Source organism: Lethenteron reissneri, chromosome 56 (assembly GCF_015708825.2).
Source record: "Lethenteron reissneri isolate LAM-NWPU_2019-01 chromosome 56, ASM1570882v1, whole genome shotgun sequence".
In the NCBI taxonomy this organism is placed as follows: Eukaryota; Metazoa; Chordata; class Hyperoartia; order Petromyzontiformes; family Petromyzontidae; genus Lethenteron; species Lethenteron reissneri.
In genome coordinates, this window is record NC_083834.1 from 7,545,100 (window position 1) to 7,798,518 (window position 253,419).

Genomic DNA, 253,419 nt, shown 5'->3' on the forward strand with positions numbered 1-253,419 from the left:
GAAAGAAGTTCAACATGCGTACGTACATCGTTCAGACTGTTAAGACAAGTGAGTGGGCTTGGGTAGGACACATCGCTAGAAGGGATGTTGGCTGTTGGGCGAGATTGAGTACGGGGTGGCAGGCGAGGAGTGGAACGAGTCCGAGAGGATGACCACTGGAGAAATGGAGCGATGAAATCAGCTTGTGGTGCGTGGGTGCCAAGTGTATTGAAGGTGTTGGAGTGAGTAAACGTGTTTCAGTGAGTGTTCGTGTGTCTAGAGCCTAATCTTTATTTGAAGCTTTCGTGACTGCAGGAATCCATATACCTACGTGACTTTACCGAAAGAACCAAAGAGTATGTCTAGAGCCTGTTTTGGTAATGCATTGCTGAAAGAGGCCACCCCACGGCCATGTGGATCATGGGAATAATTTGAGCACCGTTCATTGTGCTGGTCATTGTGAGTTGGTGAAAGAAAGGTGGCCGGGGCCAGTTCATGGGTGCCACGGTTGCGAGATGTTAACTACCTCGCCTGGTATACAGGAGGTCGTCGGTCGATCCCGACCCTAACGCCTGTTGATTTATTTATTTTGTTTCTATTAATTTAATTTTTTACCTACGTGACTTTACCGAAAGAACCTAAGAGTATGAATCCTTGCAGTCACGAAAGCTTCAAATCTAGAATTAAAGTGATACCAATTTTATCGACCCTGGAAGGATGATGGGCCGAGTCAATCCACCCATCGAGGATTTGAGCTCGCGACATTCTTATCGCGAGCTGCTCTCTCTACCCATTAAACACTTCCTCGCCAGAGGTGCCTGGGTAACCGGTATTGTGCGCCCGATAGTACGGGCGTGACGAATTGGTTGCGGTGACGCCGGGGGCGCCATTGCGTGCTCGCGGTGCAGGGAAGCTGCTGGCGTGCGCGGGCGGCCAGCTCTTCGCGCTGGAGCCGTGCTCGCTCGAGATGCCAAGTGGGGGACCTGCTGGCGGGAGGCCGCGTCGACCAGGCGCTGGAGCTGGCGAGGGCGTCGCGTCACACGATGCCCCGCGACCGCTACGCGGTGAGCTGCTCACGAGTGAACGCACCATCGAACGCACCATCGCACGAACGCACCATCGCACGCACGCGGCGACACGGCCGAGTGGTTGCACGCTTGCCCGCTCGCTCGTTGTACTCTGTTGAGCTTGAACTTCTTTCGCACCGTACGTAGCCAACCATGATAACACTGGTCAACACACTTTTTCTGGCATAAGGTATTCCAACGGTTTTAATGTAATTTTGGGGTGCTGATTCCAAATCTGGAATCAGTTTTTGTCTATCACATCAGGTTTTTGAGATCTCAAATATTGCATTTTCAATAAAAACTGCAGAAGAAAAATATTAAATAAATGTGGATATCTACATAAAATTATATTATAAACACACTATCCTAAAAATACAGCACCATATTTTAACACTAAAGGAGTCACTGGCTCGCAACAACTTGCAATCATATGTGACAGAGTTAATTTCGGGTGAAATCAATGAAAATGGGGTATGCCAATAGCATAAAAATGAGATGTGATAGTGCAAATCTGAGATCAGATTTGGAATCAGCACCCTGAAACAACTGCAAAGTCCAGGCCAGAAAAAAATGTTTTTTTTTTTGTTGACCAGTGTAATCAGAGGGTACTCTCAGGTTAGAGCGCTCCGGTTTGTTGGGCTGCATATTCCTTCAATCTGCATCGACAAATGTGGCCCCCTTTAAGTCATAATTTCTCTCCAGTTTTACAGAGAAGATGCTGGAAGTTAGACACCACGTACTGATACGTTCCCGCTTGAATGCATATTCTTCTGATATATAAACAGACAAGGCTACGTGCATTCGACACATCCTTGTCTGTTTACATACAAGTACAATAGCCACCCTATATGTGTGTTTAAACGTTTCTAACTTAATTTGTCATTGTAATTTGATTTAAAAAATGAATCTGTCCGAGGCCAACTTCTGCGCATGGAAATGCATAATTTAACATTGGTTTAATTTTCGTGAAATATTTTCAATTCTTCACTCGGAGAACCCTGTAGAGCGGTAAATGCGCACTGCTCTGCGAGCCCGGGCACTCGACTTAAATTGTGGCGCGCGGGCAACATCAGTGACGAGAATAACTGAACCGGTTCCTGGGCCTCCCCCGAGGTCCACGCAGTCTGAAACGAGTACTGTGTGCACTTGCCCCAACATTCCGTTAAGGCTGTACGGGGATCGTGTGTGCTGCGCATTCCCAGTCGCTGTACGAGCGCGTGAAGCAGCAGGCGGGCTTTGTGGAGTTGGCGTTGGGCCGCCTCCCTGAAGCCACGGAGCTTTTCAGGTATCGGCAGTGCCGGATCAAGCTAGTGCGGGGCCTGTAGCAAATGTTTTAAAGGGGCCCTAAATAAAAAAAATACACAAATATTAAAACACACATTTTTTTACTTGCATAGTAAAGTAATTGTATTTTTTCATTTGCTATACAGCCAGATAATACGACAAATCGCTAACCTTAAACACCAAAGTCATTCATAAAAGTTGAAGGCGGTATAGTACTATAGTAATAGAGCAAGTGTAGATTCACTGAACCGGAATTCATAGCTTGAAAGCATTTAGCACGGGACCCTTGAAATTGCGGGGCCCATAGCATATGCAACTTTTGCTACTCGGATAATCTGGCACTGGGTATCGGACAAACTGAGTTAACACGGGAACAACAACAACAGCTGAGTGGTTGCTTGACTTACGTCAGAAACACCAAACCCAATGGCGTAGCGAGGTTGGCGTCAGCCTTGGTGCAAGCGGTGAAATGTGCCCTCCCTCCCTGCCCAATTTATCCCCCAATTATTAATAGCCAAGAGCGGGGGCCCCTCCATCCTGCGAGCCCCCGGTGCACACTTGATAGCCACAACATTGGAGGCAACGCTATTGGAGAGGTTCCATGTTCGTCTATGGGTTCCTACATAAGTCTGTGGGCAGGGTGACGTAGTGGTAACACTAGTACCTCGCAGTAAGAAGGACCTGGGTTCGATTCCTGAATTGGTTGCCTTTTGCGTGGAGTTTGTATGTTTTCTGCATGGCTTTCCTCCGTGTTCGCCAGTTCCCCCCACAAGCAAAAAACACACACTATAACTGCTATTGGCCAAACATCCCAATCCTGACAATTCGGTGATGAAATTATTAATTGAATTAATGGTTGTTGCAGTTAACTATTAATCGAACGTGTTGTTAAATTAACGAATGGTGGCTCGACAGGAGCGGCCGCCTGGACGTGCGCGAGCTCGCCTCGCTGGTGCCCGACCTCCTGCCGCCCTCCTCCTCCTTCTCGCGCACGCACCCCCCGCTGCACCCACACGCCGACCTCACCACGCTCACCGGGGGACGCCCCCACCTCGCCGCCTCCGTCCGCCGCTTCCTCGCCTCCCGCCTGGCGGAGGCGCGCTCCGCGGGGCCCCCCGACTCGCGCGCTGTCGTGCTCATCGGCGGCGGCGGGGGGGCTCTCCCCAGCCCCCCCCCGCCCGGCCCGCCGGGCTGGCGGGAGGACGTGGACACGGCGCTGGTGAAGCTGTACGCCGAGGAGGGGGACGAGCGGCTCTTCGACCTGCTGGCGGGCGGCGACTGCGCCGCTCACTTGCAAGACTCTGCCGCTCACCTGGAGCGCCTCGGCAGGTGAGTCTTCTTGAGTCCGTGTGCGCGCGTGTGTTTGTTTGTGTTTTGTCGGGAGTGGGGAGCGCTACCAACCTGGCGACCCGGGTTCGATTCCCGCTCACGGCCAACACCAGTGACAATTATTTGAACTGATCGTCTTAGCCTCAAATCAGTATCTGGTGCGGTGTGTAAACGTCGCCACTGGGGAGACAAAGGCGGTCGGGCGTGGTGCTGGCCACCCACCCCCTCGTGTACTGTTGCGGCCATCATAGGAGCTCGCAAACAGCACTTGCCCCAACAGTCTATTGAGGCTACAAGGGGGATCTATTTCTTTGTCGTGGGGAGACAAAGGTGGCCAGGCGCGTTGCTGAATACACCATCACCTCGGGCGCCGTGCTGCTCTTAATAGGAGCTCGCAAACAGCATTTTCTCCGACAGTCTGTTTAATGCAATACGGGGGCATCTGTGCGCCTGCACACGAGTTGATGAGATCCCTCCGTCCCTGTGGTGGTTATCTCCTGCGTGTGCACTGCAGGTATTTTGCACTCGGTCTGCTCTACCACCACCATCAGCAGGACGACGTGGCACTGCAGGTGAGGCCTCGCGGGATTGAACCTTCGCACGCCCACTGGGTCCACCCGCTAGCCAATGCCGGATTATCTTAGAAGCAAAAATAGTTACATGCTATGGGCCCCGCGCTTTTTAAGGCCCCGCGCTAAATGCTTTCAAGCTACAAATTCCGGTTCAGTGATTCTGCACTTGCTCTATTACTAAAATGTAATGTCTTTAATATGCAAGTGAACAGCCTGTGTAAGTCTACACAGGGGGGATCTTTTGTCTTCGTGTTCTCACCAGTACTGGGTGCGAGTGGTTGACGGGGAGCTGAGCGACGCATCGCGGCCCGACCTCTTCTCATTCGTCGTCGACTTCCTGAGCTACTGCCCGAGCGCCAAGCTGGTGTGGAGGCACTCCGCCTGGGCCCTGCAGCGCAGCGAGGAGGTGAGCTCACCGCCAGCGGCGGCGCGCGCGGCACACGCCGAGCGTCGTAGCTGTCGAGTGTGCAGGCGGTGGTGCAACTGCACTGGGGGCCCATGGTGCTCGGGTGGGGGGGAGAGGAGAGGATGGAGGGGGGCTACGAAGTTGGGGGAGGGTAGGCAAAGGAGAGTACTGGCAATCGGTCGTGGGTAGCGTAGGGCAGCGTAGGGCTGCGTGGGCAGCGTGGGCAGCGTAGGGCAGCGTGGGCAGCGTAGGGCAGCGTAGGGCAGCGTAGGGCAGCGTAGGGCAGTGTAGGCAGCGTAGGCATTTGCCTGTGGTTTTGGAGGGGCCGGCAATGTCAAGTTTGTGGGCCATCTCGCTCGGAGTGGGTAAGCCTCATGATGGCCACGGACCGTTGGAAATGTACGTATATATGTTGCACTTCTTGCGCACCGTAACGTAGTCAACCGCGCTAATCGAAAATGAAGTTGCGTGTCGCATGAAGTCGCGGTTCTGTGTGATGTGAAATCGCGGGCCGTTTGAATTTTAAATTGCGGGGCCGCATGATATGAAGTCACAAGCTGTAGGCTCCCCACCGCCTGCTCTGCACGCTTGACGACTGGAGCGTCGCCCGGTGCCGCGAATGAAAGGGGGCTCCATGTTGGCCGCTCAGACAGGAGTCCACATCTTCACCAAGCGGCCGTGGCGAGAGGAGGGGGAGGCGCGGGGGAGCGAGGAGCTGTGCCCCGACGAGGTGGTGCGGTTCCTGGGCCAGTTCCCGCGTGCCCTGATGGCCTTCCTAGAACACCTGGTGCTGGAGAGGCGGGTGCAGGTGTGATCGCACGTCCACGGCTGTGTGCAAGTGTGCATGCGTTGACTCGTGTGTGGTGAGCGGCAGTGCATCGATTGGCGCGCTACGAACCTGGCGACCCGGGTTCGATTCCCGCTCACGGCCAATACCAACACCAGTGACGATTATTTGAACCGGGACGCAGTATATTGACCCACCATTGGTGATCAGTGATGACTAGTGATGATAACAAGTATAACCCGTAAAAACAAAGTTTTTAACTCTAAATCCTTTATATGCGTGGCGGCTAGAGTCCTCTCGTCCTCTGGCTTGAGATGGCTGCCACCTATGGGTCAGATGATTGTCTGCAGTATTAAACAATTGGTAATTAAATATTTAATTTGTTTTCCCTAAACAGTGTAAAATTTTGGAAAAAAAATTTCACGAACATTAATTGTCTCGCACAACGAGTCTGTGTGCAAAATGTCAGCTCGATTGGATCACGGGAAGTGGGTTAAAAAACGACCGAAAGGTTTGCACGGTCGTAAGCAAGCAAGCACGCAAGCAAGCAAGCACGCAAGCAAGCAAGCACGCAAGCAAGCACGCAAGCAAGCAAGCGAACTTAATATAAAGGATTTAAAAATGGTAGTGATGATAGTGATGATGACTTTGCTGATGTAGATGATTGTGGTGGTGGTGGTGGTGGTGATGATGATGATGAAAATGGTGATTCTGATGAAGATACTAACTTTAATGACTGTGATGGCGATGGTGATGGTTTCATATGTCCGATGAAGAGAAACAATAGAGATTCAGTTCTGAGCTGATTCAGCCACTCAGTTGCTTTGTCTGAGAGTTGGGGAATTGCAGACACACTTACCTACCGAACTACCCACCAACTCACCCACCCATTATATTTATATTTGGGGAAGTGAAAAGTTTATCGCTGCACGGCTTGTTGTTCGAAGCTGCCAATCCAGTTTCACGCAGCCGTATTCAGGCAGTGTGGTGGTGGATTTACTGACGACCTGCGTGTTGTAGAAGCTGGGCAGTGTGGTGGTGGGTTCACTGATGAGCTGTGTGTTGTAGAAGCTGGGCAGTGTGGTGGTGGTGGCGATGGACTTGCTGAACAGGGTGTGTATTAGGCACATTGAATCCCAGGCGTTGGTTCACGCTGTGTCAACGCTGAAGTTCCCCTTGTGCAGAGTTGGTGCCGCGCATTTCCAAAGCGGCCGAGTTGTGGATCTCATGGCGCGGACGCGGATATTTGTGTTCACATCGTCGTCGATTGGAAGGAGATTTGGGCCGACATCCAATCGGTGCCGTCAACGGAGCAATACAGCATCGCGCCGAATATATCTGGCGGTGCGATATTTGACGGGACATGGTGGTGATGATGGTGATGATTTTGAAGATTGTGATGATGATAATGATGGCGGTGGTATTGACGATGATGTTGATGACGACGATGATGGTGGCGGTGTTAACTGTGATGATGGTGGCGACGTGGCCCAGGAGGAGAGGCATCACACGCACCTCGCCACACTCTACTTGGAGGACGTCCTCGACATTCTGTGCAACCATCAGCCTGACGACCACGGGGGGTCACCGGGTTTCACGGCGGGGTCACAGGGCGCCAAGCTGGCCGCGGCACGGGCCAAGCTGCAGCTCATGCTGCAGGAGTCGGAGCTCTACCGTGCGGAGTTCCTGCTCGGTGAGTGGTGGAGGTGGTGGTGATGGGTAGAGAGACACGGGGAGTGTGGGGACAGACACGGGGAGTGTGGGGAGAGGCTAGGAGAGTGTGGGGACAGACACTGGGAGTGTGGGACACGGAGTGTGGGGAGAGGCTAGGAGAGTGTGGAGGAAGACACACGTGCAGTGTAAAGTGGAGCCCAGGCAGGTGGCTTCATCCCTCGAGATGTTTGGAGTTAGATGGGGCCCAGCTCTTGACAGTGCTTGACCCCCTTTTAAAAGCAATCTCATGAAATACGCAATCTGGCCACCAAGCCTTTAATTCCCTATTTATATAATAATATATTGTCATTGTCGAAATACTGCTGGATAAACGCCTCCCTTCCCGTCCCCTCTACTCCCACCCTCCCCCCCCCCCGTCTCTCTGCTCTTCGACATCCTCTCCCTGTGCCCCTTCCCCTCCCTGCAGGGAAGCTGGGTGCCTCTCCGCTGCTGGCCGAGCGGGCCTTGCTGCAGGGCCGTCTGGGCGACCACGGCGGCGCCCTGCACACTCTGGTGCACGGCGCGCACGACCTCCCCGCGGCGCGCCGCTACTGCTCCCGCCACCCGGACCCGGCCCAGCGCCGCCGCCTCTTCCACCTCCTCCTCTCCGCCTGCCTGGTGCCGCCGACCGGGCCCTGCCAGTCCAACGGGCCGGAGCGCGGCGCCGCCCGCAACGGGACGGGCGCGGGGCCCGACGACGACGGCGCCTACGACGGGCACGACGGCGCTCGCCGTGCCGTCGAGACCGACGCCGTGGCCGTGGCGGACCTGCTGAACGGCGAGGCCCCCGAGTTCGAGGCGTCCGCCGTGCTGGCGACGCTGCCCGAAGGCTGGTCGGCGGGGCTGCTGGCGCCGTTCCTGCGCGCGGCGCTGCGGGGCAGCCTGCACGCGCGGCGCACCGCGCAGGCGCAGCGCGGGCTGGCGTGCGCACAGAACCTCGCGCTGCGCAAGGAGAAGGTGAGAGAATGTGTCCTTGTGTCCGTAACGGGGAGACGGTGCCGTAGCGGTTAGCCCGCTGGACTACTCGCTACTCACTAAGCACCAGGACCCCCTAGCCCCTACACACTAACCAATACCCCCTAGCCCAGGGGTCGGCAACCTACGGCTCCGGAGCCGTATGCGGCTCTTTACGGGCTGCTTCTTGATGATATGTACGTATGTACAGTATGTACTCAGATGCATTGCGGCTCTTGAAATACTGAATTTTTTACCGAATTGGAAAGAAATGGCTCTTCTTGTTATTTTGGTTGCCGACCCCTGCCCTAGCCCCTCACCCTAGCCCCTACACACAGCTGCTTACACGAGTCCCCGACACACTAAGCATGCTGGTCGCATTGTTAATGCGCACCATTTATTATGCTGCGCTCCGAACCTGGAGACCCGAGTTCGATTCCCGCTCGTGGCCAACACCAGAGACGATTATTTGAACAGGCCCTGGGCTTCTCCTAGATCGACTCAGCCTCAAATGAGTCCCTGGTGTGGTGTGTTAACATCGCCACTCAGGAGACAAAGGCGGTCGGGCGTGGTGCTGGCCACCCAGCCCTTCGTGTGCCGTGCCGGCCTTCATAGGTGCTCGCTAACAGCACTTGCCCTAACATTCTGTTAAGGTTTCTGAGGGATCTTTGTCTTGTGTGTCCATAACGGTGCGGGCTTTATGACTGTCGTAGAGATGATCCTGTATGATTCAAACTGTGCTAAAAAGTGGCATTGAGATCGGCTACCTACTTTATTAATTACCGGCCAAATTTATCCAAAGTTTTCCCAAAACTTGGAGACAAAAAACGAGAGCAAAAATAACTACTTTATTTACAAATATGCACACGCATTTTGCCCTCCCCTTTGGCTTCTGTCTTGCGAATCAAATACTTCCAAAGACGAGCGCAATTTCAAGCAGGTAGGTTTTGCGAGCGTCGTAGTTTTGGATGCGCGCAAGCGATCATCGTCCGTTCTCACTCGCCGTGCGGCGCTGTCCTCTGCCCATCCGTGCCTCCATCTGCCCCCCCCCCACACACCCACCGCCCCCCCCCCCCCGTAGGCCTCTCTGTGCCTGCGGCCCGTGGTGCTCACGGAGCGTACCATCTGCCCCATGTGCCAGGGGGTGTTCTCCGAACCCGAGTTTGCGCGCTACCCCAGCGGTGCGGTGGTGCACCCGGCGTGCGCCCGCCAGCGCTCGGTGTGCCCCATCACGGGCCACGTGTACTCGCCGTGACGGCGCCCACCCGCCCCGTCCGTCCGTCCACTCCATTGTGTCGTAAAACTTTAAAAACTATTGGCCAAGCCGCTGCTTGGCTGCGGCGTCGTCGGACCCAATTCGCCACGAGTCGAGGATTTCGCCAATTATTATTTTTTTTTGCGCGGAAACTTTGTGACAGAGCGAACAAGAAGACCAGGGCTTTAATGTCAGCTGGATCGGTTTGGGTCAGCGACCGGGGAAAAATGTTTCCACACCCGGCAACATCGCATCCAGGTATCCATCTCGCTGTGGCTGTGGTCGCTGGTCACTTGCACACCTGCTCCAGTCTGCCAGTGACCCGGAAAATATTCCATTAGGGGAATTAAGCCCTGAGAAGGACCCAACTGCGAATTCTACCCTGCCAAAAAATACTCGATTATGATGATGACGACGACGCGGGGCCTGAAGTCATGAATTTAAAGAAATGTCTCCCTCTTGGCGATGAACGGAAGGGTTTGCCCTCGCCGGAAACAAACCACGACCATATCCTCAATTAATGATTTTACTTTCCTAACCTTGGTTTTGCGATATATCCGCGAGCGACGTGTCGTGGGATCGCTCACCTGTGCATGCGGATGGGGGGCATGCCGCTAAGCGGTAGTCGCTGCTCGTAGGGACGCGCATATCATGAGAGCAGGGCTGGGGAATCTTTTCTTTGCCGAGGGCCAAATAGAACTGGCACATACATGTGGCGGGCAACAGCACTTGAAAAACACACACACCTTAGACATATATGTAATAATAGCGTACAAAAATAATTGAGGAACACCTATAATTTTAGAAACGCAGTGCTGCCAGGTGGAAAAATATTGCCCTCTAGTGCCCGATGAGATGCTTGCAGTAACAATGAATTGCGGGCCACTGTTCGGAGGTAGTTAGGCCCCTTTGGTGGCAGCCGGCCATATGAAACAAAGTAATGGGCTACGTCTGGGCTGCATCGGCCATAGGTTCCTCACCCCTGCTTATAAAGTAATTACCAGAGTGATTGTGGCAAATATAGGACAGACGTAGAGAGACGCAGCTCGCTGTCGGCTCATCGTGTTTTGTTTTATGATCGATTGCTACTGCCGTCCATTTGGTCCTCATCTGAAGAGGGGGAGACCCTTGGCTCTGGCCAGCCGGCCTCCGCGAGCTCGGCATAGACCGTAGAATTGTCCGGCTCTTGTCGGCTCTGGCCTAGATGTGAACGTGACTCGTCCAGCTTTGCACGGCGTCGTGTTGTGTAGCGTCGTGCTGGATCGTGCGGCTGCAGAGAGTGGAGGGTGCCACCGTCAAATTGTGACCCCCAGGAGAAGAGTGATACGCCCGATTAATTATTAAGTAGACGTGTAATGACTCGTCGATTAAAATAGATTCATATGCTCACAGCACACGCTTAAAATTGCACACCTCAGAATTTATTGTTTACAATTTATGATAATTATATACTCATATCAGCGTGTAGTAATTGAAACAACGAGACGAAAAATATGCGGTAGACTATTAACAGAACAACGGTAAGAACGGGACAAAACAAAATTAATTCTTTACTTGAATCGTGACAGTATTCATTGGATCACCATGAAGGTGAATTGCCACGTGTCCTTTCTAGATTTGAAGTTTTCGTGACTGCAAGGGTCCATACTCTTTGGTTTTTTCGATCAAGTCACGTAGGTAAAAAATAAAATAAATAAAATCACGACGTTTCGGAGGCAACACAAGCCTCCGTCTTCAGGTGGCACCGTCACAGCAAAATTGCTGTATCAAGTGGGGAGAACTCTAAGAGACACGAGACTATGTCACATGTCCGTCACTCGGTGTTGAGCCGTGTGGTGACGAGACCAGGTGAGTAAGCTGTGCGATTTATTGCGGAATTGTGGGACTTAGGCGAGGGGGGGGGGGCTTATTGATATATATTTTTTTACCAGCGAGCCAAGGTAATGACAGGTGATTTGAGGTGCGTGTTGCTTTGGGGGCCCATGTTGAGTTACCAAGGGGGCATATGGACGGTTGCCCCCTTTCCAAAATCTTTGGGGTGCGAAGCTGCCCCCTGTGACCTATGGTCTCACAGCCATGACATGCAAGCCTGCTGATTATAGTTGACACGTAGCACACTCTTAATATGGTTGATAGGGTTAATATGACACTTTTCCTCCACGATGGCAGGGCTATAATTGGCATGGGTCCTCGTGGGAAGGAGAATTAAATGCCCGCCCTCTTAATTTGTAGCATGGCAGATCGCCCCTCTGGTCCGTGGGCACTGGTAGCTTCGCCACTGATGGTCACCCCACTTACGAACACGGCGGTTTGGATGTGGGCCACACGGCAGGACGGATGGCTGGAGCAAAACACTCGTCGGCTTTGGAGAGGGATAGCTGATCAGTGGCAGTTCAGGCGAAGTACTCTAAGATTGCATCTGTGCTGTATGTGTTTGTGTGCATTGGGGGGCTAGTACAATGTGGTAGCGCACTGCGCTACGAACCCGGTGACTTGTTTAATTCCCAGCTGTGGCTAACGGTGATAAGTGTATAATGCAGTCCTGGTCCTCCCCTAGATAGACTCGGCCTTAAATGAGTACAGTACCTAGTTTTGTGTGTAAATATAAACACTGGGGAGACAAAAACTCAATAATGAGGCTGCCCACACTACTCCCTCGTGTGCCGAGGTTACCTTAATAGGTGATCGCTAACAGCGCTTACCCCAATAGCCGATAAGGCTATGCGGGGGTATTTTGTGTGTGTGTGAGCAGGTTTGCTTGTGAGTTCATGGCATGTTACAAAAGAATGAGTGATGCGGAGTATGCGTGGCTGTGTAGTGTGCCCTTTGGTTATCTGTATGAACGTGCCTTGTCATTGTACGTGGGGAACTTTCACACCTCCGATTAGCACGGTTGGCTACGCAGAAGTTGTACGTACATAGATACAACTTGTTGAAGCCGATGCATCTCCCAGTAAATCCCAGGTAGTTAACCCATTACATCTGGTTCCGGCCCATCGCCTGCCACCTAACCCTGGCGCAGAACTGCTGTGGTGATGCCACTCGGTGGCGAATGGTGGCCGTTGTACATGCATGTGGTACACTCTTCATAACACCTGGTTCCGACCTATCACCTGCACCTAACCTGGCACACAGCTGCTGTGGTGATGCCACCCGGTGGCGAATGGTGGCTGTTGGAGATGCATGTGGTGCGCGCTTCACCTGGAATTGCGTCGGATCTCGGAAGCTCAGCAGGTTTGTGCCCGGATACCGCTTCTTGGGTCGATGACCACCGAGCACAAATCGGGTGTCATGGGGCTTGCGGGTCGGTGCTTGGCAGTAAAAGAGCGCAGTGCTTCCGTTCTTACACTCGCCAATCTTCCCGGCCTTATCCGACCACTGCCCAGCATGGTCAGGTATTGTCAAGTGACCCCACGACCCGCCCAGGTGTGGTGGAGGCCCTCATCCAAAAGTGGATTGATAACAAGGGCTCTTTATGTATGGTATGTATATACTAATGTATGAATGTGCATCTGTCAGGGTCTGTGACGATGGGCCAGTCCAAAGTTCGCAGAATTATTACATTCACAACGATATCAATCCTCTTCTTGGTTCTTTCGGTAAAGTCACGTAGAATGGAAATAATACAATAATAAAAATTTAACATAAAATATTCTCGCAATGTTTCGGCCACAACGCAAGCAGCCGTCCTCAGGTGGAGAGCAGGTCTGTCGAGTAGACAGAGTCTGACAGACCTGCTCTCCACCTGAGGACGGCTGCTTGCGTTGTGGCCGAAACGTCGTGAGAATTATTTTATTATGTTTTATTTTTATTATTTCCATTCTACGTGACTTTACCGAAAGAACCAAGAAGATGAATCCCTACAGTCACGAAAGCTTTAAATCGAAAGATATCAATCGTCATCGATGTGTCGGCTTTCAGTTTCCGACCGGCTCAGCGGCGGCAGGGTGATCGGCTCGCGCTTGCAGAAGGTTGCGAGTTCAACTCTGACTCTGTTGGTTGACTCAGCCCCACGGCGTATTGGCAGCCACTTACACCCCCCCCCCCCGGGTCGGCGTGCATCACACGGCACCCGCGGTCTCGTCGCGTTGTGCTGGTGTAACGTGCGGGAGTAAGGGCGATTTCACCGGTTTAGCGCAAAAAAAAAACATTTGTAAGAGTCGCTGCTGTTTCTCCACGACTCAATTGCACGCTGCCTCCCAAGCTCGTAATAGGCATGTCCTCCTCGTGCGATTGCCCCCCCGCCAAAGGCATGCGCCCACAACAGCTGGCATGGGCGATAGAGCAAGGAATAAAATGGGGGGGGGGGGCGGTGCCAATTTCCATTCCTCTTCGTAGCCCAGCGTCTGGGCCCCCTTGGCGCAGTTGCACCGCCTGCACGCGCCACACCCCCAAATTAGCACGGTTGGTTACGTACGGTGCGAAAGAAGTTCAGCATACAGCTGTGACTCAAAGCAAATTCTATATTCATCACCCCCCTTCAAGTTGTGATGAAATAATTCCGCAAACATTTTTACGCAATCTTGTATTTGTGTATGTGTGTGTATACGTGTGTGTTTGTATACGTGTGTGTGTGTTTGTAGGGGAGCGGTAGTGTAGCGGTTAGCGCGCTGCGCTATGAACCTGGCGACCCGGGTTCGATTCCCGCTCACGGCTAACACCAGTGACGATTATCTGAGCCGGTCCTGGGCCTCCCCTAGGTCGACTCAGGCTTAAATAAGTACCTGGTGCGGTGTGTAAACATCGCCACTGGGGAGACAAAGGCGGTCGGGCGTGGTGCTGGCCACCCACCCCCTCGTGTACCGTTCCGGCCTTCATAGGTGCTCGCTAACAGCACTTGCCCCTACAGTCTGTTAAGGCTCTACGGGGGGATCTTTGTGTGTTTGTATAGACGTGTGTTTCTATGAATCTGTGTATGAGCTATGACTACAGTTCGTGTGATTTTATGGGATGCATAAAGATGCAGACAATAAAATACCATTTATTTCAAGCTGATGGGAGTGCACTACTTAAACAAATTTAAAATAAAATTAAACAAACGTCCTTGTGTGGTTGAATCAATGCTGCTGAAACAATAAGAAATACTTCAATACGGTAGATTTTTCGTGGAGAGTGATTTTGACAGGGTGAAGGTGACGTCTGCTTATTTACCACGTAGCAGGTATGAAGCGATACAAACGTTATACTTTGAGGAGTTAATAAAGTATGATATATATTAACACCTTTGGTTCTTTCGGTAAAGTCACGTAGAAGGGAAATAATAAAATAACAAAAATATGAAACAACACAAGCAATCTGATGATGATTGCTTGTGTTGCAGTCGAAACGTGCGAATTTTAATTGTTTTATATTTTAGCTATTTTATTATTTCCCTTCTACGTGACTTTACCGAAAGAACCAAGAATATGAATCCCTGCAGTCACGAAAGCTTTAAACCTTTTAACACCTGTTGTATTGCCAGAAAGGGTAAAACCTCTTATTTTTCACACTTTTTAAGCTGGCAAAAAGGTTTTATGAGTTAAGTTTTTTTTAAAAGCACCCCTAACAACGCTCTCGTCTGCCTATTTGACTGCTTATTTTGATCCCGATCCGCCTTCAGTAACTGCCGTAGATGCCACACACTGGAGGACAAGCGCAAACTACAGCACTTAATTCTCGATTTGAAGTTTTCGTGACTGCAAGGATTCATACTCTGGGTTTTTTCGGTAAAGTCACGTAGGTAAAAAATAAATAAATGAAAAAACAACTCGATTTAATTAAGTTTTTTCATTTATTTATTTTTACCTACGGAACTACAGCACTTCTAGATTTGAAGCTTTCGTGTCTGCAAGGATTCATACTCTTAGGTTTTTTCGGTAAAGCTACGTAGGTAAAAATAACTCAATAATAAGATATACAAAATTAAAAAACATTTTTATTTATCTTATTGTTAAAATACATGTTTTTATTATGTATTTTTATTATTTATTCATTTTTACTTACGTGACTTTACCGAAACTACAGCACTGTCGTAAGCAGAAGTCTGTTGTGTATCCACATTCAAATTAAACACTTTGCCAAAAGCCCACGTGTGTGGAAATGTCATGGGGGGGTGTAACGCAGGCGAGCTCCGTGCCTAACCCACCCCCCTCCCCCATTACCTGCACAGGTGTGGGATAGGGCTTCATCCAGCAGTGGATTTTTAAATCCTTTATATTAAGTTCACTTGCTTGCTTGCTTAGGACCGTGCAAATCTTTCGGTCGTTTTTTAACCCACTTCCCGTGATCCAATCGAGCTGACATTTTCCACACAGACTCGTTGTGCGTGACAATTAATGTTCGTGAAATTTTTTTCCCCAAAATTTTACACTTTTTAGGAAAAAATTATATTTAATTACCAATTGCTTAATGGTGCAATGCAATCATCTGACCCATAGGTGGCAGCCATCTCAAGCCAGAGGACGAGAGGACTCTAGCCGCCACGCATATAAAGGATTTATAGTGAAAAACTTTGTTTTTACGGGTTATACTTGTTATACCCTCTGGTTTGTGCCTTATTCTCACCAGAACACATTGATTTGAAGCTTTCGTGACTGCAGGAATTCATACTCTTTGGGGGCGTCCATAAATGACGTCACGCACCTAGGCGGGGGGGGGGGGTCAGACATTTGTGACGATGGGGGGGGGGGGGGGGTGAGAAATGTGACGTCACATCAAAATGCGCAACTTTAAATAAATATAGACGACACGTTCTACTAAATTAAATAGACTTTTCAATAAATGTTTTCTCCTGCAACATCAGAGTGCAGCGCCACATTAAATACGCACTACAATGACAACAGTTTAAAGCGATTTGAAGCATGTTTTTTTTTTGGGGGGGCAGAGCTTTGTGACGTCATATTTGAGGGGGGGGGGTCTGACTTTCTGTGACGCCGTGTGACGGGGGGGGGGGTCAAATCGCGTGACGTCATTTATGGACGACCCATTTGTTTCTTTCGGTAAAGTCGCGTCGATACAAAACAAAATAAATCCACGACGTTTCGGGCGCAACACTTCTCGAGAGAACCAAAACTCTCGCAACACATTGTCGCGGTGCAATGTGGGAGGAGAGGGGGGCGGGGTGGTGGGTGGGAGAAGAGGACATGACGCAATAGCACGGGAAGTGACGTCATCCGATGAGTTTTTTCAACAATGACGTCACCTCATATTCCATACCACGTGGTGGTGGTGGAGGGAGTGTTCCTTAGGTTTCTTTCTCGCGTGGCTACCGCAGCGCTCACCCCAGGCCGTGTTTGCCGATCTTGAACCGTGAGGGTTTGTTCGAGAAATAAAAACTAAAAAGCCATCGACCGTAGCACGGGGCCGCCGCCGCCTCCACCGCCGCCGCCGCGATGTCGAGCTACAAGAAAGCGATGAAGTCCAACCAGCGAGAGCATCGCGAGCGTTCACAGGTGAGCAGAGGCGGGTGGCTCGGTCGGCCTCTCGTGGTGGCCGTGGCGACCACCACGACACCCCGAGCCCCTACACACTAACCAATACCCCCCAGCCCCTACACTCTAACCAATACCCCCTACACACTAACCAATACCCCCCAGCCCCTACACTCTAACCAATACCCCCTATACACTAACCCATACCCCCTAGCCCCTACACTCTAACCAATACCCCCCAGCCCCTACACTCTAACCAATACCCCCTATACACTAACCAATACCCCCCAGCCCCTACACTCTAACCAATACCCCCTACACACTAACCAATACCCTCCAGCCCCTACACACTAATACCCACTAGCCCCTACACACTAACCAATACCCCCTACACACTAACCAATACCCCCTACACACTAACCAATACCCCCTAGCCCCTACACACTAACCAATACCCCCCAGCCCCTACACACTCGGTACCACGACCTCCCCAGCTCACTACTCACCAAGTACCAGGACCCCCCCCCCCCCCCAGCTCACTACTCACTCAGTACCAGGACCCCCCCCCAGCCCACTACTCACTCAGTACCAGGACCCCCCCCCAGCCCACTACTCACTCAGTACCAGGACCCCCCCCCCCAGCTCACTACTCACTCAGTACCAGGACCCCCCTCAGCCCACTACTCACTCAGTACCAGGACCCCCCCCCAGCTCACTACTCACTCAGTACCAGGACCCCCCCCCCAGCTCACTACTCACTCAGTACCAGGACCCCCCCCCCCAGCCCACTACTCACTCAGTACCAGGACCCCCCCCCCCCAGCTCACTACTCACCAAGTACCAGGACTACCCCCCCAGCCCACTACTCACTCAGTACCAGGACCCCCCCCCCAGCTCACTACTCACTCAGTACCAGGACCCCCCCCCCCAGCTCACTACTCACTCAGTACCAGGACCCCCCCCCCAGCTCACTACTCACTCAGTACCAGGACCCCCCCCCCCAGCTCACTACTCACTCAGTACCAGGACCCCCCCCCCCCAGCTCACTACTCACTCAGTACCAGGACCCCCCCCCCCAGCTCACTACTCACTCAGTACCAGGACCCCCCCCCCAGCTCACTACTCACTCAGTACCAGGACCCCCCGCTCACTACTCACTCAGTACCAGGACCCCCCCCCAGCTCGCTACTCACTCAGTACCAGGATCCCCCCCCAGCTCACTACTCACTCAGTACCAGGACCCCCCCCCCCCCCCAGCTCACTACTCACTCAGTACCAGGACCCCCCCCCCCAGCTCACTACTCACCAAGTACCAGGACCCCCCCCCCCAGCTCACTACTCACTCCGTACCAGGACCCCCCCCCCAGCTCACTACTCACTCAGTACCAGGACCCCCCCCCCAGCTCACTACTCACTCAGTACCAGGACCCCCCCCCCCCCAGCTCACTACTCACTCAGTACCAGGACCCCCCCCCCCCAGCTCACTACTCACCAAGTACCAGGACCCCCCCCCCAGCTCACTACTCACTCAGTACCAGAACCCCCCCAGCTCACTACTCACTCAGTACCAGGACCCCCCCCCCCCCAGCTCACTACTCACTCAGTACCAGGACCCCCCCCCCCAGCTCACTACTCACTCAGTACCAGGACCCCCCTCCCGGCTCACTACTCACTCAGTACCAGGACCCCCCCCCCCAGCTCACTACTCACTCAGTACCAGGACCCCCCCCCCGCTCACTACTCACTCAGGACCCCCCCCCCAGCTCACTACTCACCAAGTACCAGGACCCCCCCCCCCCCGCTCACTACTCACCAAGTACCAGGACCCCCCCAGCTCGCTACTCACTCAGTACCAGGACCCCCCCAGCTCACTACTCAGTACCAGGACTACCCCCCCAGCTCGCTACTCACTAAGTACCAGGACCCCCTTCCCAGCTCACTACTCAGTACCAGGACTACCCCCCAGCTCACTACTCACTCAGTACCAGGACCCCCTTAGCTCCTCATCCTAGCCCCTAAACACAGCTCCCTACACGAGTCCCCAACTCACTCACCATGGCGGTCGCATTGTTAGTGCACACCATTTATTACGCTGTGCTACGAACCCGGCGACCCGAGTTCGATTCCCGCACACGGCCATCACCAGTGACGATTATCTGAACAGGTCCTGGGCCTTCCCTAGGTCGACTCGGCCTCAAATGAGTACCTGATGTGGTGTATAGTAAACATCGCCACTGGGGAGACAAAGGCGGCCGGGCGTGGTGCTGGCCACCCAAGCTCCCCGTGTACCGTGCCGGCCTTCATAGGTGCTCGCTAACAGCACTTGCCCCAACAGTCTGTTAAGGCTACACGGGTGATCTTTGTTTTTGTTCTGCAGCCTACGGCTCGCCGGGGGCTGGGCCTGTTGGAGAAAAAGAAGGATTACAAGCTGCGGGCTCAGTGAGTGACCCACCGGCCCTTCGCTCTCGCTCACCCCCCCTCACCACCCTCACCCACGTGCTGTGCTCTCCTTCCCACCACACGCTCCCCCACGCTCACCCACAGTGCATGTTTTGCTACCCACGCTACACACCACTCTCACCCATGCGCTGTGCTCTGTTCCCCACCCTACGCTCCCGCACACTGTTTGCTCTCTCCGCCATGCTCACCTACGCTCACACACACTTACCGACTCTGTGTGCTCTCTCCCTCACGCTCACCACACTGTGTTCACTCCCCCACACTCACCCACGCTTGGTGCTCTCTTCCCCCACCCCACACTCGCCCGCACTCACCCACGTTCTGTGCTTTCTTGTTCCCCTCCGAACCACAGAAACTGGCACCGCAAGCAGGACTTCCTGAAGGGGCTGCGTCGGAAGGCGCTCGACAAAAACCCCGATGAGTTCTACTTCAAGATGACGAGCACCAAGCTCAAGGTGCCTGTCTATCTGCGTGCGTGCGCATGTGTCTGTTAAGGCTATACGGGTGATCTTCTTTGTGCGTGCGTGTCTGCGCGCACGTGTGTACACGTGTGTGAGCACGTACACGTCTGTGTGTATCCACGTGTGTTGTGAAGCGGTGGCACTGTGGTTAGTACACTGCTGTACAAAGCCGGCAACCCGAGTTCGATTCCCGCTCACGGCCAATTGCAATGGTTCAATCCTGAAGCGGTCCTGGGCCTTCCCTAAGTCAACTCGGCAACTCAACAGAGTACACGGTGCAATGTGTAACCATCACCAATGGGAAGACAAAGGCTGCTGAGCTGGGCGTGGTACTTGCCATGCCACGCCCCCCGAAATAGGTGCGCCATGTCGGCATCCATGGGTGCTCGTTAACAGCCCTTGCCCCAAGCAGTCCGTTTGGCTATACGGTGGATCTCTGTCTTTGTGTGCCCGCAGGATGGTGTTCACTTAAAGAAGAATCCGGCCGACGAGGAGACGACACCTGACCAACTGAAGCTCATGAGGACCCGCGACCTGCGCTACGTGGAGATGAAGAGGGTGGCAGAGAGCAAGGTGAGACATGCGGAGTGGGGGGGGGGGTTGAGGAGAGCTCAGCTGCCCTCTTGCATCCCAGAGCGTCTCTCATCCGTGACGGATGCCGACCTGCGCCGCGCTGTTGTTGCGTTTCACGCAGAAAATCGAGCGGATGAAAGGGGAGCTGCACCTGCTGAACGCCAACGTAAAGCAGCAGAATCGTCACACGTTCTACGTGGACACCAAACGTGACGGTGAGAGTCGCGTCGGGACGGTGGGCGCGGTTGCTTAGCGCGGACTCGGCAATCGTGCTCAAAGTCGCGGGAACGCGAGCACGTTCTTTTTTTAATCTAGCAAAGTTATTCCAAGAACTTGGGAAAAGTGACAGAAAGGGAATTCCAAAGTACAGCAGTCTTTCATAGGGATTAATCGCAGCAGATTAAAGTTGTCATTTTAGATGTGTTGTCCACTCAATTGTCTGTTCAGAAGCGCGGGTAGATCTCGTTCCATTGCTCCTTTAAAGGAGTGCAGACAGCAGCAGCGACGGGAGTGTTTACGATGCGGTCGATGGTTTGGGATTCGTGGCCGCGCCAATCGCAGGCCGCCGAGTCTTTGATGGCGCCATTTGTGGCATCGGGTGGCCGCATCGACCACGTGGCCAGGTCCTGATTCGGTTGATGGTCGACCGTTGGTGGCGTGGAAGGTTGAAACCGGGAGGTTTGACGGTAGGGTCCTGTATGAGATGTTTATTTTTTACGTCGGCCGCAGGGAGGAAGCGGAAAGAAGCGTTTTGTGACGTGCAAGTGTGATGGTTGAGTTTGTGAATGAGGTAGGCGAGTGTTCGAGTGTGCTGACCGTGAACACGTTATGTATGCGGTGAAGCGGTCAGTTTGGTCTACCGGGCCCCCAACATGGGTGGAGGAATCATAGGGTGGAGTTCATTGGAACAGTTAAGCACGATTAAATACCTGGTGATTGAGTCACTGCGGTTGTTGTTGTTGTTGTTGGAGTAAATAAGTGAGTGTACTGGATCAACACTCACTGATTTATATTCTATCGGGTGCAGGGAGATCGGAACAGGGGCACTCCACCCCAAATACAACACCTCCTCGCATACTGCTGAGCAATGCGTGCACACACGGAGGCACACGGAAGTCGCGGCCTGTATCCACTCCTCGGTCTTATCAGAGATGTGGACGCCGTCGCTGCGAATCCCAAAGCGGGGTGTTTTGTGCCCGTCTGCCTCGATAGTGGAACAATTCAATCTGGCCGAGCGGCTTCAGACGGCGCCGGAGCTGGTGCGGTGCGTGTACAACCGGCCCAGGCTGGACACCCTGCGCACCGCCACCCTGCAGGGGGTCACCGACAAAAATACCATCAAGGTACGGCATTGGCGTGGGGCGGGGACACCAACGCACGCTTGAGCCCCTGTGGCCTCCCCTTCCCCCACCTTGTGTACGTCGCGTGTGGCCACGATGGACCTGCTTTGCTTGGTTTCACCGCGCTCTCACCGAGGTTATTCACGGCACCGTAAGAAGATGTCGTCCGAAGGATTAACAACAGTTTTCACTAACTATTTTATGATTGTTATATCAGATAAGGCCCACTGAGATTGATAACATCTCCAAAACTACTTCTGAAATCGCTTCAATCGGCCTTTTGATCGACACTCGGGTCACATTTCACATGCCCTGCAAATTAGTTTTCAGCACTTATCAGTCAAATGTATAATTCCGAAAGATGTAATATGTTGAACTAAGTTTTTTTTGTGTGTGCCTTTCATTGGTGACTAGACTCAGGCCATCAACTCGCAAACGCTGGAGAGAGAGTCCAGTTGAATAATAATAGTTTTTTTGTTTCTTCCTTCGTGCCGTGCCGACGTGTGAACGCAGAATCTGGCCCGCCAGCGCGCCCGTGAGTACCGCAACCTGGAGAAGAGGATCGTGCGCGAGTCCACGCTGTTCGTCACCCAGCAGAAGATCCAGACGAGAATGGACCTCGTGGTAACGCAGTCTCCCACAGCACGAGACAACTCCATACCGTGCCTTTTGGATTTGCATTCAGCTCTCCATTATCCGGCGTAATGGGAGGCCAGGCATGGCCCAAATGAAAAAGAACACACAATGCAAAGCATCGTATAAATTAGGCTATAAAGCAATAGATATTTGGTGACCGATCGTAAAAATAACTTTATTTTAAATTCTCAGAACTGGAATTTAGTAAAAAAAATTTTTTACACGGTCATTGATGACCGGGCTGAGACTCTGCTTTGCTTGAGAACCCCCGTTAAGTCACTGGCGGCTAAAAAACCCGGACTCGAAGCCAGGATCTCAGTGGGTTTCTGGCTCGGCGCTCTGACATCTGAGCTACCCGGCCACCTCTCAAGACCGACGCCCGACACGAACGGCACGTCGGCGATCGCGCCGCCTGCGCCAGCTCGCGGAGAATTGCTGGCGCTCACCATCGGTGCCGCGTGTCTTTGCTCTTCCAGGACAAGCGGCAGAGAATCAAGGTGAAGGCGGAGACCAAGACGTCCGCGGCCGTGTACTGCTTCAAGACCGAGCGCAAGCGCTGACATCGCCAGTGCGGTTTGCTCAGCAGCAGCCATCTGCGAGCCACGACCCCGGCCGTGTAGCCGCGACCATGTTTAAACTGGGGCGGGGGGGGGCATGACACAGTCAATGTTAGATAAAACTTAAATAAATGTTTGATGCTATGATCTGCTTTTGTCCATTGTGTATTCTAGCCTTGCTCGCTCATCCCCCTGTCGTATTTAGCCCTTGAACTGTTGGCCCAAAAAATGGCTTATTGGTACCAATCAGCGTGGCAACTGCTAACAATTATTTTTTATGAAGCAATTTATCTCCGGCTCACAAATATTTCCAACAGTGTAATGACGACTTCGACGCACTTGTCTTGAGATGTTTTCTTTAATTAAGGAGCCACGTGCTCAGACGAGAACAAGCGGAGACCCCCACTGCAACAGCCCCGAGTCTCCCGCGCATCTCCCTTATATCCGGTCCGAGGCCACGCCCCCATTCCCAAACCACCTCGCTAGTTCTCGGCCACTCGCTCTACCGGCAGACTCTACCGTCCTCTTCCGTCACCTGGCCACGCTCCTATTCTCGATCATTCCCGTTACCACCAGTGCATTCGTACTGCAGGCTGACTCTCCTGCCATTACCTCCCGTGGCCACTAGTCCGCTCACACTGTAGGCTGACTCTCCTGCCATTACCTCCCGTGGCCACTAGTTCTCTCACACTGTAGGCTGACTCTCCTGCCATTACCTCCCGTGGCCACTAGTCCGCTCACACTGTAGGCTGACTCTCCTGCCATTACCTCCCGTGACCACTAGTCCGCTCACACTGTAGGCTGACTCTCCTGCCATTACCTCCCGTGGCCACTAGTCCGCTCACACCGTCGGTGGACTAGACTGTCATTACAATAGCATGGTCATTGTCATTTCAGAAATAACTTTGTGTGGATACTGCCAATGGCGGATACTCGTAGAATGTTTCCACTCATAGAATGTTTCCACTCCCGGTGGTACTGACAAATACGCTTGGCTCGTGGGCTATCGTGTATGTGAGGAATCGCTGTGTGTGACACACTGCTCAATTGTAATACTTTATGCATTTTGTCCAGCCCCCTCCAACTATTGCAGACATCACACGAAGTTTTCAAATTAAAAGTATTACCGCAACAGATCAGTCTGTGTGCGAGCGGTTAGCACAGCTGCAAAGAGCTCATTGAACTACGTAACAATGTGTCCAACATCAATTGTATTGGTAAAACCACCCTGGTATGACATCCATAAAGGCGGCCTTACCGTGGAATTTGGATAGGTGGGTTACGAATGTATCAAATATTCAACAAAACTCATATGAATTGTCTTACAATTTTTTTTAATGTGCTCATTGTTGATGGGGCTGAGACCATCAAATCGCTTATGCCTGAGAACCCCGATTTAATCACCGGTGGCTGTAACCTGGATTGGAACCCAGGACGTCTGCGGTGCCGGCTAGACACTGACCTCTTGAGCCACGCGGCTCCCTGAGGGACGGTCGCCTGAAACGACGAACTGCACACTGGCCACTCCTCCGCCTGTGCCGCTCGCGGACACTGGAGTTCACCGTCGGTGCAACCACGACTTTCACCGCAAACCAAGCCTGCTTGGTCATCACAACTGTCGCACTGAGACGGCTTGTGCCGGAGATTTGTGGCAGGTGCTGGTGATGCTGCATTTTACCGATCCACTTCGTTTCTCCACAGCCCCCCCCCCCCCCCCCATCTATTCTGATTTGTAGGAAGCGTGTGCCGTGCTGTTAAACATTCCTGCGGAGGGAGCTGATAGGAACGTTGGGATGCTCGGTCAATGGCCAGGGTCAACGGCGGCGTGGTGTATTCCGCAAATATAGTGGACTGTGAGGGCGGGCACAAGCCGGCGTGAGTGGGTTAAACGTTGAGTTTTATAAGGGCACCACGGGGTGACCAGCCCCTCCCCACCCAGCCCCACCCCTCCCACCACCCAGCCCCAGCCAGCCCCTCCCCACCCCACCCAGCCCCTCCCCTCTCCACCCAGCCCCACCCCTTCCATTTTTGGATGCACGACGGACGGACACAATAATCCCCTGTGGGCTGGTGGAACCAGGTGGTTCCTACCAGTATAATCATATTCTGTGCGGTCCCAAACATTGTATTATTAGAACATTGCAATAAAGCAAACGTCCATTTCCGCATCAGCCGAGATTGTGTGTTTTCTCATTTGTTGAGCCGGAGAATACTTTAAGCCGAGTCTGTCTGGGTTAGCAACCCAGATAAGAAAATCCACACCCAGAAACGCCACATCCACCGTGCCTCTAGCTATAAATTGTGGTGACGACGAGTCTCGTGCATATCAACATAATACACGAGCATTCCACACGTAGTGACTAATCCCATATCTGCATTTACCATAAATATGCTAAATACCTCCGTTGATATGCAAATTCCTTTGTCAAGGCGCCCTCCTCTAACCCAGCTTAAATATACGCTGCCAAGCTTGGTGGTGTTCATTCAGACGCTGTCTTTCCGACAGACCTGTTCTTGACCTGAGGACGGCTGCTTGCGTTGTGGCCGAAACGTCGTGAGAATTGTATTTTATTATGTTTTATTTTTATTATTTTATTTCCCTTCTACGTGACTTTACCGAAAGAACCAAGAATATGATCCCTTGTACAAAGGTGTCAGTTTTTGTACCAGTTGAACGGGTAAAAACCTTTACACTATGAGACCTCCTTTACCAGTGGCAAAATATAGTAGTAGGTTTTTACCCTTTAAACTGGTACAAAACTGAGACCTTTATACAAGGCATCATGTTTGCAATAACCGCAACACAAGTAGTCAAAATGCAAACAAAAAGAAACAACTCTGATAATGGTAATCATCTGGTCCAACACCAATGGAGACTAGGCTCTAAGGAAAGCTGTCTCGGGTGTGGACCAATCAACTTCAAGGTACAGTGCATATCATCATTATCATCATCAGAGTTGTTTCTTTTTCGATTTAAAGCTTTCGTGACTGCAGGGATTCATCTTCTTGGTTCTTTCGGTAAAGTCACGTAGAAGGGAAGTAATAAAATAATAAAAATAAAACATAATAAAATAAAATAATTCTCACGACGCTTGCGTTGTAGCCGAAAGGTCGTGAGAATTATTTTATTTTGTTTTATTTTTATTATTTTATTACTTCCCTTCTATGTGACTTTACCGAAAGAACCAAGAAGTTGTTTCTTTTTGTTTGCATTTTGACTGCTTGTGTTGCGGTTATTGCAAACATGATGCCTTGTATAAAGGTGTCAGTTTTGTACCAGTTTAAAGGGTAAAAACCTATTTCTCCACGTGATGTTATTCCGGATGTGACGTAGCGCACGTGGCCTCTCGCGCCGCGCGCGGGAAACCTCCACTTCCGGGTGAGCCTCTCCGTGTGCGAGGCTCGTCGCGGGCTTCCTCACAACAACTCGCATCACCTCCCCTCCCCGCGTCGTCGCTTGAGAGGAAAACTCACCAACTACACCACACCTCATCCCCCTGTGAGGTGAGCTACCGAATCTCTGGTGTGTCCGCGATGGAGACAACTCACTTGCTGAGGCGGCATCGCGCGCACTGCGCGCGAACAAAAAAAATTCGGCGGTTCAAGAGTTGCGATTCTCCTCGGCTGACGGCCGAACAACGGTGACGATTCTATCTCGTAAACGTCCACGGGCCTCTCCCCTAGGTCGACTCGACCTCAAGTTAGTGCGTTGTGTGTCAACGTCGCCACTGGGGGGACGGGGGGGGGGAGAGACAAAGGCGGACGGTCGTGGTGCCGGCCACCGTCACCCGCTTCGTGTTTACCGTCGCCGGCCTTCAGCACTTGCCCCAACAGTCTGTTAGAGGCTACGCGGGGGATCTTTGCCTTTGTAAAACTCACCACCACCTCCTGTGAGGTGAGCAACTTTCTGTGGAGTCGGGACGCCGACTCTGTCGCTTCTTCACACGGGAGCCGCTCTCGATCCGTCAGCCGCTCTCGTGCCAGACCCGTTTTGAATGCCACTTATAATGTGGCAAATGTGCCGCTTTCGCCGTGCTGCCTGCTACGGTGCTGTGAATACTTGCTGCCTACAAAGTAGCGAGTTGGGATGTGTACTAGTTGGGTTGTATCGCTTTAAGTGTACTCCGTGAGATGCATTTTTAGTGTACCTTATTGCAATGCTTGGAACGTACTGCTCCATTAACGCCCTTTGGCTTATGCCACTTAGTCTATTAACGTCACATCTGGCGTTATTTATATTATGGAGTCGAGCGTTATTTACGCTATAATACTGCATTCTTGCACGTCCTCTACTTGAACATACGCTGCTACATTGGGTAGCCCTGCTGACATGCCGTATAACATACTGTACAGTGTACAGTACGGGCACATATGCAGCGTTTCGTTTATGGAGTTTTCAAAATGCTGTTGGGTCAAGTGATTTAGCATCGAGTACCTATGTAGACACACGAGGTAGTGATGTAACCAGCGCCACGCACGGCCGCCTCTGTCTCCCCAAAAGCATCAGCTTTACACGCCGCAGAAAAGTACAAATTTTCAGACCACGTCGACCTAGGACCGAGCACAGGACCGGTTCACGTGTTTGCCACTTGCTGGTCGTGAGCGGGACTCAAACTCAGGTCGCCGGGTTTGTAGTGCAGTGCGCTAACCACTCTGTAGTGTACACAAGCAGAGGTTGACTCTTTGCCACGAAGCTTGAACCTGGATAACGAAGCAGCCACCGGCCTAAAACTGTTGTCGTCGGCTCCTGCGTTGCCACGTCGTGAGCAGATGGCATTGCAGCCGAATCCATTGTTCTACTGGACTATTTTCCAACATCTGTGCTCCCTTACTTTACCAACCCGCACTGACCAGCGTGGTGAAGTATGGTCAAATAACCCCCACGATCCGTGCGGTTTGGGTAGGCCCTTATCTCATTGTGGATTGACAAGGCAAGCATTGAGCAATGTGGAGGGGATGTTATTGGTGAATTGCTCCTTCTGCTGTACTCACCATTATTATTAACTCTTTCCATTTTGCTTCTTCGTTACATCAGGCACCTTCAAATGCCACCGCCTCTGTAATCATGGAGGAGGATGACGTTGATTTTGATGGAAAGCCTGGGCAGTCCATCCCAGTGGAAGGTAAGAGGTGCTCTCGTAATTATTTTCACAAGTAAAGTTTTCCCGCAATGGTGTGGTTTGTATGTATGTATGTTGAACTTCTTTCGCACCGTGCGTAGCCAACCGTGTCAATCGGAGGTGCGGGGGAAGCACAACAAACTAAACATAAAAATCAGTTCTAAAGGAATGAGTTTGTTAATCTAAATAATGATTTAAAAGTGCATAGCTCTGGTGGCTTCCTAATATCGGAAGGAAGATTGTTCCAGACGGCCGCAGGAGCGCGTCTGAAAGTGCGTAATGCGGTGACCGTCTTTGTTCAGTGGCCAGCCAAAAGCCGCTGCGAGGATGACTGGAGTTCGTGTAAAAGTGTATGCTCCTTGACGATATCAGAAAGGTACAGTAAACCTTGGATTGCGAGCATAATTCGTTCTGGAAAACGTGAACGTAATACTAAGCACTCGTATATCAAAGCGAATTTCCCCGATAAGAAATAATGGAATTTCAGATGATTCGTTCCACAACCCAAAAATACTCTATTCATATAAAAATGATTAATACAAAATACCTTTTTATATTTTTATTATTTAAATTTAATAAAAAGTAATCAAATTTATTAACTAAATTTAATCGTGGCTGGTGTGAGGGTGACGAGAGAGAGCTGAGGAGGGTTATTGTGCAGGACGACTTTCACTTGCAGTACAGTTACTAAAGAACAGTCACTACACTTGGACACAAAATAAAAAAATGTTTTACGCACACACTCGTGGTCACAACACTATAGTAAACAGTGTACGCTCGCACGGATGTTGACTATACGAGTGAGGCACGCCGACTGAGACCGAGCATGGGAGACGATTACCCACAATCCCGCAGCGAGAGAGAGAGAGAAGAACCATCGGCTCAGTTGTGATCACGTGACGCTCGGCAGACAAAGCGTATACTGTACGTACTACAGTACTCGTATTGCAAGACCTCGCTCGTTTATCAAATTAATTTTTTTAAATTTCTCGTCTTGCAAAACACTCGCAGACCAAGTTATTCGCAATCCAAGGTTTTACTGTATTGTGCTTTATTTGTGGCAAGCACTTTTGCGTGTGATCAGTGTGATCATTGTGTTGGTTTCTGCATTTTTGCGAGAATCTTTAGTGCCACTCTCACCGTTTGAACTTACCTCGCTTTGCTCACTGATGACGTTTGTGTGAATCTGTGTGGAGACTGCAAGGCTGTGGACATGTCCGAGGACTCGGTGGACATTTACGAGGACCTGGCCAGCAGTCCCGTACCGTTCGAACACGGTGAGATTCGCCATCTTCACCGTCCCCGCTACTTCTCGGGTGTTGCTGGCACAGCGCAAAAGTGTGATGGTGCATTGAAGATATTGATGCATTGACGGCTCGCACTCGTCGGACACGTCATACACTCTGATAACCAACTCCTGCTCATGACGTCTGAAAGCTCGCTGTTGATAATGTCTGGCCAAGCAGATGTCGTGGGGGTTAGCCAGGACGCTCACTCACTGGCCACCTCTCGTTGGAACCATATCTCACCTGTGCTCATATCTCTTCATTGGCTGCCAGTTCAAACCTGCATTGAGTTTCAGATTACACTGGTCAACAAAAAAAAACATTTTTTTCTGGCCTGGACTTTTGCAGCTGTTTTAGACTAATTTCAGGGTGCTGATTCAAAATCTGATCTCAGATTTGCTCTATCACATCGATTTTTATGCTATCGGCATACCCCATTTTCATTGATTTTGGTGGTTTTGTTGGTGGTTGTTTTGCCATTTGTAATGCCTTTTTGAATCACTTTCTAAAACAAGCTGTAAACATGATATATTTGATGTTGCTGAAATAACGGAATTTTGTTAAGAAAATGGGTATAAAACCTGGTATCCCACCTCTGGAATTTTGTAATTGTGCGTTTAAGTTGCTGTTTGCTAACATTATTTGTGAAACCGTTGTAAAGTAACCTGTTTCTACCAAGGTGAGGGAGGAGTTGCGTTTGATCTGTTGGAAGAGCTCCTTATCGAAGAAACAAGCCTGAAAGTGAGAACCCATGAAGAGGTGAATGCTTATCAACTTTCGTGATGAATATCGGCTTTATTAGGGAGTCATTTGTTTTCATGGTAGCTCACTGCTCTATCGCCCATGCTTGTAATCATTTAGTTTTTACTCGCAATTAACTACCCCGTCGTGGCTTACATCATATATTAAAGCGGTGTGGAACCTATTTCCTGCAACTTCATTTTACACGGCCCATGGTCACATGAGGCCTACCGCTTAGAAACTGGCCGTGCCTCATGATTATCCGTTACTGTAAGCATCTTTGCCACACTATTCGGGCACTCTAAGTGGATATTTTTGACCAGCGTCACTTCGTTACTACGTTCAGTACGCTACGTCAATCTGAAAACGTGCACCCTAATTTTGTTTTGTGTTATTCTTGGATGCTAAGGTATGTGCACATGTGTGGCCAACCAAAGGTATTTTAAATTTCTATTCGGTTCTGTTTGGTCCTCGGTAAGGAAAAGGTTCACAACCCCTGGTTTAGAACCATCCAGTACAATGCATGGGCTTCTAATCTCTGGTGATGCATGCCAATACTGTCACGTGTTTTGTGTGGCTGTGTAATAAATTGTGCCTTTGTAGTTCATCATCATCTGGGATCCCTCGAAGTCGAATATGATGATCCTCCTTACTTGTGGCTCTAGTAATGCACGAATGACAATTCGGTCACCTGTTCAATGACGTAGCTGTTGCCTATTACACCTCATCCCGTTGGCTTTCCCGTGTAATTCCAACTATAACACTGGTCAACACACTTTTTCTGGAATAAGGTATTCCAACGGTTATAAGGTAATTTTGGGGTGCTGATTTTGAGATATCAAATATTGCATTTTCAATAAAAACTTCAGAAGAAAAATATTAAATAAATGTGAACATCTACATAGAATGATATTATAAACACACTGTCCTAAAAATACAGCACCATATTTTGACACTAAAGCAGTCACTGACTCGCAACAACTTGCAATCATAAGTGACAGAGTTAATTTCGGGTAAGATCAATGAAATAGGGTATGCCGATAGCATAAAAATGAGATGTGATAGAGCAAATCTGAGATCAGATTTGGAATCAGGCACCCTGAAATTAGTCTAAAACTGCTGCAAAAGTCCAGGCCAGAAAAAAATGTTTTTTTTGTTCACCAGTGTTATAGTTGTAGCAAGGTAAATGTGCTCTATAGACTTGCTCCTACCTACCTCTCCCTCGTCACCTTGTACCCTACCTGAGCAACCAAGAGCTTTCTATTTGAGTCCCCCAATCAACCTTCACTTAGGGTTAGGTCGCTTATTCTCCTATTATGCCCCCATAGTCTACAACTTACTTTCTCAAGCCATCTGTGCTGTCAATTCCCTACCCCAAGTAATATCTATGCTCAAGTTAGTATAGTGTCCAGTGCCTTGAATTGCGGTCACATTTACATGCTGAATTAAAAATAATTCTGCTGTATTGCATGACGCGTATATGTAATTGCCAGCATATTGTATGCTGTGTCCTTGAACACTTGATCTCTGTGCTGGGTCCGTGTTGCTGTACTCCCTGCTGCAGCTGTGTCAGAAGTTTGAAGAAAGCCAACAGCAAATCGAGGTCTTCACCAAAAGTATGAAAACGGTGCAGGAGCAGGTAAGCTCTGGCTTTTTCTCATGCCTGTCAAATGCCTTTAAAAATAAGCCGACGATCCAGCCCATTAAATAAGCCAGTTTTATGAGTAGAATTATGCAGAGAAATAAGCAAATGCACATACAAACAGAATGGATGTGTCGAGGCATGTGAGCTTATACCACCCCTTCCATTCCACACAAACTGATCTCGCTGAAGTGCACCGTATTGTATAACGTATTAAAATTTAATATTTTTGTAAGTGTTTCCTTGCCGCACTTGGCCAACAACTGTACAGATCTGGACTTTAGGTATTGGTGAGCTGTGTGATAGCGTCGTGAGCGATTTGTTTAGGCGGTTTGTGGCATTTTTGAAAATATGTGACGTGTCCCTGGATGGACAAACCTTATATCCTGCGCATAGCAATTGAGTAGCTTTTTGGCTACCTTAAAATACAATTCGTTTATAAAAGCTTGCACACCTGTGTGTGCGTTCGTGAAAATGTGCTTGTTAAGAATTGTGCGTTGAAACTGCGAGAGAAAACAAGAACCGTAGATAACAGAAGTATTTTCCTAACCAAAGGAGCAGTGGAGGAGAATAAGTGACACCTCCCATAGTGCACTGATTCATGGGTGGGCGGTAGTATGAAGAGGCATGTGTTTTGCAGCTAAGAGGACAAGAAAGGGGAATTTTGAATTGAGGTGGTTGCGGATCTATTTTAATTATTTAATAGAGCACCAAGAGAGGCCTTTATCTAGGAAAGCCTTGTTTGCTGCGTTTCACATGTCTATCTTAGGGGGTTCTGCGTTAGGGATGTTTGATAAAAAAAATTTTGCGGAGTTTTTTTTTCACGTGGGAGGAAAAGTGAGAACCAGGAGATAACCCACAGTGAAAACCCAGACTGCCCCACAAACCCAAACTTTGAAACCTGATCTCGCCGGCTCTGCGTGGAGGATGCTACAGATTGGTGTCCTTCTTGCGATGAGAGGATTTCACAGCGCCGTGCTTTTTCTCTTTCCAGAACGCGCTACTCCTTGAGCCAGAACGAACAGCTGAAAAAGAACATATGCGCCCTCTTCAAGACTGCCAAGGCCGAGATCAACAGGAAGGATGATGAGATCCGACGTCTCCATAGCAGGTGGGAGTGGGGGAATGGCATCAGTTTGTTTATTCACAGAAAACGTTTAGTCTTTTACTGGTAGGAACCTCCTGGTTACACCAGCCCACGGGATTATTGTGTCCGTCCGTCGTGCATCCAAAAATGTGAGGGGTGGGGCTGGGTGGAGAGGGGAGGGTGAGGAGGGGCTGGGTGGGGCTGGGTGGGGAGGGTGGGGCTGGGTGGGGGGTGGGGCTGGATGGAAAGGGGCTGGTCACCCCGTGGTGCCCTTATAAAACTCAACGTTTAACCTACTCACGCCGGCTTGTGCCCGCCCTCACAGTCGGCCATATTTGCGGAATACACCACGCCGCTGTTGACCCTGGCCATTGACCGAGCAACCCAACGTTCCTACCAGCTCCCTCCGCAGGAATGTGTAATCGTTTTTTTTTCGTTTTCACCCCCCTTTGGCAACTCACTGGATGGATTCCTTGCTAAGTCGTGTCGGTTGTCGAGGATATCTGACCCCCCCCCCCCCTCGCTGGCGAGTATGAAGTGGTGAATGGGGCCGGTTTAGATATCACTTGCCATTGATGTTAGCCGTGGGTGGGAATCGAACTAAAGTTGCCGGGTTAAGAGCACAATATGCTAACAACGGCGCCATCACTCCCATCAAAATATTTTTTGCAATGGCATTGCCAATTGATTACGCATTTGCCACTTGTCTCAGAGATTTACAGTTCGAGCCCACTGGGGGCCCTGGATAATATTGCGGGTGTTATACAAATATGTGTATGCCGTCTGCTTCACAGCGGACGCGACATCATTTGAAAATGTGTCGGCTGTGTATCCCAGTGTCGAGGTCCACATTGCGTAACTTGAAAATGAAACCATTTTTCAAAACCTACGTGGCAAGATAGCTACCTACTCTAAAACTACTGACCATACTCATCTGTCAAACAGCGCTGTTGTGCTATACGTGGATACCAAGTATACTAATGATTTGATTGTAAATATGATCGTTTTTTATTCCTGTCACCGCGACAAAGCCTAACGTCGCTGAAGTGCACCGGGAGCTGGAGGAGACACGCAGCGCAGCACGAGAGGACCCAGCAGCACGAGAGGACCCAGCAGCACGAGAGGACCCAGCAACAGGAGAGGACCCAGCAGCACGAGAGGACCCAGCAACAGGAGAGGACCCAGCAACACGAGAGGACCCAGCAACAGGAGAGGACCCAGCAGCACGAGAGGACCCAGCAACAGGAGAGGACCCAGCAACACGAGAGGACCCAGCAACAGGAGAGGACCCAGCAGCACGAGAGGACCCAGCAACAGGAGAGGACCCAGCAACACGAGAGGACCCAGCAGCACGAGAGGACCCAGCAACACGAGAGGACCCAGCAACACGAGAGGACCCAGCAACACGAGAGGACCCAGCAACACGAGAGGACCCAGCAACACGAGAGGACCCAGCAACACGAGTCTCGCTCCACGCGGACTTCACCGCCCACCACGGTCGTCGCCTCCTCCTCGTCCCACCACAACGGGCAACGCAGACGCGGATCGCCGGCGCCGGAAGAGGCGGTGGCGCCGGATTCATCCCAGACGGATGCGGAGCGCGTGGATCCGACTGCTCGACACCGCGTTTCTGCGTCCGATAAAACCTCCGCCTTGGACTCGTCCACAAAGACAACTTCAGACCAGCCGAAGAGACCGAGCGTGTACCAGTCTGAGTCACGGTTAGACCAGTCTCATAGGCCACGTTTAGACCGAACTCTGTCATGTTCAGAGCGTTCTGTTAGCTCCCATTTGGAGCGGTCCAAGTCACGATTAGACCAATCTGACAGGACTCGTTTAGAACACTCTGATACGTCCCGTGCAGCCTGGTCTGATAGACCACATTCAAACCGGATTAAGCCATGTTTAGGCCAGTCTGACAAAGCAGATGTACGGCAGGTCCAAGTCACGTGTAGACCGGTCTGATACCTCACGTGTAGTAGAACAGTCTAAGTCACGTTCAGATAAGTCTGATAAGTCACGCGTAGACCAGACTAAGTCACGTGTAGACCAGGCTGACACATCACGTGTAGACCAGCCTAAGTCACGCGTAGACCAGTCTGACACATCACGTGTAGACCAGGCTAAGACACATTCAGATAAGTCTGATAAGTCACGTGTAGACCAGTCTAAGTCACGTGTAGATCAGGCTGATACATCACGTGTAGACCAGGCTAAGTCACGTGTAGACCAGGCCAAGTCACGTGTAGACCAGGCTAAGTCACGTGTAGACCAGGCCAAGTCACGTGTAGACCAGGCTAAGTCACGTGTAGACCAGGCTGATACATCACGTGTAGTAGACCAGTCTAATTCACATTCAGATAAGTCTAAGTCACGTGTGCACCAGGCTGATAAGTCACGTGTGCACCAGGCTGATAAGTCACGTGTAGACCAGGCTAAGTCACATGTAGACCAGGCTAAGTCACATGTAGACCAGGCTAAGTCACATGTAGACCAGTCTGGTGCATCACGTGTAGACCAGGCTAAGTCACGTGTAGACCAGTCTAAGGCACGTGTAGACCAGTCTATGCCACGTGTAGACCAGGCTGATACATCACGCGTAGACCAGCAGTCTATGTCACGTGTAGACCAGGCTGGTGCATCACGTGTAGACCAGGCTGATGCATCACGCGTAGACCAGGCTGATGCATCACGCGTAGACCAGGCTATGTCACGTGTAGACCAGGCTGACACATCACGTGTAGACCAGGCTGATACATCACCTGTAGACCAGGCTAAGTCACGTGTAGACCAGGCTGATACATCACGTGTAGACCAGGCTGCCACATCACGTGTAGACAAGGCTGCCACATCACGTGTAGACCAGGCTGATACATCACGTGTAGACCAGCAGTCTATGTCACGTGTAGACCAGGCTGATACAACACGTGTAGACCAGGCTATGTCATGTGTAGACCAGGCTGAGTCATGCGTAAACCAGGCTGATACATCACGTGTAGACCAAGATATGTCATGTGTAGACCAGACTATGTCATGTGTAGACCAGGCTGACACATCACGCGTAGACCAGGCTGATACATCACGTGTAGACCAGGCTATGTCATGTGTAGACCAGACTATGCTACGTGTAGACCAGGCTGATACATCACGTGTAGACCAGACTATGTCACGTATAGACCAAGCTGATATAACACGTGTAGACCAGACTATGTCATGTGTAGACCAGACTATGTCATGTGTAGACCAGACTAAGTCACATGTAGACCAGGCTAAGTCAAATGTAGACCAGGCTAAGTCACGTGTAGACCAGGCTAAGTCGCATGTAGACCAGGCTAAGTCGTATGTAGACCAGTCTAAGTCACATTTAGATCAGTGTGATGAGGTATGTGTAGATCGGTCGAAGTCACAGTTATCTCAGTCTCATAATTCACCTTCAGACCATCCTGATGTGTCCTGTCCAGCACGGTGTGATACGTCGCATGCAGACCAACATAACGCGCGCTTAGAGCAATCTGAGTCAAGTTTAGTCCAATCTAATAGGTCTCGTATAGACCATTCCAAGACACATTCAGTCCAGCCAGAACAGCTGCACATAGACCAGTCCAATAAAACGACCTCAGACAATTCTGGTAAGCCATCTTTAGATGAGTCTATGTCACGTTCAGACCAGTCTCCCAAGTCTCATTTCAACCAATCTTCTATTCTGAATCCAAAACAGTCTGCCAAGCCACATACTCATCTCTCTGAGCCTCGTACCGACGATGCCTCAAAAGCACATTTACACCAGTCTGAAAGGCCACATTCGGACCATACTGAGAAATCGTGTTCGCATCACCCTAAGCCACATATGGACGAGGCTGCCAAGGCTGTTGAGTCAATTTCAGAGCGGCCCATTCCGCCAGCCTCTTCGAAGTGTCCTCCTCTCTCTGTGTCTGTGCATGACCCCGAGCAACACGTCGAGTCTCTGGCGAGCGCACGCAACCAGGACGCTCCAATTGCGACCTCCCTCGGGACGCCACAGGCACCTGCTGGTGGCCATCAGCTGTCAATATCTCAGCCCGAGCTTCCACATCGCGTGGAACTGAGAGGCAGAGGAGGTGGGACACCGAGGCCAGGACAGGCGTCCCAAGCCCAGACAAGGGCCACCGAGGGCTCCACCAAAAAGACATCGGAAATCAAAGCGGCGCCAATGCATGGTGCAACGGCGGACCCGACGGAAACCACAGTTGACCTGCGCTTGCTTTTTCAGGCGCTCTCGCTGGACAGGTTATGCGAGGGAGACGACGAAAAGCAGAGTGTCCCAAGCTGCCCAAGCGAGGTAGGCACAGGCGAACAAGGGCATGAGAAGAGATCGGTGAGGAGGAGCGGTGAAAGTGGAGGAAGAGGAGATTGTGATCAGGTAACGCCTAGAAGGCACAGCTTTCAACTTGCTGTGACCGCTCATGACCGTCGGGCCAAGGAGCACGAGCGTTCACGCAATAGCATCGCTGAAGAGGCACACAAGGGCAGAGTGAGGCAGCTGAAGTCAAAGAGCGGTTTTCCAGATGCGACCACTGGGCAGACAGACAGGAATATTATGGATTATCCAAAACACAGCCTGCATGGGACAGACCTGGACGTCGTGCCGTCGGAGGAGTGCAGTGCCACCCGCAGCAAATCCAGCACGAGCAGCACCGTTTACAACCAGGAGAGGCCTCGGCAGAGGATCGAGTCGTCTGGCTCACAGTGCTGGTCTCTTGATGGTGCTGATGGCAAGGAACGCGAGCAAAGAAGCGAACAGGATACGCAGAGTCACGAACGCAACGATGGCGGGAAGTCTGACGCGTGTGACGGCACCCGGGAAGGTTTGCTAGGAAATAACCAGAAGGAAAAGACGAGGGGAGAGCGAAGCCACAGAGTGGATAAATGTCAGAGGCCCAGGGATTCGCATCGCAACGCCGACGCTTCCGAAGAGCGGTGTCACGGCAGCAAAGGTAGCAAACGCCGTGTGGGAGAGCGTAAGCGAAGGCCTGCTGATGACTTGGGAGGATGCTCGCCGGTGTGCGAGGTCCGGTATCGCAGGAACGGCTCGGCAGAGAAACACAACGCGAGGCATAAGGCCAGCAAAGTAGAGAAGCGTGGAAGTGCGGAGAGAAGAGAGGGAAAAGATGGCGTGTGCGGCCGGGGAAATTTACATAAAAACAGGGAGGGGGAGAGTTCCCTTCCGAGGGAAGCCACCTCGAGCGCCAGCAGGAAGAAAATCTCCGCGGAGAAAGAAAGGTCCAAGGAGAAGCTGAAACGTAGTGGTGGCGCAGCGGTAAGAACACCAGGTGAAATGCAGGAACACAGTCACTCTGAGTGTGCTGAATCTTCGCCAAAGCACGAGTCTCGCGGACGAAAATTAAACTCTGCACGCAACGTGGTGGGCATCAATGACCCGTGCGATGGCGTGCCACCGGACGATTTGCGCCAAAGGTGGGGGTTTGGGGTCGAGCAGCCTTCTTTTTCGGTGCTATCCGAATTCGCTCAGCGGGGCGGAGGCACCTTTGGTTGGTGCCTTGCTCCCGAAGGGGTCACGGAGCCTCCAACTTCTCCCCCAGCCATCGTTGTTGAGCAGTCGAGCAGTGTTGCCGAGGCATTGGAACTCAACAACAGTGACTTTCATCAGCCAGACAACATGGATGACTTGGTTGTTGTGGATGAGTTTATCCTCGAGAATTCTGGAGATTCCAACAGTGAAGCTGATCACGATGGCGGTGATGGACCCGAGGAGAGCGTAGAGATCTGGCATGCACATTCCAGTCCAACTGTTGATCGGCATGCAGGCTCAGCGGAGCATTCTGAAATTCTAGCCAAACGGGACAGCGACGGCACCTCGGCATTAGTTCAGCAAGAATTCGGCGAAGGCCACTCGGGAGATGTAGCCCTGGCAGCCGGTCGACCATCACGGCCTACCGAGCACCACTCCCAGCAAGACGATGTCGTCGTTACTCTTGAAAGAAACGTTTCGGCTGCGACCTCGCGTGATTCAGAAGTATCGCCCGAAAGAACAGAGGCGGCGCAAACGCCGAGGAAAGGAGGCGGCAGCGCAGACGAGGTGCCCGAGCTCAAGCAGTCGAAGGTGACGTTCATGTCGAGCCTGAGCCTAGCGCTGTCACCACAACGTGGGATCCGTGCAAATAATGTTGATGGTGGCAGTGCTGGGGTGGAAGTGGCAGCGGTGGTGACAGCACCGTCTTCTCAGACGGGGCCTCCAGCTACGATGGGCAAGCGAGCAGAAGATGCCGGCAGTCGAGATAAAGATGGAACAGACCCAGCAGCAGCCGGTAGGCATTTCACTATTCTTTGGCATATTTATACAATAGTTTGTGATTATTCATTGAATAAAATCGATACTTACACTTCACGATAATGTCACCTCACAGCCCTTTGTAAGCCCCACTGGTAGCTGAAGGCCTTGCCACGATATGCCAGTCGTGGGGGTTGTTTGACCCTCCATACTTCACCACGCTGGTCAGTGCAGGTTGGCGCTTTGGGGGCGCAAGATCAGTTCGGTTATCACTTTCCATACATGTTAGCCGTGACCGGGAATTAAGCTGTGGTCGCGTGGGTTCAAGGTGTGGCACGCTAAAATTGAGTGACCGCTTCACCCACTTGGTATTTGATGTTTAATAAGTTGAATGTATTTTGGTAAACTGTGGCGCGCAGCAGTTTGCATGCTGTGTGAACGTGCGAGACTGAGAGAAATGTTCCCACTTGATTAACATATACTGTTAATTATAAGTTGTTTCTTTATACATAGTATTTATTGTAAAAGTCAATTATTCCTACTTATTTTTGAACCTATTCAGTTTGGTGCCTTGAAAAGTGTGACATTTGAAAAGCATTTTGTTGTTTTATATTTTATTGGTCGGATGACCTCGACTGCCTACTAACTTTCCGTAAAAAACGTGTCATTTTTTTACGTGAATGGTGTGGAAATATTCCAGGACATAGAGATGTCCAAGTGAAAGTGGCTAGAATATTCATGTCAATGGCACGCAATGCATAAACTTCGTGTTATTCACGTGGTGTGGACACAGGCCCCTTGGAAGATGTTACAAAGAGCATTCTCTCGGGACATCTGCGAGAGGAATTCCCCTGCGCAGCTGCTATGCCACAGCAGAACAGCGGCAGCACCAAAGAGTCGGCACCGGATAGTCCGCCAGACGCGGAAGATGACGGGCCGGAGGAGGGCGAGATCGTGAGTGACACGGAACCCGAAGATATCCCTCGGGACACGCGTGCGCAGGACACCAAGGGGAGCAGCTCCCGGGCTAATTGCACCACTACCGCCGCCGCCTCCCCCGCCAACTCCACCACCACCGCCGTCGTCACCGCCACCGTCGCCAGCGTCGCTGATCGGGCAGCACTTCCCGTGCGCCGCAACAGGGAGCCTGCCAGCCGGTGCAGGAGCGCGTCCGCCAACCCGCGCGGGAACAAAAAGTGGCCCGGAAAATTGTGGCCGAACGGCTACGCCTCCCAGAAGCATGGACGCTTCCCAAATAAGTCGTGCAGGCAGGAGTTCAATCTGCGCAAGAGGTCTCATCTCGGTAAGAACCCACCGACCGGCCCGGCCAAACAAAACGACCGCTCTGAAGTAAACCGTCCCGGGAACAAGAATCGGCAGCCGGAACAAGCGCTGCTGACAATGCAGTCCATCCTGAGCGAGCTGGAGAACGTACGGAAGCTTGTGCATAGCACCTACCCGATCTCGAGTACATATGCACGGGACCCTCCGCTGTTCGAGATCCTGGATTATGCCGAGAAGCAGTCTATCGATACGTTGAACAAGTTCAATTGGCGCGGGCAGGATGGCAGCAAGATGGAGCTGTGTTCCCTGATCAGGAAGTCAATCGGACAGCTGAAAAATAACACGAACTTCGAGAGCTTGTTTTCAGGCCAGAGGCCTCACGAGACGGGAGTGTTGCTCAGGCTGCTGGACACGGAGTTTAACATTTTGTTCAACAACATTCGATACACGCTGTGTCTGCAGCAGCTCGGTAGCAGGCCGCACAATGCGAGCAGGGTGGCAACACACCGTCGGTCTGTGAAATCGATGACTGCGGAACAGTATGGGACGGTGAGCGGCAGAGACGAGCGTGAGCGGCTAACGTCGCCCAAACACGCGGTAGGTGGCAAAGCTTCGGTCGCCACTGCATCGCCTGCTCGGTCTCCGCTCGCTACGACGGGAGTTAACGCCAACCTCAAGGTTTACAAGGTTCCCAAGTGTCCTAATGGTGTCCTCCGATCTCCGGTTGAGCGACGAGACCCTGTTTGCATGCCACCTGTCCAGAGCTCAACTTTACGATCTCCAAACTTGGGCGTCATGTCCGTGAGAGAACCTCAGTCGCAGCTCAAGCGAAAGATGCGTTCGGAGGTGGAGGTTATAAGCGCGCCTGTGAAAAAAGCCACCCCAGTGGGGAAGAGGAGAAGAATTGAACCAGAGGGAAATTGTGACCAAACGGTGAAGGGTTTTAAAAGTGTTGCAGGCGATAGCGACAACCGTGGGAGTGCAGCCGAGAAGAAAACCGAGGCGGTGAGCAGCGGCGGTAAAAGTGGCAGCCGCGGTAGCAGTGGCGGCAGCGGTAACGGTGGCAGCGATGGCCATGGTGACTTTGCACTGGAGGGTGTTGCAGAGGACGTTGAGGCGACGAGCTTGGAGATGGACGAGTGCCCAGTGACGCCCGGTAAGAGCATGTTCGGGCCGGACGCGGACAAAGCGACGGAGCCTCCAGACAGCGCGGAAGCGTCGCGGGTGTCGGATTCGCAGCCGGACGACAACAAGAGTCCCGCCGCGGAAACTCCGCAGGAGCCGCCCCCTCTTCCGCCATGCCCTGCACTTTACCCTTTGCACGGAGTCGAACATGGGGGACCAGCTCAAGTCCCTACTGGGCGTGAATAGGCAGATTGTGACGGAACTGTCCGTGGCCAGATCGCCGGAGGCGCAAGTGACCTACCCTTGCCTCGAGTGCTCGGAGAGCCTCCCGTCTTCGGACGGCGCAGACACGAGCTCTGAGAAATCCAAGCAGTTGAAAAGCCCGGACTCCACCTTTTTCACCTACCACGAAAGCACCAACTGGGTCCCTCCCATCTCGTCCATTTTGCTGGCCGACCTCGAGGTTTCCAACTCCCTGCTCTCTCCTCTGAAGGACAGCTACAGCCTGACCAGCTGTGCGATGGTCGGCGAGAAGATGCCGCTGCCGTCGGACGGCCTGAAGTTTGTGTCGCTGCCCGCAGCATGCTACAGTGAGAACGCGCAGTTTGACGAGGAGGAGTCGGACTTCCACCTCGCGTTGGACACCGAGAGCCCGTCGGAGGACGGCGACTCTGGCCAGAAGTTCTCACCACTCAAGAACAGGGCTCCCAAAGAGGGATTCTTCGAAATCGTCACACACGAGACTCCACAAAGTCAGAAAAGCGGAGAGGCGGACACAGACTTTGGCCTGCATTCGGAGTATGAGGGTGTGTCCAGGAAGTGGCAGGTGCCTTTTGAGGAGGAGTGTGATGGCGGGAAGCCTGTGGAGGAGGCGGAGGTGGCGGAGGAGGAGGAGGCAGAGGAGGCAGAGGAGGCAGAGGAGGCAGAGGAGGCAGAGGAGGCAGAGGAGGCAGAGGAGGCAGAGGAGGCAGAGGAGGCAGAGGAGGAGGCAGAGGAGGAGGAAGAAGAATTGAGTAAGACTCCAGAACCGCACAGCTGTAAACGGCGGCGACACAGCAAATCGCCCGTCACTGCTAAGCAAGATGGAAACAAAAAGAAATGTAAAAAGCCAAGAGCATCCGAGACAAACTTAGTATCGTCACCAGAGTCTGGAAAACATTCCGTCAGACCAGAGTCGCCAACTCGTGGCAGGAAGAAGAAATCATCGATGCCGCCGTCTGCAGAAGAACTCCTGACACCAGCAAAGGGCCATCGACAGAAAAGAAAAAAATCTAAATCAAGGAGTTCATCGGGGACTGTGGTGGAGCTCGGGGAGGAGGCGACATCCTCACCGGGCGAGAAGCCACCGCGCAAGGGCAGGAAACGATCGGGTTGCGATACCTCCCCCGACAAAGTCATCCTGGCGAAGAATGTGGTGAAGAAACACGGGGAGGTGGTGCTGCTTTGGACCAGGTGAGTGCAGCGATGATGGTTTTGTGTGTAAGTGAAAAGTAATTTATTTACAACGACTTTTTGCGTTTATGTTGTTCCACCCTGCCTCGAATCTCCAATTGGCACGGTTGGCTACGTTACGGTGCGAAAGAAGTTCAACATAATGCATGCGTACACACGAAGCAAATGCGGAGAGCTGACTTATATCGTAACATGGTGAAACCAGGAGTGTGGAGCCTCTGGCCCGTGTCTCCTTTTAATTTGGTCCCTTTACTTCATTTCATGCGGCCCGTGGCACGGAGACAATTTTTCCATCACTGCAAGCATCTTGGCTACGCTAATCTTGTACTCGGGGGGGGGGGGGGGGGGGGGGAAGAATGTCTTTGACCTGGCAACACTTTCTAATTTTAGTGCATTTCGGTCACTTCTGTCACTGCACAAACAGCCTCTTGTTCACTTGCCAATTAAAAACTGTCGGTGGCAATTTCCTTAACTTTATGGGAAATTCCAGCATAAAGTGTAATCTCAAACTATCAGTCAATTTTGCGATTATCGCTTTACTTAAAAGATATTTTGATATTGTTAATGGTGACTTCCAAGCGTGAAACTCTCAATGCTGTTTTGCACAATTTTCAGCTTTTGGTCCATTTTTATTTCTTTAAAGATCTATGCCCTCTCTGGACATACAAACCTGTAGCTAACACAAACCTTAAAACTAACACAAACCCAAACACTCATCTAACCTTAACCCTAACGCTTGTCCCAACACTGACCCTGACACGAGTGTCAATCTGACATTAAGATTATCACTAACCCTGCCTAATCTGGACGCTCGCACTCATTCCAACACTAAGCTAACTATAACGCTCCAGTAATCTTACGAGGAACACTAACCCAGCATATTCTTAGGTTTTTTCGGTAAAGTCACGTAGGTAAAATTTTTTAATTTAAATTAATAAAAAAAATAAAAATCACGACGTTTCGGAGGCAACACAAGCTTCCGTCTTTTTTTTTACTTGATACAGCTATCGTGCTGTGACGGTTCCACCTGAAGACGGAAGCTTGTGTTGCCTCCGAAACGTCGTGATTTTTATTTTATTTTACTTTTATTAATTTTAATTTTTTACCTACGTGACTTTACCGAAAAAACCTAAGAATATGAATCCTTGCAGTCACGAAAGCTTCAAATCTAGAACTAACCCAACACGAACCATCCACGAACTGCTGCGCTCTCTCTCTCTCTCACACCCACGCCCGTGCCGCTGCTGCCACCTCGCGACCTCTGTGCCGCTCTATCCTCCGCAGGGACGACGACCGGCTGATTCTGTCGGAGGTGCAGCGTCACGGGGCCTCTCCCGACATCTTCTCCTCCGTCGCTGCGCTGCTCGGTGACAAAACTGGATCTCAGGTCAGTGCCCGCTCCACCACACCGACCTTTGTGTGTTTTTAAATAGGGCACCACGGTGCCGAGATGGTTACTACCTCGTCTGGTATATGGGAGGGTCATGGGTTCAATCCCGATCCTGAAGCCTGTATATTTGGAGTTTTCATGTTCTCCCCGTGGTCGCGTGGATTTTTCTCCGGGTGGTCCGGTTTTTTCCCCTCCACATTTAGACTGAACATGCGTTTAAAGTATTTGTCCGTTCTAAATGTCCAAGTGATACACCACTTTGTTGAGCTACGATTTGTGCCCAGGTTGCTTTTGAAAAAGAGCTAACTTACTGAGTGAGCCATACCTGGTAAAATAATTTTTTTTATAGTTTTGAAATGCTTTCCATTGCTCATTCTATCGTATTGTATCATCAAACATAATTACGCGGCAAACCCCGGTGTGCAGTCATGCGTGTGCGTGAGCCGCACGGAGACATTGCAGTCGCACAGAATCCTCATCTTTATTTATGCTAGGGGAATCCGACGAGGCTATGAAGCTCCTTTTTCACAGATGCCCAAATTTTGATTTAAAGCTTTCGTGACTGCAGGGATTCATCTTCTTGGTTCTTTCGGTAAAGTCACGTAGAAGGGAAATAATAAAATAATAAAAATAAAACATTAAATACAATTCTCACGACGTTTCGGCCACAACGCAAGCAGCCGTCCTCAGGTGACAGCTGCTTGCGTTGTGGCCGAAACGTCGTAAGAATTGTATTTTATTATGTTTTATTTTTATTATTTTATTATTTCCCTTCTACGTGACTTTACCGAAAGAACCAAGAAGAAGATGCCCAAATGATAATTGGTTTTTTACCCTTCTATCTGGCAAGAAAACTGACACCTTTTTTTTAATGGTTTAAATGCTTGCCCCGAGCTCTCATACTCTGATGGTGCATTGTCTTTGAGTTGTGCGACCTTTGGCGTCATCTGGTCCAACCCATGTGAGACTAGGCTCTAAGGAAAGCTGTCTCGGGTGTGGACCAATCAACTTCAAGGACAGTGCATACATCATCAGAGTTATGTTTTTTGTTTGCATTATGACTGCAGGTATTGTGGTCTATGGTCTATGCAAACATGACTCCTTGTAAAAAAAGGTGTCAGTTTTGTTGCCAGATAGAAGGGTAAAAAACCAATTATCATATATTTTTACTGGCAAATGAGGTTCCAATGGTGTAAGATGCCCAAATGTCGCTTGACTCTCACGCTCGCCCCCCCCCCCCCCCCCCCCCCCCCATGTTGTGCGTCGCCTAGGTGTCCCGCAGGTTCCGGGAGCTGCTGAAGCTTTTCCAGAAGGCGGCTGCGGCAGAAAGACTCGCCAACGACAGTGACGCGGTGCAGGAGTCGCACCGCGGATCCTCGCCGCCGCCCGCGGCCCACGCCCCGCGTTGCTGACGACGGCCGATGCAGAGGCAGGCCGTCGCTCGTGCAAGCAGATTCGTTCAATGTCGATATCGGTACTGAAGCAATGGATGCTGCCCATTCACGGTTGTGAATGGTTCGGCGCACGCTCTCGAATTGCAGTCCCCAGGGGCAGAGGTCGCAACCGGGTGCTCGATACCCGTACCCTACCCGTACCCGGCTACCCGTACCCAGCCGGGTATGGGTACGGGTACCCGTTTGCGACCCTGGTGCGGCCGGGTACGGGTACGGGTAGGCCGTGAGTCACTGGTGAGTTACCGTTTGTCACTCATTTCCCAACGTCTTGTCTCTTCTCACAATTCAAGTTCCTAGAATCAACCCACCCGCGCCTGCAACATGGCTTCATCCCAGAGGTCGCAATCGGGTACGGGTATGGCCGGGTACGGGTACCCGTTTGCGACCCTGGTGCGGCCGGGTACGGGTAAGGAATCAAAACCCGTTTGCGACCTCTGCCCAGGGGTCACCGGTTGGAGTCGTCCTCCGGCAATGGCAGTTGAAATCCTCGGTGTGTTTCTTAAATCTCACCGCCTCCGTCCACCCAGCCGTGTATGAATGGGTGCGCCACAGTCGAGCGGGGGGCCGTGTGCGTGGCTGGGTAGATTGTGGCTACTTCGGCCTCTTTCTGGCGAGCCATCTGGTCCTCCTCCGGCAATGGCAGTTGAAATCCTCGGTGTGTTTCTTAAATCTCACCGCCTCCGTCCACCCAGCCATGTATGAATGGGTGCGCCACAGTCGAGCGGGGGGCCGTGTGCGTGGCTGGGTAGATTGTGGCTACTTCGGCCTCTTTCTGGCGAGCCATCTGGCCAGTCGTGAACAAGAAGGCCAAAATAAACCTCAGGAGGCAGGGCGTTGTTAAGTGGTCACCCTTAGTTTGGAGGTGCTTTGGCTACCAGCAGTAGCCTGCATCTTTTACCGTTTTCACAGAGCAATGATACAGGTTCATGTTGGTTGACTTTATTCAGTGTTTGAAGCGTCCAGCGTATGACCCCCCCCTCCCCTGTTAAATAGCATGACTTGTTTGTATACCTTAGGACAGTTTTGTTTTCTAGGTGAAGAGATGCTGCCCTGGAAACGCAGTTTTCAGTGCAAGTCTCAATATTTAATTGAACTTTGTAAGATGTATACAGGGTGGCTCAAGAGGCAGGACACACACTTAATTTATTTTAACACTGGCATTAATACATTTAAATTGTTTATTCTCTAAGTTAATATGCTATATATCTGTTATCATAATTGATATCTAATTTGTTTTTTCCCGTGGGGTCACCGTCATTTACAAAACTCGACCAAGAACCCCCGAATGAATCGAAACGACAAAATTGTGAAATGTTCAAAGAGCACGCCTGTAATATTTGTAAAAATAAAGCCCTCAATTCGTTTCAAAACATGATTCACGCATGCATTGATGTCGATGGAAGTCAGTTTGAACGTATGTTAAAAGCAATTAAATAATATGTAATATAAACTAAATATATAATAGCCCAGTGTGTCCTGAGTTTTGGGCCATGCTGTATAAAGTTTCACATCAGTCACAGTTATCCCACTTTGATGTAGGGGTGTCGGAGTTTCTAATGATCCAGCGATGTAGCCCACTTGACACCACCACACGAGTTGCTGTATAGAGCTCACTCTCGAATGTTCGTAGATGGATTGTCTGGGTTTGTGGGTTTAACGGGGCTTGAGAAACATTAATATATTTTTACACACGCACTGTCTGTTATTAGCTGCTCCTCATTGAGTGTCAGTGCCTACGTTTGAGCGCAGACATGTCAGTGAGAGAACCATTTACTTAAAGAAGGAATTACATCTATATGAGGTAAGAATAAAAACAGCCGAGGCATGTTACGTCTACGCCCAGTTACTGAACCGTAATTGGGAGAAGTTATGAATTGTGGCCGGCAGAGTTACTGAAGACATTTGGAAAGACGTCGAGTCAACAGTTTTCTTGACACTGCTGAAAAGCAATGCTCTGGATATTTGCACTTTATGGCGGTCACCCCGAGGTACCATAGTACCCCGGCTCTCGCATAATGACCGTGATGCAGACACTTTTGGTCTGTGTTGATGGTCCGGCGATGCGGCAATCGACTCATCTCGGACGAGCTGTACTCACGATGCACCGCCTACGGTGCGTACCGAGCGTTCAGGGTTTCGGCGCAATCGTCCTCGCTGCGTTTTGACATCGCAGAGTAGCACCGATTACGGATTGATTGGTACCCCAGTCGCGGAGTTGAGTACACCCCTGGAAAAAAGAGTGTCCCAGAAATAAAATATTTAATTGCCTCGGCCATTTAGTGTTATTTGGTACCACGGGGTACCGACATGAGGATCATTTGCCCCCGTTTGATTTATTGGGGCCACTATGCCCACACCCCTCCTCCCCATTACCCTGGCTAATTGAGAATTGACGACATACATGTGTATTCTTGGTTCTTTCGGTAAAGTCAGTCGAAACGTCGTGAGAATTTTATTGTTTTATATTTGTATTATTTTATTGTTTTTCCCTTCTACGTGACTTTACCGAAAGAATCAAGAATATGAATCCCTGCAGTCACGAAAGCTTTAAATCAAAATTTAAAATGAATAGATGTGGTTCAACTTAAGGTGGTTGTGAGTTTTATCTCGAATGGGTTTGGGATTTTCACATTTAATGACCATTAAAGTGTCTAATGTTATTATAATTTATGTATTTGATTGCATAGTCACGATTGTTAGTTATGCATTGTTTGCAGTTCCTTGAAGTTAAAATAATAATCTTGATTTGAAGCTTTCGTGACTTCAGGAATCCATACTCTTTGGCTCTTTCGGTAAAGTCACTTAGGTAGAAAATGAAATAAATCACGACGTTTCGGGCGCAACACAAGCGTCCGTCATCAGGTGGGAAAGCATAAAAGAATAAAGCAAGTTTAATTTTCTGTAGCTTAGAGAAAAGCTACGTGCTTTAGCATTTCATTGTATGTGTACATTCAGGATGAATGGAAAGTCCCTTCATAAGTTTGATGTCATTTTGTGGAAAAGTTATATATTTGTTTATTCTGTCGGTTTAATGTGGAATGGATGAAACAATTCGTTTTCTTTGCTGGGAGGTGAGACCTCTGAGAATACGCAAGTGGATTGAAACATTTTAATGCACCGGTAGTGGTTTTTTTTAAGTATTCTGCTTGACGTTTAGGGTCACAAAATGTATGGATTTCACATTCCGGGTCACTTAGTTACACAACTAAAGAGAGAAACGTGACAAAACTCGGATATTACCAAATGTGTCCTGCAGAGTTACTGAAGAAATTGTTGCTGGACGTTTAGCGCAACCTTTTTTGAGATACGAAAGTGAACAACAACAAAAAGAACATCCGGTCATGAGTGCAGAATAGGACTTGGTGGGGGTGGGACCCTTCCCATTACTTCTAGATTTGAAGCTTTCGTGACTGCAAGGATTCATACTATTAGTTCTTTTGGTAAAGTCACGTAGGTAAAAAATGAAATTAAAATTAATAAAAATAAAAATCACGACGTTTCACTTGATGCAGCAAATCTGGCTGTGACGGTCCCACCTGATGACGGAGACTTGTGTTGCCTCCGAAACGTCGTGATTTTTATTATTTTATTTGTATAAATTTTTATTTAATTTTTTACCTACGTGACTTTACCGAAAGAACTAATAGTATACCTTCCCATTACATTTGTGGAGCCGCCAACACACGGACATGCACATACATAGAAACACGCTTTTTCCCGTGTCGAAAATATTCCCATCCTCCCTACCCAATGAGTGGGGATAAAAATGCAGTGATGGATACATATAACTTGCGGGCCATTTCTAAATGGTAGGCCTCATGTTGTTGCCACTGGCCGCTTGACGTGAACCTGCTCATCTTATTTGACCCATTGGATCTCTGCGTACGGTGTAGACGTTGGCAGACACGAGTGCATGATCATTTGAATTTTTTCTCAAAATAGTTCATTTAAAGCAATGTAGGGACTTTACTAGAAGCGTGTGTACACAGAAACCATATTCTTGAGATGCCAGAGAAGTAATGCTTTGGATATTTACTCCAGTTTTGGCGAGCGGGAGGGGGGGGGCTGATGTTGGCTTGCATGGTGTTTTCACGTGTGTCAATACGGTGTCCTTTGTGTTGTCCAGCCTTCCTTAATAGTCGATTTTTAGAAACATAGAGTGTGCATTAAGGTGTGCTCCTAGGCCAAAACCATCACTTTACTGATGAAACATCTCTCCCTGCTGGTGCTTCTCTGATTGTGGTGGCAAGCGATGATTGAGTCGTGGTTTTATGTTGGTTGTTACATGCTGGTGCTGGTTTTATGATGGTTTGCACGATGATTTCTGTGTGGTGTGAAATGTGTTTTTTTTGACCAGGTAAAGGCCACTGAGATATTCGCTATTTTTCAGAGGGCGACCTGGCTCCACATGAGATTTCTCATCTACATTGCTTATATCATCATCATTGCACGTGGGAACTTGTAGCCTCAGCCAAATAGGCACCGTCAGGATCCAGGAGAGAACCCCCGTGACCTCCTGCGTACAGAGCATTGGAGATAGCATCTCGCCACCACCACGACGCATGGTAGTTGTATGCTGATTGTTGCAGGATGGTGGTATGGTGTTGCTTGTGGAATGCTGTTATGTATGTATGGAAAACATTGGAACCGTATGTAACCAATCATGCTAATTGGAGGCACGGGGGCAGGACAAACTTAACACAAAGTAGTTCTAAAGAAATGAGTTTTCAATCTAGATGTATGATTGTATGGTGATGCGTGGTGGTTGGTGATTGTTGCTTGATGTTCGAGTGATGGTGGTACATGGTTGTTGGTGTGGTGCATGGTGTATTTGGAGTGATTGTGTGGTTATTGCATGGTGGTATGCGGTGGTTGGGTGCTGTGGTAGTGCTGTAATGGTTGTAACGTTTGCCACTCTTTCTCACAATTGTCATTCGCCGCGAGGTGTGTGTGTGTACAAAAGCAGCATTGTGTGCACTGGTTAGTGGCCATATTACCAAGATACCTAATGCCCGATAGGATTGATCAATAATTTATTTTTTACATCAGTTGTACAGGTCATATTTTTTGTGTATACTGTATATATATAACTTCAGTGCCCTTGCAGTTGTGAATACAGGGTATTTGTAAATTAGTTGCGTCTTGGCTCGTTTTTAAATCCTTTATATTAAGTTCGCTTGCTTGCTTAGGACCGCGCAAATCTTTCGGTCGTTTTTTAACCCACTTCCCGTGATCCAATCAAGCTGACATTTTCCACACAGACTCGTTGTGCGTGACAATTAATGTTCGTGAAAATTTTTTTCCAAAATTGTACACTTTTTAGGACAAAAATATTATATTTAATTACCAATTGCTTAATGTGCAATGCAATCATCTGACCCATAGGTGGCAGCCATCTCAAGCCAGAGGACGAGAGGACTCTAGCCGCCACGCATATAAAGGATTTATAGTGGAAAAACTTTGTTTTTACTGGTTATACTTATTTTTATTTTAACACATGCCTTCATCTTTTAAACTAGGTCTGTTCAGGTCGAAGTCCCGGAAACATTTTTTCGGCCGACCTACACCACACCCAGTGTATGCAGTACCTCTCGTTCTGGTTATGGCTCCGAGTCGATTCACGGACCTTCCCCAAACCGACCCGCGACCCATGGGAATATTAACTGCGGGTTGTGCGATGGTGGGACACGTAGACGCGGTAGCACAGAAGTATTGTATAACAATGTCGCGGTGACCTGGCCCAGCGATAGCGCCCTCGCCGCTTGTTGCGAAGGTTCGCGGGTTCGAAATACAGCGGCTGCCCTGGTTATTATCGTGGGGGGTATCAAGCGTAATCCGCGCCCTCTGCTTCAGAGTGGACGTTAAAGATCTCCCGTGACATCGTGGAATTCTCTACCATATTCTTGGTTCGTTCGGTAAAGTCACGTAGAAGGGAAACAAAATAATAAAACATAATAAAATTCTCACGACGTTTCGGCCACAACGCAAGCAGCCGTCCTCAGGTGAAGAAACAGCTGTCGGAAAGACAGCGTCTTAATGAGCACTGCCAAGCTTGGCAGCTGGGTGGGAGGAGGAGACAGCCTCTTTCCGACAGCTCTGTTTCTTCACCTGAGGACGGCTGCTTGCGTTGTGGCCGAAACGTCGTGAGAATTTAATTATATTATGTTTTATTTTCATTATTTTATTATTTCCCTTCTACGTGACTTTACCAAAAGAACCAAAAATATGAATCCCTGCAGTCACGAAAGCTTTAAATCGAAAATAATTCCCTACCGTTGTAAATTCGTTTATCCTATGTGGCTACTTTTAATTCTCGTCTTAAAATACATATTTTTAAAGTCGGTTTATTCTTTTCTTTGGTTCTTTCGGTAAAGTCAAGTAGAAAGAAAAATCAGTTAAATAGTTTTTTTCAGTATATTCTATTTAGCTTCACCTCTCTTGGCCCTTATTCTTACAAGGCGCCTTGAGACATTAGTGGGAACCACCTTCCAAATGTAAACTATTGTTTCGATTTAAAGCTTTCGTAACTGCAGTGATTCATCTTCTTGGTTCTTTCGGTAAAGTCACGTAGAGGGGAAATAATAAAATAAAGAAAATTAAACAAAAAAATATTTTATTATGTTTTATTTTTATTGTTTTTTTATTTCCCTTCTACGTGACTTTACCGAAAGAACCAAGAAGATAAACTATTGTTATTGACAAGAGCAGGTCATGGTATTGTCGGCTGCGTCAAGGTAAAACTTTTAAAAGGGAGGGAAAAACCCCCCATTGCTCATTTAAGATTATAGATAGCAACCATCAACCCCGACTGTGAAAACTTGGCAGGATCCTCCTGAAAAAGTCAGGGTTGATTCTTTAATGGGTAAACAAGCGTCGATATATACAACTTTATTTTATTGTGGTTTTTCTGTACTGCCAACTACGTAGCCTTGCAGCCTGGTGGCCCAACACTGAGACACGATGCAGGATCAAGGCTGGTTTGTATATTGGACTTCTTTCGCACCGTACGACGCCAACCGTAACCGTGTTAATCAAAGTTGCGGGGGGAAGGGCAAACTAAAATACAAAACGCGGTTCTAAAGAAAACACATTCCTGTGGAGGGAGCTGGTAGGAACGTGTTGGGTTGCTCGGTCAATGGCCAGGGTCAACAGCGGCGTGGTGTATTCCGCAAATATGCCTGACTGTGAGGGCGGGCACAAGCCGGCGTGAGTAGGTTAAACGTTGAGTTTTATAAGGGTACCACGGGGTGACCAACCCCTCCCCACCCAGCCCCTCCCTGCACGACGGACACAATAATCCCCTGTGGGCTGGTGTAACCAGGAGGTTCCTACAGGTATAAACACTGAACTGGAGAATCCAACAGGCTGATGGATTAAACGCGTATTTTGGACGCATACGTGGAGGGCTCAAAAAGGAATTGTGCTTATATTTGCCGATCAACTTTACAATTGAGACAGCCGTCGTTATTATAAACCAACACGGCCCGTGTTTACACTGACAATGCTGTGGATGGAAACATCTCCATAAACCCCTCTAATTATGGATAATATTCGGTCGCAAAAGCCAACGACTTCGCGTAAAAACCGAGGACGCATCACATTTTTAAAACGCGTTATTTTGCTCCACCCCCCGCCCCAATCCCCCGCGAGCACCCGTAACACGTGGACACTCGACTGCGATCAGCTGATGGCGTCACCGGGCATCCCCACGTTGAAGCAGGTCGGGGGGAAACGTTCAGGGGACGTTCGGAGGACGTTCGCGGCGGCACTTATTGACGGTGGCACGCGGGTTGACGTGCAGCGGTTTGCTAATCCACTGCTGGATGAACGCCTCCCCACTTGGGCCGTCCAGAGGAACCTCCTAATGAGGTTATCCTGCACCTCGAGAATATCGCGTCTTGCCGGGACGTTGAAAGTTCCGCAGTCTTTTTTGAAGGGCAAGTTGCGTTCCCCACCGTGACGGTATATTTCTGATGTGTTATAATGAATCACCGTTACCAAGTGGCCCACGTTTGTTGCTGTTGTTGTATCTCAAGGTAGCACGGACCACACCGCAGCCACGGCCGATCGGTTCGAGTTGGTGGAAGCGAGAGAGCAGACGTTAGAGGAGCATAGAAGTAGGGTACAGCGGTGGAGTTTTGCGGGCCAACCCCCCCCCCCCCCCAACTGTATTGGCCCCCCCACCAAAGGGGCCCGGGGCCACCCCCGCCCCCATCCGAAGCCTTCAAACCAAAAGTCGCAAACGGGTTTTGATTCCTTACCCGTACCCGGCCGCACCAGGGTCGCAAACGGGTACCCGTACCCGGCCGTACCCTACCCGTACCCGGCCGGGTACGGGTAGGGTACGGGTATTGGGTACCTGATTGCGACCTCTGGGATGAAGCCATGTTGCAGGCGCGGGTGGGTTGATTCTAGGAACTTGAATTGTGAGAAGAGACAAGACGTTGGGAAATGAGTGACAAACGGTTACTCACCAGTGACTCACGGCCTACCCGTACCCGGCCGCACCAGGGTCGCAAACGGGTACCCGTACCCGGCCGGGTACGGGTAGCCGGGTATCGGGTAGGGTATCGGGTACCCGGTTGCGACCTCTGCTTCAAACTAAACCGGACGCATGAAACACAAGAATAGGTTTTACCCTTTCCAGCAGTAAAACAAGAGTTGCGTTTAGACGTTCAAACACCGAACAGAAACCTTTTGCAAGAAATCAAGTTACTGCATTGACTACACTACTAGTGTTGAACATGCAAACAAAGCACGCTCTGATTATAATCTATGCATTTCAATGATCGCCTTTTGGCGTTTTTTTAAAAATCTGGTCTGACTGGTAGTGAGATGAGGCCCTAAAGAAGGCTTCTGTCTCTCTGGTGTAGGTTAATTAGTTTCGAAGACAATACACAGATTGAGAGTTTCCAATAACACCACGAGAAATTCGCTGCCTCCGTGCTCTGGAGACCACCTGGGGAAGATTCCAGGCACGCGTTGGCAATGATGATGAAACAAGTGGAGACTGACTTTTTGAAGCTATTTGTTATCATGTCACTGTGTGTTAATTGTTCTTTTCCCATTAAAAACGATAATCCCATTTAAGTGTTAACATTTTCAAATCCTTTATATTAAGTTCGCTTGCTTAGGACTGTGCAAATCTTTCGGTCGTTTTTTAACCCACTTCCCGTGATCCAATCGAGCTGACATTTTGCACACAGACTCGTTGTGCGAGACAATTAATGTTCGTGAAAATTTTTTTTCAAAAATTTTACACTGTTTAGGGAAAACAAATTAAATATTTAATTACCAATTGCTTAATACTGGCAGACAATCATCTGACCCATAGGTGGTAGCCATCTCAAGCCAGAGGACGAGAGGACTCTAGCCGCCCCGATGCCACGCATATAAAGGATTTATCGTGAAAAACTTTGTTTTTACGGGTTTACTTGTTAAATCCTTTATATTAAGTTTGCTTGCTTGCTTAGGACCGTGCAAATCTTTCGGTAGTTTTTAGCCCATTTCCAGTGATCCAATCGAGCTGACATTTTCCACACAGACTCGTTGTGCGTGACAATTAATGTTCGTGAAAAAAAAATCCCAAATTTTACACTTTTTAGGACAAAAATATATTTAAGGTGCAATGCAATCATCTGACCCATAGGTGGCAGCCATCTCAAGCCAGAGGACGAGAGGACTCTAGCCGCCACGCATATAAAGGATTTATAGTGAAAAACTTAGTTTTTACGGGTTATACTTATTTTAAGCACCCTGTAGTGATCATCGTAGCGGTGGTCTCGTTGGGCTGAGCCTCGGTACCTGCGGTGTTGGACCCCCTTCCCTCCACACCCCGCAGTTTCTTCACCGGCAGAGAGTTCTCTCCCTGTACCGAGCGATGCTGAGAGCCATCCGCCAGGTGCCCGACCGCCACTACCAGGTGTACCTGCAGGAGTCGGCGCGGCGCGAGTTCAAGATGAACAAGGAGGAGACGAACGAGGTGAATAGACAGGCCGTGGGCTTTAATCATCATCGTCGTCGCCTTACTCCGCACGGACCATCGGATTGTCATCGTCATCATCGATGCACTTGGCTCCAGCATTTACTGAACACCGTTTTTCCAATGCCTCCGCCAGCATCGATTTACTCGGCATCGCTCAACAACATTTGCCAGTAACCTCCATGAACATCATTGTCTTTCTCGTAATTTATCATTCGATCATCATCGTTGTCAATACCGTGATGAAGAGTGTGAAAATTGGAATGGGATCCATTTTATTTAAATCGTTGCACCGGGGCCCATGCTAACCACACTACACCAAAGATAAAGATCCCCGTATAGCCTTGACCTACTGTTGGGGCAAGAGCTGTTAGCGAGTAGCACCTACGAAGGCTGGCACGGCACACGAGGGGGTGGGTGGCCAGCACCATGCCCGGCCGCCTATGTCTCACCAGTGGCGATGTTTACACACCGCACCAGGTAATAATTTGAGGCTGAGTCGACCTAGGAGAGGCCCAGGACCGGTTCAGATAATTTGTCACTGGTGTTGGCAATGAGCAGGAATCGAACTCGGGTCTCCAGGTTCGTAGCACAGCGCGCTAACCACTGCATTACCGCTCCCGACACTACACCACCCAGACCACCACCACCACCCAGACCAGCACCACCACCACCACCCAGACCACACCACCCAGACCACCACCACCACCACCCAGACCAGCACCACCACCACCCAGACCAGCACCACTACCACCACCACGCGGTGATTGCCATTAACAGGCAAGTCACCCTGTGCTATTGAACCGACATCGTTGTTATCATTGTTGTTATCATCATCGTTGTTATCATCATCATTGTAATGGAAGACTCACGGGTTGAGTGAGTTGAATATCCCGTAACCATTCAGGCCCATCACCTGCGGCGAGTCGATTAATTATCGTGATCCGATTCAGCAACGTATTATTTTCGTCTAATTTTTATGTACGTACGATGAACTTCTCTCGCACCGTACGTAGCCAACCGTGCTAATCGTAAGTGCGGGGGAAGGACAGCAAAACACTGTCTCGTTTGCATTGTTGCTACATTTTCGTCGTCGCGTTCGTTTTTTGTTCGCTCCCGACACTTGCGTGCGCGAGCATCCCACGAGAATCGACGGCGATCGCCAAGCCCACGATGCCATCGCACCATGCCTGGGGAGATGACCTGGGGAGATGACCTGGGGAGATGACCTGGGGAGATGACCTGGGGAAGATGACCTCCGTCGTTGACCTCCGTCGGTGTCCGGCGCGTTTAACAGCGGTGGCGTGCGCACTCCGTGCAGGACGCGGTGAGGATGGCGATGACTCGGGGGAACGCGCAGCTGAAGGAGCTCCAGAAAATCATCCGCCTCTCCAAGTGAGCGACCGGTGGAGGTGGCACGGTGGGTGGGGGGGAGGGAACGCCTGCGGCCCCACCACGACGGGACGTCGCGATGTCCTCCCGGCCCACGTGGCGCGTTGACGAGATCGTGACTCCGAAGCGGTGGGCGGGGGAGGCCACAGGAATTGACGATGTGGACACCGTTTTTTTTTCACTCTCAACAAGTCACCGCCAGGAAAACGTTAATAATGGACCCCAAAGCGAGCGAGCTGAGAACAAGCACCACCAATGAAGTCAACATTGCCGGACTATTTTTCGATTTAAAGCTTTCGTGACTGCAGGGATTCATCTTCTTGGTTCTTTCGGTAAAGTCACGTAGAAGGGAAATAATAAAAATATAAAAATAAAACATAATAAAATAATTCTCACGACGTTTCGGCCACAACGCAAGCAGCCGTCTTCAGGTGGAGAACAGGTCTGTCGACTAATACATTGCGAGGTCGCACTGATCACACTGGTCTACAACTTTTTGAGACGTCGTCTGCTTTAGAGATTAAATGTGCTGTTTATTATGGATGTTGATGTGCTGAATTCAGATATGACAATTAAACAACGGATCGGCTCCTGATCCCAAGATATTAAAGTTTTTACATTTTAAGTCGATGTATATTGTGTAGATAGTCGAGTTTTACTCACAAATTGTAAACCTGGGTCTTTCCATGTGTGCTTTACATGATAACATGTCACCCTGTCCTGTTCATGTAACACTTAAAAAAATCAGCAAAAGGGTTATATAAATAACATTTATTATGAAACAAAAGAAAACAACTATAACGTATCTATAAGTACATAGTTTAGCCATTATTCAGTGTCTACTCGGCGCTGCTTGGCTTGTCTCTTGTATTCAGTAAATGGAGCGTCTCTTGTCACTGTCCAGCATTAGTCTGCAAGCATTGATGGGCTCCTTTTGCCCTGAGAGCGTTTCTCCATTGTCGCAATGTCCTGGTGACATCGCTCGCCATGCTCGTCGCTCGCTGCTCCGCAGTTCGGTGGGAAAAAATTTCGATAAGAGTGCAAACAATGTATCTTTAGTGACATGTTGCAACCAAGGCTTTTGTATGCCTTGAGGTTTTCCACCAACTCCCTGTAGTTGTCTGCTTTGTTGTTTCCGAGAAAATGTGTTGCCACTAACTGGAAGGCGTTCCATGCCGTCTTTTCCTTGCCACGCAGAGTGCACCGTCAAATGCATCGTCTCGAAGAAGTTCACAAATCTGGGGACCGACAAAGACACCTTCCTCTATCTTAGCTTCACTTAACCTTGGAAATTTTCCACGGAGGTACTTGAAAGCTGCTTGTGTTTTGTCCATGGTTTTGACAAAGTTCTTCATCTGACCCAGCTTGATGTGGAAGGATGGTAACAAAATCTTCCTTGATTCAACAAGTGGTGGATGCTGAACACTTTTCCTCTCAGGCTCCAATGACTTTCGGAGTAGCCAATCTATCTTGATGTGGTGGGAATCTCTCGCACGACCATCCCATTCACAGAGAGAACGCTGTCTCCCCGACAGACCTGGTCTTCACCTGAGGACGGCTGCTTGCGTTGTGGCCGAAACGTCGTGAGAATTATTTTATTGTTTTAATTTTATTATTTTATTATTTCCATTCTACGTGACTTTACCGAAAATACCAAGAAGATGAATCCCTGCAGTCACGAAAGCTTTAAATCGAAATTTAGAACAGCAGTACTTTGTGTATCCAGACTTACAGACCAAGCAAGAGAGCAACAACCTTCAAATCGCCACAAAGCTGCCACTGATGTTGGTCATAGTTTATGCACCGCAAAAGTTGTTTCATGTTGTCATAGGTTTCCTTCATATGGACTGCCTGATCAACTGGAATTGATGGCAGCAAAAGACTGAAAGCCTCCAGTAGAGGGTTTATTTGGGGGGGGGGGGGGGGTTAGATCGCGTAAATATATAAATGTGTCGTTAAAACCCGCCACCACCCGACACGGCCAACTAGTTTGACACGTCGGCTTTCGCGACCAATATTCATAAGAATGGTTTTTGGGTTAGATCGCGTTATTTATAAATGTGTCGTAACCCTCCACCACCCGACACGGCCAATCAGTAAAAAAAAGTGTCACGTTGACAAAAGACAAAATAGTTCACTACTTTAGCCCACCGGTGTGTTGAATGAATCCACAACATTTACAATTTTTTAGTACGACGTTTCGTCGGTAACTAAAACCGGCTTTGTTCTTTGCCTTCGAAATCAATTAACGGAATCTCGATTTCGCTCCCTAATCCGAGCAGCAGCACCAGCAGCTTTCCCATTCGTGACAGCCGCGGATTAAGAGGCAGCTACGGGGGAGGAGGGGGCACACCGGAGACTCGGCGATAACGATATTAAATAGTTCCACGATTCGTGACGATTATCGCGATATCGATTGTACTATACTGGACTGGACTATACTGGACTGTCCTGGGCTGGACTCTACTGGACTGAAGACCCGGAGCAGAAACGGAGGTGCGTTTTTATTTAATTTTATTTTACAGAGAGAGGCGGGCAATCACGGGCAAGAACATCGCACGGAAGATGCAGCTAATTATCTCTTTACACCGATGGACAATTAACACTGGTAGGAACCTCCTGGTTACACCAGCCCACAGGGGATTATTGTGTCCATCCGTCCGTCGTGCATCCAAAAATGGGACGGGTGGGGCTGGTTGGAGAGGGGAGGGTGGGGAGGGGCTGGGTGGGGAGGGGCTGGGTGGGGCTGGATGGGGGGGATGGGAGGGGTGGAGAGGGGAGGGTGGGGAGGGTGGGGAGGGTGGGGCTGGATGGGGGGGTGGGAGGGGTGGGGCTGGGTGGGGAGGGGCTGGTCACCCCGTGGTGCCCTTATAAGACTCAACGTTTAACCTACTCACGCCGGCTTGTGCCCGCCCTCGCAGTCGGGCATATTTGCGGAATACACCACGCCGCCGTTGACCCTGGCCATTGACCGAGCAACCCAACGTTCCTACCAGCTCCCTCCGCAGGAATGTGTTTAAGAATACCCCCACACGCGCATGCGGTGCGACTGCGATCGAGAATCTCAAACCATGGCCACACAGAGTAAGGACGCCACTTTGCCCGCTTGCAGCATTCGCCGGCAGCGATCCTGATAGTCCCCCAAGCAACTCCTGGAAGCCGTCAGCTGTGTCTCCACTCGCCCACCTCGGCGTGGACACAGACACGCGCTTATTTCTGATCGACGAAGGAAGCCACTGGCAGCGATGAACTTTTAAGCGATCTCGGTTGGAAACTCATTTCTTTGCAACTGCAATTTTGCGTAAAAGGTTTGGTTGTCACCATTGGAACCTCATTTGCCAGTAAAAAATATGATAATTGGTGTAAATGCTTACCCCGAGCTCTCATACTTTGAAGGTGCATTGTCTTTGAGTTGTGCGCCTTTTGGCGTCATCTGGTCCAACACCATGTGAGACTAGGCTCTTAAGGAAAGCTGTCTCGGGTGTGGACCAATCAACTTCAAGGACAGTGCACATACATTATCAGAGTTATGTTTTTTGTTTGCATTATGACTGCAGGTATTGTGGTCTATGCAAACATGACTCCTCGTAAAAAAGGTGTCAGTTTTGTTGCCAGATAGAAGGGTAAAAAAACAATTATCAGGTTTGGTTGTCCTTCGCGCGCTCCTCCGATTAGCGCGGCTGGCAACGTACGGCGCGAAAGAAGTTCAGCATGCATACGGACACACGACGGGGGAATAGGCGGAGGCAAACAACGAATGCCTTGAGCCTGACGCTGGAACAAGGGGCACAGGGCCCCGAGAGCATGGACGGCTGGCTGGGGGAAGGGAGCTCAATGTTATGGGGGGAAGCGAGAAGAATGGGCGACCGAGCGAAGGTTGAACGGGGGGTTTCAACGGAAAGACTTGGAGTGAGATGAGAGGGGAGAGGCAGGAGAGTCCGTGGAGGGGAAAGTAGAGTGAGATGAGAGGGGAGAGGCAGGAGAGTGCGTGGAGGGGAGTAGAGTGAGATGAGAGGTAGGAGAGTGAGTGGAGGGGGAGTAGAGTGAGATGACAGGGGAGAGGTAGGAGAGTGCGTGGAGGGGTGTAGAGTGAGATGAGAGGGGAGAGGCAGGAGAGTGCGTGGAGGGTAGTAGAGCGAGATGATAGGGAGAGGTAGGAGAGTGCGTGGAGGGGAGTAGAGTGAGATGAGAGGGGAGAGGTAGGAGAGTGTGGAGGGGAGTAGAGTGAGATGAGAGGGGAGAGGTAGGAGAGTGCGTGGAGGGGTGTAGAGTGAGATGAGAGGGGAGAGGTAGGAGAGTGCGTGGAGGGGAGTAGAGTGAGATGAGAGGGGAGAGGTAGAAGAGTGTGGAGGGGAGTAGAGTGAGATGAGAGGGGAGCGGTAGGAGAGTGCGTGGAGGGGAGTCGAGTGAGATGAGAGGGGAGAGGCAGGAGAGTGCGTGGAGGGGTGTAGAGTGAGATGAGAGGGGAGAGGTAGGAGAGTGTGGAGGGGAGTAGAGTGAGATGAGAGGGGAGAGGTAGGAGAGTGCGTGGAGGGGTGTAGAGTGAGATGAGAGGGGAGAGGTAGGAGAGTGTGGAGGGAAGTCGAGTGAGATGAGAGGGGAGAGGCAGGAGAGTGCGTGGAGGGGAGTAGAGTGAGATGAGAGGGGAGAGGTAGGAGAGTGCGTGGAGGGGAGTAGAGTGAGATGAGAGGGGAGAGGTAGAAGAGTGTGGAGGGGAGTAGAGTGAGATGAGAGGGGAGCGGTAGGAGAGTGCGTGGAGGGGAGTCGAGTGAGATGAGAGGGGAGAGGCAGGAGAGTGCGTGGAGGGGTGTAGAGTGAGATGAGAGGGGAGAGGTAGGAGAGTGTGGAGGGGAGTAGAGTGAGATGAGAGGGGAGCGGTAGGAGAGTGCGTGGAGGGGAGTCGAGTGAGATGAGAGGGGAGAGGCAGGAGAGTGCGTGGAGGGGAGTAGAGTGAGATGAGAGGGGAGAGGTGGGAGAGTGTGTGGAGGTGAGTAGAGTGAGATGAGAGGGTAGAGGTAGGTGAGTGCGTGGAGGGGACTAGAGTGAGATGAGAGGGGAGAGGCAGGAGAGTGCGTAGAGGGGAGTAGAGTGAGATGAGAGGGGAGAGGTAGGAGAGTGCGTAGAGGGGAGTAGAGTGAGATGAGAGGGGAGAGGCAGGAGAGTGCCTGGAGGGGAGTAGAGTGAGATGAGAGGGGAGAGGCAGGAGAGTGAGTAGAGGGGAGTAGAGTGAGATGAGAGGTAGGAGAGAGCGTGGAGGGGAGTAGAGTGAGATGAGAGGGGAGAGGTAGGAGAGCGCGTGGAGAGGTAGTGGAGGTGACTCACTATTTTGAAGGAGGTGAGTGAATTGTCGGCTAAAGTCGCCAACAGCAACGCAACTTGACGTGCGCCATCGTGACCCCCCCCCTTCCCCGTGACCTCCCCTCCCCCTCCGGCTTTAGTTGGGGGATCGTTAAAATACACGGGGGGGGGGGGGAGCAGGGGGAGCGACAAGCTCATGATCGCAGTGGAGAGCTCAGGGGTGAGGGGGCCGAGCGGGGGGGCGGGGGGCACGGAGCCCCCCAGCTGCGGTGACCCAACGCCACCCCCCCCCCTCCCCGCTCCACCCCCCTCGTTCCTTGTCGCACGGCCACGCGGCGGGAGGGCGGCAGAGGTCGCAACCGGGTACCCGATACCCGTACCCTACCCGATACCCGGCTACCCGTACCCGGCCGGGTACGGGTACCCGTTTGCGACCCTGGTGCGGCCGGGTACGGGTACGGGTAGGCCGTGAGTCACTGGTGAGTAACCGTTTGTCACTCATTTCCCAACGTCTTGTCTCTTCTCACAATTCAAGTTCCTAGAATCAACCCACCCGCGCCTGCAACATGGCTTCATCCCAGAGGTCGCAATCGGGTACCCGTACCCTACCCGTTACCCGGCCGGGTACGGGTAGCCGGGTATCGGGTAGGGTACGGGTACCCATTTGTGACCCTGGTGCGGCCGGGTACGGGTAAGGAATCAAACCCCGTTTGCGACCTCTGGTGGGCGGGCGCGGTTGGCTACGTACGGCGTGCCAAGGAGGTTCGACGCACGCACATCGGGACCTGGCACAGGAGGTCGGACTCGGAGAGTTCCTCCCCGGACGGGTCTCCGGGAGTCCAAGGTCACCGAACAGCCCACAAATATGATAATTGGTGTTTTACCCTTCTATCTGGCAACAAAACTGACACCTTTTTTTACAAGGAGTCATGTTTGCATAGACCACAATGCCTGCAGTCGTAATGCAAACAAAAAAAGGTGTCAGTTTTGTTGCCAGATAAAAGGGTTAAAAAAACAATGATCATATTTCAGCCCACAAATGTTTGAACTTTTCGGGTCTCGAGCATCGGCGGGTCCCGCGAATCCGCGAGGAAGTCCTTCGGTTTCGGCGCCGGCGAGTTCCGCGGTTGCCGGGCCCCGCACCTCCGTGTCCGCGGGAAGTCCTTGGAGTTCAACATCCCTCGAGCTGCGTGGTTTGCGAGTGGAGCCACTGCAGCCCCAGGGTGCTTGGAGCTCCACAGTCGTGGAGTCTCGGAGATTTCAGAGTCCCACATCTCCGGGTGCTCGAGTCGCAGGGGGTCCCACGAGTCCGAGATTGTCCAACGTCTCCCTCCGCGCTCTCAACTGGCTACCCATCGCCAGTAGGGTCACATACAAGACCGCCTGCCTCTGCCACAATGCCTTCATATCCGCCTGCCCGCCATACCTTTCTTCATTATTGACAACTTGCAGCTCAGCACACGGCAGATGCCTGCGCAGCGCGACTCACGACCTCCTCTTGATACCAAGATCCAGGATGGTCACGTCCACGGATCATGTAGCCCCGCCCACTGATCATGTAGCCCCACCCACTGACCATGTAGCTCCGCCCACGGATCATATAGCCCCGCCCATCGATCATGTAGCCCCGCCCACCGATCATGTAGCCCCGCCCACTGATCAGGTAGCCCCACCCACTGACCATGTAGCTCCGCCCTACGGATCATGTAGCCCCGCCCACCGATCATGTAGCCCCGCCCACCGATCATGTAGCCCCGCCCACTGATCAGGTAGCCCCGCCTACCCCCCTATATCATGCGTGAAGCATGATGCTGGTAAAATGTACAACCCGGACAAAAATTACAATTTTCGCAAAGAGCTTCGGGAACACGAGGACATCCGTTCTGAAACCGCCGGCGATTGCTCGTGGCATCTCAGGTTATCCATAACAGTTTTTTTTGGGTGAGATCGCGTAAATATAGAAATGTGTCGTTAAACCCGCCACCACCCGACACAGCCAGCTGGTAAGGCCTGTCACGTAATCAAAACGTGCAAGCCAGTTTACCCTCCAGCACACCGGTTGCGTGCTGGAGGGTAAACCCACAACATTTACTACTTGAGTACTTGTGACCTTTCCATTTCGAAAAGTATATTGGTTTAGCCATGTTTGTTGTAGTACAGAGTTAGACTGATGGCCTTAATCTAAGTTGTCTTGTGGTTGTTGTTGTTGTTTGACTTGCATCCCACTGGGATTTTTGCACACAGCGTTGGTGTACGGTGCTTTTTCTGCAATATTTTGCTGTCTTTTCTTGGATTTTCTGTTTGCACTTAGTCACATATTTACTTTAAGATGTTTTTTGTTCATGTTTTTGTTTTTTGTTTGTTGCGGTTGCACCCGATTCACGAGCCGAATGGCTCACAGGGCTATACCTAATAAATGAACTTGAACTTGTCAGGGTGTGAGGCGGCGTGCGGCCTCACGCATTCCCGGCGCTTCCAGCCGCCGCTGCCAGGCCGCTAGGACAGCACGGCCCAGTAGACGACGTTGAAGAGGATGTACGACGCGGGGAAGAGAACTCGCTGAGTACGAGTCGATGGCGTGCGACCGCTGTAGGATGACGTCGCCTGCCCGGGCGAGGCACTCCCGCTGCCGCTCTAGGTAGCGCCCGCCACGGCCCAGAACGCCGCGGCCGGCGGCACCACCGCCGTCCGGGGCAGACGGGGCCGCCGGTGCCGGCGGGTCGCCCAGCAAGGCCATCGAGCCGTGGTGGCCGCCGGGACGGGCCTGCGCGTCGTACGGCAGAGGCACGGGCTGCAGGGAGACGCAGGCGTTCATGATCTGGGGAGGGGAAAGGAGAGGGGAGAGAGGGAGGAAGAGAGAGGGAGGTGGCGGGGGGCACAGTCGTCTGTGGGGTCTGTGCAAGGCTGATGGATAATTCGCTGGTCCTATCTCTACTACCACCCTACATTTAACCCTTTACTCCTACGCCTATCACCATCCCTATCACCATCCCCTAACCCTACATTTAACCCTTCACTTCTACCCCTATTCCTACCCCGATCACCATCCCCTAACCCTATCACTTATACCTTCTCCTAATCCGATCCCTATCTCTACTTTTCACCTATCCCTACCCCCAACACCATCCCTATAACTTCCCCGAATCCTTCATCCTTGCCATACCTCTACGCCAGGGGCCAGCAACCCGCGGCTCCGAGGTGCATGCGGCGGCTCTTTCAGGACCGCCGCTTCGTGGCGTTGTTTATTAAGGACACTCACCCATCGCGTAATCACCGCAGAGCATCACGGCACTCAAAATATCGAGTTGTCTTTTTTTTTTGTCCACCAAAAATTCGAAAAAAAAAACAACCCCTAGTCTTCTTGGTTCTTTCGATAAAGTCACGTAGAAGGAAAATAATAAAATAGTAAAAATAAAACATAATAAAATCTCACGACGTTACGGCCACAACGCAAGCAGCCGTCTTCAGGTGGAGAACAGGTCTGTCGAGAAGGCAGAGTCATTCAGACTCTGGCCGAAACATCGTGAGATTTTATTATGTTTTATTTTTATTATTTCCCTTCTACGTGACTTTACCGAAAGAACCAAGAAGATGAATCCCTGCAGTCACGAAAGCTTTAAATCGAAATTTAACGACCCCTAGCCTACACCCTACCACGTCGCTATCCTTAGCTCTCACCTTGACCACCCCCTCACCACCACTGCCCCCCCCTCCCGCACAGCCATCCTCACCCTCTTCCAGGCACAGCGCTGGCGCCGCTCCTGCAGGGTGCTCAGGTAGTTGATGGCCGCGTACTCGAGCACGGAGAGGAAGACGAAGACGAAGCTCGTCCACAGGTAGACGTCCACCGCCTTCACGTAGGAGACGCGCGGCATGGACGCGTTGACGCCCGTGATGATGGTGGACATGGTGAGTACGGTGGTGATGCCTGCAGCGGGGGAGAGACACGGGGGAGTTGACCCCGTGATGATGGTGGACATGGTGAGCACGTGGTGGTGCCTGCAGCGGGGGAGAGACACGGGGGAGAGACACGGGGGAGTTGACCCCGTGATGATGGTGGACATGGTGAGCACGTGGTGATGCCTGCAGCGGGGGAGAGACACGGGGGAGTTGACGCCCGTGATGATGGTGGACATCGTGAGCACGTGGTGGTGCCTGCAGCGGGGGAGAGACACGCGGGAGTTGACGCCGTGATGATGGTGGACATGGTGAGCACGGTGGTGATGCCTGCAGCGGGGGAGAGACACGGGGGAGTTGACGCCCGTGATGATGGTGGACATGGTGAGCACGGTGGTGATGCCTGCAGCGGGGGAGAGACACGGGGGAGTTGACCCCGTGATGATGGTGGACATGGTGAGCACGTGGTGGTGCCTGCAGCGGGGGAGAGACACGGGGGAGTTGACGCCGTGATGATGGTGGACATGGTGAGCACGGTGGTGATGCCTGCAGCGGGGGAGAGACACGGGGGAGTTGACGCCCGTGATGATGGTGGACATGGTGAGCACGTGGTGATGCCTGCAGCGCGGGAGAGACACGGGGGAGTTGACGCCCGTGATGATGGTGGACATCGTGAGCACGTGGTGGTGCCTGCAGCGGGGGAGAGACACGGGGGAGTTGACGCCGTGATGATGGTGGACATGGTGAGCACGTGGTGATGCCTGCAGCGGGGGAGAGACACGGGGGAGTTGACGCCGTGATGATGGTGGACATCGTGAGCACGTGGTGGTGCCTGCAGCGGGGGAGAGACACGGGGGAGTTGACGCCGTGATGATGGTGGACATGGTGAGCACGTGGTGATGCCTGCAGCGGGGGAGAGACACGGGGGAGTTGACGCCCGTGATGATGGTGGACATGGTGAGCACGTGGTGATGCCTGCAGCGGGGGACAGACACGGGGGAGTTGACCCCGTGATGATGGTGGACATGGTGAGCACGTGGTGGTGCCTGCAGCGGGGGAGAGACACGGGGGAGTTGACGCCCGTGATGATGGTGGACATGGTGAGCACGTGGTGATGCCTGCAGCGGGGGAGAGACACGGGGGAGTTGACGCCCGTGATGATGGTGGACATGGTGAGCACGTGGTGATGCTTGCAGCGGGGGAGAGACACGGGGGAGTTGATGCTGTGATGATGGTGGACATGGTGAGCACGTGGTGATGCCTGGAGCGGGGGAGAGACACGGGGGAGTTGATGCCGTGATGATGGTGGACATGGTGAGCACGTGGTGATGTCTGGAGCGGGGGAGAGACACGGGGGAGTTGATGCCGTGATGATGGTGGACATGGTGAGCACGTGGTGATGCCTGCAGCGGGGGAGAGACACGGGGGAGTTGATGCCGTGATGATGGTGGACATGGTGAGCACGTGGTGATGTCTGGAGCATGCATGTTGAACTTCTTTCGCACCATACGCAGCCATTCGTGCTAATCGGAGGTGCGGGGGAGACGCAGGGAGACACTGGCATGGTGATGAGCACCATTATGATGCCTGGAGCAGCGAGATGCGGAGACGCACGGGGGGACACGGAGAGACACGGGGAGCTGTGGTGAACGAAACCCATGATAAGGTCGCACTCATTACACACAGAGTTCTTGCCACAAATGAACCACGACACCTTCCTCATCTCGTCATCATCACGCAAACTCCGGTCATCCCCGCAGCGGTTTTTTGGCGAACGATCGAACAAAGGCGGCGGTGGGGTCACCGCATCGCGCGGCGCTTTCAGATGCGCTTCTGCAGGCGTCCAGAACGCCCTTCCCTTCCGACAGCAGCACGGTTGGCTACGTACGGCGCGAAAGAGGTCCAAAGTCCATGCGCACGAGACGCAGGGAGACACGGGAGGGACACGGGAGGGACACGAGGAGACGCGGGCGAGGGACAACCGCGGGCACCGGTAGTGCCGACGCGGTGAGAGGGGGTTGGCGCTGACCCAGGGAGACGCGAGCGGGGACGGCGCGGCGGTCGATCCAGAAGGAGACCCAGGAGAGCATGACCATGAGCAGCGCGGGGAAGTAGGTCTGCAGCAGGTAGAAGAAGACGTGACGGCGCAGCGTGAAGCTGATGAAGAGGCGGTTGTACCAGCCTGCGCACGCACAGACAGACAAAGATCCCCCGTGTAGCCTTGCCAGATTGTTGGGGCAAGTGCTGTTAGCGAACACCTGTGAAGGGCGGCACGGCACAGTAAGGGGGTGGGTGGCCAGCACCACGCCCGGCCACCTTTGTCTCCCCAGTGGCGATGTTTACACACCACGGCAGGTACTCGTTTGAGGCTGAGTCAACCTACACACACGCACGCACACACACGAAGCACGGGGAGGGGGACGCGGGGAGGGGGACGCGGGGAGGGGGACGCGGGGAGGGGGACGCGGCACCTGTGCTGCTGTAGAAGGCGAGGCGCGACGTGGTCATGAACTCCTGGATGAGGAACTGGGAGAGGGAGATGTCCTCGTCCATGGAGAGAGAGGCGTTGCCGTTTTTCCAGTAGAGCATCAGGTCGTCCTCCGTGTAGGCATCTGCACGGCCCCCGCACACCGCGGCACGCGTCACTCGGTCTCTCCTGCGTTTCGTTTTGTCAACGCCGGAACCCTCGGCCGCAGCGGTGTCCCCAGGGGAAGAGAAAATCTAAAAGCCAGGTGATGGCGGTGATGAGACTCATTTAAGTTCGGTTGATTTTGTTTAACCCGGTGAGAAGTCGAGAGACCAGGTTTAGTCTCATTTGCGCCACGTGGCGAGACGTTAACTACCCTGCGTGGTATACAGGAGGTCGTGGGTTCGATCCCGTGTCTCTCTCCCACAGTGGTAAGATGTTAACTACCCCGCGTGGTATACAGGAGGTCGTGGGTTCGATCCCGTGTCTCTCTCCCACAGTGGTAAGATGTTAACTACCCCGTGTGGTATACAGGAGGTCGTGGGTTCGATCCCGTGTCTCTCTCCCACAGTGGTAAGATGTTAACTAGCCCGCGTGGTCTACAGGAGGTCGTGGGTTCGATCCCGTGTCTCTCTCCCACAGTGGTAAGATGTTAACTACCCCGTGTGGTATACAGGAGGTCGTGGGTTCGATCCCGTGTCTCTCTCCCACAGTGGTAAGATGTTAACTACCCCGCGTGGTCTACAGGAGGTCCTGGGTTCGATCCCGTGTCTCTCTCCCACAGTGGTAAGATGTTAACTACCCCGTGTGGTATACAGGAGGTCGTGGGTTCGATCCCGTGTAATTCTCACGTCGTGAGAATTATTTTATTATGTTTTATTTTATTATTTTTATTGTTTCCATTCTATGTGACTTTACCGAAAGAACCAAGAAGATGAATCCCTGCAGTCACGAAAGCTTTAAATCGAAATTTAAACACTATTCTGTTCTTCTGTAATTGGAAGTTGCTGTTCAGGTGAACAAACGCTCACAGAAGTGGACAACATTTTCTTGACAATTTTCGTGACGATTTCTGTGACGCTTTACGTGACGATTTCCGTTACGATTTCTGTGACGATTTCCGTTACGATTTTCGTGACGATTTTCACGACGATTTCCGTGACTATTTTCACGACGATTTCCGTGACAATTTTCGTGACAATTTTCGATGGTAAATTTTAAATTCCCCGACTCATTACACCCGGGTATGTCCCGCAACCTCCTACCAGCAGCGAGCGCCTTGGACGCTTCACGTGATGGGCGCGAAGTGTACCTAGCCTGGCACAAGCACTTTGGTGACGTGACCACAACTAAGTGGCGAATGGCGGCTGTAGTTGTTGCTGTTGTGTTGGTATCCAAGTCAACCCTTCAATGTAATAAACACGGTTGAGACCGATCGTCAGCCTATCCTATCAAGCGTTAGTCTGTCCACGAACTCTTCCCCTCATCCCAACCCGAACTCACAGCTCTCCAGCTCCAGGGCGCACGTCTGCGTGTCCAGAGGAAACCGGCTCAAGTCCATGTTGCACATAGCCGTTACCGTGATCCTGCATAACAACAACAACAATGACAACAATGACAACAACAGCAGCGGCAACAACAACAGAAATGGCAACAACAACAGCAGCAACAATAATAATAATAGCAGCAATAACAAGAAACAATAGTACAGTAGTCAATGTCAACCCAACGTTGAAGGACTCCCCACAAAGTTGTTGGTCGTGGTTATGGTTGAGGTGATGCGGTTATGGTTGAGGTTTCGTGGTTGTGGTTGAGGTTATGTGGTTATGGCTCTGCTTAGATCGTGATTGCTGTGGTTGAAAATGTGTTTGTTGAGTTTGTGTCATTATAGACGGCTCCGTCTAGACACACCGCCCCACCCAGACGGCCCCGTCTAGACACACCGCCCCACCGAGACGGCCCTGTCTAGACACACCGCCCCACCCAGACGGCCCCGTCTAGACACACCGCCCCACCCAGACGGCCCCGTCTAGACATACCGCCCCACCCAGACGGCCCCGTCTACACACACCGCCCCACCCAAACGGCCCCGTCTACACACACCGCCCCGCCGAGACGGCCCCGTCTAGACACACCACCCCACCCAGACGGCCCCGTCTAGACACACCGCCCCACCCAGACGGCCCCGTCTAGACACACCGCCACACCCAGACGGCCCCGTCTAGACACACCGCCCCACCCAGACGGCCCCGTCTAGACACCAAGAAGGAGGCCCGGTCGTCACGGGAGGCGCGGGGCGCTCACCTCATGCTGTAGAGGACGCGCCCCTCGGGGTAGACACGCAGCATCACGTTGTCGGTGGTCGTGTCGTGGATGAAGGAGCGCTTGGAGTGCACAAAGAAGACGTCGGGCAACCAGATCTTCTTGACGAGGCGGCTGTCGAAGGTCATGCTGCGGTTGCTGGAGCTGGGGAAGGCCAGCCGCTCGTCACGCCACGTGTGGCGCACAAACAGCGTCATCGTGAAGTCCTGCGCGGGGCGGTCGTCGTTGGCATCATCATCGTTGGCATCATCATCATCATCGTTGGCATCATCATCGTTGGCATCATCATCATCATCGTTGGCATCATCATCATCATCATCGTTGGCATCATCATCGTTGGCATCATCGTTGGCATCATCATTATTGGCATCATCATCATCATCGTTGGCATCATCATTATCATCGTTGGCATCATCATCATTGGCATCATCATCATCATCGTTGGCATCATCATCATTGGCATCATCATCGTTGGCATCATCATCATCATCGTTGGCATCATCATCGTTGGCATCATCGTTGGCATCATCATTATTGGCATCATCATCATCATCGTTGGCATCATCATTATCATCGTTGGCATCATCATCATTGGCATCATCATCATCATCATCGTTGGCATCATCATCGTTGGCATCATCATTATTTACATCATCATCATCATTGGCATCATCATCGTTGGCATCATCATCGTTGGCATCATCGTTGGCATCATCATTATTGGCATCATCATCATCATCGTTGGCATCATCATTATCATCGTTGGCATCATCATCATTGGCATCATCATCATCATCGTTGGCATCATCATTATCATCGTTGGCATCATCATTATTGGCATCATCATCATCGTTGGCATCATCATTATCATCGTTGGCATCATCATCGTTGGCATCATCATCATCATCGTTGGCATCATCATCGTTGGCATCATCATTATTGGCATCATCATCATCATTGGCATCATCATCATCATCGTTGGCATCATCATCGTTGACATCATCATCATCATCGTTGGCATCATCATCGTTGGCATCATCATCATCATCGTTGGCATCATCATCATCATCATCGTTGGCATCATCATTATTGGCATCATCATCATCATCATCGTTGGCATCATCATCATCGTTCAGCATCATCATCATCGTCATCAACGGTGGTAGAATTCAACGTAAAGCAGTTGGGTTGTATGTACATGTACGTTGAACTTCTTTTGCACCGTACGTAGCCAACCGGGCTAATCGGATACGCGACGGGGAAGGACAACAAACTGAACATAATAAGTACAATTTAAAAATACTTTTTTTTCAACACGCTTTAATGAGTAATGGCAGAACTCCACGACTCCAGGAAGTGGCCCTGAGGCTTGCCATAATGTAAGGGGGCCGTGGTGATTTACAGCCAACGTGAGTTGAGCGTGGACAATTAGACCCAAGGCGAAACATAACATGTAAAAAAGATGGTAAAAAAAAATGTTGTATGATAGTATGACATAAGTATACCAAGTTTGCAGTCGATAACACATCGGTCGAGCACTGGACCCCCCCCGTCAATCAACCCCGGCAGCCCTACGTGGAGCGTGTCGCGACGCGGTGAAGGGTGAGCGAAGGGGGGACGAGAGCGAGGGTGAGTTTTGCCGGTGAGCAGGCGTTGCGTCCTCCTCACCATGTCCACCTCGGAGATGCTGTCGATGCTCTCCACCTGCACGTCGAGGCCGACGGGGATAGCGGGGCCTGGTGGGACCACACAGCATTCACCGTCACCGCGACCGCTGCTACAGCGTGGATGCTGGAGCAAAGAAGTGCAGTACAACAATTAATTTTTGCCTCGTTGGCCCCTTCCTGCCCAGAACGCGGCCCTGAAAGGTCAATCGCTGTGCAGGTCTGTAGGTCTCTCAGAAGGGCTGTAGGTCTCTGTGTCTGTGGGTCTCTGTGTCTGTGGGTCTCTGTGCTGTGGGTCTCTGTGTCTGTGGGTCTCTGTGTCTGTGGGTCTCTGTGCTGTGGGTCTCTGGTCAGGTTTATGGGTCTCTCTGTCTGGGTCTCTTTGTCGGTGGGTCTCTGTGCTGTGGGTCTCTGTGTCTCTGGGTCTCTGTGTATGTGGGGCTCTGTGCTGTGGGTCTCTGTGCTGTGGGTCTCTGTGTCTGGGTCTCTGGTCAGGTTTATGGGTCTCTCTGTCTGGGTCTCTTTGTCGGTGGGTCTCTGTGCTGTGGGTCTCTGTGTCTGTGGGTCTCTGTGTCTGTGGGTCTTTGTGTATGTGGGTCTCTGTGTTTGTGGGTCTTTGTGTATATGGGTCTCCGTGTAAGTGCAAGGGAAAGAAGGAATGGAATAATATGGGAGAGGCCTTTGCTCGGCCGACAGCAACAACAACATGCAACACGCAATCGTGTAAAAATCGCGTTACAATAAATAATACATAATACCGGGTAAAGCACAGTCCGCGATAACACGCGAGACGCGTACGCAGGCCTGAACAAAGACTGAGGCGTGTCGGTGGCATCTAGAAGCATCCGGCAGCATCCCACCCTTGCGTGACGATGACGCTACACCGAGGCAGCCGTACGGCCGCTTATTCCTACTCGCGCGGCGACGTCGTTCCGTTCACTCGATCGCCTTACATTCAATTCGCGTCCGTGTCATTAAAAAAAAAACATGCTTTCCCTAACACAATCGCAATCGTCGTCGCGTTACGACCAATTGGCGTCGGGAAATACACCGGCAGAAGGGACCGTGCCCCAGAGGTCGCAACCGGGTACCCGATACCCGTACCCTACCCGATACCCGGCTACCGGGTACGGGTACCCGTTTGCGACCCTGGGGCGGCCGGGTACGGGTACGGGTAGACCGTGAGTCACTGGTGAGTAACTGTTTGTCACTCATTTCCCAACGTCTTGTCTCTTCTCACAATTCAAGTTCCTAGAATCAACCCACCCGCGCCTGCAACATGGCTTCATCCCAGAGGTCGCAATCAGGTACCCGATACCCGTACCCTACCTGTATCCGGCCGGGTACGGGTAGGGTACGGGTACCCGTTTGCGACCCTGGTGCGGCCGGGTACGGGTACGGATAAGGAATCAAAACCCGTTTGCGACCTCTGGCGTACCCCCAAAGCCGGGCCTCATGGTGAAGTCGTGCTCCCCGATCCGCAGCTGCTGCTCGGACTTGGTGGTGCGGCTCCGCGCCCCGTCCGTCCGTCTGCCGTGGCGGCTGGGTGGGGTGGGGGAGAAAAAGACACGGGGAAGGTCACGGGGGGTCACGAGGTCACATTTTCAAGCAACACACTCCAAAGTCGCGGCCACAGTTGTCAGCGTCGTCGTCGTCATCAACAAACAATCCCACGGTGGATGGAAGCCTCCCCAAGCTGTCTGTCTCTCACGGCTTCACGATGCCACAGTGAATCCACGAAGTGCCAGGTGACACAGGATCGGCGAGGGGGGGCGGAAATTGAATAGGGCCCCCCATATTTAAATCCTTCTTTGCACAAGGGGCCCATGCCAAGCACGCGACACCGCCGGGTAGACTGCGGTGGACGCATTCATGAGTTTGTTTGACACGGTGATAGAGAGGGTTGCCACCTTTTCGGGTTTGAGCCGGAGAGTCCGGAGGTTGGCACACGTGTTCAGGTGGCATGGATTGATTTGTGACTGAGATCTGCCAGCGGGCGTCGTCCCGTTTGACTTTATTGCAGAAAGAACTGCACAGTGTTGATAACGGACCTCGAGTGCCGACTGAGAAATGTGTCTGGGTTTGGGCTGTGGAGAATTTTCTGCCATTCACCCACCCACCTATCCACTCACCCACACTCTCACCCCCCCACCTATCCACTCACCCACCCTCTCACCCACCCACCTATCCACTCACCCACCCTCTCACCCAACCACCCTCTCACCCACCCTCTCACCCACCCACCTATCCACTCACCCACCCTCTCACCCACCCACCTATCCACTCACCCACCCTCTCACCCAACCACCCTCTCACCCACCCTCTCACCCACCCACCTATCCACTCACCCACCCTCTCACCCACCCACCTATCCACTCACCCACTCTCTCACCCACCCACCTATCCACTCACCCACCCTCTCACCCACCCACCCTCTCACCCACCCTCTCACCCACCCACCTATCCACTCACCCACTCTCTCACCCACCCTCTCACCCACCCTCTCACCCACCCACCTATCCACTCACCCACTCTCTCACCCACCCTCTCACCCACCCTCTCATTCACCCACCTACCCACCCACCCTCTCACCCACCCACCTATCCACCCACCCTTTCACCCACCCACTAACTCACACACTCACTACGGTTGCCACCTGTCCGTGGTTAACCAGGAGAGTCTGGGAATTGGCATCTGTATTCGGGTGGCAGCAAGAACTGATTCCTCCGGCATAAATAAATATCCTTATCCGAGTGGAAACAAGAATTGATTCCCTTCAGTCTAAATATTCTGATCCGTGTGGTAGCAGGAATTGATTCCTCCGGTATAAATGCACGGGTCGGCTACGTACGGTGGTGCAAGAAGTTCAAGATGCACGTGCACACCATTATTAAATATTCCAATTATGTACTCTGGTTTTTTCGGTAAAGTCACCTATACAAACACATTGTCTCGTAATAACTCTCTTCACACGCCTCAGTAATTTTGCTGGAGCAGTCAACACCTGATGACTGTTGCTTGTGTTGCTTCCGAAACGTCGTGATTTAATTTATTTTCTCTTCTTCTTGGTTCTTTCGGTAAAGTCATGTAGAAGGGAAATAAATAAAAAACATAATAAAATAATTCTCACGACGTTGCGGCCACAACGCAAGCAACCTGAGGACGGCTGCTTGCGTTGTGGCCGAAACGTCGTGAGAGTTATTTTATTATGTTGTATTTTATTATTTTTTTATTATTTCCCTTCTACGTGACTTTACCGAAAGAACCAAGAAGATGAATCCCTACAGTCACGAAAGCTTTAAATCGAAATTTATTTTCTCTTCTTTACCCACGTGACTTTACCGAAATAACCAAAGAGTATGGACCCTTACAGTCACGAAAACTTCAAATCTAGAATTCCAATTATGATCTGTGTGCAAGCCGGAGAGCGGCGTGTTTGCTGTGTACGCGACGCAGCTCCATCGGTGGCCCACCAACGACCGCGCCGCCCGGCCGCACCTCAGATGAGGGGCGGAGGGCGCCGCCGGGGTCGCCCGCTCGCCCGGCGGCGCCGGCCGCGGCTCGCGCCGGCACGCCACGGCGGTCACACCGGCCAGGAAGAGCCACGCCAGCCGCAGGGCGCGCGCCATCACCGCCGCCCCGGGACGACTCGATCCGGCGCCACGACCCCCTCGGCTGCCCGGCCGCCACCAACCCTGCGGAGCGATCGAACCCCGCCGCCTGTGTTAAAGAAACGAAATGAAGGAGCAGGAAAGAAAATGACGCGTCAGCCGCTGCAATATTTTTTGGGAGCGCGCGTAACTTCAACGGCATTGGATGAATGCGAGCGCATTCTGGAACCGGTTTCGACGTTCATCGCCTCATCGGGAGAAGCAAGTTTGAACAAACGATCATTGTGGTGGTACCCTGGGGTACCAAATAACACTAAATGGCCGAGGTAATTAAATATTGTATTTCTGGGACACTATTTTTCCCAGGGGTGTACTTCACTCCGCGACTGGGGCACCAATCAATCCGAAATCGGTGGTGCTACTCTGCGATGTCGAAACGCCAAACATCAGCATGGCAAAATCCGTTGTCGAAAAATTCAACTCTGAATCGTGCATCGTGTACAGTTCGTCGTTTTGAGTCGATGGCCGCCATCGTCGACCATCCACAGACTAACAGTGACTGCATCACGGACATTGTGCGAGAGCCGGGGCACTACGGTTCCCCGGGGTACCGCCATGAGGTTCAAATGTTGTCTAACTGTCAGGTGGTCTTCTAGGTTCTTTCGGTAAAGTCACGTAGAAGGAAAATAATAAAATAATACAAATAAAACAATAAAATAATTCTCACGACGTTTCGGCCACAACGCAAGTAGCCGTCTTCAGGTGGAGAACAGGTCTGTCGAGAAGGCAGAGTCTGTTCTCCACCTGAAGACGGCTGCTTGCGTTGTGGCCGAAACGTCGTGAAAATTATTTTATTGTTTTATTTGTATTATTTTATTATTTTCCTTCTACGTGACTTTACCGAAAGAACCAAGAAGATGAATCCATGCAGTCACGAAAGCTTTAAATCGAAATAAAATGTCAGGTGGCCTTTAGGCAAGGACTGGTTTCGATATCGTCTCGTCAGCAGTCAGGCTCGCTTAAACCGATGCCGGTGACCTGCTCGATGTTGAGAGGGAGAGGACCTTCTTAGGAAGCCGAGGCTCACGCGACGTGTAACAACACTTCATGTGGAGGGAAAGACGAGTGGAGGCGTACCGAGTGCTCAATGACGACGCTAATGACACGGCCAATGTTAAACACGTACTTTCAAGAGGTTGACTGAGGAATGCATGGAGTTATGTAACATACGCAGGTCAAAGACAATCATTCAAACCGAGCTCGGACAGGCTGGACACGCCAATGGCTTTACGGGCGTGTACATTAAAGACCGGCGTCTGGCTTTATTTATGATGAGGCGGAAAAAAACTATTGAATGTAAAAAAAGTGAATCATTCAGGCACCGCTTTTGGTTGTCACTCCCACCGGTGACATCGACGCACTGTGACGGTCACCCCGGTACACGTGACCCACGCTGGCGCCACGCTGGTTTGTTGGGTTTGTGGTTAGAACCAACGTTGGAACCAAACGTCGCCCCAACGTTGGAACCAAACGTCGCCCCAACGTTGGAACCAAACGTCGCCCCAACTTTGGAGCCAACGTCTTTCCAACGTCGGTGCAATGTTGGAACCAACGTTCCGCCAACGTTGTAATCAACGTTTTCCGAACGTTGGAACCAAACGTCGCCCCAACGTTGGAACCAAACGTCGCCCCAACGTTGGAACCAAACGTCGCCCCAACTTTGGAGCCAACGTCTTTCCAACCGTCGGCGCAATGTTGGAACCAACGTTCCGTCAACGTTGTAATCAACGTTTCCCGAACGTTGGAACCAAACGTCGCCCCAACGTTGGAACCAAACGTCGCCCCAACGTTCGCCCGTCGTCCGAAAACCGCGTGTCCGAAATCAAACGGCACAAATCCCCAACTCGCGCTCCCCTCACCTGCTCACGGGCGCTCTCTGTCCGCCTCCATCTCCGTTTGGTCAAGGTGGTGAAGGTGGTCGCGGTGTCGCGGTGGCGATGATCGTCATCGTGGTGTTGGTCGCAGACACGCAGCCTCAAGTCCCAGCGGGTGCCGTAACCCTCCTACTCCTGCTCGAGGCGGATTGACGATAAGAGCCTGCGCCTCTCTTGCCGATGGGAGTCAACGGCTCTAATCGGCTTTGTCGGTGAAATCCGCTTAGCTGCCATCTGCCTCCTCCTCCCCCCATCACTACGCCGTCTCCCTCGCCTCTCGACCGGCCCAGCGTGATGCCGACCACGCAAATCGTGCACGCGATATCCCAGCGCCTTGTTGTCAATCCACCGCTGGATGACGGCGGGGGAGTGGAGGGGTGGCAATACATGGGTGGCCACCTCGCTCCACACACAATGACAAAGCACAATGAAGTGATGATTGGTGATGCCGCTTCTGCTGTTGCGTCGGACAGGGGTTTGGTACGAGCACAAACAACAACACCGAACAACTCAACAGTTGCTACGTCGCCGTCGGCTTTTTTTTATTCTTTCCATTAGCGTCCTGGCTACCGCGAACGACAATTAATAGCGCGAATTGAGCGGCGCATTAGCCTGTGGACAAATGGCTTTAAGCCGGAGGACACGGAGAAAAATCCACGCGACCACATCGGAGACAAAATAACACCGCAAACTGCGAATATGCAAATCCACAAAGCCTATTACAATACTCTTTGGTTCTTTCGGTAAAGTCAAGTAGGTATAAATAGAAATTGATTTAAATACAATTTAATTTGTTTCAACAAATGTTTTTTTTTTATTTTCTACCTACGTGACTTTACCGAAAGCACCAAAGAGTATGGATTCCTGCAGTCACGAAAGCTTCAAATCAAGATCGTATTACAATAGTTCTATTTCGGTATCTAAGTGGGGTGGAAATAAATAGATAACCCTGCGTACATAACAATGATTGAATGTTTGGTAAGCTTGTAAATCGACTGCTGGATGGGTCCACCCCACCCCTCGGCTAAGAACTTGGAATATTGTATGCACAGGATGTCATTCTTACCTGCTCCCAAGCCTCGAGCAAATCTGAAAATTATTCGGAAAACCCATCATAACCCATCATAACAAAATAGTCCACAATCACAATACTGTACTCTTTTTTTTCGGTAAAGTCATGTAGGTAAAAAATTCAAATAAATTAAATCACGACGTTTCGGAGGCAACACAAGCTTCCGTCTTCAGGTGGAACCGTCACAGCAAAATTACTGTAATGTTGTGTTGCCTCCGAAACGTCGTGATTTAATTTATTTGAATTGTTTTACCTACGTGACTTTACCAAAAAAAAAAAGTATGAATCCTTGCAGTCACGAAAACTTCAAATCTAGAATTAACACAATACTGTACTATACTGCGTACAATTTGCGTGTCTCCCCTACTGTTCCAATCTATCTATACCAATCTATTTATAAATAGATCACCACTTGCACATCATTATAATAAAATAATGAACAGGACATATTGTCAGTCTACTGTAAGTGCCGCATTAAGCTAGTAAACATTAAAAAAAATACTTGTATAATAAAGTAATTGTTTTTTTTCATTTGCTATAGCAGCCAGATAATACGACAAATCGTTAACCTTAAACACCAAAGTCGTTCATAAAAGTTGAAGGCGGTATAATACTATAGTAATAGAGCAAGTACAGAATCACTGAACCGGAATTGATAGTTTGAAAGCATTTAGCGAGTAAAAATGTTCATTGCTTCATTACACTTCTAATTGTATTTTATGACGCTCATCGAGTCGAAAGAGTATTTTTCGCAGCAGTGGGCGATGTCGCTGATAATGCTGCTGCTGCTTCGTGTCATCCCAATCGAGTAACTTGCAGTGCGATTTCTTTTTTGCATTTGGGACGTCTAGACCGATGCTCAGTTGTTCCATTTCCCGAGGAAGTTTCCTTCACAGCACGTGGTGTCGAAACGTTGGACATCGTGCCGAATAACGCGCGTTACGATCTGAAAGCGCATCTGAGAGCTATAAGAGCAGAACCATGTAAACCCACGGTGTTGTATTTTTCATTTTTAATGCGGAATTTATTTTTTCTGTATCCTTTCACCCCTCCAACCTCCCCTCCTCTACTCCCCCTGTCCCAGATCACTCTTGAGAAAGAACATTTTAACTGAATGGGTCCTACCCCTGGTGAGCAAAAAATGTTACGAAACCAGCAACATCCATCAGCCCCCGGCTCCAATTAAGTCTCGCGGCTAAAGGTCACCACGACCATCACGGCCATTAATTTAATTTGTGAATGGGAGGCAAGAGGAATGATATGATCCATGATGACCTCTGCGGTTTAATGCTTCATTATTCCAGGGTTTTTGCGGATTATTGGCGTTGCGGATTAACTGCGCTTGCGACGACCGGACGGCAGTAAGAAATGGGGCATTCCACGCTCGTCATCCGCAACATTTTATTTAAAATTTCGTACGCCGCTTCCATCATTATGTTTATGTAAAATATACTTTTGTTTAATGTCATGCGACCAACGCGCTGCGAGGCGAAGTGTGAATTAACGTGTCCGCTGGAGTGACCTCGCAAAAGTAACAACAACAATGCAAGTCATAATACGTTCGTTTTATAGAGCGTCGTCATCGTCATTTCCAGTGGTGTTTTATCCTCTTCTTTTCACTTGCTTCAAAAATATTTTTTCACAATCTAAGACCCCCAATGTAAGTTAACATTACGCCTCGAGCTAAGGCGCTCTATAATATAGAAAGTAAGAATCGTGCCAAACGTGGCGAGCGGTAACGCGAACGGGCGAGCGAGCGAGCGATATCTGCAGGAAGAGGTTATTCGTCGCTGGGTTTCAATTCCGTGGGAGCAGCCGCATGGCGAACTGGGAGGTCACGTGCACAGCCGTCCCAAATCAGGGCAACCGCCCCGGGCCCCGTGCTTTGGAGGGTCGGGGGGGGGGGGGTGCACGTGCTTTGACGTCACGGTGTCTGATATATTACAGTGGGGGGCACCATGCGTGGGCCCCGCACCCCACCACTATGGAATGGCCCTGGTCACGTGGCCTTGGTTTGGCTCACTGCTGTCTCAGGGCTCATGCGAGCCACGTCCCACTCCATTTGCTCGTAAATTCCCCGGTCGTCATTCATCGCGGACGGACCCCGACCGCCGATTGCTGGCGCAGTGGCCGGGCCGATCTTGCCGCCCTGGGTACAAAAAAAGACAAACAAACGACAAAAAAATAAAACGCGCGTGTCTACGTCCCGTGCGAGTTTTTGAATGCCCCTGTGTGTGCGCGCGCTCGCTCGGGTTTTGGGTAGAGATGAGATGAAGGTAAAGGTCAGGGAGCAGCCCCCTGTACTTGCTCGGTCGTGCCACCGCTGGCAGAAGCCGTTTTCCGCTGGAGGGTATTTCAGAGCAAGGACGTAATTATAATATAAATTGGGGGGGGGACATCCCCCCCAATATTAAAATATGATCAAAATGCCCCCCCCCTCCCAATATATTGCTATAAAATAGATTTCTGTTTATATGCTTGTGGTTATGGTTGTACTTTATTAATCCCTAATCTCTGCCATTTACATACAATGAAACAAGAAAAGGTCAAAAAGAAAAAAACAGAGCAATGTAATACAATACACTGTTAGACATTATTGTTCAAAATAAATAAAAAGTCCATCCTATGTGTTAGCGAATTTTTTTATATTTTAGGCGGGAAATTAGTCTTCAAATTTAGATTTTTTTCCTGGAAGATTTGGTCCCCTCCCCAATGTTGACTCCATGGCTACGGCCTTGCTTCAGAGAGATCCCTCCTAGCACTCCGAGAGGGTACCGTATGACATTTAGCTGCATCGAAAATTATATCTATTTTTATTTCACCAGGTAAGCCTCACTGAGGTATAATGACGTGGGTACTCCCCACCTCCTCCAAGATATCTGGCCAGCGTGGATGATTGAGGATGTCACGGTGGCGAGATGTTAACTACCTCGCCTAGTATACAAGAGGTCGTGGGTTCGATCCCGACCCTGACGCCTGCTGCTGTATATTTGTAGTTTGCATGTCTCTATCTCTCTCTCCCCGTGATCGTGTGGTTTTTTCTCAGGGTCCTCCGGTTTTTGCCCTTCACATTTAGAATCAACGTCGCACTTTCAGAGTACATTGGCTGCTGTAAATTTCCACGTTGATGAGCAGCCGCTTCGTTGAGCCATCATTTCTAATGGCCAGGTCGCTTCTGAAAAACGAGCTGTATAGCAGCACGTTGGGCCTTGCCTGGTTAACATTTTGTTTTAATCCTTTATATTAAGTTCACTTGCTTGCTTAGGACCGTGCAAATTTTTCGGTCGTTTTTTAACCCCGTTCCCGTGATCCAATCGAGCTGACATTTTCCACACAGACTCGTTGTGCGTGACAATGAATGTTCGTGAAATTTTTTTTCCAAAATTTTACACTTTTTAGGAAAAAATCAATTATATTTAATTACCAATTGCTTAATGGTGACAGGCAATCATCTGACCCATAGGTGGCAGCCATCTCAAGCCAGAGGACGAGAGGACTCTAGCCGCCACGCATATAAAGGATTTATAGTGAAAAACTTTGTTTTTACGAGTAAATTTTTACTTATCATAGCTTTAGCTTGGCCACAGCACGGACGTTTGCGATGAGCCGCAGTCTCCTGCACCGCGCCCGGCGCGCGCCCACCGCAGCCGTACCCTGGCTCACCTTCACCGCATTCCTCCGATTCACTCTGCAGCGCCAGACGACGAGCGCCACCGTCAAGCCCACGAACATGGCGGTCGGCACCAGCAGCACCAGCACACACCAGCTGCCCGACTGTCCTGGGAACGAGCACCGACAATTAACTCAAGGTCAGGAAGATGCCGTCGATCGGCATGGCCACGGCCGTTGATGCCACCGCCGCCACGCCGAGCCAATCCCCTCGACCCTCCGCCAGATCCCGCAGGGGCTGCTACTGCTGCTCACTTGACACGTGACCTCCAGGTTCTGACCGAAACAGTGGACCACCATCTGCTCTAGAGACCCACAGACTCACACAGAGACCCAGAGGCTCACACGGTGACCCATGGACACACACAGACCCACAGACTCACACAGAGACCCAGAGGCTCACACGGTGACCCATGGACACACAGAGACCCGAAGGCTTATACAGATATGCACAGACTCAGAGACCCACAGACTCACACGGTGACTCATACTCACACAGACACCCACATGCTCACACGGTGACTCACAGACTCACACAGAGACCCACAGACCCACACAGAGACCGTTATACTCACACAGACTCAAAGCAGAAAGCCATAGATCTGCCCCCTTACAGCTCTTAGCGACTCACAGACTGATACAGATTCTCGTTCAAGATACGGGTCACTCCCCCCCCCCCCCCACTAACACTTGCCAACATTGTCGGTCATGAACGTCATTTCACGCAGTGTTTTGTTCTCCCCCCCCCAGTCTGCACGTGGTCGCCCCGCTGAGGAAGTGATGACCATGATGACGACGACGGGTCTGGGATAACGGGGCCACTCCGCTTACCGCCGTCGCCAGACGCAGCGAGGCGTGTGGTGAACTCAGCCGTGGCATCCGTCGCTGCGAGAAGAAAAGAAAAAAACACGAACAGATTACCGCAATTCATAATGAAAGCGTTGTGGATTTACTCTCCAACACACCGGTGGGCTGAAGCAGTGACTAATTGTTGACGTGACAAACCTCACTGGCTGTGTCGGGTGGTGGAGGGTTACGACACATTTATACTCACGCGATCTAACCCACAAAAGCCTTCGTTATGAATCATATTGGTCGCGAAAGCCTGCAACGTGTTAAGCAGACGACTGTGATGTCCACAAACGGAGCGGTGCTTCCTTACGCCGACCGCAGAAATCTCTTGCGAAAATTAACTCTCCCTCCACCCCCCCCACCCAACCAAAAAACAAGTCCCATGAATTTAAAATCTCTCCTTCCCGGAACGTGTGGGTCTATATGTAAGTCTATGGGTACCAACGTAGGTCTGTGCATCAATATGTACGTTTATGGGTCTCTGTGTGAATCTGTGTGAACCTGTGGGTATCTATGTGAGTCTGTGGGTCTTGGTGTGAGTCTGTGTAAGTGTGTGGGTCTCCGTGTGAGTGTATGTGTATGTGTGAATTCTGTGGTCGCTATGTGAGTCTATGTGTCTCTGGAAGTCTACGTGTCTGTGTGAGTCTGTGGATCTCTGTGTGAATCTGTGTGAACCTGTGGGTATCTATGTGAGTCTGTGGGTCTTGGTGTGAGTCTGTGTAAGTGTGTGGGTCTCCGTGTGAGTTTATATGTATGTGTGAATCTGTGGTCGCTATGTGAGTCTATGTGTCTCTGGAAGTCTACGTGTCTGTGTGAGTCTGTGGATCTCTGTGTGAATCTGTGTGAACCTGTGGGTATCTATGTGAGTCTGTGGGTCTTGGTGTGAGTCTGTGTAAGTGTGTGGGTCTCCGTGTGAGTTTATGTGTATGTGTGAATTCTGTGGTCGCTATGTGAGTCTATGTGTCTCTGGAAGTCTACGTGTCTGTGTGAGTCTGTGGATCTCTGTGTGAATCTGTGTGAACCTGTGGGTATCTATGTGAGTCTGTGGGTCTTGGTGTGAGTCTGTGTAAGTGTGTGGGTCTCCGTGTGAGTTTATGTGTATGTGTGAATTCTGTGGTCGCTATGTGAGTCTATGTGTCTCTGGAAGTCTACGTGTCTGTGTGAGTCTGTGGATCTCTGTGTGAATCTGTGTGAACCTGTGGGTATCTATGTGAGTCTGTGGGTCTTGGTGTGAGTCTGTGTAAGTGTGTGGGTCTCCGTGTGAGTTTATGTGTATGTGTGAATTCTGTGGTCGCTATGTGAGTCTATGTGTCTCTGGAAGTCTACGTGTCTGTATGAGTCTGTGGATCTCTGTGTGAATCTGTGTGAACCTGTGGGTATCTATGTGAGTCTGTGGGTCTTGGTGTGAGTCTGTGTAAGTGTGTGGGTCTCCGTGTGAGTTTATGTGTATGTGTGAATTCTGTGGTCGCTATGTGAGTCTATGTGTCTCTGGAAGTCTACGTGTCTGTATGAGTCTGTGGATCTCTGTGTGAATCTGTGTGAACCTGTGGGTATCTATGTGAGTCTGTGGGTCTTGGTGTGAGTCTGTGTAAGTGTGTGGGTCTCCGTGTGAGTTTATGTGTATGTGTGAATCTGTGGTCGCTATGTGAGTCTATGTGTCTCTGGAAGTCTACGTGTCTGTGTGAGTCTGTGGATCTCTGTGTGAATCTGTGGGTCTCCATGTGAGTCTATGACTCAATATGTGAGTAAGTGGGTCACCATGTGAGTCTGTGGGTCTCTGTGTGAGTCTGTGGGTCTCTGTGTGAGTCTGTGGGTCTCTATGTGAGTCTATGACTCCATATGTAAGTGGGTCACCATGTGAGTCTGTGGGTCTCTGTGTGAGTCTGTGGGTCTCCATGTGAGTCTATGACTCAATATGTGAGTAAGTGGGTCACCATGTGACTCTGTGGGTCTCTGTGTGAGTCTGTGGGTCTCTGTGTGAGTCTGTGGGTCTCTGTGTGAGTCTATGGGTCTCTGTGTGAGTCTGTGGGTCTCTGTGTGAGTCTGTGGGTCTCTATGTGAGTCTATGACTCAATATATGAGTAAGTGGGTCACCATGTGACTCTGTGGGTCTCTGTGTGAGTCTGTGGGTCTCTGTGTGAGTCTGTGGGTCTCTATGTGAGTCTATGACTCAATATGTAAGTGGGTCACCATGTGAGTCTGTGGGTCTCTGTGTGAGTCTGTGGGTCTCTATGTGAGTCTATGACTCAATATATGAGTAAGTGGGTCACCATGTGACTCTGTGGGTCTCTATGTGAGTCTGTGGGTCTCTGTGTGAGTCTGTGGGTCTCTATGTGAGTCTATGACTCAATATGTAAGTGGGTCACCATGTGAGTCTGTGGGTCTCTGTGTGAGTCTGTGGGTCTCTGTGTGAGCATTGGGGGAGACGTGCCAGGTCACATGTTGCGTGGGCTCAGGCTTAGTCCTCGGCATTGGCGATGACGACACGAACATGTGGTGGAGTTTGCGTGTCTCTCTCTCTCCCCGTGGTCGTGTGGATTTTTTTTTCTCAGGGTCCTCCGGTTTATCCCTCCACATTTAGAAACGCGCATTGAGATTATTTAGATTATTTTGCGGCTATAAATGTCCAAATGTTGGCCCGCTTTGTTGAGCCATCGTCTGTGGCCAGGTCGCTTCTGAAAAATAAATTAATGCCTCAGTGGGCTTTGCCTGGTCAGATGGGGATGGTTTAGTTGACCGATCTTGTACTTTAAACTACGATCGTGATTTTGTACTGTTGTTGTAACGTTCTTACCCGTGCCCCGACTGCACATCAGTATAAAGAAATATTCTGGTTCTGCTCGTAGTGATCTCGTTGTTGATACAACAACAACAACCGCCATTCGCCACATAGTGGTGGTGACGTCACCACGGCGCTTGTGCCAGGCGAAGTGCACTTTAGGGCCACGTGAAGTGTCGAACGCCCGCTGGCAGGTCACGCGACAGACCCAATTGCCGTGGGTTGACTGACAGATGCATCAGCTGTGCCCCCTACTGTGCCAACTTGCTGTGTTTTAGCCGCCCGGCGCTCCGCTCGTTGTTGTGAGCGTCGCTCCTCCGCCTTCCGTTGTTGCTGGAGGGCGACTGCCTCCAACTGCCCAGTAGCGTCCTTCACGAGCCTCATCCAAAGAGGCCGATCTTGACACCCCTGGTACCTGGTCATCGGCAAGTCCACTCAGCTCCACGTCCTCCTGTACCACATCACTCCATCTCTTCTCTAGCCCGTGCCGCGCCCGTTTAGCCCCCTCGATCCGGCCGAACGTTGTTAATGCGCACCTACTTAGAACGCTGTTAACGCACACCTGCCTAGAGCGATGTTAATGTTCACCTGCCTAGAATTATGTTAATGCGCACCTGCCTAGAGATGTATGGCGACCCCTCGAGTTCAACCGCCTCAAAAGGGAGACCTCTTTCCACGATGTATTTAATGAACGCAGCGTGACGAGACAGCAACGCGCGTCCGAGATGCTCCCTAGCACGATGTTTGCTGTTTTCTTAAGAACCAAACCTACTATTTTACATTCGACAACGCTTCATCATTTTGTCGGACCACTGGCAGTCATCGCTCCACACTAATCCGAGGGGAAGCAACAACAACAACACCCCCACTTTCGCCGACGGGAATATTTTCTGCCCCTCGAGATCACCGCCCCGGCAACATCGACCCACCGAGCGCCTCCCCATCATCCGGCGTGACGGCGAGCATCACGTTGCAAACGAAGACGCGCCTCTGTCTCCTCCGCGTCTCCTCGACTGCGCCGATAATCATTGTCTGGCACCGATAGTGACCCGCGTCCCGCAGCCTCAGCCGCTCCACGTGCAGCGAGACGTCACCCTCGTCCAGCTGACCTCGGAGGGCCGAGCGGCCGTCCTCACTGGTCAAACCCCACACGGAGTTGAGCACCAGCTGGGCGCCGTGGCTCCCCGAGTGGAACCACTTGGCCACCTCGATCTTCCCGTTGCGGGGCCACGGCGTGATGCGGCACCGCAGGACGGCGCGCGTGCCCGCCGCTGCGGTGACGTTAGTGGCTTCGCAGGAGCCTGTGCGGGACAGGAGAGAGGAGGAGGAGGGGGGGGGGGGACACATTTATGCTTCTGTTATAAAAGGCCGACGTTCAGTTTGCCCGTCAATTAAATAATAAGAGCCTTGCAGAAGGCCCGAATTTAAAAAAAAGTTATGGAAAGTGGACCCCCCCCTCCTCTGCAGCTAAATGTGGGGGTGAAAAGTTGATCCAACAATTGTCGACCCCCCTCCCCCAAAAAAAGAAATTTATTTTGTAGGCATATATGGCTCCACACCCTACATACAATAGGCAGTAGTATTTACTACTGGCTCTAGTGTATGTATCTACTATATTCCTACACACCTGTACATATGTCATGACAACACATTCCTGCGGAGGGAGCTGGTAGGAACGTTGGGTTGCTCGGTCAATGGCCAGGGTCAACGGCGGCGTGGTGTATTCCGCAAATATGCCCGACTGTGAGGGCGGGCACAAGCCGGCGTGAGTAGGTTAAACGTTGAGTTTTATAAGGGCACCACGGGGTGACCAGCCCCTCCCCACCCAGCCCCTCCCCACTCTCCCCACCCAGCCCCTCCCCACTCAGCCCCACCCCTCCCACCCCCCACCCAGCCCCTCCCCACCCAGCCCCACCCTCCCCACCCAGCCCACCCTCCCCTCCCCACCCAGCCGCTCCCTCCCCACCCAGCCCCTCCCTGCACGACGGACGGACGGACACAATAATCCCCTGTGGGCTGGTGTAACCAAGAGGTTCCTACCAGTATAAATGGGTTCACTATGGCGGTTAGCGCCAGAACCGTGGGTCTTGGGCCTCTCTCGGGCACCAGAGTGGGCATGCCATGGAAGCAGCCCCCAGGGGACATAGTCCTGGTGACAGCGAGAGAGAGGTCGAGTGAGCACGTGACAGTCTGGGTGACCCCGAGAGGGCACGTGACCGGACGAGGTGGCAAGGGGGCCCAAAAGGAGTCGAGAGGGACACGTGATGTAGGAGCCAGAGTCTTCGGGAAGGATCTGGAAGGGGGCGAGTCCCGAGCCCCGATAGGGGCTGTTCTCTGGAATCAATCCTCGGTGCTACGTGTCTCCGATCTTCGGTCTTCGCTCGGCATCGTGGGTCAGTCAGGATGTATTTGGGTGATTTGTTTACCTTTGTTGTACTTTGCACGACTTATATGTCTTTGTAACGGCTGTTGTCACGTTCTTACCCTGTTCCCCTAACTGGACATCTGCGACAAAGCGCTTTATAGCTCATCGGATTACTCCTGCAGTATAAATAAATATTCTCATTCTGAAAGAAAATAGATCCGGTGCAGCGTGTCACTTCCCACCCCTGAACATTTACGAGTGCCCTGCCAAAAATCTAATTTCTTATCCGAATGCAGGGTAGGGTAGGGCAGTGCCCATCCACCCCGGTATATCCATTCTCTCGACAAAGCCACGCGCTATTTCCATTGATCATATTGTTACACGCTCGTTAAGTTATTCGAATAGCTTCCCCCCCCCCTCCAACGATTAAAATATGATATACTGAATTATACATCGCAATTGTATTTACTACAACCCCGCCCCCCCCCCCCCCCACCGAAAGGCAAAATACAAGTTAAAACACGCCTCACTGAAAGCACGAGAAAAAAAATCACAGCCAATTCTGGGCAACACAATCCAATGCTACAATAGTTCATTGCCGTCTCGGAGTGGTTCTTCACCTTTCCTGCATGCAGCCTTGGCACACCATCGGTACCCGATCGTTAAACATGTTTTTGCTGTAGAATGTTAATAGATAGGGTTTGATGAAACAAAGTAAGTTGGACTTACGCGCCCCGTGCTTAATTCGCGTTTCGATTATTTACCGACTAAAAAAATCTGACCATGTCTCGCTACCCCCCCCCCCGTCCCCCGAAAGGGCATGCGTGCACCCCAGGTTAAGAACCACTGCTGTAGAGTAACACATCACATCGGTTACCCACCCCCCACCAAAACCCCGTCCCACCATCTGCTCTAGAGACCCACAGACTCACACGGTGACCCAAAGGCTTATAAATGTATACACAAGTTCACATAGAGACCCACGGACTCGCACAGAGAGCCAGATAATCACACGGCGACCCATAGACTCACACTGAGACCCACAGATTCACACAGATACATAGACTCACACGGGCCCACCAAGATCATATTGAGGCCAAGCTGTATTGAATTAGGAAAGTAAAAAAAAAGCTAAGCGCAGCCCCGCAATTGCCTATTTATGCCATTGCCGGTGGAAGGGGCCTATTGAGAGAGTACCCCTCGAGCATGTTTGGCCTACTCTTTCACACTGACCAGACGTCTTGGAAGAGGTGGCAGTACCCACAATTTTAACCCCTTCAGATGCACGCGACCCTGCCCGTCAACTCACTGCAGTGCCACCCGTTTACACCGCTGCTGGGTGGACTAGAGGCGGTTGGGGATGTGGATTTAAAAAAAAAAAACTTGCAACGTTTATTCGCTTCGGTGACACTAATTTAGCGACCTCTGCATTGCAAATCCAGTGTGGCTGAACATGGCACCTCCGCAGCGTCCCGCAAACTCTGAAAGGTTTAGAAGTCAACTCAATCTAGATTTGAAGTTTTCGTGACTGCGGGGATCCATATACTCTTTGGTTCTTTCGGTAAAGTCACGTGGGTATAAATGAAAATAAATTCAATCACGACGTTTCGGGAGCAACACAAGCGTCCGTCATCAGGTGGGACAACCACAGCAAGAAACAATTGCTGAAGTGGGAAAAAGGGCTGCTGCAACAAGAGGCCATATAAGCGATTCAAGTGAATTGTCATCCATACCTGAGTGGAGAAAAGTGAGAAAAGTTGCCCCCGACAGTACGAGCGTGAGGCCGCATGCAAACATCTCGACAGGACGGACGTAGTCACTTGTGGCTCCCGCAAAGTACAGATTCAAATCCCAGCACCTCCGATCGGCACCATTGGCTACGTACAAGTGAAGTAAGTTCCACAGACGAGTGAAAATTGGCTTTTTGTAGGTTCCCGTTTCCCTGCCCAAAAACACAACATGTGTGCAATAACAGAAGCGGGGGACAATGCCATGCCATCTAAGCTGATTCAATTCCATCGGTCACATCCTCAAATTCAGGTTTAGCATCAAGTTCCTCTTCAATTCACAGAAGTTCAAAAACTAAATACGCGGTAGTACAGCATCGTCACCTCCTAATCACTGTGCCATTGCTACTACCATGCTTAGTTTACTTGACCGTCACTCATTGATTCCTCCACCCTCATCCATACTGTTCAATCATCATGCCGTGCTCGATCGCATCATACTGTGGGTCACAGCAACGATATCACTCACCCACTTACAATCACACTCGCTCGCTCACATCACCGCGCTCAATCCAGGTCGTACGAGCTTCCTGCCTGTTTCTTCCCTTGCACTGCCTCCACTTTGGAAACATCTCCCATTGTCGTCTCTACTCAATTCGAGAGAGGCGTTAACGCCTACCTATTACAACTTCGATACTAGTGACGTTTGTCGCTTGGGGATTTGGCCCATTTTAGATGTTCGTAACTTTCGATTTAAAGCTTTCGTGACTGGAGGGATTCATCTCCTTGATTCTTTCGGTAAAGTCACGTAGAAGGGAAGTAATAAAATAATAAAAATAAAACATAATAAAATAATTCTCACGACGTTTTTTTTTCACCTGAGGACGGCTGCTTGCGTTGTGGCCGAAACGTCGTGAGAATTATTTTATGTTTTATTTTTATTATTTTATTACTGCCCTTCTACGTGACTTTACCGAAAGAACCAAGAAGATGTTCGTAACTGTTGGGGACATTTTTATTTAAAGCTTTCGTGACTGCAGGGATTCATATTCTTGGTTCTTTCGGTAAAGTCACGTAGAAGGGAAATAATAAAAATATAAAACAATACAAATTTTCACGACGTTTCGACTGCAACACAAGCAATCATCATCAGGTGTGAAATCCACAGAAAGAAAATTTGAAAAAAGTGGCGGTTTTTCCTAACGTCAACACCACCTGATGATGATTGCTTGTGTTGCAGTCGAAACGTCATGAGAATGTGTAGTTTAATATTTTTATTATTTTATTATTTCCCTTCTACGTGACTTTACCGAAAGAACCAAGAATATAAACTCTTGGTGGGTTTACCTTTCACTGAACAATGCCAACGCAGAGACACAAGGAGACCTCAATTTAAACAGCGTCTTTATTTGAGAAGCTGCCTTTTCACTCGTGAAATGGATTGTGGGTGAAGCGAGATCGAACCTCCGTTAATCGCCGCGCAAAGAGCCAGAGCCTAAACGCGAGCAGATGGTGGGCGGGGAGGGAGGGGGGGGGGGCGAGCAGCGTAGGACAAAAATTCCACAGAGAAGACGGCACTTGAATTCTGAACGCAAAAACGACACCCAAAATTTCGATTTAAAGCTTTCGTGACTGCAGGGATTCATCTTCTTGGTTCTTTCGGTAAAGTCACGTAGAAGGGAAATAATAAAATAATTAAAATAACACAATAAAATAATTCTCACGACGTTTCGGCCACAACGCAAGCAGCCGTCCTCAGATGGAGAACAGGTCTGTCGAGTAGACAGTCTGAATGACACACTCCAGGCTTGGAGCGACTATTTAAGCTGGGATGGAGGGGGGAAGGGCGCCTTGACAAAATAATTTGCATATCAAGAGGAATTTAGCATATTTATGGGAAATGCAGATATGCGATTAGTACTACTTGTGAAATGCGTAGGAGGTTTGGCGCTCCAAGCCTGGAGTGTGTCATTCAGACTCAGTCTACTCGACAGACCTGCTCTCCACCTGAGGACGGCTGCTTGCGTTGTGGCCGAAACGTCGTGAGAATTATTTTATTATTTTAATATTGCCATTCTACGTGACTTTACCGAAAGAACCAAGAAGATGACACCCAAAATGTTCGCAACGCCGCCTTGAGAGAAAGGAAATGTAGAATCGGCGACGTCTCACGACACACCAAGAGGCGAGGGATGTTGACCTCCCCGCCGAACGACGACGAACTCCGCTAGAGGGGACCTCTATCAAAGTGACAGATCACGTGTGTGCTGTGGAGGGCCATTGTCCAAAACGTCACCTGGTTAGACACTTTTCTTATTTGGAAGCAGTGCTGTGGACAAACAAGTTGCGTGTTATTTGTGCATCACTGCCAATTGCGGTGTCACCAAACCAATGTAACGCAACAATCAGCTCGTCGTTTCATAGATCATAACGCCTCCTTCCCATACATCCCTCCACATTAAAATTAGATATTTTTCCGTACACATCCCCATCAGCTACACGGTCTTCTGGGAGTGCATTACATTACTTAAATCAGCATAGGCTCAACACGAGCAAACCCCCGTCCGATTTCGACACTCGGCGTGTCATCAGGAAACACGTTCCTTCGGAGTGGGCAGGTAGGAACTTGGTTGGACAGCGCATTCGTGCGATCCGTGTCACGCGGCGCAAGCTGCGTGGGGCGGCGCGTCACGTGGTGCCGAGCCCGCCCGAAGCGCTCTTATGAAATACAAATCGAGGGCGTGGCTATGCACGACAGACAAATAATCCCTGGTGGGCAGTGTGGAACTGTTGTTCCTACCTGTAAAAAGACAGGCTTGAACAAATGTTGATGTTCGTAGGCAAGGAGACTGGTTTCGACAGTGTCTCATCAGTCATGCTCGCTTAAACCAATGCTGGTGAACCGCAAGATACTCTTAGTTCTTTCGGTAAAGTCAGGTAGGTAAAAAAGAAAATTAATAAAAATAAAACAATAAAAAAATCACGACGTTTCGGAGGCAACACAAGTCTCCGTCATCAGGTGGGACCGTCACAGCCAGATTTGCTGCATGAAGTGAAACGATGTGATTTTTATTTTATTTTTATTAATTTTAATTTAATTTTTTACCTACGTGACTTTACCGAAAGAACTAAGAGCATGAATCCTTGCAGTCACGAAAGCTTCAAATCTAGAACCGCAAGATGTTTATATTACACAAGGACCCTCTAACGGAGACAGTCCCCTTGTCGACAATTGGACGGATCAACATCCTTTGATGATTTATGAGGAGGGACAGGCATGGGAAGCAGGCGTAATGTCTGCTTCAGATATGCAATGACAATTCTCACTGCCGAACTCTGTGGAACAAATCGTGTATATACATGTAGTAGAGATCAACATTGGCACGTTGAAATACTCACAGACTCTACAGCAACTGTGTACGATCCGAGGTTTTACGCATGGAATCACAATCTGCAGATCCCGCAATGATTGACGGGTCGGGACGCATTCAATTTGACTGCCGAGTCGGCAAATGACCACGATGGATTTTAACCGACTTTTCGCAAAACACTTAAGCTCCTTGAAATTCGTCAGTTTTCGCGATAATCAAAGTGCACAACAGCTCACGACGTATATATATTTTTTCCTGCACCCCCCAAATACATTTGAACATTACAATAATAATATTAATTACATCGATTTACACAGAGATGTCGCCCAGCATTTCAATCGCTGTGATCGAACATTGGATTTTAAAGTTTTGCCGATTACGTTTTTCTGCCACGTGTCCAGCGACGCAACACGCGCCGCCCCGCCTTGTGCGTTGAACTTCTGTCGCACCGTACGTAGCCAACCGTGGGCTAAATGGAGAGTCAACTTTCTGCATCCACAAAGCGGCCAGCGGCGGGTGGCGTGGCCATCGATCGTGCAGGTGGTGCTACTGCACCGAGGCCCACGGTTTCGAGGGGCCCCGGAGTGCCGTGCTACGGAGAGAGGGAGGGAAATTGGACAGAGGGTCCCCTTTCTTTCCTCGCATCGGGGCCCACGCTGGCAAGGCTACGAAACCGATGCGAGTCTTTGGGGCCTCCGAGCATTGGTCCTACTCGAGTCGATGGTTCCAATATGAGTCTATGGGTCCTATGTGGGTCTACGAGTCCTGTGTGAGCGAGTCTATGGGTCCCTTAGCTTGTATCGGTCCTACGTGCATCTACTGTTCTAAGAGTAGTCGACAGGTTTTTTGACTATATTCATCTCTATGGGAGTCTAGGGGTCTCTGTACGAGTCCACGGTTCCAATAGGAATCTATTCATAGTTGTTAACCCATACGGTTTACCCGTATTCTTGTACAGGGAAATAGAGTTTTCAGGTCCATACGGCGTACAGCTGTTTCAATACGGGCAACAAAAAATAAAATGCGTCTGTTTGTGTTTCTCCCTTGCGATGGGACTTTGTAGGATGAACGTCGAGATTTCTAAGGGCACGGGGGTGACCAATAAGATCTGAATTGGGCTGTTATAAAGGTAGGCACTCATAAGGGGTTGACAAGTATGGTCTATTGGTCGGCGAATGTCAGTAGTGTAGTGATATCGAGTGTGCAGGCAGTGCAACTGCACAGAGGGTGGCCCAAGGGCTGGAGGGTCCCAGGTTCCTCGACTATGAAGAGGTGGGTTTGGGGGGTCACGGTGAGAATTGGACAGGGCCCCACCCACCCTCCCCCCCATTTCATTTCTTGCACCAAGGCCCATGTTGTTGACAACACTCTCGCCAGTGGACAGCAGCAGCAGCAGTAGCAGCCCCGTTTGGATCGAAGCAGTCTGGACACGTTGCTCGCACCGGCGGCGACGGTGGCGGCGCCACTCCGCAAAACGCTCAGCGTCATCTCGCGGGCTCGGCGCTCAGCTCCTCGAAGTAGGCCGTGCGCTTGCGCTCCAGCGCCTGCAGAAATCTTTGGGTCCTCTCGCGCCGCTCGCAGGCCACCTGCCTGGCCGCCTCCTCCTCCTCGGCCGTCGCCGCCGCCGCCGTGGGGTCGTCGCCGGCCACCCCCTCGCCGTGCCGCAGCCTCTGCAGCGCGACGCTGAGGTCCAGCTCGCGCTCCTGCCGCTCCACGTCATCGCGGTGGCTCGCGCGCACTTCCTGCAGGCGACCAAAAGGAAAGAAAAGGTCCGGCTGAGACTCTGGCGGTCTCCGCGTGTCGAGAGCTTCTTTCCCGATTACTCAGTGGCAGAGGTCGCAAACTGGTTTTGATTCCTTACCCGTACCCGGCCGCACCAGGGTCGCAAACGGGTACCCGTACCCTACCCGATACCCGGCCGGGTATCGGGTAGGGTACGGATATCGGGTACCCGATTGTGACCTCTGGGATGAAGCCTTGTTGCAGGCGCGGGTGGGTTGATTCTAGGAACTTGAATTGTGAGAAGAGACAAGACGTTGGGAAATGAGTGACAAACGGTGACTCACCAGTGACTCACGGCCTTCTCACTCATTGGTTGGGGTGAGTCACGTGCGGCTACCCGTACCCGGCCGCACCAGGGTCGCATACGGGTACCCGTACCCAGCCGGGTATCGGGTAGGGTACGGGTATCGGGTACCCGATTGCGACCTCTGCTCAGTGGGCCAGAGCAGAAAGTGGTGTGTACGTATAATAGTGAACTTCTTTTGCACCGTGCGTAGCCAACCGTGCTAATCGGAGGTACCACCGAAGGAAGGAAAACTTTAGGAGTACCGATGTATTTTCACGGCTAATACTGTACACAGAAACTTCCTGGAGAACCGACTTCATTTCAAATGGTTACCACAGAATTTCATTGCGATAGGGCACGCAAGGAAATTGCAACCACGACTATTACGCCACCTCGGGCAGTACTAACCAAATTCAATATTTGGTCTTGGCTCATCGCTGGCGAGATGAAAGCGCCGTGAGCCTCTTTAGGTAAGAAACTCACGGCACGGAGAGAAACATCGGACGCCGTGCCATACCACACGCGACACAACCCAAAATCGCACCGAAAAGCTACATAACGGCCGCTGTTGTGTAGTCACTGGGGACCAGGTAAGATCGCAGGGGGATGAAATCCAGATTTAAACCCAGTCCATAAAAATAGCAAAGCAGTCAGAATGCACTGCTTGTCAACACTGCCCCCTCCTGTATGAGACGTAAAAGGCATTTGTGGATATCTATCATCTCATTCGTCTGTACCGTATCACCAGCTTTATCATCTACACGGTTTCCCTTGGTCTAATGTGGGTTCGGTTTGTGCAATTTCGCGTAGGTGCGGTGAACTTTCTACCCAAAACTCGCCGTACGATGCGGCGTCGCCCTGTTTACTTAGCAGGCAGCCGTCCCGCGCAGTTTCCCTCTGTGCGCCCTTTTTTTGGAAAGCATCTACCGCATAACGTGAGGGAAACTGGTACATATTATCTCGCTTTTATCTCACTAATCTATGTATGTTGAACTTCTTTCGCACCATATGTAGCCAACAGTGCTAAACGGAGGTGCGGGGGTAATAACAAACCAAACACAAAAACGATTCTGCCGAAGTGACGTTATTCACATTGCATTGTGGCTCTTGAATCTGTGTCTTGCCTAAAGTTGTAGTCTATCGTTTGCACGTCTCTCTCACACCACATCTCTCAGCTTGGCGGGGCCACTCAACCTGCATGCGCAGGCCACATCTGGCCCACGGGCCGCCAGTTTCACAACTCTGCCGGGCCGATACGACCGTCGTTCAAAACCAAACCACGCCACCGACGGACGTTACCGCTGGGCCCATATACAACAGTGCCTCTGGTTGCCCCGCACCTGGATGGCGTGGTAGTTGACTTGGTAGCGCAGGATGGCCTGATAGAGATTCCAAAACGTGAACTCCGGCCAAAGCACCGACTGGAACACGAGGCAGGAGTACGCCGTCTGCAGAGCCACAAGACAGGATGACATTCAACCGACTGAGAGCTAATTCATTACCACCGGTACTCCTCCCGCTTAGCAAAGCACGAGCGAAAAAGTTGACCGACGGCTTCCCCCCCCCCGACCCCCACGTTACAATCGAGCTGCATCGCGGTCATGCCACGCCGACGAGGTTGTGGCTCGGGCGGCTCCCCGAGTTGTTCTTCCGCAGCAGAAGCCGAGCCGTGACGCTGACGTCGCGCACAATCAACGAGCCGAGGACGTGTGCAGACGACGCTGCGACACAGCGTGTCGTCAGTGTACTACCGCCACTTGAAACTACACCGTCCACTGGCCCTGCCGAAGCCACGAGGCTTGAGGCCAGCGTATCGAGGTTTGATTGTGGCTCGCAACGGCAAAAAAAAGCAAGTGAAAAACCGCCAGCGATGAGGGTCCTGCGCCGGCTTGGATTGGAGGTGCCAAAGTCGAGAAGGGGTATGGGGAGACATGCGAGTTCACACATTGTGTGGGCCAGCGTGGGCTCAGCTTTAGCCCTCTGCATTGGCGATGACACGGACATTTGGTGGCGAGATGTTAACTCCCTCGTCTGGTATGCAGGTGGTTGTGGCTTCGATCCCGACCCTGACGCCTGAATATCTGGAGTTTGCATGTCTCTCTCCCCGTGGTCGCGTGGATTTTTCTCCAGGTACTCCGGTTTTTCCATCCACATTTAGAAGCAACGTCACACAATTAAAAGTATTTGGCCGGTATAAATGTCCACTCGATAAGCCACTTCGTTGAGCTAAATCATTTGTGATAGCCAGGTCACATCTGAAAAAGAGCTACATAGTTCAGTGGACCTTACCTGGTAAATAAAAATCTGTTTAGTTTTTAGTTAATGCGCTGGCTTAAGAAGGGGCGGCACCGGTGTACGGACGGACCTGCCAGAGGAGAAAGTCGCTGAGGCGCACCTCCCCGGAGGTACGGATGAGCACATCGGGGTCGGGCGAGTGGCTGGTGTACAAGCACCGGTCCAGCAGGCTCTCCGTCACGTCGCTGTGTACAATAGAGACAAAAGTCCCCCCACCACACCCATGTAGCCTTAACAGACTGTTGGGTCAAGTGTTGTTAGTGACCAGCACCTGTGAAAGCCGGAACGTTCACCTAATGCCATGGTGGCGAGATGTTAACTACCTCGCCTGGTATACAGGAGGTCGTGGGTTCAATCCTGACCCTGATGCCTGGTTAAATAACAAAAACATTTTGATTTAAAGCTTTCGTGACTGCAGGGATTCATATTCTTGGTTCTTTCGGTAAAGTCACGTAGAAGAGAAACAATAAAATAATAAAATAAAATTAAATTCTCATGACGTTTTGACTGCAACACAAGCAATCCTCATCAGGTGTGAAATCCACATCAAGAAAAAAACGCCACTTTTTTAAAAATTTCTTGCTGTGGATTTCACACCTGATGATGATTGTTGCAGTCGAAACGTCGTGATAATTTTTATTGTTTTATATTTTTATTAGTTTATTGTTTCCCTTCTACGTGACTTTACCGAAAGAACCCAGAATAACAAAAACATAGTTTAGACGTATTTATAACTGTAGTAAATCTGCAATTAGATGGTAAAAGGTACCTTTTGCATATTGGTGTAGGAAGTCTTACTGTCACGACTGGAGTGGCATGGCATTACTAATTACACATGTCAAAATCTACCGCTCAGCAATTTCAGAAATTGTCACTTATTGGGGGTTGATTTTCCATTCAACTCGAGATTATTTTTGGTCTCGATTCTATCGTCTTATTTGTTTTGTTTCTCGTTTCAAACGATGCCGCGGGCAATGTGAAATCAAGCCGCGGTTCTTTTAAAAATGAGTTATGGGCCATGTACAAAGAAGTCCACGTATCGTGTGAAATGAAGCCGTGGGTCATTGCAGGTGTGCAGGGTGGAGTTTCCCTTCCCATGTTCCATTGTTTACCACTGCACTTCTGAAGCACCATTCGGTTCGTACCAATGTATGTTAAGCTTCTTTTGCACCATACGTAGCCAACCGCGCTAATTGGTTTGCTACTTACACCAGTGCAGAAACAAGCCCAATGGCTTGAGCTGTGGCTGAAACTGGTGGTGGTAAAGGCGTCATGAGCTTCCCGGCACTACTGGCAAATCTCCGATTAGCACGGTTGGCTACGTACGGTGCGAAAGAAGGTCTACGTACGTACATATACATGCGGATGAGACTGTGGGCCTCACCTGGGTTGCAGCAGGCCCTGCTCCACACCCCAGGCCATCTCGCGCACGGCGTTGGTGATCTCGTGGCGCGACGTGTACGCAAAGCACACGTTCAGGAAGCACCTGGGCAACAGCGCACCAACGCGGGGTAGGTCAACGGGCTACCCACCAACCATCGGCGCCCTCGCGCGAGACATTCGCCCCCGAACCCCAACGAACCGGGTCGGGTCAGCAACATCCTCAACACCTGAGCAAGTTCTTCGTGACCGTGTGCTTGATTTCGGTTCCGGGAATTGTTTCCAGATATTACTTTGGCACGGCATGGACGCGTCACCCTATTTTGATTAATAATGGGCTGTAAATGAATTATTTTTAAAATAGATTATTCATTAACGGTACCAATTTGTTTAAATGTGATAACACACACATGTGAAAATATTACCACATAATCCACCTTTGGGTCCAAGAGAAAATCATACTGGTAAATATTTGGTCACCTCACTCCTATGGGCCAGTAAAATATCTCTTCTGCAAAAACATATTTCTGGCCACTGTTGGATGAAGGTCTCTTCATGCCACATCAGTCACGGGGATTTCTGACCATACATCACCATACTGGTCAGTGCGGGTTCCTGGGGTTCATAGCGCACGCAGCATGCTAACCACTGCAACACCAACCATTGTTCATATAATTACGAACATTATCATACTACTATGTGTAGCATTACTGGAATGATTGCTGCGGCAGTGGGCATTGTTAAATCAAAGAGCGGAGGGAATTAGGGCAGGACCTTTTAAGATTATCATTGGGTAAATAAGGGACATTAAATCATTCTTATTACCTGTTGTGAGGTGGCTGGCCGGCTGACTCAGAGGTCAGAAGCGTTGAGCTGGCATCGCAAAGATTCTCGGTTCAAACCCAGGCAGCTAACCGATTGAACCACGTTCTCAAGTGCAATGAGTCGATAGTGTGGTTTCCAATTGAAAAAATAAACGATCACATTTTTAAATGGTTCTGCACTTGAGAATTTAAATCATGGTCCGAATTTAATTCGGTAAACATATCACTTTCAAATGCTGTTGAATCTACCTCTTTCATCATATAGAAGCACTGCCCTCCACTGTGTGCGGACCACAGTTCACACATGAAGGGATCTCAGAGGTAACTCAGCGGCATACGCTTCCGAGGGCAATCGTCTAACAGGGCAGGCTGCACTGCTCTGCAAGAGATCGGAGTGGATGCTTCGTCTCGTTACAATGTCAGCAGTGTGCAAAACGGGATATGAGTCACAACGACAACGAAAAAAAAGGAGGTAAAAATAATACTTGTCGTTATGGCTGGTGGACGTCACGGCTTTGGCGATGAGCTCCTGAATGTCCTGCGGCAGCAACGTGAGGTCGCCCGGTACGCGGATACGCACGCCGTACCTGTTCAGCTTCTCCCTTTGCGGGCGCAACCACAGGCGGGCACACGCACACACAAGACAAAAATACCCTGTATAGCCTTAACAGAAAGTTGGGGCAAGTGCTGTAAGCGAGCACCTATGAAAGCCGGAATGGCACAGGAGGAAGTGGGTGGCCAGCACCACGCCTGACCGCCTTTGTCTCCCCGGTGGCGAGGTTTACACACCACGCTAGCTACTTATTTAAAGGCTCAGTCGACCTAGAGGCGGCCCAGGACCAGTTCAGATAACTGTCATTGGTGTTGGCCATGAGCAGGCATCGAACTCGGGTTGCCAGGTTCATGGCAGAGCGCGCTAATCGCTACACTACCACTCCCCATGCACACACGCGTTCACATTCACATACAACGCCGGGTACAAGTGTTAAATCCGTCCAATTATTGCCATTTCAGCTCACCAGTAAGCCGAAGAGTGATTCTCACAGCCACATTTTTGCAAACTGAGAATTGTTCTTCAACCAAGTGGTGAGCTGAAACAAGAATAATTTTACGCGTTAAAACGCTCGTACACGTGACAAATTAATCGCTTACATCGTGGTGGTTGGTGGAGGGCGTTAAGGGGCACACATTTGGCCAGTCCATAATGTGGTCTAACCCAAAAATTTCAGCGAAGAATAAAATTGTTCTATCCTAAACAACGCGGGGGGGGGGGGGGGCAAGGGTAAGCCCTCACTTCTCCTGCAGGAGCCGCGCAAACTTCTGGCGGGCGAGCTCCATGAGTCCGTCCACCTCCTCCTGCGAACGCTTGAAGTTTTCGATGGAGAATGCGTAGACGGTGACCTCGCGCACGTCCATATCCAGGCACCAGCGCAGCGTCTGTTGGCGCAGCGCGGGGGGATGCAGCCGAGCGGCAGGGCAGTTCTTGTCAAGGAGCGTAAACCGTTGACGTAAACTCGTCGACGTAAAATCGCAGCAGCGGCAGCTTTAGGCCGGCCGTCGAACAAAGACGGGCGATTTCAAACGAGCTTCTGCGGCCGTCTGGAACGCTCTTCCCTTTCGATATTAGGAAGCCACTGGAGCTATGCACTTTTAAAACAAGATTAAAAACATTTCTTTAGAACTCCTTTTTGTGTTGAGTTTGTTGTCCTTCCCCGGCAGCTCCGATTAGCACAGCTGGATACATACGGTGGCAAAGAAGTTCAACATACGTACATTGGCCTGTTTGTTGCAGAGGTTGGATGTTTGAATCCAGCGGCCACCCTGGTTAATATCGTGGTGTGCATTAACCATGAAGGCTACTCGCTGTCATCTTCGCAGGAAGTTAACGAACTTTTGATGTTTTCAAAATAAAGTGGGCCACGTGTGCCAGTCACAGTCCAAAGAAAACAGTTGGCGTTAAAGATCCGTTGCATTTTCAGAGCAAGAGTGTCATCTACTTCACAGTGCACGTTTGAGACCACGTGAGATCATTGAATAAGGTGTAGGCCACACGTACCGCTGTCGCGCTCCCCATTCAAAACGTTTGTACCTGTGCCAGCTTGTCGAAGCCCTGCGTGTGTCCCTCCTGCCTCTCCACATGCTGCTTCCTCGCAAACCGCCGGTTCCCGTCCATGATGAAGGCAATGTGCTTGGGCATCGGCCCTGCCTGCCACAAAACACCGGGGGACAGCATTGTATCATTGTCGTCAGGGTCATGCCTATCCAACGGCTTCGCCCGTCGGTTTGTTTTAAATATTGTTTTGCCTTTTCCCCCCCAATGTTATCCCACGATATTAGACGAATAATTTGTTGGGACATCTCGTAGGGGGGCACAAACCCAACACGTTATAAATTGGCCCATGGAAGAGTATGTCACAGAGCCACCTTTGAGATATCTTTAATTGAATCATTACGAGCTGGAGATTCATCCAATAAAGTGAAGAGCCAAATTAAATGTTGTGCAGTCAAGCGGTGATCGGCCTCAGACCATCAACTCACTACACTACCTGGATTCGAACCCAGGTTCTCAGCGGTGCCAGGTCAGTGGTCTGACATTTGAGCAACTGAGCCACATCCTTTATTCATTGTTTAAAGCGTGCGTTACTACTTTCAGCGGCAGGACAGAGGGGAAAGTGCTGCCCTTATCCGTGTGAAATTGAGATCACTTGAAAGGATCTCAATAGGTAGTCTGTGATATCGGCAGCTTCTGTGGATATCACAGATATCAACCAGAATTTAGATATATTTTCTAAGCTATAATTTGTTACTCTATCACAACATTACTATTTTCTAGTTTATACAATAATGTATCCTTGTTACATGATTAGTAGGCTGCTATTTAGAACTATTTGGCTCCTGTAAATTTTCAAAAGCTGAGCCACTACGTTGAGCTATCATCATTTGTGGTCAAGTCGTTTCTGAAAAAGAGATGCATAGCTCAGTGGGCCTTACTTGGTAAAATAAACATAGTTTGTAGTTAATGAGTGTTAAATGCAATATGAAATGTAAACATAACCATTTACCTTCAAGATATTGGCACAGAATTTCTGAAAGAAATTGGGGGCATCCTCTCGTATCCACGACATTTTAGGCTTCGTCAAAATGGGATGTCCTTCAGAGCTGTAAATACATGACACAGAAAATAACGATTAAAGTTTAACTTGCGCTAATGAGTGAAAAACAGCATGTAATTATAGCATTACACAATTAATCATAATTATACACTGACAATAATGTGTAACGAACAAGTACATCCACGGTGGCGAGATGTTAACTACCTCGCCTAGTATACAGGTCATGGGTTCGATCCCGACCCTGACGCCTGTATATTTGTAGTTTGCAGCGTCTCTCTCCCCATAGTCGCGTGTATTTTTTCCCGGGTACTCCTGTTTGTCCCTCCACATTTAGAATCACACGCGTTTAGATTATTTGGCTGCTATACATTTCCACGTGATAAGCCACCTCATTGAGCTATCATTTGTGACCAGGTCGCTTCTAAAAAACGAGCTATATAGCTCAGTGGGACTCACCTGGAATTTTTTTTTTTTAGGATGAAGACTTCCCCATGGCTCATCACTCACCATGGTACTGTGATGCATAAAGCTCCCACACGAGTTTATCTCATTGCTCCATCTCTTCTCTAAGGTGGTGTCCCTCTTGGGCATTTTCCTCCTCTGGCTGCCACTCTGCCACTACTCTCAAACCACTGGCCCATCATCATCTAGCAATGCGTCCTGCCCAAGTCCACTTACTTTTCTTACCATTCAATATGAATTCTTATCTCGATGTCCGCGATTGTAGTTTAAAGGGAAATATTAAATCATTCCGACTGATCTCTCGCACAGCAGTGCAATGCTACTGATTTGAGAGTAATGTTTATTGCGTGACAGTCAAATTAACATTTGTAATTCTCCAAGCTATAACTTTCTCAAATTAAGTGCAGAACAAAGTTAAAAGTGATGGGCTATTTTCTTTACGTGCAGTCATTAGTTACCAGCCGAGACCATAAATTAACCTGCATTGAGAACCGGTTTTGTCGGCATGTAGAACTTCTTTTGCACCGTACGTAGCCAACTGTGCCAATCGGAGGTGCAAACAAGTAAACCCGTAAAAACAAAGTTTTTCACTCTAAATCCTTTATATGCGTGGCGGCTAGAGTCCTCTCGTCCTCTGGCTTGAGATGGCTGCAATCTATGGGTCAGATGATTGTCTGCCAGTATTAAGCAATTGGTAATTAAAATTTTCATTTGTTTTCCCTAAACAGTGTAAAATTTTTGGAATTTTTTTTCACGAAAATTAATTGTCACACACAACGAGTCTGTGTGGAAAATGTCAGCTCGATTGGATCACGGGAAGTGGGTTAAAAAACGAGCGAAAGATTTGCACGGTCCTAAGCAAGCAAGTGAACTTAATATAAAGGATTTAAAAATATATTCGCCTGTGGAGGACGCGGGGATCGATCCCGCGACCTTTGGCATGGGAAGCGAGGGCGCTACCAACTGCGCTACTCCGCCACGGCCTGTGGAGGGGTTACGCTCTGGGCTCTTACACTCTGACGTTCAGCCAAACCCATGAATGCGTTCTATTTGAATATATGTAAAATATTTTTTTTTTGCCTAAAAAGTGTAAATTTTTGGGAATTTTTTTCACGAACAATAATTGTCTGGCACAACGAGTCTGTGTGGAAAATGTCAGCTCGATTGGATCACGGGAAGTGGGTTAAAAAACGACCGAAAGATTTGCACGGTCCTAAGCAAGCAAGCAAGCAAGTACGCGAACTTAATATAAAGGATTTAAAAAGGCAGTCCTGAAGAAACGGGTTTTCAATCTAGATTTAACCAGAGGCAGGCTGCCTGGATTCGCACCCAAGATCTGAGCGGGGCCAAGCTCAACGCTCTGAACACAGAGCCACCCAGTCACCGAAGATCTACACCAATGGTTCTTAACCTTTACCGCAGGATTGCACCCCTTTGGTTCTAAATCGTAATTTTTTTTAAATGATAACGTTCATAAATACATAGGTTTCATCAAACAAAGTAGTTGTACTTATGTGCCCGTGCTTAATATTCGTTTCGATTATTTACCTTCTAAAAACATCTGGCCATGTCTCGCACCTCCCGGGAGTGCGTGCACCCCAGGTTAAGAATCACTGGTCTATACAGTTTCAAGGACCCCGCGTGGACTCACTAAGAGTGGAGTGCAGGTAGGCCGGTTCGCTCCACCTGGGTCAGCCTATAACTTTGTCTGTTGAAGCAGTTTCAAACCACGCTTAAACCAGCAATCAAGGCTCAACAGCTAGGCCAATCCACAACTCTGAGCACAGCAATAAAGCCAAAGCCAGACAGTCCTTGTGCAGGGGGAACAAAACCAATAAAAGATTACTTAATTCCTCTCCAAACTGTTTAGTGTAAACAGCTGACAGCCTAAATCTAGTCCTGTGCACTTTGTTGCGCAACCCTTTAACTTTCAACGACCACGTAGCAGAGATAGAAATGCGTCACACACAGTTGTCGAGCACGGGGAATGTAAATGTGTGATGAGTAATAGAGCCATAAACCATAGTTTGTTAGCATGGGTGATGAACTGGACTCTTAAGAGTGTACGATAACAAATGTTTAGAATTAAGTTCGAGAAATAATTAAATATAATTCATTTACAGCCATATGCCAATCAACTGTGGGATGAAGGCCTCTCCATGCCGTGTTGGTCGTGAGGGTTCGTATTACGAAACTTCACCACACCGGTCGGAGTGGGTTTGTGAAGGAGGGGTGGGGGTGTCCAGGACCGGTTAGGATATACCTCACCACTGATGTTGGCCGTGGCCAGGAATAAAACTCAGTTCGCAGGGTCCATAGTGCAGTGCGATGGCACAAAGAACACGTTATAAATGGTAAGCGAGTGCTTTTTGGGTCCTTAGGAAGCTACCGGAGCTATGCACTTTCAAATCTAGATTAAAAACTAATTTCTTTAGAACTGCTTTTTGTGTGTAGTTTGTTGTCCTTCACCCCGCACCCCTGATTGGCACGATTGGCTACGTACGGTGTGAAAGAAGTTCAACATACGTACACCACGTACTCGCACAATTCCCCTCGCGTAACGTTTCCGTCAAAAAGGCGTTGAACTTCTTGGGAGCGCCAACACACGTACAGACATTGTGTGGGCAGATGAGGTACGTGCGGTGCATTCGTGTGTGAATGTGTGCAAGACTCCGGTCCTTTGTCGTGTGAGGGGGCATAATTGCGCACGTCGCACACACGCGCAATGCGCGACACTCAACAGCACCGCCTGCATACCATTCACCTGAACGTGTGGTTAAGGTGTCACACAAAAAGCCACTGGGTCTTACAACTTTCATAGAAACTTCCGTGCCTGCAGACGCTCCCAGAATCGCTTCCTGGTATGCGTTTGCACGCAATCACTCCGTCACAGCCACGACTTGAATCTGAAAACCCGAGTGGCGAGAGGAATGAATGAACCAGTGGCGTTGCGTCGTTGTTATGGAATGCAACGTGGCTTCCTGCAACGTGGCTAAATTTCCCACCTCCTCTTCATAACCCGGGGTCTGGGCCCCATTGCAGATTCAACACCTGCACACGTGATAGCTACGCCACTAGATGGAACCACAGCTGGGCACCATCACACCTGGTAGAGGTGAGGCATCAATATAACACTGCTGGGGCAAACTCTCCAGTCACGGGTATCGAAGTCAGCCTGGCACACGGAGCCAAGTCAGCATGGCACACAGAGCCTAGCAAGCCCAAAAAGCCACTGTGAAGTAGGACATATTATTCCACGAAATATATTCAAATACAAATGTACCTATTTTGCTGAAATAAACATTGAGCGAAATAACAGAGACTTTTGTACGATACTAAATTACACTTCCGACTGTATTGTGAAAGGCGTTATATGAAGATTAAATGATTTCCATCAGCCATGATCAATCCACTGCTGGAATGAAGGTCTCCTGAAGCCGTCATCCATTGAAGAAATGTGCACGACATCAAGCTGGTTAGTGAACATTTCCTGTACAAGTCTACAGGACTAGTACCACACTTTGCGAAGGCAGAAGTGGGTCTTTCGGTAAAGTCACCACGTCACTACGTGACTTTGCCGAAAGAACCAAAGAGTATGGATTCCTGCAGTCACGAAAGCTTCAAATGAAGATGGTATTCCTATGTTTTGACTCGCACCCACCATGGGTATGCAGAATTCCCACCAGCTGGCTCGGGACTGTCAACTGAGAGATACACACACACAGTGATTGCCCCCCATGTTCATTTGGGGACGAAATTATTTTGACTTTGGAATGTGATTAATAAAAAGTACATTCATAATTGTGATTTCACCGTCTAATATCACACACGTCTGTCTCATTAAAATGTGTATACGAATGTTTTACTCTTATAAAGTGCACGTACGAGTAAAAAAAGCCAAATCTAAACCCAATGTGTGGTGTGGGTGACGTTGACAGCGGAGTTCAACTTCTCCCCAAATCTCACGAAAGCCAAACCCCACCACGTGTTTCCTCTCGAAACTAGCTAGCCGCTCATCTCCCCGTGCTGGAAATTCCACATTCCCACGGCGAGCAGAACGCAGGAACATCCACGGGAAGAATCCCCGGACCCCCCACCACGCACTGTTGAATTCCCCACAGCACCACACTTCTAGGAGCGGTGGGTCAAGTGGTTAGCGCGCTGCATGAAGGCGGCAACCCACCCCCCCCCAAGAGTTATCTTACTCCTGGGGCCACGGCTAACGTCAGTGGCGAGAGATGAATGAGCCGGTTCTGCACACGGCCTCACAATCACTGAACCCACTGGCCAGGGTCGATAAAGTACCGGTACTGAATGGCAAAACGACACCCCCCCCTGATCGGCACGCGGTGGTTTGGTGGAGGGCAGTCATCCAGGAAACGATTTGTCAAACGGGCTGTAGCAGTACATTTAACGGGGCACGTTAACTTTGAATGGTACGTCAAAGTTATCCAGCGATAACCAACAGAGTTCTTTTATAATTAAAATTAAGCCAATCTGCACTCAACACGTTTCACTCACCGGCTCTCGGCGAGGTTGTTAATGTTCCCGGTTCTTGCCGTGACGCCGCGCCGAACGAGATGGACACCAAAGTATATAAATGAAACGAAGGGCGGTAACGAGACGGACTTTTGATAAATCGACATTTAAATTGGACCGAGGCGACAGCGAAGCGACTTTAAATTCTCCGAGTTGACGCGGCTGCTCCGGTCCGCCATGCCTCGTGACGTCACGCAGGCGTATCCCTCCGCGCCGAGAGGGGGGAGGGGCGCCGCATCACCACCACCCCCACCTCTGCCCGCGCGGTCTACATCCGCAACCAACAATTAACGCCGAGCCACAATTGAACAAAAATTAATAACGATATTAATCGTACCACCTAAATTAGCGCGAGCACCTTTGCGGTCGCTGACAACGCTAATGTTATTTTCTCCCCCCGATGAAACACAAAGCACGCAGAGTAGTCGCAGATACAAACAGAATCAACCTCACCGCTTGACAATTGACTGCCGTTTCGGCTCACCTGCATGTGCAGGTGTAGCGGTGCCGGCTACGCACGCTCTCCTTTTACCTCGGCACCCCCCCGGGGGTTGCCGCGTGGGGAACTCTTTCCGCGCGGCGGACGCATACGGTGGCGCCCGCCCATCGCCACAACACGGGGGAGAGGCGGTGATGCGGTTTTTTGTGTTTTTTTTGCTTCAAGCTAAAAGCGGAGAGCCTAGTAAGCCCCGCCCTCCCGCAGTTAACCACGCCCACTACGGAGTAAGCCCCGCCCATCATAGACAAAGCTCCGCCCCCACCAGTCATCAAGCCCCGCCTACTAACGTCAAGCCCCACCCCCTATCAGATTAATCCCCGCCTCCACAACCCCCATTCTCCAATTGGCCCTTAAGCCCCGCCCTCTACTCAACAGGCTCCGCCCACAGCCACAAAAGCCAACCGCATTCACTTAGACCACGCCCACTTTCCCCCAACACGGCGTGAAACCACGCCCAGCTCATGCCCATATTAGGCAGTGGCCCTTGCTATAAGCCCCGCCCTCACCCCCCCCTTGCACACGGAGCGCGCGAGAGAAATTAAATAATTAAAGAGGGAGGCTGAGCCGAGCAGGGGCGGCCTCAAGCGGCGGAGGAGCTATGGCCGCACGGCCGAGCCACGGCCACGGCGGTGGCGGCGTCTCCCGCCTTGAGTCGGGTAAGCGCCGGCCACGGAGGCAGCAGCAGGAGGGGTGATAGGCGCTAGGCGCGGAGAGAAAGACAGCGAGTCTCCCACCGTCGTTCGTGTCGTTTCGTCGTTCGCTCAAACCCGCCTTTTCAACCCACCATCGCTGTTCGTCGCCCACCCTCTTTCTCCGTTCGCAGAGTTGTTCTTCCTAATCGCGAGGTTCCTGTCGGCGGGGCCATGTCGCGAGGCGGCCGAGGTAAATCGTCGTTCCCTTACTAATCGTTCGGCGCAAGGGTTTTGTTGGGATTTCACCGATTTGGGTTTTGTTTTGTACGAGCCTAAGCGGCGGTGACTGACCCTGCCGTGTCCTCCCTCCATCCCCCCCCCACCACCTCCACCCCTATCCGCCTACTCGCAGGTCCTTGTGCGAGAAATCGAACAACACAAGGTAACAAAAACCACCCACGCCGTCGGCATTTAAATCTCGCCAATTAATCCGCGGATCGACTCAACGCTCGCGGGGGAAGAGGGGGGAGAGGTCGTCCCCGGTGAGGACGACGGAGTTTGACGAGGCCGCGTGTGTTTTGTGTGCGCGATCTCGTGTTTGTTTGTGGGCAGCTGCTGCCGAGACGCGTGGACTGGAGGGGCGCGGAACACGAGCGCGGCTTCGCCGAGATGGTGAGCGGCGCCGGCCACTCGCCCCAACTCAAATCTCCCGCACAAAATTTCTGGGCCCTCTCTTTTTTTTTTTTGCGCTCAGTTTTTACACGGGGGGTGCTAAAAGGGCCCCCCCCCCCGACGACTCTCGCAAAAATACACCGACCCCCCCCCCCCCCCCAAACAAAATTGTAACTCGACGCCAATCGACGGGGGAAGTACCCTCTGACGAAATGCCGTCGAGAAATTTGATCGAAAGCCCCCCCAAAAATTAATAAAAATCACGTTTCTTTTTGAGAGGGGAGGCGGGAATAAGAAGTAAAAAAATAAACAAATCGAGGCCCCCGGGAGCGAACCGATATAAATAAATAAAGAAAAGGGGCGTGGCCGCGCGACGGCGGCTGCCTTCATTTGCATAAACCACGCCCACCCGTGACTTCACGCGCGCCGGTTGGCCCCGCCCACCGCGGGTGGTGGCGCTGGTGGATGGGGGGGGTTGTTGCTGCAGCCCCAATGGCGCGGCGCGTTACGTAGCGGGGGTGTCGTTGACGTCGTCTGCCGTGGGAGGCGAGCGCTGATTGGACCGCGCCGACGCCCCGCCCCCTTTTCTCGTGGCTGTTGTCGAGGGGGCACGGGCGGCCGTTGCGCAGCGCTCATTTCGCGGTGGGGTCGGCCCGCCTCGGACATTGCGTGAGGGGGCCGCTCCCGATGAACGTAAAGCCACACGGTTGCATATAGTAAAAGAATATTAAAGAAATGAAAGGTTATGTAGGGAGAGGGCAACCGCCTCGACGAAACGTTTGCGCTTCAAGGTGGTAGCGAAACGTACAGGAATATAAAATAATGCCGTGCTATTTGGCGCGGTAAGGCAGAATAACATTTCCCCCCCTCACAAATGCACTTTATTTAAAATAAAAAATCCGTCCCCCCTCATACGAAGCAAATACGATGTCTAAAGGCGCATGTTTTGTAGTTTAGATGCTGATTCTGATGTTAGCCCGGCGTCTGAATGGAGTTTCGTGTTATACAGTATACACGCCGTGTGGATACGTGTTCTCGAGTTTTAATTGCCTGCCCCGTTTGAGATAAAAAAAATGTTTTTACCAAACTTATCTTCCTACGCGCGATATTAACGCAGTTTACTCATTGATGTTACCCACCCAACGGGGCTAAAATCGTGAAAAATAATCACCTAACGCCTCGGCTATAGCCACTTTCCAATTATAACGAGCAATATATAGTGCGATTTAAACGGTGTAAAAGGTGTGCAAATTAAAATGAAAAAGTATAAAATTATAATTGGGCAAGACACGCCATAACTCAATAAATAACGACATTTTTAGTCAACTTTTTGGCAAGTTAAGGGTTTTGTAAATATAAATTACAGGTTGAAAGTCACGTAGGTTAAAAGAAAACATAAATTAAATCACGACGTTTCGGAGGCAACACAAGCTTCCGTCTTCAGGTAAAACCGTCACAGCAAAATTGCTGTATCAAGTGACGAGAAGTCCCAAGAGACACGACCTTATATACTGGCTAAATGGGGGAGGAGCCAGGATGGCCCACGTGAGAGGAGTTGTGAGAAACAGTCTGGTTAGGTACTGTAGTGCTACAAGTACTGTAATGTTAACCCTATCCGGTTATTCTATTTTTTTGGCGAGGTAAATTCGAGTGACGTTCGAGAGATTACATTTGGCAAACAAATCCGACCACTTGCGTCATTTGTCAAGGACCCCCCTAACTGATGTACTTTTAACTTCTTTCCCACCGTACTATTACAGTGGGGGGAGTGGTGGTGTAGTGGTTAGCGCTACACCGAGCTGAGAACCCGGCGACCCGAGTTCGATTCTTCCCGCTCGCGGCCAACACCGGTAACGATTATCTGAACCGTTCCTGAACCACCCCTAGGTTGACTCGGCCTCAAATGAGTACCTGGTGCGGTGTGTAGTAAACATCGCCACTAGGGGAGACAAAGGCGGCCGGGTGTGGTGCTGTCCACCCCAGCCCCTCGTGTGCCTTGCCGGCCTTCATAGGTGCTACGCGCTAGCAGCACTTGCCCCAACAGTCTGTTAAGGCTATACAGGGGATCTTTGTTTTGTGTGTAGATATGTTAACAAAGGTTAAACCTGACCAACTTGTGTAAATTCTAATGCTGTTCTAGAAGAGCCAAGGGACCTGACTTGGCACAAACTCAATCGTGTATGTGCTTACGTCTAGAATATTACAAAAACAAGATTTAATAAATGTGGGCCCACCCCAATAACATTGCAGCTGGTGGATTGTTGATTGGTTTCGCTCATAGGGCTTAGCCATTGCTCTCTAAGCCTCATTGCTAAATAAACACGCACATACTACAGTATCTTCATCATGTTGGTGAACCAAGTAATTTGCCTCACCTGGATGCCCCACTCACCTAGAGTGGGGCGATCGGCACTCTACAAACGATTTGGTGGTTAAAACGTGTTTTTGATAGTGCACAAATGCAATATTAACATTTTTGTCAAATTAAAATGTTTTTGATGTATAACACCGAGACCCTTTTTCTTGACAACAGCCAACTTTAAACTGGTTTTGTGTAACTAAGCCGTTTTGTTTATACAGTAATGAAAATAAACCCTCGTGCAGTATAATAATATGAGGTTAGGGTGATCACGTGCGAGCTTTTGACACAGCTTTGCAATATCATTTGGTCTTAACAAGAACGGTTTACGTAAGTTGGCTGCACTAAGTCTGTTTAACTTTATGAACAAAAAGCCTATTGACACGTTACATTGCATTTGTTTGCACTGCAGCCCATTCCTTTCGTCTTGTATAGATAAATATGTTCAGGCTAACCAAGAGAGGGCTATCCATTGTTGATTTTGGTGCCACGGTTGCTAGGAGGTAACTACCTCGCCTGGTATACAGGAGGTCATGGGTTCGATCGCGACCCTTACGCCTGCTGTATATTTGGAGTTTGCATGTCTCTCTCTGTGGTCGCATGGAGTTTTCTTCTGGTTTTCCCCTCCACATTTAGAATCAACATACATTTAGAGTATATTTGTCTGCCTTAGGTTTCCACGTGATAAGCCACTTGGTTGAGCTATCATTTGTGGCCAGGTCGATTCTGAAAAAGAGCTATATAGCTCAGTGGGCCTGATAAAATAATAAAAATGTCATATTTGTCCCATCGTGTGACAACATCACTCGAAATATGCCCAATCTCCTGAGGACCTGGAAGTTAAGCTTGGTTGAGCTCGATTTAGTACTTGAATGGGTGACCCGCTGTGGCTTGCCAGCTGACGTAAGGCTAAGTGAAGCTGTGAGGTGGCAGTTGCCACTGGCCCAAACATCTTAGTATATAAACGCTCCGAAAAGAAAGTCTTATCTCCTTTGGGAGTTCCTGGATAAATTGGCATTACTCGTTGCATGTTAATGGAATAATTCACCAAATTCCGCTTGCATCGCTGACACAGCAGATACGTGTGGTGAAGTGTGGTCGTGTTACCCCCACAAAGGGCTGGGCATTTACATTGTAATATTGTGTGTATTATATTAAAACATGTCTGATTTTAGGGGTGTAAACGATGCATTCTTCATTTGAATTTTGGCCCTGAATTAGATCGGTGGGACCCTATCGGGTTGGTGTACACGGTTTCCCAAACTCCAGTCCTCGAGATCCACCATGCTAGGTTTAGTTTAACGATGTTCTAGATTGAAAACTAATTTCTTTAGAACTGATTTTTTGTTTAGTTTGTCCTTCATTGCTCCTCCGATTAGCACTGTAGGCTACGTACATTGCAAAAGAAGTTCAAAACACATACATACTCCACACTAAAATTTTTAATTAACTCGTTCCACACTGCATGCGCTGTGATTGTTAAACGTCCTACGTGACGTGCCAAGCTAGTAATGCTGTGCATCACGTTAAATACTTGTGCACACACAGATCGCAATCATAATTATAATCGGCTATCTTTACCTCAACATTGCTGAACTTATCCAACTGTTCTTTCTATTAAGATTATTCTGTAGTGTTGTGTGTTTGCATACTTGGCCTTTACAGTGTATTGAGGTGACACCAGTGTTATTACATGCTACATAAATAAAAATATATTTACAATAATTCCATCTCAATTTTCTGGTATGATAATAGGGGGAGGAGAAAATTGTGGCCTGGTTTTAACAAGAATCAAGAAAAAAAACACGAACAAGTCACAACGTATTTAAATTATTCTAGAAAATGTAATTCTTTTCTATGGAAGCAAGTGACATTTTGGGAAAATGGCCTTTATAATGCTCTAAAATAGGGCCATCGTCCAAAACGTTGCCTATTATATTTTTTTTCCTTTCAAGGCAGTGTTATTGACGAAAGTGAACTTTTTGTGATTGGTGCATCATTGTCAACGCAATATAACCACAATGCTTTTATAAAGAAAAAGGGTGAAGACATCGAATGTGACGTGGGTTTACTTCCCCACGTGTTACCAATCACGTGGGGAAATAGGTCGGTGTGTGGAGCAGCTAATAATTAAACCGGTGTGCGCGAATCGTTCATAAGCACTGTTAAGCCACCACAGGATAATGAATAGTTAAAGTGTTGTGGTTGTTGCACACGTGCCGTGATGTATACAAGTATGTAAACACCAGTGGCAGCATGTATGTTGAACTTTTTTTACACCGTTTTTAGCCACCCGTGCTAATCAAAGGTGTGCGGGAAGGATGACAAACTAAACACAAAAAGAAGTTTTAAATAAATGAGTTTTCAATCTAGATTTAAAAGTGCATAGCACCAGTGGCTTCCTAATATCGGAAGTGCAATCCAGATGGCCGTAGAAGCGTATCCGAAAGCGTGCAATGCGGTTACCGTCTTTGATAGATGGCCAACCAAAAGCCATTGCTGCAAGGATGACCGGAATTTGCGCGATGGTATATTCTTAGGTTTGCTGTATTTTACTTTTATTAATTTAAAATTTTTACCTACGTGACTTTACTGAGAAAACCTAAGAATATGAATCCTTGCAGTCACGAAAGCTTCAAATCTACGATGGTATATTCTCTTTGACGAGCTCAGCAAGGTTTTGTGGTTCGTTTGTGGCAAGGACTTTGTGTGTAATGTACGTGGCGGCATACTACGGTGTAGCCAAAGTACTTTGACCTCGTGTCAGAGAAAGTATTTCCAGCAGAGGTGTTGTGTTCACGGAAGGCGTATCGTCACCTATTTGGGGCGGCGATCCGCTCGCACAGTAACAAAACAGTGCAGGGAGACTGGGAGGCGTTCATGTTTAACCCCCTGCTGCACCTGGATGGGGTCAGAATTGGCCGGTTGGCTTGAGGGGGGGTGCATGCTAACACTTATCAGAGCTTTGAGCCAGCACCACTTCTTGTGATTGGGTGAGTGAAATAACAACTTAAAGGCCTGTATGTCCAAGTTTATGTCCAAGTTTAAATCCACGCGGTGCCTTCGGTTGAGGCTGAATTATTTTCTTAGTCTGATTTGCCTCCATTGACTTTGTGAACTTTATTCTGCTGCTCGCAATGCGCTCCGGGTTCACGTTGCGCTAGTTAGGTTTTTTGTCACACGGCCTCGGCAGTTGCATTTCTGGCTTCATTTGACGTTCCGCTTGTGAAGTTTGTGACCGCGTCTGGCGTTGCGGTGGGTCGTGCAGATTCTATTTGAGTTGCGTTTTTCATTGTTTTGGGAAGGTCCGGCAGCAGCTGGTTCAGCTGATGGGGTCCAACGTCGGGTGTTTGTTTGGGATATTGCCGTTCGGCCGCAGTTTTTTCCAATATTATTTGGCATCAAATCCTGAGGTACCAGGAGCCTTGGTCGTTTGCCGGAATGGCTTGTGAGACTGGCTTTATGTTTGCGGTAAATTTCACCAGTACCGCTGAGATTGTGCGTGGATTTAAATTGGCAGCGTTGAACCGATGCCCCCTGGGGCCAGATGCCTGCCCGTGACTCAATTTCCCGTGGCCATAGTAGGATTCCCGCTTCAAAATGGCCTGCAAATAATATACGTCACTGCGAGAGCACCTTGGCCACACTAATTGGGTACTAACGGCGGAATATATTTAACCTGATGGACCCTGCGGTTGTAATTTTAGCGCGCACGGTCACTTTTGCCACTGCACAAGGTCCTCTTGCAGTGACAGCTCAACCCTCGGTAAGGAACATGTTCCCTGCCCCTGGTTTATATGAAGGGTTCAGTTGCCTCTGATTACACCGGCTTCTCAAGTGCTGCTAATTGATGGTCTCTCAGTTCTGCTAAAATAAAGTTATCCCGTTAAATCTTGACTTAAAGCTTTCGTGACTGCAGGAATTCATATTCTTTGGGTCTTTCATCATCCTGATGATGACCACTTGTGTTGCGATCTGAATGTAGTTTTTTGTTATTTTATTTGAATCTATCTACGTGACTTTACCGAAAGACCCAAAGAATATTATCCTGTTAAATTTGGGTTTTCACGTAATTTTTTTGTCCTGAGAAATAAATGTTGGTTGAACATGCAAGGACAACTTCTTTTCCTGAACATATTCAATGGCCCTTCTAGTGTGGTTAAAGGTCGAAATTAAGTGACTTAAGAAGTTGTTACGACATCATCTTCCTGGGTAGTTAAAACGCACGTGGTGGTGCTAGCCGTTGGAATTGGGGCAGGTCCTATTTTGATTTCTGGCGCATGCAAGAAGGTTTTTTTTCCTACGCTTGAAAGCATTGCCATTCACAACAGGCCAGAAAGAGACGTCCCTTGCTGACCTGCTCTAGCTGTCATGGTTTCTCTTGCTCATCTTGGAGCCATATAATCTATCAAACCTCTCCTGGATAGAATGAATTGTAAAGCCGCGTAGAGTTGATTGGAGGGGGGGGGGGGGGACGACACATACAGTAAAACCTTGGATTGCGAGCATAATTCGTTCCGGAAACGTGTTTTGTAATCCAAAGCACTCGAATATCAAAGCACTCGTATATCAGTTGTGATCACGTGACGCTCGGCAGACAAAGCGTATGCACGTACTACTCCTATTGCAAGACCTCGCTCGTTTATCAAATAAATATTTATTTTAAAAATTTGCTCGTCTTGCAAAACACTCGCAGACCAAGTCACTCGCAATCCAAGGTTTTACTGTACTAATTAACTGATTACTAACGTAGTATATAATTACAATAACTCCCCCCCCCTCCTCCACCGCTGATTTCTGCACCTGATTGGGTATAGTGATTGGGTTCAGTTATTAAATAATACACATTACAACTCCTTATAGAGGAATCATAACAATTAAGTGATTACTAATCTATTATATAATTACAATACCCCCCCCCCCCCCGCCTCTGATCTCTGCACCTGATTGGGTTAAATGATGACGTCACCCTGCTGCTCTATTTAAGGCCTCACTATTCTGGCAAATCGCTCGATGATGCTGGATGTAATTACCAGCGAAACGTCGTACTCAAATTGTAAATGTTGTGGATTCACTCTTCAACACACCGGTGGGCTGAAGTAGTAACTATTTGTCTTTTTGTTTACGTGACAAATCCATTGCTGATTGGCCTTGTCGGGTGCTAGAGGGTTTCGACACATACTTACGCGATCTAACCCAAAAACTTTTATTATGAATAACATTGGTCACGAAAGCCTACGTGTTAAACTCCCAAGAAAGTTGGTGTAAGTGATTAATAAACAATTGTGCTAATAGTATTCGCACCGTTATCGTCCAAACATTAAAGTGCTGTCTCCTAGGCAATCTGCAGTAGTTGCACGGTAGAGGCGACGATTGCTGTACAATCCCAATAGAGTAATTTGTCGCAAATGTTTCAGATTCGGACCGTAATGCTGGTGCACAACAGCTTTCTGCATTCGAACAACATCGTGGAACTTTTAACGTCCACTGTGAAGCAGACGGCGCGTAGTCGTATTTGACTGTTCGTACACACGACCGCGGTATTAACCAGGGCGGCCTGCCGTATTCGAACTGGGAACCTCCGCAGCAAGTAGAGAACACGCTACTGCTGGGCCACGTCACCGCCCTCCCCCCCTCAATCCAACATTGGTGGCTGGATGCGTCTGGCTGGCTGACGTGTGTGTACGTGTGTTGCGCTACCTCTGCAGGTGCTGAGCCACACTCACCTGGTGCCCGAGCACCTGCTGCTTGTGGTGCAGCGGCTGGGCCCTCTCCTGGACCGCGAGATCCCGCCCAGCGTGCCGGGGGTCTGCTCTCTGCTGGGGGCCGGTCGCCAGTCCCTGATGCGCACACGCAAAGGTGTGGGCCTGCAACGTCGTTTTAACACGCGTGTTACAGATGGGGCGTCGTTCCTCTCCATGGCATTTTTCTGACTCATGTGGGGTCTGCTTTCTTGCTCCCCCCTCTTACACCACTCAGTTGTATTCCCGGGCCATTATCTAGATTTACGCTCCACATTCCTCCAATGTCCTGGGGTTATTTCGAAAGAAGCTCTTAGGCCTCTCGATCTACACCTTGGTGCCCCCATAGCTCCCCATAGTCATCGTCTGTCTGTGTCTTTTCCAATGGAGAGGGAGTGGAGAGAAAACCTTCATCCAGCAGTGGATTGACAAAGAGGCTGTACTTTACTTTATTATCCTCCTGGGTGTGGCATTCATGCAAATGATAAGCGACGCACGGGTGCATTTTAATTTCATCCATTAATTCAAGCAATTATCAATTTATCAGGGTTTATTGAAATGGTGTGGGACGTTTTGATTTTCAAGTTGATTTTGTTTAACCAGGTGAGAACACACGAGCGCAGGATATAGGAGTCTCATTTGCAAGAGTGACCCGGGTCGCCAAAATAACCAAAGCAAAACAAATAACGTGAAGTACAGAAGTTAAAGCGTGGGTAGTTGCAGCTCGAATCTGTGTGGCTTGTGTTGACGCTGGCGTCCGTTGTTGTTGTTGGTGACCCTCTCTTGACGCAGACCTCGGCCGCGTGGTGTGGCGTGGATCGGCGTTGGCCGCCCTGCACCGCGGCCGCCCCCCTCAGCCCCAGAGCAGCGTGGGTAATCCGCCCCACCTTGGTGAGAGAGCGCGGCTTGCGGATACGGTTTCGGTGCTTGAGATTTCAACGTTGTGTTGACATAAACTACAATTCGCAAAACTTTCAAATTGCTCTTCAATAAAACTGGTGGATGGGTCGAGGTGGAGTTCATTGGCCATATGTGCCTGCAACATTGCCGCTAATGATTTGGATCATGCTGCAATTGCTGTAAACATGACGGCTCAAAGAGCCTGTTGGGTTTACCTTTTTAGGGTATGGATTTTCATAGCTGTTTGAAATCCTGTATTCTTTTGTGTGGTGAGTTGATGGGCATGAAACGATTCATGGTGCAACGGTGCAGTAATTTCGTGTGTTGTGCTGCGACGGGGCAGGGAGCTTTGTGCGTTGTGGTGCAACGGCGGTGGTGAGCTCGTGTGTTGTGCCGTGTTGCGGTGCAGTGAGTTTGCTGTCGGCGCGCGAGCGCACTGGCTGCATACGGCATGGACATGCCGTGCCCATCACGCTGTATCAGCACGCGCGCATGCACCGCCGCATCCTGGGGCACCTCTCCTCCGTCTACTGCCTCGCATTCGACCGCACCGGCCAGCGCATATTCACGGTACGCGCCGACCCTCGGTCCCCACCACTGCTGTTAACGCTTTCCAACTCGGGTTGAAATCTTTCATTAATTTGCTCTATCCATGTGTATGTACATATGTTGAATTTCGTACGTCGCCAACCGTGCTAATTGGAGGTGCGGGGGCAGGACAACAAACTAAACACAAAGCAGTTCTAAAGAAATTAGTTTTCAATCTAGATTTAAAAGTGCATAGCTCCCAGTGGCTTCCAAATATCGGAAGGAAGAGCGTTCCAGACGGCCACAGACGCACATCTGAAATTGCGTGATACGGTGACAGTCTTTGTTTGATGGCTAGCCACAAGCCACTGCTGCGAAGATGACCGCAGTTTGCGTGATGGTTTATGCTCCTTTGACAAAATTAGCAAGGTGTTGTGGTTCATTTGTGGAAAGCGCCTGTCTGTGTGTCTGGGCATCTGTGTGTCTGTCCCACTGCCTTTACCCAATGTGAATGGAAAACTTAAGTAGCGTTATGAATGACTAGCATCATTGACAATTCAAATGTTAACCAGCCCTTCAAAGGTGAGGGTTGGGGGGGCCCTCATTCCCCAACCAACACTTGAGTGCAATCTACACTGATCAGTGTGAAGTTTTTCAGGGTCAAACAGCTCCATTGGTTACAGAGGCTTTTGTCCAGTCGAATTAGTAAGGCTGCAACATGGGGTCACAATAATACTCATCGGAGCGTAAAGGACTACAATGAATGCAAATGTGCTTTCACCTCACAGCGATGCAATGGTTTTTGTACTGATAATTATTAAATGATTCTGAAAACAAAACAAGTTTTGGAAAGAATTGCATAATCCGTGCATATGCACGATGTTTCTTAATTTGTTTTTAATTATAATTCTGTTCTCTTTCTTTATGAATTATATATTCCTGTTCTGATGTCTCTCCTTATGCGATGAGACAACATTCCGTTTTGAAACCTTTTCCCAGCCAAGAGTTTGTTTCAAGCCAACGCGATGTGTTTAACTTTCAGGGAGGATATGAACTGATCTTCTTGGTTCTTTTGGTAAAGTCACGTAGAAGGGAAATAATAAAATAATAAAATTAAAACATAATAAAATAATTCTCACGACGTTTCGGCCACAATGCAAGCAGCCGTCCTCAGGTGAAGAACAGGTCTGTCGGGAAGACAGCGTCTTAGAGTCGCGACTCTAAGGCGCTCTTCCCCCTTCAACCCAGCTTAAATATACGCTCCAAGCCTGGGGTGTTTCATTCAGACGCTGTCTTCCCGACAGACCTGTTCTTCACCTGAGGACGGCTGCTTGCGTTGTGGCCGAAACGTCTTGAGAATTATTTTATTATGTTTTATTTTTATTATTTTATTATTTCCCTTCTACGTGACTTTACCGAAAGAACCAAGAAGATGAATCCCTGCAGTCACGAAAGCTTTAAATAGATATTAACTGAATTAAGTAAAATAACGTTTACAGTGAAACGGCCCAGCGGTAGCGAAATCACCCCATTTACTACCTCGTCTAGTATACAGTAGGTCGTTGATTCGATCCCGACCCTGACGCCTGTATATTAGGAGTTTGCATGTTCTCCCCGTGGTCATGTGGATTTTTCTCCGGGTCCTCCGGTTTTTCCCTCCACATTTAGAAACATGCGTTCAATTTGGCTGCAATAAATTTCCACACAATGATGATTAGCCACTTCGTTGAGCTATCATTTTTGATAGCCAGGTCGCTTCTGTAAAAGCTACAATGCTCAGTGGATCTTACCGGGTAAAAAAAAAAAAATGTTAAAATAGTAAATACTGAGAGTGTATCGGCCGTAAAATACGCGGTGTCTGCTTCACAGTAAATGTTCCAAATCCCGTGATTTCATTTGACACGGGTATGGCCCCCCCCCCCCCGTTGTGCATTGGCAATGCGAATAATCGGCGGTGCACAATGCTGCCTGTTGCAGGGTTCCGACGATTGCCTGGTGAAGGTGTGGTCGGCTGAGGACGGGCGGCTTCTCGCCACGCTGCGCGGCCACGCGGCCGAGATCTCGGACATGGCCGTGAACTACGAGAACTCGCTGCTGGCGGCCGGCACCTGCGACCACGTGGTGCGCGTCTGGTGTCTGCGCACCTGTGCCCCCATGGCCGTGCTGCAGGGTCACACGGCCTCCATCACTTCCCTGCAGGTTGGTCTTCGTGCGTGCTTGTGTGCGTGCTTGTGTGCGTGCTTGTGTGCGTGCTTGTGTGCGTGCTTGTGTGCGTGCTTGTGTGCGTGCTTGTGTGCGTGCTTGTGTGCGTGCTTGTGTGCGTGCTTGTGTGCGTGCTTGTGTGCGTGCTTGTGTGCGTGCTTGTGTGCGTGCTTGTGTGCGTGCTTGTGTGCGTGCTTGTTCGGTTCTGTTGGGGGAAGGGGGAGAGGTAATGGTGGTGGCAGAGTGGTAAACGCTCTCGCAGCCAACACCAGTGACGATTATCCAACTGGTCGTGGGCCTCCCCGTGGTCAACTCGGCCTTATATGAGTACCCGGTGTGGTGTGTAAACATCGAGACCAGGCGTGTTGTGGGTGCTGGCAAGCCCACCGCTTTATGTGCCGTGCCGGCCTTCATAGGTGCTACTCTGTGGCAGCACTTGACGCGACGGGTATGTAGGCTACACGGGTGATCTTTATCTTGGTTTGTGCAGTTCTCTCCGCAGTGCCGGGGCTCCGTGCGCTGGCTGGCCTCAAGTGGTGCCGACGGCATTGTTTGCTTCTGGCAGTGGGACGCTGCATCCCTCAAATTCTGGCAAGTCCCGTGCGTGCGTTTTCAGGGCTCACTTGTAAAGGGTTTGGGGGGGGGGTTTGGGGGGGTCACTAACTCTCATAAAGTTAGTCCGGTATAAATGAAATGTTTGGTTAAAGTTGCATTGCTTTTCGGGACATCAGACATATTTTTTTTTCAGAATCTGGATATTTATACTGGAGGAGGAATTCGATGAGGTATAAAGCAATTTTTTCACACATGTTCTAGTAGCCCTGTAGAAAACCGGGCAAATTGACTGCTTGTTGACCAAAACCCAGCTGGTAAATTTTAAAAGGTTTAACCCTTTACGGACTATCTTTTTGGGTGTACTCCTAGACTGTTAGTCGGCCTAGACACTGCAAGAGGCCTCTTGTAGTGTCGCACACCTCAGACACTCCTGTCACTGCAAGAGGCCTCTTGCAGTGACAGGAGTGTCTGAGGTGTGCGTTTAACTCGCGTCCCTCCAAAGATAATCCGCAAGCCCCCTTGGTAAGGGAGCGGTTCCTCAGCCCTGATTTGTGCGAATTTTTTTGAAGTCTTCCATGTGGGCGCGTTGAGCGAGCGGAAACAAACTGGACAAATGGTCAGTTGAACACGTAACTCCCGAGACCAATATCATCCATAATACAGGTTTTTTGGGTTGGATCTCGTACCGATAAATGTCGTTGAACCCGCCACCATCCGACACAGCCAATTATTAAGGTTTATCGCGGCCTCTAAACTACGCACGCGCGCGCATGCAACTCCGGGCGGCGGTGGTGGTGGTTGATGGCAGACGCTCCTCACTCTCTCCGGCGATCGCAAGCAGCGCACACACGCACACTCAAGCAAGGATGGGGGTGAGAGGGTTGTGGTGGTGGTGGGGGGGGGGGGGGATAAGACAGACGATGGAGAAGACTAAGAAAAAAATCACTTCCCCCCCCCCCCCAAACCACCAAACTAGCGAGCAGCAGCAGCAAGCAGCACACCCGTAGCCAGCACTCACAGCAGCAGTCCATCAGGAGCACTTTTGTTTGAGCGGCTCAGAGGCTGGGCTCTCACAGGCAGCTCGAGGCACGCATCACACACACACACACACGCGGATGCACGCACAGCACACTGAGCAGATTATAGCAGTGTGCTGATGCCAACAGTGTGCATGCGCACACACTCAATCATCCGCCCACTAGACACACACACACCAACCAACCCACCCACCCCTCCAATGATCCAATTCAACCCTCCCACCACCCCATCGCACCCCATCCCACCCCACCTCCTCCACATGGGTTCCACACAGCAGGAGGGGGCTTGGGTGTGCGTGCGAGTTTGTGACGCGTCTAGACGCCGACCGAAATTCGGTTTCGGCGCCGAAAGTTGGCAAATGGTCTCTTTCGGCATACTTTATGTTTCGGCCGGAGCCAAAAAGTTAACTTTCGGCTTGCTTTCGGTGTCGGCCGAAACCAGAAATTCAATTTCAGCCGGCCTCTAATCAGGCGGCAGCCAGATCTTGCAAATAGTACGAAATATTCCAAAACAAAACGGGACCAGACGAATATGAATCCTAATACGATTGGCGATCTGCCTTGCTACCTTGGCATGCACCCAATAAACCCTCCCCCCCCCCAGAGGTTGCACGATAATCACTGTTGATGTGAGAACCTGTTGAATCAAAAATATCATGTTGGCTCTGTTTATCCCAGTACTATTTGTTTCCTATTGCATATCTGCTGTTATAACATCACGTGTTTACAAGAATTGACGTTTTATATCACTTGGCCTTTTTATTTTTTTTACGAAACATTGTGTTAGGGCTCGCGCCAGTTGCAGTCTTACATCACTTGTCAACTTGTAAATTTTGTTCCAGTTTTGGAAAACGGAGGTATATATATCTCATATTTCATGTAAGAATCCAGCAGCACGCGACTGATGAGCGTCATCGCCTTGGCCGAGACGGCGGTTTGTAACGTGCCTCGACTTGTCCTGCAGCGAGCGACCCGTGAAGTTCACGGAGAGGACTCGACCCGGCGTGCAGATCTTCTGTTCTTCCTTCAGCGCTGGTACGCTCAGCCTCTACACACCCCTAGCTTTAGTCTACCACTACTCACCCCTAGCTTTACCCCACCCCTACTCATCCTTAGCTTTACTACTCACCCCTAGCTTTACCCCACCACTACTCACCCCTAGCTTTACCCCACCACTAGACATGCCTAGCTTTACCCCACCACTACTCACCCCTAGCTTTACCCCACCACTACTCACCCCTAGCTTTACCCCACCACTACTCACCCCTAGCTTTACCCCACCACTACTCACCCCTAGCTTTACCCCACCACTACTCACCCCTAGCTTTACCCCACCACTACTCACCCCTAGCTTTACCCCACCACTACTCACCCCTAGCTTTACCCCACCACTACTCACCCCTTGCTTTACCCCACCACTACTCACCCCTAGCTTTACCCCACCACTACTCACCCCTAGCTTTACCCCACCACTACTCACCCCTAGCTTTACCCCACCACTACTCACCCCTAGCTTTACCCCACCACTACTCACCCCTAGCTTTACCCCACCACTACTCACCCCTAGCTTTATCCAGCCACTACTCACCCCTAGCTTTACCCCACCACTACTCACCCCTAGCTTTACCCCACCACTACTCACCCCTAGCTTTACCCCACCACTACTCACCCCTAGCTTTACCCCACCACTACTCACCCCTAGCTTTACCCCACCACTACTCACCCCTAGCTTTACCCCACCACTACTCACCCCTAGCTTTATCCAGCCACTCCACATTCCTTGCATTGCTCCGCCTTTACACAACCCGAGTATTGTCCCCCACTCTCCACATCCATAACATTGTTCGGCATCTACACAAGTATCTATTGTTTAATTGTAGCTGAGTAACACTGACCCATTTCCGTGTGCCCCCCCCCCCCCCCTACTTCCCCGGTGTTGTATTCCTTCCCCCAGGTGGGATGTTCTTGGCCACGGGCAGCACAGACCATGTGATCCGTGTCTACTACCTGGGGGACCGGTCCCCGGACAAGATCGCTGAGCTGGAAGCGCACACGGTAACGGCGCCTACGTCGGACCTTCGTGCGTTTATTTTTGGCGGCGAACGGAGCTGCCGCGGTGTAAACGGTCCCGCGCGCTCGGGTTGGCGTATTCTGACGTTTCTTGCTCTTTCGTTCCAGGACAAGGTGGACAGTATTCAGTTCTCGAACAATGGAGACCGGTAAGAAAGGGGCCGCACCCTCCGTGTGGCACGTTATTCAGCCCTCGCCCGGCATTGCCACTGCGCTCTGCTGCGAATACGGCATCCGTGGTCATCGTAATTTTTGGCTGTATCGAGCGGTACTGTCGCAGTTAGCGCACTGCGAACCGGCTATGGGCCTCTGCTAGGTCGAGTCTGCCTCAAATGAGTACCTGGTGCAGTGTATAAACCTTTCCACTGGGGAGACAAAGGCTGTCGGATGTGGTGCTGGCCACCCACCCCTTCGTGTACCGTTCTGTCCTTGATAGGTGCTTTCTAACAACACTTACCCCAGCATTCTGTTGAAGATATAACGGGGGGCTCTGCGTGTGGCTGTTGCGACAGGTTTGTGAGTGGCAGCCGGGATGGCACGGCACGGATCTGGCAATACCGGCGGCAGGAGTGGAAGAGTCTCCTGCTTGACATGTCTTCCAAGCTTCCTGGGTAATATACTCCTGCTGCACTATGAACCTACCTAACCCAAGTTTGATTCCCAGCCATGGCTAACCATCGGTGGCCAATGCGGATCGGTGAGTTTTCAGATGTTCGTTAGCCGCGACCGGGATTTGAACTCGCCAATTGCGTGGCACAGAAAGAAAAGCATCGCGGCGATTGGTTTTCTTTGCGCAGCTTTTCTGGTTTGTCTCGGTGTGGCCGGCGTGGGTGACGGTGTACGTGAAGCAGGACTCGTTTTTTTAACCCCCCCCACTGTTTGGTTTTCATGGCTGCAGAAACAACAACCCGCCCGTGGAAGACAAGGTGTTCAAGCTGAAGGTCGGCACTGCACGGTGCACGGTGGCTTTTGTTCACACAATCCTAATGACTTCCCTCTTTCTGGGCTTTGCCCTCCTGCTCCTCATCGTCCACCCATTCCTGTTCCTGGGTTCTCATGGCTCCAGACAACCTCTTTCTCTCGGCCTCCCAGTCTCCGCCCTGGTGCTTCCATGTTCATCACCTTTCTTCTTGCGACGTGGTTTCCTGTCTTCTTACAACACGTTCCCCCTCGCCACCTGAGTGGACTTCCTGTCGACGTGCTTGAGATGGGCAGCATTCGCTAGCTTCTAATCCTGACACTTGCCCCTAGCCACTTACCCTTCCTCACACTTCCGATTGGCACGGTTGGCTATGTACGATGCGAAAGAAATTCAACATACCTGATTGGACTTCCCCTCGCTCTTGCCTTCTTCCCCGTGTCTTTAATGTCTAATCCAGTCTTGTGAGCCCAGAGTTGCATCTCATTATCCTCATCCAGACTTGTTTGTCATTATTAGTCTTATCACAAACTTTCCTTCAATCATTCCAGAAACTACCAGTCACACACTCCACCGATTTCTCTTTCATGTCACGTGACCTGAAGTCCATTAAAGATTTATCAATGAAGTTGATTGTTGACGTGTTTTTTTAAAGTAAAAAAAAACTATACGTTTGTACATGCTCGAGGTGAAACGGAGGTGGTGGGGGTGTGGTGTCTGTGAAACAACAGGTGACCATGGTGGCGTGGGATCGGCACGACAGCACCGTCATCACGGCCGTCAACACCCTCGCGCTCAAAGTGTGGAGCTCCTACACTGGACAGCTGCTGCATGTGCTCACGGTGAGGGCCGTGCGAGGGTGGTGGTGGTCGCGCGAGCACGGTTAGCGTGCACTGCGCCACGAAACCCGGCAATCCAGAGTTCGATTCCCCCTCGTGAGCAATAACAGTGAATACTTGAACCGGTCTTGGGCCCCTTCTCAGGTTGACGAATTAGTACCTGGTGTGCCGTGTAAACATCGGCACTAGGGAGACAATGGCGCCCGGGCGTGGTGTGTTGTATAATTCATCTCCGCAGTGCCGGGGCTCTGCTCTTGCCCCAATAATCTCTCTCTAAATGGGCTATACGGTGGATCTTGTTTCGTGCCTTAGTGCACAGTGGGGAGCACCACTGGCAGTTGGTCATCTCAGTCCGTTAACGCACGGCACCTGGGTCTGTCATCTGACCTGCCCAGAAGTGAACTTTTCACACTTCACCTGTCGGCCTCCCAAGTTGCTTGCTTGCTTGCTTTGGCACAAGTGGTGCCGTGAGACATCACCACCACTTGCCCGGTAAATGTTGCAGGGTTGGGTCAATGTTGGCATGTGGTTTTGAGAACCATTGGCCTGCGGTTGGCGCAACGTTTACTGGGTAGCGGCGGACGGCGGTTGTTTTTGCGCGTGCGTACGACGTGCCGCGCTTGCGCGTGCCCGTGCTTGCACGTGCCTGCATGTGCCCCCCCCCCCCCGCGCTCTCTCACGCGTGCTCCGTGCCCCTCAGGGCCACGAGGACGAGGTGTTCGTGCTGGAGTCGCACCCCGTGGATCCGCGCATCCTGCTGTCGGCCGGCCACGACGGCAACGTCATCATGTGGGACCTTTCGCGCGGCGCCAAGATCCGCACGTACTTCAACATGGTGCGTGCCCGCCGTCGCCCGCTGTCACCCGCCAACACCAGGGCCAGGTTTCCCATCGCGCGATTGTGGTCGCGATGACATCTGTCCGCTAACCGTGAAATCAGAGTTTCCGAGGAAACGAATAACGGTGCAATGATAATATAAGGCTAAGTCAAAAGGTTAATTGCACTTAAAATTCTAATTATGCAAAAAAAAGTCTAATCACCTTCGGGATGGAACGTGACTAGTTTTTGAAGAGGCATTGGAGAAGATTGCCCAATGTTACAATGTACGCAAGATGGCGACGGCAGTTGGGAATCATTAATAAACGATCAGTTTATAAGAGTAAAAACATTTTTGTCTTTGTGAGCTGGTGTGCAATGATTACAAGCGAGGAACGTGCGTGTTTTCTGGTGGTGGTGGCGCGTGTGCTGATTGAGACAGATCGAGGGTCAGGGCCATGGCGCCGTCTTCGACTGCAAGTTCTCGCCGGACGGGCAGCACTTTGCGTGCACCGACTCCCACGGCCACCTCCTCATCTTCGGCTTTGGCTCGAGCAGCAAGTACGACAAGGTAACGTCGTCGCTGTCGTCGTCGGTAATGTAGCTCTGGTGTGGCGAGCGGGGGTGGGGGGGGGTGGTGCTGATCATCGTGTCGAACCGGTACTGCTGAGAATGCTGGGTGTGACTCCGGGTTTTCGGCCGCTCGTGCTTAAACCGTGTTTTCCAGGCACGGGAAAGTTGTCGGCTATCCCCTCTCGTTGCAACTTCGCCCCGCTGATTTGTCTTTCGTTTTGTCCGAGATCCGATATTGTTTAGCGATGCCAATCATTAACCTCGTGGTGTTTGCGTTAACGAATTTGCCTTTTGGACAACTTCCTACACTCGGCATTCACGTGTAGCATCGTGTGTGGTTACGCAGGGATAGCCGGGTTGGTCTTAGGTGCCACAGTGGTGATATGTTAACCTTCTCGCCTGGTATCCAGGAGGGTGTGGGTTCGACCCCTACCCTGGTGCCTGTATATTTTTTAGTTTGCATGTTCTCCCCATAGTCATGTGGATTTTTCTTCGGTTCCTACGGTTTTTCCCTCCATTAAAAATCAACAGGCTGCAACAAATTTCCACACGATGATAGCAGCCACTTCGTTGAGTGATCATTTGTGGCCCAGGTCACATAGCTCAGTGGGCCTTGGCTGTTAAAATAAAAAAAATGTTTTTTTTGTTGTCGGTGATGTGGCACGGAAGATCGGAGCGTTGAGCCTGCCACTAAAAAAAACCTCTTTTTCCTCGGACTCAGATCCCAGACCAGATGTTCTTCCACACGGATTATCGTCCGCTGCTGCGCGACGCCAACAACTTCGTACTGGACGAGCAGACACAACAGGCGCCGCACCTCATGCCGCCGCCATTCCTGGTGGACGTCGACGGCAACCCCCACCCGCCACGCTACCAGCGCCTGGTGCCGGGGCGCCAGGGCTGCAGCCTCCACCAGCTCATCCCACAGATGGGTACGTGCGTACATAGAGGTTTCATAGGGTTAGATCGCTTAAATATAAATAAGTAATATTCTTGGTTCTTTCGGTAAAGTCACGAAGAAGGGGAATGATTATTTTCTTATTTCCCTTCTGCGTGACTTTACCGAAAGAACCAAGAATGTGAATCCCCTACAGTCACGAAAGCTTTAAATCGAAATATAAATGTGTCGTTAAACCCTGCTACTACCGTCAACAAAACGTGGCCATTAGTTACGCATTCAGCGCACCGGTGTGTGGGAGAATAAACCCACAACATTGACAACTCGAGTACCGTGACGTGTCGCCGGTAACTACAGCGAGCCTCATCAGGCGACGATGTTGAACCTCTTCTCTTGCGCCGTACGTAGCCAACCGTGCTAGGCGGAGGTGCGGGGCGGGGGAAGGACAACAAAGTAAATGCAAAAAGCGGTTCTAAAGAAGTGAGTTTGCAATGTAGATGATGTAAAAGTACATCGGTCCAGTGGCTTCCTCCTAAAGTCGGAACGAAGGGTTTTTCCTGGCGGTCGCAAAAGCGCATCTGAAATTGTGCGATGCGGTCACCTTTCTTTGTTAGATGGTGTCAGTGGCATTCGTGTTCGTGTGTGCGAGTGTGACGTATTGTGGGGAGCGGTAACGTAGTGGTTGGCGCACGCTGAGCTGCGAACCCGGCGACCCGAGTTGGATTCCCGCTTCCTGACTGTTGTCTGAACCGGTCCAGGGCCTCTGCTAGCTCAACTCGGCCTCAAATGAGTACCTGGTACGATGTGTAAACATCGGCACTAGGGAAACAAAGGCGGCCGGGGGTGGTGCAACTCGCCCACTCTTTCGTGCACCGTGCCAGCCTTCACAGGTGTTCGCTAACAGCACTTGTCTACAACAGTCTGTTAAGGCTATAAGGGTCATCTTTGTCTTTGTGCGTGCATGTGGCCACGATGATGACATCTTGCTCTCGAATGTAGTTAATGCCGTCTATAGAAAAAATGAACGTTAACACTGTCCGTGTGTATGTGTGGGCCCTTCGCCCCCCCCCCCCAACCATCCTGCGGCAATGATCGCCGTCACAAGTTGAGGGAAGCATCCTGGACAACATGATCCTGCGTCTCCAGCGTGAACAGGACGAGCGTGCGGTAGCCACGGGGCAGGACGAGCCCTCCTCCGAGTTGTCGCCGGTGTCGCTGACGGTGCATCCTCCGCCGTCTTCCGGTACGACGAGCGAGCGGGAGGGGAGAGAGGCGGGAGAGTGCGAGGGGGTAGGAGGGGGGAGAGTAGAGTGAGGGGTGGGGGGAGAGCTAGGAGAGAGCGTGGAGGGGAGTAGTAAGAAGGAAACTCAACTAAACTAAAACACTTTTTTCAAATTTTCTTGCTGTGGATTTCACACCTGATGGTGGTTGCTTGTGTTGCAGCCGTAACGTCGTGATAATTTTTTTTTATTGTTTTATATTTATATTATTTTATTATTTCCCTTCTACGTGACTTTACCGAAAGAACCAAGAATATGAATCTCTGCAGTTACGAAAGCTTTAAATCCAAATTTTAATAAATTTTTCTTTTACCAAGTAAGCCCCACTGAACTATATAGCTCTCTTTCAGACATGATATGGCCACTAATGATATCTTAACAAAGTGGCTTATCATGCGGAAATGTATGTGGAGGGAAAATCGAAGGACCCCAGAGAAAAATCCACGCGACCACGGGGAGAGTCATGCAAACTCCAAATATACAACAGGCGGCAGGGTCGGGATCGAACTCGCGACCTCCTGTATACCAGGCGAGGTAGTTAACATCTTGCCACTGTCGCGCCCGCTGAAGGGATACGTAGGCAGCGACGAGACGAGCCCATAGAGAATACTGAAGATGCTGAACGCTTTTAAAATTAAAATCAAGGGATTCTAGATTTGAAGCTTTCGTGACTGCAAGGATTCACTCTTAGGTTTTTTCGGTAAAGTCGCGTAGGTAAAAAATTATAATAAAATAAAAGAATAAATGAAAATAACTAAATTAAATCACGACGTTTCAGAGGCAACGTGACTTTACCGAAAAAACCCAAGAGTATAAAATCATGGGATTTGATTTGGAGCCAGTGGAGGGCTTGGAGTAATTGGTCTCGTTTACGGGTGAGAAGGAGGGCGACCATCTGCATCGTTAACTGTGCAAAGCGCGGCCTCGTTGAAGACCTGCGACAAAACTAACGTGACGCTGAAACGCTCGGCGCGTCGTGTCGCGGGGCAGAGAGCGAGACGCCGCGGAGGAGCCCGGGTCCTCGTCGGCGGAGCGGGCAGGTGGAGGGCATGCGGCAGAACGTGGCGCAGAGCCGCTTCAATACCGCCTCGGGGGACCTGCTGGCCTGGAACAACCGCCTCGTGGTGCCCGAGGTGGCGCCGGGCCTCAGCAGGTGGTCACGCGCTCCCCCTCCACAATTCCCCCCCTCCTCCCCCCCTCCCCCCGCCTATCAGTCATCGCACGCACGCGCAGAGAGGCAGGCCACTCAATCAGAGCATGGCCGTGCGACGGCTGATGAAGGGCACGGAGCGGCGATTTCCGTGGCAGATGTTTTGTTGTTCAGGGTTGCAACTGGGATGGATTCCCACCGGAGCACGGAACGTGCAGTACCAATGTGGATTTTGTCTCGCGACCCTCTGCTGCCTACCATCTAGCCACGTACCTGCCGTGCACGATCGCCACCCGTCGAAGCGCTCAGCTCTGTTTGGCTTCCGAGATCTGTTGAGATCGGGCGTGTTCTGGATACGTATATATCCACACACGATTAAATAACGGTCCGAGACCAAGGTGGCCAAAACCGACTGTAGAGGCGCAGCCAATGGCTAATTCTTCAATATCGTTAGCAACGGAGTCGGACTTGGGTAGTCTCGGGGGCGCTCACTCCACAGCTGGTGATAGTGTAGCGAGGATTGTGGTGTCCGCGTGTTGCCACCACCACTCTCTGGCTGTTGATGACATGAGAGGTGTGTGCATGCGTGTGTGGAGAGTGGTAGTGGTTCTCGCTCACGGCCACCAACACACCAACACCAGTAGTGATTGTCTGAAGCAGTCTTGGGCCTCCCCTAGGCTGACTGCCTCATGAGTACCTGGTGCGGTGTGTAAATGTCGTCACTGGGGAGACAAAGCTGGCAGGGCGTGGTGCTGGCCACCCACCCCCACCGTGTGCCGTTCCTGCCTTCATAGGTGCTTGCCCCAACAGTCTGGTGACGGCTATAGCGGCGGGGGGGGGGGGGATCTTTGTCATTGTGTGCCTGCGTGTGTGCGTACACGTGCCCGCGAACAGCACGCAGGAGGGCTACCGCCACGCCAAAGGCGTCGAGGAATCCGACATCTACGAGAGGGAGAAGAGGAGGAAGCCGATCTCCGCCGCACACAGGGTGAGAGACTCCGCCGTTTTGTCGGCATGCCACTCCCTCCGTCCAGCGGAAAATGTGACGGCATTCTTTTGTGCGCCGCGTGTATGTGTGTGGTGTGTGCGTCTACCTACGATGGAAGTGTGTGAAAAAAATAAGCTTTGGTTCATCGGATTCCTCCAGTATAAATACATATTCTGATTCTTGTGATCCTGTGTAGTGGTTGGTGTAATGGGTTACGAACCCGGCGACCCGAGTCCCGTTCATTACCAATAATAATCGGCTAGAATTGAACCGGTCCTGGGCCTGCTCTAGGCTTGCTTTTCCTTAAATGGGAGTACCTGATGTGGTGTGTAAACATCAACACTGGGGAGAGAAATGTGGCCCGGGCGTGATGTTGGCCACTCATCCCCTCGTGTGCCGTGCTGGTTTTGATAGATTCTACTCGCTAACAGCACTTGTCCAAACCAGTATTTTAAGGCTAATCGCGGGATATTTGTCTTTGTGTACATGTGCACCCACACTGTACTGATAAAAATGTCTCCCATCACCCCCAACGTAGATGTACAGTGCATTCTTCATGGGTACATGTTGCAGTGATTCAAACATCCTGCGCTGGGGAAACAAAGGCAGCCCCAGGCATGGTTCTGGCCCAGAGGTCGCAATCGAGTACCCGATACCCGTACCCTACCCGATACCCGGCTACCCATACCCGGCCGGGTACGGGCACGGGTACCCGTTTGCGACCCTGGTGCGGCCGGGTACGGGTAAGGAATCAAAACCCGTTTGCGACCTCTATTCTGGCCACACGATTCCATCGTGGATGCTTACCAACAAACAGTCCTTGCCCCAACAGTCAGTCAAAGGCAATGATGGGAGGGGGGGGGGAGTTTTGTCTCTTGTCTCTGTACCTACGATCTCGCTTCCCGCCGCCACAGTCCGACTCTCCCAACGTGGCCGCCAAGGGCCTGAAGCAGCGGAGGAAGCAGGCCTCGCACGGCGGCCTCCACGGCTACCGCACGCGCTCCACGCTCGAGGAGCCCGGACGGACCGGCCCCGCTGCGCCGTGCCGCCTACGACAGCTCGTCGGACGTACGTTGCAGGCCCCCCCCAACATGCGCTCGCTCACTCCGGCCACGGGCTCGCGCAGTCGCCTGTAGACTCGTGTAGATACCACTGACTCTCTGACTTCCGTTAATTGAGAAACTGCCTCCGCTCACGTTGTCGTGATATAACAATCCACGATCACATGGCTCCATCTCCTCACGGAGACGTAGACAAGTCACCATTTGGTTTACAAGCGTGACGATCAAATCCAGATGGCGGTGTGCCAACCACAGCGCCACCCATCCTCCCTGACACACAAAAGACAAAGCAAACATCTGGCCGTGTAGCCCACACAGACTTACGGGCCAAGTGCTGTTTGCGAGCCTGTTAACAAGGCCGGAATGACACACAAAGATGAAGCGTGGTGTTTTCTCGCCCCAACACACGACCGCACCAAGGCACTGCTTTAAGTCCGAATCGACGAGACCCATTAACTCACACAGACTCCCATTCTCGCTCACAGCCAACCTTGGTGACTAATATCTGAACCGGTCCCGGGCCTCCCCGAGATTAAATCGGCCTTAAATGAATAACTTGGTGCCATGTGTAAAAACACAAACATTGGAGAGAGAAGGGGTGGCAAGGCATGTCACTGCCCTCCACCCCCACCCCCTTGTGTGCATGGCGGCCTTAATTAATAGGTGCCGCGACAACAATCAAGGGCTTTTCTGGGGGACGTTTGTCTTGTGTTTGTGCGTGTGCGTGTTCACGTATGTTCCTGTGCGCAGGAGAACCGCACGGGTGGCCCCAGTGGGGCATCGTCGTCGGACGATGGCGACGAGTGGCAGAGCGAGAGCAGCACGACCAGGTGAGCGCCCGGCAGCCGTGTCACACGGGTGGCGGCAGGGAACCGTGCAGCTATGATGATGATGATGACATTCGTGGTGGGGATGTTGATAATGGTGGTCGTGATGACTGCGGTGGTGGAAATAATAATGGTGATGATGTTTACAGTGGTAATGATGGCAACAGTGATTATAGTGATGCCAGCAATGATGGCGGTAATGGTGAAGGCGGTTCGTGGTAGTGGCCGTGATGGTGGTATTGACCGTAGATGGCGCTGTGACGGTGACGGCGGCTGACTGATGGCGGCAGTGACGACGATGATTGCGTCAGTGACGATGATGCTGTCGTCTCCTCGCCCAGCGCGTCCTCTGTAGCGGTGATGATGTCGGTAGTGATGGATGTGGCTTCGTGATGACGACGGCGATGCTCTGTGCTGTCTCCGTTGCGCCCAGCGAGTCGTCCAGCGAGTACTCGGACTGGACAGCGCAGGCCGGCGTGAACCTGCAGCCGCCGAAACGCGCCGTGCGCCGCCGCGCCGCGCAAAGGGGCCGGGGCAGCAGCTCCGACGGGGAGAGGGTGGGGGCCCCCGACGAGAGCCCCCCGGGGGGGGAGCGGCCCCGCCGGAAAACCAGAACGCGTCGACAGAAGGTGGGGGTCAACTGTGATGGCCGCCTTAGTTTGGCACGATAAGCCCCATGCGATTTGTATGTATGTACGTTGAACTTCTTTCGTACCGTACGTAGCCAACCGTGCTAAATCGGAGGTGTGGGCGAAGGACAACAAACTAAACACCAAAATGAGTTCTAAATCATTTTTATTTTATTTAGAAAACAGACAATTTGTTATCTGTAATGTGGTCGTGTGTCGCCCTCTCGGCTCGCCGACACGGCATTGATATGTGTTTAGCGTGCTGGCACGTGTGTACTCTGTTCATGCTTGTGTACATACGTACGTGTGTGTGTGCGCTTGTGTAGATGTAGTGGGAGTGGTAGTGTAACGGTTAGCGTGCTGCCGCTACGAACCCGGCGACCCCGAGGTTTGATTCTCGCTCGTGGCCAACGCATCAATGACAATAATCTGAACCGGTCCTGCACCTCCTCTAGGTCGACTCGGCCTGATATGAGTAGCTGGTGCAGTGTGTCAACATCGGCACTGGGAAAAAACAATGGCGGTCGGGCGTGGTGCTGGCCACCCACTCCCCCGTCGTGTAACTTGCCCGCCTTGATAGGTTCTCACTTAACAGCACTTGACCCCAACAGTCTGTTGAAGCTATCAGGGGGATCTTTGTCTTTGTGTGTGCGTAATGTTTTTCAGCGAGTGGCCGCCCAGCTGCTGGGACAGGGCCGTCCGGCCGAGGAGTGGCTGCCGTCTGTGTGGGTCACGCACACGGTGCCACAGCGCTGCCCCTTCGTGCCGCAGATGGGCGACGAGGTGAGAGGGGGCGCAGTCACATCATCATCATCGTTTTTGTCATGATGATGATAATGATGATCATCATCATTGTTATTATTGTCAACGATTATCGGAGTAATTCGGGGAGAGTTGGCCCGGATAATGTGAAACAAATGCAAATTGGGCGATATATTCGCATATAATATTATAATTTATTGGTTATTGTGTTTTTTAAAGTCGTCTATTTACTTGTCGACGTGGTTGCGGTCACGTTGACGCAGAGTCTCTGACCCCGCTGATGAGTGAGGAGCATCTTGATAATCATACCAGGGCCTGTGTAAATAAAAATGTGATTATTTTTATTGCAAGCTCGGTTTAATCCGCATGCTTGAACATCCTCCCACGGATAATCGGAGTTGACTCAACGGTTTGGCCGTAAATCAGTTGGATTCTTCTCTCAGATTAAATCTATGAGCCTGTGAGACTGTTTGTAATAGTAATCATCATTTTAAGTTTATATATACATATACAAAATCCTAATTTACAGCCACGAGCAGAAATCGTGCAGGGAATTTGCTGACACAAGTCTGACGCGCAGAACACGAGGCAGGGGTGTGCGGATGTAAGCCAGTGGTGACTATGCAAGTCAATTGTGATCGGGCTGAGACCAGTGACTCGCGACAGCCGTGAAGCCGGTTTGTTTAGTGACGGGCGGCTGAAACTTGGATCCAAATCCTGGTCCTGGTCCCAGGATCTTGACGGTGTCGGGCTCATCGCTCGTGACACAATATGGCCCGTCTCACCCACCCGGTTTTACCTAGTATTTTTTTTTGTTAAATAGTAAAATAAGTTGACATCCAATTCGAACGTGAAATAGCCCACGATCTTGTCTCGGATTCCATCTGCGTGCGCTTTCCTGTCGGCCTCCTCCACCGTCTCGTCGTCCGTGCCTCGCGTCTGCCCTCTACCTCCACCTCACCGCCCTCTTTTCCGGCAGGTGATGTACTTTCGACAGGGCCACGAGGCGTACGTGGAGGCTGCAAAGCGCAACAAAGTGCAGCGCATCAACCCCCGCAAGCAGCCCTGGCACAAGATCCAGCTGCGGGTTCGTCTGCCTGGCCCCCTGCTGCCACGTTATATGATTAAGTGGTCATCTTTCGCTCACTAGTTTCCGCTCCTCCCTACAATCGCTTATTTTACCGAGCTCGCCCCACGATCCCTTAATCTCTCCCCCTCGTCGTCACCGTTACTATTATCTCTTCATATTCTCATAACATGGCCACCACTCATTCTCCATTCATTCAGTCCATTCAACATAATTTATTGTAATAAATTTTACTTATGTAATTCACGCATCACAGATTCGCCCATTACCTCCTCTTGTATATTGTATTCACTTCATCCCCACCATTGCATTCATGTGCCATTCTTAATTCTCTGCAAAGCATCTTGGTTAAGGCGCTATATAAATTCCAATAAGATGAGATTTGTACCCCCTTTTCTCTCGTCACACCCAAGTCACGCCACCTTACCGGTGGGCCCTCACGGTACGGGTAGTTTTCCATTGGCTGTTTTTCTGAGCCAGAATCAAACTCGTGATACCCTGGCCTCGCAAGACATCTGAATCTTGCTCGGGGCGGGGGGAGCCAGTGAGGAAAATCATTTACGTCGTGCATTATCGCTAGTCGGTATTGCGTTGTAAAATCAACGCTGGCGCCTCCTCTGAGCCGTGCGAGGCTGGCCTGGCACTGCCCCCCCACCCTGGCTGGCTTCATCTTCAAGCCGCCTCGTGCGTACAAGAGGATGAGTGTCCCGCCCCGCCCCGCCCCCCCGTGTTTGTTCCTCGCAGGAGCAGGAGCTGGTGAAGATCGTCGGCATCAAGTACGAGGTTGGGCCTCCGACGTTGTGCTGCCTGAAGCTTGCCTTCCTGGACGCCGACACGGGGAAGCTGACGGGCGGAGCGTTCGCCATCAAGTGAGCTCGGGGCCTGGCCGGGGGCGATGCGGGGGAGTTGGCGAAATACGTGCTCCGGGCGAGCATCTTGGCGATGAAGCCGCGATGAGGTTCGAGTTCGCGAGCTGAAAGATTTCCCCCGTCTCCCCCACCGCCCGGTCTTGCTGTCCGCCCACAGGTACCACGACATGCCAGACGTCATCGACTTCCTGGTGCTGAGGCAGACGTACGACGAGGCGCGCGCTCGCAACTGGCAAGTTGGTAAGCGAGGACCACGCTCGTCGAGAAACAACAGTTGCGACGTTCCCCCTCCCCCCTCCCCTGAACATTTCAGTTTGTACGGTGTTGCGTGAAGTCCAGTCTGCCGACGCTCACGTTTACACGCTTGCTCACGCTTGTGTCTGCACGCTCGCTCGCTCGCGCCCATGTGAGTGGCGTGAAGGCGCCACGGTTAGTGCAGACGCTCTCTGAAACCTGGCGATCCGAGAAGGAATTCTGGCCACGGCTAAGATCGGTTGTTTTTATGCCGAGTGCTACGTTTTGTACAGCACTCTTAAGATACTTGATGAAAGGCCCTTTATGAATAGAATTATTATTCTCATGATTTTTGATCCTGGGCCTTCGCTAGGTTATCTATTTCATTTTTAAGCTAAACTATTTTGCCAGGTAAAGCTCACTGAGCTATGAGCTCTTTTTCCGAGGTGACCTGGCCACACATGGTGATAGCTCATCATCCGAGTGGCTGATATCATCATCGCACGCCGTAATTTATAGCAGCAACACCAGTAGAAAAATCCACGTGACCACGAGAGAAAACACTTGGAGGACTCAAATATACAACAACAGCCATCGCCAGGGTCTGGGTTTTGAACCCACGACATCCTGCGTACCAGGCGAGGGGAGATACCATCTGTGATCACCAAGCACGTGGTGCGGCGTTGTGCGTGCGTGTGCGATCGCAGGGGACCGGTTCCGCGCGGTGATCGACGAGGCGTGGTGGTATGGCACGGTGCTGCGGCAAGAACCCTTTCAGGCGCAGTACCCGGACAGCCCCTTCCAGTGCTACGCCGTGTGGTGGGTGAGGGGGGGGGTTCACCCAGTAGAGAGTAGAGCCGGTGGAGTTGACCCCTTCCTTGACAGTATTACGCTATCGTTATCATGGCGCAGGGCTGTCGTGTACGTATGTTGAACTTCTTTCGCACCGCACTTAGCCAACCATGCTAACCGGGAGGTACGGGGTGGAAGGACAAAAGGTCACGTAGGAGGAAGGTGCCCTGTGTCACAGACCTAGTCCAGCAGAGGAGAGGAGGCGATGTTGCCTTGTCATCTCAGTTGAGCAAATTTGCAGTGTGATTATCTCATGTGACAAATTAAATTTGGACCATCACGACTGACATCAGTGGAGGGTAATGTCTGAACTTGTCCTGTGCCCCCCCCCCCCAAGCCCCCTATCAACTTGTCACTGACCACTGGGGTGAGGTATGGTCAAACAACCCGCCTAGGACTGACATGGCGTGGGGTTATAGAGGCCTTCAACCAGCAGTGGTCTGATGACGAGGGCATCGAATCGTGATGCTGTAAAGTTTTACACGCATAATCGCAGTCTAAGTCGGTCCGAGAGCCAAGTCTAAGGCTTGTGTTGAAGCATGTTCACTGTGTCTGCCTCCCCCCCCCCCCCCCCGTTGTCGAGTCTAACTCAACTCGCCGTTGTCTGCGGTTTGTCTTGTCCCAGCTGGGACAACGAGGAGACGGAGCGCATGAGCCCGTGGGACATGGAGGTGATTCCGGACGATGGTACGTATCCCCTCCACCCCTGGGAGTTCCGAACCTTGCCCCCCCTCCTTTTCACCAACCTGCACTGACCAGTGTGATGAAGTATGGTCATATAAACCCCCCCCCCCTCTCCCTTACGACAGACAACATTGGGAGGCCCTCATCAGCTCTGCATTGTACATTTGTGATGATAATTTCCTATGGCCTATGAAGAGCAATTATTAGAGATTCCAAGTTATTTGGATGGTTGTTCAATCCCTCGGAGTGTTGGTGAATTGCAGATCCACCCACCCAACCTCCGACCCACCGTCTCGTCTGCTCACTCGCTCACCTACCACTCAACCACTGCTTTCAGATTCATACTTGGGGCAGTGCAAAGTTGTATGCTCCATCGTTTGTGATCGTCGCCACAGTTGCAAACAGGGGAGTGTCCACTTGTGCATTTGTGTGTCCACATCGTCCACGTGTGGAACTGAATAAGTGCTGCACATTGTTTCCGCGGAAGATGGAAGCCTGGCAGGGTGGTGGCGGTGGGCTCGCTGATGATCTGCGTGTTGTGGAAGCCGGCCAGTGTGGTGGTGGGGTTGCTGATGAGCTGTGTGTTGCGGGAGACCGGGCAGTGGTGGGCGGGCTTGTTGATCAGGTGCCCCAGGACGTTGCTTGAAGCTCACGAATTGGCCCACGCCGATTCGATGCCAAAATCTCCACGTGTCTATCTGCTGCTCTTCATGCCTGCTGGTGTGGCTAACCTCACCCGCCCTCCCACCTCCCCTCTCTCCCCCATTGCTGTGTCCCCGCAGCGCGACCGCCCCCCGAGCCGGGCTCCAGCGTGCCGCTGACGAGCGAGGAGCGCGAGTCTCTGCTCTACCGCCCGCAGGACGGCGAGTGGGGCTCGGAGCCCCGCGGGCAGCAGCGCGACCGCATCACCTGCCGCCCTCGACCAGCTGATGACGCTGGGTACGCCACCGCAATAATACGCACGGCGCACCAACACGGGTGACATTGACATCAACCGTTGATGCCGCCATCGCGTCCAGCACTCGCACTTACACGACATCCGCCGTAGGCACAGACGGCAATACTCGACACGGTCCCCGCATTCAGCACGGTGGCCGACACCACTGCCGACACCACTGCCGACACCACTGCCGACACCACTGCCGACACCACTGCCGACACCACTGCCGACACCACTGCCGACACCACTGCCGACACCACTGCCGACACCACTGCCGACACCACTGCCGACACCACTGCCGACACCACTGCCGACACCACTGCCGACACCACTGCCGACACCACTGCCGACACCACTGCCGACACCACTGCCGACACCACTGCCGACACCACTGCCGACACCACTGCCGACACCACTGCCGACACCACTGCCGACACCACTGCCGACACCACTGCCGACACCACTGCCGACACCACTGCCGACACCACTGCCGACACCACTGCCGACACCACTGCCGACACCACTGCCGACACCACTGCCGACACCACTGCCGACACCACTGCCGACACCACTGCCGACACCACTGCCGACACCACTGCCGACACCACTGCCGACACCACCACCTGGTGACCCCCATCGGCCCTTTGCCAGTCCTGTGCTGAACGAAGGCCTCACCGCAACCGTGCAGGTTGTCGTGGTGGTCGCTTGACTAAACTTCACGCTCTTCATGGCGCGTTGGTGAAGGAGGGGGAGGGGTGGGTGCCCAGGTCCGGTTCGGGTACCACTCGCACCGCTGTTAGCTGTGGCCGGCTAGCGAGCTCGGACCGCCGGGGCCTCCGTCATCCCCTTAACACGGCACCGGTTCCATTTTGAACCCCTGCCAAAGAGTTTGCCGCTGCCGTGCCGGTTAACGGCATCGGTGCGCACGGCGTCAACCTTGTCCGTTCTTGCGTCTCGTGGTGCAGACGTGACGGCACAGTTTGCGACCCCCGTGGACCTGCAGGCGTACCCCCTCTACTGCACCGTGATCGCCTACCTCACCGACCTCAGCACCATCCGCAAGAGGCTGGATAACGGCTTCTACAGGTTCGTTCAAATGTCACCTTGAGCCAACTGGCGACGGGGGTTATGGGTTTGGGCGGCCGGTCAACTTGGTCTGAGGGGCTGCTGAACCGGCACCTAACCAGGGGTGGCTCAGAGGGCAGAGCGCCTGGGTTCGAGTCCGGGTTTCAGTTGCCCCGTGATTACATCAGCTGCTTTGAGGTTAATGAGTTGGGTGACCATCAACCAAGATCGCCAATTGCATTGGTGTTGAGACACGGAATGTGGAAACTGGCACAGAGATTTCTCGTATTAAACCAACACTGCTGAAAAATATTCACTCCCAGAAGGCTGTGTGGCTGATGGGGATGTGAAGAAAAAAAACACCTAACATTTTGATGTGGAGGGGGAGGAGTATTGTCATTTTAGTTAATCATCCTCAGCCATTGTCTGTCCACGCTGGATGAAGGCCTCCCACCCCATCATTCCGCACACGAACCGATCTCATCGCTCCGTCTCCCTGCTGGTTGTACTCTTGCTCGCTCGCTGTACAGTAGAAACCCCTCTTAACGAAGGGAATTGGTTCCACGAAACGGGTCGTTAAGTGATTTGCTCGTTAAGCGAGTAGATGTTTCCACTTCAAAGTGAATGTAAACAATGCTCCAATGCTCATGAATGGACGTCGCAGATTGGCCGAGGCCTGGTCAGACCACTTTTAAGCTTGCCGATTGGCCGAAATTAGCGGTCGTGTGCTCGTCGTAAGCCCATAATTAACAGGGGAATGGTCGTGAAGCGAAGACATTGGGCTCTGGAGGCCCGTCGTTAAGCGATTAGTCAATAACAGGGGTGGTTGTTAAGAGGGGTTCTGCTGGTATAGTCATCGTTAGCAATTGATTCGTGTAACTCACTTCAGCAACTGCAGGACAAAAACAAAAACTGTGGGTGTGACGTGGCTATTGTGCATGGCGTTATTCTGCACCGACTTGGTATTATGGACTTCATTTTGTACCGCATGAACTGCGTGTGCAATCGGCAGCGCTACGGAACCGAACCGTGGAAGCCTGGCTCCGGAACAGCAATCGGTACGACGCCCTGTATTTTAACTGGCGACCCGCTTGCTCGCTCGCCCGCCCGCAGACGTTTGTCGTCGCTGATGTGGGAGGTGCGATACATCGAGCACAACGCCCGCGCCTTCAACGAGCCCGGTAGCCCCATCGTGAAGTCGGCCAAGCACGTCAGCGACCTGCTGCTGCACTTCATCAAGTGAGTCTCCTCTAGCAGCATGCGCCACTGTCTGGCCGCCCGGCCGCCTCCGCGTAATTTGTGTTTTGATATTGAAGGCCGTCGTCTCTCGCGTCGTCTCTTGCTTCCTCGCGCTCATCCTGTCGCTCAATCGCAGGGATTCGAGCTGCACGGACATCCTCACTCTGCACAACGCTCGCAAGAAGGACGAACCGGAGGAGGAGTCGGAGGTCAGCCCTGATGATGAGGTGTGTGCGTGTCACCCGTGTGGGGCACAGTGGGATGTTGGGACGATATCACCTGGCCAGCTGCTCGCTCGACCGCAACTGCTCGTTGCTCGCTTGCCAGGCTCTCCCGGCTGTCCCGCTCTGCCGTCCCACCCCCCACTGCGCACGAGTCCATCTACACGCTTACTCACCCACTCACTCAACCGGCTTGCTTTTGCGTTGATCTGCCTGCTCGCTTGTCTATTAAGCTGCTTCGTGTGGTTGGTGCGTGTGCGTTCGCGTGCGTTCGGGTGGGTATGCGTGTGTGTGTGTGCGCATGCGTGGGTGCGTGTGTGTGTGTGCGTGCGTGCGTGGGTGGTGGGTGCGTGCGTGTGTGTGCGTGTGCTGCCCGTGCTTTGTTGTGACTGGATTGTGATTTCAGGAGGAGCACGAGGAGGATCGGGAAGCTCCCAGCACGTCCACCGGGAGACTCCGGGTAAAACACGTTCACCACGTACACCACCACCTCATAAAGACAAAGATCCCCCGTGTAGCCTTAACAACACCACACCAAGTACTCATTTCAGGCTGAGTCGACCTAGAGGAGGCCCAGCACCGGTTCAGACTTTTGCCACAATTATTAGTCGTGAGTGGGAATCTAACACGGGTCGCTGGGTTCGTAAGCGCAGTGCACTGTATGCTGCTCGACCACTCCCCACGCTTACTCACAGACACACCCACGCTCGCATACAGACGCACACCAAAGCGCGCATACTAGCCGGCGCACATGCAAATGCAAATAAACTCGCATGCAGGCAACTACACTGTTTCCAATGTCAGCGCGGCAAGTCACTTGCACCACTACACCGTGGTCAGTGCAGCAAGCCACAGGTACGGAAGTGACTGTCCACTGCCAGTGGTGTCATCCAAGAAATCCCATTTCGACCTCGGTCGGGTGAAGGTTCCCCGACCCCTGAGTTTCGGGTTTTTGATAACGAGCGTCGTTCGCTTTGTAAACGTGCTGTCCCTTCCCTCCCTCCCTCCCCCCCCCCCTCTCTAACCCCTGGCAGAAGCGCCGCACGCAGCGCTACCGGCGCGAGTCGGCCTACAACTATTGCGGCGTGGAAGCAGCAGTGCAGGCAGCTGGTGAGCGTCATCCTGGAGCGCGAGGACTCGGAGCCGTTCCGCCAGCCCGTGGACCCCATCGTGTACCCGGTACCTACGCAGTCCCGCCGTCACCACCGCCACCACCACCGTCGTCATTTTCTGTTTATTTACTTCGCGTTTCCCATGCTGTGCCTGGTGGGCGTACGGCTTTAGAATCGGCCGTTCGCGTATGCACGCCGCGCCCTCCTATTGTGCGCGTGCCCGGTTCCGCGAGCGTGCAGACGGTAACGGAACCAGGCGAGGCCCAGCTGAGCTCTATAGCTCTCTGTCAGAAGCCGACCTACCCACAAATAGCAGCCTGGCCACAAATTCTCCAATCGCACGTTGAGAACCGCAGGACCCAGAGAAAATTCCACGCGAACACGATAAGAACATGCACATGAATTATACAGGCGTCGGGGTCTGGGTTGAACCCCCACGACCTTCTGCATACCGGGTGAGGGAGTTAACATCTTGCCACCGTGGCTGAATCGAAAGCGCGTGACCCACGACGGCCGATCAGATCCGGATCGCCGGCTTCCAAAGCTAAAGCCGTCGCGTGGCTTTTAACACATGGATACATCGGCCTCGGGGTTGACATTCACTCAGCTGTATATACCAAAGTATTTCGGTTGGAGTTTATTTTAGTTGACCAACCATCGCAATGTAATAATAATGAATTTCAAACACCCTTAAACAATCGTACTCAGGATGACGTCGGATCACAGAGCTTTGGGCAATTAACGGCAACCATATACTCTTAGGTTTTTTCGGTAAAGTCACGTAGGAAAAAATAAATAATATAATAATAATAGAAATAAAATAATAAATCACGACGTTTCAGAGGCAACACAAGTCTCCGTCATCAGGTGGAACCGTCACAGCTAAAATTTACTGTATTAGCTGTGACGGTCCCACCTGATGACGGAGGCCTGTGTTGCCTCCGAAACGTCGTGATTTATTATTTTCTATTATTTGTATTATTTATTTTTACCTACGTGACTTTACCGAAAAAACCTAAGAGTACGAATCCTTGCAGTCACGAAAGCTTCAAATCTCGAATTAATGGCAACCAGTTTCTGGCAACCTTTTAGCTTGTAGTTTTCCACGCCTACGTCATAAAAACTGCACATGATACAAATTCTACAGCATTTGGAGATGCAACTGCCACGGATGATGCTGTTATATACACAGAAATACAATCATTATTTTAATTGTGGGGAAGCTTACCCTAAATTCTGGCTTAGCCTGGCTTTGGGAAGTTTTCCTGTACGTGGTTCTTGCCGAGGTGGTGTGGGTGGAGGGGTGGGGTGGGGGGCTTTCCTTTAACCATTATCCGTGTGGTTGCGCGCTGGCTGCAGGACTATCGCACCATCATCCCGACGCCCATGGACCTGGGCACGGTGCGAGAACGTCTGCGGGAGGACACGTACCGCGACCCCGTCGACTTCTGCAAGGACGTGCGCCTCATCTTTTCCAACGCCAAGGCCTACACGCCCAACAAGAAGTCTCGGGTGGGTTAGCAGTTACACGTCTCCCTGGGGTTGTGACGTAGCCTGGCCTGGCCTGGCCGCTAGCGTGTGTTTGTTCGCCGTGATTTTGCACCTACGATTTAGCATGGTTGGCTTGCGTACGGGTGCGGAAGACCTTCTACATACATAGGTACGTAATACTGCGGTGTGTGTTAACCGTTAAAAATACTCCTCCGACTACGTGCAGTCTGTCTGCTTCACTTGCAGTGGGACGTTAAAGATCCCGTGACGCCATTCGCAAGAGGGGGGCGAATTGTGCGGCCGGTGTCACTGGCCAAATTTGTTACATTTTGAACAAAAATCGCACCGCGAGTTACACGGTCGGAATATACCCGGCGGTCATCGCCCGCCACCCGTGGAAAATTTGAGGGACGCCCTCCTGAAAAAGAGAAAAGCGTGACTTGGGTTAGACTTTCCTGGGCAAACAAACGTGCTGATTGTAATAATAAATAAAAGCTGATTGATGTTTAATGGACCCCTCCTCTCTCTCCGTGCGTGTGTGGGGAGCGGTGGCGGAGTGGTTCACGCGCTGCGCTAAGAACCCGGCGACCTGTGATCCCCGCTCAACGACCATAAACGGTGGTGAAAATCTGACCCGTTCCTGGGCGTTTCCCCTAGGTCGACTCGGCCTCAAATTAGTACACGGTGCGATGCGTGAACATGGCCACACTGCAATTCTGGTCCTTCATAGGTTGCTACGCACTAACAGCACTCGCCCCAAGAGTCTGTTAAGGCTACACGGCGGGGGGGATCTTTGTCTTTTGTGAGCTGGTGTGCGTGGTGAACGTGTTTTTTCTTTACCCCGGAGTTTCCCGGTGGACGTGATGTGGGCCGCCCTCCCGATCCTCCTCGTGCTCCTCCTGAAATCGCAACCCGGCCGCAACAACTCTTCGTCCGTGTGCATGGCTCAGATCTACGGCATGACGCTGCGTCTGTCGGCGCTCTTTGAAGAGCACATCCGCGGCATCGTCTCCGAGTACAAGTCGGCGCTGCGCTACCACGAGCGGCGGGAGCGCGCCGCCTGCCGCGGGAAGCGTGCCAAGCACGTCCGGTCTGGCTCCAGCAGCCGCAATTCCAGGTATGCCGTGTGTGTGTGTGTGTGTGCTTTTCCTGCACGTCCACGCTGCTTGTGTATTGTCTGCTTCTCGTGCACTTCTGTGCCTCCTGGCCATAGGTGGGTAAAACCGCATTCAAATTCCAAATGTACCTGCGCGTGTGACTCCAGCCCGGAGGTCAGGAAACGTGTGAAGGCCCAGACGAGGAACCCGAACGACGCGTCGTCGTCATCGTCGTCGTCGTCATCCTCATCGTCATCAGACGTCGCTGGGATGGTACGTGACCTCCACTCTACAAGCGCGCACAGACAGACAAAGATCCCCTGTACAGCCTTTTTTTTTATAGACTATTGAGACAAGTGCTGTTAGCGAGTAGCACATATGAAGGCCGGCACGGCAAACGACATTTACACACCGCACTCGGTGCTACTTGAGGCCGATTTGGCCTTGTGGGAGGCCCAGGACCGGTTCAGATAATCGTCATTTGTATTGGCCGTGAGCGAGAATCGAACTCTGGTCGCCGGGTTCGTAGCGCAGCGCGCTAACCGCTACACGACAATCGCGCACACATGCACCACACACACACGTGGCAGAGTAGTAATGTCACTCTCCTCTTGACGATGTCGAGGGAGTGCAGGCCTCTGCCCGGCCATCGTCTTCGTCTTCAGGGGCGGCCATGATGTCGCACGGCGGAGCGGCGGGCAAGGGGGCGGCCACCGCCGCCTCGGGGAGGACCAGCGAGGTCCCCGGCCGACCCGGCCGCTCCTCGGCGGAGGCGGGCGGAGCAGCCATGATGTCGTCGTCATCGTCGTCAACGTCTTCGTCGGCGGTGGGGATGACGACGCGAGGAGGCAAGGGTCGCGGGGTCGCGGCCACTGCGGCTGGTGAGTGGTGGCGCCGTGGTTTGGTCCGCACGGCCCAAGTCCAGCCTGTGTCCTCCACGCCCAGTAAATGCCGCACACCCGAACCGGTCTGCACTCTGGCGCCGCGTTGCTTTCGTGTTTGCACCCTGTCCTTGCCTGCAACAACCCTCCTGCCTTGTGTGCCCAGTCACGTATGTTGCATGAGCAGTGAGTGACAGCCCTGCGAAAATGCTAGACTCTGGGTTAGTGGTTAGGGTTGGTGGCATGGTTCAGGGCATGCTTTTGGTTTGTGTTAGTGAAACGGTTAAGGTTAGCGGTAGGTTTAAAGTTAGTGGTAAGATTCGGGGGATGCATAGGGTTAGTAGTCTGTTTAGGGGTATGCGTGTACGTATATTGAACGTATTTCGCACCGTACGGCGAAAGACAACCAAACTAAACAGGACTCGGTCTAAACGGCTCCAGCTCGGACTCGCCTTGCGTGCCGCCGCCAGGCTCCCGTTTTGGTGACTCGTGGTTGTCGTCCCGTGTCCAGTGACCAACGGAAGAGCTGGCGCTGCCCCCATCGGCCGCCGTGGGCGCCCCGCTCACCGCGTGTTCCGGTGTGCGCTGCCAGGGGGTGCGGAGGACGAGGGCTCGCGGCCCCCGGTGTGCAACAGCAAGAGGAAAAGTGCCGATGTGTCGTCGTCGTCATCCTCGTCGTCGTCATCGTCTTCATCGTCGTCGTCATCGTCGTCGTCAAAAGCGACGACGACGCACGGGAAGGCGGAGAACGCGAGTGGCAAGCGTCGGCACCGGCCCGGACGGCGATCAGGAGCTGGCAAGCCAGAGCTCGCCGACGGTGAGCACCGTCCGCATAGCTCGCTCGTTCGTGTGCCTACCCGCTCGCTCATTCATACACAGACGGTCGCCGGTTTACGGAAAGGTTAGGTTCCTGAGAACGATACATAAACCCGAATTTTTTGGATGTCGGAAACTGAACAATTTTCCCCCGAATTCAACGATAAAATCGCATAGTCGGAGTTATTTTTCTGTGTACTCTATCGCGCTGTCATCTGTTTTCTATCGCTACCTGTATGGAACATTGCATCTAATTGTTTATGAATACCACGAAACATTTTAATTTTAATTGTTAACAGAAAGCAGTCGCTTCCGAATGTTTGATCACTGTTGGCCGAGACCCATGAGCAATCGAAAGTAATTAGAGTAAATAACTCCTGAAATAAACTTAAAATGAAGAAAACTAGCAATAAACATGGGGGAAAAAAGGTCGTTCTAAACATACAAAACAAACAATTACATAACACTACGAAAAATTCCATTTACCTTAATCCTCGTGAAGTTCATGCGAGAGGCGTAAGGCTTTTCCCACCTCGCTCCACGGTATTCATCCACAACCTCACCGCGCTGCACTACTTGCGGTTATGTAACTAACGCAAACATTTCTGCATATAGATTTTTTTTTTACGTGATTAATGAGAACATTTCCGTAAGGTCGGATTTCCGCAAGTCGGGTCTTCCGAAACCCTCGCTTGTGCAAGCCCCTGCCAACCAGCTTGACTTACTTTCCTGTCCGTTCGCCCGCTCGCTCACTTGCACGCTAATTCGCTGGCTTGCTCGCTTCGTTGGGCACTCACTCCCTGCCCACTCTGACTCATTCACCATCGTTACCCTCCCCCACCACTCATGCCCCCGCTAACTCTCCCACTCGCTCGTTGCCTGGTGGTGTTTATCGGTCGTGTGGAGGCGGAGGAGAGAGGCGGCTCAACGGCCACGGCTCGCGGAGGCCCCGCGCCTCCTCCGCCGCCGCCTCCTCCGCGCGCGCCACACCCGCCAAGCGTCTCCCGAGCAGCGAGTCCGAGTCGAGCGACGACACGGACGACGACGACGACGACGACGGGCGGGCGGGCGACGCAGCGGCGAAGAAGAAAGCCAACGACGACGGGAAGAAAGACGGCGTCGAGAAGGGGCGTGGGGGGGACCGCCGCGAGGACGGCTCCGACGACCACCTGGACGTGATCTCCGGCCCCGACTCGCCGTCGCCGTCGTCCGACAGCGGCAGCGACTTCGACGACGGCGGCAGCGTCTGCAGCGGCGCCCGCCGGGGGCCGGGCCGAACCCGGGCGAGTCGGGCGCCCCGCCCCGTCACGCGCGCCAACGCCGTGCGCGGCGTCGCCAAGAGGCCCGTGGGCCGCCCGCCCAAGCGGAGGCGCGGCGTTCCAGGCCGCTGGGCCCAGCCCGTGGCGGGCGCGGCCGCGGAGACCGAAACGGCGGTGGCCGCGGCGGCGGAGGTGGCCGCGGAGGCTGATGCGGCGGCGACGCCCAGCTCGGGCAGGCGAACGCGGGGCCGCGCGCGGAAGAGGCCACGGAGGGACTCGCCAGCGGGCCGCGGGACGGCGCCGGCCTCCAAGAGGGGCAGGGGCTCGATGCGGACGCGAAACCAGGGCAAGCGAACGATCCGCTATGTGGACGATCAAGGGGACGGCTCGGATGGGTCCGACGAATCGGACGGCTCGGAAGGCTCCGATGGCTCCGAAGGGTCGGGCGGGTCGGGCGGGTCGGGCGGGTCGGATGGGTCAGATGTAGCGGACGTGGGGGCGGAGAGAAGGAGGAGGAGGAGGGTGGCCGTGGAAGAGGGCTCGGAGGAGGACGAGGGCTCGGAGGAGGGCGAGTTCCCTGCGGGCGACGCCAGTGAAGGCTTCGCGAGCGATGACATCAGCCTCGGCATGTCAAGCAGGGGCCGGGTTCGCAAGATGTCGGAGCGCGCCAAGGCGAGCCTCATCGGGTGGTAGCGGCGACACGGTGGTGAACGTTTAATAAGTAAAATTGTTTGGAGACTCTATTTTTTTTTTGGAAACGATCAAAAACGGGCATTTCCGCTGAGGCCGCGGTGTGCGGAGGGGCGGCGCGTGACAGCCGGCTGCTACTGGGCGGACGAGCAGCGAGCGACGCGTTTGGTTACGCGCGGCGTGCGACTGGCACGCGTCTGAGCAGCGGGAACCTTTTTTGGCAAAAGCAAAAAACGAATATGTGATTTTGACAGCCTTCACCTTGTACATACCAAGTGGATTGTGATACTAAAGTAGTGCCATTGCCGAGGAGAGAACGTATAACAGCCATACATACCCCTCAGTGACGCACACTGCCAACTACAAACTCGCTCGACAATACCCCTCCCCCGTGGTTTTCTTGACGTACCAGTGAGAAGCTGCACAGCCCGACAGCTTGAGTCCCATCACTCAGCGGTTGAATCAATGGCGAAAGTTTCTTAAACACCTACCCCATCTCCCCCCCCTCCCCCATTCCCGCCCCACCCCCTCTCCTGCCCGCCATTCCACCCAGCGACAGTATAAATCGGTCCACAGCAGTCAGCCGATCAGCAGGCCACGTGTGGTGGGGTAAAGTGTGGGTACTATCACCTCTTCCAAGATGTCGTGGAAGAGCCAGAGGGTGGTCTCTCCATCTCCCGTCTAGTGGGGGAAGAGGCACCTTCCGCCAGCGGTGGTGGCATCGGCAAGCAATTGCGGGGCTGCACATTTGCTTAAACTTTGTACCTTTTACCTGCCTGGTGAGCGCGCACCTCGGAAGTGTTCTTTGTGTGAACGCGACCGATGAATCATTCTCGTGGCGCGTTTCAGGATCGGCGGTGTGGTCCGTGAGCGATGCCATCCCTGTGGGGGAGCGGCGGTATCGCAAAGGGGGGCGGTGGGGTCGGTGGATGTGGCGGCGGTGGTGATTGGGTCTCCCCTTGCCTGGTGGGTGCGACGTGGGCCCCCCCCCCCCCCCCCGCTTATTGGTTTTGGATCGTGTACAGTCTAAGCCTTGCGCCGCGCCTTTGTCGTTTGGAACTGTGTAAAATAGCGTGGTTTTTTTTGCATACCAGTTTTTACCCGATTTGAGAGAAACGGAAAAAAGAAAACCAGTTGTGATAACGGAATTGTCTCTAAATGCCAGGCCGCAATCGACTCGTACCAAAGCGCTACCTAGTGGGCAACGGCCGGAGCGCCACAACACCTTTTTGACGGAAACGTTATCGCTTGCCGACACGAGAGGGTACTTGCGTTGAGCACGTGTGTGTGTGCGTGTGCGCGTTTCTTCTCTCGCACCGTACGTAGACACCCTTGCTGATCGGAAGGTGCGGGGGAGCGGGGGGGGGAAGGACAACAAACTAAACGCAAAAAGCAGTTCTGCAGAAACGAGTTTTTCAATCTGACCGTGTCATTAGGGCGGAAGCGGGTTTTTAGCGGTTGATCTTGGTCCCGGTCCAAATTAAACGTGCTGCACTTGCCTGATGATTGCTAAACAAGGGCCCGCACAACGACGGAGCACTCTGTTGCGTGTGAATGCGCGTGCGGCTACAACGATCGCCATGTTTAATTGAAACTGGAGATACCGATGTCACACGGGACAAACACGCGCATCAACTTAGTTTGTAACACGTACACACACAGTCTTTGAATCGGCGTGTTACACAAGCACACGCTTCTCTCGTGTTTATTCAATCGGCGCCCTCTCCATCGTGTGGGGATGTACATCGACAGTGCTGTTAAGACCGGCAGGGTGCACGAGTCATCGCTGTCCCCAGCACCGTGGCACGGTCACCTTTGTTTCCCCAATGCCGATACTCGTTTGAAGTTGAGTTTACCTGCAGCGTTTTTCAGATGTCACTCGCCCAACACCACCGCTCCCAAGACTAAAGATCCCCCGTATAGCCTTAACAGACTGTAGGAGCAAGTGCCGTTGGCGAGCACCTGTGTGCAGTATGAGGGGGTGGTGGGCGGCTGGCACCACTGCCGGGCCGTCGGTCTCCCTAGTGGCGATGTTTACACACTGTACCAGGTACACTGGAGGCCGAGTTGACCTAGGGGAGGCCCAGGACCGGTTCAGGTTATCGTCACTGGCGGTGGCGGCCGTGAGCAGGAATAAAACTCGTGTCGCCAGGTTCGTCGTGCAAGCTACGCTAACCGCTCCCCCACCACTCCACACACACACAGCATCACCACTGTAACACTGGCGTTCACCCTGGGGCCACACGGGGACAGCTGCCACTGGGGGGGGGGGGGGTCGGAGTGTCCCCCCCCCCCCCCTGCTGCCAGGTTGCCTTTGTGTGTACTGCATGGGAAGTGCATATTGACGACGCATACACACGAGACCTCTCGCGTAACTGAACCTGTGGTGTGTCACACCGGCTTGTTTGCCAATAATCTGGAGCGTGTAGCGTGCAGACGATCTGAAATTGCATTTCCACGCAGAGAACCGATGAAAGCGGAAAGCTGCACCGTGCTGGGGGTCTGCAGTGAGAGGAACCCTGCCTCCCGAAGCCATGTCTCTTTTTTTCTGTAATTTTTCTTTTCTTTCTACAATGGCCGAAGTTAATTATTGTAAGCCGGTGCTTAACCGAAGGGAAAATCGTTCTTTTGGACTGCAGGGAAGAGGCAAATTGAATGTATGTGTGCGTTTGTCGCCACGCTCCCTCGGCGCACGTTTACCCAGTATAGTACCGAACGGAATTGCATCGCAATTTGGCTCAAAGTATCGCTGTGTGTATCCTACGCAAGCCTGCATTTTTAAGTCTGGGCAGTGCAGAAAATTGCATTGTGCTATACACAAACCACAGAGAAAGTCCATTAGATATCCTACACTGGATGAGAGTGGCTGTGTTAGGGGGTAGGCAGAGAGTGGACGGTGTCTGGGCATGTAACGATTAATCGATTTTAAATCGGTGCTGGCGATCGATGCACTCGCCAAAATTCGTTGCGGTGGTCTCTGTTTTACGATTCAAGCGAATGGCGTGCCGTTGAATCTGCGGTGCCAATGGGTTGAACGACGCCGAGAAAAAACGAGAGACTGTCTTCGATGTCGTAGGACAAAATAAGTTCTGATAAATCACAGCACGCGTGGAATTCTGTGCAAGGCCTCTGCAGCGCGTCCTCGGAAAGTGTTTCATTTGGCACGATCACGTCGTGATGGGAGTCGCCACCGCGAGGTGACGTCACGTGTGATGACGCCATCACCTCGGCAGACCCAAGGCTTCTCCTTTGGGGGCAGATTTTAATAATTTGCAAAGTTTGGGCTCACGTCTCGGATCAATTCGGCCGGTTTTCTGTAAGGTTTGTGAATGTACTGAAATGCCCATATTTGATCTTCGTTATGACAGTTATACTACACCCCACCCGCACCCTCCAGATGAACATGTATGTTGAACTTCTTTCGCACCGTACGTACTAATCGGAGGTGCGGGGGAAGGACAACACATTAAACACAAAATGCAGGTCTAAAGAAATGTTTCCAATCTAGATTTAAAAGTGCATAGCTCCAGTGGCTTCCTAATTTCGGAAGGGAAGAACGTTCCAGACGGCCGTAGAAGCGCATCTGAAAGCGCACGCGATGTGGTAACCGTCTTTGTTCGACGGCCAGCCAAGAAGCCCGCCCGCTGCGAGTTGAGCGGGGGAGTGAGAAGGGTGGGCAGGCTTGGTGAATCGTTACATGGCCACTCCACAGATTTTCCCCGCCTGCTGCTGTAACATCGTCACAAGATTGTGGGAGAGGTAGGATTAGGAGCGAAGCGAAATAGCTGGCTTTGAGACCACGCGCGATAGCCGCAGTTAATAATGTCGCAGCAACAGAGGGAAGAGATGCTGCGGTACAACACCATCTCCGTCATTAGTCATGTCTCGCGCTGTCGACGAAATTTAACCAAATCCGTGTCGTGACATTTTGGGGGGGGGAGTGGGTCTTCCTGTGCCCCAAGACCCCCACAAACCCAATTGGCCCCGTTACTCTAACATCACCTCCGTCCCAACGCCTCAACTCCACCTCTGCGTTCAAGTCGATGATTGATGCGTCGATGATTGATGCCAACGTCACACAGAACGCAAGTTGCGAGGGATGCCGCGCTAAAATATTCTGGGTTCCCTGAATTTCTCGTTTGCACTCCCATTTTCTCACTTTCCACGGCGCGGGACCCTAATGGTACGGGTGGTTCTTCTCCACTGGCTATTTGCCGAGCTGGAACCAAATTTTGATATCATGCCCTCACGACATCTGAATCTGGCTGGGGGGGGGGGGGAGGGGCCAGGCAGGGCCAGGTGCGGGGTTAATAATGTTCGCCGTGCTCATCTTTACGCGCCCCCCTTTGTCCATTTGCGTGCGACCGTTGGGAGCACATCACGTCGGCAGCACAGCTTCTGCAGTGGAAAAACACAACCCTGGTGCCCTCGAGAATCACGCCGGACTGGCTCGGTGGTACTGCACCTGGCATGGCTCGGTTGTGCAGTGGAAAAAGAGGCGATTTGTGTTGTCCTGAGCAATGGTACTTGTGGCCAAGTCAAAAGCGATGCTTTTTATTTTTATATCTGAAGCCAGCTTTCACGGTCGGTGTAAAATACACACTGCAACTTGGTTCCTCTGCTCCCTGTTTTCTTGTTTCCAGTGTGACGTCTGTGTTATACTCTTTTAGTTGGCAGGCTTTGTGCCCTAATTGATTTTGTTTTCCACCCCCCCAAATAACGGGACCAGTTGGCTCTTGCAGAAAGGCATCTGCCATAATTACATCTCGCTCGGGTGATAATAAATTTCGCACACTGGCTACTGCTGCTGTGGCTGTAAATGTTTGCACACCCGGGGCCCCCCTCCCCCCTTTGTTCTTACTGCTGGTCTCCCCTGGTAAGACCGGGGGGGGACAAGTGGCCATTACATTTGCCCCCCCCCCACCCTGCTCCCGTGATGTTAACTGTGTCCTGGGTGGGCGACGTTGAAGGGTGTCGACATTGCTGATCCAGGCGTGGAGTGGTGCACGCACGCCACTAAATCCAGTAAGGTCGGCAGATGGTAGATTTGCCAAACTTAAATTCTTTTGCACTCATCTTCTTGGTTCTTTCGGTAAAGTCACGTAGAAGGGAAGTAATTAAATAAATATATTGTATTTTATTACATATTATTTTATTGTTTTATTTAAATTATTTTATTACTTCCCTTCTACGTGACTTTACCGAAAGAACCACGAAGATGAATCCCTGCAGTCACGAAAGCTTTAAATCGAAATTCTTCTGCACTGCCAATTGTTTTAAGCGGTGGTCGTAAAGCAAGTAGGCTTTTTTTAGCCTGCATGTGTGGGTGTCATCTTCCCATACCTCGCGATTAGCACGGTTGACTACGTGTGGTGCGAAAGACGTTCTACATACGTGTTTGCTTCCTCGTTGCAAAAACCACTGCCCACGTTTGAAATGCTCAGAACAGCACAGTGCAGGACACTCCTGAAGCTCTTAAAACAAAGGCGAGACTAAATATATATTTAAAGCTTTCGTGACTGCAGGGGTTCATCTTCTTGGTTCTTTCGGTAAAGTCACGTAGAAGGAAAATAATAAAATTAAAACATAATAAAATAATTCTCACGTTTCGGCCACAAGGCAAGCAGCCGTCCTCAGGTGAAGAACAGGTCTGTGATGTTGATGAGACAGCCCTGTTCTTCACCTGAGGACGGATGCTTGCCTTGTGGCCGAAACGTCGTGAGAATTATTTTATGTTTTATTTTTATTTTCCTTCTACGTGACCTTACCGAAAGAACCAAGAAAAAGGTGAGCCTTTCCATTATTAAATTCATCACAAATCTGCCGTGGTCTGTCCACTGCTGGATAGAGGCCTCCCGAAGCCATCACAGTTCATGTGACGCCACAATCCATCTCCTGTGAACGAGCCGATCTCATGGCTCCATCTCCGGCTGTCATCCTCTTGGGTGTTCCCCCCCACCTCTTGGCTGCCATTCAACCACTGGTCTCGAACATCAGCCGTCATCCCTTCTAGCCAAGCGTCCCCTGCCCATGCTGGATTCATTTCCCCGAATGTGGGAATTGAGAAAATGCCGACATCATGCAAAAGATCGTGTGTGGGTGGTTAATTGGTCCGGGTGGATATGCGATGTCTTCAATTGAGGCTGCTGCAAAACGGCGGCTTGGGTGTTGCCTGGGGCAGTTTCCCTATTGGTGCCACTGAAAATATTATAACTACACCAATCAGTGGAGCCGGCAAGAAACATCACGCATAAGGTGATTAGATGGCAACAGGAATGAATGTGCCGTGTATGGCTGCACAGACACTGGATTTATATTCATGCACACCCATGGAGTTAAAAAAAAGTTTATGCGGTTGTGGCTTGTTGCAGAAGTTGGCCGTTTACAAGCCCAGTGGCCACCCTGGTTAATACTGGGGGTTCATATTCTTAGGTTTTTTTCGGTAAAGTCACGTAGGTAAAAAATGTAAATTAATAAATGTAAAATAAAATAAAAATCACGACGTTTCGGAGACATAGCTGTATCAAGTGATACAGCTATAGTGCTGTGACGGTTCCACCTGAAGACAAGCTTGTTGCCTCCGAAACGTCGTGATTTTAATTTTATTTTAATTTTACTTTTATTAATTTGAATTTTTTACCTACGTGACTTTACCGAAAAAACCTAAGAATATGAATCCTTGCAGTCACGAAAGCTTCAAATCTAGAATTAATACTGGGGGTGTTGACCAAAATGACTGGTCTGCTTCACGGCCAACGTTAAGACATCCCGTGATGTGATCTGAGTAACAGTAGGCCCTGTGTATAGGTGACCTGTTCCAAATTCCTCGCAAATAACTTAAATGTTTTTAAACCAGATGCCAACATCGCCTCCAGCTAGTAGACCACCCACCCGTGAAATGGTAAAAATGCCAAATGTACGAGTCCAGGGGTTGGCAACCAAAATAACGAGCCATTGTTTTCAAATTCGGTGGAAGAAAAACTATTTCAAGAGCTGCAATGCATGTGAATGCAAGACGAGACGGTCCTTAACAAATAACATCACCAAACAGTCCTTAAAGAGCAGTAGGTTGTAACCACTAGTGGTTACAGCTGCCTTATGTATCAGTACACAGGAACATTAGACACGGGTTGCTTAAACATGTTTATTGAGGATGGTTAAGTGCTCCGGCTCTGCTTCTTTGGGGTGGGACCCGTGGTCTCTGCACACATGGCCTCCTCTTCCTCTACTGGCTGTGTCTGCACCTTCACCTGGGCAGGTCGCTGATATGAGCCCATGCCAGCAGCTCTCTCGGCCTCCTCCTGAGAAAAAGGCGCCTCCCGCAGCCTCTTGAGCCTGAATCGCAAAGGAACGCACGTCAATCCAGGCTAAGGAAACTCAAGTTGCCACAAATAAAATGTGCAATTGCTATTATAATAGGGCATAGCATTTATGTACAATATCGATGTGATTGGCTTACCCATTCCTCTTCTCAGCAGGCAGTGTCAGATTACGGATTGGTTCCATGTGTTTAAAGGCAGTGTGAGCTGAATGGAATTGGCTATTTGTTTGTGCCTCTAAGTAACATGCTCAGCTAATGATGCCTTATAGGCAGACATGACCTATTGGCCCCTCTACATGGAGTGCCTGCGCACAGTAAGAACACAAGAATCGTGATCTGAAGGCCATACTGCTGCTGTGAAGCAGCTGAAACAAGGTTCTGAGACCAATTCCTGATTGTCCTTGAAGCTTGTTAAACTTGTGTTGTGTATAAATATAACGTTCTTGACGTCATTCTTCATATCCAGGATGTGTCCTTGCCTTTGCTTGTGTGTTTTAGTCTTGAAATGCACTTTCAGGGTCTGCAGGTCGATGAAATACCGCCTGCGGGAAACAACCATTTGCCAGTCACAAATCCTCCAGCGTTTGTAGAGATTCAGTTGTCAGGAATGACGCTATACACAGATAAAGCATTCAAAGTAACCATTATAAACTAACCTTTAAATTCATTTTGCCAAGTAAGGCCCACAGCTAAATTGCTATTTTTCAGAATCAACCTGGCCATAAATGATGGCTTAAGTGGCTTGTGGAAATTTATAGCAGGAACCAAAAACTCAAAGGCATGTTTCTAAATGGAGGGGAAAAATCAGAGCACCCACAGAAAGATCCAGGCTACCCCAGTTATGACAGTGCAAACTCCAAATATACAGCAGCAGGCGTCAGGGTTGGGATGCAACCTACGACCTCCTGTACACCAGGCGAGGTAGTTAACATACCACGGGGAGAGGGAGCCACGCAAACTCCAAATTTACAGCAGGCATCGTCAGGGTCAAGATCGAACCCACGACCTCCTGTATACTAGTCGAGGTAGCTAACGTCTCGCCACCACTGCGCCCTACAGAATCTCCAATTCGAGGTGTACAAGGGAGGGAGACGGTGGTCAGAGGGGCGGCAGCAGTGCTCATCCGTACGCGCAGTGCAGGCAATAGTGCTGAGCGTTCCCGGGCAGGTCCAGGTCCTCCGGCTGGTGCAGTAGGGCCCCGGCGCTCTCCGGCCGCATGTCACCGTGCACCTGGTCCAGGTCGCGCGTGCGCCTCTTCACCTTCATCAGCTTGGACTTCTTGGCGCGCTGCTTGTGCGTGCGAGCCATCGTCTCCGTCCACAAACCTGCGCCGGATGAACCAGTGGCAGGGGGGAGGGGGGGGGACAATTGCAGTGCTTGAAGCCAATGACCGAATGCGATTTTGCACGCATATTCTCTGTGTGTCCCAGCGTTGTCACAACCCACCCCAAACACCTCTTAGTTTTTTCGGTAAAGTCACGTAGGTAAAAAATTAAATTAAAATTAATAAAAATAAAACACCTCTGCGTTTGGAATTTCCACGTTTTTCTTACCGCCATAAGTTTCCATTACAGCGCACATGGCAGCAAACGCATCCTCTGTATGCAAGTCGGAGCGGTTTCTTGCTTCTTAACGCTCATGAGCAACGCAAGCGTAACTGAAGGCGCTGTGGTAACAAATGAAAGCGGCCTGCGACGGGATCGTAGATCTTGCTGACATTTAGCCAGTCCAATTAAGGGGATTGGCTTAATATCCTTAATTCTAGATTTGAAGCTTTCGTGACTGCAAGGATTAATACTCTTAGGTTTTTTCGGTAAAGTCACGTAGGTAATAATAGAAATATAATATTTTATTAATAGTTATTTCTATTATTTTTATCATTAATTTTTTTACCTACGTGACTTTACCGAAAAAACCTAAGAGTATTAATATCCTTACTCGACCCATGGGTCTATTGACAATGACTCTTGACAGCGATTAATCCGCAAATGGCCATACATGGGGGGGGGGATCTCTGAACGGTTATGTTGTCGGGCATACGATGTCCCTCTATTACAGCGCCTCCATTCCGCGTGGAAACCCACCAACCACCACCACCACATTCCTGCCACCATAATCCCCACCTGTGGAAGCCATTTGAGATTGACTGTCAGTCGCCAATTTGTCCACCAGAGGGCGGTAACGAGGCCTTGGCTCGCACGAGCTGCCGTGTACACAGCCTCTCGGCCATGCCGGTGATGTTCAGCATATTCTTGGTTCTTTCGGTAAAGTCACGTAGAAGGGAAATAATAAAATAAAAATAAAACATTATTTTATTATGTTTTATTTTTAATATTTTATTATTTTTCTTAATATAAATAAAACATAAAATAATATTTTATTATGTTTTATTTTGATTATAATATTTTATTGTTTTATTTTTATTATTTTGTTATTCCCTTCTACGTGACTTTACCGAAAGAACCAAGAATATGCTAATAAAAATAAAACATAATAAAATATTATTTTATAATGTATATTTTTATTATTTTATTATTTCCCTTCTACGTGACTTTACCGAAAGAACCAAGAAGATGAATCCCTGCAGTCACGAAAGCTTTAAATCGAGATGTTGAGCATGTCAAGCTAAAAACTATAAAATATTTTTTTAACAGGTAAGGCCCACTGAGCTTCATGCAGCTCGTTTACAGAAGCGGTCAACTAATCTTAAACGCGCGATGTTGATTCTCAATGTGGAAGGGGAAAAAACCCCAGAACAATTATACAGCAGCAGACATTGTCAGGGTCGGGGATCGAACCCACGTCCCTCCTGCATACCAGGCGAGGTAGTTAACATCTCGCCACTGTGACAATGTCGTGGCTAAAACCGTGGATGCCCCCCCCCCCCATCACTGCCAACGTTGTCTTCACCCTCTAGATGCCGCAGCTGCTGCACATTTGACATGCAGCGACCTCCAGCAACTGCATTAAACGCTTTTCCCCCACCCCCTATCGGTTCTTTGGTATTCTCTTCCCCCTCGTCACCGGTCTCCAAAGCCCGTGTAAGATGACCTGGCCTCTTCTCCTTCCCGCAAACGCGTCCCACCCATCCCAACCACCTGGTTGTTTTTTTTAAAGATTATATCTTGATAATTGTTTTTTTACCCTTCTATCTGGCAACAAAACTAACACCTTTTTACAAGGAGTCATGTTTGCATAGACCGCAACACCTGCAGTCATAATACAAACAAAAGACATAACTCTGATAATGTATGCACTATTCATATTCAAATCTAGAATTAATGTATGCACTGTCCTTGAAGTTGATTGGTCCACACCCGAGACAGCTTTCCTTAGAGCCTAGTCTCACATGGGTTGGACCAGATGACGCCACGTATTATGACTGCAGGTATTGCGGTCTATGCAAACATGACTCCTTGTAAAAAGGTGTCAGTTTTGTTGCCAGATAGAAGGGTAAAAAACCAATTATCATATTTTTACTGGCAAATGAGGTTCCCATAGTGTAGATGATATCTTCTAGACTTTAGCTACCACGTTCTGTTTACACGTGCGACTATCCTGGTCTCGAGTTCTCGCCGAGTGAAGCAAAGTCCTCTTTAAACCTGAACTTCCAAGTAGCTTCATTTTTACACTATATACTTAGCATCTACTACATATACCTGTTTTCAAATGCCACGGTCTGCCAGTATACAGCGGCACGTTGTGTATGCACAGTGCCATGGATGCTGGACTTCTTACTTCGTACGTAGCCCCAACCGCGCTCATCGGAGAAGCCATAACACACTTGTGTACACCAATCACAACCTTCCAGATTAAAGAACCAAACTATATAGCCACGCTCTTTGGTTCTTTCTGTAAAGTCACGTAGTTAGAACTAAAATAACACAAATCACGACGTTTCGATCGCAACACAAGCGGCCATCTCGCTACGTTACATTCCAAACTCCAAGTTGCTCCCCCTTATCCGGCATCCCACCCATTGCAATTTCTTACCCCTTTCAGCTTCCAAGTCGCTTGCCCGATCGTCCCACCACCCTCCTAACAACACCCGCAATACGATGCCGTATTCATTAATCACCGTCAGCCGTGGTCAATCCACTGCTCGATGAAGGCCGCATCACCTCGCGATCATGCCATGCAATACAGTATTAAACCTATGACCTGCACACGAACTGCAGTATTGTACTCCTTAAGATAAAACAATAAAACTCACAAGATAAGTTATTTAAAGTACAACCCGCTACATTCCCGACTACCGCCAAGGCCCGAATCCTCGGCAGCGGCCTCCGCGTGCAAGGGCCGCCGCCTTAGGTGCCCCAAAAGCCGGCGCGGCCTTCTAGGCAACAGCCTAGGTTCCGCGAACGGTGTTCAGGCCTACCTACAAGACCACCATCATGGATGTCATCCCAACACGCCTGGCTGTAGATAAAGCGTCGGCTATCCGGCCACGGTGAAAATGGAGTAACGAACAAAGTACCTGTCCCGAAGATGTCTCCCTCGTTCACCTCGTCCACCTCGTCCACCTCGTTCACCTCGTCCCGTCTTCTTTACCCCACACGTGCGGTCACGTTGGCGAATATCAGCTGATCGTGAACGAAGGGACCGCGGCGATTTGCTCACGCGGGGTAGTAGTCGTCGGCGATTGGCCCCCCCGAAGATTTATATCGAAGGTTGAATCACCGCTGTCTCTAACCACCTCACGCATTAAACCCTTAACCAATACACCCATTACCCCTTAGGGGCCGTCCATAAATGACGTCACGCGATTTTGGACGATTTTTTACCCCCCCCCCTCAAATATGAGGTGACAAAGCTTTGCCCCCCCCCCAAAAAAAAATAAAACATGCTTCAAATCGCTTTAAACTATTGTCATTGTAGTGCGTATTTAATGTGGCGCTGCACTCTGATGTTGTAGGAGAAAACATTTATTAAAAAGTCTATTTAATGAAGTAGAACGTGTTGTCTATATTTATTTAAAGTTGTGCATTTTGATGTGACGTCACATTTCTCACCCCCCCCCCCCCCTTCGTCACATCATCACAAATGTCTGACGTCATTTATGGACGGCCCCTTAATCCTAACCCATCAATATGAAACCCTGGCTTTAACTCTCACCACACAATCCTAAAACTCTAATCCTCAACTCAAATCCAACAAACCCTATCCAAACACTATAACCGCAAACGTGACCCACAAAGACCCTAACCCCGAATCGCTCATCCTTTAAACCCTAACGTTACACTATAACCGCTAAACCCTATCCCAAAACGTAAATTCTAACCCCTAAACTCAGACCCATAAACCCGAACCCCATTACAATCAACCTCGCCCCCAACGGAGGTCGACTGCTTCGTGACACGTGATTCATTATGGGACACGTAGCCGACGTCGGCTTAAAAAAAAATTAACCCGTAAAAAAAAGTTTTTCACTATAAATCCTTTATATGCGTGGCATCGGTTTTATTTTATTATTCATTTCTGTTTTTCTTGAGTAAGAGTTTCATTTTTATCACATTGGTATTTTAAATAAAATATGAAATTAATTTTTTCCTAAAAAGTGGAAAATTTTGGAAAAAAAATTTCACGAAAATAAATTGTCACGCACAACGAGTCTGTGTGCAAAATGTCAGCTCGATTGGATCACGGGAAGTGGGTTAAAAAACGACCGAAAAATTTGCACGGTCGTAAGCGCGCAAGCAAGCAAGGATTTAAAAACCCTACGGATTGGCAGTGTTGGGTGGTGGCGAGTTTAACGACGCATTTATATTTACGCGATATAACCCCAAAATAAACCTTATGGTGGTGGTGACGGGTTTAACGACGCATTTCTATTTACGCGAAAAAAACCCAAAATAAACCTTATTATGGATCGTGAAATATCAAGGCTTTTTCTTACCGAATTAGAAAATAAATGTTTTGTTATTTTGGTTGCCAACCTCTGGCCTAAACCCTATTATCCACAAACCCTATTATCCACAAACCTCAAGCGGCTGGGTGCACCCCAAGTAGTGTCTATCATTTATTACAAAAAAAACTCTGGTCTATGGCTGGGTGCAAATCGGTAAAGTCACGTAGGTATAAAATAAAATGAATTAAATCACGACGTTTCGGGCGCAACACAAGCGTCTGTCATCAGGTGGGACAACCACAGCAAGAAAACAATTGCTGAAGAGTAGTTTAGGGTCTATAGGCTGAGTGGGTCTCACCTGGTCAAATAAATAAAATAGTTCAGTTGAACAGGTTTAGTTTATTTGTGTTCGTGATGCGTGTTCCCCGGTGCCCCCACCTGAGCGCACGTGACCCAACAGGTAAATGAGCACCTTTGCCTTGCCTACTTTGCACGCGCTGCCCTGGAGGCCGGAGTCATGAGGAAGGGTGGGTCATGGAAGCGTTGTGATGGGAGGATGGGGTGATGGGAGGATGGGGTGATAGGAGGATGGGGATGGGAGGGAGGGGACATGGGAGGATGGGGTGATGGGAGGGAGGGATCATGGGAGGATGGGGTGATGGGAGGATCAGGTGATGGGAGGGTGGGGTGATGGGAGGATGGGGATGGTAGGATGGCGATGGGAGGGAGGGGTCATCGGAGGATGGGGTGATGGAAGGATCGGGTGATGGGAGGATGGGGTGATGGAGGATGGGGATGGGAGGGAGGGGACATGGGAGGATGGGATGATGGGAGGATAGGGTGATGGGAGGATGGGGTGATGAGAGGATGGGGATGGGAGGATGGGGTGATGGGAGGATGGGGTGATGGGAGGATGGGGTGATGGGGTGATGGGGTGATGGGAGGATGGGGTGATGGGAGGATGGGGTCATGGGAGGATGGGGTCATGGGAGGATGGGGTCATGGGAGGATGGGGTCATGGGAGGATGGGGTGATGGGAGGATGGGGATTGGAGGATCGGGTGATGAGAGGATGGGGATGGAAGGGGTGATGGGGTGATGGGAGGATGGGGTGATGGGAGGATGGGGATGGAAGGGAGGGGTCATGGGAGGATGGGGTGATGGGGTGATGGGTGATGGGGTGATGGGAGGATGGGGATGGAAGGGAGGGGTGATGGGGTGATGGGAGGATGGGGATGGAAGGGAGGGGTGATGGGGTGATGGGAGGATGGGGTGATGGAGGATCGAGTGATGGGAGGATCGGGTGATGGGAGGATGGGGTGATGGGAGGATGGGGATGGGAGGGAGGGGTCGTAGGAGAGAATGGGGTGATGGGAGGCAGGATCGTGATGGAAATAAGGGGATGATGGCGGGTACTCGTAGGTTGGGTTGATAGGAGGATGTTGATGGGGAGGGCCGAGTGATGGGAGGGGGGGAGGGGGTCATGGCAGGGTGCAAATTGGAAGTGGGGGAAGGGATAGGTGAGTTGGAGATTTGCGGCTATGGAAGGTGGTGAGTGATTCTGGGGTGAGACACTGGGGGGCGCGGTGAGAGGACGATGGCGATGAAAGGGGTTGATGAGTGGATGTGGTGAGCGGTTAGGGAGCGGCAAGCGTGCTTCTGTACGAACCCGGCGACCCGAATTCGATTCCCATTCACAACCACCAACACCAATAACGGTGATACCTGAAAAAGTTATGGGGGTCTCCCCTAGGTCGATTCAGCCTCGTGTGAGTGTCTTGGTACGATGGGTAATCATTAGCAAGCGGCCTTCATAGGTGGTACTTCATACCTGTCAACCCATACGGTTTAAACCCCGTATTCTTGTACATGGAAATTGAATTTTCAGGTCCATACGGCGTACAGCCGTTTCAATGCGGGCACATTTTTTTGTCAATTTGTTTGTGTTTCTTCCTTGAGAATGGACTTTGTAGGATGAACGTTGAGATGTATAAGGGCCACGCGGTGACCAATGAGGTCTGAATTGGTCTGTAATAAGGTAGGGCACTGATAAGGGGTTGACTGGTATGCAGTAGTGTAGTGTATAGTGTAGTGTATAGTAGTGTATAGTGTAGTGTATAGTAGTGTATAGTGTAGTGTATAGTGTAGTGTATAGTAGTGTATAGTATAGTGTATAGTGTAGTGTATAGTAGTGTATAGTGTAGTGTATAGTGTAGTGTATAGTAATGTATAGTGTAGTGTGTAGTAGTGTATAGTGTATAGTAGTGTATAGTGTAGTATATAGTAGTGTGTAGTATAGTGTATAGTAGTGTATAGTGTAGTGTATAGTGTAGTGTATAGTAGTGTATAGTAGTGTATAGTGTAGTGTATAGTGTAGTGTATAGTAGTGTATAGTGTAGTATATAGTAGTGTGTAGTATAGTGTATAGTGTAGTGTATAGTGTAGTGTATAGTGTCGTGTATAGGGGTGTATAGTAGTGTATAGGATGAACGTTGAGATGTATAAGGGACACGGGGTGACCAATGAGGTCTGAATTGGTCTATTATAAGGTCAGGGGTTGACAGGTTTGCTACTCACAGTCATGGGTGCTGTGTGTACAGCAATTGGAATTCCACACAGCAGCAATATCGGTCCCGGTTGTGGAAAATTGCCAGGGACCCTCCTGAGAAGGCGTAAAAGGTACTCAGCACTTGCCCCAACAGTCCTGTCAAGGCTACACGGGGGATCTTTGTCTTGGGGGTGGTGTGTGTCTGTGTGAGCAAGCGGACGTGCAGCAAACTCCACATTCGAAGTCCGATTCCCTCTCTCCAACACGTGCCAGTGACGATTATCTTGCACCGGTCTTGGGCTTCGCCACCCTGCATCAGAGTCAACACGACCCTCAAATGAAGGTACCTCCCTGTGCGTTGTGCCCTTAGGGGCCGTCCATAAATGACGTCACGCACCTGTGGGGGGGGGGGGTGGGGGTCAGACATTTGTGACGATGTGTGACTAGGGGGGGTGGGTTTGAGAAATGTGACGTCACATCAAAACGTGCAACTTTAAATAAATATAGACAACACGTTCTACTGAATTAAATAGACTTTTTAATAAATCTTATCTCCTACAAAATCAGAGTGCAACGCCACATTAAATACGCACTACAATGACAATAGTTTAAAGCGATTTTAAGCATGTTTTATTTTTTGGGAGGGGGGGGGGCAGAGCTTTGTGACATCATATTTAAGGGGGGGTCTTATTTTTTGTGACGCCGTGTGACGAGGGGGCGGGGGGGTCAAAAATCGTCCAAAATCGCGTGACGTTATTTATGGACGGTCCCTTAAACATCGCGACTGGGGGATACAAAGACGGCCGGGGCGTGGGGCTGACCACCCCACCACCTCGTGTGACCGTGCGGGCCTTCATAGGTGGCTGCTGCTACCTCAGGGGAGCCCCCCCCCCCCCAAAACTGTTTCAGATATCACCGTCATTGGCGTTGCTGGCTGTGTGAATGAGAATCGAATTCGGGTCACCGGGGTCCGTCAACCCCCCCCCCCTCTTATCACCCCCCCCTCTCATCACCCCCCCCCCTCTCTCATCACCGTCACCCCCCCCCCCTCTCATCACCGTCACCCCCCCCCTCTCTTATCACCCCCCCCCTCTCATCACCGTCACCCCCCCCTCTCTCATCACCGTCACCCCCCCCCTCTCATCACCGTCACCCCCCCCTCTCATCACCGTCACCCCCCCCCTCTCATCACCGTCAACCCCCCCCCCCTCATCACCGTCAACCCCCCCCCTCTCATCACCGTCACCCCCCCCCTCTCATCACCGTCACCCCCCCCTCTCTCATCACCGTCACCCCCCCCCCTCTCATCACCGTCACCCCCCCCCCCTCTCATCACCGTCAACCCCCCCCCCCTCATCACCGTCAACCCCCCCCTCTCATCACCGTCAACCCCCCCCCCTCATCACCCCCCCCATCACCCTCAACCCCCCCCCCCTCATCACCGTCAACCCCCCCCTCATCACCCCCCCCCCCATCACCCTCAACCCCCCCCCCTCATCACCGTCAACCCCCCCTCTCATCACCTCACCGTCACCCCCCCCCTCATCACCCTCAACCCCCCCCCTCATCACCGTCAACCCCCCCCCCTCATCACCCCCCCCCCATCACCCTCAACCCCCCCCCCTCATCACCGTCAACTCCCCCCCTCATCACCCCCCCCCATCACCCTCAACCCCCCCCCCTCATCACCCTCAACCCCCACCCCTCATCACCGTCAACCCCCCCCTCTCATCACCGTCAACCCCCCCCCTCATCACCCCCCCCCCATCACCCTCAACCCCCCCCCCCTCATCACCGTCAACCCCCCCCTCTCATCACCGTCAACCCCCCCCCCTCTCATCACCTCACCGTCACCCCCCCCCCTCTCATCACCCCCCCCTCATCACCGTCAACCCCCCCCTCTCATCACCGTCAACCCCCCCCCCTCATCACCGTCAACCCCCCCCCCTCATCACCGTCAACCCCCCCCTCTCATCACCGTCAACCCCCCCCTCTCATCACCTCACCGTCACCCCCCCCCCTCTCATCACCCCCCCCTCATCACCGTCAACCCCCCCCTCTCATCACCGTCACCCCCCCCCCCCTCATCACCCTCAACCCCCCCCCCTCTCATCACCGTCAACCCCCCCCCATCACCCCCCCCCCATCACCCTCAACCCCCCCCCCCTCATCACCGTCAACCCCCCCCTCTCATCACCGTCAACCCCCCCCTCTCATCACCTCACCGTCACCCCCCCCCCCTCTCATCACCCCCCCCTCATCACCGTCAACCCCCCCCTCTCTCATCACCGTCGTCCACCTCCACCCTGCGCTGATCTCCGCACACAGCGGCGGCTCTTGCCTGGGACCCAGTCTGTTGTCGGCTTTGTGTGTGGGGGGTGGGCGTGTTGGGGGGAGAGGCGATTTTGAGGGAGGGGGGATTTTGAGGGGGGGGGGATTTTGAGGGGGGGGGGGATTTTGTGGGGGGGTGTTGGGGGGGAGGGGGTGTTGGGGGGTAGGGGCGATTTTGAGGGGGGGGGGATTTTGAGGGGGGGGGGATTTTGAGGGGGGGGGGGTTGGGGGGAGGGGGGATTTTGAGGGGGGGGGGTGTTGGGGGGAGGGGTGATTTTGAGGGGGGGGGGGGGTGTTGGGGAGGAGGGGTGATTTTGAGGGGGGGGGGGGGTGTGTTGGGGGCGGGGTTAATGGGGGGGAGGGGTGGTGTCCATGCTGACACCCTCCCTCTCTCCCGCGCCGTCCAATAGGAACGCGCGCTGGGCGTCACGTGCGCGACGCGCTTCCCCCACTGCGCGCAGGAGCCGCCATGGAGGACGGGACAATGGAGGCGTCGGTGGTGGCGGCGGACGGCGGCGCGACTCTGCGCGGCCGCCTGGTCGCCCTCGCGGACGGCCTGCCGCCCCGCGCACAGCCCGGCGAGCTCGCCTCGGCGTCCGGCAACTACTGCCAGCGATTCTGCGAGGTGAGCTTCGTAGCCGTCGATCGGTGGGGGCGAGCGGGCGGGCGTGGGGGGGGGGGGAGTTCGGTGCTGTGCGCGCGTGTGTACACACACACACAGAGCTACACACACACAGACACACACACAGACATACACAGAAACACACACAGACACACAGAGACACACACAGACACACACACAGAAACACACAGACACACACACAGATACACACACAGACACAGCCACACACACACACAGCCACACACACTGCCACACACAGCCACAGACACACACAGCCACACACACACAACCACACACACAGCCACACACACACACAGCCACAGACACACACACAGCCACACACACACACACACAGCCACACACACACAGCCGCACACACAGACACACATAGCCACAGACGCACACAGCCACACACACACGTGTGGCTGTGTGAGAGGATGGGTAGCGCATTCGTGAGCTGATTGCGCTGCGTGAGCAGAGTTCCAATTCACGGATCACGGATCACGTGCGAGTGGACGAATGTTCGAAACGATTCTGGGATTTCTCCCTCTGCCCCAAGATCGATTCGTCTTTAAATCAGTGCCTTGGTGCGGTGTGTAAACATCAACAGGATAGGGAGACAAAGGCGGTCGTGTGTTGGGGCGAGAAAACACCACGTCTCATCTTCGTGCGTCATTCCGGCCTTGTTAACAGGAGCTCTCAAACAGCACTTGGCCCCTAAGTCTGTGTGGGCTACACGGGCAGATGTTTGCTTTGTCTTTTGTGTGTCAGGAGGGATGGGTGGCGCTGTGATTGGCACAACGCGATCTGGATTTGATTGTCACGCTTGTAAACCAAATGGTGACTTGTCTACGGGTCCGTGAGGAGATGGAGCGATGTGATCGTGGATTGTCATATCGCGATAACGTAAAGCGGAGGCGGTTTTGGGGGTCCTTTATGCAGCAGTGCATTGGGCACAGCTGCTGATGTTTATTGTTATTTGATTCCGTTATGTGCCTACTGCAAGGTAGACAGCCTCAGTGCCTGTGTAAACACAAGCTGTTGGGGAGACAAAGGTGGTCGGGCGTGGTGCTGTGAATACATCATTACTCACCTTGGTGTGATGTTGCTGGTGTTAGCAGGAGCTAGCTACCTTCAGTAAGCTTTAAGGTTACACGGGGCATCTGTGTTTTATTATTATTTTTGGTATATACTCTCTGCGTATTTATCCCGTGCTGACCAGCGTGGTGAAGTATGGTCAAAAAACCCACGTGACCCGGCACAGCGTGGGGGAGGGAGAGGCCTTCATCCTGTAGTGGATTGAGACAGGGGGATTGGCATCTACACTGTTGCTGTGTGGCGTTCGTGTACACCCAATGCACTTCATAACAATGTATAAAAAGTATTGGGCACTTAGACTGAGAGTATATAGGGCGGTGTGAGAGTGTTTTGGTATCATCTGTCACTGTGTGTTACTCACATTCTCCAATAGAGCCCCCAACAGTCTGTGTGAAAGTGTGTAACGTGTATACGTGGGGAGCGGTGGGGCAAGTGGTGAGCGCTTGTAACGTGTACACGTGGGGAGCGGTGGGGCAAGTGGTGAGCGCACGTAACGTGTACACGTGGGGAGCGGTGGAGCGAGTGGTGAGCGCACGTAACGTGGGCACGTGGGGAGCGGTGGGGCGAGTGGTGAGCGCACGTAACGTGTACACGTGGGGAGCGGTGGGGCAAGTGGTGAGCGCACCGCTCACGGTCAACATCAGTGGCGAACATTTGAACCACTCCAGGACTAGTAGTAGGTTTTTACCCTTTAAACTGGTACAAAAACTGACACCTTTATACAAGGCATCATGTTTGCAATAACCACAACACAAGCAGTTAAAATGCAAACAAAAAGAAACAACTCTGATGATGATAATGATATGCACTGTCCTTGAAGTTGATTGGTCCACACTTCGAGACAGCTTTTCTTAGAGCCTAGTCTCCATTGGTGTTGGACCAGATGACGCCAAAAGGCGTACAACTCAAAAACAGCGAACTATTTGAAGTTATTAGGTTGCCTTTCGTAAACGTCGGCACTAGGAAGACAAAGGCGGCCGGGTCAGTGCTGTTCATTGGGTGCTCACGACTAAACTGCACTTGCCCCAATGGTATGTTAGGCTACACGGGAGTGCTTTGTCTTTGTTATATACACACACGTTGCATTTCTATACTGTTTATATCGTGTACATTAGTTTATATTTAAGCAACAATATGATGTAGAATATAATAGTGTAATAGTTAAATAGTGTGTGTTATGGATATAAGTATAAATAAAAACAGAGCAGTGTTTACAGAGCAGTTTGTCAAGTAATTTATATCTCACAATGTGAAAAAGTGTACATTTAACGTGTATATTTTACAGCTAAAATATTATACAATGTAACAACGTTGTGTTGGTGAAGTTTGTAACGTTTGTGATGTATAATAGTTACATCAGCAGTATATATAATTGCTGTGCTTTAGACTCCGTGGAGTGTAAGTTAATTTAAAGGCTAGCACGATACAATACTATCCATTGTTTTGTATACGTTACCCATCTAAAATGTGTACTTTACGACCAAAACAATAACAATTTACGTGTATAAATACACTTAATACAATTATCTTTAAAGTATGTACTGTAACTATACAGTATACACGTCAGTGTGTGTGGGTTTTTGCTTTATTATTTGCACAGTGTTATACTGTATACTATTTAGTACACATTAACATCACTCATAACTAAAGTAATGTTTATATAAACACGTGTTTGCCGGTGTAGTGTATAAAGACATTGTTACACAAACGCTGCAGTATATTAATACAGCTGATGACTTATCACGATTTTTTTAACCATTTAATGTCGTTAACGTTACTGTAAAAACCCCCCTTTCTGAAGGGTAATCGTAATCTAACATAAAAATCGTACGACTTCTATATAAATAATCGAAAGGGGGTGGTGGTGGTGTACGTGCAGACGCACACGCTGCTGCTCGCCATGTTGTGTGCGTCTCTGCCTGCCATTACAACAACCACCACCATCACCACCATCATCGTCATCATGGGGAACACAGAGAAAGCCTCGTCAAACTGCATAAAGACCGCGTATCTGAGGGAAAACAACGTCTTTTACGTTGTTTTCTGTGTAAATTTAGAAACATTGGAACCATGTTGTGCGCGTCTCTGCCTGCCATTAAACAACCACCACCACCATCGTCACCACCACCATCATCGTCATCATCGCGAACACAGAGAGAGAGCCTCGTCAAACTGCACAAACACCGCACATCTGAGGGAAACCACCGTCTTTTACGTCGTTTTCTGTGTAAATCCAGTAACATTGGCACCATGTTGTTGGCGCCCCTGCCTGCCATTACAACCACAACCATCATCACCACCACCATCATCGCGAACACAGAGAGCTCACACAGAGAGAAAGCCTCGTCAAACTGCACAAACACCGCGTATCTGAGGGAAAACACCGCCTTTTATATCGTTTCCCGTGCGAATCATGAAACATCGGCACCAAATAAAAAAAAGTAACAAATATTTTCCTTTTTTTATTTTTGCAAACGGCGGTGACGTCACCGGCCATTGACAACAACTTGCGCCGAGTGTTTGAAACGTGGTTGTTTATTTGTTTAAATCGATGCCTGTGCGGGGTTTTCTTTTAAATAATCGTTAGGTGCTGAGCTTTATTCTTTTAGGCAACAATCCCCGTTCACTTGGCGGCGTTTGCCGCCTTGTTGTAGAGCAGTAAGAGACAACACGGTTAGGGCGCCATTACAGTGCTTGGTGCAGTCGAATGCATCTCCACAGTGTTGTGTTGGCGCTCGCTCGCTCGTGCCTTGTTGTCTCTGTACAACGATAAAAACAACAACATTGCTATGTTAACAACATTTAGGCAAACGTCACACGATTGTTTTACTCAATGTGTGCTTTTTGAGCCTGTTACGTCCTTACGACCGCATTCCTTGGTCGTGAAGTGGGTGCAGTATGCAATGCAGCAGCTTTTGTCCCAAGCCCCTAACTGATTATGCCATTGTTTGTCTGTGCTAAATACAGCTCTTGGCGGTATTAATTTCAATATTAATACGGCAATACAGATTTTTTTAAATAAAAATAGTTATCCAGGAAAGCCTAACCGAGTCTGCTGATGGGATACACTGAATGTCACACAACCAGTGCACTGGTTTGCTGGTGTTAAACCAATGCCACTGAAAATAAATCTCTCCCACAAGGCTGTGTTGTTTAATAAAAAACGTAATTTTGTTTCTTATGTGGAGGAAGAGATGGGAAGGTGCTGTGTTGCCTGATTATTTAGATTGGCCTTCATACTGTCCACTGATAGTGGTTATTTTGAGACGGACTATGTTTTTAGGCAGGTCTTGCTACATCTGGATGTTTGCCCGAATTTTCCGCATGAATGTTTAGGGCTTACTTAAAATATTGCTAATCTGTCATGGTGTAAAGATTCACCAGTCTCTTGTCAATCAGACTTGGGTAAACATTTCCATTTACACCGCTTGCCACGGCAGTCCATAAGTCTACACATTTGTAGCGTCTATTTTGAGATACGTGTTACATCTTTTCAATTGCAATGACGACACTAGTTGCATTGACACTGACAATGCAATTTCGGTTAAGACACTAATAAGAATGATGTCCCTCCTGCTGGGTCACAAGAGGATGATTGGACCCTTAGACTGGGCCCATGAGTCATGATACTAACAATCATTTGACTTGTCCAACAGTGTGGCCCATGGGAGCATAAGACACATCTGTCTGTCCCTCGATTCGGACCATATTCAATGTATGAGAACTGTTGACATGCGATGTGACCGTAACAAACATTGGCTGACAATCAGGCCCATGAGCAAAGGATATTTAGAAAATAAATAGACAATATGCTTCCTTCACATATCTGTCCCCATCCGTAAAAAATGATGGTGTTTTTTCTCATGCATCATATCGGCCACATTGTCTGATGTGAATGCATAATTCCACCAGCATTGGTTCAATACAGGCACACGATAGACTGGTTTTGACAAAGTGGCTTCAGCAGTCATTCTTGCTTGAACCGATGATGGTGAATTGGCAAGCATATATATAGGTAAATTACCTTCTCTGTTAGATATGTATCAAGACAATCACTTGCCCTCCATTTTGAGCTGAAGGAAGTTGATAGTAACAATCGCTGGCCAACAGTCTGGCTCATGAAGTGGCCATTGTGAATTGTGTTCAGCATGGTGACAGACACTGTGAACTCTTAAAATTCAACAGAGACCTTGAAGCAATCCACCATACATCAGCTGAAGCCATTTTCTGGATAACTAATCTGTACATAGGCTTATAAGTTGCTATTCATTTTGCTATACGCGAGAGAGACATGCGTTCAGTAAATAGTGATATGTATTGAAAGCATTTGACATGGCTTTTGTTGAGTTTGTGGTGTGTGCATTGGCCACGTTCCGGGACAGGTGTCCGGCCCATTTATTGTAGGGTTGCACCAGCTGAGGATGTATTATTTACTGCACATAGTGTGCATTGTAAAATGTAATTGGATGCTACTGCCTTGGTAACGTGAACCATTATATGAAGGAACAATGCCTAGTGTTCATATTCTTAGGTTTTTTCGGTAAAGTCACGTACGTAAAAAATTTAAATTAATAAAAGTAAAATAAAAAGAAATTAAAAAATCACGACGTTTCGGAGGCAACACAAGCTTCCGTCTTCAGGTGGAACCGTCACAGCACGATAGCTGTATAAAGTGTATGAAGTGATACAGCTATCGTGCTGTGACGGTTCCATCAAGTGTATCAAGTGATACAGCTATCGTGCTGTGACGGTTCCACCTGAAGACGGAAGCTTGTGTTGCCTCCGAAACGTCGTGATTTTTTATTTTATTTTTATTATACTTTTATTCATTTTAATTTTTTACCTACGTGGCTTTACCGAAAAAAACCTAAGAATATGAATCCTTGCAGTCACGAACGCTTCAAATCTAGAATGAATGCCTAGTGTATTGATGGAAATGGTACATTACCAGCAACAGTAAGAGTACACATAATGTGCTCAATCATAATAGTTGTAATGAATTGGACATGTCTGTAAGACACTAGCTGTTAAGCAGTGCAGGTCAATGTTGATAATAATGATTCTAATTGACAGATAATACTGTTATAATCAAAGAACCGATAATGTGCTCAGACTATCAATAACGCAAAATCATACTGGGGTTGTGGGGGTGGTTACAAATTTTACCACAATGCTATATTTACCCAGTAACTGATTCCAAGCCCCAACTGCTATTCGAACTGGTCTTTTGTTCACCTCCCTTCACCAACCTCCATTAACCAGTGTGATGAAGTATGGTCAAACAACCCCTATGACTGAGGCATGGGCATGCCTTCACCATGAAGTGGACTAACAAAGGACTGTGCATTGCTGTTATACACACAGTGATAATTATGGTTGAGATTGTGATGGTGGTTGTGGTACCAGTAATGGGAACTTCTGTGTTGCCTTTATTTCATCACTTCCTCATCCAGTTAAATTTCGGCTTAAAGCTTTCGTGACTGCAGGGATTCATCTTCTTGGTTCTTTCGGTAAAGTCACGTAGAATGGAAATAATAAAATAATAAAAATTTAACATAATAAAATAATTCTCACCACCTGAGGACGGCTGCTTGCGTTGTGGCCGAAACGTCGTGAGAATTATTTTATTATGTTTAATCAGTATTTTATTATTTCCATTCTACGTGACTTTACCGAAAGAACCAAGAAGATTCCTCATCCAGGCCAAAGGCTGCACAGATCTAACCTCCAGAACCTCGCAATGGCACTGGACAATGAGCCGGAGCCTTGGTGGCGATGCGGCTTGTGTGGTTGGCGAGCGTGTGGTTGGCGTAGAGGAGGGGGGGAGGGCCCATGTGGCGTCAGATCGAGGGAGGTAACGGCTTTATTGATTGTGCTGTGTATGATCGCTCTCTGCGTCACGATCGGCACGGACAGGCAGCTGCGCCAAATTGGCCCTGCCTTTAATTCCACTGTCTTCTAATGGTGGCGCTTAAAATAAATAAAATAGCCTCTTTGTTTTGTTGGGGGTTAACCAAAAAAAAGAGCATTTTTCTCCTTTAGTGAAATACATTTTTTTTAAATTGTATGCGTTGTGCATACAGCAGGATGGGTTTGGTTGTTATTTTTTTGTTATTTTGAATTGACATGAGAAAAAAAATTTTGAAATTGCATTGCGAAAGAAAATTAAGGCATAGGCTTTGAGGGTATCTAACCTGGTGGCCAACATGAGGTCATGTGCTGTGTCGCTGCCTGTGTGGAATTTGCAGAGCAGTGGCCCCGTGTCCAAGTTTCCCAAGGTCACAACCTGTATACATTTTGTGGATGAGTGGCCAAATGGTGAGCAAATTCGTCTCTGTCTTTGGGGTTTATAGGTTCAAATCCAATCTCTGCTTCAGATTAATAAATGCTGTTGGGGCAATACATTAGACAACTATTCCGTCTTAAATTGTTGTTGAACTGAAAGATCCCCTGACATTGCTTGCAAGACTAGGGATTTGTTTTTATTTGTCTTGAGCAATTTATTTGAATAAAAATTTGGCAGTGTTGTAGTTGATGGACACCTGCCAGTGATGAACGCCCCAGTGGTTAAACTAGGAGAGATTTAGTTCAGGCTTAAACCACTTCATGCTAATATTTGGCATATGAGAGACATGGATGAAGTTGTACAAGCATGCCATGCTTCTTTTGGTTTGGGTGATTTGAATGAATTTTTCTGTCTTGATCGCGAAGAGGTATGGTTCGCAAGGTGACACCTGCACCGCCAGTAGATTCAAACACCCTTGTAATCACTTTGACAAAGTCCTCATGGAGGCATGGCTTGATGAATCTTACTTGCGTTGTGGTCTTCATCATTTTAGGAACTCGTGTGTCTCACGATGTGCACTCGGCTGTGTAAAGATGTCCCAAGTTTCTCACATGGCTGCTGGATCCGTGTGAGATGTGGGTGGAAGTCCATTGGTTGTAGCCCGGGAGCTTCTGAACTTCTGCATTATTGTTCACCAATCCTGTTAGGACTTGAGGCCTCGATGGACTGTGCTGATTTTCACGCTGGCTTTACTGCCGCAAAAGGCTCGTTGGGGCTTTTACAAGGCTGTCAGTGTCGGCTCTGATTTTTCATCATGCAGGGGATTTATTAAAAAGACTGCCACTTCATAATTAGTATCGTTATTACTCTTGGACCGAGAGCAGAGGATTAAGCCAGTCCAGGCTATGGGTTTTCGTGGCAGATTAAAGGCCACATCGCACCCTGTTGGTACAGGTCCACCTAAAAGGGTGTTCTTTGAGCTCGCAGAAAGTAAATTTGTACGTTGAAATTAGAGCGGTGGTGGGCAGCCCACGGTATTTGAAGTTTCCCATCCGCCCGCAACGGGCACTGTGCGCTCATTATTCAGGGCTCGCCGAGATGGGAGACAGCGCATAAAATTTCCACCAGGATTGACCCGTACTGACACCAATTGCCGAGTGGCGTGGTCCTTCAATTTCTCTCGGTACACCAAAGCAAATAAATAAATAAACACACTGCAGCAACAAATGCTGTGACCTGACCCTAGAATTGTTGCTGCTGCTGTGCAGCCTGCAATGTTCAGCCTGCACTGTGCAGGAACAAGTGTACAGTTTGCTTTATTTAAAATTGCCAGCACTGCTGCCATTTCACTTTTGTTATTGACACAACGTTGAGGACTCTCTCTTTTACAAGTGTGATGTCATGAGAATAGGTTTTCCTCTCTTTTTCTGGCAACAAAACAGGTGTTAAGATGTTAGAACACCAAACTGAAACCTTTTACAAGGAATCATGTCTGCATTAACCACAATACTTGTGGTCAGAGTGCAAACAAAAAACATACTCTGAAAATATATATGCATTGTCTTTGGTAAAATGATTGGTCCACACCAGAGACAGCTTTCTTTTGAGCCTAGTCTCAAAACGGTGTTAGACCAGAGGACGCCGTTTTGAGACGAGGCTCAAAAGAAAGCTGTCTCTGGTGTGGACCAATCAGTTTCAAGGACAATGCATATATTATCAGAGTGTTTTTGTTTGCATTCTGACTACAAGTGTTGTGGTTAATGCAGACATGATTCCTTGTATAAAGTTTCAGTTTGGTGTTTTAACATCTTAACAGCTGTTTTGTTGCCAGAAAAAAGGGGAAAACCTATTCTCATATTTTGGCACTGGAAAAGGAGGTCCCATGATGTGATGTCATGGTTACATACAATCTTGTGACATCACTGGTTGCATCACCAAGTGGGTTTTTGAAGCAGGAATTGACACGTTTCACTTTTGAGGCAGATTGGAATGTAGTAATGTCTGGATGAGTGCTTTGGGTCAAAACATCACTCGATATTTTTTACTGCCTCGTTATCTCAGAGCTCTTTCACGGAGTACCTCTTAGTTTCCAAAACTTGTACTCATGCAGCACTTTCTAATGTGGGTTAAGTTGAGTGTGTCATTTTAGAGTGGCTAGAGATGTGGGACTGCAGCTGACAAGTTTGACAAAGATAACAATTAAGATACGTTGAGAGAGTGCATCCAAGCAGGAATTACTGAGAAATCTGTAAAGGATAGTTGGCATGCGTGGGACACGTTTTTAAGATGGTCAGCTGGATATATACGATGGAGATGAATCTTCGAGGGAAAATGGAAGTGAAACGCATCAGCTGTTGTGCGACAATGCGAGAAGTTGGACGGGATTCTCCATGAGAGACGCTGAAGATGCTGAAAGTTTGGAAAGCGTCTGTCATGGACATCGCCCCTCAGTCACGAGGATGACACAAGATGGATAGATTGGTACATAATGCTCACACTAATCTTGCGCCCATTATTTTAACAGAAACTCGCACGTGCGTTTTTAGGACCGTCGCTCTATTCGTTGCGTGCGATAATTCATTACCTCCCTTAAAGCAGGAGTGCAAAGTGGATTACACCGTAATTGAATTTTCATCATCGCTGTACATGGGGAATATTTTTTGTGAATGGTTAGGGCTGCAGTTATTGCAGGGAAGGGGGGGGGGGGAGACCTGTTCGTTTATGTTGATGTCTATGGAGGGTTTCGTTGCTATACCAGCAACGCCGTGCGTTATGACCCATGACGACTATAGCGCCAACTTGGCGCCCCATCTTGCCTGCCACTCCTCTATCCTCTCAAGACCCACCTGCTGTTGCCCTGCCACTGCTGGCACCACCAGTGTGCCGAGACGGCCTAATTAGCCTAATGCGCCAATTGAGTTTTGACACACGGTGCTTCCAGGAATTGTTTGCGTTTTTCATTTTGTGTATCGCGTCATCCGTGTGAAATTTGCATTTGAAAACGGTGGAGAATTGTAACGTACGCACATTTCCCACGGAGGCGTTGAAGCCACAGGCAAGCGGAGAAGCAGCCAGGAGCAGCACCGATAATTGGCCGAGGCTTTAGCATGTCCTAAATTGGGACGTTTGTCTAACTCCATTTAACGAGCGTTTATACGTTTGTGAGGAAATCGGAGTACCCGGAGAAAACCCAAATGTGAGAGGGGGCTAACACGTAATCTCCTTTATGCACTCCCATTACCCTGTCAAGCCGTAAGATGGTGATCTCGGCACCCACAGGTCGGGAGGGAGTTTAACGCATTTGCGTGATCCCCTAACCCTCTGCTCGATGGTGCAGCATTGCAGGTGTACAGCATGGCCACTTGTGCCTGGAAATGTGGACGTTGATTCGTGGAAGGGAGCGTTGGATTCACGGATGAGGTTTCGGCCAGCTTGGATTGTTGTCCGAGCATTCTGCACCCTGTGTGGTTGTGTATTTTTATAATTCCCCCCCCGATTTTATGCCGATTTTGCCATCGGTCTAGTGACCTAAGACAATGCATCCATTCAAAACTCTCACGGAGCAGTTCAACCCTTCGTGTTGGAGAACGGCGCACAGAAGCGGGCATTACAGGGCTATCTCTGGGATCCCCCTTTCTTTGACATTTGGTCCAGACAGTACAAGAGGTAGCACTTTCTAAGTCGGTCAAATTTAGTGCAGAACCACATTTAATCTGGTGGTTGTTTTTGGTGCAGCGTTTGGCGATTGGGTCGATATTATTGACTCGGACGCCTTGTGGCTTTGAGGGCACTGTCGCTTGTACAGACAGGCCTTTCTTGTTATGAGATACAGTAGACTCGATTATCCGCGTGCCCTTTATCCGATTTGCGAATTCACCGCGCACCTGAGATTTTGACACGAATTAATACTCATGGATTTCCCCACAAGTCCAAATGAATAATCTAAAAACAGTTATACATTGTTATTCTTGGAAATGTTTAATAGAAGTCACTTGCTTAAACCAAACAAATATGTCCCCCGGTTAATCCGAAGTCCACGTGATCGCCTCTACAGTACAGTAATTGTATATATATATTCTTGGTTCATTCGGTAAAGTCACGTAGAAGGGAAATAATAAAATAATATAAATATAAAACTACCAATTTTCTTGCTGTGGATTTCACACCTGATGATGATGATTGCTTGTGTTGCAGTCGAAACGTCGTGAGAATGTTTAGAGTTTGTATCAATATTATTTAATTATTTCCCTTCTACGTGACTTTACCGAAAGAACCAAGAATATGAATCCCTGCAGTCACGAAAGCTTTAAATCAAAAGTAATTGTATATCTTTACAACAGTGGGCGGAGATTGACTTTATGTTGATTGGCGTGGCTCTGCTGTCCACTTCCTGGGCCGAGTCGTCTGCGCGGAAGCAGGGAAAATGTTATCACTAAGCAGGCGGAAAATTGTTATTTTTGATTATCCGTGATGTCAAATTATCCTCCCCGTCATTAGCGTGGATAATCGAGAGTCTTAATGTACTCATTGCCCATGTCGCATCTATTGTGGCTGCAGGGTTCCCATTTAACCAGTAACATGTATATTATATTGTCCAATAGTTATCCAGGACATCCTCAGCGAGTCTCAGGGCCCCCGATGTTTGGTGGATCGCACAAATGTTGTGAAACTCCCTTTCCCTCGCTTGGAGAAGGCGGTACAACAAGTGGACTAATCACAATCTGTATCCATCTGTACGGGGATAGTGTTTTCCCCTCGCAGACGCAGGTTTTCTCCGGGTGTTCCGGTTTCTTGCACACGTGGAAACACTCACTAGTTGGGTGAAAACATCTTTAGATGGAAACCCAATAAAGGACCCTCTTGAAAAAGAATCTGATGATATGGCGTGGTTTTCTTGGATAAACATGTAAATATATATACGTTTTATGTAAATAACAAGTGTAAAGCATTTTCTTGGTTCTTTCGGTAAAGTCACGTAGAAGGGAAGTAATAAAATAATTAAAAGAAAACAATAAAATAATTCTCACGACGTTTCGGCCACAACGCAAGCAGCCGTCCTCAGGTGAAAACCAGGTCTGTCGAGGCGACAGCGTCTGAAGACGGCTGCTTGTGTTGTGGCCGAAACGTCGTGAGAATTATTTTATTATGTTTTATTTTTATTATTTTATTACTTCCCTTCTACGTGACTTTACCGAAAGAACCAAGAAGATGAATCCCTGCAGTCACGAAAGCTTTAAATCGAAAAATTGTAAAGCATTTGTTGAAGAGCTCTGATGCATTTTTCGCACAACGCTAAACAAAAAAACAAAACACACGCCGTAGAGCTGAACAGCACAACCGGAAAAAAACTACTTTCGCAGTTATTTTATAATTATTATTGTTATGTAGCTTGTGGTTTCCTGAGACGTGCAGGGGAAACAGCCCTTACTTACTCGTGACGAAAGCGAGAGCAGTACAGCATGCACGGGGTCAGCCCGGTCCAGTGCCGCGCCTGGAATGCCGAGGATGAATGCGAGGTCCTGTCGGAGTAAAACCAAAGCTGCATCTGGCGTCCTGTAGAATCACAGTCACTGGGTGGGGGGGCGGAGAGTGGGGAGCCGTGGGTGGTGAGTGTGGGGTGCAGTGAGGGGGGGGGGCATTGTAGGCCGTAAACCTGGCTTTAGCCTGGCCTCACTGGGCTCGATCACAATGAGCAGGAAGTGCCGTGGGAAATGGGGGGGTCATCATTTGTTTCCGAGAAAATGATCACCGGACTCTGTCGAGCTCTTTACCGCTGTGCCGGCTTGCCCCGTGTTTATTTTGTTTTCATTTGTCACGATTGTGCAATCGACGTCACTAGGACGTTTGGAACCCTCCCAGAGCCAGTAGCATGGCCTCGTGTTATTTATTTTAACACAGTTGTAAATGTTTAAACTGGATTAAGGAATTCTATGAGCTATACAGCTCTTTTTCACAGATGTCCAGTAGGTGCGGGTCAGAAGGTTACAACAGCAAGCAATGCAGAAAAAAAAACGAAAGGAGTGCAAAGTTGCGGAGCAGCACAGGCCCAAAGGCCCAACACGTCTATCATCCAGCAATGAACAGAATGATCAGAGTTGGAATAGATGAGCGATGACACATCTATAGAATGAAGCAAGTTTTACAAGAGCTTTGGAAAAGAGAAGACAAGAGGGAATTCCTAAGTGGAGGACAGTGGCAGGGGAGGAAGTAGAGAGAGATTTGTTTTGACCGGCAGTGTGGTGGTTGAACACCGTGTGGATGAGACAAAACAGTCACCATTGCAGGAGTGACAGAAGAGTGATTATGAGGCGATCGAATGACGGTGAGCAATTGACTGTGATGAATTAGTGAGTTGTTATTGTCAGTGAACCGGACTGCTTTACGTTGAATTATTTGCCGAGTGCAGAGAGGCAGGAACTGGTTGCTTTCACTCTCAGGATGCCTCCGAAAAGATGATGCCAAATAACTTATTTCAAAGTGAATTCATTTCATATGCCCTGCATAGAGTCTTTGTGGCATGGCAATTGAACCGAAATAATAATGAAATCCGAGGTGCCAGAATATGCCGAATTTAGTGAAGAACTAAATTCATTACGATGGGTTTTCTTGTGCAGCCTTTGGTGACCAAGACTGCGACCTTTGACTTGCCATTATTGAGACCTTGGTGAGAATCTGATTCAAAGTCAAGAAGGTCAGTCAAGCCAACTCAGTCCTCAACCCCTGGGCCACACAGCCACCGCTAGCTAGCAAGGAAACTGGATTTTGATTGCAATAATAAAAAGTACAAATATCCTTATCCCCTGGATACACATTGACCTAGTATCTGGGTCGATGTACAGGAAAACACACCAGTTAGTGCAATTCGTTACGAAAACGTAAACATTGATTCCTTCAAATGAAATGTGCACATGCATACATGTACAGCCCTTTTTTCAATCTACCGCTGGAGAGGGTTTCCCAATGACGTGCGGGTGATGGTGGGTTATCAGACGACACTTAACCACCTTGATCACTGCGGATGGTCAAAGGCAGGGAAGCGCACATGGGAGCACAATTTCAGCGCGGTTTTATTTTGCTCCACTACACTTCGATGCCCAACCACATATAAGCCGGTTCTGTGCAGCTCCATCCGAAAACGTTAACCTCGTGTAAATTATAGAAAGAAGTCAACTCTGGGCTGCAATTGTCGTGATGGAGTTTTCCCCGCTCGCTGGCAGGATGCGCATTATTTTCAGCGTTTACCGTGGCCAGCCACGACAGATGCCTTTGCCTGGCTCGCGCGCTGCCAAGTCGTACCATCTGGCAGCCATTGCTGCTCCCTCGCCGCACGGAAATGTTAACGATCTTCGCCAGCGTCGGGACCCAAAACGGCAAAGTGTGTCTGTCCTGCATCGATTGATAAAGTCGTCGCTGGGTTGTCTTCGCCTCGGCCGCATCTGCCTTGTGAAGCAGAGCTTTTGTTTTTGCTAAGTTTTGGAGCAAAGGTCAATAAATGTAAAACGGCCAGCAGACCAAAGAGAATGGGAGAGCAAGGGTCGTAGGTGAGAGGTGACATCTAGGTGTGTAATAATTTAGCCCCTACGCAGTTCGATGAATTTTTTACGGTTCGGAGTCGCAATGTGACTGAAATGTATATATATTTCTATCATTTGTACTTGTTCAAACTTAAACAAAACTTTTTATTTTACCTGTTAAGGCCCAATGAGCTATATATATATATTTTTTTTTTCAGAAGGAACCTGGCCACAAACTGATTGCTCAAAGAAGTGGCTTATGTGGAAATGTTTCTCAGCTAAATACTCTAAATGCCTGTTTCTTAATGTGGAGGGAAAAACTTGAGGACCCAGAGAAAAATTACACAACCATGGGGAGAACATGCCAACTCCAAATATACAGACGTCAGGGTCGGGATCTAACGACCTGTACACCAGGCAAAGTAGGTAACAGCTCGCCACCTTTCCTTAACATTTGTTCTGTTTAACACGGAGGCTTTCGCGACCAATATCATCCATAAGAGGTTTTTGGGTGAGATCGCGTAAATATATAAATGTGTCATTAAAGCCCGTCGCCACCCGACACAGCCAACTAGTAAGGTTTGTCACGTAAACAGAACGTGGCCAATTCGTCACTAGTACAGCACTAGTGTGTAGTGTATAGTGTAGTGTATACTAGTGTATAGTGTAGTGTATAGTAGTTTATAGTGTAGTGTATAGTAGTGTATAGTGTAGTATATAGTAGTGTATAGTGTAGTGTACTAGTACAGCACTAACCGGTGTGTCGGAGAGCCAAGCCACAACATTTACAATCTGAGTACGACGTTTCGCCAGTAATGACAACTAGCTTCATCAGGCGACAGCCAGATTTGTGGAGAAGTCTTACTGTTTGTTCTGTTTGCATCAATGTAAATATATATACACAGGCCTTTTGTCAAACAATTGCTCAATGAGGGCTTTCCCTCTGAACCTTAAATCATTTCTTCTGACATGCAGTTTTATGCATCCATTGAAACCTTAATACATTTTAATTAACGAGTCGTAACTTGCGTATTGGCAGCCTTCTAGAATTGAGTCGGGTTACATTAATCAGAACAATAATTCACAACCGTTTGTCAACCCACTGTTGTTAGCCCTCGCCGGTAATCTAACTGAGGTTTCCTGAGTTGGTAGGCTAGCGCACTCACCAGTGTGCCACCACTGCTCTCCCACCGACCGAGTCGGTTTATGTGAGGTCATTACCAAATAAGCAGGAAGTGTGCGAGTGGTGAAGGTGGAACTTAAAATGTTCTGTCGTGTAGAGACGTTTCCAGATGACTTGCCTGTGGCTCCTTCTGATGATGGGCAGCTGGCCGATTGTTTTCCTTTCTTAAGAATTTTGAAAATGCCTCAAGTGTAATCGGAGTTTCGTTTACGCGCAGGATTTCATTCTTAACGGAAGGGTTATGTTGCGTGGGTGTGGTGGTCCCAGCACGTTTACGATATTCGGTTTATTATTGTACAATATTGGTGGCGGAGCTCGATTATCGACCACATCTAACGTCGAGTGGCCAGTGAAATCTGAACTCTCCGTGGAGGCTGCCCTTGCCCCAACCCGCGCTTGACGAGCCTGGTGAAATTATGGTCAAACGTTGGTTGGATCATTGGCGACCGGGCTGAGATAATCAACTCTCGACACTCGGGAACCCGATTTAATCGCAACTCAGTCACAGTCCCCCGCACCTCCGATTTCCCCACGCCTCCAATTAGCACGGTTGCCTATGTACAGTGCGAAAGAAGTCCTACATACGTACACACTCGCACCTCTGATTTGCACGGTTGGCTACGTACGGTGCGTAAGAAGTTCAGCATGCATACAAACAACCCCCATACCCAATATGGCATGTAGAGAGAGGTCTTCATCCCGTAGTGGGTTGATAAAGGACTACATTGTTATGGCAATATTTATTAATTCATTGTGATTGATATTCATTAAGAATGAAACCTAAAGTAAGTGTCTCTTGTGGATGTGTATCTAGGCTGTGTGTCTTGGGCTTTTCAACAGGATTAGGAGCTCCTGCTAATGAGAGATCAATCGCGTTTCACATGACCATTAGGACATTACCTATATACGCTTTGGTGACGTCACTGCAATGCCGTATTAAATGTAGGTTGCTTCAAAAACAATGTTAACACTTCTGAGAATTTGCAACAATTCTACAAGAAATGTGCCTCCGGGCTCTGGAGACCACCTGGTGAAGATTCCAGACGTGTTGATAATGATGGCGAAGCTATGAACATATATTTGTTATTTTTCCATTTAAAGCTTTTGTGACTGCAGGGATTCATATTCTTGGTTCTTTCGGTAAAGTCACGTAGAAGGGAAATAATAAAATAATGAAAACTAAACAATAACATTCTCACGACGTTTCGATTGCAAGATAAGCAATCATGATCAGGTGTGAAAACCACACCTGATGATGATTGTGACTTTTATACTCTTAGGTTTTTTCGGTAAAGTCACGTAGGGAAAAATAAAAAATAAAAATAATAGCAATAATAATAGAAATAAAATAATAAATCACGACGTTTCGGAGGCAACACAAATCTCCGTCATCAGGTGGGACCGTCACAGCTAGATTTACTGTATCAAGTGAGGCAAAATTCCAAGAGACAAGCTCTTAAATACAAGTTAAGGGGGAGGGGGGGAGGGGCTTATCTGAATGTGGTAGCCAATGAATGGAACGTGTTGGGGGGGTGGGCGGGGCTAAAAGAGAACAATCTGTGCACCTAGACTCGGGGTTGTAACCGGTGTTGGCTGACAATCCAAATACAAAACAGCAGTACTGTTAAATGCTGGGGATGACTTTACCGGAAGAACCAAGAATATATATTTGTTATGTTACAGTGTATGATCTCTTCCTTTTCCATTAAAAACCGATAGTTCCATGTAAGTGTTGAAGCACCCTGTATTAAAGGTGAAGGTGCAGTCATGCATTTTCCTGCTCTCACCACTGCTGGCCAAAGAGCCTCCGCTCGAGGGAGCTGCGGTGTCCAGATCGTCTACTCTTCCACGGTGACCACTCCGATTAGCACGGTTGGATACGTAGGGTGCGCAAGAAGTTTAACATACGTACAGTACATACGCCACCTGCCTATCGACTTAAGCGTTGTCTAAACATTTACTTTGCCGATTGGGGGATTTGAGAAACCTGCACCATTGTTTCAACTGCTCAGCCAAAAGCTGGAAGCACATTTTGCGACCTTTGGATTGCAAGGCGAGTGTGTTGACTGTCGCTACACGTGGTAACTCCCATAGAGTAGACACATGGCAGTGATATCAGCAGTAGACTGCACCGCACCATCATTTTAAAAGATGGGTTAAGCTTAAAACTTATGTTGGACATCCTAGGACAGTCTGCAAAATTAACGCTGTTGACAGAGCCAGAGGTATTTCATGACTGCATTGTTGAATGTCTCTGTCCAAAGAACACTTCAGATTTTTTCTTTTTAAGCTGCGAAACACGCGGCGACTCTAAGCTTATATACATGCTCCAAGCGCGTGTGCTGTTTCATTCAGACGCTGTCGCCTCGACAGACCTGGTTTTCACCTGAGGACGGCTACTTGCGTTGTGGCCGAAACGTCATGAGAATAATTTTATTATGTTTTATTTTTATTATTTTATTACTTCCCTTCTACGTGACTTTACCGAAAGAACCAAGAAGATGAATCCCTGCAGTTACGAAAGCTTTAAATCGAAATTTAGTTTAGTTTTATTTGTATTTTTGTGATTTTCTTACCTTTCCTATGCCTTTGCACCGCTATCATGTTTTTGTGTTGTTTGTTTTAACGTTCTGACCCGCCCCAACTGGACGTGTGAAAAAGAGCTTGAAAGCTCATCGGATTCCTCCAGTATAAATACATATTTTGATTCTGATTAATTAATTACAAAAGAAAATTTTATTACTTTTGAAATTGGCCCCATGTCTGCCTCGAGACGATGATCACTCTAAAGTTGTAGTGGCGAGATCGGCACAAGTGTAGTAAGCGAGATGGATTGTGGCATTGCAGGGGTTGATTGTGTCGGTCCAACCGGCAGTGAGTTGATAAATGGCTGCTGTGATGATGACCAACACAGTTCATGCTTGTGGGTTGCAAACACGCATGCCATATGTTTGTATGTGTGCGTTTTGTGTGTGCTCGGGCTCCCTTCTTGCACTGGTTTGCCAGCTTGTTTTTCGTTTGACTGTCTTCAAACAGCCTAGTGGTGCACCTGTTGCCAAATGTCTCCGGATGTCTCCGTCTAGGCAGAGCCAATGGAAAAGGGGGCACATACAGAGAGCCCTCCCTCCACCTGGCTTTTGTGGCCCTGTGCCAAGTTGGGAATTGCACACGTGGTGGTTACCTTGATCATTCGAGCAATTTTAAATTGACCTCCTTGACACAAGCCGCCATCGATGGACACAACGTGGACCTGCCTCCCTCTCCTCCCCCCCGTGCGATAATAAGTAATGGTTTCATTAATGTTTCCTCGCACGCCGCGTCTCTGTTGACTTGGAGTCATTTCATTTGCCGCCCTTTTTAAACGTGTCGGCAGCACCGCCGGGTAGTGCACGGTGGGCGGCAGATGTCCACAGATGTTGAGGTCCGCTACGGGGTCCTCTTCTCGTTCTACTCGCTTGGCCTCGTGGGCTGTTTGGGCCGCCGTGACCTTTACCGACATCGCCTAGCAGCGGTCTCTCGACGGCTCTCTGGCCCATCGCTGCGTCTTTCAACTTGCGGCAGTCTCTATCCCGTTCAGTGCTTAATGCTTGACATCCGGTCACATCGCGGTCTTCCTCTTCGAGCGCCTTCCAGCGTTCCCCTCCGTCACCATCATTGGTAGCCTCTCACCATTCAGCCCTGTCAACGTGTTAGAGTTAAATTAGTTTACTGTACTTGACTAGATAGCCTGGCTTCTGTCTGTGTCTGTATGTAGAGGAAGCTGATGTTTGTATTTCTCTTTTGGGTCACCACTGGCTGTGTCCCCTTCTCCCTGTGTGTGCACTATGCATCTTACTTGCTCCCCCGCCCTCTGCTTTCTGTTTTTGGCGACTGGCCGGCGCGCCGGCTGGCTGATGATGAGTGCCGAGCTTTGGGTGATTTGGCGAGGGCTTGGAGTTTATAACCCACACATGCCGCCCCCACCCACCCACCCTCAAATGCGGAGTAGGGCAGCCAGCAGAGGATTTCCCCAAATGTTTTATCTCCCCGTGTGGCCATACACCTGGCCCTGACGTGTTCGCTGGGCAACACCAAAGGCCAAACGTAACCACCACCACCATGGGTGGCCCTTGAATTTGTTTAAATTTTGCACTGCTGTTTTGTTTTTGTAATATGGACAGACAATTACAGTTTTTGTTGTTCCTGCTTGCAAATTTAAGAATTTTCTGATGTTTATTTTCATTCAATTATCGAGGCTATCCTGCGTGGCAATTGAGAAATGCTGTTTTGACGAGCGAGGTTGGAGTTGGTGTAGGAGGGAGCAAATCTTCTCATTACCCAAAGGCAATGATTGTCTCGGTCATCGTTGAGTAAATGCTTTCCATGAGTTAACTTTTGGCAATTGACATCAAACAGTAACAATTCATAAAATAACTGACATACATAAAGGACATTTTGTAAAGAGGAAATGCAATGGATGTGAAAAATGTTATGGGCAATGTCGCCTCCTGTACCTTTCTGCCATCATCGTGATTCCACACTGCACCCTCTGGTAGCGGATTTTCGTGAGCTCGAGGTTAAAAAGTTTGTTTAGCAATCTCTCCTCCGGGAGTCTAATCGACAGGATGCGACCACCCCCTCCACACCTCATCCAGTAGCTCGCGTCCCCGACAACGCTTTTTAGTCAACCCATTGCTGAATTAGAGCCTACCCACATTGTGTGGCTGGTGGGGGTTCTTTGACCACGCTTTCACCAAGCTGTTGCGTGCGAGTTGGTGATGATTGGGCACATAGACGTTGAGGCATGGTATAGCACAACAAGGAATTTCGCTCCGCTGCAAACTGCTGTGCGAGTGTGCAGTGGCAGGTGTTTTTCCTAATAGTGATACAATTCAGCACAGATGGGTGAATAATCAATCAAAGGACACATTCACACGTGTAGAAGTCTGTGCGGATATCGATGGTCTCGCATTCACAAATGTACGTCATAGCTGAAACAGCTTCGGCTCTCGAGTTCGCGGCCCCAAGCGCAAGCTTCGCACGCAAGATCTGTGACATGCTCAGCAAGCGACGGATGCCCATCCACCTGGGCGAACAAGTCCGCTCACCTCGCGCGCTGAATATTGGACTTCCCCGAAGCTCCGTGCTCACTCGGATACTATTTCGCATATATGCACGAGCGATACACCACGGGCTGTTGTCTTGCATGTCCGTGTACGCCGGACTACGTAGCCCCACACAAGTCCACAGCCACAGAGTTCCGTGCACCGGTTTGGACAAGAAAATAGTATCATTGTTGATTCATCAGTACAAACATGGTGTGACAGGGTGGACCATTAGGGTAAAGTTTTTGAGTAAGCACTCGGGCAAGAATATATTGTTAGTAATTAGCAATATAATTACTAAGCGCTACAGGAAGAAGATTTTGGGAGCAAGGGTGCGTACACATCTTGAGTCAAGATTAATAAGTGCAAAACGGAATCGCTTTCGTCCTAACTAAGATGGGCAGTCGTTAAACAGAGCAAGATGAGTAAGCACACGTGAATGAAAGGGAGCGGTCAGAAGAGTTATTGTTAAATATTATCATGTTTATAGTAGTGTAAAATAACACCAGCGGATTCTTCTGAAGGAAAGGATGCCACACTGCCTTCATTTGTATGTTGATGCGCTACAAATTCTCGCACAGCTGAAACATTTATCTGGAAAGTGCCATTCGCAATGTAACCAGCGAAAACTTCAGAAATATATGCAAATTAGGCGTCTAATGTTAGGACGTTTTAGCCGATAGGTTTACAGATTCCAGGGAACTGGAAAACCAGGTTTTCACATCTCATCAGGCATCGGAGTGCTTCTGTTTACATCATTACAATGGTCATGCTTCTGCCATACCAAAACAAAGCTGTATAACCTAAGCTATAAAAAGTATTGATGTGGCATGCAGTGGGATATGTAATTGAAACTTGCCGGTATATTTTTACACATCCGTGCTTGCGGGTAGACTTAGAGGTTTTAACAATCTCTTGATTGTTAAAACACCCATATTCATAAATTTTACCATTGCCAAAGAGCCTTTAACAGACTTTTGGGGCAAGTGCTGTTAGCGAGGGTTGGTGGCCAGCACCATGCCCAGCTGCCTTTGTCTCCCCAGTGATGATGTTTACACACCACACCTGGTACTCATTTGAGGCTGAGTCGATCTAGGGGAGGCCCAGGACTAGTTCAGGTAATAAAAAATGTTGTTGGTCAGTGAGCGAGAATCGGGTGGATAGCACAGCGCGCTCACCGCTCCACTACCACTCCCCACACAACAAAGATCCCCCGTATAGCCTTTAACAGACTGTTGGGACAAGTGCTCTTAGCGTATACATATGAGGGCCGACACGGCACATGAGGGGGTGGGTAGCCAGCACCACGGCCTTTGTATTCCCAGTGACGATGTTGACACACTGCACCAGGTACTCACCTCAGGCTAAGTCGATCTAAGGGAGGCCCAGGACCGGTTCAGATAATGGTCGCCAGTGTTGGCCGTGAGCGGGAATCAAACTCGGGTCGCTGGGTTCGTAGCGCAGCGCGCTTGCTGCTACACTACCGCTCCCCAAATGCACTCTCATGCACTCACACAGCACGATACCCCCCATCTCCACCAACTTCCCTTGGTCACAGCTGACTGTAAACAAATAAAACACCAAAATAAAATAAAAATAAAACAACTAAATTAAATCACGACGTTTCGGAAGCAACACAAGCATCCGTCATCAGGTGTGACTGCTCCAGCAGCATTACTGTAGCGTATGAAGAGAGCTATTTAGAGACACAAGAGTATGGATCCTTGCAGGCACGAAAACTTCAAATCTATAAATAAAACCCCTTTTAAGCAGGAGCTTTGTTTGTTAAAATTAGTTTGGACAAATTATATTTCAACTTTATTCGGGTATCGGTGCCGGTGCGACCTCATCTCCCCGATTGTTGCTTCGGTCCATCTGCCCTTCTTCTACCCAGTCTTTGTCGACCTCGGAGGGAAACAGCAAAATTAGAAGTGGGAATGCAACACAATGCTGAATCCATACTAGAGTTTATTTTCTTTTTGGGTTAGATCGAGTAATTTTGAATGTGTCGTTAAACCCGCCACCACCCGACGCCGTCAATTAGTAAGGTTTTCCACGTAAAGAAAACGTGCCAATTTGTTACTAGTTCTGCACACCGGCGTGTTGGAGAGTTAAACCCACGACAACATTTACAATTTGAGCACCGTGAAGTTTCGCCAGTAAATACAACCGGCATCATCGGGCGACAGCCCAGATTTGTGGAGAAATCCTCCTGTTTTCAGTCTTAAATAGAAAGATAAGTGCGATATTGTCACTTGTGAGCCAGTCGCTTGCGAAGGCCAGAGGTGAATGTTACCCGGTGAGTGCAGCTGTAGTTCTCACGGACTACGGCTGCACCGTCACTTTGTAGACGAAGCGGCTGCGCAGCAGCAGCAGCAGCAGCAAACGTGCAACAGGTGGTAGGCTACCCAACGGCAACAGCAGCAGCAGCAGCAGCAACAGCAGTCGTTTACACCATTGGTACCTCAATTGCCAGTAAAAAATATGCTAATTGTTTTTTTACCCTTCTATCTGGCAACAAAACTGACACCTTTTTTTTTTTGGCGTCATCTGGTCCAACCCATGTGAGACTAGGCTCTAAGGAAAGCAGTCTCGGGTGTGGACCAATCAACTTCAAGGACAGTGCATACATTATCAGAGTTAGGTTTTTTGTTTGCATTATGACCGCAGGTATTGTGGTCTATGCAAACATGACTCCTTGTAAAAAAGGTGTCAGTTTTGTTGCCAGATAGAAGGGTAAAAAAACGATTATCAACAGCAGTCGTGTTCACGAATCTTTTATCTAGCATATCCATGAAGGGCCATTGCCCGTAACACATGCCTATTTTTATTTAAAGGCAGTGTGAGATTGAAGAATGTGAGTTTTTTTAATATTATTTGTGGTTGTGCACCACTGTCAACGCAGCACAAGGGAAATAATTTTTTACGGCATTACTTAAGGCTTCGTGGCCCATATTGGTAGTTCATTTGCACCGGTGGAAACATGTGCACTGTGGAAGAGAGAAGAGGAGGAGATGTGGTGTGATAGGTGAAATGGAAAGAGTGGGCTGCGGTGGCCTGTAACCAAATCGCCTGGTGTGCACGCGCAATCTCACCAGATCTCAGACTCTGAAGCGGGGTTAAGCCTAGATAGGGCTTGGTCGGTGTGGGTGAACGCCGCCGCGCGCACAACAGGTGCCGTAGGCTGCCCACGGGACAAGATTGTCAGCAGAGGGAAGTGCAGAAAATCAATTGCTGTTCTGCACCTTCACCATGAAGTAGGTTGTGATCAAATGAGATCCCCAAGACCCACGCAGCACGGAGAGGCCATCATGCAGGAGTGGAATGACAAAAGAAAGGTCTGTACCAGCTGGTGCAAAAGGGTTGATGCATGAAGGGGTGTTGAGAGAAGGGGGGGGGGATAGAAACAAAAATCGTTGGGAAGTCTAATGAGACGGAAGGTGGCATAAGAGCCGGGGTAATCGTAACAGTGATTCTACAGAGCAAAGAAGAAAGGAAAATGGAAGGAGGAAGAATAGATTGATTGGCAGCGTCGACAGGACAGCATCTGTCATGGGCATAACAGAGGCGTCAAGCCTCGGTTGTGCAGAAGTCGTGTGAGATCGTATAAACGTGGGGTTTTTTTTCCATTCTCAAATGCAATAAAACATTAAATTCCTTCATGTTCTACAAGCCCTTGTGGAACTGGCAGCATTTGTCGAAGCAGACATGCTCTGGAGCGGTTTTGGCTATTGAAGTGTTATCGGCAGTCGTAATCCCTTTCCCATTCCAACTTACTTCTCTTCGTTTCCTCTGGAGCATAAGGCCGCAACAAGCCCACGGCATGTTGGACGGTCTTTAGAAACTTTCTCTGCTTCACCCCAAGACAGAATGGTGCGTTGCAAGGTGGTCTTTGGCCTGCCCCGCCATCTTTTCCCTTGTGTCCACCGTAGGGCAGTTTTCCATTCTCTTAGGTTTTTTCGGTAAAGTCACGTAGGTAAAAACTAAATTTAAAATGAATAAAGCAAAATAAAAAATCACGACGTTTCGGAGGCAACACAAGCTTCCGTCTTCAGGTGGAACCGTCACAGCACGACTGCTGTATCAAGTAAAGCTTGTGTTGCCTCCAAAACGTCGTGATTGCTTTTATTTATTTAAAAAAAAATTTACCTACGTGACTTTACCGAAAAAACCTAAGAGTATGATTTCGGTAAAGTCACGTAGGTAAAAAATAAAATTAAAATTAAATAAAGTAAAATAAAAATAACGACGTTTTGGAGGCAACACAAGCTTCCGTCTTCAGGTGGAACCGTCACAGCACGATTGCTGTATCAAGTAAAGAGACATTCCAAGAGACCCGACCTTGTATATATACTGGTTGAGGGGGGAGGAGCCAGGGTGGGTCCCTGGATCGGAGTTTTTTATTTTACTTTTATTAATTTTAATTTTATTTTTTTACCTACGTGACTTTACTGCAAAAACCTAAGAGTATGAAGTCTCTTGTGTTGCATCGCATAACCAAGTCAATGGCAAACAGGAAGATAATTGGTGAAATAATGCATCCTAGGCGTACCCCTGACGCGACGGGAACCAGTCTGAGGTAGTGATGTTGACCAGGATGGCACATTCAAATTCTTCATATAAGCGCTTGATCAGCTCCATGAGTTTTAGTGGCATGCCATATGTCGTCGGTAGGATCTTCCAATGACTGTCTCTGTGTATGCTATCAAAAGCTTTCTTGAAGTCGATGAAATTGTGGTTTAGTGGGGGCTTTCCAAACCAGGCACTGTTCCTTGATATTGTGTAGAGTAAATATGTGGTCAATGCAGCCTCTCTCTCTCTCCCAGCTTGCTCTTTCCGCATGGTCTGGTCAAGGGCACTGTTAATCCTGTTGAACAGGATTTTTGAGAAGACCTTGCTAGGAAGCGACAGGAGTGTAATTCCTTGCCAGTTGTCGCAGTTTGCAAGATCGCCCTTTTTGGGAAGTCTCACAATTAGGCCTTTTGTCCAGTCCTTGGAAATGCTATTACTCTCCCATATGCGTTGGAACAGGTCTGTATGTGCATTAGCGGCAGTCTCTGAATCAGCTTTGAGCATCTCAGCATGGATGGTACCAATGCCTCTGGTGGAGCCTTTCCTGATTTCATTGTGGATATGGCCTTGCTGATCTCTTCTTTGGTTGGGGGGGTCTAAATAAATATGTAGTGAAGAAGTTGGTTGAGGTCTGTTCAAGACTGTGTTAAATTTTCTTGCTGTGGATTTCACACCTGATGACGATTGCTTGTGTTGCAGTCGAAACGTCGTGAGAATTTGTATTGTTTGATAGTTATATTATTATTTTATATTATTTCCCTTCTACGTGACTTTACCGAAAGAACCAAGAATATGAGTCCCTGCAGTCACGAAAGCTTTGAATCTAAATTTGCTCGACCCATCTTTCTGCCTGGGCTCTCTCAGTGGTGATGGCCGTGCCCTTCCTTGTCTTGGACTGGTGGTGTTTTACTTCTTGTTCCGCAAAGTTCTTTCGTGATTTTATAGAATGCTCCTTTTCACTATGGCCGCTCCCTCCTCAGCGAGTTTCGCTTTACTTTCAGGGTATACCATTTATGAGGTTAAGGATGGGGGTTGAGTGACCGTTTAATGTTACATTTTCTCCCAATTTTATCCCAACGAAGAATGTATTCTAATCTCTGTCAAGCAGCATATCCTTTAATGGTAGAGAAGTTCCCACAGCAGCGGTTATTGAAGAGCTAGCATCTGATAACCCCTCAAGTGACCTCTGGTACACATAGTAAGTAGATTTCAGAATTGTCCCAGCCGCTCTGCCAGAATTTTCATTGCATGATGGTCAACCGAAATTTGTAATTCTCAGAGCTGAAATTTTGCCATATCAAGTGGTAACTGAGCTGAGACCATCGACTGACTGGTCGTGGTGAACCTGGTTCAATCACAGGTTGTGCTCGGATGCCTGCGAATCAAACCCAGGGTCTCAGCGATGCCAGCTGAGATTTCTGACCTTTGAGCCACCCGGCCACCTTGCACAAAAGGGCTCTTAGCAGGTTCTGAATAACGCATGGGAGCGTGCGATGGTTTCACGTCACGTGAGGCTAGGGAGGCGGGGGGGCCCAGCGTTGCCCCCTCCGGCATGACCTCTGTGAGCCAGTGCTGTGTTGTTCGAGCTGCAGTATTGTCGCACGACAGCATTCCAGCACAGCGCCCGCCCATCCGCGTTCATCGCAGTGTTCTGACCGGAACCAACGCTCTGATGGGAAAGCAGCACGCGTGCTGGATTTAACCCCAAGCGTGACGGGGGGATTTTTGTTTATTATTGCTACTCCTACACTAAAAGGCCTGTATATAACATGGCTCATTACACCGCTGATTCGGATATACCGCGGGTCAAGTCATGTGCCCCGAAAAGAACGTACAGTTGATGGTAGAAAGATAAAGATAAATTAACATAATTTATTCATCATGTAGATCAGTGCTTCGTAACTGGTGTGCCGCCACACGGGCCCAAGTCCCAGCTGTTCAGTGGCCGATCCACCCCCCACCTCCCACCCTCCCCTTCCAATTTATTGCGGTGCATTACGTCAGCCTCCACCTCCAGCCCTCTCAACTTTAACGGTCGCCGCACGCGCAGTTGGGCAAACGGACACGGAGACCCACACGCAGACGCCGAGACGCGCGTGCATTTTCCTTCATAACGGCGAGCGTCATGTCCCACGACACCTGCGCATTATGTTGGCCTTTTACTGTATTGCCACGCTTTGTTTACACGGAAGAATCCCTCCCGCTAAGGCGGGGGGTATAACGGCACACGGTCACAGCCGCGATGCGCCGGGTCGGCCGTGGCTTGAAACGCGTTTTACTTTGAGCAACTCGGTGCAACTTGGCACAGCGTTGGCGTAGAGTGACAGAGTTGCCCTAAGTTGCTTGGAAAAAGTGCGTTTGAGCAATTATTAGTTCACAGGGAGCACGACAACCTCGGGGTAGTCATGCGACCTCCGTATTCCGTTTGGAAGTTGCCCATCCCAGTTGTCCGCGAGTAGGGAGTAGTGATCAGATTTGGTTACAATCATAAAATGGTGGCAGAAACTATCGCTGGTGATCATTTCTGGCAACGATTACCCCCACGGTTGCCCTGGTGTGTGTCACAGCTTTTTAAGTGAGCCAGCGGCACTGCATGGAAATGAGGCTTCGGGTTGCCGTGTGGCTGTGAGAGAGGCGGCGTTTGGCTGATTGTGATGCCGCGTGCGTCTTGACATCGGTGAAACCGACCCCTGTGACCCGCAGTGCCGCATCTGCGCCACTGTTTTCATTTTAATTCGTGTGATTTCCTTGCCCCGCGTGGGCGGCGGCTGCTAATCCACACTGAGCATGCCCTAAGCGCAGCCCTCTTTGGTATGGAGATGGTTATAATCTAATTCTCACACCCACCACAGCTAAAGTTCCTAGGTGTACCAATCATCAGGCTTGTGCGTCGTCTAAACAGCTGTTCCAATTAAAATAGGATAGATTGGTGAAGGCAGGTCGCCGGGTTCATGGTTCAACGCGCCAACCACTTGCGATGTTCCAATCGAGGCACGGTGGTGGTTGGGGCACTGCGTGCTATTCTGATTTGAAATAAATCGCATCATTGTTTCAATTATCGCGCCAAGGGCGTGGATTGAAACCGGCAACCTCCGGGTTTGTCGCAAGCACGCCGCGCCGTCCATTGCACCGCGGCGGCGTACCGCGTACCGCCGCGGTGCCCTCGTGCGTTCGGCGACTCTGCTCGCGATTGAATTAACTCGGCGTGTTTCCTGCCGCGTCTCCCGTCGCATCGCCGCAGGTGCTGCTGGAGCAAGCGGGACGATGGAAGGTCACGGAGAACGCCCTGGAGCTGATGGACGTGTACGAGTCGGCCATCGCGAGCCTCGCAACTGCACGGCCCCTCCTCTCCTCCGCGTGCGAGAATGTGGACATGCTGCTGGGCCGGCTCGCGCTGTGAGTACATTGACCGTGTTTTAGTCTTTTTGTAAACTATAAATAAAATAAACTTTTTGTATTTTACGCGGTAAGGCCTCTACTGAGCTGTATAGCCGCGTTTCAGAAGCGGCCTGGTTATCACAAATGATTGCTCGACGAAGTGGCTTATCGCGTGGAAATTTAGAGCAGCCGAATACTTGATTCTGAATGTGGAGAGACCCGGAGAACTATCCATACGACCACTGGGGGAGAGAGAGAGACATGCAGGCTCCAAATATACAACAGCCGTTAGGGTCGGGATCGAACCCACGACCTGTACAGCAGGCGAGGCAGATACAATCTCACCCCTCCTACCCCCCCACCCTTTACCTGGGCAACTACTCTACCCCCCTCCCCATAATCAGAATCTTTATTTATCTCGGAGGAATCCAATGAGCTAGTAAGCTATTTTTTTCACAGATTTCCAGTAGGGGCAGGTGAGAACATTACAACAACAAACAATACAAAAGTACAATAGGAGTGCAAAGTACAGGAAAGGGAAACACGATGTTGAGATATTATATTCGTGGTTCTTTCGGTAAAGTCACGTAGAAGGAAAAAAAAAAAAAAATTAACAATAAAATTTTCACGACGTTTCGACTGCAACACAAGCAATTGTCATCAGGTGTGAAATCCACAACAAGAAACTGTGAAAATCCACCACTTTTTTCAAATTTTCTTGCTGTGGATTTCACACCTGATGACGATTGCTTGTGTTGCAGTCGAAACGTCGTGATCATTTTATTGTTTTATATTCTTATTATTTTATTATTTCTCTTCTACGTGACTTGACCGAAAGAACCAAAAATATGAATAAAAAAATACAATATTGAGATGTTTGTCATTATGCTTGAAACTTGAAAAAAAAAACACTGGGTACACGAATGAGCAAGCGTGAAACATTTTTTTTCATCTTTCCAAAAATCCAAGTTGTCCTTTTTTGGTAACAGCCGTATCCTGACCTGGATAGTGTGAAAACAAGGCGAACGGGGAGAGTGGACCGGTCTTAAGTTTCAAGTTTATTTTGTTGAATAATTTGAGAACTCGAAAGAGACCAGGAGTCGCATTTGCAAGGGTAACCTAGGGCTGCTTGGTCTATGACTGCTCACTATATACTCACCTACTGATGGGTGGCTGAAAGCTGTTTTAAGATGCCTACCTGAATTCAACACGCTCCTTACTAATATATCCGATATTGTACATACACCAATTACCAATTCTCACTGACGACAGCACCCTACTTAATAACGTCTCCCTGATCCATAGCGCACCCTCCTTACTAAAGTATTCCTTAATACAATGAGACACACGGACACGGCTGGACTTGTTCGACATTTCAAGATGCACAGGATATCAATTCTCTTCTTAAATTTGTGATGATTGATAACGCAATGAAACCCAAATGAAGGGCAGGAGTGCCAACACAGCTGAGCCAACACTCGGCCACAGGATGTCGTGTACAGTGTCGACGCTGTCTGTGTGCATGCGCGCGCTCCACCTTCAAAGTGCACCTAGCCTGGTACAAGCACAGTGGCGACATCACTGCTACTCGGTGGCGAACGCCGCTTGTTTTTGTGAGTGCATTCCTCGGCTGTTCTCCAGAACCGTTGGCCGTTTCTGGCATTTCTCCCACAATGCAGTTGCTAATTACTTCTGCAGCAAAAGCAGCACTCTTATACTCTTTGGTTCTTTCGTTAAAGTCACGTAGATATAAAATAAAATAAATTAAATCACGACGTTTCAGGCACAACACAAGCGTCCGTCCCCACTTCTTTTTTTGCCCACTTCAGCAATTGTTTCTTGCTGTGGTTGTCCCACCTGATGACGGACGCTTGTGTTGCGCCTGAAACGTCGTGATTTAATTTATTTTATTTTCTACCTACGTGACTTTACCGAAAGAACCAAAGAGTATGGATCCCTGCTGTGACGAAAACTTCAAATGTAGATTCAGCACTCTTATCTTTATTATTCTCATAATTTCTTCGTGTGAACCTGCGACAGCGTTAACACACGGCAAACCATTAACGCTTCATTTTGCTTCTTTAGATGGTAAACTATCTTATAGTTGCATGGTAAAAATAATTACTTACCCTCGGTCTTGCAGGGATATGGGTGAGAAACAGACAAAAATATAAGCACGTGGTTAACAGAAATTTTTTTTGCATGTTCACTTTCGGTTTCTCCACCAAAGCATACATTAAAATAACTTTCATCTTCTTGGTTCTTTCGGTAAAGTCACGTAGAAGGGAAATAATAAAATAATAAAACATAATCAAATAATTCTCACGACGTTTCGGCCACAACGCAAGCAGCCGTCCTCAGGTGAAGAACAGGTCTTCAGACGCTGTCTTCCCGACAGACCTGTTCTTCACCTGAGGACGGCTGCTTGCATTGTGGCTGAAACATCTTGAGAATTATTTTATTATGTTTAGTTTTTTATTATTTTATTATTTCCCTTCTACGTGACTTTACCGAAAGAACCAAGAAGATGAATCCCTGCAGTCACGAAAGCTTTAAATTAAAATAACTTTGTTGTCCAGCTGACGTTGGGCATGCCGGAGCAGTGCATTAGAGTGCAATTTGTTGTAGGTACGTATGTAGAACTTCTTTCGCACCGTACGTAGTAGCTAACCGTGCTAATCAGAGGTGGAGGTGATAATTGTTCACACATTAGCATTGGTGATGAACTTAACCCGACGCAACAGTGTGCTTCTAATGTTAAGCACAGAAGCGTGGAAGTCAAATCCATAACCCTACAAGAGCGTAGTTCTGTTTGCACTTTCTGTGGGCTGTTGAAACATCCCAGGAATTCTGCAGTCTTCTCTTTCTTCTTGAAGTTATCCCCTCTGTGTTTCACGCCAGCCAGTTCCACCGGTCTCGACTCCTCCCCTCTCCCTGCTGCACATCTTGGGTGTGCTTTCTGAAATATTTAACTTTCAAAAGCTGTCCTTTTCTTCCTGTGTGCCACCGTTCTGTGTCTCTTTGCTGTTCGACACGAGTTTTAAGCTTCGTGAATTGAGGAAAAAATTATTTGACGTTACAGTGCGTCGTTACATCATTTCGGGTGATTGGTTAAAGGCAATTTGTACGTTTTCCCTTCCTTATTAATGAAGCTTTCAGCTCGTGTCGGGCAGCCTGGGACACATGGGCTCGGATGGTATCTACAAGATAAGAGCCGTTATATTTTTAATGCTTTTAAGCCAACGTTGTAAGCGTTAATGCGTTGGCTGTGTCTGGTCCTGTAGGGTGGTCTCGAAAACGTAAATGCAGGGATGATGAAATATACATTAAACTTTATGATAAAATTGCATTGCTATAAGGGGCTTATCCTTTACAAAACCGGCCACATTGATCAAAGGGTTACCAAAAAACTTTGGTTGTAATTAAATCAGCACTAAAATATTATTGCCTTGTCCAACAAGGTGGTGATGTATGTCACGCGCTTGGCTTTGCCTCCCGATTATATCGTTACGTGTGACGTCATTGCACACCGTCGCGCGTTGTGTGATACAATCTCATCTGCCGCTCGGAAGGGCTGGTCATCGCCGCTAATTAAATACTTCTGAGCGCACGTTGGAAAGTGTTCCAGGATCCATGCAGGCGCCTAGTTTGTGTCGTGACATCAACGGGCGACGGCTCACCCCCGCACGCACGCGCCATGTCCCCTCCTCCGCAGGAGCTGCTTTGAGCTGCTGCTGCACCTACCGGAGTCGGGGGTTCCGGAGGACACGTGGGGGGCTTTCTCTACGTCCGTGAAGGTGAGTCGAGCGATGGTTCCGGACGGGCACCGTCCAGTCGGTCGCCCCACGGGACTTGCGGATCGGTCAGATCTCTCCTGACTGACACCGACCTCTCACCTTGCTTGGAACGCCGTCTGCAATGCGGTGGTGCAAAGGGGCGTTCGTCGCTTCCGCGTTTCTGAACAGTACGACGGTGATGGACGTTTGTGCCACCTGAAGCAACGCGGCATTTTAGCGACAGTGGAAATGAGCACGAGGGTGTAGCCGGTCTGCTACCGCTGTGTGGGCCAGATATCAGAAATTCCAAGGGGTGGGGGAGAGGCGGGGTGGGTGGAACATGTGATGTTCACGTTGTGTTTGCGTCAGTGTTCATTTCCCCCCACCACCCCCCCCTACTCGGGAATGATTGGGCTTCACGGTGTTACAAAGAGGATCTGCAAACGGAGTTTATTCAAAACTTATACACGAGGCTGCATATAAAGAATGTAGTTACCCCCTCCACTCCGCATTTCACCATCTCACATGCAACTCACACAGTGTGGGGAAAAAGACCCTTATCCGGCTATGAATTTACAAAAGGACTGTACATATAATCTAAACTATAAACTGAACAATTATTTTTTATCTTATCAGGTAATGCCCATTGAGCTTTATAGCTCTTTTTCAGAATCGACTTGGCCACAAATTATAGCTCAGTAAAGTGGCTTATGTAGAAATTTATGGTATCCAAATACTCTAAACGCTTGTTTCCAAATGTAGAGGGAAAAACCTCAGGGCCCGGGGAAAGATCCACGCAACCACGAGCAGATCACGCAAACTCTAAATATACAGGCGTCAGGGTCGGGAGCGAACTCGCGACCTCCTGTATACCAGGGGAGGTAATTAACATCTCGTCACCGCGGTGCACTATACATACAGGGTGGGTACCAGTTCCTCCGTAGAATAATCACGTAACTTAGCCCATAACGGGGGTACTCGTTTTATCATCCCTCCACCTTCCTGTGGCCATAAGCAGGTCTATATATGTGAGCGAGTCTTTGTTTCCTGGGCTGTGCGCGTTTAACCCCCCTCTCGCTCCCCAACTTCTGGAGCAAGCTCTCCAGATAGGTTTCCCGCTTGTTGTTCGCGGTGTGACGTCCCCGACGTTTCGGGCGACGTGTTGGGCGGGGGTGGGGGGAGCGTGATTTTTTTTAGGAGTTTAAATTTGCAGAGCCGTGGCCACTGTGGGGAGGATGCTTTTGGGTTTTTGCTGAATTTTGGCTGTGCAGGCCGCACGGACTCCTGCGTTTGTGAACGACTTGGGCGGCTGCAACGGAGATTTTCTCTCCCCCCCCCCCCTACCCCCCCAGTTGTTGCTGTGGAATATAATCCATGGCAGGATGGCTGAATCAAGGATTGAGAGGCTGCTTGCCGGGTCCTGCGCCAAATTAACCATCTGCTGTAAATTACCTCTCTCCCTCTCTCTCTCTCTCCTCCTCTCTCGCCCTCTCGTACCACCCAACCCCCCACGGCCATCATGCGCCTCTTAAAAATAATAAACAGGCCTCTCGTAAACTGTAGCTCTCGTAAACTGTAGCCGGCACTCTGTTTAATAATACACCAGCGAGCGGGGGGGCCCATTTCACCACGGATTTCGCTGTGCCCCTTTGGTTTTGAGAGCAAGCGAGGCGTACTTAATGACATTTATCCCCGTTTTCTTACAAAAAAATATCCAACCGTGCTAATGGCACCTCCGATTAGCACGGTTGGCTACGTACGTTACGAAAGAAGTTCAACGTGCATACAGTGGCAGTCAAAATGGAGTCCGTTTATTTGCCTAAAGTCTTATTTCCTGTGATTTACGTGGTGTTTTCTTTGTTGTGTGTGTGCTTACGATTGCTTTTGCTGGCCTGGCAGTTGCTGGCCGGTCATCGGGCCAGGCACACACAGGCAGCACGCACTCAAGACACACATTCCCCGGGCTTAAACACAACGGAGGATGCACTTCAACGGCGTGCGGGAGGAACTGTAATGAGAGAGGGCTTGTGGTGGGGGGGGGTGTCGGTTAGGAGGGCAGCTCTTTTGACATTTACAGCAGCGGGGATGGCACGGAGGGGGGGACAAACACACACGGGCCTCTAGAAGTCTACGGCGGGAACGCGTAGGGCTAAGCCGGCCCGGGTTTTGCGTTGAGCCTGCACCGGGTGTGGCGAGCAGATGGAATGCATCGTCGCTTGGCAACTGCCAATCGTTGGCGAGGTCGCGTCAGCTGCAGTGGGGCGAGGGTGCGCCGTAAATCCTGGAGCGGAGCGGCGAGTCCAGCGAGCTGATAAGGTTCGGTTATTATGTGGCCTTGGACACGATCGCGAAATCTGTCGTTCCGTCTTAAACGTAACTGACGTTTTAACATCGCGCGCCTGCTCCGCCGCCGTGCTTATAATTGCACGAGCTCGCCGCTTGGAATTTACGTTGAGAATAATAATAAAAAAAGAGCCCTTACCCCATATTCCTTTTTTAAGCGGCAGCGCGTGAATCTAAATTGGGTACATTCATTGTTTCTGGCTGCGTTAATGTCGCCATTCACAGTGCATATGCTGAATTTAAATAGCTGTCTCTCTCGGGCAGCTGCGGCTGGGGTTGCGGGAGCAGGCTGCAATCGATCCTGAATGAAGGAAGAAACAAACAGTTCCCCATAAGGACCGCGCTTAGCTGAGAAAGGATTTAAATTAAATTCTGTACGAGGCAGCCGGGGCGTCCCTCGGGGCTCCACAAAGCTCACGCAGGGCACCGAACCAACATTGGTGAGGTCCCGGGTTCGAGCCCTGGTACCGGTTGCCCGTTTAAGAGGGATTACCCCCCCCCTTGTTAGGGTACTGAGGGTTCTGCATTCGATCTCCTGGGGGCACCGTGCATCTTGGTGGTTTTATAATGGCCTGTCAGGGCACTGAGCCAGTACTGGAGGGCTCTGGGTTTGAGCGCGGTGGCTGGGGGTCGATCGGTGGGCTCACAATGGCACTAGGGCACAAAGTCAGCAACAAGGGGGTTGTGAGTTCAAGCCCTGGTGTTGTGTTGTGGGTGTCTTTGTGGGTTCACAATGGCCGTGTTGGGGGTCACAGCACCGGCAACTTGAGACCCCCCCCCCCCCCCCCTGGTTGTCTCTTGGGAATGTAATGACCGGGTTGGTATATTTGGCCTGAGTATCGAAGGAGCTGGGTTCAATCTCTGCTACTTAATGGGATCTCTGGCTTCATAACATTTTACGTCTTTTAATTAATTTAATTCCTGAATCGGTTATTCTCCATTGAATTTTTTATTATTATTTCCATTTAGTCTCATTTGTATGCTTTTGTTTTCTCTATCAGTCTAAATGTAAACAAGCTTAACATGTAAGCTTTCGCGACCAACATTATCCATAATAGAGTTTGTTTTGTTGTTGGATCGCGTAAATATAAATGCCACCACCCGACACAGCCAATCGGTAAGGTTTGTCACAAAACGTGCCAATTCATTACTAGACTAAATCCACAACATTTATAATTCGAGTACTTGTACGTGTGGTTGCGGGTTTAACGACACATTTTTATTTACCCACAAAGCCCTCTTATAAATGCAACTTTCACATAGTTTACATAAACATTTTGATGATTATTACAGTACACGAGGGTTATGAGTTCAAGCTCAAAATCTCGTCTGTGTGTGGTGAGAATGTCCGAGGTCTTGAATAGGTTCACCTTTACCTTGGTGGCATGATTTAGAGCAGCGTTGTATGTTCATTATGTCTTTCGACAACTGGAACTAGCCTAGTGGGTGGGGGGGGGGGGGTAATGGATTTGTCTAACCACAGTGTGTGGCATTGCCGTTCTCAGGCAGCAGCAGTATGAAGCTCGCATACTTTCAAGGCTCTTGTGCTTGATGTTTTGCTCTTTGTGGTCGAGACGTGGACGCTTGGGAACAGTGGGGGGAACGACTGAGCGTCCTTGTTTACATACAGGGTCTCGTCGCAGAATCCTCCGATGCCAATACGATGACTGTCCCAACAGTTAATTGAATTTCCTGGTGGTAGAGGTGAAATTGTTTATCTTCCTCTCATCACCCCCATTCGTATGTGCACAATATGCAGTGCGCACCCCTTTAGGATCACACAGAACGGTGAACTGACTGCGTGTTGACCAAGTACATAAAAGTGGTCCTTGCAGTACTCTTAGTTCTTTCGGTAAAGTCACGTAGGTAAAAAATGAAATTAAAATACCACCTGGATTTAAAATAAAATAATAAAATCACAGCGATTTTATTATTATTTTTTTTACATTTTAATTTCATTTTTTACCTACGTGACTTTACCGAAAGAACTAAGAGTATGAATCCTTGCAGTCACGAAAGCTTCAAATCTAGAATTGGGTGCTTCCAGTGACATCACAGCGACACACTCCTCCGCTCCTGATGCAGTTTTTTGGCTCAGCCATCGAACAAAGGTGGTCAGCGCATCGCGCGCTTTCCGATTTGCTTCTGCGGCCGTCTGGAAAGCTCTTCCAATATTAGGAAGCCACTGGAACTACGTACTTTAAAAATATTCCTGATTGAAAACTCATTTCTTTAGAACTGCTTTTTTGTGTTTAGTTTGTTGTCCTTCCTCCGCACCTCTGATTATCACGGTTGGCTTCGTACGGTGCTAAATAAGTTTTAAACATACATACATTGCAAACCTGAATGTGAAATTGTAGTTGTTGCTCTGCGTCTACATCAGCCGTACGAAATAAGAAGTGACAGAAGTGACTGAGCATGCAAAAAATTGCAAACAGTGTTGAACCCGCAGTGCTGCTGAGATGCTGTTCAAGATGGATACTCATTATTTGTGCGTCGTTTCAGTGTGGCCGGCCTCATTTGTCTGTATGACAAGACGTCTCGGACCGTATGTGGCCTGTGGCCCCGTAGATTCCCCCCCCACCCCCCCCGGCTCAAAGAGTTGTGGTCAATAGGTGGTCGAGGCCAACGCCGCTGGTGCAATCGCGACTCGCCAACGAATCGCGACTCGCCAACGGCTGATATAGCACAAGCAGACACCTGCTGCTGTCGCCAATATCTGCCATAAATTAAAGTTGTGGAACCTATCCGGTTCCCTGGGCTGTAGGTTTTTTGACTGTCGGTGTCGCTATCCATTGGACGATGTTGGTATTGCAGAAGCAATTCTGCATGCTATAGAACGGTGGTTTTTACATGGGTGGAAATAACCCGATTTTTCCAGCCGCAGGCATCGGGTTTTTTCTTTAATACAATTTAACCCGATTTCGGGGAATTAAAACCTGGTTTAATGAATACGAAACTCTGATCCAAGGCTTAGGCTGCTTCCTCGTCGGTGCTGTTATCGTACTCGGGGGGGCCGTCGGGCACGGGGTAGTCGTAGAATGCGGCGGGCAGGTTGGTCTTGATGAACACGAGGAGCTTCTCCACAATCGTGGGCGCCGCCAGTGAGTTCCTTAGCTTGGAATGGACGAAGCCCGTCGTTGAGAAGTTGGCGAAGTGCGGTTCTGCAATTAGAACCAATTAAACCGGATTTCTCCCAATCTCAGATGATTGGGTTTAATATAAAAAGACAATTAAACCCGATTGTAAAAAACCCGACTGTGCCACCCTTGGGTTTTTAACTTGGGGTGCACGCAACCGCTGGGGGTGCGAGATGCCTTTTCTGTGTGAGACATGCCACATTATTAGTAGTTAAATAATCGAAAATACAAATTAATCACGGGCACGTAAGTACAACTACTTTGTTTTATCAAACCCTATGTGTTTATAGTAAAGGTTTAGAACCATGGTATCGAGGTAAATTGTCCTTGTTGATGTCCAAGGCTCTCGCTAATTGGCTTTAAAACAATCTCAATATATAGAGAACTGCAGGGCAATTTATTGGCGCTGGCTCTGCCGCCTGGCATCCCTTCCAGCTTCTTGTAAGTGGTTCCTCAGCGACGGTGAGATAAATTCTTCATGAATGACACGATACAAAATGTAAATATTGTGAGTTTACTCTCCGACACAAAGGGTGTGCTGGACTTGTAACTAATTTGCACGTTTTGTTTACGTGAAACACCTTACTGATTGGCTGCGTCGGGTGGTGGCGGGTTTGACGACACATTTATATTTACGCGATATCACCCAAAAAGAAAACCAACCTCATGGATAATATTGTTTGAGAAAGCCTAGGTGTAAATTTTGATTTTTTTTGTCTGGAGCCTTTGGCAAGGACGTGGCCACCGACACGTGCGACGTTTGCCCGCAGGAGAGCCATGAGAGGCTGGTGGCTTGCGGGAACATGGAGCTGCGCGCGCTGTGCACAGTGGTTGAGGCCGGCGGTGCGTGGGACACCCCTGAGATGAAGGCCATCCTGGAGGAGAAACCCCTGGACGCCGATCGAGGTACTGACTCCACCGACCGAGCGTCCCACCCACCCACCCACGCACTCACCCACTCACCCACCGATCCACCCACCCACCCAGCCAAAAGCCGCTGCGAGGATGACCGGAGTCAACTTCTTGGTTCTTTCGGTAAAGTCACGTAGAAGGAAAACAATAAAATAATAAAAAATAAAACATAATAAAATAATAATAATTATTTTATTATTTTCCTTCTACGTGACTTTACCGAAAGAACCAAGAAGATGAATCCCTGCAGTCACGAAAGCTTTAAATCGTAAGATGACCGGAGTCTTTGACGAGATCGGCAAGGTGGTTGGTGACGGCGACGATTCTTCTTGTTGTGTCGGCGCAGTCGACACGTACCTGGAGGGGGAGGGCGCGCCGCTGCTGGAGCTGCGGCTGAAGCGCCTGGTGGCTCTGGGCTGGCTGCCGTGTGCGCTGGCGCTGGCCCGGTGCTGCACGCGCCAAGCCGCCCTCTGCACGGCCACGCCGTTCTTCCGCCAGATGCACCTGTCCCTGCTGTGCGAGTCCACCTCCTCCAACCAGGAGCTCATGCAAGAGGTGAGGAGCGATGCAGGGGGGGGGGGCTGGGTTGGGGGTTGTTGGGGAGTGGCCTGGGTAGAATGTGGCGTTGGGTGGCACGTGATGGGAGAAAGTTGAGTATAGCGGTCATGAGAAAGATGAGTTACTTTCATGGTGAATGTGTGTATGTATGTTGAACTTGTTTTGCATTGTACGTAGCCAACCATTCTCATCGGAGGCGTGGGGGAAGGATGACAAACTATGGGTCTCTTTCAGTTTAACACGTAGGGTTTAACGAAACATTTATATTTCCGCCATCTAATCCAAAAAATCCTATATTATGGGTCTCTGTTAGTCTATGGGTCTTTGTGAGTCTATGTATGTCTGTGTTGAACTTCTTTCGCACCGTACGTAGCCAACCATGCTAATCAGGTTGAATAAGAAGGGGAGCGACTTAGGCAACACGGGGTTAGCAAGGTGCTGGCGACCCGAGTTAGGGGGGTGAGGGATGGTTGAGTCAAGAACAAGGGGCTTCGTTGCGATGTGGAGGGCTGTCAAGATGAGGAAGTGAGTGCAGTCAGGATGAGAAGGTGGGGCGATCGAGGGCGAGAGGTGAGTGGAATGGCAGGGATGAGAGAATGCTTCGGGGCAAGTGGGGTAAGGAAGAGAGAGGCAGTTGAGGTGAGGAGGAAGAGAGGTCAGATGGGGTTGAGGGACGGGTTCAGCTGGGGTGCGCGAGAGAGGGTCACTCGGAGATTTGGAAGAGTGGCGGTCGAAGTAAGGAGGTGGGTGGCCAGAGTGAGGGGGGGTGATGGTGTTTGGAGTGAGGAAAAGGGGGTCAGTGGAGGTGAGGAATAAATAATGGTGGTTTTTGCGGTTGAGGAATTGGAGCGTATCGGGGTGAGGAAGTGAGAATTGTGGAGGTTGTTGCACGATTCACAACGACCATGTTGGGAGCTTCCCGATTGAGTGTTGCCGGCGCCGAACTCTCCGACGCCGTTGGAGCCCCTGCAGCTGCTGCTCTTGCCGCTGTCTCCGCGCGGTCTCGTTGACGCGCCCGTGCCCTGCCCGCAGGTGGAGGCCCTGGATAGCAGCGAGGCCGTGGAGATGATTTGCAACCTGGAGGCAGCGGGGCACGTGCGTACCGCCCTCGTGCTGTGCACGGCTGTGCTCACGCGCCAACTGCACCGCGGTGACCTCAAGTGTTCCTGGTAAGGCACCAGCCGGCGCCAGACGGGGGGGGGGGGGGGGCGCGGGACACGCTGCCCGCACCCCCCCCCGCCCCCCGTTGGGTGATGTTAAGCCATCGCTCGCAAGCATGTGTTTATCAGAACCTGCCGATAGCCGTATTGTGTGGGGTGGTTCGGTGGCGCAAAGGTCACGGCGCTCAGTCTGCAACCGCTAACGTCCTGGGGTTTGGTTCTCAGGCATCCAGCCGCCTGCGAAAAGCCAGGTTCTGTCGCGAGTCGATGGTTACCAAAAAGCCCATCGTGTTAAAATTGGTTCTGCACTTAATTTGACTCAATTCCAGCTCCTTTTTCCTGACTTATTTGTTCAGTTTTGTTACACCCCTCCCCTCCAATTTATAAATTGTAAATATATTCTCACAAGTGCAATTCGATGAATTTTTTTTTTTCCTTCGTGAATGCCGCCATCCACGGCACGCCTGTTTACATCGTTAAAGTTAGCAATTACCGGCACGGGCTACAAACATTTGCAGAGATGGACCCTGAGACCTCCGATTGGCACGGTTGGCTTCGTACGGTGCGAAAGAAGTTCAACATACACACATACGAGAATGCCCCAAAAGGGCCGCCCCTACCACCTGACTTACCACGCCCCGTACCCATAGGGATTTATCTCTGCAAAGCGAACGGGTGCAGCGTTGGCTACAGACACATTTTATTGTTAAAATAAATGTAAGAATCAACTTGCGTCGATCAAACAACTCATCATTACAAGCCGGCTTTTCCAGTGTTTTCAGCTGCTCGTTAATTAAACAAATCTGCTAAGTTACATTGCAAATTCTAAAGCCAAGCGTAGCAATATCATAACGTGAATCAATGTTACTAACTTCAGCCTAGTATACCGTTTTCCCCGTATCGCAAGACACTCATATTTCCCTCCTGTATTTGAAAACAAAAGTTAAAACTATAAAAACTATAAACGCTTATATTTTCCATAATAGAGGTTTTTATTTACCAGGTAATGCCCACTGATCTATGCAGCTCTTTTTCAGAAGCAACCTATAAGCCACGAATGATAGCTCAACAAAGTGGCTTATCATTATTGGCACATTTATAACATCCAAATATTCTAAAACGCATGTTTCTAAATGTGGAGGGAAAGACCGGAGGACCTGGAGAAACATTCACGTGACCACCGGGAGACACATGCAAACTCCAAACATACAAGCGTCAGGGTCAGGATTAAACTCAGGCCAAGGGAGTTAACATCTCGCCATGTCCGGCGCCCTGTGGCTGTGTGTGCGACTGTATTGATGTCGGGCACAAGTATTAGGATTTTGGGAGCGTCTTATAATCTGAAGAATACAGTCATTGTTGTTAGCGTCGTGGAAGCATCAAACGTGTAGAAACAGCCCCACGCGCACGCCTCGTGCGATGCTGTCTCCCTGCTTTCACTGTGGAATTATCGTTTGGCCATCCGCCAAGTTTGAAGTGTCTAGTCGATTCCAGACATCTTTTGTTCCACTGTGAGAACGGAGCTGAGAGCTGTTGGTTAAAAAACTAAATAGGTTTAATAATTAACGTATGAAAACAGGATGGGGGGGGGGTGGGTTTGTGTGGTTGCAGAGCTAAGCTTGACCCATTGCGACATGAACCCGTCGACATGAACCCGTCGACCTGATTCCCAACCCACACCTAACATCAGCAGCGAGTGACATCTGAACCAAACTTGGCCCACCTCCCTCCCTCCCCACTTTCACTATCTCACACTGACCAGCGCGATAAAGTCTGGTCAAAGAGCCCCCCATACCTTGCACGGAATGGGCAAACCTTCATTGGCAAAGCGGCTGTGAAATGCATTATTTGATAGGATAACAAAAAAAACGCATGCATGCTTCTGTATAACATTGTACAGAGAATGACGTTTTGATTTAAAGCTTTCGTGACTGCAGGGATTCATCTTCTTGGTTCTTTCGGTAAAGTCACGTAGAAGGGAAATAATAAAATAATAAAACATAATAAAATAATTCTCACGACGTTTCGGCCACAACGCAAGCAGACGTCCTCAGGTGAAGAACAGGGCTGTCTTTCCCACGTGTCTTTGCCGAAAGAACCAAGAAGAGAATGACGTGCTGTGGAGGTTATTACCACTGGTAGCAATTTGTGAATAAGTTGAGAGGGAGAGAAAGGATTTTTATATTTATATTCAATTAGGTTTCATATTCTTAGGTTTTTTCGGTAAAGTCACGTAGGTAAAAACATTAAAATTAATAAATTTTCTTAGGTTTTTTCGGTAAAGTCACGTAGGTAAAAACATTAAAATGAATAATGTTTTTACCTACGTGACTTTACCGAAAAAACCTAAGAATATGAATCCTTGCAGTCACGAAAGCTTCAAATCTAGAATCAATTAGGTTTATTTACCAACCTGTTCGACCCAAGTTGTGTCAGACGAGGCGTGTTAAGTCAAGGAGAGGCTGGTGTGAGGAGCATGGCGCGAGGTTTGGGGGGAGTTGTCGCTTCGTGTTAAACAAGCGAGAGCTGTTTGGATAATAATCGCCCATTACAAGGGGGCGCCTAGGAGCAAAGGCGTTGATATATTTTTGTTGTTTAGACTGGGCTAGACGTTTTTTTTTTCATTGAGCGTTGGGCTGTGCGCATGGTAAGTGCCAATTGAGCCGTGGACTTTAACCCATCAGGTTTCACCCCCACCAAACCTCCACCCCCAACACCATAAGCTCACAGCACAGCCCCCCATGGAATAGATTCTTCGGTTGTTAATCAACAGCCAACCTCCAGACTACAACATCACGTAATCCACACACACACAAAACACCCTTCTGATGCCTGCCATTCCGTTCAGCATTACTTCTTCTGCACTGGTTTGTTCACATTGATAGTTAAATTCTGGCCATGTGACTCATTATGGATGCTCTTGCGAAAAGCACATTGGAAACTCTGATGTTCACTCGGTCAAATTGAGCGTGTATTGGCAGTGGCTTAGTATGCGTCCTGGTGCCAGGAATTTAAATGGTGGGGGGGGGGGGGCTACCTGTCCAAACTCCCCCTGCCCCTCTTCTTACCCCTGCGCTTGGGCCCTCTGGCCTGTTCGCCATGGTTTTGAAGGGTCATCGAATGCTGACTGTTGAGCCGTTGACCTGTGACCCCCGCTGTGCCGCAGGGAGCTGACCCTCTTCTGGAGCAAGCTGCAGCGGCAGGCAGAGACGTTCGACCCCAACATGTTTCTGGAGTCATGTCGCCAACTCGCTGCTCTCTCCAAGAATGTCTACCATCTCTTCTTCCTCATCAAAGTCATCCAGTCGGAGGTGCAGCTTCCACACTAGTAGTGCCATTTATGGGCACATGAAATTGGAACGCGTGAATTGTGTCCGTCTTCAGCGATTTACAGGTCCCCTGTAACCAGTGGCATTGGTAGTTTTAAATGCATGGTGGTCACACACGTCGGCAATATCTCATCGCCAATCCTGTTTGCCTAAGAATAAAAACCGAAATTCCGTTCGTTTTTATTCTTTGGCAAATTAACACAAATGTAATATAATGAGGCTAATTACAAAATAGATATTTTGTTGATGGGTAGGTCACGTGCGATGTGGTAGTGTGGCGGTTGGCGCACTGCGCTACGAACCCGGCGATCTGAGTTGGATTCCCGCTCACGGCCAACACCAGCGACGATTATCTGAACCGGTCCTGGGCCTCCCCTAGATTGACTCAGCCTCCAATGACTCCCTCGTGCAGTGTGTAAACATCGTCACTGGGGAGACAAAGGCGGCTGAGCGTGGTGCTGGCCCCCCGCCCCCTTGTGTACCGTACCGGCCTTCATAGGTGCTCAATAACAGCACTTGCCCCCGACAGTGTTAAGGCTACACGGGGGATTCTTGTCTTTGTATTTGAAGACCGCTGGCCAGCGTGTAAAGAATAAGTCAAAATACACATTCGAGGGACTCCCTGGAGCCTCCTGAGCTAACGGAGCTCTCTGTGCCAGCAGTGGCATGACCAGGAAATTTCAGCCTTGCACCTTACAGCAACAAAAAAAAGCATGAGTTCTTGTCACGCAACGGCAGCGAAGCGTTGACGTCTGGCTGATGCAGTTCTTCCCGGTGTGCAGACGCAGGCCGTGGGCTCGTCAATGTGCGTGGAGCTGTGCGTCCGCGGCCTTCGCATGGAAACCAAGGAGGAGGGCCACGGCATCACGGCGTCGCTCTGCAAGACGGTCGGCTGCCTGCTGCCCGACGACCTGGAGGTGCGGCGCGCCTGCCAGCTCACCGAGTTCCTCCTGGAGCCCTCCGTCGACGCCTTCTACGCCGTGGAAGCACTATACACGCAGCCCGACCAGCGCTACACCGAGGAGACGGGCCTCATCGCCAACTCGCTGCGCTGCGAGCTGCTGCTCCTGCTCAAGATGCACTGGCCCTTCGACCCCGAGTTCTGGGACTGGAAGAAGTTGAAAAGCCGCTGCCTGATCCTGCTGGGCGACACGGCGCTGGAGATTTGCTCGGCCGAGGAGCTCAGGGAAGCCATCGAGGTGCCCGTCAAGGTGGAGAAGGTGGAGGCGGCGGAGGCGAGCGAGGAGAAGCCCATCATCTCCGCGGAGGATGACCGCATCTCGTGGCGGGAGGTGCTGTCCAACACGAGCCAGCACACGCGCTCCAACGGCCTCAACGGCGGCCGCCGGCAGATGAGGTCCCTCGGCGGGCAGCGCATCGCCACGCCCATCTTCCACAAGTGCAGGCTGTGCCGGCGCGAGGTGCTGGGCCACCGCATCGTGCGGCACTCGCAGAAGCACATCGTGAACGGCGCGCTGCTTTGCCCTCTGTGCCCCAAGGAGTTCCGCGAGCTGCAGGACGGCCTGTGGCACGTGCAGATGCACGTGAAGCGCGTGCGCCACATGATGCAGCTGCAGAAGAAGAAGCTGTTCAGCTCGGAAAGGCTGTCCGGGGACGACGACGACGACAGAGGAGGGGACAGCAGCGACAACAGCAGCAGCTCGTACGGGCGCCCCATCAACCACCGCCGGGTGAGGAAGAGCACCGGTTATGGCAAGGATTTTATCACTTTCAGTGACCCCGAGGGCTCGGACGATGAGACTAAAGATCTTTCCTATCTCCCCGATAAGGCCAATGGAGCCGCGGAGCCGGCGAGGACCGAAGAGACCTTCGTGTGCCCGGCGAACGGCTGCCAGAAGCTGTTCAAGTACTTCAAGAACATGTTGGCCCACGCCAAGATGTTCCACGGCGAGGACGAGGAGCTCATCGACGCGCTCGTGCAGCAGCAGGAGGCGCGCCGGCGTAGCTGCCGCTTCTGCAAGAGGAAGTTCGAGACGACCGACCACCAGAAAGACCACATGAAGATCCACCGGGGGCCGTGCCCGTACGTGTGCATCCAGGCGGACTGCGGCAAGCGTTTCCGCACCGCCGAGGAAGTCGACGAACACTCGCTGCGGCACAAGCACTTCAGGGCCGTGTGCAGCTACGGCGACTGCCCCGAGCGCTTCAGCCAGAGGCACCTGCTGTACAAGCACGAGGCGAAGCACTACCAGTTCGGCGTGTTCTCCTGCTCCGTCAACGTGTGCGACATGTTCGGCGTGGGCCCGCGCAAGCCCATCTCCAAGCTGCGCGTGAAGCAGGGCGACAGATCGAACGGCGGCGGCGGCGGCGGCGGGGGCGGCCGCGGCGGCGGTGACAAGGCGCAGAGCCGCAGGGGCCGCCCGCGCAAGGCGCACTCGGATCTCGTGATGATGTTACCAGAGAACCTGGAGGACGGCGACGTGATGGTCGACCCCAAAATGCGCAACGCACTCGGCACCGTCGGCACGGCTCAGGGCTTCGTCAAGGTGAAGAAGAAGGCGCTGAAGCAGTTCCTTTGCGGCATCAACGGCTGCACGCGCGCCTACACGTGGCTGAGGAGCCTGAAGCAGCACATCGTGATGTCGCACGAGGAGCACAAGCAGGTGGTCACCAAGGAGCGCCACCTGCTGCCGGGCACGCTGCACGGCGAGGACGGCACGGCCGGAATGTTTGGTGGCGGAGCGGCGAGCGGCGCCCTGCATGCCCTGCAGAAGGCTCAGCGCGAGAGGGTCCGGTCGCGTCCGCTGCAGCGCCAGATTAGGATCCGGACCGGGTGCACGCACAACCGCTACGCCAAGTGGCCGGCGATCTACAAGAACGGCAAGTTCATGTGCAGCCGGTGCTTCTCGGTTTTCGACAACCCCAAGTCGCTGGGCGGGCACCTGGCCCACAAGAAAAACTGCAACCCTCCCTTTGGGAGGTCTGGGGACAGCGACGAGAACGAATCGAACGAAGCGATGGCGGGTGAGCGGGGGGAGGAGGAATCGGCGTTCAAATCGGAGGATAACGAGATGGTGATGATGGACACATTTAATGACGACGACGATGACGACGGAGTTGACGGGAGCGATGGCGCTGCTAAGGAGGATCTGGATGACGTGCCTGGTGAATGCAAGAGGCTACTGCCGTCCGCCAGCGCGGGCTTCCCGGATGCCCGCGGTGACGCCCACAACGTGATGGCACAGGGGAGGACCCAGGCCGCGCGTCAAGAAGCCGCCGTGTTATCGCGCGTGAATATGAAGCAAGGCACCCTCCGGCAGGCCAACTTGCTGTGCTCCGACGCGTCCGAAGGTGGCGAGTTCCAGGCCTTGTCTGGCCATGCCCAGCAGCTCGCCTTCGTGAAGACGGAAGACTTCAGCCCGACCGCCGACGCCGACCTGTCCGGCACTTCGCAAGCGCTGGACGGGTCCTTGGAGAGTAGTTCCAGCGACCCGTCCTACAGGCCGCCGCCGCTCGAGAGGACGGACTGGAGCTCAAACTCGTCGGATTCCTTCATCCAGCCGTGCGAGAATCTCATGCCCAGCAGCAGCCCCGCGGCGGAGGTGACCGACCACTTCAGGCAGGCGTACGCCGTCAACTCTCAGGTGGACCCGTCCATCAACGTGGACCCGTACAACCAGCCGTACGATGGGCCGGTGCCGGGCCTCCTGAGCTCCTCAGACCCTCCGCTGCCATCATTCGACGGCTGCGCACCGACGTCGGCACCATACCCCTACAGGGCGCCGTTCACGGGCGCCGACGGTGGCGTGTCGGAGCGGCCGCTGTCGTCGTCATCCTACAAGCCGCCGTTCTCGAGCCCCGAGATCAACCTCGCCGATTCCGCGTACCTCTTCAAGCCTCCGCCGCCGGACCTGAACGCCGAGGGCATGATGGGGCAGTACGGCGACGCGGACGGCGGCGCCCCGCCCGGCTTCCGGGCACACGTGGAGATGGTTGGCGTTGAGACGGTGGAGCCTGGTGCGTTTTCAACCGACCTGCAGCCGTCCGGGGTCTACCCCACCATCCAGGGTGGACTCTTCGGGGAGATGAGCGTGAGCGAGATTTTGGAGACGGTGCGGCAGATGGACTTTGAGAACCCGGACGGAAGGGCCGAGGCGAACGGCGCGGCCAACGCCAGCGTGTGGTCGGGCACCAATTACGATCAGCACTACTGGAGTCCCGGCGCGGGCGACGGCGGCATGGGACAGCCGAGGTTCGGCTTCGATGACGAGTTCTTCCCAGAGTTTTCCGACAGCGTCGACGCGCAGGTCGTGAAGCAGCCGAGGAAGAGGAAGCGATCGTCCGACGAATCTGATCGCCCATCCAAGATGAAGATCAGGCCCTACGTTTGCCACATCTCACTTTGCAAGTACGGGGCGCTGACGCGGTGCGCACTGGTAAACCACTACACAAAAGTCCACAGCTACAGCAAGAACGACGTTGCTCAACTGAGCCACTGCCAGTCCACCTTCACGCCGTTCCGCTGCGTGATGCCCGACTGCAAGAAGTCGTTCACCCGAAATTCCAACCTCCGGTCGCACTACCGTGGGTGCCACAAGATCGACGAAGTCCAGCTGGAGAAGCTGTGCCGTGCGTCCCTCAACGCCCTGGCGCCGCCGACGCTGCTGCTCGACTCGGCGGCGGTCGGATGCAGCTCGGAGGAGATGGCCGACGAGAAGCCTCCGCCGCAGCAGCAGAAGATACTGGTGCCCCCGCCGACCACCCTGGCCACGGGGCTGCCGCAGGAGGACGGCGCCGGGCCCACCTGCTCGACTCCCGTGCACCACATCGTCAAAGTGGAGCCCAACGAGGAGCACGGGGCGGAACTTGGCGACCTGGCACCGCCGCACGTGACCGCTCCGGACATGGCTCCGCCGCCGCTGTCGCCGCCGATGAGTGGCGATCGGGACCCGGCTCGCAAAAGTGTTGACATGGTGAAGGAGGAGTGCCTGAGGGAGGCCATCAAGTTGGAGAGGAAATGGAGCTCGTCGCTGAGCGAGCTCTTGCAGTCGAAAGAGTCGCCGGTTGACCAGGAGCAGGCCGCCGCCACCGCCGGCAGCAGCGGCGTTGTCGGCGGCTGCGGTGAATCCAGCAAAGGATTAAGCGACAAGGCCCTGCAGAACTTCATCAAGGCGAGGATCAACGCGAAGGTGAAGCAGAAGATCAAAAACAAGATCAAGCAAAAGGGCATCCGCTGCACGTTCAAGTGGTGCAAGGCGTTGTTTGACACGGAGGAAGAGCTGCAGCAGCATGTGGTGAAGCACAAGGAAGAGCCGCCCGTCGTGAAGATAATGCGACTCTACAAGTGCAACCTCATCGAGTGTGGCAAGTCGTTCACGCAGCTGTACAAGCTGATACGCCATTACTCCTACAACCACCACATGACCCTGGAGGAGGTGCGGAGCACCATTCCGACCGAGTACATCAGCGAGTTCCGCTGCGACCAGCCCAACTGCCTGGGCTCCTTCACACGCTTTTCAAACCTCCAGCGGCACCAGCAGAGCCAGCACGGCATCAACTTCGAGGCGCCCAAAAAGAAGCCGTTTGCGTGCAACTTCTCGGGGTGTAATGCCTCATTCGGCGTGGCGCTCAACCTCCAGGCTCACATCAAGCAGAAGCACCTCGGCGGCAAGGATGGCCCGCGCCTCTCCGACTCTGACGGCGGCGTCCAGATCTCGGAGTGCGAGCAGAGCGGCACCACGGACGAGAGTGAAGAGCTCAGCAGCTCCGGGGACCAGTGCTCGCTTGAGAACGCATTCAAGGTGAGCAAAGAGGAGATGCCCGACGTCCCGCCGGCCTCGGACATGGAACATTGTGAGCATCAAAAGCAGCAGCAGCAGCCGCAGCAACAGCAGCAGCATCCGCAGCAACAGCAGCAGCAGCATCCGCAGCAACAGCAGCAGCAGGAGCATCCGCAGCTGCAGCAGCATCAGCAGCAACAGCAGCAGCAGCATCAGCAGCAACAGCAGCAGCATTTGCAGCAGCAGCATCAGCAACAGCAGCAGCATCCGCAGCAACAACAGCAGCATCTGCAGCATCCGCAGCAGCCGCAGCAACAGCAGCAGCAGCAGCCGCAGCAACAGCAGCAGCAACAGCAGCAGCAACAGCAGCAGCAACAGCAGCAGCAGCAGCTGCAGCAGCCAGAGAAGTGTGCTGTGACGGAGGCTCCGCCCGACGTCCCGTCTGCGACTACAAAGAGCGGCGGTGACGATGCTGCACCGCAAGGCCCCCCGCCAACCGCCATCTGCCCCAGCTTACTGAAAACGGAGCTAGAAATGCTAAAGATTTGCAAAAAGGACATATGCAAAGATCAGTATCCTTGCATGCTCAAGGAGTGTGCAGGAGTTGTGCGCAGCCAGTATAGCCTCATGAGACACTACAGAGTGGTTCACAAGATGCCCACGACGCAATTAAATTTCAACTACAAAAAGCTGGTAATCTGTCGGGGCTACGAGTACATTTGGCGCAAGTGGAATGAAGGTTTCCTCGACAAGATGCAGGAAGGGAAAACCGAGCCGAAGCCTCTGGAAAAGCCGAAGCAAGAAGGAGTGTGGAAAGAGATGCAGAGTCAGCGAGTGATTAAAGTTGAGCATGACCCGCGAGTGATTAAAGTTGAGCATGACCCTGACATTTTACACAATGGTGTGCGCATGCTGCTCGAGGGTGACCTGGAGCCGTCGGGAATAATCAATCGGTGCGGAGAGCTGATCCCGATGCCGCAAGATTCCAGCTCGAGTTTCTCGACCACCACGACTTTCGACGTCGTGAACGGCAGTGGCACGGAGACTATGAACTTTTTGTCCAACGTGTCTGGATTTTCAAAGGGCGCTCTCGGCTCCCAGAATCAGCTGCGAGCCCAGACGGCGATGAAGCGCGTTCCCGCAAAGCGGCTGGACAAGAAGTGCATCTTGAAGGGCGTCTCGGTGTCCGACCCGAAGCGCAGGCGAGGCCGCCCGAGGAAGCTGCCCGACCAAACGGACGCCGCCGCGGTTGCCGGCACGACGGAGGCGACTTCGGAGCCGCCACAAGCGTGCGAGGGCGCCGCGCAGGTCACCTCGGAAGTCCAGGGAGACGGGGAGTCTTCGAAAGGTGAGCAGCAGCAGCAGGCCGAGACGACCCCGCCGCCCACTGCCCTGCCACCACCACCCCCCGCGCCCGACAAACGCCCGGCCGCTGTTGAGCGCGAGCGTCCGCTGCAGCAGCTGCTGGAGAACGTCAAACCCGTGGGCTTCGAGTCGTCGTTTATCAAGTTTTTGCAAAACTCGCAGATCCACAGGCAGCAGGGCGGCGGCGGCAGCGGCGGAGGAGGAGGCGGGGGCGGAGGCGGGGGCGGCCGCGGCAGTCGCGGCGGTCACAAGGGGATGATCTGGGTGAAGCAAGCGGACGGCAGGCAGAAGCCCCTGCAGGCCACGCGCAGGGCTCACGGCGTCGCGCCCATGCGGGGAATGGGCGCGGGACCTCTGCACCTGCGACGGTCGGGGCCGGACGCGCACAGGCACCCGGTGCTGCACCCGCTGGAGAACAGGAGGTCGAGCTTCGAGGAGGTGATAGTCATCCCGGGAAAGGTCTCCGGGCACGTGAAGGGGCTGCGTCTGGTGCTGGACAAGCGGCTGCTTCAGCACACGCAGCTCAAGGTGAAGCAGCTGCTGTCCTTGAAGCCTGTGGTGATCCTGGAGAGGCTGCAGAGGAACTCTGATCCGCGGGACTCTCTCCTGCCAGTGGCTGTGGATCTGCAAGCGTAGCGTTGTGCGTTCACACAATGATCGTCAGCAGTATTAATGTGTCTAGTGACGAGGGCTGTGAGCATGTATTAAAAAAAAATGAATGAAAAAAAATGTCACGTTCGGGAATCGACCTTTTTAATTTTATCTATTGTGTTTGGGTTAATTATTTTCTGGAAAACACGTTTAGTTGTAAGGTGGTATGTACATAGTGGTTTTCATTTTCAACCTTGTAAAAAAACTCCCATTACACCAGTGAAACCGCCTGTTAATGTAGACTTATAGCAGGTTTGCCTTTTATTTACAAACTATCATGTTCTCTGCTAAGGATACAATTGTTTTCCCCACAATGCCAATGTAACATTTCTGTGTTGTGACCTGATGGTGCTCTTTTAATTGATATTGCCACGTTTACCGTGTAAACTCCACTGGCAACGAAACATTGAGTTTATACTATCAGTTCAGTTTTGTTTTTCCATTTAGTCTTTTTTTCTGGTTTGAGTTTTGACTTTGGTGTATAGAACGTCGCTTTACGGGGCTTGCTACGAAACGACTTTATAATAAACTTAAAAATTAATGAAAACCTTGCAGAGATACACTTGTATGATTTCGTGACCACGATGTATTGCTTTTGACTTATTTGTAACTCAGTAAATGCATTACTTTCAGTCGATGGCTGTTGTCCATTTGTCACCACAGCGGTACCTTTTAGAACAATTGTGTTTTTCTACATGCAGAGTAGTTGATGCAAATTCACAGATGAGCGTGCCACATGAGCCAAGATTGTTTAACACGTAGGCTTTCGCGACCTATATTTGTAATAAAGGTTTTTGGGTTAGATCGCGTTATTTATAAATGTGTCGTAACCCTCCACCACCCGACACGGCCAAACAGCAATTTGCCCGATGAAGCGGGATATAATTACCAGCGAAACGTCGTACTACTCAAAATTTTAAATTCTGTTGATTCACTCTTCAACACACCGGTGGGCTAAAGTAGTGAACTATTTGTGTTTTATATTTTTGGTTCTTTCGGTAAGTCACGTAGAAGGGAAATAATAAAATAATAAAAATATAAAACAATACAATTCTCACGACGTTTCGACTGCAACACAAGCAATCATCATCAGGTGTGAAATCCACAGCAAGAAACTGTCGTTTGTCAACGTGACACATTTTTTACTGTTTGGCCGTGTCGGGTGGTGGAGGGTTACGACACATTTATAAATCACGCGATCTAAACCCAAAAACCTTTATTATGAGCCCAGATTGTGTTGGTCCAGGAGGTCCCCCCCGATCAATGCGGATTATTGTATGGATCTAAAATCGTCATTATCATCGAATAGTGACCAGTGGCATCGTGCCAATGTCATGTACGAGTTGTGCGTTTAATTGTTCTCATTTCAGGTTTCTTGAAGGGCAGTGTCGGAACTTTTTCAGATTCACATTTAAATGTGTGAATGCAATAATTATAATTGGCTATGCCTTAATTTTAATAATGCATTATAATTGTTTAGAGTGTTTTTTCTTTTTAAAATGTTAGTCTTTACTATTCAATAAAAAAACACTTTTTTTATAACTTTAATATAAATAAAGTTTTGAATTTGTATATATATATTTTTATAAATTTGCTTTGTCACGTGTATAGAACAGAAGCTTCTACGGCATGCGGTGAGTGGGCATGCGGGCTCCATGACCAAGCCAACACAGCATCGCTTGCCGGAGTTCACCGAAACTTTCGTATCTTTCGAGGATCTGAGCTCCACGCAATCCAGCCTGGTTAAACCTCGAATCCACTGTCGGCAGGCGATGCTGAATGTCTCTCGCCCAGGGGTGGGCAACCTCCGGCTCCAGAGCCGCATGCGGCGGCTCTTTGGCTGCCCCCTTGTGGGCAGCAATTTACATTAAAAATAAATCTTAAACGCAATTTAACGTAAAGATAATTGATAAAAAATGGCACAGAATGGGGTCACTATGGAATGTCTTGGTGACAAAATGTACAACAGTCACAAACTGCATTGTTAAAGAAGAACGAAATGAGACAAAACTAAATAAACGCAGATTATTCCATCACCTATTTTGTTTAAGTCGGCACGTGTTGTCATCTGCAATATCCCTGCTGTTTGTGAACACAGCTCTGCGTGTGGTGCGCCTGTTGGAACTATTTTTGTCAAAGACAAAATCTAAAATTGGCTCCCTTTTTTAAGTTTAGCAACCCCCATCCCTGTTTTAGCGGGCACAGCTGTGCCTGTAAAGAGGTTCACATTTTCTTCTTGGTTCTTTCGGTAAAGTCACGTAGAATGGAAATAATAAAATAAAAAAAGCATAAAATAATTCTCACGACGTTTCGGCCACACCTGAGGGGACGGCTGCTTGCGTTGTGGCCGAAACGCCGTGAGAATTTTTATTATGTAAAATGTTTATTTATTATTTCAATTCTACGTGACTTTACCGAAAGAACCAAGAAGATGAATCCCTGCAGTCACAAAAGCTTTAAATCGAAATTTAGGTTCACATTTCCCAAGATTACGGAAGAGCGAACAAGTAGGCATCAGGCCCGGTAGCGTCCACACAGCGCCTGGCTCCAGACACAGAGGTCCTCTGTTCCTTGAAGTGTAATGCTTGTACTCTTAGGGTTTTTTCGGTAAAGTCACGTAGGTAAAAAGTAAAATAAAAAAATAAGAATAATAGAAATAAAATAATAAATCACGCCGTTTCGGAGGCAACACAAGTCTTCCTCATCAGGTGGGACCGTCACAGCTAAATGTACTGTATCAGGTGAGGCAAAATCCAAGAGACAAGCTCTTAAATACAAGTTAAGGGGGAGGGGGGGAGGGGTTTATCTGAATGTGGTAGCCAATGAATGGAATGGTGGGTGGGGCTAAAAGGGAACAATTGGTGCACCTGGGATTTTTCCTCACTTGATACAGTAAATTTAGCTGTGACGGTCCCACCTGATGACGGAGACTTGTGTTGCCTCCGAAACGTAATTTATTATTTTATTTGTATTTTTTTTTACCTACGTGACTTTACCGAAAAAACCTAATAGAAAAAAGCTAATAGAAATAAAATATCAATAAAACAATGATTTTATTTCTATTATTATTTCTATTATTTTTATTATTTAACTAACGTGACTATACAGAAAAAAACCTAAGAGGATGAATCCTTGCAGTCACGAATGCTTCAAATCTAGAATGTAATGCTTGTGTCCCAGTCGTAATGGGCGAGAACTCCATCACAGCACCTGTATCTGAGTTTACTCGGGTCAGAACATGCAACACAGGAGAGTTTCACAGTCCGATCTGCACCTCCCGTTTAGCGCGGCTGGCTACGTGCGGTGCGAAAGAAGTTTAACATACGGATGCCTGACGACCTCTGAACCATGTCAAGAGATGCGGACTGCCGATTTGAATCGGCAATCGTGTCACGAAAAGTACAAGTTCACTCAAGCTGTCGGGATGAATCGAGACATTATTTGGTGATGCTGCGTTGGCAGTGATGCAAAGCACAACATTTTCCTGCGGAGGGAGCTGGTAGGAACGTTGGGTTACTCGGTCAATGGCCAGGGTCAACGGCGGCGTGGTGTATTCCGCAAATATGCCCGACTGTGAGGGCGGACACAAGCCGGCGTGAGTAGGTTAAACGTTGAGTTTTATAAGGGCACCACGGGGTGACCAGCCCCTCCCCACCCAGCCCCACCCCCCAGCCAGCCCCACCATCCCCACCCAGCCCCTCCCCACCCTCCCTACCCAACCCCTCCCCACCCAACCCCTTCCCACCCTCCACACCCAGCCCCTCCCTCCTCACCCAGCCCCTCCATGCACGACGGACGGACACAATAATCCCCTGTGGGCTGGTGGAACCAGTGGGTCCCTACCAGTGTAACCAAACTCGACCTGACGAGCATTATATTTTCTGTTTGACACGAAGGCTTTCGCGACCGATATCCCGAAGGTTTTTTTGGGGGGTTCGATCGCGTAAATATAACTCGTTAAACCCACCACGATCCGACAGTCAATTCGTAAGGTTTGTCACGTGAACCCAACGTGCCAATTAGTTACTCATATTCTTGGTTCTTTCGGTAAAGTCACGTAGAAGGGAAATAATAAAATAATAAAAATATAAAGCAATAGAAATTCTCACGACGTTTCGACTGCAACACAAGCAATCATCATCAGGTGTGAAATCCACAGAAAGCAAATTTGAAAAAAGTGGCGGTTTGTGGAGAGGGGCTGGGTGGGGAAGGTGGGGCTGGGTGGGGAGGGGCTGGGTGGGGCTGGGTGGGGCGTGGGGCTGGGTGGGGAGGGGCTGGTCACCCCGTCGTGCCCTTATAAAACTCAACGTTTAACCTACTCACGCCGGCTTGTGCCCACCCTCACAGTCGGGCATATTTGCGGAATACACCACGCCGCCGTTGACCCTGCAGGCCATTGACCGAGCAACCCAACGTTCCTACCAGCTCCCTCCGCAGGAATGTGTTAAGTCCGATTTATGAAGATTTTGGGAAAGGCAGCAAAAACAACAGTCCCAGACCACGCCAAGATGCTGTAACACCACACAGTAGTCACTCATTAAAATCACATCGACATCTAACCTCTCGTGTTCTGTGAAGGGCCATTACCCGAAACGTCGCCTATTATAGATATCTGCTTCCTATGGCCGACGATGCAAATGAACAACTATACTTGTTACGTCATATGCATGAACTCCTCTACTTACGAACATTCGACTTCCGAACTTTCAGAGATCGGAACAAACCCCTTTCGTGTGTCCAGCTGCCTGTTCGGACCGAGCGTCGTAAGCCCAACCACCGCGCAATCGATGATGGCGGTGGCATCTACATCTGCAGAACATGAAGAACCAGTGGCATCTACATCTGCAGAACGTGAAGAATCAGTGGCATCTACATCTGCAGAACGTGAAGAATCAGTGGCATCTACATCTGCAGAACGTGAAGAATCAGTGGCATCTACATCTGCAGAACGTGAAGAATCAGTGGCATCTACATCTGCAGAACATGAAGAATCAGTGGCATCTACATCTACAGAACGTGAAGAATCAGTGGCATCTACATTTGCAGAACGTGAAGAACCAGTGGCGTCTACAGAACATGAAGAACCAGTGGCATCTACATCTGCAGAACGTGAAGAACCAGTGGCATCTACATCTGCAGAACGTGAAGAACCAGTGGCATCTACATCTGCAGAACGTGAGGAACCAGTGGCATCTACATCTGCAGAACATGAAGAACCAGTGGTATCTACATCTACAGAACGTGAAGAACTAGTGGCATTGCAAAACGTGAAGAACCAGTGGTATCTACATCTGCAGAACGTGAATTATTATCAGTGGCATGTACATCTGCAGAACGTGAAGAACCAGTGGCATCTACAGAACGTGAAGAACCAGTGGCATCTACATCTGCAGAACGTGAAGAACCAGTGGCATCTACATCTACAGAACGTGAAGAACCAGTGGCATCTACATCTGCAGGAGATTACAACTTTTAGAGGCAATCCCCGTGTTTAGTGTACACGCCGTACAACATGTTTGGATTCGACAGGAGTTAAAGTTGGGCTTACGAACAAATCGACTTACGAACAGACCTCTGGAACCAAGCTCGTTCGTAAGTAGAGGAGTCCCATGTATTACCAAGCCGTTCAACTCATTAGCATAATCATGACGTAATCACAATATAATTACCATATCATTTGCATAATATGAACGCGAACAGATTCACGAGAGCGTTCCGATTCTGCCCCCCCCCACACACTGTCCCCCCCTCCCCTCGGCCCGTGACGTCACTCGCGATGACGTCACCGACATAACATGGAGGTACGGGGCTGGCGTCACGTGACCGCTCATCTCGCTCTGCTGTTGGGCCTCTGCGCAACGCAGTACTGTATCTGATGTTAATATCGCTGCAATTAATATTATTGTTGTCGTTACGGTGTCGTTGTTATCATCATCATTAATCATCGATCATCGTTAATGCGTGTCTTTTTTTTTTAAACAAAAAAAAAACAATTCCTGAGGAGAATGCGCCGTGCCTCGTAACGAGTGTTATAGAAGTAAACAGGCGCTTGACTGCAACATCGGTAGCGGTGGTGATGGATGGTGGTTGTTGTTGATGACGGTGGTGGTTGTTGATGGTGGTGGTGGTTGTTGATGGTGGTGGTTGTTGATGGTGGTGGTGGTGATGGATGGTGGTTGTTGTTGATGACGGTGGTGGTTGTTGATGGTGGTGGTGGTTGTTGATGGTGGTGGTTGTTGATGGTGGTGGTGGTGATGGATGGTGGTTGTTGTTGATGACGGTGGTGGTTGTTGATGGTGGTGGTGGTTGTTGATGGTGGTGGTGGTTGTTGATGGTGGTGGTTGTTGTTGATGATGGTGGTGGTTGTTGATGGTGGTGGTGGTTGTTGATGGTGGTGGTTGTTGATGGTGGTGGTTGTTGGTGGTGGTGGTTGTTGATGTGGTGGTGGTTGTTGATGTGGTGGTGGTTGTTGATGATGGTGGTGGTTGTTGATGGTGGTGGTGGTGATGATGTATGGTGGTTGTTGATGGTGGTTGTTGATGGTGGTGGTGGTTGTTGATGATGGTGGTGGTTGTTGATGGTGGTGGTGGTGGTGATGTATGGTGGTTGTTGATGGTGGTGGTGATGGATGGTGGTTGTTGTTGATTGTGGTGGTTGTTGATGGTGGTGGTGATGATGTATGGTGGTTGTTGATGGTGGTGGTTGTTGTTGATGGTGGTGGTGGTGATGATGGATGGTGGTTGTTGATGGTGGTGGTTGTTGATGGTGGTGGTTGTTGATGGTGGTGGTTGTTGATGGTGATGGTGGTGGTGGTTGATTGATGATGATGGTGGTGGTTGATTGATGATGATGGTGGTGGTGGTGGGTGATGGTGGTGGTTGATTGATGATGATGGTGTTGGTTGATTGATGATGATGGTGGTGGTGGTTGATTGATTGATGGGTGATGGTGGTGGTTGTTGATTGATGATGATGGTGGTGGTTGATGGTGGTGCCGGTTGATGGTGGTGGTGGTTGATGGTGGTGGTGTTTGATGGTGGTGGTGGTTGATGGTGGTGGTGGTTGATGGTGGTGGTGGTTGTTGATTGATGATGGTGGTGGTTGATTGATGATGGTGGTGGTGGTGGGTGATAGTGTTGGTTGATTGATGATGATGGTGGTGGTGGTTGATTGATGATGATGGTGGTGGTGGTTGATTGATGGTGGGTGATGGTGGTTGTTGATTGATGATGGTGGTGGTTGTTGATTGATGATGATGGTGGTGGTTGATGGTGGTGGTGGTGGATGGTGGTGGTGGTTGATGGTGGTGGTGCCGGTTGATGGTGGTGGTGGTTAATGGTGGTGGTGGTTGATGGTGGTGGTGGCCACCCACCCCCTCGTGCGCCGTGTCGGCCTTCATCGGTGGCTACTCGCTAGCGACACTTGCCCCTGCAGTGTCAGCTCTGCCTGCATGGTGGGGGATCTTTGTCACCGATCTAAATCATCACGCTGCCATCAATCTCTCTCACTCATCCCATGGCACCCTGGTTCTGCCACGTGATCCCTTACTTGGCCTCTACGTGCACCTAGCCTGGCACAAGCGCCGTGCTGGCGGTAATGTAAATCATTAGGCTGCCATAAATCTCACTCATCCCATGGCACCTGGGTCTGCCACGTGATCCCTTACTTGGCCTCTACGTGCACCTAGCCTGGCACAAGCACCGTGCTGGCGGTAATGTAAATCATTAGGCTGCCATAAATCTCTCTCACTCATCCCATGGCACCCTGGGTCTGCCACGTGATCCCTTACTTGGCCTCAAGGTGCACCTAGCCTGGCACAAGCGCCGTGCTGGCGGTAGTACTGTAAATACAGGTAGTCCCCGAGCTACGATGGGGTCCGACTTACGATATTTCGATCTTACGATGGCGATAGCGATACGACAAAATTGCCATCAACAACCTTAACATCGTTCAAGTATGCAAACGAAGGACAGAATCTTGGTGAGCACAGTACAATATGATACGTTACGATACGTTCAATGCATGGTGTGATGCGTAGCTTTAGCGATTTCATTTAAGGTTACCACGATTCGATACGTTCAATGCATGTTAAAAATTTTATAGCAGATAGGATTGTTTCCTGAAAAAACCTTTCTATTAAATTGCAGTTCATATAGGTAGGCTAAGAATTTACTGTGCTTTTTTACTTAACATTTTACTGTGCAATACAGTATTGTAATTAATAAATACATACATTATATAGTTTATACAGTACGGTACTGTGAATTGCTCTGTTTTGCTAAATTATCACCATTCTTTAAGACTCCTGGGTAGGCTAGGCCATCTTCGACTTACGATATTTTCGACTTACGATGGGGTCGTCGTAACGCATCTCCGTCGTAAGTAGAGGACTACCTGTGATTAGGGAAGAAGCTCAAGACGTTGACGTGGGTTCGAGTTTGAGACCCAGCCTCGGGACGAGAGGAGGGAGATGTCTGGGTAATAATTATGGGTCTGTCTGTACCACGGCGTTGTTAACCAGCGTGCTGTGTACCAGGAGTGGACAACAGTGATATGGAGAAGGTCGAGCAAGAGGTGGAGCAGGAGATGGACGGTGGGATCATAGAGGAGTTGGAACGTGCTGTGGATGGTGGCACAACGGACGAGGTCGGGAATGAGACCGTGGAGGAGATTGAGTGGAAAAAGGAGGTGGACATCGGGGCAACGAAGGAGGTGGAGTTGAAGGAGATGTGCCATTGGACCGAGGAGGAGGTGGAGCAGCAGGTGGAGGAGATGGTGATGAAAGAGATGGAGATTAGAACTGTGGAGGAGATGAAGCACATTGACAATCAGACTGTGGAGGAGGAGGAGGTGGAGCAGGAGCGAAAGGAGGTGGACTTTGGCAATGTGGAGGTGGTGGAGCAGTTGAAAGGGGTGGACGGCCGGGCCGTGGAGGAGGTGGAAATGGAGGTGGAGCAGGACATGGACCACGGACATGTGGAGTTGATGAAAGAGATGGACGTTAGGGCTGTGGAGGAGGTGAAACAGAGGGTGGAACATGGAGGGGTGGAGAAGGTGATGAAGGAGGTACGCAATGGATCTCTGGAGCAGGTGGAGCAGGAGGTCAAATATGTAAACCCGAAGGAGGTGATGAAGGAGGTGGAAAACAAGGATGAGATGGTGCAGGAGGTGGACCGTGGGGCGGTGGAGGAGGTGGTGAGGTTGGAGTTAAATCAGGTGGATGATGTGGGTCATGCATGTTTGGATGTGGTTGATCAAACACCAATGCAGGTGGATCACAGGGCCAAGGAGGTGGCAGCGGTGGAGCACATCCTCATCAGCCAAGCACCCTCTGAAGACGGTTGCAGGGCAGAACATTTGAGCAGCGCAGACAAAAATGTGTTTCCAGGTCCCGTCACGACAGACTCCGAAACGGCGGAAAGCCGCCAGAGCACCGTGGCTCCCTGCAAACAGCACGGCAAGAACGTCGACGTCTGGACCGTGAAATGTGAGGGTGCCTCAGGTCAAGGCATCGCGAACGTGGAGGTCCACGGCGGTCGGTGTTGGTACGTGTGCGCAGAGGTGGACTGCGGCACAAGGTTCAGGAAGAGTCGAGACGCCCAACTGCATGAGCAGGTGCACCGCCTGTGTGCCCCCGTCTGCAACGTCGATGTCTGGGACATGTTCGACACCGGTGGAGGGGGCAAGGGGGAGATGGGCCAGCCTTGCTGTGCAAGTTCAAAAAAATCGCACGGAAAAACGATCGCCGCCCAGGAGCCCAAGGTGGGACAGGAGGGAGGTCAGCCGAAGTTTGTGTGCGACGTCAGTGGCTGCAATCGCTCCTACATCTGGCTGAGCAGCCTGAAGAGGCACGTGAGCGTCTCCCATGGAGTCTGCGACGAAGCTGCGACGGAGGAACGTGACCTCGTGAAGCCCGCGGAAGGAGGCAACGCCGTTGAGGAAGCCGAGACGGCCGTACCAAGGCAGTCGTCATCAGAGGTGCAGATTCCAAAACAAAAGGAGGAGAGTGTACGGGCTGACTGTACCCATAACAAGCGTGCCAAGTGGCCTGCGATATACAAAAACGACAAGTATGTCTGCTGCAAGTGTTACAAGACGTTCAACAGCCCGCAACAACTGGGCGGCCACCTGTCTGCCAGGAAAAATTGCGTACCTCACCCACTGTGGATGAGCGATGGTGGTGAGCAGAAACAATCAATTAACGTTTTTGATGGTAGCGTGGACAAAGGCATGGAGGTGGGAGGAGATGCCCCATGTGAGTTGGGGCTTTCGGGCGTTGTCAATGATAAAGATGTAACTTCTGAAGATGTTACTCGGTCAAAAATAGACTGCATTGCTCAAAAGTTGTCAGCACCTGAGTTGGATATGTTGGGAAATGAGCTCCAGAGGAGAGTTCAGCAGTGGCCACACGTAACCGACAAACCTTGTCGCAGTGGCTGCATTTCCCCTTCCAATAAAGGGTGCACGTTGATGCCTTGCGGACAAGGTACACAAAGGGAACGGCAAGAAACTAAATCAAATCTGGTTGCGGGGAGGCAGGGTTCCCCACTCAGATTGAGCTCCGCCGACAGTGAAGTTTGCGATGGAACGATTTCCATAACTAATGTTTGCAGCCTCTCTCTGAGTGCCGAGGCGGAACACATCCAGTCTGAAGGGAGCTGCCCTTCAACGTCTTCTAACACGCCACGAGACTTTTGGAAAACGTATGAAAGCAACTCACGGATGTCTCGCGAGCAGGCCCTAGTAGCAAGAGGAGAGACCAGTGTAAGTGCACCCACCGCTTTTATATGTCCCCCTCCAAACCTTTTGAGCATCTCTCAAGGACCAGCCGAACACAACAAGACCGCCTTCATGGACCCTCAATTCACAACCAAGGCAATCCGCATGGTGATGGGCTTCCATTCGATTTTGGATGAAGATGACGTTGACCCAGGAGTCTCCCATTCCGTTGAAGTAAATGTTTCTCGGAAGCAAGCTGACGCAATGCGCTCGACGGCATTTCCTGCAAGAGTGACGGGCAGACTTATCCCCTGCTGCGTTGCTTCATGCCAGTACAGAGCGGCAACACGGCGTACTCTGTCGGGCCACTACATTAATTGTCATGGCTACAGCAGGGAGGAAGGCTACAGGCTTGCTGAGAACCAATGCATGTCCCAGCCCGTCAAGTCCTTCACCACGAACACTCCAGTGGAGTCGCATCGCCAAACGAATAAGCCACGTGTGGGTGGTCTCTGCGGCAGGCCTCCTAGTGACTTGGCAGCATCCGGTGATGATTTTGGAGGAAAAGATGTTGCATCCAGCGAGAATTGGCTCGATCGGGTGGCCGTGCAAGGGCAGTGTGGGCAAGGCCCAGTGAGTTCAGGAGGTGAAAGTTCACACACGTTAATTTCCCAGCAAACTGCTCAGGCCAGGCACAGGTGGCCCCGCAAGGCACACACAGAAATGCTATTAAAGCGACCCTATGACCTGGCCTGCGCGTGGGAAGATGGCAAGGCCGCATTGGCCGGGATGAGGAAGAAGGTGCCGAAAAAGCTCATGTGTGGAATTAATGGCTGCACGCGCGTCTTCATGTGTCCAGGGAGCCTGAAGCAGCACGTGGCTGTGTCGCACAAGGAATACAAGCGGGCTGCGTCCCCGCAGCAGTACATGCTCCCAGAGTCGCTGGTCATCGAGCACAATAAGGCCGGGGCGGACACGCTGCTCACGCTGCAGAGAGAGAAGCAGGAGACGTGGAGTCCCTGGCTGGCGCAGGAGCGTGACAGGTTGCTCAGTGGGTGCTCCCATAACCGCTACGCCAAGTGGCCGGCAATCTACAAAAATGGAAAATACGTGTGCAGCAGGTGCTACAGAGCGTTCGATAGTCCAAAGTCTTTGGGTGGACACCTCGCTCACAAGACAAACTGCGTACCTCCCTTCACGAGCCCATTCTCAGAGAGAGGTCACCCGCCATGCCAAATGCGTCCGTTGACAGCCGAGGCAGTCAGTTATGTGGTGAACAACTCGGCCGCCAGTGAGTTCTGCATTGTGGCTGTGGAAGGTGGCGCTAGCTTTGGTGTTGATCTGAGAGCTCCAGACGGTTCACAAGTGGGAGGTGGTGAAATTATGAACTCGCAATTGACTGCGGACTCTGGATTACACCCGCAGGTTATCTCAAACAGTGAGTGCATTGACAACAGCGACTTCACCATCACGAACGTTTGTAGTTTATCAACCAACGCAAACCCTATTTTCTACAGATCTAAAGATCCCTTGACTGAGGGCAGCAGTAACCCAGTCGGCGTGTTTCCAGGAGCGGTGGAGCGGCACATTATCCCCAGCTTAAACCCGCAACACATGCCTCTCACCGGCCACAGAGTGCACACTCAACCCAGACCAGGCTTACAGGGTGAACGTTCCTCTGAGCACACCGTTGCGCCGATCGCGAGGCGCTTCAACAACGGCAGCGGCGAATCTGACGGGATGCCCCCTGCTCGTGAAACGAATTCCAAAAGTCACGTTTGCCGAGTGTCGCATTGTAAATTCGAGGCCCTCTCCAGGACAGCGCTGCTCTCCCACTACGCCGAGGGGCACGCGGTGGAGGAGCGCGTTGCCGAGCCGCCCACCGTGCCGTTCGGATGCCTCTTCAAGGACTGCGACGCCAAGTTCCCCGGCCACCGCGGCCTGAGGCTTCACTACAAAAGCCGGCACAAGGTGAACGACCAGCAGCTGGAGAAGCTGTGCGTCGAAACCGCGGACGTGCGCGCTGCGTCGCCGGGCTTCTCGCCCGTCGAGTGCAGCATCGTGGAGATGGCGACGCCGGCGGCGGCGGCGGCGGCGGCGGGGGAGGAGGAGGGGGATCGAGCCGCAGGCCCGGCGCTGCAGGCCTCCGGGCTGCCGCGCGCTGCGGACGAAGCGGCCGTCACGTCCCCGCTCCTGCTCATTGTGACGGTCGAGGCGGACGAGGGCCGCTGGCCGGGGGATGCGGCGCCGGCGCGAGGGCCCACGGGGAAATCCGGGCGCCGTCCCCCCGTGGGCAAAGGGGCGCCATCGACTCCTGACGCCGGCCCAAAATGGGCGGATCGAGGGCCGAGAGATGCACTCTGAATTGGACGGTTTTTTTGCATTGATCACCTTTGACAAACGTTTGTTGAAAGTGTTAAAAGGACAAAGTTTCGCGAGTCACGAAATGTAATGAAGGATGAATAGCTCCTGTCGAAAATTTTTTTCAGAGACCTTTTGGAGTGTTTAAGGCCATTTAAAAATGTCAGAAGCAACTTTTTTCTTGTGTTCTTTTTTAAAGTAGCTTAATTTAAATGGTGTAAACCCCACCCGGCTCCCACCTTTGTTTTCAGTTGTTCTGCAAAGCATGTACTACAGACACATCGGGAGCACAATATTTTATTGCTCTGAATGGAATGTTGGTTTTCGTGAAGTTGCCCACGAGATTACCCACCGTCCCCGCTCACTCCCACCTTCTCTCTATGCTTGCCGCGACCACCGCTAGTTGCGTTCAGAGGATTTGGCTGCTATTGTACATTTCCACATGATGATAAGCCAGTTCAGTGGGATATCATTGGTGGCCAGGTCACTTCTGAAAAAGAGCTGTATAAGCTCAATGGGCGTTACTTGGTAAAAAAAAAAGTAAAAAAAAATTCGAAATAGAGAACAAATCTGCAATACACAATGTTGCAAATTTCACGTTGAAATGCGAAAGTAGAGACTGCAACTGCAAAGCTTGTTGAGGAAGTGGAGCTGAATGAAAAGAGATGTGAACGCGAGGAGATTACGTATCCTCTGAACTCTGCATAGTGGAGGGAAAGGCGGATTCAATATATAAGCGAACAACACAACGCTGTACATGACCAGGGGATCGGCAACCAATACAACAAGAAGAGCCATTTTTTCCGAATTCCCAGATGGTGGTGGGTCCTTAATAAATAAGGTGTCACAAGGCAGTCGTTTAAAAGAGCCGCAGGTTGTACGTGGCCGACGAACCCGTAAGCAAGGAATGAGGGCAGCCACAGAGAGATTGGTTTCTCCGCTTCTACGCTTCACGTGGTTATTTATCACCCAGCACACTCCCAAGAGGGGGACGCCTTCCGTGGTGTAACGGTCAGCACAATTGGGCTTGCGATCAGTGAGGTCGACGGTTCGATTATTTGATTTCCCGGCGCGGCAGTTGAAACAATGGGGGGCAGGTTTCTTAAATCCCCCACCTCCTCCCTCCCCCCTCCCCACTACCATATTAATCAGCAGTCCAGGTTGCACCTCCAATTAACACGGTTGGCTACGTACGGTGCGAAGGAAGTTCAACATATGTAGTGTTATTGAGGACACCGTAGTAGGTGAGTCGATCGGCAGGTCATGTATGGTGGAGTAAGCGTAGGTACCCCCCCACTTCTTCCAAGACCCATGCTCGCATCGTAGAAGAGTAGGCCAAACACCCTCTCTAGAGGGCCTATTTAGAGCTCCGTCTAGTGGCGGACCCTTCTAGCAGTCGTGTGAGCGAGTGATTGTAGGGCTACCCGTTTTTACCTTATCTCCATGAAAGGTAATAATTAACTTTTTTTTTGCTAAACCATGGTGTGATGTTCATAGATGTTTACGTGCCTGTAACACCGAGCAACCCGAATTGCATTTCATTAATGGCCACACCCTGCCTGCGGATGATTCTGTTACCTGATATTTTTTTCCATTTGCACATGTGAGCCGCGCTGAGGCCATGCCAAGCCAGGCCAAAAGCCGTGCCACCGACGTCACGCACACAAACGCTGTGACACCCGAGACGCACGCACGCAGATAATGTGACGCCGCGTATCCACACAGCGTGCTCGTCGGGGGACATCAGAACGCAACCCGCATCGATGGCCCTGCTCCCTGGCTCTGCTCGACTCCCCGAGATAGATTCAGATTCAGATCGGCGTCTTCGGAGGCCAGTGGAGCCAAGAATTTTGGCCACGGCACGGACAATTGCGGCCGGTGGACTCCGCGCGCTGCCTCGGCTGTGCCATTTGAAAACGGGGGTGGGGGGGGGGGCATCGGAGAAGTCGAAATCCCACCGCGAGGTTTCGCATTTTGCTCGAAACGAGGAATATTTGCTCGAAAATATTTTGGCGACAAGCCCCGTTGGCCGTCGGAAATGTTATTTTACGTTGGCGATGAAACAGACGCTTATATTTCATTATAATGCCCGCGGTGTGCAAGAATGGTACAATAATGAATAAACGGCATTGTACTTTTTTTGTTCACTTGGGGCGGAACAACAAAAAAAAACGTAACTTTACACGGCCTTAGCGTGTACTCGTGTGTACGTGCGTGTGCGCGAACGAACGCACGCACGCACGCTGCTCTCGTCCGTTTCGTGGCTCGTATTGAATCACGGTGAATGCTCGTTAAGACACTGCAAAGCGTAATTGGCCCTGGGATGCACATTTCTTGTCAAACCCACTCACACACAGTCGGGAGACACGATGTGTTCTGTGAACGCGGTGCGTCGTACCTTGCGTTGATGTTGGGGGTTTTTTGTAGGCCGACTACAGCCTGCTTTGAGTTATTCGTCATAAGCTTCCACAACGTATCGTTGTGGTGGCTTTTTTGAGATAATAAACAAAGTAACTTGGATTTGACACCGTCCTTCATGAAGTTTATTGTGGTTGACATTTTCAATATATATTGATGAAACTATGCGCTGCAGTGAACTTGAGATATTGATCCTGACCCAGGCAATATCAACTTTTCTGGGGGTTTATAAAATATGTACCACTTTGTCGGATGTAAACAATGGACATTAAATGGCTATACTAGGCCTTGCCATGGAAATGTGGAATCCCATCACTAAACCCAGGATATATTGGGGGGGTGGGCTTTTGCATTTTTGAGCGAGGAGACACTTTGCCTCACCTTAGGAATTATTCACACACAGGAATTATGCACACACAGATGGGGAGGGGCTGGGTGGGGCTGGTCACCCCGTGGTGCCCTTATAAAACTCAACGTTTAACCTACTCACGCCGGCTTGTGCCCGCCCTCAAAGTCGGCCATATTTGCGGAATACACCACGCCGCCGTTGACCCTGGCCATTGACCGAGCAACCCAACGTTCCTACCAGCTCCCTCCGCAGGAATGTGTTGGCATGACTCGCTTGACCGGCAAGTCGGTCCAGTCACGCAAGTTGGGCCATCGCACACCGAGCCCCAGTTGGATCTCGAGTGAGCTGGCGAGTCGAGCTTGGGTCAAGCGTGTGACGGCCCCATCGCTCCAGCGATGGCTGTAGGGGCGCGTGTCTGGTTGCGCCGTGGTCTGGTTCAATCGCTGCCTCGGTGGGCCCGTGGAGAGAGGGGCAACAGCACCTGAAACTCCAAGGTGCCCTACCAAGTGCTGCCCCCTCGTGTACGTGGCCATAACTGACAAGCCCCGCACCCTCCACCACGTGGTGGAAGCAGAGTTTGGGAAATGCATTCGGATGCTGCAGTGTAATTCAGCAGCACTGCAGAGGCGAGGGTTGGTGGGTCGAACAGAATGTGAATCTCCCATCCGGTGGGCGTCGAGAGGAGGCCACAACCCATGGCTTGCCAAGACAAAGTGCAGCAAATGTGGACTCCCAACTGTTGCATCTGCATGGGAAGGTGTCGTGCCCCTCGCACGCCGTGGGTAGTCTATGGGTGCTCTGATTCCCTACTACTCTACAGACAAATCAATTGGCTGAAAACGTCTTGATATTTTTCGAGGAGCGCAGAGCTCTTGGGCAATTGTTTGTGCCGTCGGCTCATCGTCGTCTGGGCTGCCTTGTCTTCCTGCTCGTGTCCGTGGGTCTGCGATTGTGACCGACGCAATTTGCATGAATGACGATGGCACTGCCATATATATTAAACAAACCCCAACATTTTTAGGATTTGGCAAAACTTAGCCCACCACTTTTCACGCAGACAACTGTAGCGTGGCACAGACTGTGTCTCTAACCTAACATTTACCCATTAATAACATTTACGAAGCAAAACAACATCTATACCGCACTATTAAAAACACGAATTAACATATTGCTATTCTTTGTTTTTTTCGTTAAAGACACGTAGGTAAAACAATCAATAAAATAAAATAAATGAAAACATTTAACACAAGCTTCCTTCATCAGGTGTAAAAAAGGCACAGCAAAATAACTAGCGAGAGTTATTTGTGATGAGACATTGTTACATAGGGTAAGAGGAGGGGGAGGAGCCAAGGAGGACGGGCGCAGGATGGGGGGGGGGGGGCAGGTGAAGGTGAAGCTGATACTAAACGACTGAGCCACAGATGGGGGAGAGGGGACGCAGAGCGGGGGAGAGTCACGGTTGAGGTTTAACATGGTTAATTTGAATCCATCTTCTCGGTTGAAGTTATGTCTATGTTTGTATATCTGTATAGCCTCATGGACAAATCTTTGGTGGTATCCAGACGGCGTGCAGAGTACCTTCGTATCGGAGAAAACAATATCATGATCACCCACAGCATTGTAACAATGATCAGCAACGGCCGAAGAATTCGTTCTGCCGTGTTTCAAATCAGATGTTTCGTCTCCCCGATATAGCAGTCACCGCAGGTACAACTTGTAATGAATTTGCATTTATTAATCTCCTCCCCCCCCCCCCACCCAACTTCGCACGTGAAGGGCTCACAAGTGACGCCATTAAGGAACGAAACGGGAGGAGGATTTTCCCACAAATCTGTCCGCCTGATGATGCCGGTTGTAATTACTGGCGAATCGTCGTACTCCGATTGTAAATGTCGTGGCTTTGCTCTCCAACACACACCGGTGTTGCTGTATTAGTAACGAATTGGCCACGTTCTGTGTACGTGACAAACCTTACTAGTTGGCTGTGTCGGGTGGTGGCGGGTTTAACGAAGACACATTTATATATTTACGCGATCTAACCCCCCCAAAAAAACCTCAATCTTGTAATACGAGCCCGTAGATAGTCGCAGTGACCGTGGTCTCCACGCGGTGGCAGTACAGCCACGCGGCCACGTATGGCCCTGCTCACAGCCGCCTCGCTCCCCCGCGAGCATCACGGCCCAGTGAGCGTCCATCTGGCGCGGTGGTGACGACCGCGCCGTGCCTCGCAGCAAGAAGGACCTGGGTTCGATTCCCGGCTCGGGCGCAGTTCTGTGTGACAGTGTTTGTATGTTCCCCCCCACCCCCTGTCCTGAATGGGATTGCACGGGACACTCCGGTTTCCTTCCATCACTTGACCCTTCATCTCTTTGCTGTGAAGGGTCATTGCCCGAAACGTCAATGTATTACACGTTTTCCTCCCTTAGTTTAAGACCACAGTGTTACAAACGAACGCGTTGAGCTTTTGCTAAATAATATAACGGCGAAGACTGATTGGCATGGCGACACTGACCACCACGCCTCCGCCACGTGTGTCAATCTAAGACATGCCACGAGAGCTCTCGGTGTTTGCCGTAATTATTTTTTGCTTTGGTGCGTGGAGCCGTGGCACAGCGGTAGGCGCACGCGGCTCCGAAGCCGGGTGACCCAGAGTTCCATTTCAGGGCCACGGCGGATATCGGCGGCGAGCAGTGACTGATCGCTTCCTTTGGCCCTCCCCTTTCCTTCGCCCGCCAGCAGCGTGGTGAAGTATGGTCGGACAACCCCCGTGACCGACACAGTGTGGGGTGGGGAGGCCCTCATCCAGCAGGGGATTGACAGAAAGGACAACTTCGCTTGACTGTGCGAACCCGAGAGAGACGTCGTTTTGTTATTAGGGGGTCGTCGCCAAGTCAACAAAAGAACTCGAATCGTACCCAGAGGTCGCAACCGGGTACCCAATACCCGTACCCTACCCGATACCCGGCTATCCGTACCCGGCCGGGTACGGGAACCCGTTTGCGACCCTGGTGCGGCCGGGTACGAGTACGGGTAGACCGTGAGTCACTGGTGAGTAACCGTTTGTCACTCATTTCCCCACGTCTTGTCTCTTCTCACAATTCAAGTTCTCTGAATCAACCCACCCGCGCCTGCAACATGGCTTCATCCCAGAGGTCGCAATCAGGTACCCGATACCCGTACCCTACCCGTACCCGGCCGGGTACGGGTAGGGTACGGCCGGGTACGGGTACCCGTTTGCGACCCTGGTGCGGCCAGGTACGGGTAAGGAATCAAAACCCGTTTGCGACCTCTGATCGTGCCTAAATAACTCTGTGGCCTTAAAGAAAAAAAAAGATTGTGAAAGGTAACGTTACGCCTAAAGGTCCTTCTTCATAGCACGCACACACACGTATGTAGTAGGCAAGAGAGAGTGGATCATAAGAGTTGGAAGCCGCATTTGTTTAGTGTTTATTTTTTATATTCTGATGACCGGTTTTAAAGTGGCTTACAGCAGTAAATAATGACGCGCATAATCGCCATTGAGTAACAGACAGACCTTTCAACAATCAAAACATTACTCAACAAACTCAGTAATAATCACATTCTCAAATGTTGCTGGCACACAGTTTATTTCGGTTACAACAGATGAAAGAGGCGCCGCGGTTGGCGAGATGCCAACTATCTCGCCCGGTCTACAGGAGGTCGTGGGTTCGATCCCGACCCTGACGCCTGCTGCTGTGTATTTGGAGTTTGCGTCTCTCTCTCATCATCATCATCACGGTGGCTAGGAGATGTTAACTACCTCGCCTGGTCTACAGGAGGTTGTAAGTTCGATCCCGACCCTGACGCCTGCTGTATATTTGGAGTTTGCGTGTCTCTCTCTCATCATCATCATCACGGTGGCTAGGACATGCCAACTACCTCGCCTGGTATACAGGAGGTCGTGGGTTCGATCCCAACCCTGACGCCTGCTGTATATTTTCAGTTTGCGTGTCTCTCTCTCTCTCATCATCATCACGGTGGCTAGGAGATGTTAACTACCTCGCCTGGTATACAGGAGGTCGTGGGTTCTCCCCGTCATTTGGATTTTTCTCTGGGTCCTCTGGTTGTTTCCCTCCACATTTAGAAACATGCGTTTAGGTTATCTGTCTGATATCCATTTCCACGTGATAAACCACTCCACTGGGCTATAATTTGTGGTCAGGTCGCTTCTGAACAGAGCTATATAGCTCAGTTGGCCTTATCTGGTAAAATACAAATATTTCTTGGACCTTTTTGCTAGCATCAAAGTATGGAAAATAAGAATAGGTTTTAGCATTTCTAGCAATAAACCAGGTGTTAAGATTCATATTCTTGATTCTTTCGGTAAAGTCACGTAGAATGTAAAAAATAAAATAATAAAAAGAAAACATAATAAAATAAAATAAAATCTTTTATTATGATTAAATTATTTTATAATGTTTTCTTTTTATTATTTTATTATTTCCATTCTACGTGACTTTACCGAAAGAACCAAGAAGATGAATCCCTGTAGTCACAAAAGCTTTAAATCAGGTGTCAAGATGTTAAAACACTAATGAGGGACACCTTTTGCACAACACCTGTTTCATTGCCAGAAAGGGTAAACCCCTATTCTTATTTTTCATTCTTTGATACTGGGCAAAAAAAAGGTATCCCATGACAAAGCTGCTCACCCCGAGGTACAAATGCTCTGACACGTGTGGCATCATTGTGTTTGTGCTGTTCGCCTTTTGGCGTTCTCTGGTCTGACCACTGCTCGTGAGACTAGGCCATGAAGGCGATTGTCCCCGGTGTAGGCCAATGAGTTTCAAAGACAATGCGTGTTTATTATAAGAGCGTGTTTTGTTTGCATGTTTCACCACAAGCACCGTGTATGGTTAATGCACTAACTTGATTTCTGGAAAAATGTTTCTATTTGGTGTTTTAACATCATAACACCTCCTGTTTTAATCGCCAGAAAGGGTACAACCTACGTGTTTATTTTTTTTATGTTTCATATAAAATAAAAAAATAAACTGTTTAGTTCTATAGTTTAGTAACAAGTCTTATTTTTTTTATTTTTCATAAAATAAAAAAATAAACAGTTTAGTTCTATAGTTTAGTAACAAGTCTTATTTTTTATTTTTCATAAAATTAAAAAATAAACAGTTTAGTTCTATAGTTTAGTAACAAGTCTTTCACTCTCCCTCCACGCCCGGTCGCGGGCCCCCCTCCACTCATCCTCACCTCCCAGCTCCTCAAGCAATGTGCCATCAATCACAGGGCCACGGTCTCCGGTTGCAACGGGAGACACCGGGCGGCAATTTAAAACTCAGCGGCGTCTCGGAAGTCGATCCGAGAAATCTCTCTGAAGTCCACGGCCTCGTTCTCACGGCGTGGTCACGTGCCCCGTCTCGACACGGGGCCTCTCCGCCCGCAGCCTCGGCTGTCGTGGGGCCCGCTTGGCGCAGAGAGAGAGAGAGTGAGCGAGAGAGTGAGCGAGAGGTGGGGGTTTACATAAAGCAAAGTAGAAAAAACGAAATTATGAACGAAACCAAGTGCCGAATACACCGAGCATCTTCTTGTTTCCACTGATCGTAAAAAACAAGAGAGGCAGAGAGAGAGGGAGGCAGAGAGAGGGGGAGAGAGAAAGGGAGGGCGAGAGAGAGGCAGCGAGTGACTTTTGACATTTAAACAACTTTTATTGCCGCCAGCAGCAACAGCACTGGAGGCGATTTCGATACGAAATACACAAAGTCACCAGCAAACAAATAACACAAACACTATAAACCACACAGGCGCTGTAGCGCTAGATGTGCCGCGCACAACACACACAAACAAGTCACGTGGTGGTGGTGGTCATCGCGCACGCCACGGCGACGAGCGAGCGCTTCAGAAGGTGAACACGAGGGTGCCGTCCACGCTGGTACAGAGAGGGGCTTTTCAGGCTCCCCAGCGTTCGAAAAAGACGTGCACATCACCGACATGTGTGTGGTACACGTGCTCCAGCCGGAGCTGCGCCTTGAGCAGGCCTCTTGAACACTGGAAGCACAGAGCAGCCGTCAGTGTCACCCTCCAGCATCTTTTTCCTCGTCTTGTACACCGCCAACTTCGCCTGAAAACAGGCGAAGTTGGCGAGGTCATGGCGCTTGTTAGCCAGGTAAGGCACCACCCCATATACGAAGCTGCTGTTGTAGAAGTGCACCCCCAGTTTCCTGAAGATGTCCCCCAAAAGGCAAAAAAATTGTGTTGGGCCACTGCCAGCGTAAGTACTGGTGGGGCAGGTCCTCCCTGGGAGGGGGTAGAGAGAGAGGGTCGAGAGAGGGGGTCGAGAGAGGGGGTAGAGAGAGATAGGAAAGGGGTAAGAAGGAGGAGAAGCAGAGCGTGCTTCTTCGTGTTGATATTTGTGTCGACGAAGAAAGCAGCACAGATTGATTTTGTTTCACAATGGTAAAACACGTGACATCTTTCATTAAAAAAACGATGAACGAAGCAAAGTGCCGACTACACCGAGCATCTTCTAGTTTCCTCTGATCGTAAACAAAAAGATAGAGATAGGGAGCGAGAGAGGGAGAGAGTGGGGGAGAGTGACGGGGAGGGAGTAAGAGAGGGGGAGTGTGAGAGAGAGGGGGAGTGAGAGATGGGGAGGGACGGGGAGGGAGGGAGGGGGAGGGACAGACCGCGACGTAAAGACGCCTCTAATTACGCGCCTGGGGGCCCAGGCAATACCGTGGCGGCACGCGGCGGGTTTTTTGTGTCTCTTGACAGAGGGCGTTTAGTGGAAATTGGCCGCTCATCTCTCCCCCCCCCTCACCTTGACCCCCCCCCCCACCCTCGGGGGACGTCTGTGACGTCAGAGCCGCTCGCACGTTTAGAGACGGCGGTGGAGACCGCGGGTCACGCTGGGATGGGGAGATTGGCATCGCCACGCACGGCGTGGTGGGATTACGCAGAGAATGATAGAATCGTTGCACGGGTACGACATCGTCATCATCATCATAATCATCACCACACATCATCATCATCACACGTCAATGTGATCATCATCATTATCATCACCACACATCATCATCATTACACACACGGCATCGTCATCATCATTATCATCACCACACATCATCATCATCACACACACGGCATCGTGATCATCATCATTATCATCACCACACATCATCATCATCACACGGCAATGTGATCATCATTATCATCACCACACATCATCATCGTCTTTACACACACGGCATCGTGATCATCATCACACGGCATAGCCATCATCATTACCATCATCACCTCCACACATCATCAAAAAGAATCATCACACACACGGCATCGTCATCATCATCATCAATCACAGCATCTCACACACACAGTATCATCATCATCATCCATCATCATCCATCATCATCAATCACAGCATCTCACACACACAGTATCATCATCAATCACAGCATCTCACACACACAGTATCATCATCAATCACAGCCTCTCACACACAGTATCATCATCATCATCCATCATCATCATCAATCCCAGCATCTCACACATCATCATCATCATCATCAATCACAGCATCTCACACACACAGTATCATCATCAATCACAGCATTTCACACACAGTATCATCATCATCATCAATCACAGCATCTCACACACAGTATCATCATCATCAATCACATCATCTCACACACACAGTATCATCATCATCAATCACAGCATCTCACACACACAGTATCATCATCATCATCAATCGCAGCATCATCACACGGCATCCTCACACACGACATCATCACCCAGAGCGGTCGCCCCGGTTAATACTGCAGACGCATTAACCGCGTGGCATCACACGAGCCGTCCACTTCACGGCGAAATGTCAAAGATCTCGTGACGTTATTTAAAAAAAGATTCCACCTCTGTGTATGTGCGTGTGTGTGTGCGTGTGTGTGCGTGTGTGTGCGCGTGTGTAGGTGTGTGCGTGTGTGGGTGTGTGTGTGTGCGTGTGTGTGCGGGGAGCGGTAGTGTAGCGGTTAGCGCGCTGCGCTATTAACCTGGCGACCCGGGTTCGAGTCCCGCTCACGGCTAACACCAGTGACGATTATCTGAACCGGTCCTGGGCCTCCCCTAGGTCGACTCAGCCTCAAATGAGTACCTGGTGCGGTGTGTAAACATCGCCACTAGGGAGACAAAGGCGGTCGGGCGTGGTGCTGGCCACCCACCCCCTCGTGTACCGTCCCGGCCTTCATAGGTGCTCGCTAACAGCACTTGCCTTTACAGTCTGTTAAGGCTATACGGGGGATCTTTGTGTGTGTGTGTGTGTGTGCATGTGTGTGTGCGTGTGTCTGCATGCCTTTCGGCGTCGCTGGTCCAATTTGTCCAAATTTGAAACAAACCTAAAAAAAAGCTGAATTGGGGCTTAAAACCACACTGCTAGAACTTTCGCCCCTTTAGTGACAGTCTCCACTCCCCCTTCATAATAGAGGTTTTTTTTAAAATTTAGATCGCGTAAATAACACATTCCTGCGCAGGGAGCTGGTCGGAACGTTGGGTTGCTCGGTCAATGGCCTGCAGGGTCAACGGCGGCGTGGTGTATTCCGCAAATATGCCTGACTGTGAGGGCGGGCACAAGCCGGCGTGAGTAGGTTAAACGTTGAGTTTTATAAGGACACCACGGGGTGACCAGCCCCTCCCCACCCAGCCCCACCCCCCACCCAGCCCCACTTTCTCCACCCAGCCCCTCCCCACCCTCCCCCCCCAGCCCCTCCCCACCCTCCCCACTCTCCCCTCCCCACCCAGCCCCTCTCTCCCTCCCCACCCTCCCCTCCCCACCCAGCCCCTCCCTCCTCACCCAGCCCCTCCCTACACGACGGACACAATAATCCCCTGTGGGCTGGTGTAACCAGGAGGTTCCTACCAGTATTAATGCTCATTCTAGATTTTTTAAGTTTTCGTGACTGCCAGGATCGATACTCTTTGGTTCTTTCTATAACCTCCCTAACTCCGGCATCTCTCCCACTTCAGTAAAACAAAATATTGCTGTGGTTGTCACACCTGATGATGATTGTTTGTGTGGCAATCGAAACGTCGTGATTTAATGAACTTTTTTATTTTTTAATCTACGTGACTTTACCGAAAGAACCAAAGAGTATGGTACTAATGTTGTTGATGCTGCTGCGTGTAGCGAGATATTACTGGTAGGAACCTCTTGGTTACACCAGCCCACAGGGGATTATTGTGTCTGTCCGTCCGTCGTGGAAGGAGGGGCTGGGTGGGGAGGGAGGGGCTGGTAGGGGAGGGGAGGGTGGGAGGGGCTGGGTGGGGCTGGGTGGGGGGATGGGATGGGTGGGGCTGGGTGGGGAGGGGCTGATCACCCCGTGGTGCCCTTATAAAACTCAACGTTTAACCTACTCACGCCGGCTTGTGCCCGCGCTCACAGTCGGGCATATTTGCGGAATACCCCACGCCGCCATTGACCCTGGCCATTGACTGAGCAACCTAACGTTCCTACCAGTTCCCTCCGCAGGAATGTTTTAACTACCTCGCCTGGTATACAGGATGTCGTGGGTTCGATCTCTCCCATGACGCTTGATGTGCATTTGGAGTTTGTGTGTCTCTCTCGGCGTGGTCGCGTGGATTTTTTCTCACCTCCATATTTAGAGTCAACATCACCACGCGTTTAGAGCTATTCGGCTCCTATAAATTCCCACGTGATGATGAAGATGATGATGATGAGCCCACTTCGTTGAGCTATCATTTGTTCTAGCCGGGGGTCGCTTCTGAAAAAGAGCTACGTAGAAGATCAGCGTGGAGCCTTACCTGGTAAAATAAAAAAATATATAAAAAATAGTTCAGTGTGCGTGTGTGTTTTGTTGACATTGCTCGCTCCACAGGGGCTTAGTTCCAATTTCAGACCGCGTGATAATTCCGCGGTTAACTTCACTGCAGTGGTGCAAAACTTCCCTGCGGCCCACCCCGCATCTCTCCCCCACACCCCCCACCCTCCCCCCCACACCCCCCACCCTTCCCCCCCCCCACCCGCCCGTATTGAACCGAACGTCACCAATCAGAGCCGAATACCCCATCAACTCCGTGGACTCAACAATCAGTCGAGCTAATGTAGGATGACTTCTATAATGAGCTAAGAATGTCTGTCTGTGTGTCACGCGGGTGACGTCACTCCACGTCGACCAGCCCCCCTCTTTAATAATCATGAGCAGGTGACGTCCTCCACATGCCCCCCCCCTCATTAATAATCATGAGCAGGTGACGTCACGCCACATGGGGGGGGGGCGAGGCGCCTCCTCCCCCCTCCTCGGCGTCAACTCACAACCCTCACTACAAAGTCAGAACCCTCACGTCATCACAAGATCTCCGTAACGCTGTTGAGACATCAAAGTAAAAAGGACGTCATGATGAACAAGGGATTATAACCTTTAAATTAACTAAGTCTGTGTCACCGCGCCCTTACAAATTGCACACGAATGGATGCAATGAAAATCACGTCGCGTTCTGCTTTTCGCTTCAATGTTTCATATTTACTGCAATGCACCCGTCCTTGGACGGGCTATATGCTCGTGATAAATAAATAAACGAGCGCGATTTACCCAAGCCACTGAAGCAACATCTCGTGCCAAAAAAAAACCGAAAAAAAAACCACATCACGGGATGATCATTATTATTGGGCGCAGTTGTTCAATTGCGATGATTAATAGATATTGGTGAAGTTTAACCAGGGGACCGCTCTTTATTGTGGCGCTGCGAGGCGGGGCGTGATCGCGTTTGTCAGCGATTAAAAACACGAAGCTTCCATCAAGCTAAACGTCGCCTTTGTTGTCTTCATTTTCAGATCGCAGCGATTGATTTTCGAATTCTGTGTGGTCTTGCCCCTGTCCTCTTCTCCCTCCCATCTCATGTCACTCTACTCCCCTCAATGAACTCTCCTAACTCTCCCCTCTCATCTCACTCTACTCCCCTCCACGCACTCTCCTGCCTCTCCCCTCTCATCTCACTCTACTCCCCTCCATGCACTCTCCTAACTCTCCCCTCTCATCTCACTCTACTCCATCTACTCTCTCACCTCTCATCTCACTCTACTCCCCCTCTACGCACTCTCCAACCTCTCCCCTCTCATCTCACTCCACTCCCCTCCACTCACTCTCCTGCCTCTCCCCTCTCATCTCACTCTACTCCCCTCCATGCACTCTCCTACCTCTCCCCTCTCATCTCACTCTACTCCCCTCCACTCACTCTCCCCCCTCTCATCTCACTCCACTCCCCTCCACGCACTCTCCTGCCTTTCCTACCTCTCCCCTCTCATCTCACTCTACTCTCCTCCACGCACTCTCCCACCTCCCCCCTCTCATCTCACTCAAAGCAAGATGCTGGGATCGCTGCCTCGCAGCAAAGGCGGCCTCACGAACATTCCCATCACCGAACCCAACGACAAATCTTGCGCAGTCTCCGAGTTCACTCGAAGGATGACGTCTGTCACGCATCACGACGTTTGGCCAGCTCCGGTCTCAGTGAGTGTTTGTTGATCAACGACCTCGAATCTGCGAGGGGGTAAACACGTAAGATTCATGATAATTGTTTTTTACCCTTCTATCTGGCAACAAAACTGGCACCTTTTTTTACAAGGAGTCATGTTTGCATAGACCACAATACCTGGAGCCATAATGCAAAAAAAAAACATAACTCTGATAATATATGCACTTATCAGTTATGTTTTTTGTTTGCATTATGACTGCAGGTATTGTGGTCTATGCAAACATGACTCCTTGTAAAAAAAGGTGTCAGTTTTGTTGCCAGATAGAAGGGTAAAAACCCAATTATCATATTTTTAACTGGCAAATGAGGTTCCAATGACGTAAGATCCAGCATTATTTATTTATTTATTTTTGGAACGAGAAGAATTTGTGTTTGAGTGAACTGAAGAGGAGTTCGGGCTGACGAACCCTCACCCTTGTCAACATCCACCCCGTGACCTCGTCACGTTTGTCAACATCCACCCGTGACCTCGTCACCTTTGTCAACATCCAGCCAATGACCTCTTTGACCTGCAGGGCCTCGTCAAGGCCAGCTGGAGCATGCGCAGGTCACGGAGGGGAAAAAACGACGCGTAAAACGACACGGCCCTCTTCGTGTTTGCGTGACTGCTGCTTTCTACTGCGCCTGTGTGTGTGTGTCTGTGTGTGTGTCTGTGTGTTTGTGTGTCTGTGTGTGTGTCTGTGTGTGTGTCTCTCTGTGTGTGTATCTGTGTGAGTGTCTGTGTGTTTGTGTGTCTGTGTGTGTGTGTCTGTGTGTCTGTGTGTGTCTCTCGTGTGTGTGTCTGTGTGTGTGTCTGTGTGTGCGCTGTGTGTGTCTGTGTGTCTGTGTGTGTATCTGTGTGTGTGTGTCTGTGTGTGTCTCTGTGTGTCTGTGTGTGTCTGTGTGTGTCTCTCTGTGTGTGTATCTGTGTGAGTGTCTGTGTGTTTGTGTGTCTGTGTGTGTGTGTCTGTGTGTCTGTGTGTGTCTCCTCTGTGTGTTGTCTGTGTGTGTGTCTGTGTGTGTCGCTGTGTGTGTCTGTGTGTCTGTGTGTGTATCTGTGTGTGTGTCTGTGTGTGTCTCTGTGTGTCTGTGTGTGTGTCTCTGTGTGTCTGTGTGTGTATCTGTATCTGTGTGTGTGTCTGTGTGTGTGTCTGTAGTGTGTCTGTGTGTGTGTCTGTATGTGTGTCTGTGTGTGTCTGTGTGTCTGTGTCTCTGTGTGTGTCTGTGTGTCTGTGTGTGTGTCTCTATGTGTGTGTCTCTGTGTGAGTATCTGTGTGTGTGTGTCTGTATGTGTGTCTATGTGTGTCTGTGTGTGTGTCTGTGTGTGTGTCTGTGTATCTGTGTGTCTGTGTGTGTGTGTCTCTATGTGTGTGTCTCTGTGAGTGTCTCTGTGTGTCTGTGTGTGTGTCTCTATGTGTGTGTCTCTGTGTGAGTGTCTCTGTGTGAGTGTCTCTGTGTGTCTGTGTCTCTGTGTATGTGTCTGTGTGTCTGTCTCTGTGTGTCTGTGTGTGTGTGTCTGTGTGTGTGTGACTGTGTGTGTGTGTGTCTATGTGTGTGTGTCTGTGTGTGTGACTGTGTGTGTGTGTGGTGTGCTAGAAGTGTAGTGGGGAGCGGTAGTGTAGGGGTTAGCACTGCGCTACGAACCTGACGACCCGGGTTCGATTCTCGCTCACGGCCAACGCCGGTGACAATTATCCGAACAGGTCCATAGCCTCCCCTAGGTGGACTCAGCCTCAAATTACTACCTGGTGCGGTGTGTGAACATCGCCACTGGGGGGACAAAGGCGGCCGGGCGTGATGTTAGGTGCTCACTAACAACACTTGCCCCTACAGTCTCTGACTTCACGCTCGCGATCTAGAGGTAAAACCTCTGGTGTGACGCCTGCGATCTAGAGGTAAAACCTCTGGTGTGACGTGAGCCATCTGGAGGTAAAACCTCTGGTGTGACGCCTGCGATCTGGAGGTAAAACCTCTGGTGTGACGCTCGAGATATAGAGGTAAAACCTCTGGTGTGACGCCTGCGATCTAGAGGTAAAACCTCTCTGGTGTGACGCTGACGATCTAGAGGTAAAACCTCTGGTGTGACGCCAGCGATCTAGAGGTAAAACCTCTGGTGTGACGCCAGCGATCTAGAGGTAAAACCTCTGGTGTGACGCCAGCGATCTGGAGGTAAAACCTCTGGTGTGACGCCAGCGATCTGGAGGTAAAACCTCTGGTGTGACGCTGACGATCTGGAGGTAAAACCTCTGGTGTGACGCCAGCGATCTGGAGGTAAAACCTCTGGTGTGACGCTGACGATCTGGAGGTAAAACCTCTGGTGTGACGCCAGCGATCTAGAGGTAAAACCTCTGGTGTGACGCCAGCGATCTGGAGGTAAAACCTCTGGTATGACGCCAGCGATCTAGAGGTAAAACCTCTGGTATGACGCCAGCGATCTAGAGGTAAAACCTTTGGTGTGACGCCAGCGATCTGGAGGTAAAACCTCTGGTGTGACGCCAGCGATCTGGAGGTAAAACCTCTGGTATGACGCCAGCGATCTGGAGGTAAAACCTCTGGTGTGACGCTGACGATCTGGAGGTAAAACCTCTGGTGTGACGTGAGCGATCTGGAGGTAAAACCTCTGGTGTGACGCCTGCGATCTAGAGGTAAAACCTCTGGTGTGACGAGCGATCTAGAGGTAAACCCTCTGGTGTGACGCCAGCGATCTAGAGGTAAAACCTCTGGTGTGACGCCAGCGATCTGGAGGTAAAACCTCTGGTGTGACGCCTGCGATCTAGAGGTAAAACCTCTGGTGTGACGCCAGCGATCTGGAGGTAAAACCTCTGGTGTGACGCCTGCGATCTAGAGGTAAAACCTCTGGTGTGACGCCAGCGATCTAGAGGTAAAACCTCTGGTGTGACGCTGACGATCTGGAGGTAAAACCTCTGGTGTGACGGTTGAGATCTAGAGGTAAAACCTCTGGTATGACGCTTGAGGTACAGAGATGGTTTTCTCGAGGTCCGAATGCATTCTTTGGTCTCATGAAGCAGCATTGCACTTCGTGGAGAGAAATTAAAAAAAAAATAACAAATTTCAAAAAAATCTCCCTATCGCCTCCTCGTTTAAGGGGCCGTCCATAAATGACGTCACGCGATTTTGGACGAATTTTGCCCCCCCCCCCTTCGTCACATGACGTCACAAAAAGTCAGACCCCCCCTCATATATGACGTCACAAAGCTCTGCCCCCCCCCCCAAAAAAAAATAAAACACGCTTCAAATCGCTTTAAACTATTGTCATTGTAGTGCGTATTTAATGTGGCGCTGCACTCTGATGTTGTAGGAGAAAACATTTATTAAAACGTCTATTCAATTAAGTAGAACGTGGTGTCTATATTCATTTAAAGTTGCGCATTTTGATGTGACGTCACATTTCTCAACCCCCCCCCCCTCGTCACACATCGTCACAAAAGTCTGACTCGCACCCCCCCCCCCCAGGTGCGTGACGTCATTTATGAACGGCCCCACAACTCGCTCGCTGATTAACTCTCAAGTCTCCCGTGCTGGGAAACGCGCCCCAAGCAAACCGAGTTCGGATCTCCCCTCCCGCTCACGGCCAACACAAGGTGACGAATTATCTGAACCGGTCCGGGACCTCTCCTAGGTCGACTCAGCCTCAAATGAGTATCTGGTGCGGTGTGTAGTAAACATCGCCACTAGGGAGACAAAGGCGGCCGGGCGTGGTGTTGTCCACCCACCCCCTCGTGTGACCGTGCCGCCCTTCATCGGTGCCGCTCGCAAACAGCACTTGCCCCAACAAACTGTCGAGGCTATACGGGGGATCTGTGTCTTTGTGTGTGTGTGGTGTCGCGTTTCGTGTGTGTGTGTGCTTTTAGCAGGGCTGGGGGAAGAGTGGTGGGGTGGTGGTGGTGGGGGGCAGCCCCTTGTTGCAAATGTGCACCACGCTAAGTGATGTTGCTGCATGCCCCAGCGAGCACGTGGAATCGGCCAGAGGGAAAAATAAATCGCAAAAACACCCCCCCCCAAACCCCCCCGCCCCCCCTCTCATCCCCCCTCACTACTCTCACCCCTTCTCTCAGCACTCCTGCTCCCAGCTCCCCTCACCTACTCACCCACGTGGGGTCATCTCC

At 50.4% G+C, this 253,419-nt stretch overlaps 10 protein-coding genes across 20 annotated transcripts in view; 7 read left to right on the forward strand and 3 right to left on the reverse strand.

The window, feature by feature from the left end:
- The window catches only part of LOC133357035 (transforming growth factor-beta receptor-associated protein 1-like), an 11,866-nt gene extending 1,405 nt beyond the window's left edge, over positions 1-10,461 (forward strand). The window contains 10 exon segments of the mRNA XM_061574775.1: positions 888-946; positions 948-1,043; positions 2,249-2,331; positions 3,246-3,659; positions 4,174-4,231; positions 4,494-4,637; positions 5,287-5,445; positions 6,919-7,117; positions 7,565-8,094; positions 9,173-10,461. Coding sequence (XP_061430759.1) covers positions 888-946; positions 948-1,043; positions 2,249-2,331; positions 3,246-3,659; positions 4,174-4,231; positions 4,494-4,637; positions 5,287-5,445; positions 6,919-7,117; positions 7,565-8,094; positions 9,173-9,346 — 1,916 coding nt within the window. The 3' untranslated portion in view covers positions 9,347-10,461.
- Positions 10,462-16,551: 6,090 nt separating this feature from the next.
- Positions 16,552-24,953, forward strand: UTP11 (UTP11 small subunit processome component). The gene is made up of 8 exons (XM_061574870.1): positions 16,552-16,776; positions 19,133-19,194; positions 19,568-19,670; positions 20,133-20,249; positions 20,371-20,464; positions 21,462-21,592; positions 22,103-22,213; positions 22,702-24,953. Exons 1-8 carry the CDS (start codon positions 16,717-16,719, stop codon positions 22,783-22,785), a joined length of 762 nt encoding a protein of 253 aa, XP_061430854.1. The 5' UTR covers positions 16,552-16,716; the 3' UTR covers positions 22,786-24,953.
- Positions 24,954-41,352: 16,399 nt separating this feature from the next.
- Positions 41,353-47,734, forward strand: LOC133357077 (GON-4-like protein). The gene is made up of 3 exons (XM_061574850.1): positions 41,353-42,787; positions 44,072-44,174; positions 45,449-47,734. Exons 1-3 carry the CDS (start codon positions 41,544-41,546, stop codon positions 45,587-45,589), a joined length of 1,488 nt encoding a protein of 495 aa, XP_061430834.1. The 5' UTR covers positions 41,353-41,543; the 3' UTR covers positions 45,590-47,734.
- Positions 47,735-53,246: 5,512 nt separating this feature from the next.
- Positions 53,247-59,679, forward strand: LYRM2 (LYR motif containing 2). Of its 4 annotated transcripts, none has more exons than XM_061574903.1 (4): positions 53,247-53,351; positions 55,473-55,613; positions 56,935-57,033; positions 58,203-59,679. In XM_061574903.1, the coding sequence occupies exons 1-3, from the start codon at positions 53,319-53,321 to the stop codon at positions 57,010-57,012; spliced, it is 252 nt and encodes an 83-aa protein (XP_061430887.1). In that variant the 5' UTR covers positions 53,247-53,318; the 3' UTR covers positions 57,013-57,033; positions 58,203-59,679. The 4 variants fall into 4 exon arrangements, with proteins under 4 accessions (XP_061430887.1, XP_061430885.1, XP_061430886.1 ...); XM_061574901.1 differs by having other exon boundaries at positions 56,935-57,008; XM_061574904.1 differs by lacking the exon at positions 53,247-53,351 and adding an exon at positions 53,359-53,500 and having other exon boundaries at positions 56,935-57,008.
- Positions 59,680-64,799: 5,120 nt separating this feature from the next.
- Positions 64,800-76,305, reverse strand: LOC133357106 (gamma-aminobutyric acid receptor subunit rho-2-like). The gene is given in 10 exon segments (XM_061574888.1): positions 64,800-64,862; positions 64,864-65,121; positions 66,035-66,231; positions 68,230-68,382; positions 68,672-68,812; positions 70,171-70,253; positions 70,972-71,195; positions 72,658-72,725; positions 74,092-74,195; positions 76,152-76,305. Coding segments are annotated over 10 exon segments (1,422 nt in total). The 5' UTR covers positions 76,283-76,305.
- Positions 76,306-92,049: 15,744 nt separating this feature from the next.
- Positions 92,050-109,336, reverse strand: DHDDS (dehydrodolichyl diphosphate synthase subunit). Of its 3 annotated transcripts, none has more exons than XM_061574612.1 (9): positions 109,199-109,336; positions 103,663-103,759; positions 102,690-102,806; positions 101,895-102,037; positions 101,086-101,202; positions 99,781-99,882; positions 98,467-98,581; positions 97,442-97,549; positions 92,050-95,775 (listed from the first exon to the last, which is right to left on the reverse strand). In XM_061574612.1, exons 2-9 carry the CDS (start codon positions 103,723-103,725, stop codon positions 95,518-95,520), a joined length of 1,023 nt encoding a protein of 340 aa, XP_061430596.1. In that variant the 5' UTR covers positions 103,726-103,759; positions 109,199-109,336; the 3' UTR covers positions 92,050-95,517. The 3 variants fall into 3 exon arrangements, with proteins under 3 accessions (XP_061430596.1, XP_061430594.1, XP_061430595.1); XM_061574610.1 differs by lacking the exon at positions 109,199-109,336 and adding an exon at positions 108,697-108,921; XM_061574611.1 differs by lacking the exon at positions 109,199-109,336 and adding an exon at positions 107,837-107,911.
- Positions 109,337-109,740: 404 nt separating this feature from the next.
- Positions 109,741-155,801, forward strand: BRWD3 (bromodomain and WD repeat domain containing 3). The gene is given in 45 exon segments (XM_061574879.1): positions 109,741-109,869; positions 110,037-110,095; positions 110,258-110,287; positions 110,458-110,517; positions 118,585-118,735; positions 119,410-119,508; positions 119,927-120,087; positions 122,023-122,244; positions 122,738-122,838; positions 124,804-124,874; positions 125,794-125,894; positions 126,018-126,058; positions 126,422-126,520; positions 126,808-126,850; positions 127,560-127,670; positions 128,368-128,502; positions 128,926-129,054; positions 129,778-129,988; positions 131,060-131,197; positions 132,225-132,387; positions 133,279-133,372; positions 134,287-134,397; positions 134,399-134,440; positions 135,184-135,263; positions 135,694-135,889; positions 136,556-136,672; positions 137,631-137,738; positions 138,483-138,607; positions 138,765-138,847; positions 139,549-139,660; positions 140,319-140,380; positions 141,160-141,287; positions 141,289-141,316; positions 142,283-142,403; positions 143,496-143,621; positions 143,758-143,848; positions 144,249-144,302; positions 144,877-144,918; positions 144,920-145,021; positions 146,314-146,466; positions 147,396-147,562; positions 147,710-147,815; positions 148,168-148,423; positions 148,935-149,240; positions 150,146-155,801. Coding segments are annotated over 45 exon segments (6,039 nt in total). The 5' UTR covers positions 109,741-109,811; the 3' UTR covers positions 151,192-155,801.
- A 2,517-nt stretch (positions 155,802-158,318) lies between these two features.
- Positions 158,319-163,128, reverse strand: ZNF593 (zinc finger protein 593). Its single transcript, XM_061574909.1, has 4 exons — positions 162,987-163,128; positions 159,639-159,834; positions 158,989-159,051; positions 158,319-158,523 (listed from the first exon to the last, which is right to left on the reverse strand). Exons 2-4 carry the CDS (start codon positions 159,815-159,817, stop codon positions 158,346-158,348), a joined length of 420 nt encoding a protein of 139 aa, XP_061430893.1. The 5' UTR covers positions 159,818-159,834; positions 162,987-163,128; the 3' UTR covers positions 158,319-158,345.
- Positions 163,129-169,688: 6,560 nt separating this feature from the next.
- LOC133356938 (uncharacterized) lies at positions 169,689-222,748 on the forward strand. Of its 4 annotated transcripts, none has more exons than XM_061574645.1 (9): positions 169,689-169,860; positions 198,836-198,990; positions 202,688-202,769; positions 209,002-209,137; positions 209,490-209,698; positions 210,734-210,870; positions 214,028-214,172; positions 214,973-221,279; positions 221,459-222,748. In XM_061574645.1, exons 1-9 carry the CDS (start codon positions 169,705-169,707, stop codon positions 221,884-221,886), a joined length of 7,755 nt encoding a protein of 2,584 aa, XP_061430629.1. In that variant the 5' UTR covers positions 169,689-169,704; the 3' UTR covers positions 221,887-222,748. The 4 variants fall into 4 exon arrangements, with proteins under 4 accessions (XP_061430629.1, XP_061430627.1, XP_061430625.1 ...); XM_061574643.1 differs by having other exon boundaries at positions 214,973-215,881; positions 215,981-222,747; XM_061574641.1 differs by having other exon boundaries at positions 214,973-222,747.
- A 4,973-nt stretch (positions 222,749-227,721) lies between these two features.
- Positions 227,722-237,597, forward strand: LOC133356913 (uncharacterized). Of its 3 annotated transcripts, none has more exons than XM_061574606.1 (2): positions 227,722-227,748; positions 230,483-237,597. In XM_061574606.1, exon 2 carries the CDS (start codon positions 230,500-230,502, stop codon positions 235,027-235,029), a length of 4,530 nt encoding a protein of 1,509 aa, XP_061430590.1. In that variant the 5' UTR covers positions 227,722-227,748; positions 230,483-230,499; the 3' UTR covers positions 235,030-237,597. The 3 variants fall into 3 exon arrangements, with proteins under 3 accessions (XP_061430590.1, XP_061430591.1, XP_061430589.1); XM_061574607.1 differs by lacking the exon at positions 227,722-227,748 and adding an exon at positions 227,751-227,810; XM_061574605.1 differs by lacking the exon at positions 227,722-227,748 and adding an exon at positions 228,417-229,926 and having other exon boundaries at positions 230,483-237,596.
- The last annotated feature ends 15,822 nt before the right edge of the window (positions 237,598-253,419 follow it).

Excerpts from the sequence above, each read along its gene's own strand:
- UTP11 (XM_061574870.1), top strand. The coding sequence starts at position 16,717 with ATGTCGAGCTACAAGAAAGCGATGAAGTCCAACCAGCGAGAGCATCGC. Across the intron at positions 19,671-20,132 it reads TGACGAGCACCAAGCTCAAG|GATGGTGTTCACTTAAAGAA; the intron begins GTGCCTGTCTAT and ends GTGTGCCCGCAG. Across the intron at positions 20,250-20,370 it reads AGAGGGTGGCAGAGAGCAAG|AAAATCGAGCGGATGAAAGG; the intron begins GTGAGACATGCG and ends CGTTTCACGCAG.
- LOC133357077 (XM_061574850.1), top strand. The coding sequence starts at position 41,544 with ATGGGGGACCAGCTCAAGTCCCTACTGGGCGTGAATAGGCAGATTGTG. Across the intron at positions 42,788-44,071 it reads GTGGTGCTGCTTTGGACCAG|GGACGACGACCGGCTGATTC; the intron begins GTGAGTGCAGCG and ends TATCCTCCGCAG. Across the intron at positions 44,175-45,448 it reads GTGACAAAACTGGATCTCAG|GTGTCCCGCAGGTTCCGGGA; the intron begins GTCAGTGCCCGC and ends TGCGTCGCCTAG.
- LYRM2 (XM_061574901.1), top strand. The coding sequence starts at position 53,319 with ATGGCGTCACCGGGCATCCCCACGTTGAAGCAG. Across the intron at positions 53,352-55,472 it reads GCATCCCCACGTTGAAGCAG|TTTCTTCACCGGCAGAGAGT; the intron begins GTCGGGGGGAAA and ends CACACCCCGCAG. Across the intron at positions 55,614-56,934 it reads ACAAGGAGGAGACGAACGAG|GACGCGGTGAGGATGGCGAT; the intron begins GTGAATAGACAG and ends CACTCCGTGCAG.
- DHDDS (XM_061574610.1), bottom strand. The coding sequence starts at position 108,821 with ATGTCGATTTATCAAAAGTCCGTCTCGTTACCGCCCTTCGTTTCATTT. Across the intron at positions 102,038-102,689 it reads GCTTCGACAAGCTGGCACAG|ACGCTGCGCTGGTGCCTGGA; the intron begins GTACAAACGTTT and ends CTGCGCCAACAG. Across the intron at positions 95,776-97,441 it reads TCAACTACCACGCCATCCAG|GAAGTGCGCGCGAGCCACCG; the intron begins GTGCGGGGCAAC and ends GGTCGCCTGCAG.
- ZNF593 (XM_061574909.1), bottom strand. The coding sequence starts at position 159,817 with ATGGCTCGCACGCACAAGCAGCGCGCCAAGAAGTCCAAGCTGATGAAG. Across the intron at positions 159,052-159,638 it reads CACTATTGCCTGCACTGCGC|GCGGTATTTCATCGACCTGC; the intron begins GTACGGATGAGC and ends TGTTTCCCGCAG. Across the intron at positions 158,524-158,988 it reads ACTAAAACACACAAGCAAAG|GCTCAAGAGGCTGCGGGAGG; the intron begins GCAAGGACACAT and ends TTTGCGATTCAG.
- LOC133356938 (XM_061574641.1), top strand. The coding sequence starts at position 169,705 with ATGGAGGACGGGACAATGGAGGCGTCGGTGGTGGCGGCGGACGGCGGC. Across the intron at positions 198,991-202,687 it reads CTGCTGGGCCGGCTCGCGCT|GAGCTGCTTTGAGCTGCTGC; the intron begins GTGAGTACATTG and ends CCTCCTCCGCAG. Across the intron at positions 209,699-210,733 it reads ACCAGGAGCTCATGCAAGAG|GTGGAGGCCCTGGATAGCAG; the intron begins GTGAGGAGCGAT and ends CCCTGCCCGCAG.
- LOC133356913 (XM_061574606.1), top strand. The coding sequence starts at position 230,500 with ATGGAGAAGGTCGAGCAAGAGGTGGAGCAGGAGATGGACGGTGGGATC.